Source organism: Denticeps clupeoides, chromosome 11 (genome assembly GCF_900700375.1).
Source record: "Denticeps clupeoides chromosome 11, fDenClu1.1, whole genome shotgun sequence".
In the NCBI taxonomy this organism is placed as follows: Eukaryota; Metazoa; Chordata; class Actinopteri; order Clupeiformes; family Denticipitidae; genus Denticeps; species Denticeps clupeoides.
Genome location: NC_041717.1, coordinates 2,131,992 through 2,357,864, shown reverse-complemented (window position 1 = coordinate 2,357,864; position 225,873 = coordinate 2,131,992). Strand labels below are relative to the sequence as shown.

At 43.4% G+C, this 225,873-nt stretch overlaps 14 protein-coding genes and 1 long non-coding RNA gene across 29 annotated transcripts; 3 read left to right on the top strand and 12 right to left on the bottom strand.

Moving 5' to 3' along the window:
- Window positions 1-414: 414 nt before the first annotated feature.
- On the bottom strand, window positions 415-81,076 carry ccser1 (coiled-coil serine-rich protein 1). Of its 3 annotated transcripts, none has more exons than XR_003751236.1 (11): window positions 80,857-81,076; window positions 78,717-79,876; window positions 70,582-70,766; window positions 62,481-62,571; window positions 61,600-61,714; window positions 50,387-50,525; window positions 46,123-46,200; window positions 42,681-42,764; window positions 40,684-40,761; window positions 807-3,690; window positions 415-705 (listed from the first exon to the last, which is right to left on the bottom strand). XR_003751236.1 is itself a non-coding variant. In XM_028996102.1 (11 exons), exons 2-10 carry the CDS (start codon window positions 79,849-79,851, stop codon window positions 23,708-23,710), a joined length of 1,908 nt encoding a protein of 635 aa, XP_028851935.1. In that variant the 5' UTR covers window positions 79,852-79,876; window positions 80,857-81,075; the 3' UTR covers window positions 3,575-3,690; window positions 23,673-23,707. The 3 variants fall into 3 exon arrangements, 2 of the variants coding, with proteins under 2 accessions (XP_028851934.1, XP_028851935.1); XM_028996102.1 differs by lacking the exon at window positions 415-705 and adding an exon at window positions 23,673-23,710 and having other exon boundaries at window positions 3,575-3,690; window positions 80,857-81,075; XM_028996101.1 differs by lacking the exon at window positions 415-705 and having other exon boundaries at window positions 714-3,690.
- A 3,425-nt stretch (window positions 81,077-84,501) lies between these two features.
- On the bottom strand, window positions 84,502-99,974 carry trim36 (tripartite motif containing 36). Of its 8 annotated transcripts, none has more exons than XM_028995572.1 (12): window positions 99,633-99,974; window positions 97,713-97,953; window positions 96,830-96,880; window positions 95,501-95,560; window positions 94,162-94,505; window positions 93,694-93,840; window positions 93,149-93,244; window positions 92,065-92,318; window positions 91,334-91,455; window positions 88,611-88,904; window positions 85,527-85,824; window positions 84,502-85,450 (listed from the first exon to the last, which is right to left on the bottom strand). In XM_028995572.1, the coding sequence occupies exons 1-12, from the start codon at window positions 99,693-99,695 to the stop codon at window positions 85,102-85,104; spliced, it is 2,319 nt and encodes a 772-aa protein (XP_028851405.1). In that variant the 5' UTR covers window positions 99,696-99,974; the 3' UTR covers window positions 84,502-85,101. The 8 variants fall into 8 exon arrangements, with proteins under 8 accessions (XP_028851405.1, XP_028851406.1, XP_028851408.1 ...); XM_028995573.1 differs by lacking the exon at window positions 99,633-99,974 and adding an exon at window positions 98,552-98,688; XM_028995575.1 differs by lacking the exon at window positions 95,501-95,560.
- Window positions 99,975-100,089: 115 nt separating this feature from the next.
- On the bottom strand, window positions 100,090-110,080 carry pggt1b (protein geranylgeranyltransferase type I, beta subunit). Its single transcript, XM_028995580.1, has 9 exons — window positions 109,953-110,080; window positions 108,649-108,767; window positions 108,314-108,378; window positions 108,037-108,188; window positions 107,701-107,833; window positions 106,521-106,566; window positions 105,846-106,030; window positions 102,599-102,707; window positions 100,090-101,389 (listed from the first exon to the last, which is right to left on the bottom strand). The coding sequence occupies exons 1-9, from the start codon at window positions 110,078-110,080 to the stop codon at window positions 101,241-101,243; spliced, it is 1,086 nt and encodes a 361-aa protein (XP_028851413.1). The 3' UTR covers window positions 100,090-101,240.
- Window positions 110,081-110,716: 636 nt separating this feature from the next.
- Window positions 110,717-122,962, bottom strand: LOC114799598 (FYN-binding protein 1-like). The gene is made up of 19 exons (XM_028996381.1): window positions 122,830-122,962; window positions 122,387-122,609; window positions 121,889-122,284; window positions 121,528-121,576; window positions 120,858-120,928; window positions 120,703-120,725; window positions 119,985-120,075; window positions 119,862-119,884; window positions 119,617-119,660; window positions 119,321-119,471; window positions 118,086-118,245; window positions 117,925-118,015; window positions 116,745-116,788; window positions 116,574-116,640; window positions 115,863-115,950; window positions 113,938-114,100; window positions 113,829-113,859; window positions 110,846-110,877; window positions 110,717-110,739 (listed from the first exon to the last, which is right to left on the bottom strand). Exons 2-19 carry the CDS (start codon window positions 122,586-122,588, stop codon window positions 110,717-110,719), a joined length of 1,749 nt encoding a protein of 582 aa, XP_028852214.1. The 5' UTR covers window positions 122,589-122,609; window positions 122,830-122,962.
- Window positions 122,963-124,450: 1,488 nt separating this feature from the next.
- On the bottom strand, window positions 124,451-130,006 carry c11h5orf34 (chromosome 11 C5orf34 homolog). 2 transcript variants are annotated; one of them, XM_028996811.1, is made up of 12 exons: window positions 129,142-130,006; window positions 128,578-128,667; window positions 127,709-128,205; window positions 127,488-127,586; window positions 127,277-127,397; window positions 126,862-126,953; window positions 126,705-126,774; window positions 126,456-126,614; window positions 126,245-126,342; window positions 126,042-126,158; window positions 125,436-125,476; window positions 124,451-125,367 (listed from the first exon to the last, which is right to left on the bottom strand). In XM_028996811.1, exons 1-12 carry the CDS (start codon window positions 129,475-129,477, stop codon window positions 125,171-125,173), a joined length of 1,917 nt encoding a protein of 638 aa, XP_028852644.1. In that variant the 5' UTR covers window positions 129,478-130,006; the 3' UTR covers window positions 124,451-125,170. The 2 variants fall into 2 exon arrangements, with proteins under 2 accessions (XP_028852644.1, XP_028852645.1); XM_028996812.1 differs by lacking the exon at window positions 125,436-125,476 and having other exon boundaries at window positions 125,209-125,367.
- Window positions 130,007-130,152: 146 nt separating this feature from the next.
- Window positions 130,153-135,459, bottom strand: paip1 (poly(A) binding protein interacting protein 1). Its single transcript, XM_028996813.1, has 11 exons — window positions 135,115-135,459; window positions 134,534-134,682; window positions 133,901-134,098; window positions 133,697-133,809; window positions 133,424-133,535; window positions 133,219-133,344; window positions 131,530-131,636; window positions 131,327-131,444; window positions 131,146-131,200; window positions 130,990-131,065; window positions 130,153-130,401 (listed from the first exon to the last, which is right to left on the bottom strand). Exons 1-11 carry the CDS (start codon window positions 135,296-135,298, stop codon window positions 130,305-130,307), a joined length of 1,335 nt encoding a protein of 444 aa, XP_028852646.1. The 5' UTR covers window positions 135,299-135,459; the 3' UTR covers window positions 130,153-130,304.
- A 110-nt stretch (window positions 135,460-135,569) lies between these two features.
- mybbp1a (MYB binding protein (P160) 1a) lies at window positions 135,570-146,293 on the bottom strand. 2 transcript variants are annotated; one of them, XM_028995896.1, is made up of 27 exons: window positions 146,049-146,293; window positions 144,988-145,083; window positions 144,816-144,899; window positions 144,652-144,726; window positions 144,479-144,586; window positions 144,148-144,338; window positions 142,979-143,146; window positions 142,285-142,402; window positions 141,836-142,125; window positions 141,639-141,749; window positions 141,154-141,279; window positions 140,849-141,055; window positions 140,238-140,346; window positions 140,049-140,139; window positions 139,655-139,815; window positions 139,455-139,574; window positions 139,254-139,373; window positions 139,002-139,175; window positions 138,772-138,929; window positions 138,102-138,236; window positions 137,894-137,993; window positions 137,567-137,698; window positions 137,409-137,477; window positions 137,204-137,317; window positions 136,576-136,677; window positions 136,358-136,482; window positions 135,570-136,268 (listed from the first exon to the last, which is right to left on the bottom strand). In XM_028995896.1, exons 1-27 carry the CDS (start codon window positions 146,241-146,243, stop codon window positions 135,938-135,940), a joined length of 3,810 nt encoding a protein of 1,269 aa, XP_028851729.1. In that variant the 5' UTR covers window positions 146,244-146,293; the 3' UTR covers window positions 135,570-135,937. The 2 variants fall into 2 exon arrangements, with proteins under 2 accessions (XP_028851729.1, XP_028851730.1); XM_028995897.1 differs by having other exon boundaries at window positions 139,655-139,812.
- Window positions 146,294-148,397: 2,104 nt separating this feature from the next.
- fgf10b (fibroblast growth factor 10b) lies at window positions 148,398-155,103 on the bottom strand. Its single transcript, XM_028996303.1, has 3 exons — window positions 154,327-155,103; window positions 149,692-149,795; window positions 148,398-149,429 (listed from the first exon to the last, which is right to left on the bottom strand). The coding sequence occupies exons 1-3, from the start codon at window positions 154,577-154,579 to the stop codon at window positions 149,238-149,240; spliced, it is 549 nt and encodes a 182-aa protein (XP_028852136.1). The 5' UTR covers window positions 154,580-155,103; the 3' UTR covers window positions 148,398-149,237.
- Window positions 155,104-166,029: 10,926 nt separating this feature from the next.
- Window positions 166,030-185,152, bottom strand: LOC114799065 (A disintegrin and metalloproteinase with thrombospondin motifs 12-like). Of its 2 annotated transcripts, XM_028995249.1 has the most exons (24): window positions 184,710-185,152; window positions 183,802-184,160; window positions 180,152-180,329; window positions 179,445-179,647; window positions 178,869-178,952; window positions 178,642-178,766; window positions 178,074-178,223; window positions 177,258-177,401; window positions 177,012-177,156; window positions 176,843-176,935; window positions 176,598-176,743; window positions 175,903-176,072; window positions 174,230-174,363; window positions 173,713-173,833; window positions 173,337-173,581; window positions 172,849-172,990; window positions 172,016-172,142; window positions 171,733-171,943; window positions 170,011-170,832; window positions 168,871-169,023; window positions 168,435-168,608; window positions 167,864-168,010; window positions 167,492-167,645; window positions 166,030-167,307 (listed from the first exon to the last, which is right to left on the bottom strand). In XM_028995249.1, exons 1-24 carry the CDS (start codon window positions 184,831-184,833, stop codon window positions 167,189-167,191), a joined length of 4,470 nt encoding a protein of 1,489 aa, XP_028851082.1. In that variant the 5' UTR covers window positions 184,834-185,152; the 3' UTR covers window positions 166,030-167,188. The 2 variants fall into 2 exon arrangements, with proteins under 2 accessions (XP_028851082.1, XP_028851083.1); XM_028995250.1 differs by lacking the exons at window positions 183,802-184,160; window positions 184,710-185,152 and adding an exon at window positions 180,426-181,127.
- A 2,281-nt stretch (window positions 185,153-187,433) lies between these two features.
- agpat9l (1-acylglycerol-3-phosphate O-acyltransferase 9, like) lies at window positions 187,434-193,545 on the top strand. Its single transcript, XM_028995251.1, has 12 exons — window positions 187,434-188,919; window positions 189,412-189,478; window positions 190,838-191,132; window positions 191,211-191,285; window positions 191,510-191,599; window positions 191,683-191,776; window positions 191,874-191,989; window positions 192,079-192,134; window positions 192,214-192,299; window positions 192,387-192,515; window positions 192,868-192,947; window positions 193,039-193,545. Exons 1-12 carry the CDS (start codon window positions 188,776-188,778, stop codon window positions 193,136-193,138), a joined length of 1,332 nt encoding a protein of 443 aa, XP_028851084.1. The 5' UTR covers window positions 187,434-188,775; the 3' UTR covers window positions 193,139-193,545.
- Window positions 193,546-194,112: 567 nt separating this feature from the next.
- Window positions 194,113-195,588, bottom strand: LOC114799428 (uncharacterized). The gene is made up of 4 exons (XR_003751235.1): window positions 195,181-195,588; window positions 194,939-194,996; window positions 194,801-194,855; window positions 194,113-194,667 (listed from the first exon to the last, which is right to left on the bottom strand). It is a non-coding gene; the product is annotated as an uncharacterized LOC114799428 (long non-coding RNA).
- Window positions 195,589-196,167: 579 nt separating this feature from the next.
- On the top strand, window positions 196,168-211,018 carry tnksb (tankyrase, TRF1-interacting ankyrin-related ADP-ribose polymerase b). 2 transcript variants are annotated; one of them, XM_028996060.1, is made up of 28 exons: window positions 196,168-196,582; window positions 196,764-196,988; window positions 197,611-197,706; window positions 199,493-199,529; window positions 199,746-199,821; window positions 200,768-200,788; window positions 201,915-202,009; window positions 202,198-202,264; window positions 203,754-203,940; window positions 204,321-204,442; window positions 204,527-204,618; window positions 204,874-204,952; window positions 205,070-205,241; window positions 205,320-205,399; window positions 205,653-205,798; window positions 205,951-206,116; window positions 206,198-206,417; window positions 206,913-207,022; window positions 207,116-207,304; window positions 208,307-208,544; window positions 208,734-208,816; window positions 208,998-209,118; window positions 209,398-209,495; window positions 209,576-209,650; window positions 209,762-209,867; window positions 209,953-210,139; window positions 210,262-210,418; window positions 210,523-211,018. In XM_028996060.1, exons 1-28 carry the CDS (start codon window positions 196,222-196,224, stop codon window positions 210,607-210,609), a joined length of 3,693 nt encoding a protein of 1,230 aa, XP_028851893.1. In that variant the 5' UTR covers window positions 196,168-196,221; the 3' UTR covers window positions 210,610-211,018. The 2 variants fall into 2 exon arrangements, with proteins under 2 accessions (XP_028851893.1, XP_028851894.1); XM_028996061.1 differs by lacking the exon at window positions 200,768-200,788.
- A 1,250-nt stretch (window positions 211,019-212,268) lies between these two features.
- Window positions 212,269-218,521, top strand: idua (alpha-L-iduronidase). Its single transcript, XM_028996592.1, has 17 exons — window positions 212,269-212,317; window positions 212,411-212,477; window positions 212,550-212,585; window positions 212,671-213,803; window positions 214,108-214,248; window positions 214,367-214,449; window positions 214,541-214,648; window positions 214,735-214,830; window positions 214,921-215,123; window positions 215,195-215,374; window positions 215,925-216,141; window positions 216,213-216,422; window positions 216,494-216,615; window positions 217,043-217,168; window positions 217,396-217,472; window positions 217,555-217,655; window positions 217,735-218,521. Exons 4-17 carry the CDS (start codon window positions 213,658-213,660, stop codon window positions 217,833-217,835), a joined length of 1,911 nt encoding a protein of 636 aa, XP_028852425.1. The 5' UTR covers window positions 212,269-212,317; window positions 212,411-212,477; window positions 212,550-212,585; window positions 212,671-213,657; the 3' UTR covers window positions 217,836-218,521.
- atp5meb (ATP synthase membrane subunit eb) lies at window positions 218,012-220,894 on the bottom strand. The gene is made up of 4 exons (XM_028996595.1): window positions 220,751-220,894; window positions 220,575-220,629; window positions 219,354-219,452; window positions 218,012-218,283 (listed from the first exon to the last, which is right to left on the bottom strand). Exons 1-4 carry the CDS (start codon window positions 220,784-220,786, stop codon window positions 218,258-218,260), a joined length of 216 nt encoding a protein of 71 aa, XP_028852428.1. The 5' UTR covers window positions 220,787-220,894; the 3' UTR covers window positions 218,012-218,257.
- On the bottom strand, window positions 220,842-225,225 carry kcnv2b (potassium channel, subfamily V, member 2b). Of its 2 annotated transcripts, XM_028996594.1 has the most exons (3): window positions 223,894-225,225; window positions 223,438-223,692; window positions 220,842-220,910 (listed from the first exon to the last, which is right to left on the bottom strand). In XM_028996594.1, the coding sequence occupies exons 1-2, from the start codon at window positions 225,163-225,165 to the stop codon at window positions 223,447-223,449; spliced, it is 1,518 nt and encodes a 505-aa protein (XP_028852427.1). In that variant the 5' UTR covers window positions 225,166-225,225; the 3' UTR covers window positions 220,842-220,910; window positions 223,438-223,446. The 2 variants fall into 2 exon arrangements, with proteins under 2 accessions (XP_028852427.1, XP_028852426.1); XM_028996593.1 differs by lacking the exon at window positions 220,842-220,910 and having other exon boundaries at window positions 223,255-223,692.
- Window positions 225,226-225,873: the final 648 nt, after the last annotated feature.

Below are 225,873 nucleotides of genomic sequence, written 5' to 3'. Positions count from 1 at the left end.
CTGTAGTCCGAAGGATCAGACTTCTCCAACAGAACATCATGAGTAAAGATGAAACGGCGCATCTTGAGACTCACAAGGAACACCAGAAATGGCACTATTTTTATGCATCATCCACGATTTATCCATGTACCTTGGTTTCTCTGTGTGGAACCTTGTGGGCCAGCGGAACTGTCACGTGTCACCTGGTCTATGGACGGTGGCCACGGCCAGTCGGTTGATTCCAGAGCAACAGGCTCCACGTTGATGAGTCAGATTTCTGCAGCGTTAATCAAGGGACACCGCCGTTTTTAATAAGACGAGTCTCCGAGGCCCGCTGGGCTGGGATTAAACTTAATTAATAGCCAGACCAAAGTTTGCATATGGTGGAAGAAGAAGAAGAAGAAAAGACCATTACTTTTCCTTCCTTTTTTATACCTGTTTAATTCATACATCCAGTGAAAATCAGCACGTAAACTGCCGTACAGAGTAAAGAATGCTGATTGTTTCTATTAAAATCTTATCGCTTCATATTATGCTTATTATTCTTATTCCTTTTAAAATCATTTCTCAAAAAGTGTCAACATCACGTGAGTCCTGTTCATTTTTAAAAATGCAAGGACCGTACAACTTAAGGGTACAAACAGAGGTACCTATATAAAATATATTTACCATTCTGCCACTGGCTTTGTATGTCAGCGGGATTCACTTTCACAATTTCCAAAAGCTCTGCGAGGAAAAAACAAAAGGGCAAAAAAAAAAAAAAAAGCGATTACACGTCACAGAACACCAAGTAATTATATAAATAAGGCAGCAACCCCTCAGCTGACCAGTGCCGTGTGCTGTGAGATGCAACTCCGTAGCCAGCGATGATCCTCGGTTCCACGGGGAACCGTCTCGCGTTGGAAGAGTTCTGCTTCCTGTCAGCTCTCAGCCAAGCTGAAGTTGATGCGGGAGAACAAATGAGGCAGGCGGGGCTTAATTTCCTAACTTTACACATGCACAAGTGTCCAAAAGAAGTGTGTTCAATGTCAGTGTGGACTTCGCTCAGGTTTGAGGGGCGATAAAAGGACACAGTCATACGAAATGGATGTGCAACAACGCATTAGCTGCTTTCCGATGAGGTCGTTTTTCAAATCCAGTCGCCGTTTGTCCCACCTCAGTCCTAATGGAAGGGTGAGATGGCGGTTCTGGGTCTGTAAATCTGCTCCCTCCGCAGGCTCGCTGGTGCCAGGATGTGGAAGTAGGCTGCGCTGAGTCTGCTGCTCCCCACGGACCTGGGAAGTGGAACAGCGGGCCTGTGGGAGGGGACCTGGTGGACGAGGCCGCGTTTCTCCAGGCTTTCCTTCACCTCCACCCGTCCTTGTTCCCGCTCCTCGGCACCATGTTCCGCCCCCGCGGCGGGGAAAAAGGAAAGGAGAGCAGCGACCCGTCCTACCCCTGACCCAACACGAATACCGCCCGGTCCAGAATCCGCAGAGAGAGCGGTTCCGGAGAGTTGGCGGCAGTTTTAATCATGAACCTCTAGACTATGTACAACTTTGTTATTCACCTGCATCTCCAGCATGTAGGTGCTCATGTCAGAGGTCAACGCGTTACTTTAAAGTGCACCGCCACTGAGTCTGTCCATAAAAAAAGGGTGAATATGCCGCATTTGAATAGCAACAAACCCCGTAAAACTGGCATCCATTTCTTAAAAAAAAAAGCAAGCGAGCGAGCAGTGGTGTGAATCACGAGCCACCTTGCCTGATTAAAACACTGTAAAAGCTATTTTAGCCCACAGTCCCTTCACAAAAAGGCTCCGAGTCCACTTTTATTTGTAGTTTAAAAAGCATGCAATTACCAAAGGTTAACAAGTGTTAAATCCCCTAAAAGGGGTCTGACGGTGGGACTGTAATTCACTAAGTAGAGTCTGACTCTCCGACTGTTTGGCACAAGTGTAGACGTGGGGGTGACGTCTTGCGGAATTTTCATGGCTCCAGTACTGGCGAGGGTTCTGGGTAAGGAGGCCGTAGGGGTTTCCAGTCCTGCTCCTGGAGAACGTTCTGGTTCCAGCCTTCTGTGCGTTCTGCCTGCCCTGTGGCTGGAATGAAAACTCTGGGTCAGGAGCACCTTTAGGATCAGGATTGCAGCTTTTGTCCACTGAAAAAGTTTTTTAAAAATTTTGTCTGTGTTGTTTTTTGAAGTAATATACTAATATGAGATGCTGGATTTGTATGGTAAAAGATGAAAGGTTATGTAGTAAAGATGAACCATTTCAATTCCATAAAAAATATGAATGCTACAGTTAGTTCCGACCTGCCATTTTGTCTGGCTGTTAGGAATCCTGAGAGAGTCAATACCCCACAGTATGGCATGACCCCGAGAATATTACTGAGAAAGGGTTCCATCTCTGGTCCAGCTGTTGCTAAGCAATGAGTAGCTGGCTGAGGAACACTGAGGCTGTAAACAATGTAATAAGGCAGAATGATATTCATAGACCTGTGTCAGCATGCCAATATCGTCACTCCCAGGATTCCTCTGTGCCAATCAAAAGTCCAGGTATGAACTCACTTTGGTGGATTTTCTGCTGTGTTTTTACAAGCATAAGCCCTAAAAACAAATGTAATCAGGACAAAAGCCTAAAATGTTATAAAAATGTGGCTGTGGACAAATGAAGGAACATAATTGCTGGTCACCATCTGGGCCGTTGATGGGATCCAACATGAGCTGGACGGAAATAAAAGGAGAACAGAGGGGTTTTCTGAAAAAAGTCGCAGCACATGGGGATCTGGACTATAACCCAACAACCCAGAACAAACCAAACTTTTCTTCTTCACTTAATCACTACTCATCCAGTCATCTCTAAAAAAAAAAACTCGAATTCTTGAAGTACCGTAGGTACCTGCAGGTCTATCTGCAGTAGAAAAGCAAGTTCTGGGCATTAGAGTGTGCTTGCAGAACCAATTGGGTTTCACCACGGTCGGTTCCTCATGGAGTTGAGAGGTAAAGACTCATGAGTTGGGTGGTTTGGGTTGGACTGCGGCCCGGCATGTTCCATCTGCTCCGCGCGCGTTGAGCCGTCAGCTGCTGAGACCGCTGCTGCCCGTCAGACGTGAGCGGGAAGACGCCGTGGCTGCCGGTCCGGTGAATGTGCTGGTGATTCGGGTGTGTATGTGTGAGTAGTTACGTGGAGGTATTTATTTCTCAGCCGTCCTGCTGGGCGAGAGCCTGCAGTTCCGCAGTGTGCAGCGAGTGCTGCAGGAAGACGTTCTTGCGGCTGTACATGTGCAGGGAGAGCGGGCCGCGGGGCGGTTGGCCCAGACGGCCTGCGAAGGATGAAGAGGACGATGAAGACAGCGATGAGGTGGGGCGCGGCAGGGACCCCCTCTCGCTGTCGGAGGACAGGCTACGTGACGGGCTGCCGCGGCTCTGCAGGCTGCAGCTGCTGGCGGCCACGGCTCGCGGGATCTGGCTGGTAGGATGGTCGGCCTTTCGAAGGACGCCCGGATCAGAAGATGGTACCCCGTCCAACCTCCGGGGCCCAGCGGGGGGGTCCCTGCTGGCGCTCAGGCACCAGACCGGGTTGGGACACACCCGGTCGTCGCAGGCAGCTGGGCGCTCGGCTGGTGGGCGGCTATACTGGTCTGCGGTGAGAGAGCGGGGGGACCTTCGCTCCCTTACGCTGCTGCTGCTGCTGGTTTGGTTTGTGACTCTGCCGGGATGAACAGGTGCCTAGAAACCAGAAAACAAGAAAAGCAGTCATTTTCTATGTTAAATACATCAAAACGTGCTTTATAAGTTAGAACGTGCTATGGGTTGTATGTATCTATACCGGGAACACCTCAAAGTCAAACCTTTTGGAAACAGAAAGCTAACCTTCTTATACCTTGTATTAATTTACATTTACGCCATTTACCAGACAGCCTTATCCAGAGCAACTTACAATCAGTAGTTACAGGGACAGTCCCCCCCTGGAGACACTCAGGGTTAAGTGTCTTGCTCAGGGACACGATGGTAGAAAGTGGGGTTTGAACCTGGGATTTTGTTGTCTTCTGGTTCAAGTGTTCATTAACCATCCTGAGCGCACCTTTGACCTTACACTAGTAAACAGTGTACTGTTACGCTGCTTATACTGATGTAGCCTAATGTTTGTCATATTGTGCCAGTGTTCTCTCACCCTCCTGATGACCCAGTGTCACATTAACATGCGCCAAAACAAAGATGGAGGTGCCGGCAAGTAGCAGCAACGTGAGTTTCAGTAGTGCAAGAAATGCTATCGTTCATCACAGATGTAGGCATACTTCAATTAAGAAACAGGTTACTCTGTAATTTGTCCTGTGAACTGTGAATGTTTCAGTAGGCTATAAGAACACACCTTAGCTGGGGGCGGAGCGGTATTTTCGTATCGCGAGTGGGCGAGGTGTAGGATGGCAATGACATGACGAATCCATAAGCAGTTCCAAATCCCGGCCGATGTTTCAGGCCAGGGGCGGTGCCAGCCTGTTTTGTGCCCTTGGCAGGCAAATCGCCTACAACCTCAGTTGATCAGATAAGTTGATAAATTAAATGAAATGGTTTTGTGCCTCAAACCCTAAAAAAACTAGTTTTCAACATGATTGTTAAATTCTGTTGGTCCATGGGGAGCTGCTGGCTTGTTTTAATAAAAGCAATAAAACTCCATCTGTATTGAAGCCCCCAAGTTTGCATTGGTCATTGTATTCTTTCAGTTGATTCTTTCCGTGTGTGTGTGTGTGTGTGTGTGTGTGTATATATATATATAGTTTAAGAGCAATAAAGATCTTTTGAATGTTAAGATAATTCATGTTTTTTCATTCAGATGTGTAAGTTAGAATGTATAAATTGACATATTAGTCAACAAATGTGGAAATCGATAATCGTTAGATTAACCGATGCACCGTAAAAACAATTGCTATATTAATAGTTAAAATAATCTAAAATATAATCAAATATAATCATTTTGTTCAGAACCAGTCAGGTCAAAATATTGCTTTAAACTCTGCGGGTTTCAATTTTTTGATGTTACAAAATAGAAAATAGGCCCGTTGTTCTCACAAGAACATGACAATGTCAGAGTGACCGTTTGAACCAAATTCCTGCAATACAGTGTTAACAGACAGATGCACACAGGGACAGATGACCTGAAAACATGCCTCCAGCCAAGTACTGTTTTATGCTGCAAGAACAGGGATCTGTCTCACACACTGGAGCACTGAGCAGAACAGGAGCTGTTGATGCCCCATTCTGGAGCTGGTACAAAATGAACTGTAGGCATCAGTACAGGACTACCAAGCAGCTTCTAATGTCTAACACAGTGAATGAAGTGTGTGTTGAGGATGATCCAGACATTACTGCTCCACTTCCTGAACCTTCCTAATTGTCCTCCAACCACCTGGACCCCTGCCACTTCCTGCCAGGCAGGCTTGGGCACACATTGTGGGGAGGAGGCACAAGAAGGTGTCCAGCACCGAGACGCCCGAGCCACCTGCTCACTTCTCACACCGCACTGCTGCTGTTATGTAAACCCTCCACTGTACTCACGCCATTGGATCCAAATTCAATTCGGATACTAACCCATTTCTCATTATATGAAGCAATTGCCAAGCTGACAACCAAAAAGTAATATAATAATAACAGTCGTGCAACGTTTGATGCTAATCTGTTATGAAGAGGGGGAAGGAGCATTAATTAAATGAACCAAAGCTGAGCTAATGTAATGACTCCAGAGGTGTGAACTGAAATAAAATCCATTCGATCCACCCTTCCTCTCCCCAACACACGCACAATCTTTTCATCAAACCAACACCCCACCCTAGGAGAACAGATAAGGGATGAAAAGTACTTATCAGGAACCCGAGTGTTAACACAGCAATGCCTGTTCCACTAATCTCAGCCCAAAGCTGTGCTCGGAGTGGGTGGAATGGACGGACGGACAAACTGCAGCACTTAAAGGCTGCAGGCAGGAAAGGCACAGGTGTATTTTCAGGTGCTGTGTGTGTGTGTGTGTGTGTGTGTGTGTGTGTGTGTGTGTGTGTGTGTGTGTGTGTGTGTGTGAGAGAGAGCAAAAATGCTTTAGAAATAGTACAGAATATTGATCTTCAAAGACTATCTCAGCAGAAAATTCCTGAATGGAGAGCAACCTCTGCTGCAGCTCGGGCTGCTGAGAGATGCTGGGGTTCAGAGGGGAGAGTGAATCAGGAGACCTGTTGCCCCGCCCACATGGTCGCAAGGTCTTATATAACTCCGCCTCCCAATTCTTTATTAGTTCACAAAGTACGCGGTGCTACGTTAACAGCACAGAAGTGTTCAGAATCCCTCCGGCTGATTCTCCGCTGTGGGAAGACGCATCCGTCCCAAATCCAACCCAAGTGACACACACACACAACCCCTCCTTGACGTACAGCATCTAAATGAAGAAGCCTCTACACCCAAACACAGTGTGCAATGTGACATGACAGCTACCAGTAGTTTTTTACTTATTCACTATTCTTATTCGTCCAATTCATGTTCCTTGGCCACAAGATCTGAGGTGGGGTAGCCTCGGTCTCGGTCTGAAATGAAAGATTAAAGTGCTGTGTGTGTGCACGTCCTGGAGCGGGTGGTCCCCTCTGTGCAATTGTTTACTTTTTCACACTCATGCATAAATTATGGGCATTGAAAATGTGCACTTCACAGACACAAAGGTTTTTTTAGTCAAAATCAATCGGGGCACGAAAAAATTGCATGACAAAGTGTGATATCCCCGATGCTTTATACGAACAGCAGCCATTTCCCCGTTACTAAACGACTGAAAGAGCATCTGATGCAGGAGAGAAAGATAAGAGGGATTATTAGCTCTAGTTGAGGACATATCTGCCGTCATTGTTCCACCACGTCAACTTGGTAACGTCTCTGCCGCTCAAGAGCGAAGTTAGTCGGCTTCGGCTCCAGCAAATTCTCTGCCGAGGCCGGACGGGTGCGGGCCGGAGCGCCGACGGGAGGGGAGGAGCACTTTAAGCTGACACCGCGGGCACTTTGAGACAAATGGCCGAGGCGGCTTTGGATGAACAGGCCGGCGATTGCAGACTGCTCCTAAAACTGCTAATGGGCTTAAGGAAATGTGCTGCTGCCTGGCATGCCGCCCTGCCTAAATGCCGTGCTGTGCCACACCAGATATATGGGGAAGGAGTGCAAAAAGGAGAGAAGTGAAAGAGTGTGCAGAAGAAAAAAGCAAAAATCCTTGGATGGGGAATAGGGCAGTAATTTGAAATAAGGGCTGTAAGTTTACTAATTAATCGAACAGTTTGCAATTAATTCTCAAGACTACGGCTTGCTGCAAAGCACATCTAAAGCTAGTGTTGGACAGACAAGTGTGAGGAAAAAGGGAGATGGTTAGTCATTTTAAAACTAAAAATTTGCAGAAATAGAGTTTAAATATGTACAATACATTAACTCTTGCAAATTGAGCACAATTCTTAAAATAATTAATTCTCAATGAAAAATTGACCATTTTTATATTGGCCACACTTGTTTTTGCATCACATAATTCATGTCTAAAAATCTGTACCCATGGCTTTTCATTGCTTTACTGTATTTACTCTCGTTATTACAACGCACTTTTATTGTTTTCAGGACACATTATTATTCTTCAGTTGGCAAAATGTGTCCAGACATATGCCTATTGTGTCCTGCAGTGGTGTTACTACAGCATGTGCAGAATACTGAAGCTGATGTGAAGCTGACAGTGTGCAACACCACAGTAGCTAAAAGAAGTGGGTGAGAGAGGATAAGACAGACAGAACGAGAAAAAAATATCTGAAAGTACGGAAGAAAAAGTAAATAAGAGCTATGGCAGGAGAAGAAGCAGAGCGAAACAATTCCCCAAAATTTTCATTTGATTCTGAGAAAAGGGGCTTGTTGCCCAATGACGAGGCCTGATGGAGCATGGGGGTGATGTGTGAAATAGATCAGTGAACATCAAAGCCGATTCAGCCCCTCACCCAGCTGTCAGCTTTGGGGAAGATAAGATTCTTTACTGCAACCCGTCTTGTTCGCGCTGACAGCACAAGAGCTGGATAAACAATAAAGAAAATATATATCAAGAGAAGGGGGTAGGGGAAGATGGCAGGAACAGAAGAAGGGAAGGAGCTCGTGGAATGAATTTCCTCCAGAACGCTTCAGAGGCTGGTGATAATGTCGCAGCAGTCAGTGTTTTACCGTGAAGCTGCGTCAGGCTGGAGACTGTACTAAAACTACACTGACTGTCACATGTCTTTGAATGCCTTTGAAGTCATAATAAAGCATGAAGGGTAAAGGGTGGATGGGCTGTCATTCTATTCTTACACTTATTAAACAATAATTCACTCAAGGTCACACTACAGCATTTCATATTGTCTTTTTTTTTGTGAGACACTTGAATATATATTAAGGTACTGTCATTCGACAATTTAAAATAATGGAAGAGGCCCCGTAATTAGAAGGTTCGAATCCTGATCCGCCAAGGTGCCACTAAGCAAAGCAGCGTCCCCACATGCTGCTCCCCGGGCACCTGTCATGGCTGCCCACTGCTCACCATGGGTGATGGTTAAAAGCAGAAGACACATTTCATTGTGTCACCGTGTGCTGTGCTGCAGTGTTTCACAATGGCAATCACTTCACTTTAAATTCTTCCATTCAAACACTTTGTGACTCTTAAATGTCCATTAGAAGTTAGTGTGTGTGTGTGTGTGTGTGTGTGTGTGTGTGTGTGTGTGTGTGTGTGTGTGTATTGTGCCCAAAGTAATGGGATGGACTACGGCAGCCGTGACCCTGACTAAGCAGTGAGTGGGAAAAAAAAAAAAAAGTGTCCTGACTGTCAACCGAAGTAAGTAACTTGCACTCCAATTTATCTCCATTTTATTTACATTTACAGTGTAGTATTTTATTTTTATTTTAGTCCAAGTTAATTATTCCTAATATTTATTCATGGCTTTTGCTAAAATAAAAATAATGGAATTTTTCTACAAATAAAAAAAACTGACGTTTTTTGATATTGGGTTTAATGGGTTGTTTTTAGCCCCTACACAGACACAAGGTTACGTGCATCTAGAAATAATACGTCATTTTAGGTGATCAAAGTTCAATCTAAATTCTAAGGTCAATGCATGCAGCACATTGTTTTCCCCTGCTTGTTGGTAAGAAAAAAATTCAAAGCGAAACTTGGCGTTTTGCAAAAATCAAACTGTGTGGGATACAAATGATTCATGAGCCGGGGTCCAAGGTCCCGCTGTGCACATGGCTCTTCAGTTTGTGCCCATTTGCTCAGGTGACAATCAGAGAGCTGGACTGTCATCACCTCCACACGTTACTGCCGGGGCCCACCGAGGGCCCGAGCCAAATCGATGCTATGACCCACTGTACTCAGCCAACTGGCCCCTGATGTTTCTGTCAGGTGCGAAGGTATTCGAGGACGAAACCAGAGGCCCTCACTTTTGTTCCAGGATGCCTGCAGTCCTGCAATTTTCCAGCTTTCCCTTAATTATCCTTGTTAACGGACAAACAACATGGAAGGTGTAAAGCACAGAGGGCTGGAAGAAGGAAGGAAAAAGGCAAAAACACAACAATTGACCATTACTCCATAACTTCTGAACAATAACAAGCACCAATAAACAGCTCAGCTTAGTCCTAATTGTTTGTTAACACCCATTTCTGAAATCCACTTTTCCAGGTCAGGTCTACACACAGAAACACACACACACACACACCACGGGCAATTCAGCATCACCTTACTTGCTCATACTGTGACTGAGGGGGAGCACTGGAGCACCCTGAGAAGACCCACATGGAGGCATGGGCATGTATTTTTAATTTAGAATTCTGACATATTTTGTCACTTATTTTACTCAAGTAAGTGTTAGTTTTTGCATTTACCTGTTTCTGATTTAGAAAGTAGTCAATAATACAACGAATCACCTCTATGGATGACTACTCGGCCATTTTTACCAAGTTAACCTGTGGCTGTTTTGCAAACTTAATGCTTGATGGTAGCGCTGAGTGGTCTAGCGCTTCAAGTCCTGACTTCTGAATTCGAGGGTGGCAAAGTCATCAGCCAGACCCAATGTCCCAGACCTGTTAGCTGAGCAAACGAATGCCCTGATGCATACAGCTGCATTTTCAATGAGCTTTTTGAAATATGAGTTTTCAAAAGCTATTCCTGCAATTATTTTTTAATGAGGCAATTTCCGTTTTGGATGACTAAATATTTCATGTAAAAAAAAAAAAAGGTCTATAGTCAATTTCATTGGCTTATGCTGAAGAAAAACTTTGTAACCATCCAATTTTTCTTTGCATCATACATTATTCATTAGCTAGGAATGCATAAAAGTGATGGTTTAATTCAAAACCAAATCTACCTGGTTAAATAAAGGAGAAATGTATTAGCGGATATCTAAGTCGTGCTCCATCTTCCCTAATCTGGGGCATTCTGGGGTTTATTTTATGGCACGGCAAATCCTATTGTTGCAATCCCAGTGCTGTAGCCCAGGGCTTTCATTAATAGTGCATGGATTGCTAAAGGGCTCCCTGCTTCACACCTCTTTTCTCACCCCGCCCAAATCCAGCAGCTCACTCACTGTGGCCAGATCCAACGTCTCCCAGGTCCGGGGCTACACTCTGGGGTCAGGCCGCCCAGCTTTCATTACCAGAGCCTCACCTGCACTAGACTGATCACCAAACACTACTGGAGATTTAGCACAACCAAATCGAGAGAGGAGGAGGGCATGGCTGCCAATCAGCACTTCTATTTCCACAATGTTACTGAGTGATCAATGCGTGTGACATGTTTTTCCCTGTTGGTACTGTATCTGGTCCTTGTGACACAAAATGTGTCCATGTGCCACTTTTTGCAGCTCCTGACTTGGAATGCTAACTTGAAATAAGCAGCACAGTGTGTACAACACATCACTCTCGGTCAGATGAGCAGTGGACTGAGATGGACACAAGTCATGATTCTATTATTTTCTTATCTTCTCCTGGTGGTGACACATTTTATGCCATGAGGATAAATGATCAGCCCACAACTTTTTTCATTAATAACTAGAATTACTGACACAAGCGTGTATGCTTTCAAAAGCCAAAATCAATCTCACCAAACCTCGCCATGACCTTGATGTTTGACTACCAATATGTGATCATTTCATCTATTAAACCAAATGAAAGTTTAAAACAGATATTCCCCTCTATGTGTTCCTGATATATTATGATGACATGAATGTGAGGTTATAGTGACCTTGACCTCTGACCTACACACCTGCTGCACTCTTTCCCTTGGCGCGGCCCTGAGAAGTACAGTATAAAGAGTAGAACCAGCTGAGCACAGTAAGGTATGATTATAGTGGGACAGTGGAAGTGACCTTAAAGAAAATATGGATCAGTCTAGAATAAAAAGCAGTGATGCTGGGTCCTGGGTGAAGACTTCTTTTTTAATATGAACATTTTAATACTGGTTGCCATTTCTTTCTGAATAAAAAGGTTTCTCTCTTATCGAACTGGCCATCTCAAGTTTAGCTTGGCGTTCACAATTACCCCTTTCCAGCGGATCTGTCAGCACGGTGACAGGTTCAGGTTATCACATCGTCCCATAATGAAACATTTCCCTTCCTTAGAATGGCTCCTTTATCCGCTTTATACACTCGCACCTGTTCAATGGCTCATGCATTTCAGAGGGACGCAACCTCTGAAACTGCATCCTGCAACCTTCCTGTGAGGAGAGGGAAGGAGATAGAAGCCAGGTACAGGTGGAAGCATGAAAACAGGAGTGCAATAGAGTGCAGCAAGAGAGAGGTAGAGAGAGGTGAATGCAGAGGGAATTGGCCCAAAATCCAACACTGTAATGGTGCTGGGATGGAGCATGTTTGCTAATTTTGCATCAATAAGAAGTACTTCATAGCTTGCACTTAAACTTAAATTTGTGTCACACCATAGAGAAGCACTTTTGCATAAACCCCTTCAATCCCACCAGTGGCATTCAGACGTTTAAATCGAATTATTGTGTTAGTCCAACTATAACTGGACAGGCATTTTAATGCGCTCGTTCGACTAAAATCGTATTAAATGACGTGCATCTCAGTTTCATTTTCACTAGTTTGAATAAAAGAGTGAGAGAGAGAGAGAGAGAGAGAGAGAGAGCATTGGGAGATGGTGGAATACGTCCTTCATGGCTGTGACAGAGGAGCTGTCAGATATCACTCCTGCTCAGGGCTTCAGAGCGAAGCTTGCCCCTATGGACAGCTGTCTCATGTCTGTCTCACCTTGGGGCTGAAGCGGCTGGGTCTTCACTGCCAGCCTCCTGTCAATCCCAGCGAGCGTTGTGCGGGGAGGAGGGCGGGGCTGCAACCCCTCGTTAATTACCTCCATTGTATCCTATGACAGGCTGCGAAGGGAGGCCAACACACACACACACACACACACACACACACACACTGGGAGGCAGGGTGGACAGCGGTCCCTCGGTCTCCAGGCCTGGGAGGGATCGGAATCTGGCCGCGACCCCCTCCTTTTCCTCCGAACCAGATTGGGGGGTTGCCGACATGCTAACGATAAAAATAGCCCTATCTGAGTGACAAATGAAGAATGCGGAGGAGCCGAAGAAGAGCTTTTCATAAGCTGATGCACTCCAAGCTGGACAGGTTTAAATAAAAAAACGCAGACACGTTCTGATGCCGCTGCTCTACAGGCAGATGACAAATTGCACGGATTTGTCAGTATGTCACTCTAGTAAAGGGTTCAAAAGATACTATCTGCTGTGGTGTTCTGATGATGGTGGATATGTCACTCCAAAATCTTCCATACTGAAGGTAATTTCATACGATTTCAACTAAACTTATTAACCACATTGTCAATAACAATCTTCTCATTAAAGTCAAAAGAATGATGGTGGTCACTCACTCTGACTGCTCTGTCTACAGGGGACAAGTAGAGCCGTGACAGTAAAATGCCCTAAACAAATGAGTTTCTCCCTCTCATTCATTCAGGGTCACTCCTCTTTATTTATTCAGTGCTGCCCTAAATCCTCTGGATAAGTCCAACTATTTACTCACAGCAAACATGAATAATCAAAATTGTATCTTTTTTTTTAAAACACCCCACAGGCACACACACACACACACACAAACATGATATGATTACACTGTAGATTTCCTACATTCCTACATTCATATGAAGCTGTGTGGGTGGGCTGCCTCATTCGCAGGACCACATTATGAGATGAAGCAGAGGGGGGGACAATTTATGCTTATCTGATGTTGTGGTAGCACTGAATATTCATTTTCCATATTTGTCTGCAAAATATTCTTACTATGTGCCTCAAGGCTGTTCGGAAAATGTGAACATTGCAAAGGAATCCGTCATTAATATTCATGTATTTTTTTCCATTAATGTTGCAGTAAATTGTGTTAGATCAAATTTTGAGACTTGAGATAAAATATTAAAATGTACACAGGAATAGCTCAGCGTCTTGGCCTTCTTCTACAGAAGAAGAAGGGTAAAGGAGGCTGACCTCAGGCCTAACTTCACAATCCAAAATTCATCTTCATCTGTTCCCAGAGTATCCGGCTACCGGAGAGGGAGTTGCGCATCCACACAGCACCTGCCCTACTTTGCTCTGACTAATGAACCTGAGGTGTCCTAAATCTGTCCAGTGGGGGAAGCTGGGTGCCTGGACTAACTCTTCGTCTCTGGTGGGCAGTGGGGTGATGGACAGCACTCTCCCCCAGTTCGCTCCCATGGGAAAATCCCCTCGGGCGTGTCTGCGGCAGAGTCAATGACGGACCCACAGCCAGGACAAGGCATCGGTTAAAGCGGCACAAAACTCTGACCGGTGCTGATGAGGGACCTGTGGAAGTTGATGTACTGGCATGGTTGAGCACTTACACAAGCCACATAGTCACTGGGGTCCATGGAAATCTTTTCACACATTTTCACCCTCACTTGACTGTAGAAAGATTCCCAATTGTAGGAATCGTCCTTCTTGTGCTTTAATGACAATGAACGGCAAAACTCAATCACGATTGAATCACGATTCAAGAAACTTCTGAAGTAATGTGACTGAATCACTGAAATCTGACCTTTTTCTACAAAGGAGTTTACTTCAGTGTGAACAGTGGCCTAGAAATATTCTCTCCATTTTCAGCTTTTCAGTGTTTGGCCTCAGACGTTTGGACTATAATTAGATGGTGCGGGAAAAAACAAGGAGATTTGATTTTCATGTTTAAGGATTACTATACCCACACATCAGAATATAGATTCTTCAAAGGCCACCTGATAATTTTCTTTACGTACTAAATCTTTCCATTTCAATCTTATCATAATGCGATACTTTTACCATAAACCCAACAGTTCATTATTTGAGACCCTGCTGTAAATGTTTCGGCCTGTATTTCTTTTCTTTTCAACTGTAAAACAAAGAACATTATAAAAGGTGCCTAACCCCTGCATAATGTACTGCAGCAAGGAAAGCAATACAATAAGTTTAATTTGTGTTCCTATTAGGTGAATGAAGCAGCAGTTGAACTTGCACAAGTCCTATTCTCTGGAAAATCTCATTCTAATGATCTACAGGTCCTATGAAAAAATAAGGCTAATTTACCGTTTAATGTTTCCATTTGTGTATAAAGATAAATAAGTTTGGAATTATATAGTCCGCCCCATGCACAAAAGTTCCAATTAAAAAAAGCAATTTTATCACAAGGCATGATTTTCCATTCACCATTTGAATCTTTTTCTCCCCCTACATCGTATGTCTAGAGATAACAAACTACAAACAAACATTCCCCTAAGTGATGGTTATGAGTTTCAATCGGCATGATTCTGTTAGGATTCCTTAATCTGTCCTTGACTCCAGTCTCGAGTGAATAATATGAACTGTGTGCTGTGTTGCCATAAACATGAACCATTTTAATTGCTTTTTTTTCATTAGATGAGATCATATTTAGAGCCATGGCGAACTCCCCATCATGTGAAGCTTCACAAGCAACATCTTAAAAGGTCCCTGCAGGTACTGGACTGGCACTGTTACCTGATTAACAGAATAATTCAAGACTATTACAAACCTTGAAGACACGAGCGAAGAAATGTAGTTGGGCTTCTGAAAAATGATTGCACTTCAGAATCAATGCGCCTTAATAAAAGTTGTTTTCTGATAACGGCAACTGAACCAGACACAAAATGTTTTATTTCACAAACCTTTGGAGCGCAACCCAACTTCACCCCAACTGCACTGTTATTTCACATGTGAGACATCTGTGAAGAAAAGAAGGTTCATTTGTCTATACCGGTTTTCGCTTCTATCGCAGTGCTGAAAATGCGGCCATGTTCAGTCACAGCTGACGAATCTCAAGTTCCACGCCAGAGCATGAAAAATGAATGGCGTAAGACCAAAAATCTCTGCACATTCATTGATAATAATTAGTGGCCACAACGTCCAACTTGGAGAACGTGACGTTAGCATCCTGCGGCCACGTTTCTGAATTTTTCCAGCGATGGTAATAATTGATGCCACTCATTGATCTGTTTCGAAGACTCTTTTGGAGGCAACGCTTTTCACGGTCAAGCAGCAGGTCCCCCGGGGCTGTGGCCTGCTTGCTCCAGAGCCCAGAATCCAATCTAAGTCCAACTTATGGCAATAAAAAAGTGACCTGAAGGAGCTCAGATGTTGACAGCATGTTCTTGTCCATTATGTTTTGAGCTGGGCTCTCCACATAGCAAAATTTTTCTATTTTCCATCCCATCCCACGGGCACTTGACCACACTAAGATTCTTGGGAATTTGCAGGCCATTATCTACCCCTTGAACTTTTCCCCTTTTCCACAAAGCACTGCTTTGTGCAGTGTGGTGGTGCACATTACCCGGTAGAAGGACTGCCAATAACGATTACTGTTACCATGGTTAGCTATCAAGCATGTGTCAAAGTAGCATCCAGGTGAACACAGGACATCGTATGCTTTGGAGAAGGCATGAGACATGCCATTTTGAAGATGTTCTGATCACAATTTGTCGATGGTCCCTCAGATCCTTACTCTTGCTCATTTTCCCTGCTTCCTTCAAACCTTAATTTTACCTGTCAGAGTTTTTAATGTTGTGGCATATTAATCACCAACAAAGTATAGAAACAATTATCAAAGATTTTACACTTATAAAAAAAAAAAAAAAAGATGTCTAGGTCACAAGAAGTTTATAAATAAAGATTTTCAGTATTTATAGAATTTAGTAACCTTATAATATAATGGATTTTATCACTTGGGTGGTAACACCAACACCAATTTTATGGTGTTCTGAACTTACTAATAAAATAATTCGGGACCACGACAGTTGAAATAAGAAGCATCTACACTACGGCTCACAGATGTGTGGATCCCACAATGTAATTTTTAAATATAGCTGATTCACCCACTTCAGAAGTGTTTCATTAATAGGTTAACAAAGCAGGTCATTTCACATCAGGCTTGTGTGGAAGATCAGCAAGATCCAGGGTTTAACTCATCCATACTTATGATAATTTAACAGGCAACACTGATCCGAGGTCAGGTCTCTAGAACAAAAAGCCCAGGAGTGAATTATGCAGGCTTGTGTGCAGGCAATACCGACTGATCCACTGTGGATCTTTAAAACCCAAGCCATCAGTCCTTCATCACACACAAGTCAGCCCAGGAAATGGCCTGATCTTGGAGATCATATGCTCGGCACGTGCATGTGGCCTCTGTCCTTCCGCTCACAGGCCTGCTGGCTCCAGGCTCCAGAGCTCCCCACTCGTCCCACTCCAGCTGCCGTCTGTCATCCAGAGGATAATAGAAAGGCTAATTAATTTTCTAAATCCAGCCTATTCTCACAAATGAACAACCTCTGAAATCTCCCCTCTTCTTGAAGAATATGCAGATTGCACTGGGTTTTCAATTAAGATGCTTGAAAAACCCATCAGTGATGTATTATAGTCAGTAAATTATCACAGTAAGTGCCCCATATCAACTGTGTTGCATGTACTGTGTGTTTTGTGTGTTACAGCTAATGAATTCTCACTCTTTTTGTGCATTTTGTTCCTAAAATAGCAACTGTTTAATTGCAAGTCTAGTGAGTTGAATAACTGTCAAAAACAATTTAGTGCATTGTTTGTAACAATACAATTTGCTTGCCTCATTCTGGAAACTGTATATAAAAAAGTATATAAAAGATATATAAAAGCAATGTTGCAGCATTTCTCACTTTCTAAGGATGTCTTTTACCTTACACTACTAAACAAGATTCAGCAGCAGCAAGTTTGAGAGCCACTTTTTAAAATAGTGCCCTGAGTGAAGTAATACGTAACTGATTTTCTGTTTATGACTAGCGACTCTATTGTTACCTTTTACACCTGGGTTGGTTGTGGTTTTTTTTGCTTCATACCAGTTTTTGTACATTTATTGTAGTTTTTTAATGAATTAAGTGCACATTTTTACAGTTACAGGCCACAGTGAATTTGAGGTCATGACTGACCAGAGAGAATAAGTGGAACAGGGCTGTCAAAATGTAAATACAGTAGAAATGCTGCTGTTCTTGACACAGCCTGAAATGTTATTAATCATGAAGGCCTTTTCCCACTAAAAGTGCTCTGACCCGTTGAGTAATGCACTCCAGAAGACCTCTGAAGATGTCCTATGATATCTGGCTGACGGTGAATTTGTCATGCTCCACAAACAGCAGCAGCAACATGGATGCTGCTATTATTTAACTTATGTACAGAATCTACAACGAGTGAATAAAAAGATTGTTTTCATAGTTGAGGGTCCTAATGAACTAGAACTGATCACTTCATCGATGGTAACTTGAAAGCACGTAGTAAGTCTTTCTGGATAAGGGCGTCTGCAAAATGCCTTAAATGTAAATGTAATAGATGCAGGACCCCATATTTCCCAGCAGATCTTTGTCCAGAGTAGCTCACTGCCCCCACCAGATTGTGTCTGTCTGCATCCTGGTGCATCCTGCTGCCACGTCGTCTACAGAGATGCTCTGAGGCAATGTATACTCATCGCAACTTCACAAACCACTCAGTCCCACAAACCTACACAACTTCAAGAACTGACTTCCTGCCTAATGCATTCCACCGCCTGACTTTTGCCATTTAAACTGGATTTTCCACTTCTGCTGTTAGAGGTTTTAATGTTGTGGCTATTCAGTGTACATTGCTTTTATCTGACTTGGTAGTGTAATTACCAAGAAAAAAACCTGAAACATCCAAAAACTGAAATCACAGAATAATTCACAGAAGGAAACGTCTATCCCATTCAACAGCTGCCCCTTTTCTGTGAAGAATTTGAACTCCCGCCACTGGAGGGCGCCCTTCCAACACCTCCCCATCCACCCCTACTCACGCCACACACTAAACACACACAGCTCTGCCCATTTGCTAGCCCTGGGTGGCCCACGGTTCCGGCTGTGCATGTTATCATGAACACCATTTCATACTTGATTGACTTTACGGGAAGGACAAGCCTCCTTTGCGTTTTCTATCTTCCCTGTCGACCCCTTTCTGCTATTCTGTCGCTTCCTGGGCGGGCCAGAGGCAGATGGACTGCTTGGGGTTTCTTTATTTCAGCCTGCTTTGCCATGGCTGCCACAGGACTGCTATTTGGGGGTTCAGGCTCTGGGTCCCTGAAGCAGCTTTGTCACAGCTTGCTTTGCAAATGCCATCAAGCCAATGAAATTTAACTGAAGATTAAAAACTGAAGAGAATTTTCCATGAAAGCAAGGGGAATTGGCTCCACAAAGGGACAGGGTGTAACACAGATGAAGGTAATATGTCATTATTTAATTCATCATCCCTCACAATACACTAAATAATGGACACACCCTCCAACCCCCCTAAGATTTTCAATATAATCCAAGCATTAAATGTATTTATATCCATGTCAAACACAATTTAATGCAGACAGGCGTTAACTGTGAATTAGCTTGGATGAGTAGGATTACAGCAAGCCCCCTACCTGCATCACTGCTGGAGGAAACATTGCCAAAACTCAAAATGCCAAGCCCACAGATGGTTATGTGACACTTCTAGAGCAATTCAAATGCTATATTCATGGTATCGCTCTGTAAGGGGCCGTTTCAAGGGACTATGTGTACCAGGATGGCCCTATATTGAACCATACCAGTTCCAAATCCAGGGCATGCCAATATTAGGCAGCTATATTTATTTACTATATATCACCTGATCAGGATCAGAGGTGGATTTATCAGACTTCTTAGGCAGTAAAAATGCATAAAACACACATAGTATTTCAAGAAACAAGCCTTGTTGGTATGTGAGCAATGTTAATTTGAGACTTCATTTGATACCATCATGTGTCTAGGAATTCAATGATTTTTTAAATCATTTGGCAAGTTATCTTTTTGGCAGAAAATAAACAAAATCAACATTTCAGCATAACAGAATGTATTTCTGTGGTGAACAACTTTAACAGTAGGTTGTTGACAGTGCCTGATGGGCCTGCTTATTGTAGTCAAACTATGCAGGTTAATGATTGTGCACAGACATTATCGGGGGCAACTTTTGACTGCTTTGGTCGCGACAACCCTGAATGTGTTTAAACTGTCTTTAAATCTGTTATAATTTCATAGCATGGATCTGGCACATGGTCACACCTAATCTGTAAATCAATGAAGCAAACGGAGCGAACAGTTACCCCTCTTACCTACCCAGTCTCCAACCCAGGTCCACTGGGTAAGAAAGCTGCCACTTGACCAGATCCAGCCTCATTGTTATGTCAGAGTGAATAGTGGCACCCTTTGGAGAAAGCCTTCAGACCATGCTTCATGTATCCCAGGAAGCCCTGGACAGCTCACACACGGGGTCCACATTTAATGATCACGCTGAAAGCAATCCCACTTCTGACACCACATGCAGGGGGAGAGAGAGCAGTCACCCAAGCAGGCATCAAACCCAGGTCGACGGGCTAATAGACCTGCAACATCGCTGCAGCACCGTAGATTCATGCTTGTTGGTATGGCAGGAAGAGCACAAGCTCAATCATAGTGACAGCATTCTGTCAACATCCACCTCATAGGTGTAGACTAAGCGACTCTAGCCCACTGGTTGCCATTTAAGGTTGTTGCAGGAGTGTAACTGCAATAAATGAGATTGGACCAACTCTGAAATCATATCTAGCAGTCAGCAGAACCGATCATTGATGATGACTATGCATAGTATCAAGACAATATCTACAATTAAGGTGCTTAAAAAGTGTTTCGGCAGACCTTGCCGAGATGCTAAACACTAACTGAGACACTCATACAAAGCCGCTGATTAAAAATAATTATTTAATTGCCATCTCTGTCAGAGGTAGAAGTATTTAATTCAAATTAAATGTGAACATGTACAATTTCAGGTTAATAATTCTGAGGCACGAGCCAGACACATACCCAGTGAAATATCTACCTAGGACAAATATGACATTTACTTTGGACATCTGCCAAACACAATGCTGGTGCTTCAATCTTGACAAAATCCACTTGACTCGTCAGCGGTCCGCCCTTGCAATGAAAAAGATGGAACGTTCCAAAAAAAAGATTATTTCAATGCCCTTGATTGGTGGCCCAAAGAGCCTCATCGGATTGCAGTGGACTGATCTAAAGCACTGCACCATCAAATCAATTTCTTTTAAGGGCATCTCCTGCATGATTAATGGAGGGCTTGTTTATTTCCTTCCATCCAGCTTGTTCCATGAAAACACCAGATTTTTCTATGCTCGCAGTGGTCTGGCTGCTACAAGCTTCGGCTAACTGCTCCCGGAATAGTCTCCGGCCCGCGGGATGCTTAATAATCCATCAGTCTGCCTGTCAGTCAACTTTAATCTGACGCCCGGGCGCCCCCTCAATTCCACCTGTAGCAACAAGCTACATATTCAGAAAGGAACCTCGGCAGGCGGTGGTTTCTAGTCCAGAGATTTAAGCAAGAGGTCAGGGCTTTCGCACATTTTGACATGTGACAGTCGTTTTTGGGGTGGTTTGGAGAGGTCGTCATCACCACCTCCTCCAGGCGGCGTAGGCCAACAGCAGCAGTTTCTTGGACTTCCAATTAACATTATGCCCCTGAGCTTGTTAAAGTGCAGCATTTCACCAAGTATTGTTATAGCAATTAGAAAAACTGCTATTTGAGGGACTAATTTAGTCACACATTTATTATGCAGTCTTCACTCGCTGAGGCTCACAGATTTTGATCCTCATCAACTTTCCTGGGTTGTTTTTAAAGTCTCAGGTTTGCCATAAACCATGCATGATTTTGCTTCATTGAAATGCACATTCTTTAGGTGCTCCATACTCATTTTCATTTTCATCAGTGACACTGATGTCATTCTATCCTTTTAATCAGTAACTGCTTAAATATTCTGGGCATAATAAATACACTGAGCTCAAGAGTTTCATAAAGAAAAACCACAATGACTGCCGACCTATTCTACGCGATTCCACGGCCACTAGCAATTCTCAGGATTCTATACAAATTCATTACTGACAAACCGCTAACTTATTTAGCTTTGAACCTATTTTCACCCAGGAATATCAAGTATAGATGAGGTCACATGAGGTCAGAGGTAGATAAAGCTACAGTCATCATCTAGGGTCATTAACTACATCAGCAACAGTGGCTGCGGTAGGTAACAAATCCAAATCCTCTCATCCAATGAAAGCTGACTAATCATGTTCTCTGGGCAAAGATGTAGAGAATCACCACAAGGATTCAAACCCCACCCTTATGACACCAAAGTCCTATATAATGCCTCCCAACGCTGTTCAGAAGGACCTATATTAATTGTGGCAATCATACTGGAGGCATACTGGTTAGGTTTATATTTCATCTTGACAGTGATGACATTGTCCCTGCCTTGTGTCAGAAGATTCATGCCATAAACTGCTGTTTCCTTGTGACCCTGACTTGTCCAAAGGGATTTGGACAACATGTTGTATGTGCTGGGAACGCTGTTGAGGTAACACAATATATACAGATTTAAGTTGACAATCTGTTTATTTGATTCCTGCAGCTTGTCCAAAAAAAGTCCTTGAAATGGGTCTATAACATAAAGTGTCATTAATTTATGGAGCAGCCCTGTGTCCTGCTCCTATCTTGTCTCAGTGGCTCCAGTCGAGGACAACAGTGTGCCCACTGACTCAGGTGCCTTTTAAAACATAATTTGTGTCTCTAACTAACAGCAGGCATGGGAGTCATAGATCACCTGCCATTATCTGCATAATGTAACCTGCGGTGCACTGTACAGAAGGACGCGGCGAATTGGATCGGTTTTTTTTTGGGGGGTGGAAGGTTGGCAACCATCTCTGAAGTGCAGCCTGCTTCCTAGACTCTGCGGTCTCTTTGTGAATTAATGTAGCAGATGGTGACTTCATTAATAACTCCAGGTCCTCCCGTAATGGTGAGGTGAGATGAGAGACCCCAACACGCACCTCATAGCTCTCCATCACAGCCGTGAATCGTAAACATTCAGCGCCAGGACTCGATGCGGCACAGACCCGTACATGCATGGTTACGTTGTGGCAGCGGGAGTCCAATTTAGAAATGCATGTCTTAAAACAGGCGGCATCCTCGTAAAACTACTAGCCGAGAGAACCCATAAAACAAGAGCACAGCGCTGTTGCAATAAACGTAGCAAATCCAAACCGGAGTAGTTTACAGTTGGCAAAACCGATTATCCATTTTCCTTCATATTACATCTTGCATCTTTAGACCACCTTACATCTTGGATAACATCTTAGAGAGACTTTGCATTGAAATTTGATGTTCTTCCTGATCCTGATGGCCGCTGTATTGTGTGTCATCTGGTGTGTCTAATGTCAATGTATGCATTGCTCCACTGAACCTGCTAAATTGCCCCTTGGGGACAAATAAAGTTCTTTGAATTGAATTCACTCACCAATAATGAAAAATTCTGAATCAATTCTGAATCTGGTTGAATCTATTGACTGAAGATCACATCATATTATTTTCATCATTTACATGCTCATTTAACCATAGTGTCCTGTTGAGGGTGACACCACTGTCCTGGAAGACTCCTATTCCAGCAGGACCTAAACGCAACATTACAGAATCATGGTGATCCCTCACAATCACTTACATTGACATTTACGGCATTTACAAGACACCCTTATCCAGGGCGACTTACAATCAGTAATTACAGGGACAGTCCCCCTGGAGACACTCAGGGTTAAGTGTCTTGCTCAGGGACACGATGGTATTAAGTGAACTGGTGACTTTGTGATCTTCTTGTTCATAGGCAAGTGTCTTACCCACCAGGCTGCTACCACCACTTTATACTGATTTACTTTGAATCTTTACTCTAAGGGGAAAAAGTAAAGCAAAACCGCCAAATGGCTCTTATGAAAAATGCAAATATCAAATCAATGTCATGTGTACACACTGGCCAGTGATTGCCAGTAAATCTGTCAGACCAAGTGGCTTTTGCCAGATATCAAATACATTATTGACTGATGGGATTAGAGGCAAGGATTTAAAAGACAGCACACTGCAATTAAACATATGATTCAAGATATGCTTGCTGATGCCATTTTAAGAAGCTCGCTCTTAATTACAGAGATTTGAGGAGAAATCAGGGGGAGAGTTGGTGGGGAGTCGGGAGGGTGGAGGGGATGCGGCCTGCTTTGATTGGAGACAGACACGCTACAGCACACAGAAGAAGACCCCCTACCTGCACACTTCCTTCGCCACACAGGCTGCTGCTGGTTACTGCACCATTTGGAGGGGACGGGACACAGGGAAACAGAAACAGAGACAACATGGAGAGAGATGAACACGATGGAGGCACAAGCACAGGTGAAAAAAGAAATTCAATGAGGCAAAAAATGAAAATAAACATGACATAAATCCAAAAATGGTGACATGAATGAATACAGAATGAATTTCTCAGTTTGCCTTGTAACAAAATAAATGAATAAACTATAAGGGTTACACTGACCTGTTTTTTTGGTCCTGTGTAACAATTTGTCAACTCACAAATGATAATCTGTAACATTCTCTGACATTCGGGGGAACACTTTAGACCAAAGTTACTACTTTGACAAATGAATATAGGGTGTTTAAATGACAAGACTGGGTACAGACTGGAGACACAATGATGAATTTGTGTTCCTATGCATCTTTGAAAATACAGTGCATCTAAAAAAGTATTCACAGCGCATCACTTTTTCCACATTTTGTTCAGTTACAACCTTTTTACAGCCTTATATGAGACAAAGATTGAACATTTGGAGGCACCACTCATCACCAGGCCAATACCATCCCTACAGTGAAGCATGGTGGTGGCAGCATCATGCTGTGGGGATGTTTTTCAGCTACAGTAACTGGAAGACTAGTCAGGATAGAGGGAAAGATGAACACACAGCCAAGATATCAAAGGAGTGGCTTCAGGACAACTCTGTGAATTAATCCGATTGAACATCTCTGAAAGATCTCCATCTTAAAATGATTTTGCACCGATGCTTCCCATCCAACCTGATGGAGCTTGAGAGGTGCTGCAAAGAGGAATGGGCCAAACTGGCCAAGGATAGGTGTGCCAAGCATCATTTTTAAAAAAGACTTGAGGCTGTAATTGCTGCCAAAGGTGCATCAACAAAGTGTTGAGCAAAGGCTGTGAATACTTATGTACATGTGATTTCTTGTTTTTAATAAATTTGGGGGTGTTGTGTGTAGAATTCTGAAGGAAAAAAATGTATTCAATCCAATATGGAATAAAGCTGTAACATAACAAAATGTGGGAAAAGTGATGCGCTGTGAATACATTCCATGCACTGTATACTCAGATTAAAGTACCATGCAAAAACCACTCCCCACAATTCTTCATATTTTGATTTCAAAAAATCCATTCTTAAAAAAGGGAAACAGAGAGAAAAGGCTCATGCCTGCCAAATTACACATGCAGCAGACTGAAAATTCTCAGGTCTTTCTCAGGCAACAGGTCCTTCAAAGCAATTTTTCAATCAGTCGGTTATAGATGATGATGGCAACTCTGTAATGGTTTGAGGCTTCATTTGCTTTCTGTTGTAATTTTTGTTCAAAGCTGAAGATTGTGTCATATGCAGTGTTGGAGAGTAATGATTATAATTAAATTACTGTTACTTATTGAAAGATTCATAATTACAATTGTACTTACATCTTAATAATGTATAGGAAACCTTGCCGGTATGTTTAATAATAGCGGTGTAGCGGGAATCCTAGGGGTGGTATTTGTGTCAGCCAATCAGCCCTAAGTGTCTGCCCCCACCCCGTGAAGCAGACATTGTAAGGTTGAATGTGATGAGTCGCCAGTCCTGACATATTTATTGGAGTATATTATATGTATATATGGACTATCCTGACACCAAAAACCACCACTTAAGGTTTAAAGTCAACATCTGCCATTATGAAGTAAAGGGTCAGGTGACAGTATTTCTATTGCTACTCAGTGGCCTCCATTATAAAGTAAAAAATATGTCAGAAAAAAAATGAGAAAGAAACACACCACAATATGTAATGCAAGATGGAGGAGAGGTTGATTTAGTTCACCTTACCGCAAGGAAGGTGGTCTGCTGGGTAAAAATGTCGAGTGCTACAGGCTGCCAAGTGTGTTCTGACAGTAAATGGAGGTGAGAAAGGGTGGAGCAACCATAAAGTTTCTCAAAAAGTTATTCAATCCAGTGGTTTATAACTGTATGATCTTAAAGTAAAAAGAGGCCAAAATTCTGACATTGTGGTGGCTGTTAGTATCAATCATAATGATGTTAATTAATTAGTGCTAGTAATCAATGTTTAGTACTGTTATGTAAGGTAAACATTGCCAGGTTAATCTATTTGGTTAATTGGTTAAAAATGGTTAACAGTTAAGAATATTCATTCATAATTTACATTATTTTCATATAGTAACTGGAATAGTGACAACTATAACATTTTAAAAAGGGTAACTTGTAACAAATTACATTTTCAAAGTAATCTTCCCAACATAGGTGGCTCACAACTTTTGCATGGTACTGTATTTATAACTATTTTATAGTTTACAAAACTATAAAATATGTTTGTAGCAGGATAATTCTGCTACAAACATATTTTCTTATAAAATATACCCATAACAAGGCAATTTGGACTAAGATTAGGTTCAATGTGTGTTTTATAAATTATGCCTGATCTAATTGCTAGTGTGTTGCTAATTCATTTGGCTTTCGCTTTATTTTGAGTGTCCCAGTTCCCATCTGAATTTATTGACATGAGAAATACATAAATATGTAACAAATCATCTCAAGAAACTCATTAACACAGTTATTAACAATCCACATGTACTCCCAATTGTTCAATATGCTGCGCATGATATGCTCACCACTAATTCTTTTCCAGGTCACATAGAGAGACCAAACAAAATGAAAGTAAACCATAATCAGCTCTTTAAAGCATAATGAAGGAAAGAATGGTTACATATGATATGAAAAATATTCCACACCCAGTTCAGATAATGAAGTGACAACAGGCCTGAAAAAAGTAATGTAATGGAGAACGACATGACAAAAACATATATGGACTGTGAGAGCAAGAGCAACTACAGAAGGCAAAAATGGGCCAGCCTAGAGAAGAGTTAGAAAAGGAAACTTAAAATAAGAAACGGCATGCAATGAGAGAATGAGGAAAAAGAATCCAGTGGGGAAATGATAGAAATATCACCGCTGAACAGAAACCATGCCAAGTCATGAAGGAATAGCAGGGGAACTTTAGCTGTAAAAACGTTAATCTGTGACAACGCAACGGAAAAGGGGGCGAAACGGGCGCAGGAACAACTGTGGGCAACTTCGCCTTGTCCTCGCACCGAAATCCTCACCCGGGTAATCTATTGACACGGCGCTCAGATAAATGACTGTTGCGGCTGATCAGACAGGCTGGAGATGGTTCAGAGGAAACAGGCAGTGCTCTGCCTTCAGCCAACAGGAAGTAGCTTCCCTGCGCAGCCAGGAGCTGCAGCGCCGCAGCAGGGGTGAAAGAGCTGGAAAAAAGCCCTTAATAAACTCTCTCTCACACACACACACACACACACACACTGAGACTGCCCTCATTGTAAGTACTGGAACACCAGAGTGTTGTCTGAATTTAAGAGGAAAGGATAAATGCGAGCCAAATCCCCCCCCTCTCTTTGATGTCTGCCAAGTGGTGTATGGGGGAGAACTTGCTTGTTGTGAGCCCATTTCTGAGGCTGGCAAGCATGGCTAAGACATGACACTGTGCTCATAATGACTCAGAGATGAGGTGGCACGGTCCAGATAATCTAAGAATCCTTATTCTCATCACAGCCCCAAGTGTGGACGTGGTACCAAGCACACAACAGATCTACTGTTCTGTTTAAGGATCCTGTTAATAATGTCAAAGAAGTGCTTTATATGAGTACATATTGGCCCAATAGATTAATAATGTGTAAACAAATAAATGAATGGCACTTTCCTAAAGATTGTTTACTGTGCAAGAAGTCTGGTGCCTTTAATACGTAGCTTTTAAGGTGGAACAGTCTCATTGATTGCCTGGAGACTACTTTCATCAGAGAGAAAGATACACAGTACGAAAGAGAGAGAGAAGTTCTTTTATGTTTTAACCAATGAGATAAAAGAAGCTCTGAATACAGCAATTCATGTTGCAGACACTCCAGCTTTCCATCAAGGTTACCTTACTCTTCCAGTCATTCTTGTGTACGTATTTATTATGGTATTAATCTTATAATTTAGAAAAGGAATTTACTTCTGATAGAATAATCAGACAGAGACATACATCTGCAGAGATGAAAATATTAAAAGCACAGTGTTTTGGGGCACATAATCTTAATCAGCCCAAAGCAATTACCAATAAATTACATTTCTGCAGGGTGCTTTACTTTATAAAAAGTAAATCTTTCTCACACTTGTTTCTGTCATGTGCATTATAGCAAGCTTTAGTCTTAATAACAGTAAATCAGGATTACTGTGCAAAATGTGTAATTAACTTTAGTAACTGACAGCCATAATGTATACTAAATAAATTCTGAATAATACATAAAGTCTACATTCTGTCCTGAATAATGAATTCCTTCCCCAATTGTGGAATGAGCTACAAAGACCATCAGAGCAGCTCCATCACTCATTTACAGTGAAGAATCTCTGGAACATCCTCCCCTAAACGTCTCAATCTATACCTGGAGCCTCATGTCTTTGACTTGTCTGCATTCAGTTCTCCCAGCATCCTTGTCCTAAGCTGTTTTGGATAAAAGTGTCTGCTATGAATAATAATAAATGTAATAGTAATTTAATAGTAATAAAATAAAATCAATTATTACAAAGACCAAAATGGATACTAGTGAAATGTTTTAATATTACATGCTTCATTAGTGAATGGAAATGTTTAATTCTGCTGTGTTTGACTACGAGGAGGCCGCAGACAATACTAGTTTATCTTAAATAGATCACCAATTCCAGATCTGGGTCGCAGATTCCCATCCCAGGACACCTACGCCATCATGGGGAGAGCATGCAAACTCCGCCCATTCTCAGGCCACAACGCTGTTTTAAATATCCATCATAGTTTTTTTTTTCAACAAAATGATTTCCCCAGTTCTGAATTGTATGCATGTGTCTGATATTGTGTAGGTCACTTTCATGATTTAACAAAGTGTCCTATTGCGTCTCGCACCGATTTATTACAAGTGTAAGATTGGGTGTCACAGGACCATGCTTTTGTTTTGCATAGCGGCCGTCTACAAGAAGAAATGTGACATTCCTGTGCCAATTGTTGTGCATGAAGATTCAACACCTCTGTTTTTCATGCCTTTTGTCGGACAGCAACGTGTGAGGTATCGGCCGCCAGGACCGCCCACTCTCTTTGTCTTCCCCAGATGGGAGGCACCGGGGGGCGTGACATCAGAAACAACAGGTTCTGATTGGTCTGTGACAACTTCCTGTAGGCCAGGGGTATAAAGGTCTGCTCACATGTGGGGAAGGGATTTTTTTTACTTTTATTTTCTTTCCCAGCTGTCTTTCCATCGAAACCGGATCTTCTGGTTTTCAAGCCTGCTCTATCATCTCATTATTTCTCATAGCTCTGCCTCTTTCTCTCTCTCTCCCCCTTTACTTTTTCTTCTCATTTTTGTTTTCTCTGTAACCTTGGTACCTTTTTACATTCAATATTCACATGTAACTACAATAATTATTTACCAGTGTTAATAAATTAGAAACTGTTCATTTTTAACCTCTATTGTGCCATGCCTCTTTCTGCCAGGTAACATCAAGTTTGAGTGGTTGAATACAGTGCTTTTGTGTGGAGGGAGAAAGAGTTTTTCTACACTCTGGTCTCTCCCTAGCACGCTCTTTTTTACAAATGATGTGATACCTTTGCTCTGATGTGGATCTGCGACCGTAAGTCTTTTTTATCTGAATTTTACTGCACAGGGAGGAATAGAATCTCTGTGCTTTAATTTAAATAAAAAGGATCTACATATCCTAAAAAGCCCGGGACCGTAGAAACCGAGGCATTTCTAAATCCGGATCCACTCCGACAAGGTATAAAATGAACATAGACAACATTACTGTATCACTTACAATGTGGCATGTAGATATGGCTGGCACAATAGATGAACTCACAAACCAAACTGTAACCAGTAATAACCAAGATTTGTGACATTTTAGATGTTTAGGATCAGAATTTATATTTATGTGAAACTGTTTTTCTCTCTGAACACCTCATCAGTACAATAATCTCAAATAATAACTTTTAGTGATAAAGGTGTAATTCTCTAATCACATGGCAACAAGCAGGACTTTTTATTTGCATTTATTTTTCCGGCCACGGTTGTTGATTAGGCTCGGTCAGTCGGTGCAAATCCGCAGAGTTATGAATTCCCTAACAAAGGTGTAATTCTCTAATCACATGGCAACAAGCGGGACTTTTTATTTGTATTTATTTTTCCGGCCACTGTTGTTGATTAGGCTCGGTCAGTCGGTGCAAATCTGCAGACTTATGAATTCCCTAATAAAGGTGGAAATTCTCTAATCACATGGCAACAAGTGGGACTTTTTATTTGTATTTATTTTCCGGCCACTGTTGTTGATTATACTTGATAAGCCGATGCAAATCTGCAGAGTTATGAATTCCCTAATAAAGGTGTAATTCTATAATCACATGGCAACAAGTGGGACTTTTTATTTGTATTTATTTTCCGGCCACTGTTGTTGATTAGGCTCAGTCAGTCAGTGCAAATCTGCAGATTTATGAATTCCCTGATATCATTTTAAGCCTCCCACTATATTTACATGTTTCTGCATTTCTGCATCTGATCATTGTTGTCATTTGTTTTTCTGGTTTGGTTTTAATGTGCAATGAACACTGTTTTTCTACATGTACAATCTGTATACAAAACTGCAACCTTTTAACTTCATCAGACTCCAGACAAAGAACCCAACCAAGTGTGAAAAGCCTTTGATCAAGTTGAATATTCTATGTATGCTCCTGTGTTTGATCTATGTCAAGAAGGCAGGTTTCCCTGCAAGGGTGATCTCAGACGCCTGAAGAGCGCAAAGGACACAGAACCACCACTATCGGCTACATTTGAATTCCCGACTGACCAGGAAGGACGAACAAGCAGATACACAACCATGACCCAATTGTGATCCCCATGGACCCTGAATACTCGAGTGCCCCAGGGGATCAAGCGGCCGTCTGTAAGATTGGGCGTCGCAGGACCATGCTTTTGTTTTGCATAGCGGCCGTCGCAGGACACTGCTTTTGTTTTGCATAGCGACCGTCTACAAGAAGAAATTTTTCTACATTCTGTTCTCACCCCACCACACGGTCTTTTTTACACAAGTAGCTCCTTTAGGTTCCGTATCTTGTGACATGTTGTCTCTATGGACAAGACTTGTTTTTCCAGCACATCCCAGAGATGTTTGATTGGACTGAAATCTGAAGAACTTGGACACAAAGTCAACAAATTAAACTCTTATACACCAGGAGCCCTGTGAGACGGAGGCTGAAGTGATGAGGGCAGCGGGTAGGTAAAACTGACTGAGAGATGGGAAAAGCACAGAAAGAAAAGGACCAAAGTTCACAACACCAATGAATTCAACCTAATGTGTTTTCTGGAGTTTGTTTCTGCAGTGTGGCAGGGAGCATTATCCTGCTGACTTCAGGGAATATCTTCACATCATCAGGGTGTATAAGCGGCCTGCAATAATGTCAAACTAACTTGCACCTGAAAATTTCCAGCAGAACACACTGATCACGTCACCCATTTCCCATAATGCCGTGCTCTTGATGTACATGAATGCCATACTGATCACATCTTCTACTGTCTTCTTCATGTGACCAGTGTAGGCACTTCTGATGATGGACAGGGGTCAGCAGGGTCACTCTAGCATGTCTCCGGCTACATAGACACAGCAAACTTGGATGCACTGTGTGTTCTGACACCTCCCCACCATGACCAGCATTAAGCTATCTGTGCTCCAAATGCCCCGACCCTGTCACTATCTCACATTGTGCTTCTTTGGAGGAAAAATAATTTTGTTCTGAACCAGTCATTATATTTCTGCTGTGTCAAGATAATCAGTAATTCCCTGTCAGTAGAGTTGTGTTGTGGTTCTTTTACTGTGGTAGTACTATGCCACACGTGTGGCACTGAATGCCATTAGTAGTAAATTATTAGTTAATAATTACCTAAAAATATTTTACATGGTATACAAATGTTTATATTAACATTTAAGGCATTTGGCAGACGCCCTTATCCAGACAACGTGCTTTCAAGTTACCATCGACTTCATATTGACTTAAACATTATAATCTATTTATCAGTCTTATGATATTTTTCAACGCAGACCTGCACAGATCACTAAATGGCTCCCTGTCATTTTAACAAAAATAAAATTCAAAAGAGTTACTTTATATTTTTGGTGTCTTTTATGTGACCTCCTGTTATCATTGTGTATCCCTGACTTTTTAAAACGTATATAATTATTTATGAACATCTTTATTATGTCGCAGTGCTTCAGCCTCCCCAGCCATCTGTCCACAGCGAGGTGCTGCCTGGCCATTCTGTTATTTGGGGTCTGGAGGTTGGAGGGGCGCCTGGACCAGTCTTCACCTTCTGCTAACGGCGACAAATGCCGCCCCCAGGGTCCTCTCCACTCGGCTGTGTCTGCTGGGACGCCGGCCTTCTGTCACCACTTTCGAGCGCAGCCATTACCTTGACAACCCTATCATGGACCGGGAGGTTTACTTAATGGACTTGGGTGACGACGTGTGTATGGAACACATCTTTCCAGTTGTTTGTAGTGTGGTGGATGATGTTGTTGGGGGACATTGCTTGAAAGAGTCTGTCTTCAGCTTCTCAAATGTAAGGTGACATAGGGTAAAACTGCACTCCTTGAGCCTCAAATTTCCAACGGCAAACGTTTCTGCTGCAATAAAGATGCAGAGGATGCACTTTCACGTTGTTCTCCATTTTTAAGAAAATGCTTGGGCAGCATCAGGTTTGTCTCTGGAATCTGTCCATACCAGGTCTTGTGTGCACTTTTTTTTTGTTAATGATCCCTCCATGCCAGACTCACGCCACGCATCCGTGGGTCCTGGAGTTACGAGGAGTCGGAACGCTAGACTTCCTCAGGGATAATATCTCATTAATGCAAATGAGGAGCAGGAGAGTGATTGGGATCGGCAGCCATAGACCGACGTTGCTCTGCATCCGATCCCCAACACTGTGGTGCAGAGACGAGCTTAATTACTGCAGCTTCACACTCATACAGGTTATCCTCATACACGGTCACACAATAGTCCACATTAAAACACACACACACACACATCATTACACAGCGCCATATACTTGTACTCTCATATTAACACACACTCAGAGTATGGTTTGTGTACCTGAAACAGTGGTGTTGTGGAACTGTGTTCATGGAAAAGTAATTTCAGCTAAATCCTCAGCCGAATAAGAAAATTGAATAAAAAATATATAGATTTCTGCCATTACCTTGAACGCTTTGAACTAAATATTTATATTTGTGGATGAAACCTAAAATTGACCTCTAATGTCTAATCTCTTGGCTTTTTAATGTTAGCAATTAGATCAGTGATTAGTTCAATTGTCCTTGGCCTGACTAGTGAATTTGTGATGCTCATTAAGCTTGTTCACTCTTTTAAGGTCAAAGGAGTCCTCAAATGAATAAATATATAGATGAAACAAGAAAAAAACACAATCTTTATTAAAGTACAAAAGTAGTGTGCTCCTCCCAAGATGATATTCTGGGTGACCCAGCAACACAACGTGCATGTGGTTTCTCTTCTTCATGATACAAATAACTTCAAGTGGTTGTTGTATGTCAATTCTGAGTGTGCACTTTGACCTCACAGCAAGGAACAAGCCAGAGATGCGCTTCCTACTAAAAACACACAGAAATGCACATCACACTCTCACACACACCCAGATTAATGAGGGACGTGTTCATTTGACACGTTACTATGGTGACATGTTGATCTATCGGAGCAAACAGGGACGGACGCACACGTAGATAGGTCCCTGCTGCTCAGCGTGACGTATGGCTGTGGGCCGCGCTGATACCGGATATTTCTGTCATGCCGCACACCACTGTGACCCATCTCATGTGTCACCGGCTGGGTTAACAATTAGGTCAATACGCCACAGCGAGGGCAGTAAAACACGCAGCATGTGTGAGCGTGTTTAGATGTGATTGTGTAAAACGGTGTGTGTAGTGCTCTGTATTTATCTGTGTGTGTGTGTGTGTGTGTGTGTGTCCTCCGTAGGACCCCATGTCAGGGACAGGCAGTTTTCCATACATCAGTAAATAACAGACAGTGAGGATCAAAGGCCCAAACTCCCAGCTCTCCCTGCAGTAAACTCCTCCACCTGAGCTAACACTCGCTTTCATCTTCCCATCCAGGCCACACTGCTCTATGCTGTCTGCACACATTAGTGTTCCGCAAACTCACACCTACCCCTTACCACACACACACACACACACACACCTGCAAACTAAGTATGCACTCTTTTATACACTACTGCCCAACCACATTGAACATTTACACAGAAAATACACACTCATGCACATCCTCACTCACACATTTACATTTACAGCATTTACCAGACGCCTTGTCCAGAGCGACTTACAATCAGTAGTTACAGGGACAGTCCCACGGGAGACACTCAGGGTTAAGTGTCTTGCACAACAAGCACAGGTACAAACACACACACACATGAAAGTGAAGTGATTGTCATTGTGAAACACTGCGGCACAGCACACGGTGACACAACGAAATGTGTCCTCTGCTTTTAACCATCACCCTTGGTGAGCAGTGGGCAGCCATGACAGGCACCCGGGGAGCAGCGTGTGGGGACGGTGCTTTGCTCAGTGGCACCTTGACAAATCAGGATTCGAACTGGCGACCTTCTGATTGCGGGACTGCTGCCTTATCCACTAGGTGGTGGACACTTCAACACAACATGTCCACTGTCTGGAAGCACCTGAGCAACCAGGGTCCTTCACCAGTACAGAAGTGGGTATGCGATGCTCTCACCGCGTCTGAACCGGGAGGCCATCACTCAGACAAACACACTCACTCAATTTCTTCAAAGCAGTCGGGAAAACAAAGAACAAAGACGTCTTTATAAAGCATGCCGCTTTTATGCCGTATTTATAATGGAGCTGCTGCTGAAGGTCGGCTCTCTGAGTGCACAGTAGACCGGTAAACATAAACGCGCCGGCGGTAAGCACGGACCAGGTAGAAGACGCTGGCAGGCAGGAATAAGGAGAGGGGTCGAGGACGCGTCCAGCGTGGACGCCGGGTGGGCTGTGCGGCAGGAGAGTGGGGACGGGCTCGCATGCCATGCTTCAGTGACCGAGCCGCAACAAGAAACAGGGAAGCTTGACAAGGAACTCACTCTGCTGCCGGCGTGGCAGAACAGCGGCACTCCCACGAGCCACAGCCTGGAAGCAAAACAACAGGACTGCTGCAGCAGGGTTAGTCTAAAAAAAACAGCCAGCATATTCATTCAAAGAAATCCCTCCAGCATTAGTTATAGGAATAACTAAGATACATCCGTTTGATTTAATATCCTACTTTTTCAGTGACGATTAAATCATCTCGACATTCGTTAATTCGTTAAAACAGCCATTATTTGGATGGCTTTTTTTATCTGTTGTGTTTTTTTTTTTAATGAATTGTGTTTATAGCTTTGAGTTTCAAACTAAACTTACCAATTAATACCACCCATTATTCACTGGGAAAGCATTCATAAACTGCATTTTGGTATTTAGAATACAAGTAATAAACTAATAGATAATCAAATAATAAGTCAAAAATGAATATATTCAAAGTTATATATTCATTGACAGAATATTAAGATGAAAGGTCCTCTATTATGATTTTTTTTTTCATTTATATCAGTCTAATACTATATATGACGTCTCTTTCATAAATATTAAGCTTAATATTAAGATATTATTCCTGATATGGTCCAGAAAGAGATTTCCCAGGACGCGCCGTTTCAAGAGGAGGGACGAGGAGGAGAGCGGCCTGTAGAAGTTGAGCGGGCATTAGCAGAAATGATGTCATCAACACCATTCACCAACCACAGTGTTTAGCGCAGACAGGAAGTCGTGTCAGCATTTTCCCCAAAAATAATTAATGAACCCACTGGTTCTTCAGGGTCTCACAACACCACATTTCCAGATCCGACCGTGAAGAAAATGACCAAAGCTCTCTTTATACCTATCGCCATGTACAGCCACTGCAGGACCACAGACAGGCTAGGGGAACTTGTATTAATGTTAAAAACAAAGTGACATTTTTATGACCTTTAAGAAAACGTTGCCTCTGAATTCTGGAGTGGAATGCAGCCAGTTAACATGTTCTCTTTTTTTATTGTATGCATATGAGTGTCCTGTATGATTCTACTCTTCTTTTGTGACTTATGAGGGAGTGGGTCATGATCTCATTGTTGAGGAACACTGGGCTGGTCAAAAATTAAATGTTGTTGAAATAAAATTGCAGCATCCTCATGCAATAGCTGTAGCCCAGCAACATTTGGACAAGAACACGAGACGTAACTCAAAGGAGGACTGAGAAACGAAGGCTCAGAAAGGGAAAGGAGATAAACAGAAAGACAGCTAGACAGATGAATATACAGTAAAAGTGTTTGGACACACCTTCTCATTCAACGTGTTTTCTTTATCTTCATGACCATTTACGTTGGTAGATTCTCACTGAAGGCATCAAAACTATGAATGATCACATGTGGAGTTATGTACTTAACAAAAAGTGGAGACCTGGCCTACACAGTCACTGGACCTGAACCCAGTCGAGATGGTTTGGGGTGAGCTGGACCGCAGAGTGAAGGCAAAGGGGCCAACAAGTGCTAAACACCTCTGGGAACTCCTTCAAGACTGTTGGAAAACCATTTCAGGTGATGACCTCTTGAAGCTCATCGAGAGAATGCCAAGAGTGTTCAAAGCAGTAATCAGAGCAAAGAAACTAGACTTTTTGTTAAGTACATAACTCCACATGTGTTCATTCATAGTTCTGATGCCTTCAGTGAGAATACCAGCCTACCAGCGTAAATGGTCATGAAAATAAAGAAAACACGTTGAATGAGAAGGTGTGTCCAAACTTTTGGCCTGTACTGTATAGACAGATATAAACACAGACATAGAACGCTACTATCGAAATGGTGCTAAGCGTAGGGCTTCCCTTGTTCAAGATACTGAATACTATAGAGCAGTTCTTTCTTGTTTTATCTATTTTTGTAAATCCTTAGGGCACCTTCGCCTTAACAACCTGCACTTAGCGCAAGGTTGAAAATAGTGCCCACCGAGAAAGAAAGACAGACACACAGAGACAACGTGTGAGAATAAAACAGCAGCAGTTAAATAGAAACGGTGTGGATTTTGGGGTGGTGCGGCATAGTAAAACTGTGCGTGAATGACATGGCTCTACAGCAGTAAAAGGCCCCGATACATCTCCCTAAGCCTGGCCGATAGAGCCCATACGACTCCATCTCACCGCACCTGTTCCACCCATGGCAGGTCTGTGCCCCCACGGCCCACGAGAGACCCCGCACGCGATGCTGAACAGCTCGGACAGATGGGGGGACAGGCCAGCATATAAAAGTTGATGGACTCTGTAAAAATACCACAATACAATAAAACCCATGCTTTCATGGTTCACAGACGCCATAACTGGCTGTCCTCAGAATGCAGCATGCAGATGACCTGCAGATGAAACACAAAGAGTGAAAGATACCCAAACTGGATCAAATAAATAAGGTTCTGATGACAAATTAAGGATTGATGTTTAGCTTAATATTGCACATTGGTTTTTACATGGACATGAGTATTCACATTCTAATTGAGTCTTTGAAGAATCCAGTTTTTGTGTCTGTGCATGCAAACATCAGATCCCAATTTTAAAACCTGGAAAATGGCTTGATCTAAGCCCTTTATTCTACCCGGAGTACGCTCAAAGAATCCTGGACACTGCATGTACACCAACTTGCATGTACAAACTTGGTTCTTGGTTCACACATGGTTCCTTGAGTGTCTCCTAACTTTTTCATTGTTCAAGTGTGTGTCCATCTCAAATGGATACTGGATTTACATTTACAGCATTTACCAGGCGCCCTTATCCAGAGCGACTTGCAATCAGTAGTTACAGGGACAGTCCCCCCCTAGAGACACTCAGGGTTAAGTGTCTTGCTTACACAATGGTAGTAAGTGGGATTTGAACCTGGGTCTTCTGGTCCATAGGCGAGTGTGTTACCACCCAATTTTTTCTCACCACAGTTGCGATTTCAAAAGTGACATTTAATGTTTTTTTTATTAATATTAATTGCAGTTTTGCTATTGTGGTTTGACTAAATTTGATTTCATTAAGAAATAATTACTTACTGTCTATTTCAAGTTCCATGGCATGCTTCGGCAATGAAAATGTACTGGTATCAGTCATGCCTTTGAAGCACAACTGAAGAGAATTCAATTTAACCTGAATCAAATTGAGAGAGTAAGACAAAGCTGGGGTGTGTGTGTGTGTGTGTGTGTGTGTGTGTGTGTGCGTGCACGATGAAGAACAAAGATGCAAGCCAAGCCAAACCACCACCCAGCCTCAGACAGGTGGCATTACATCACGCTAAACGCCGTCTCCAGCCTCACCTCCTGTCCAATGGCACAGCATCAGGGAGAGTTATGGCTGCACGCTGAATTCCAGACACCGGGCATAACTCATTCACCTAAATGTACCTCAAATGGCCTCCACCGCAGGAAGGAGTTAGCGGGCAAAGACTCGGGAAGATGACGAGCCAGTCACAGTACAGTACGCTTGCGTCTGGGCCACTAAAGCTATTTCAGGCTGCTACATATTTGTAGGTGAAAATTGAGCCACGTGCGAGAGAGAGAGAGAGAGAGAGAGAGAGAGCAGGGTAGATGGAGGATATCCGTGGGGGATTATTAATCATTAGCAGGAACACCTTCATTCGGCAGTGACAGCCAGAAAGCCAAATCAGGCGAGCTACATAACGGAATGATGTTCCATGGGGAAGCACTGCTGTGACAGTCGCTCCTAATAAGCTTGGAGCAGCCCGGCACCTGCTGAGCCGGGAGTATGGAGACGCTGAAGGGCAGGACTCTGGGACCTTTTTTTTGGTGATCAGTAGCACCAGAAGCTACTGCTAAGACCCGTACCACGAGAGCATTACACATAACAAGATGCGATATCAAAAAAGGACCTTACATAAAGGCTTGGGGAAAAGGCCCACTGAGGGCTGGATCCAGGATGGAAGAGCCCTGAAGAACATCTAGTCGCAGGCGTTGAACAGGTGCGGCTGAAGCACCAGAGCGGCGAGCCGTCAGACCAGCGAGGATATCGGTCCCATCTGAGCTGCTGTTTGCCAATAACTAGCAATCTGGCTTTAGGGGTTCCATTTGGATGCATGGCAAAATAGCAGCTTTAATAAACGCTGTCATTGCAGTCGGGCAAAAAATAAATAAAATTCGATTTATGGCAAGGAGGAGAAATTTCATGAAAAACTGGGAGAAATCCATACATTTTTTTTTCTGCTGACTAAATGAGCTCCTAAGTGTTTCTTCCTCCTGATTTAAATGACTGCTTGAGAGTGTTGCAGGCCGAGGCTGAACTAACTAGATCTGACTGGTATTCTTGAGCTCCGGCGGCTTGGGGAACCATGGGGGCGAGAGGAGACCAGATGGGGCAGGGCTCGCGCTAAACCCCCTCGCTCCGTCTTCATTTTTTTGGGGGGGAGTATAAAAGTGTCTTTTAATAATGCTCAAAGTGAACATCTCTTCCGCCCCGTCTCTCGGTGTACGTCATATTCAGCGCCCCGCTTCTCCTCAACTCTTTTTTTTTTTTTTTAAGATTATCTTGAAATTGAAGAGGTTTACGACACCTCGCATCTCGCCGAAATGACACTTCATGTCGTCCTTGCCAATCACGGTGCACGGTGAACTAATTAACCATCTCATCGACATTTCCACTCCCTGGCCTTTCAGCGCTGGTGTTGGGGGGGGGGGGTTCTGGAGCCCTGGCTTCCTCGGGTGTCGGAGGGACTTTCAGAAGTCTTTGCTCCGGACGCTTCTCTGTAGCCCATGGGCGGATGACGCGTCCGAAACCTATGAAGCAGGCCAGGCTGGTCCCGATAGGCCTCGATGGCCCAACCACGAGGACGTGGTGCCTGCGCCGCCGCTTTACCCTTCAGCTAATTAGCTCAGCCTGAGAGAGGCTGGGTGCTCCAGAAAGAAAGAGAGAGGGGAAAAATAAATAAAAAAGCAAGATGACCTCCTCAAGTTGCGCGCAGCTTTTTGAAATAGCTGACCCATTTGTAGACACACTTTCGATATGTGCCTGTCCTCAATGAGGTAACCTATATAGCAGCTGTGCAGTATCTCCACGCCACAGCCATGCGGGGAGGGCAGGAGGGATGAGAGGGAAGAAAAACCCGCTCTCATCACTGCTGGAGGTTGGTAAGCAGGCCCGCAGCACGCCGCAGAAGTTTAAGAAGGAGGTGGCCGTAAATCCACCCACGCTGCCACTTTCCGCACCGGCACCTCTCCGCTGGCCACGCTACTAACATTACTCAAGGCCAAAATGGCGAGACGGGGAGGCAAAACACATTTGTGTTGCATTATCCGCCGAATGGACGGTCAGGCAATTAAGAGGGAAAGAAGCCATTAGAATTTACATTACAGCAGAACATTAGTTACAAATGTGCACGAAGACCAGAGAGACATTGAATTGTGCAGAAGGCACTCGTCACGACACTCTTTTTTTTTTTTGGTGGGTATGGAAAATGAGAGCTTGTGGCGATATACACAGTCCCCGGGCATTTTGTGACTGAAATACTAATAAGCGGCGGTGGCGGCGGCCTGCTGACCACACAGACCCCAATCACAGCAGTTCAATTAAAACAATGCGTCTGAGATTACAATGTATCTTTATCTGCACCCCCGACCCCGCAGAAATATCCGGATTGATGTGCTTGTTGCAGCGGTTTTGATATTCACTTCCTCGGAACACGACTTTTGAGATAAATATATGTATTGCTGCTTGAACACACAGGAATACTCAGAGGGTTAATTACAGAGACGAGGAGGAGGCGAGGAGAGAAGGGGAGTTTGGAGCACCATGATTCCCTTGAGAGTTCTACTCACCTCTGGTGCCGTTGCATCGGTCTGCGTGGTCTTGTCACTTTTTTGGCGAGGCAGTTTCAGAGCAGCCTGGGCCATCACCTTCACACACACACACACACACACACACACAAAGAAAAGGGGATTACTACTTTCCCGGCACAACCCACGGCATTGTGTCAAATCAGCATAATACCACGATCACAACATGCCTCGTATCACACGGCATCATCATAATGTGTGATAAAAACAAACAAACTAGAAAAAACTTTCCCCCGGAGTTAGTGGTTTACATCTACGAACAGCATGCTGTTAGAGACGTGGCACTGGAGAACCTCCCAGATGGCACTGAAATTACGATAAGGGAGCAGCAGTGAGCTGGCAAACGGGCTGTGTGTTAGAACGCCGACAGATCTTTTTTTAATCGCTTTTGATCAGAGATTTAGCATCAGCCCAGAATGCTATTTTGGCTAAAAAGAGAGGCCATTTCCTTGGAAAATGGAGCACTTAATCTTGGCTTCAGACGTTCCCCTGTGACGACGTTGACGCCATACTTCCTGTTAAAGTCAATTCCATCAACTGGATGTCAGCTCAGTCACAGACTAAGGCATATGTCCTGTTTTAGCCTGGTCATGAGCAGCCGCTGAACGTGGAGATCTCCCACAGAAACTGGCTTTCATCATCCCTGGGCCTTTGGCTCAGCCTCATCCCCCCACACTTTAATAACACAGTCTTCTAAAGCTGAACCGTCCTTGTTAGAATCTGTTAGATCCCCAGCCAAACCGTGCTTGTCCACAGACCAGTCTGCTTTCCCTGAAGCTGGAAGATTGGACCAAAGGCAGTGAGGCTTTACCATGCAGCACATCCCCACAGAAGACAACAGTGTGCACTGTGGAAACAGCCTACATCCCAGTGGTCAGTGGTCTTGTAGCCAGAATTTGAGGCAATTACTTCACGCTGACATTCGTCAAACTCTTCCTAACATAGGCCATGTGCCATCTTTCTCCAGGTAAAGCACAGGTAATTTACAAAACTTACAAAAACAATAATTAATAAACATTGTGAAACGGAAGTGCAGTTAAACCCACATATGCTGATGCAATAGACGCTCTACTAGTTCAATTGCTTCTTTATTCATTGCAACTATTTTCAGTTGAAAAGGGTTTAATCAATTAAGATTTTAAAGTTACAGACTTGGGTTAACAAACACAACGCATTTCATTGGAACTCAAGATGAATTGTTGATGATAAAGTTCCTTTATCAGCAATATGCAGATATACCAGTCTGGACTGGAGTTTTCACCCATTTGATGACTTTTTAATTCACCAAACAATTCCCATCAAAAATTAGGGTTATTTATACATTATAAATTATATTTCATTATACATTGAACGGGAGTGTATATGTAGGCTTTTCTTCTGTGTGTCACATAATTAGAAATGTATTAATAACTCTTGCGATATTGATTTTTATTTTATTTTTTTTAAATCTATGCATTAGTGAAACTGCAATTCAAAGTGTAGACAGGCTGAAACATTTTGCCTTTTCTAAAGAGAAACAGGTGCCGCATAGGAGGAGAAGGCTCAATGTGATTGGTTGAGCCTATGCTCTGCTCCTTCTGGAGTCTTCAGTGCCCTCTACTGTCCTCAGATGTCTCCTCCAGCTGTTCTTCTTCCCCAGCCCCAGCTTTCTTTCACACGTCATATGTGTCCCCTAGCCAGGTCCCTTAACCCAGCACCTGCCTCCAGTCATCGACATGCGACCAGCCACCCAATCGACACATGATGGTGCACGAGCACGGTTTTCCTTTCATCTACAACTGCACCAGGAGCCGCAGCGCAGTCGGAGCACTGCTGTGAGCGCACTGCTGTTTCATCAGTTGCCTGTAACATCACAGTTTGCGCTCGGTTTCAGAGGGACGTGAGTAATGTTCGGAGCAGAACGAGGCGCTGGAAAAGCCTAATGAAGTGAACACGGAGCCGAAAAACACAGAAGAGTTACTTCAGACGGTCTGTCTCACCAGTTCAGCTTGCAGCTTCTGGATCAGGTCGTCCTTCTCTTTCAGCAGCTGTTGTAAGGACTGGCTGTCCTCTCTCGCTGGGTCCTGCATAGGGAATACCGGGTGAGAGAGGGACCACATTTAGACATTTTGCAAGCACCACCCGGTCAGGAGAGGTAGTCCATTGTCGCAGAAACAATAGACAAAGGCAAAAGGAAGATAATAAAATGGATGTAAAGGTGTATTTCAGGGAGAGGAAAGAATAAGTAAAAGAACGTAGTGAGGATGAGGAGGGGAGGGTCCATGAAACTTCACATGAGACCGGTGTGGTATCCCATGACCTTCCCCTGTCAGCATCTATTAGGCCTGGACAGTGGGTGGTGGCGTGGGACAGGGAGGGGAGGGGGAGGATTCAAGGACAGGACTGAAGGAGGGCCAAGAGTTTGGTGGGTCCGCCCTGAGCCAGAACGAGTGATGAGGAGAGCTACAAGGAGAGAAAGAGAACAACAAATAATGAGGCCAGCGTGTACAGCTCCGCCTGGGTCGGATACAGTAAGAGCTTTGGTGGCAAAGGTCGAGGAATACAGACACAGATTAAGCAATGCTGGCATCAAATGTCCAAACACTACTGTGTATGGGCCGGTAAAGACCAGTCCAATGTCCAGGATCCAATGTCCAGAAAATGGCCCTGCGCTACATACCACAGCTACCTGGGTCCTTTTTTACCAAAATGGCTGACTTTTTCCTGCAAATGTAAATGTGCAAAACAGAACAGGCTGTTGAGTTTCTACAGTGGAACTAGGACCTGCCCTGTCAAAGAGTCACGCCCTAAAAGGGCCACAAAATAAAAACTTCCTCTAGTTCTCCACCCACGGGGAAAAGTTAATTATATCTTCATTACAGATGCCTCGCCAGGAGCCACTTTATCTCCACGTAACGGACGTCTGCAGTCACAGCAACAAACGTGAAAGCAACGCTCCAGAAATGGGGTGCGGCTTGCAAAGAAAAGGAAAACCCAACTGGATTGAGATTAAAAGACGGCATTATGAAAATATGCTACTGAAAATGAAATGATGAAAACACGTGTTTACTGCAACAGACCAAACCGAAATGTCTGTAAAATATTATCATACCACAGAAAAACGATTCCATCTATGATTGTCATTCGATACAATCCTGAATGGTGAGTGTCCAACCAAATGCTGTTGCTTAGCAACACTACCAATACCTTGATCATAGAAAGAACTTTTTCCCCAATATGTTCCAAGATCCATTGTGTCTTTATGGCTGTGCAGTTAAACTGCAGCACAACAGCAGTGAGACACACTGGGCTGAGCTGCACTGTTGGACTTCAGTACCAAGCAGGAGAGGACCTACCAGACCCCTGTCATCAACAGGAGCCCAGTGGAGAGAGTGGACAGCTTCCGTTACCTTGGTGTCTACATCACGCTGGACCTGTCATGGTCCTGTCACATCAACACCATGGTAAAAAAGGCCCGGCAGCGTCTTTACCACTTCAGACGCCTGAAAGACTTCAGACTGCCCTCCAAGGTGCTCAGGAACTTCTACTCCTGCACCATAGAGCGCATCCTGAGGCGAAACATCTCAACCTGGTTCGGGAACAGCACCATGCAGGACAGGCGAGCCCTACAGAGGGTGCTTCGATCAGCCGAACGCATCATCCGTACCAAGCTCCCTGACCTTCAATCTATCTACAGCAAACGGTGCTGGACCAGGGCCAGGAAGATAGTGAAGGACCTCAACCACCCCAACAACGGACTCTTCTCTCTGCTGCAATCCGAGAAGCGCTTCCGCTCCCTGAAGTCCAACATGGAGGCTATCCGAGCTCTCAACAACAACAGTACATAGAACTCCAATACACTCCAGCACTTTCACAAAATCACTTTGCACAAAATCTTTGCGCTTTTTTTCTCTTTGCACAATCTCTGCTCTTTTTACTTTTTTTTTTTTTTTTGGGGGGGGGGGGCTTTTTTAATCTTATACATTGTCTTTCACTCATTTGCACACCTTCACCCTACCTGTTACACATATTTTATGTTAAAGACATAAAAGTGTAATATTTGGTTATGTTGCATATTGGTCTTCTTCATTGTATACTTGTAACATTTGCAATACTGTGGTCTGTAGCATTTCACTGCATATCATACCGTGTATGACTATGTATGTCTCAAATAAAATTTGAATTAGAAATCTGTTGTGATCTTCCACTGCCAGACTTTCTATTACAACAACAACGATGCCAGCGTTGAAGGGAACTCAAGCTGAGTTGTGAGGTGACGGGACTCCCTTAAAAATTACTCTTGATTTAGATGAAACAAGAGTTTCTGAAATTCTGTATACTAACTGGTGGGTTTGTATTACCTTGAAAACCAGGACCTTTCACCGTTCTGAATCGGTGCAGATTTGATCGTATTTCAATCAAGAGAGACCCTGACCATCTAGAAGGAATGAGAACATTCTGTATGAGAAAAGGTGTGGTTTGATCTCACCAGTTGGAAGATTGAACTATGACATGAGCAGCGAGGAGAAGAAATGTTTAGGAAGAAAATATAAATAGGGGCGGGCAGAAGGGCTCGACGGGAACGTTGGGATTGTGCAGCTCACTATTCCCATCCAATCCCTGCTTCCCATGGAGTGCTGAGACCAGATAATTTTCTCATTCCCCTGCCACCATCCTGTGTCACCACAGGACCGGTTTTTCCACAAGCACTAATTATAAAAAGGCAGGATAACAAATGTTCGCTAAAATAATTTTTTTTTCTCAAAGTAGGACAAGAAGTGACACGGTTTTGTCTCAGGTGGGTTCCAGGCTTATTTTTAAAACTGATTTTCTGGAACGGCAGGACGGGTCCCTCCCCTCCCTGTCATCCAACACAATGTCAGATGCATGGACTCCTATTCTCAGCTGTTCTCCGTGCGAGGGTACGCTGGGCCGGAACGTCACATGGTTCCGATGCTCCATGTAGGTCAGTAAGGAGGACAGAGACAGACCTCATTTTCACTCCATGTTTTTTTTTTTTTTTTTTTTTTTTTTTTTGTAAAAATTTTTTTTATAAAATCTGGAAACAAACAAAAATACTAGACATCTCAAAGGGGTAAATGGGCAGAATAATGTTGTCAAACCATAATTAGAGTTAAAGAGACAAAGAAGAATTTCATCTTTGAAGAATAAATCAATAGATGAAAGATTCATTTAAAGTATTTTAACTTCTTCTTGTAAACTTTTAAAGGAAAAACAACCTTTAACTGATGGTTCTAGAATCACAGAAAACACACACCCCTTTGAGAAAGAAAATCACAGCAAGCAAAAGGTCAGAAACTTTAGGCAAACCTTCTTGTCATTAACTACATCAAGGTAGCGAGGGAGAAGGAGAAGCATGAAAGAGCTCTCTGAAATGCTGATTACCTGTTGTCAATCTCCTGCAACGCAACGTGTAATTACCTTCAACAGGAGAGACTTCTCGCTGCAGGGGCTTATGGGTAAAGAATGGAGACTGCTGGCAGGGCTTGTGTCAGTGCTCTGAGAAGGAGAGAAAGAGAGATAAAAACAGAAAACATTTAAAACAAGGTCTGTCTGACATTTGTCAAATTCACAAGGATAGAGTCCTGAGGACTTTAGGGGGAAAATTCCCATAGTATTCTGGGCTGATTTCTGTCAGCTGTGAGGGGCTGAATAACCACAAGAACTTCTCCCCTTCCACCCCTTACCCCAAGAGAGCAGCCCATTGATTTTAATAAGAAAATGTCACATCCCCACATCTCCCTTCAATCAAAGTGACAATTGGATTATGTAGATCAGATCCCCTCCAGTGAGGCGTTGTGCCAAAAGGGGAAATGATGCCTCACAGAATTCATGTGGGCAAGCGCCCCCTATTAAACACTTACTAAACGCAACCAAAGTGTAAAGACATGTGCCCTCTGAGTGAGAGTTGCTATACCTTCAGTCTTCCACAAAGCGCACTTATGGCATTTTAAATTATTGATGCAGGCCCTGAATGTGTCAGCTTTGATCAATGGCTAACCTATATGGGCGTCTTAAGGTCATAAAAAAATTTTTACTGCTGCAGACAAACATGTACAGGTCTATATGGGAGGGAGCAGATTACACTGGTGCTTTTTTTTTTTTTTCAGTGCTAATCCCGACATATTGCATGTTAGGGGGATTCCGAGATATTCCATAAATCAGATCATGCAGTGCTCAATGGGATAATACAAGGATTTTTAGTTAAGATCTGGACAAGATATTGATTTTGAATGACATTTTACGACAGAAATTCCCAAATGAATTGAGTCCTTTGAATCGTTGCTTCTGCTCAATTATGAATAAACCTTTAAACAGAAGGTCACATTATCAGAAAGAATGACTGCAGGAAATTTAATCAAAGACCTTTCAATATTTATGAAGAACTGGATATCCGACAAAAAAAAAAAAAAACAACACTGATGTTCTAGATTGCTCCTGAAACGTCTTGCTGAATATTAAAGTGGTCTTCTTTACAAGGTAAGCATGTATGATTGTCTATACAAAAGAAGATGCACATAAAGGAATAATGTACATAAATGTACATAAAATACTATCAGAAAGACATGACAACATGAAGCAAACAAAATGCTTCTATTTAAAATTTATTTAGCGCAAATCATATATCCAACTGCAAAAAAATGACATGAAATAAAATGTGGTATTTGATTATCCGTATTATCTTTGCATGATTTTAGAATGTTAATCTGAATCTTTCATGACTTTCATCTCAAGAGCAACCTCCAGTAAAAACAGATTTTAATGAGCAAAGGGAATATGTGTTTAAAAAGAAAAGAATTCTTAAATATTAATTTTAATGCTGCAGTAGCCCATCTTTATGGGAGAACTATGTTGAGTGTCATCAAATTCCTCTTGTTTCAGACAGAATGTCCATGCTCCATGTTGGACTTTCTCATGCTCCCTGAATCATTTGTTCAAAATTTAAAATCATTGAATCACTTTTCCCCTCCCATGATCCAGAGTCCACTATTTGAAGCTTTTTTATACGGCTTTCTTATGCTTTTACTCTCACAAATAAACAGTGCTACCATCACCCAGCATTTAAAAGATCTCTGAATACTGGTGCAACAGGTGAACAAGGCAGTCCCACTTTCTAAATAACTCCCACAGTAATCTTCAATAGAAAACCACCATTGCTTTGATCTGGCAAGTTTTTTTCCCCAGTTTCTCCTCAATGAAACAGAAGTGAATAAGAAGAAAAGAGAAGTGCTAAACCAAAGGCTCAATATCGCAAGGTCGGACGTGGAAAATGCTAAGTAACGGAAGAAGTCATTGTGATTCTTGTTAGCGAGCAGTTTACATACGGTGATGGAACATGGCGAATTTGCAAGTTAATGAGAGTACAGAGTCAGCGAGGAGGGCAAACAATTTCCTCTTTAATATTCATGCTCCTCTCTTGTGTATTCTTCTCTGGACCTTCTTTGAGGCCCGTAATTGTTATTTTAGGGTTCTCTTTCAGAGCAATGTTAATATTTTAAAGGGGAAGGGAAAAAATGGAAACAAAACACCGAGATCTCTTTGACAGCCATGTTCCTGTGTGATATCAGGTGAAAGTGCTACATTAGTTTGTAGACACAGATGGCATGCCCTTGTCAGACAACAAATTCTGTGGTGCTTTGATGTAAAAAGCAAAAAGCACAAAACGTAGCTTTACAGCAGACTTTTTTCCCCAATTGAAGTTATAGATCAAAGATGAGTGCACCTTAGGCACTGTACGCATCAACCAATTCAAATGGGTGTGTGTGTGTGTGTGTGTGTGTGTGTGTGTGTGTGTGTTTTCATCCACAAAAGTACAAAAACCATCAGATTTCACAGCTCAGACCACCATCATCTTTCTTATATGTAAAAATACCTTTCATTTATATTCTTTAAATTTAAAGCACACACAAGATTACGGAACCCATTTCTGTGAATTAATATTAGCTTAAAATTGTACTTCTAAAAGAATGAGAATATACAGAATCCTGCAACCATCTTATTCCAAACCAACGCTTTTCTTCAAGTGTGTTAAATTAGTTGAACATCTTCAAACTTCTGGAGCTGCCACAGAATTGCAATGGATCCGGCTGAGCTTCAATCTAACGGCAAACATCTAAGATTCAATCCCAGAAGAGCCATGATCACCAACGAAAAAGCTTAGCTCGAGTTCAGGCATGAAAGTAATCCTAAATTGCTTTAAGTAATGACAGATATGGTGTATCTGTTCGGGGAGAGGTCCATTTTTATTCCAACCACTGCAGAGGTATTGTAGACATGCTAAAATGAAGCTTGGGGCCTGAAATGAAAAGCATATTATAGCACACCTGGGAATGGGTGTGGGCATTTCTTTCTTTCTTATTCAGAGAGTGTACCTTTTTCACACTGACAGCTCTGTGTGTTTTTAAAGGAAAGAAATTTTAAAAACTAAAAACCCAGCATCATGTGTGGTTTGAATGCTAAAATGCTCTTCAGCAGTTACAACCACAGAAAAGATTAGGATGCCTCCTTCATCTCATACATTATCTTCCCCTGGAATGGTATTTCACAAATCAGGATTTCTCAAGCACAAGCGCACCACTGAGAGACGTACCCCTACCTCCTAAAAAAAAACTAATGGACAGTCTGTGAATTTTGATTGAAGTATCCACCCAGCACGCTCACTAAGAGGCTTGGGCAGAGTAAACAAACTACCACTATAAGAGTGAAGAACAGGGCAACACACCACAGCGGTGGCAGCTGGTGCGTTCCGCTTGGTGCCTGCAAAACGGTGTGGATCTGATGCACGTTTATTTCATTAATTAGTTAAAGTTATATAAACTATTAACTAACTAAACTATAAAAACTATAGTTATATAAACTATAAACTAACCAAAACAAGTCCAGTTGCTATTGGAAGAACCTTTTTTGAGATTCTTTCAAAAAGTAAGTAAATGAGTGACAGCATTATAAAAGTAGCTAGATACCAGAAAGAGAGCTTAAAATGTTCAAATATATCAAAATGTGGAGGTTGTGGCTCTGCCTCCGCCTTCATAATGGGGCTCATGTAAGCTGCACCTGGGTTCAACTTCTACGTTCTTGGCCACTAGGTGGGATGAAGCTTGAGACAACGAGAGGAGCTTCATCTGATTAGATTTTCTCATTATAAAAATGGATAAAGACTTCGTTCCACAGCATAATGTGCATTTAACATGAACATTCTTACCTTTAATTCCAACAAGGGAAAAGTCATGTCTGTATCTCCACTGTAAAAACGGCATTGTCGTATCACTCCTGTGCGTGTCTGTGGTTGTGTAAAGACCCGCCCACCTCAGATTCTAGATGGCTCATCATAAAGTTTAACTCTGCTTTAGCCTGTCTTCATAATTGACCCCTCTCGCCCCTAACCAAAGATGAAAACACCTGAATTACAGTAAAATGCTGCATGTTTTTTTTTAGTAACGCCGTAACTGTAACACCGTTGTACACCAGTACAGGTGAGGTCACACCTGTAGTGAGGCTTGTCGCCTCTGAACGCAGGCTGGACATCAGGAAGGGTTTGGTGTGAAATGAGGTTTGACGTGTCTGAGGCAGGATTGTGGTTATTTCATTGCGGAATTTTCATATTTGACTGGTGAGGTCTTTAGCGGAATTCATATTTGAGGTTTCGTCTGTTCTGAGGTTGTGTTCAGATGTCAGACCGACATACCTCTTGCAGGGTCCTCCTGAGACGCAGCAGCAGTGTCTTCATGGCTGTGCAGTCCTGCTGCATCAGCCTGAAGGGCAGAGCGTCCAGCCCTGGAGGATCATCATCACGAGGCAGAAACAGCTCCGCTGGCCTCGGCTCCCTGTCAGAAAAAAACACACACAGAGTAACAATAAGGGCTAAATGCGATGCTTGAGGGTGCAGTTCTTTAAACAGACTAGGAAATTTCCGACATGTGTGTCAAATAAAAACTCAAAATGAAAAAATGTAATTTCTTGAAAAAGACTGAGTGTAAAAATTTTCCAGGACACTCCGTCATGACCTTTATGACATAACCATGTCACCTTTTTAAAAGGTATAAGTAGACACCACAGACCATAGACTGTCATGTACTTTCCAGGCGATCCATGTCAGAGAGTAAAATTTCTAAAATGTCTATGTCTAATAGAGGTGTGAACCTTCACTGCTCTCACAATTCAATTATCAATGCATTCCATTCATTTTTCTACATTACGCCACATTAGGTTTTCAAATACATCAGTGAGGTGAGAGTTAAGGCCAAGTTCACGTGGACATCTGAACCAGGCGTCCGTGGTATCTACATGGGCTTCAGTACCAGTATTCGGTTGGCGGTGTGTTTGCAACGTTTTCTTGATGTCAATTTCTGCCAAACAGCAATGAACGTTAAAAAGTGTCAAGCAAACGGCAACCGAACACACCTCCAAACGTGCAGCAATGTTTGGCCAATACAAACTTCGCAAGCACAGAGCAATGTTTAAAGTCAGCGTTCTCAGGAATTGCGTGAATAGCTTGAGTAAAGTAAAGTCAAATTGGGATTATCTGTTTCTTGCAAACTAACTACCCTTTCAGTCTTTGTGCAATAAATTATGTTCCCCAGAACACAATCTTTACTGATGTTTTTTTAAAAACGGCCACTGCCTCCTCATTCTTGATTATTTCAACCTGCATCCACCAAAATGTCACATATGCAAATGTGTTTCTTTTTTTTATGTAAATTCTGAGATTGACTTTGACCCTACACTAGTGAACAACCACGTAGATTAATTCAAGCATTCTGATGTAACTCCCAATGCACTGAGCACTGAGAAAACATCACCCCAAAGTGTTCTTTTATGCAGAATGAAATATTTAAGCACTAATTGTTTTTGCTCTTTCCATTACAGCCTAACAAACAGCGGCGTATGAAATGAAAATCTAATTGGCCCTGATCAAGAGTAACATCTCTAGTCATGTTAATAGGCTAAGGAACACATCAAGATTGTTGTCTGACAATGGTATCATTATCACATTCTCTTTAAATACACGTTCGTGAAGGTGCGGAACACGCTGCTTCTATTAAATCACTGTTTTCACCGCTGAAGATGTGTTTTCAAGAGGAGGGAGAGGGCCAAAAAAAACCCACTACAAAGCAAAATAAATCAATGTACCCGACTACAGCGTGTAGATATAATTCAGGCAAACATCAATGGAAATGAAGCAAGCCTGCAAATATCAAGAGGATCCTCTACCGTGAGTGAGATTACACTTCATTACCGTAAGAACAAAGCACCCAGTTCATTATTCCTGATCAGGGATTACCATCGCAGATATCATTTGGCTTCACAGCTTGATATCTATCTTTTAGTGAGCAGTCCTCATTGAACACCGAGTCCACGTGCTATTTTCAAGTACGTCACTTGAAAATTCTGTCAGACTTTGGGACGAACAATGCAGATCACACTCGAGCTGATTAATTCATCCAGAGATTTAGCTGTCCTCAAGATAACAGCAAATGGAAATACGTCTCAAGGGGAAGTGTGCCTCCATCTTTGAAACTAGCAACGTGGAAGGAGTACTTTTAGCATGAAATAACCTTCAAAATCTATCATAAAAGCAATTTATCTATCTTCTCTAGTATTGTCTGATGACTTCTCAAGGTGACCATTTAAAATGGGTTAAAGAAACATTATTGCACACGTAAATAAAAATTTGTAAGCGACTAAAATTATGTATTATGTAAACAAAAGTGAACAGACTACATGCCATTATTTAATAAAAAATGTAATTATTGAAAATTGCACTGCACCACTCAATATTTTGATGTCAATATGTATTGAACAGCTAAAAAAATGACCAATATAGATAAGACAGGATGGTTCAACATGTTGGTAGAAAGATCTTTTGCAGGGAACTGACAAATAGTGGCAGAAATAAGACCTTCTCTACACAAATATTAGAAGTGGTTGAGAAATGTATGTGTTCAGAAAGTTTAGTAATTACTTCTGACACTAAAAAGGCATATGGATCGTGTGAAGGTAATTAAAGTTTTAAATGTAAAAAATCATTAGTCATTTGTCCATATTCACTGAATCTGGAAGTTGAACGTGAAAGTGACTGTCATTGTGAAACACTGCAGCACAGCACACGGTGGCACAACGAAATGTGTCCTCAGCATATAACCATCACCCTTGGGGAGCAGTGAGAGCAGTTCGATATCGGCAACCTTCCGATTATGGGTCTGCTTCCTTATCTGCTAGGACAACAACAACCACTGTAGTTGTACAAAGTACCGGAACTTTATGTCCTACTTTCACCCCTGATTATGAGGATTTGCCAAAAATCATGCTACCGGGGGACAATCAACCTTTTCCTAAATTTACTTTAACATTCACGTAATTTATCAGACGCCCTTACCCCAAACACCTTACTATCAGTAGTTACAGGGACAGTCCCCTTGGAGACACTCAGGGTTAAGCGTCTTGCTCAGGGACTCAATGGTAGTGAGTGGGGTTTGAACCTGGGACTTTGTGGTCACCTGGTAGGCTACTACCACCCCACCCCATTCAACAACCCATTTGGTCTCACCAGCCCGCTCTGTGTTTACTGGACACGGCAAGTCTTGCACAAGTGGTGGATGAGCCCTAATTGGGAAGCTGCTGGCATGCAACAATTTATTAAATAACAGTCAAGAGATGATGGCGCTCTAATGACTAATGCTAAGCCTATAATGGTGCACTGCAAGTGTCCATTTCACACGTTGTCGGAGGCGTGTTTTCATACCTGTACGGGTTTTAATGTGCTGACCGCGGATGATTGCATTTCACACACAAGCAGAAAACGACTTAAGTGGATTAGCCAACAAGCCGTCATTCTTGCTCACGATTAGCCATTTAAACCTGGATTAATTACCAGAGTTTACAGATCGGGGGGTGACCAGCAGATTACAACACCTCCTTTATAAGCGTTTTATTTTTTATGACTTTATTTAAATCCAGGCCACCAAGAACCTTTGTTGTTAATAATGCATTTCTCACAGATTTCACTTATAAATATGCATGCTGACATCCTCACGCCGAAGTGGCCCATTCTCGCTCGGGGTGGATCCGCCGCAGGAACGGATCCGCCGCCGCGTGGGCTTCCTCGCTTCGCAGCTCCATTTATCTTGATTCACACAGCGTCATGGCGCTAGTCAAGCTGAAGTGCCATCTACCCATTCTGGATTATTAGCATTGTGCACCTCAGCCGAACACAAGCTCCTATTTACCTCGCGGCTTAAAGGCACTATTTATCCAGTAATGACGCGGCGGTGCACATTAATCATCGTTTCAGCACACGTACGAGTTCCGGGATTTATCAGCGGCTTTTTCCCCGCTAACGCTCTCGTCCAAGGGTGGTGCTTCTCTCCATCATCACAGAAGAGCAGGTCGCTGCACCCTGGCTCTCAGCGGCCCCTTGCCATTACCTTTGATGTCCGTGCCGTTTGATAGAATCCCAAGGCCCCATTGCACAGATCTCTCGATGGGTCCAAGCTGGGAGGTCTCCAAACTCAAGAGCGAGCGAGTCTGGAGCCTGTTTGCCTGAATCTCCTTCATCCCCCCCTGACAAGGCCAAAAACAGCACGGCCAGGGGGCATCAACCCTGTTCCTGTAAAACAGCAAATAAATAATCTGCAAACAGCAGCGGGATGAGTTCCTGCAGGGGCCCGGATGATTAAAGTGGACGATAATTCGAGCGGAGTGCCTCTGCGCCGGTGTGAACGCACCTCTATTATGCATTAATTGGGTTGTTTTATTATTTGATTTTTTTTTTTTTTTTTTTTGGTCGACAGACAACACCCCGCGCTGCCAAGCAACACCCTATGCCAGCGGTGCTCTCCGTGACAGATTAAAACCGGGGGAGGACGCCACTTCCCCCTAACCTGGCACCCAGATACGGTACAGTCAGCACTAAGTGCAGCTCGGCCATCATACCCGTCACGGGCCTGTCCACGCTGCGGGAGCTCATTGCGCATTTAGTGTGTTTTCCTGCACGTCGGTGCAGCCATCTGCTTCAGGTCATGTTCTTGTATGCCTGATTTTTTTTTTATTTTTGGGGGGGGACGGGGGTTCATCAGTTGACAGCTTACTGCCGGCGCAGTCAGAATCCTTATGTTATTACAATGGCACCGGAATGATGTTCGGCTAAAGGCATCCATCAGCTTTAATACGCGCACTCAGCTGGGTTGCTCTCTGCTTGACACTTTTGTGTTGGGCTATTAGCGTGGAATTCCCATCAGGCCCTTCTGTGATGGCCCTGATTATGATTGCTATTAGCATTTCGCTGCTCATCCCTTTGATTTATAATTACATATTCATTTCACACTGAAAGAGCATGTTTCATAACAGCCAGCGACTCTGCCGGGCCACGCTCTCTTTTTCTGCGCCCAAATTCAGCGGGCCGTCTAAAAAAGCCTATTTATTTTCCATTCATTTAAAAAAAAGCACCCTACGGAGAGACTAAAGTAATGCCAGGGAGGGATTCTTCTTCCTCCCTCATCCTCATCCCCTGCAGATGCATGATGCGTTGGTACAGAAACAGCAAGTTCAGGAGTCGTGACAAGTGACAGCGCAGTGTCACTGTTGTCAGTCGTCACAGTGGCACAGGGAAGCGGATGCACAGAGACGGCACAGGCCAGCAGCCCCCGAGTGCTGGCAGCGGCGGCAGCAGCAGCAGCTTAGCAACAGAGGAGAACCGCCTCCTGACAGCAGCAGGTTACCGTAGCAACGCAGTGCAGCGGAGACACGGCACATTCCGAAAGCTGCAGCCTGACAATGCAGCTCTGATTGTCCCTCGTCCCCCTCAATCCCACTTTCTCCAACAGGCTCCTGAATACGGGCCAGGGGGACCAGGATAATTACAGCTGATGCCTTCTAAAGATACACGCCCCTTTTCAAAAATGAGCTGTGATAGCCTGTCGATCAGCTGACCCAGTCAAAAGGGGACTGAACCTGTAATTAGTGACCGGAGGTCACTCTGGAATTACACAGATCAGCCCTGCATTATGACCATCTAACATTTAGTATTCCCCTGCCCCATTGAGGCATGGATTCCGTTAAGTCCCTTAAGTATGCCGAGCTATCTGGCCCCAAGTGGATCCTTGAAGCCCCATCAATTCTTATGTGGCGACTCCGTGGATCTGAATTATTCTTCTAATACAGATACTTGATTGGAATGTTGTGTTCCTCAAACATTCTTGAACCACTTTTTATAGTGTGACAGGACACATTATGCTGCTGAAACTTTTTAGGTGTTTTAGCAGATGTGGAGGCGAAAAATGAAAGTGAAGTCATTGTCAGTGTGATACACTGCAGCACAGCACACGGTGCACACAACAAAATGTGCCCTCTGCTTTTAACCATCAGCCTTGGTGAGCAGTGGACAGCTATGTGCTTTGCTCAGTGGCACCTCAGTGGCACTGAGGGATTCGAACCCGCAACCTTCTGATTACAGGTCCGCTTCCTTACCCGCTAGGCAACCACTGCCCCATGTCCTCATCCAGAGCAACTTACAGTCAGTATTTACAGGGACAGTCCCCCTGGAGACACTCAGGGTTAAGTGTCTTGCTCAGGGACGCAATGGTAATAAGTGGGGTTTGAACCTGGAACTTCTGGTTTGTAGACGAGAAATATGCCAGACCACGTGGCATATTGTGATGGTTAACCAGTGATGGTTAAAAGCAGAGGACAGATTTCGTTGTGTGCACCATGTGCTGTGCTGCAGTGTTTCACAATGACTATCACTTACTTCATGTTAAAGAAAACGTGATTCATCAGACAATGTAGGTGATTCGGTGGTGGACACAGGTCTGTATGGACTTTTATGACCTTTTATAGTGGAAATATTACAACATCTTGGCTGTTCCAGATCTCTTAATTACTAGCCATTCCTTGGTATATTTGCTGGAATTCTTTGGGTCATTGTCATGCTCCAAGACTCTGCATCTACACTCTCTTTTCCTCAGAGAGATGTTGAGAGAGCTGTCACCATGGTGATACCACTCACTTCAACAATCAAAATCAACTCAATCAGCTAAATCAAACCAAACTAAATTTATGTGGCTTAAATGAGGAAGAATCCACCTAAAACCTCAAAATGATGTTCTTACCAGCTTCACCTGATGTGGTGAACCGAAATCTATGAATGTCAGGGTGTCCTAACTTTTCCCTCAGTGGGAATTTCAGCATATAGGAGATGCTATTAGATCATCTTTATCTGCATATATCATTTGAATCGAGATTTGACATGGTTAATATCTCACATGACTGTACTTCTGAGTGCAGGGAAGCCCGTTCCAGACAAGGAAGATGACACCATTTCAATGGTCTGCTTTCATAAATGTGGATGAAACGGTTATTTTAAAAATGGATTATTCCTGCTGGACTGTTTGTTGCTTTCCTCGTTATTCAGCCATTATTTCTGACTCCGCTCCGCACTTCCCCGAGATTGACAGTCCGGAGCGTTGGGCGCAAATTGGAATATCAGTGCCATCTGTTCAGCCATTAATTTCTCAATCAATCACTGAGCTGTGGAGGTGGTCACACTGTCTGTTCCTCCGAATCCCCATCTATCCGGTGTTGGCAACACTGCAATCAACATAGCGAGAGTCAGCACACCGCGATTATGATATACCACTAATTTCCCATTTATCATTCCAAACGAAAGCATGTTAACAGCAAGACTCCTGCACCAAGTCCTATTCATGCCACTTCAGAATCTGTTTTTGGACCAAAAATGTTGTTGGTAGAACTTAGTGACTTTACTGATTTAGAAGTTAAAAGACCAATGAGGGGACATAAAACCGGAATCAGAAGTCGTGCGGCTAGACCTGAATGCCTCCGGCCTTTCCATCCAGGACAACGAAATGCCACCGACGCTTATGGAGCCGTCACTTGCATTAGCTCAAACCCTGGTAGCATTTGCATTTGCGGCATGTTTATTTCATTTAATTAGGCCTCACCTGTATGCAGAAACTCGGGGGTTGATGTATGTGTTATGGCACAACCAAAGGCTGCGTCTGACGGAATCATCGTCAAAGCCCAACTTGGAGGGAGATTCCGTAAAATGATCAGATGTAACGATCAGCGGAACCTGACAACATGGCAGGGCAGGGGTTTAGCACCCTGTCCCGGCACGTAACCGTCACACTCGTTTTTTTTCCCCGTCATTAGTATTCAGCATGCAGTCGGTTCACAAGGTGGGGCACACGCGAACCTCTCCTGCCCTGAAGACCAAGGGGAACGTACACTTTCTTAGGTCCATTACCTTCTCATGACACTTTAAGACACAACAATTAGGCTGTTGCACGTCTACACACACCCCTTCACCATACGTTACATTCTGAAAGTGTTGACCATGTTTCTACTTATTTGAAGGAAGTGAAGGGCTTCAAGACGCCCTACATACCACAGGGTCTCTAGAAGCGGAAAGGCATAATAAATCACTTTCAAGATTTCTCTTTGCTAAAGCGGCACACGTTTTAATACTTTCTCACAGTTACATTATACTGTACTTACAGCAAGCGATTTTGAAATCAATCACTAATGGACCACAATGGCTTTGCTATAATGAAATGACATAATGCATTCCCTAAAAAGTTCAACCTCCTACAGGTAATCAAAAGACTAACTGGATTTACATCACAAAAGAACAAGAAAAATGTGGAGGCTGAAGAGCGGTAGGTGTGCTGCCAAGGAGCGTCACCGCTGACAGGAAGTGAGGTCAGACTGCAGCTGTGGTGCTGCTCTGATTGAAGCACATTCTTAGTGTTGACTCAGGCTGTAAAGCCTACGTTGGCTGGGTCAGCAGCAGACGCTGCCTCCGTAGACCAGCCAAATCGTAGTGCAGTGGCCAGATAAATGCACCATGATCAATCACCAAACCCCCTAATCTGGTGCAGGAAATTCAGTCAGTGGCTGCAGACTGCAGCGTACAACACAAGCCGTGGTAGATAGTGTCCGCAACAGGCCAGATTTTGCCACGGGATAATAAATCTAGTCAGTATGTAAGGACTGAGGATTTGAGGCAATATCCAGGCCCCTTTGTGTGGTTCTGAGGAGGCACTGGACACCTGCAGGAAGAAGAACGTATTAAACACAAAGCCTGCAGCTTCATGTAGTTAAGGGCACGTTGGCTGGCTGACTAGGTTTTTACTTTCGTTTTTTTCATCTCATTTACTCCTCAAAGCAAGTTATTATAGCACCTTTCATTTGTGATAATGGTAATTAACTTCATATTGTTTACTCAGAAAAATCAATGAATCTACTGATAATGCATTCATCACTATCAAATGCTACTTTAGAATCAATGCTGGTTTTGAATCAATGAAAGAATGCAAATAAAGTTTTTATAAAGCAATCACACCATGATTGGCAGATTGCAAAATACCATTCTAAAGGTATATCATTTCTATTTTTCATCCCTTAAAAGATCAATTCCTGTGTTGCCAAGGAAACTAGAAAATGTATTGCTGATTACCTGATGCAGGTAATTGTATATATATTTTTCACATTCCAGTATATATTTTTTTATTATGCAAAGCAATAAAAGTTATTTAAAAAAGTAATTTTATCTACCAGGGAAGCTTTTAAAAGTGTACTCATCTGTGATCAACAATTCACAGCACCAGCACAATCGATCCACTACAGCAAAATCTAAAAAAGATGGAGTCGTGGATACGCTTAACCTCCCCAGTCCCCTGGCGATCTCCCGCTCTCCTGCACTCTCTGTGCACTGCAGGCCATCATGGTTAAGAATGGCGCTTTGTTTGGGCTTTACAGAGCATATGGCCTCTGGTAATGTGTCAAAAATGTCAAAGTTAAGTGGCAAGTCTGTTACCTCAAATAGCTGACACTTTCCACAACAACGCCTTCAAGTCTTAATGGGAGAAGACTATAATGCAAACGCCTGACATTACACTGCAAAGCGAACAAGATGCATAAACACTCACGGAGTCATGCAACCATCCATGAATGGATGCACAAATAACGCACAACACAATTGCATTTGTAATACACCATTTGCTTTACAAGAGCAGCATTTCAAAATGATTGTCTTTTATGCTCTCTGTCTTTTCTATTAATGCCATTTTAATTATGTGTGTACTTGTGGAACAGATTACACAAACTGCTAAGTCAAAAAGAACAGGATCAGTGGAGAACAAATACTGAGTGGGAAAAGAAATCCTGTCACACAGTGCACAGCTCTCATAACTGCAGCTGAGAAAGCAGTCGTGGTTTTGCCATGTCTGACCCAAAAACAACAGCCTGAAATTTGAGAAAGTACTACATGACCTCCATTCCCTTTTAGTGTCCTTAGACAAGTGTTTATTATATGATGGCTACGTCCTAATTAACGGGAACACTTGCACACAACATTTTAATTTGAGGGTGGCCAACGTCACTATTCCTTAAATGTTAAAAAGTGCTTCTGAATGCATAAAGTTGCCGGATTAACAGTGTGCTCACACATACAGCATTAACACTTGACAGTGGCAGCGCCGCCATAATGACATTAAACAAAATGCTTCCTGCTAACGCCTGAGCAGTGATATTTGCATAAACAGATTTTATTGGCTGGCACTTGTGCTGGCGCTTGAATAGTCAAACTTTTCTAAACTTTTCTGCCACAAGCAAAGAGAAGCAATGGTCCCAAACTGGAGTGATTGTCAATGCATGACATCGCCCCATTAAAAGAAAGTAACAAAAAATGCCTCCACTACGCCCACAAGCACCTACACTGATCAAGGAAAAAGATTTAAAAGATTGAATGTTAGGGTGGGTTAGGGTGGTAGGAGGGGTTTTGGTATTTAATTGAAGGAATCATGGGATATGAGTACTGGTAAACTAGTATAAAATGGTAAAGTACTGATTGAGTTTTGCCATTTTGTTCAAAAACAGCTTTGGTTTTCAAGACCATTTCGAAAAGCTAAATCATTCAAAATAAAAATGTAAGCAAATAATTTACAGCCTACATTAACTAATGAGCCGCTCAACTGGCCAAATGAAATAGTGATATATCAACAATAAATAAGCAAATTAACTATTTTTATAGTTTTTAAGCAATCGTGTATTAAAATAATCTAGCATTTCAATATTACACAAGCTTTTAGTGTGCTTCATGATAAAGTCTGGAAAAAGACTTCACAATCATCCATCCTCCATCTAGTGGTGTTTCCTTGTATGACAGTAAAAACCTCTAAGCCTGTGTACCTTAATGAATGTATACATATATTAGGGACTTTTACTGAATATCAGTGCACAAGGATCCTCCAGTAGAGATTATAATTAAGGTTTAGTAATTGTGTATTTTAATATAATATTATGTAGGCAATTACTGACTGATATTCTATTAGCAAAGGTCTGATTCATGCATTATTTATGACTCAAACAATATAGTTCCAGTATAAAATACTGTACACATAACACAAAAACTGTGTAAAGCATGCACACAAGCTGAAGTGACTGTAATGAAATGCATAAATTAAGGCTACAGCAGGGGCTGTTCCTTTTTCTTTCTTTCCGCTCCAACAATCCACACGCACAGCTAATTTGGGTGAGACCTTCGCCAGATACATCCCAGTGACAGCCAATCTCTACAGTACACACTAACACGCCCCAAACATTCTCCCCAAAAAACAAAGGCTCAGCATCAGCACTTTCCACTGCCATCGCTGCAGTGACGGGCCTGTGGCAAGAAACAATTATATGCAACGGCCATTTTTTTCAGCTCCTGCATAATGAACTGTTTCAGAGGGATTTTGACATCATTATTTTACTCAATTATACTCATGTACAATTATACTCTGTACATGGGCCCCTGCAGTGGCAACGGTGTCAGCTGGGCTCGGTGGCTGTGTGCGCATGGCAGGGGGCTTGCGGGGCGCCCGTCTAAAAGTGCACCTGTGGGTGGGTTCCCTGGGCTCGCGGCCAGGCAGGCGGTCGGCAGTCAGCTCCACGGGGGAGGCCAGCAGGTTGAGGCAGGAGGTGAGAGACTGGCTGGAGTTCTCCCGAGATGCTGGAACAGGAGAGAGCAGGAGACAGAGGAGACATTAGAGGCTCTTTACTCACTCGCCCTCTGCTGCATCCCCTCCCTGCTACCTGCAACAGGATTAAAGCGATTAAACTGCAGGCCGCACCCACTAAACGTTGGAGAAGTATATATGGAGAAGTCTGTCCAGTGTTGTAGTATAGAGCTCTTTCTCACACTGAAATGAACCAAAGCAGAAAAACACATGGCCAAATCACTATTTAGTTTCCTTTTTTTTTTTAAAAAGAAAGCAAACTCAGCCCCACAGCCTGTGTGAATGCATTAAAAATGGCAGAGAGAGCGATTTCAACAAACATTAACCATGACATCTTGTGGGCCTGTGGGTCCAGAGGCTACGCCCTCAGTGTAAGTTTGCGTGCAGAATTGCACATTTGGGTGGCGAGTGCTATAAAAATATAGCAAAATAAAAATAACATTATACGCCTTATCCCCTCAAATAAAGGTTGTGTGCGTGACTGTTGATATTTTCAGATTAGGGTGGGGGTGAGAATTGGGGGATATAAAAATCTTTTAATGTGCACTCAGCCTTTTACCACACGTAGAGAGGGATGGAGGGCGAATGAGGGGTGACATCGCCTTGCTGCTAAATGCTTTTCCTAAGGAAACTACAATTCCAGACATGCCATTGTTAAAAACCTTTCACTGGGGTCAGACGAAAAAGGTGCTGAGCAGCCATGACATTTTCCAAATCGGAAATCGAATCAGACCCCGTGACTCATGGCCTTTAACCTACCGTGACGATGTCGCTGGTCATCAGAGAGATCCAGGTCCAGCATCAGATCGTCCTCGTCAAGCTCAGACGAGCCCAGATTGTTGAGGACGTCCTGTAGATAAAAATAAGAAGAACTTTTAACATTGCATAGCAAACTGAAAAGTGCAGCCGTTTGTGTCCCTCCCTTTTTCGGGCACCAATGTTGGACCCAACGTGGCATGAGCTCAGTATTTAGCAACGTTTTAGTATTTCAATACCGATTGCCAGTCTGGGCACAGGTTGATTCCTCTTTTCACAGAAAAGTACTTAACAGTAGAGTCTTCATTTGAGCGGAACTGCACTGTGACAAACAAACTCGCTGATCAAGGGAAGACATCATCGACAGTCGAAAGCAGCCTCTCCAAAATAAGGAGAGCTTTAGATTGTTAGAGCAATGCACAGAAACAGACAGCAATCCGAGACGTCCGTGAATTTCTGTCCTGAATGAGAGAGGCAATTTTTGGCAAGCGCTGTAGAATCCGCAACAGATTTCACCTCGCTGAATGCATTTGCAATGCATGAGAGCATCCGTTTTCAATATAGACCCCAGTGGGGAAGGAAATCCTGTGTCCACTTTAGCGTCTTGGCATCAGAGCTAAAGCCGTGTCCAAAGGTGGCCAAGGAACACAATCACAAAGAGCCATAATGAAAAAGTAAAAAGCAAAAATAAATAAATAAATTTAAATACTGCAAGTCATGCCTGCTAATATTTACCTTCTGAAAAGCGATTACGTTGGCAATTTAAGGGGACAAATCACATCATTTATCTCATCTATTTAGCCAGTGCGAAATAAGCTGAGGTCATTTCAATACTGTTTATCATAAAACATAAAATATTCATTGGCAAACACTACATTCAGACTGAAATTCAAGCGAAGCCAGGCATGGTGCATCTTAAAATATGGACATACTGCCACCTTGTGGAAGACTATGAGAACGACATCCTCGCAAAACAATTAAAAAGTCCAAAAACAATCAATCACGGCTAAAGATGGTTGGGTTTTTTTCATTACCTGCACTTTAGTCATTTAGCAGCAAGAAGTCAATGTCTGAAACAATTATAACACCTCCCCAATCATCTGTGTTAAAATGTCAATTGCCATTAATTAAAAGGGAAAATGCCCAGCGGCAAGTCAAGTGTTGTGATTAGGTGAGCCAGGCAAGTGCTGAGCCGAGGTTTTCTGGTTTATCCACAGCTGCCGCTTTAGTCCTTTTTTCTCTATTATTTGAGGCTTTATTGCATCCTAGTCCTCAAACTGCCACATCATTGCAGCCACTCCATGCATTGGAAAACTGACGTCCATCTTTCAGCAGTCAGGGCAGAAACATGCGCAGTGTCTCTCTGAGGAATAGTGGCCTTATAAGGCCCTTTCCGCAGTACGGCGTTACACATCATAATTAGTCAGGCCACGACACCAACTTACCACCTACAGATGTGAGCACTTAAACGTCTTTCTGACACGCCTGGGCCTTGTTCATGCATTCCGTAAGGGCCACAATTTCAGGTTTGACTTTAACCAGAGTCGACAGTTCATATGGCTTGTGGCTGATGATACTGTTGAGGGACAATATTCAACAGGGCTGAACTGGCTCCACCTTTTAGACTCAACGGGGTTCAGAATTACTGCTTTGTATTCCATACAGGTGACTGGGTGCACTTCAATGGAAGCGAAAAGTCTTCTCTCCGGGCAATTTCGGGAAAATGATCCTGACAATCTCCTATCTCTTTGGCATGTAATTGCTACCAATTCAGCTCCATTAAGACCCCTGACTCTATACCCACCTTCCCAAACCAAGCAGGGACAGGATCAATTATTTTGTTATATAGCAATACACTCACTGCAGATCAAGCAATAATGGGGGGTTTTAAGTCACCTAATAGCAACGATTTATAGAGAGCGAAAACATTAATGTGGCAAGTATGCATGACTTTATCGATTCCATCACCTCCAATGTCATATTTATCATTCTATCTGCATCTCTTGACAATGCCATTAGCCTAAGAGGTCAAGGGAAGTTTATATTTGTTATTTTTTCTAGCTTATCCAATGCTTTACCAAAGAACCCTGGCTGCACGGAGATTGGGTTGATCGTATCTGTGCAGCTTTCTTCTTGTTAATCTCTTCAAAATGTGAAGACTTATTTGTATTCAATTGTAGTTTCTTTCCTAGGAAGAGGGCTACGCTGAAAACGATCTGCGTTGACAGGTAATAGGACTCAAAAGAACACCATGATTACAAGGTGTCCAAATGATTTCTACAATTTATGCTCATTTCACTTTTACTTTTCCACCCAGCTTCACTTCATATCAGTGACAGGAACCTGTGAAGCCAGTCAACCAGTTTTAGTAAAGCCACAAAACAGGAACCAAGCCCCAGTAATCAAGCCAGGCTGGGATTCAGAATGGAAAACCCCAAATTATGGTCCATTACACAAGCCACAGTTACAAACGATTTGAACTAATTCTAATTTCTGATTGGTTTCACCATTTCATAGGCCACTGCAGGCACCTGTGACCGACCGATCGATTGAATCGACTGAAAGGAACTCTGTTCAATGAATGTGCCAAGGCGGGCTGTGCTAATATGTTGCTAGGCAACTGTGACCTGTTAATGATCCACATCACTTAGATAAGCAATAGTTCCAAATATACACAGTACAGGTCAAAAGTTTGGACACACCTTCTCATTCAATGTGTTTTCTTTATTTTCATGACCATTTACGTCGGTAGCTACTCACTGAAGGCATCAAAACTATGAATGAACACATGTGGAGTTAAGTACTTAACAAAAAGTGGAGACCTGACCTCCACAGTCACTGGACCTGAACCCAATCCAGATGGTTTGGGGTGAGCTGGACCGCAGAGTGAAGGCAAAGGGGCCAACAAGTGCTAAACACCTCTGGGAACTCCTTCAAGACTGTTGGAAAAGCATTTCAGGTGACGACCTCTTGAAGCTCATCGAGAGAAAGCCAAGAGTGTGCAAAGCAGTAATCAGAGCAAAGAAACTAGAATATAAAACATGTTTTCAGTTATTTCACCTTTTTTTGTTAAGTACAGAACTCCACATGTGTTCACAGATTAGTTCAGTAATAGGCAAATAAATGGGGGTTATGTGAGACTTCCCATAATTCCAATTATGTGACACATTTACGTAAATTAGCCTCACCAGAATATTTTAGAGACTGTAAAAATTCTGGAGCAGAAGAGCTAATCTTTTGATGTGAATTTTTCTCACAATTAGAAATCCTCAGATCCTAGCAGTGTTGGGAATTAGTCCTGCATGCCGTTCCAACTCACACAAATGGAAGAAAGCAGCCTGCGCAAAGAGACGGAGCCAAAAGACGAGGGCTTACCCGACAGGAAATAAACCATCTGATCATGAGATTAACAGAGGTTTACAACTAATTGACATGTAGTGTGCCAACATCTCCAACATGCACAACTGCCAAAAGATTACAAGTGTCACGCTGGCACTTTGAAACTCGTCTGCACATTAAGTACAGCTTACAAAAGTCAAATCTTCATCCTGTCACAAAATATTATCTTACGAAAAAAGGTAACATCATCCTTGAGGCACGAGGTTAAAGAATGTTTTCTGGGCTTCTCTAGTGTCAAGTCATTTTGGGGAAATTACACACGAAAGTGTTAGTTAATGATGAGGTGATCAGGTTCAACCTGATGGTTTGCTGCATCAACAAGTTCCTGCAGGCTGATGTATGTTTTTGTCCAGAACTACTATACAGGACCCAACCTGTCTGTTTCAGCATCATGTCGCATCCACCTGGGTGTATTTATTACATATTCACCTTAAAGTGTATTTAGTAAATCTAGTAATCTAAAACAAAAACAGCTTTGCGTTTAGTGGAAATGGTCACTCTGTCCACACGTTTCACTCTGATTTTTTTACCTTAAAGGTTTGCATGCATCACCAAAAATCCCTTATATACAAAACAATTGAACTACACACCCAAAATAGACAGTTTGTTTCATTTTTGAATGGCTTGAAGGGTGGAAAAAGGCTGTCCAGGTGCTTTAAATGTTCATCTTCAAATATGCATCTACATACAGTAGGTCACCTATATCATTTCCAGCATTTGGCTTATAAATTAAATTAAGAAAAATATACAAAAAATAAATACTTAAAAATAATAACAAAGCATTCGTTTCAGATAATGATCAATAATTTGCCAGATGCCCCAGCCCCAGCTACAGAGGGTATTTTTTAACAAAACTGAAACTGCTGACTGCTACTATAGACAAGTATTGTAAAAGAAACATTATGGCAGTGTTTTCAGTTCAGTAAAACTGCTGTGAGCTGGTTGCATGCTGTGAAATTGTTTTAAATTTTTAATTTGCTCTGCCAATGTATTATTAACCAGAACTTCATGCAACTCTGTACCCTGGAGGTTCTGTGACGCAATGCTGGATTTTTCCAACATGGCTGGCCTGTTAGTTTGTTTCTTCTCTAACTAATTCACCATGTGAAAAGCCTCTGGAACATATTCTCTAGAACAAAAAGACTAATTATATTGAAGTGGTTGTAATTAATATGTATATAAGTGACTGTGATAATTGAAATTTACAATTAAAAGGATTTTTATATTACGAAAAAAAAAATCATAGGTTCAAAATCCATCTAAATGCGTTGTTTGTCTGGGAGCCTAAATTTGTAAAAATTAAATTTGTTGTTGGTCTTACAGTGGGCATAAAAATGAGACCACCTTTAATATGACCTCGAACGCAACTGAAAAAAAATCTTATACAAAAAACAAACAATAAGATGGTTAATATACACATAAATGTAAGACCCTGTCTTCCCTTTCAACTACAGCCCTTCAGTAACTACTACAAACTTTGTGACTTGGAATTGAGGCTAACATGACTTCCAATATGTAGAGAAAGATGTGTATGACAATGGTCTTTTTTCAGTAACATTTTCAATAAAATTAATTACTATGTGATTATTATTTAACCACCACCTGAAAAGCAGAAGTGAGCTTCATGATTATGTCCTTGCCTTGATCAATGCACTGCACAAAGGTTTCAAAGCATGTGACATTCCATGTGACATGCTGCACAGCTCTAGGAAAGCAGGTCTCAGAAGCAGGTCAAGATTTAGTCTGACAAATTTATTTCCAACTGTGCAAATCACACTGTTGAGCACACATTCCTCCTTTGGTGTCAGGAGACTCATCAGTAATAATGTCAGATGGCTTACCACTGAGCTTCATCCTCAAGAGCCTTCATTCCTCATAGAGGACAAAATTTTGAGCAGATATACAGAACTGCCATTTACTAAGATCTGTGCATATGCTGCCCATGACACAGAATCACCCAGCAAGGTCCCTTTCCAGATTTACCGTGACCGGTGACTTCCTGCAATATTCAAACAGCATGCTGAAAATACAAGTAGGCTGTACATCATTTTACTACCCGTCTTTGTCATCCAGAACACAATCTTTAATTTTGATTTTAGAGTTTAAAATTGAAGGGGCTAAATGATGCTCTCAATTTCTTGATGATTTAAGCCCCAAAACTGAAAAAAATCTCCTCTCGGCCATTGCAACAAGATCAGCAATATGATTAATTTAACATGTAAATGGCTTTACAATGGACCATGGGTTAAATTCAGGTTGTGTGCTTGCTTTGTATCACACTGACTGCAATCACTTTCATGTCGCTTGTAAAGTTAAAAATCCTCTATTAAGAAAATGTCACTTTTTTTCCCTCTATGGTCCTGCAGTGGCTAGAAATGGCGATATGTGTAAAGAGAGCTCTGGCCATTCTTCTTCGCCACTCAGATAGCGGCAGCTCAGACAGTGGGATGTGGAATTTGAGGTTACCTCCCGTTTCTCATGCTTTGTCCGCCCAGAGAATTTCCCACCCCTTCCCTAAAAGATTTCGGAAATAGACTTCAGATACAGTACTAGGGGAACACTAAGACCCTAGCCACTAATCACAATAGGGGAGCTTTAATATGATATAAATTAGTGTGAACACTCTGAAGACACAGCAGCATCAGTTAATGTACTCTTAAAATGTATTATATATTTTAATTTCATGTGTCCAAGGACATGTGTTGATCTGAACCTAAAATGACATACAGGAGTTGCTTCACAGCTGCAGCACTTCAGCATTTAAATGAGCAGGTTTTCCTTTCACAGAAGTGTCCTCTGTGATATCCTGAAAATTGCAGGAGAGCAAAATATGTCATGGAAGATGAAATTAAAATAACTTCTGCATAATGAGTTTCAATGGGTGCTAGGCACAAATGCTGGGAACTGAACTACCAGAAAGGAGACTGTCTGCTTTGGCAATTGACTGTTACTATATTGCAACGGCCTGAAAGGATTAGGACGTCTCCCTGTGTAAGAATGTAATCCGATGGAGAAGGTGTGATTGACTAAGCCATTTAGCCTCTACCAACACAGACTACACTTTTACCACCAAGTTAAGTCTCTGGAAGTCTCAATTTGGCCTCTCGTTCTAAATACAGAAACCAGACAAATGTAAAATAATAAGAATACACTGCAGAAAAAAAAGAATAAGGCATCCTAGAGCTGAATGCATGAACATTTTTTTACTTTACTTTACTTGGCAGATGCTTTTATCCAAAGCTGATGATGAAAGCTGTTCTTTAAATAACTGTTTCTTACATCAAAATCATACAAAAATTATCGATGAAAATCAAATCCAATGGATATCAACCCATGGAGGTCTGGATTTGGAGTCACAATCAAAATTAAAGTGACAAAAATACACTACAGGCTAATCCAACTTTGATGTAGTGTCCTTAAAACAAGTCGAAATGAGTCTCAGTAGAGTTTTTGACCTCCATGTGCCTGTATGACCTCCCTACATCGCCTGGGCATGCTCCTGATGAGGTGTGGGATGATATCCTGAGAGATCTTGGGGCAGTGGTGGCCTAGCAGATAAGGAAACAGGCCCAAACTGCCATTTTGCCACTGAGCAAAGTACCGTCCCCACACACTGCTCCCAGGGGCGCCTGTCATGGCTGCCCACTGATCATTAAAGGTGATGGTTAAAAGCAGAGGACACATGTCTTTGTGTCACTGTGTGTTTCACAATGACAGTCACTTCACTCTGGCGAGCACATGGAGGGCTGTGCAGCCCTCCCAAAGAAAGGCAGCAGAGCCTTCTCCACGACATCTCCAGACTCTGGTTACGTCTGTCACATGTGCTCAGTGTGAACAGGGTGCCAGTGGCAAATTTGCCAATCTTGGTGTTCTCTGGCAAATGCCAAACGTGCTGTACAGTGTTGGGATGTAAGCACAACCCACCCACCTGTGGACATCAGGCCCTCATACCACCCTCATGGAGTCTGTTTCTGACCGTTTGAGTAGACACATGCACATTTGTGGCCTGCTGGAGGTCCTTTTGCAGGCTCTGGCAGTGCTCCTCCTGTTCCTCCTTACACAAAGGTGGAAGTAGCACTCCTGCTGCTGGGTTGTTGCCCTCTTATGGCCTCCTCCACGTCTCCTGATGTACTGGCCTGTCTCCTGGTAGCGCCTTCATGCTCTGGACACTACGCTGACACAAACAGCAAATCTTCTTGCCACATACCATTGATGTGCCTTCCTGGATGAGCTGCACTACCTGAGCCACTTGTGTGGGTTGTAGACTCCGTCTCCTGCTACCACTAGAGTGTGTGTAATATGAGTTCCCTTTTTTAAACAGTGTATTTTTCTATATACGAAGGTAACAAACTTAACAAATAACTGCCGCAGTATGTCTTTTATTTTAGAGAAAAAAAACTCAAAGAATACTGCCTATAACTAAAACATAGGTGTTCCAAATAAAGTGTCGTACAAGAACAAGGCGTGATCATGATGTTTCAGTCAGACGTTTATATACACTCGTCACAGATGTCCATGATGAGTATATGTAAAAATCATTTCTTGGGTGCGTGTATATATTTGATCCTTAATGCATAAAATTGGCCCTGTTAGGACTTCAAATTAAAAAATATTACATTTGTGCACAAAATCCACTGTTTTCTTTTACAATGATTAAAAATGTATTTTGTGCAATCCTTCCACCCCAGAGAAAGATGTATTTTACCATGCTGCCGAGCTTGGAAGAGGAGGAGTTGGTTCTCTGTTTCTGCAGTGTGCCACCCTCCATGGTGTGAGGCTCTTTAAGGTTGAGGTGCAGCCGGGGACCTCCCGCCCCTTCTGATGCAGATCGAAGTCTCCGCTCTAACCGGATCACCTCGCGGTACGGGCTCACGCTGCAGCACATGGACACTGCGGAGAGCACAGGACAGGTAATGATGAGAGCACATCAAACAGATCCCGACAAATCCGAACAGCAACCTTTCTTTGGTGTGTTGCCACTCCTGTGTTCGTGCTGAAACATTTATCGGATTGTACATGTTCAATCCCTGTTTATCTGTGTTTGATGAAGGTCGGGCAACTTGCCATGAACAAAACCCTCAGCCTCACTGCCTCATCGGCAGCTGTTTGGCTAACATGTTGCTAGTTAAGAAAGTCAAGAATAACGAATGGCACGGGAAATTTATTTAACCATTTTTTAAAACAGCATGGACACTTGCCAGCCTCAAAAAGATGAGATGGTGTCGCTATATGAGGATAACATGTCCTTATATGGAATTTTCTGTTCTTAGTATTCTTTTTTGAATAATTTTTTTCAATTATTTCAATCCATCACATTTACCTGACTTGACAGATCATAGAAGCAAAATATACAGTGCATCCAGCAAGTATTCACTTCGCATCACTTTTTCCACATTTCGTTATGTTACAGCCTTATTCCATATTGGATTAAATTCTACACACAACACCCCATAATAATAACATGAAAGACTTCTTGAAGTTTATTCAAATTTATTCAAATTAATAAAACAGAAAAAATTCCATGTACTTCCATGTATTCACAGCCTTTGCTCAATGCTCAATGTTGATGCACCTTCAGCAGCAATTTCAGCCTCAGGTCTTTTTGAATATGATGCCAGAAGCTAGGCACACCTTTCCTTGGCCAGCTCTCAAGCTCCATCAGGTTGGATGGCAAGCGTCGGTGCACAGCCATTTTAAGACCTCTCCAGAGATGTTCGATCAGATTAAAGTCTGGGCTCTGGCGGGGCCACTCGAGGACATTCACAGTTGTCCTGAAACCACTCCTAGGGTGTCTTCAGGATGCACTTGAGCTCAGTTTTGAGCTTCATAGTACAAGCTGTGAATACTTATGTACATGTGATTTCTCAGTTGTTGTTCTTTTTAATAAATTTGCCAAAACCTCAAGTAAACTTTTTTTCATTTTGTGAATATGGAGTGTTGGAAAAAGTGAGGCAAAAAGAATTAAAAGCAAGGCAAGGTATACACAAGTACATTCATGGCCAAAAGTTTTGAGAATGACTTAAATACTGGTATTCATAAAGCTTTGTCAGTTGTTTCTGTGGTGTATTGAAGTATAATTACAAGCATAAGTTTCAAAGGCTTTTATTGACAATTACATCAAGTTTATTCAAAGAGTCAATATTGGCAAATTGACCCTTTTTTCAAGACCTCTGCAATTCACCCTGACATGCTGTCAATCAACTTCTGGGCTAAATCCTGACTGATGGCAACCATTTCCTTCATAATCAGTGCTTGGAGTCAGTCAGAATTTGTGGGCTTTTGTTTGAGGATTGAGCACAAGTTCTCAATTGGATTGAGGTCCAGGGAGTTTCCAGGCCATGGACCCAAAATGTCAATGTTTTGTTCCCCGAGATATTTAGTTATCACTTTGGTCTTATAGCATGGTGCTCCATCATGCAGGAAAAGGAATTGTTCTTCACCCAACTGTTCTCGGATGGTTGGGAGAAGTTGCTGTCGGAGGATGTTTTGTACCATCCTTTATTCATGGCTGTGTTCTCAGGCAAAACTGTGAGTGAGCCCACTCCCTTGGATGAGAAGCAGCCCCACACATGAATGGTCTCAGGATGCTTTACTTTTGGCACAAGACAGGACTGATGGCAGCACTCACATTTACATTTACGGCTTTTGGCAGACTCCCTTATCCAGAGTGACTTAAAATGTGATTTCGTGTTACCATCAATTAAGTAATCAGTTCTGGTTCACTAGGACTCAAACTATGAATACAATAATTTTACTCAATCTGTAGTATTTTTTCTTGCATAAATCAGACTATAAGAAGGTTACAAGTTAGTTTGAGTATTCTCTAAAGAGGAAGGTCTTAAGCTGCCATTTGAAAATATTCAGCGTCTGTGCTGCTCTAACCTTGAGGGGAAGTTCATTCCACCACCCAGTCGTGCACCAGTCAAGCTGCTGCATTCTGTAGTAGTTGTAGAGGCCGGATGGCATTCAGAGGAAGACCTGCTAGAAGGGTGTTACTGTAATCCAGTCGTGAGATTACTAGAGACTGAATAAGTATCTGGGTGACCTGTTGATAGATAAGGGCGGATCCGTCTGATATTGTAGAGAAGGAATCTACATGACCGGGAAAGATTGGTGATGTGAGTAGAGAAGGAGAGTTGGTTGTCTATTGTTACTACAATATTGCATACAGTTGCAGAAGGAGAAATCTGTGAGAGGTTCAAGTAGATAGCAAGATCCTGAAGTGCAGGAGAATCTGCTGGAATGGTTTTCTTGAGGCGCTTCATCAGAGAAAACAAGTTTACCCCAGTCCTTAGCAACCCAATCCCTGCACTTTTAGCAGAATATCAGTCTGTCCTTGATGATTTTCTTGGAGAGAAGAGGCTTCTTTGCTGCCCTTCTTATCACCAGGCCATCCTCGAAAAGTCTTCTCCTCACTGTGCATGCAGATGCGCTCACACCTGCCTGCTGCCGTCCCTGAGCAAGCTCTGTACTGGTGGCAACCCGATCCCACAGCTGAATCATCTTTAGGAGATGGTCCTGGCGCTTGCTGGACGTTCTTGGGTGCCCTGAAGCCTTCTTCACAACACTTGAACCTCTCTGCTTGAAGTTTTTGATGATCCGAAAAATGGTTGTTAGGGGCAATCTTAATATAAACACATCACACTGCTTAAGCTAACAATATATGTTGTCTATGTAAAACATGCCAGACGTCACTTCAAAGAAGCTGAACTGTAGCTTTACGTGTCCTGTGATGTGCTTGTAGAACAAGTGTAGTGATCAATAACCAGTTTTAATGCATTAAAAACACGACTGAATGCATAAAAAAAAAACTGACCAGGCAACTATGCCATGGCACTTATTTATTTGATAACATATGGGCAAATGTACAGAAAACATCAAACTGCAAAGGTCACCTGCCTAATAAAAAAGCAGAAGAGTATATACACGAAAGTTACAAAACAGAAGCGTGGAACCCAACATAAAAAATATGCATAAAAACACATAAAGCCTAAACATACAACACAAGACTGGTAAAAAATGGTCTTCGCTGAAAACATCTTGCCCTAAAATGGTGTTGTCAGGTTACATTACAGATCCTGATCTCTGTCAGTTACACAACATTTACTTGCATGTTTTGTTCTTTTATATAGTGCCATTTTTAGAGCCCCTTTTTGGAAGATTAAAAATATTTTATATTTTCACAATTATACACAGTACTGCATACGAACGTTGTCAACAACTGTTGAAACATGTAAGGTGTTTCAAACCTTTTTTTCTGAAGAACATTGTTCATAATAACAATTTCAGAAATAGATTATTACAAATAATCATAATAATTACTGCCTGGAGTGAATCGTTTTGATCACTTATCCCAACTAAAGGTGTCATTGTTTCACTGAACAAGCATCAAAAGTGCAAATAACGTTCCTAATTCAATTTCAGGCAGTATCATGACCCAAATCAGAATCCTTTCATTTCTCTTTTTTCCCACAAAACCATCTAAGCAACCATATTAATTACATATTATATCTAGATGACACCGTAACAATCCATTGTGGCCCCCAGATGTCCCAAATTTTACTTTTGAGACATAAGGCCTTATTTCTATGGCCCTACATAATAATTATTGCATGGAGAGTGTTTACAGAAATTAACTAACTGCTAGTTACCTGAACCTCTAGCTACCTATTCGGCCTTTATGACATTTGTGAAACTAAATTTGGAAAACTAAAGTTGGAGAAGCCACAAGGCCATGCATCCTCATGCCAGATGATTTAAGCCCACCCACTGCCAATATACCTCCATAAATACGTGCATATAACATTTTGATTGGCAAGCTCTGCACTGGTGGCACCCTGATCCCACAGCTCAATCGTCTTTAGGAGACGGTCCTGGCACTTGCTGGACTTTCTTGAGCACCTTCTGAAGCCTTCTTCACAACACTTGAACATCTCTTCTTGAAGTTTTTGATGATCCGATAAATGGTTGATTTAGGTGCAATCTTATTAGGAGCAATTTTCTTGCCTGTGACGCCATTTTTATGCAACGCAATGATGACTGCACGGGTTTCCTTGCAGGTAACCATGGTTAACAGGGGAAGAACAATGATTTCAACCATCACCCTCCATTTAAAGCATCCAGTCTGCTATTCTAACTCAATCAGCATGACAGAATGATCTCCAGCCTTGTGCTCATCAACACTCTCACTTAATGAGAAGATCACTGAAATGATCTGAGCAGGTCCTTTTATGGCAGGGATGAAAAGCACTAGAAATTGTTATTTTGGGTTACTTTTCTATGATAAAGAGGGACTTTGCAATTCATCTGATCACTCTTCATAACATGCTGGAATATATGCAAAATGCCATAATAAAAGTGGAACCAGCAAATTTTGTGAAAACCAGTGTCTTACTAAAAACCTTTGGCCACGACTGTACACAGATTCAAAGTACTTTAAAAAATTAAATAAAAATGGAATGCAAAGGCAACTACTGAATGGATAAACAATTCTAAAAAGGAATTTGTATTTGGGTAGATTTGAGATTAGATCAGCTGTTGGAATTGTTTAATGTTACTGTCATAACTCACTTTTTGAGGCACTTTTGGTTCCATGTTCCGAACCGAAGTTTGATGTTCATTGTGCATGCCCTGATTGTGTGTACCTGTTGTCATGTCTATAAATGTATCCTCGTTGTGTCTTGTTCTCATCTGGTCATTGTCTTTTTACTATGTTCTGTGAGTAGATGTCCATGTGGATCTTTTCTTCTCTACCCTGATGGATCCCTGAAAATACCTATAAAAATACCTAGATTTCTAACCTTGCGCAAAGCCTTAAGCACCATGGAGACTTTTAAGTCTCTCTTAATTACTGCAAATGAAATAACTTGAGAAACTAAATTTCACAAATTCTATTTGTGAAACTAAATTTGGAAAACTGAAGTTGGAGAAGCAACAAGGCCATGCATCCTCATGCCAGATGATTTAAGACCACCCACTGCCAATATGCCTCCATAAATACGTGCATAGAAAATTTTGATTGGCAAGCTTGGTGGTTCAAGGTTTAGAGTGTCTGGAATTTGCCTGCTCTCGACTAGTTTGAGCAGGTGTCCTCCGGGTTCTCATGCACGCTGGGAGGATTGCCAACACATGTGAGTGAATGGACAAAAAAAAAAAGTCTGAATACTGTTATACACATATTCCTATATTACAAAATCAAATCCGAACAAACACACAATTATACTTCACTTGATCTTTCTCTTACACCGTTGGAGACACCATTCATCAGGATCACCTTCGAATTACTGTAGTTTCCGTCAGCAAAATGTATTGTCAACAAACCTTTTTGACATGATAAGAACAACACGAGAAGAGATGAGGCATAAATGCAGGTCATGTGACTATAACTATAACGAAATATAACTGATGAAGAAAAACAAGACTAAATATGGCTCACAATATTCAAGTTTGTTAATGAAAACTACAGGGAGTGCAGAATTATTAGGCAAATGAGTATTTTGTCCACATCATCCTCTTAATGCATGTTGTCTTACTCCAAGCTGTATAGGCTCGAAAGCCTACTACCAATTAAGCATATTAGGTGATGTGCATCTCTGTAATGAGAAGGGGTGTGGTCTAATGACATCAACACCCTATATCAGGTGTGCATAATTATTAGGCAACTTCCTTTCCTTTGGCAAAATGGGTCAAAAGAAGGACTTGACAGGCTCAGAAAAGTCAAAAATTGTGAGATACCTTGCAGAGGGATGCAGCACTCTTAAAATTGTAAAGCTTCTGAAGCATGATCATCGAACAATCAAGCGTTTCATTCAAAATAGTCAACAGGGTCGCAAGAAGCGTGTGGAAAAATCAAGGCGCAAAATAACTGCCCATGAACTGAGAAAAGTCAAGCATGCAGCTCCCAAGATGCCACTTGCCACCAGTTTGGCCATATTTCAGAGCTGCAACATCACTGGAGTGCCCAAAAGCACAAGGTGTGCAATACTCAGAGACATGGCCAAGGTCAAAAAGGCTGAACACAAGCTGAAATGTCAAGACTGGGCTAAGAAATATCTCAAGACTGATTTTTCTAAGGTTTTATGGACTGATGAAATGAGAGTGAGTCTTGATGGGCCAGATGGATGGGCCCGTGGCTGGATTGGTAAAGGGCAGAGAGCTCCAGTCCGACTCAGACGCCAACAAGGTGGAGGTGGAGTACTGGTTTGGGCTGGTATCATCAAAGATGATCTTGTGGGGCCTTTTCGGGTTGAGGATGGAGTCAAGCTCAACTCCCAGTCCTACTGCCAGTTTCTGGAAGACACCTTCTTCAAGCAGTGGTCTGCATCCTTCAAGAAAAATATGATTTTCATGCAGGACAATGCTCCATCACACGCGTCCAAGTACTCCACAGCGTGGCTGGCAAGAAAGGGTATAAAAGAAGAAAAACTAATGACATGGCCTCCTTGTTCACCTGATCTGAACCCCATTGACAACCTGTGGTCCATCATCAAATGTGAGATTTACAAGGAGGGAAAACAGTACACCTCTCTGAACAGTGTCTGGGAGGCTGTGGTTGCTGCTGCACGCAATGTTGATGGTGAACAGATCAAAACACTGACAGAATCCATAGATGGCAGGCTTTTGAGTGTCCTTGCAAAGAAAGGTGGCTATATTTGTCGCTGATTTGTTTTTGTTTTGTTTTTGAATGTCAGAAATGTATATTTGTGAATGTGGAGATGTTATTTTGGTTTCACTGGTAAAAATAAATAATTGAAATGGGTATATATTTGTTTTTTGTTAAGTTGCCTAATAATTATGCACAGTAATAGTCACCTGCACACACAGATATCCCCCTAAAATAGCTAAAAAATAAAAACAAACTAAAAACTACTTCCAAAAACATTCAGCTTTGATATTAATGGGTTTTTTGGGTTCATTGAGAACATGGTTGTTGTTCAATAATAAAATTATTCCTCAAAAATACAACTTGCCTAATAATTCTGCACTCCCTGTAGTCAAGACTTTATTTACTCTCGTTTAAATCACATTATTATATCCCGGTATCCCATCCATTCATACAGATTCCGCAATATGCAATTGACAGCGGCATTAATTAGATTTCAGGATACTTCTGATGTGTGAACAGAAAGAAAATGATGAAGCGATCTCTGGACGCATTTTCTTTACAATGAAGTGGAAAAGAAAACAGAATGTTAAACAGAAAACAGAATGGAATAAATCAGACCATGTTCCGTGTCTGGAATGGATGTAGAGTATTGTTGACTCTATAATTTAACAATAATACAGTAATAAGATAACCTTGTTTTAATTATAAAATGTTTTTTTCCTGTTCTACTAGGTACTTGTCTGGGTTAATTACAATTACATTACAAAAAAAAGAGAGACTAAAAATAGACAAAATGTCATCAGTTCTCGTTGACTAAAACTAGACTAAAATATTAATGGATAATTCTGACTAAAATAAGACTAAAACGCTCAGACTTTTAGTTGACTGAAACTTGAAAAGACAAAAATGAGTCTGGACATAACTAAGACTAATAAAGTCTAAAACCACAGCTGAATGCAAAGACTTGATCTCAGTCTATTTCTGCTTGAAAATATAGAGATATAGACTTAATATCGGTACATCACCCAGTCTTGCCTCAAAGTAAATGACACAGAGCCACACAGCATCAATCAGACAAAGCATCGATTAAACCAGTGGACCCCAAACCAGCCCTCTGGGTCAGATAGACCACTTTATATTCTCTTCAGGGTGTCAGTGAAAGTGAAATGAGTGAAAGCGCATAATAAATCTGTACCATAAATGTGTGTGACTGGATTAAATGAAAGAAATTTTACCTGTGTGGGGTTTCCTCAGGTGGCTGGGTCTGCCCTCGGGTCTATTCCACTTCCCTGCTTCCTGTTTGAGGACGGAGCTCCTCGGCCTCCTTTCCCTCAGCTCTTGGTTCGAGCTTCCATCTTCGCTCCACTTCTGGGCCTGTTCACTGTTCTCACTGTTTTCTGACTGTTCAGGTTCCGGCTTGACCTCCGCCACCGTCTGAAGCGTAGCCGGCTCCATAGTCACGGCACTGGCCTCGCCATGCGAGAGCGCTGGGCTGTCGGTATCTGGCAGTGGGGGCTTTTCGGGGGCAGGCAGCTCAGGAGGGCAGGGCGTCTGCTGTGGGGTGGCAACCGTATCGGGACCTTCCTCCGGCGGGGCGGCAGGAGTCGGGGGAGGCAGGGCCTCTACCTCTGATACGGAGTCCTCAGTAACATGAACGAATTCAGAGGGGGTGACCGCAGTGGTGCGATCCTCTGAGATCATGGGAGACTGCAGAGAGCTTTCTACAAGTTCACCCGGCCAGGAGCCTGGCGTCCCAACCCTAGGAGGCTCCAGGTTGCCTTCCAGGGTTTTGCAAGCATCAGTGACATGGGAGGCATTCTTGGAAAACCGGTGATGCGCAGAGAAGGACTTGGGTAGCAGCTGCTTCTTGTGTCTGGAGGACCTCCTGCTGCTCGCGTCATCCAGGAAGCCCGAGTCGTCCCCCTCATTGGTTCCTGAGCTAATGCAGTTAATGAACACGTTCCGGTTGGTGGACGATTTCTCAAAGTCCTCAGTCTGGGAACGGGTGATCTTCTTATGCCGGTGGCCACCGAACCCAAACGAATGGCGGGACTTGGCCTGCGATGCATCACCAAGACCCAGTTCTGACGTCTGGCTCTGGCCATCCAGAGATATCTGGGCAGGGTCGATGCGGGCCTCGCTGCTCTTCTTGCTGTGGAAGCTGATGGAAGGGGTGCGGAACAGGCTGCGGCGCTTGCCGGTGCTGCTGGAGCTGGAGTTGGTGCTGGACGGAGACGAGGTGTGGACGCCATTGCCCACGGCTGCTGAGGAAGGGGACGACGGGAGCGATTCCTGCCTCTTGCTTGCACTCCGCCGGAATATGGGCAGCCTGGAGACGAGGGTGGAACGGCGCGGCCCTGATTCGCCCATCAAGGTTCCGCAGGGGTCAATCAGTCTGAAGTAACAAAAAAAGAAAAAGTTATTCTATTCTAGCTTTTTTATTTCAATATAACGATAAAAGCGAAGTGATTGTCACTTGAGACACAAAGCAGCACAGCACACGGTGCACACAGTGAAATGTGTCCTCTGCTTTTAACCATCACCCTTGGTGAGCAGTGGGCAGCCATGACAGGCGCCCAGAGAGCAGTGTGTGGGTATGGTGCTTTGCTCAGTGGCACCTTGGCGGATCGGGATTCGAACCGGCAACCTTCTGATTACGGGGCCGCTTCCTTAACCGCTAGGCCACCACAACACTCATTTCAACACTAAAACGCTTGTTATAAAATATTGTATTTGGCACCTTCTATTGATACTGTTATTTTATGCAGATAAAAAAAAATCCTCTTACATTTGGTCAAATACAATATTGGCCTCTTTAAAGCACTTCAGGTGTATGTCGCATTGGAAAGTCATCCTCTTTAATCACAAAATATATCATCTGAAATAATCAATTTGTCATTGAGAAACGTGTGTTATTCAGATAAGCGAACTAGCTCATACATTCCAACAAGAACAGATTAAAAGAACCTCCCAGAACCAAACGGAGACATTTCTAGATACCAGTTACATGTCTGCACACTGTACAAGTCCGGTTTTACATTTCTACCTCATTCTTTCCAGTCCAGGAGACCAAATATTCCCGACATTTCCACGCGTACCTGCGTTATATTCCCTGATCAATAACCGATATATTGGTGAGGACAGTCAAGGGCAGGCGTGTCCTCGCGTTTAACAGGGCAGTGACGGAGCAAAGCAGCACATTTCACGCCGGGGCCGCTCGGGAAATGTCGGCGGCAGCGACGGTGCTGAGGCGGCGCTGACTGACAGCCGCGCTAATCCTCCTCGAACGGCCCGCGTCGCGTAAACAAGGCGGCCGGGCCGCCGCGCTAGCCGGCGAGCTAACGGGCTGAGGTGGGGGGGGAGAAGCCGCGTTACCTTCGGCAGAAATTCGGAGCTCCGTCGGCGCGGAGAGGGGCGTCCGGGGTGGTCGTGAAGGCCGCGCTGTCCGGAGCCCGAGTTCACGGCATCGCTCGGTCGGAGCGCACACCTCGGATGACGTGGAGCCTCCGCCTTCCTCTCGCCGCGCTTCCGCGTTGCGCGCCGTGCGTGTGACGTCACGCGCTCCGTCTTCAGGTGACAGGTGACCGCGCGCGGGCGCCATGCGTTTCACGGCTTCATTCGAAACCAGGAACGCGCACACGTGACTTTTGCGAGGACCACGTTACACGTGGATTATAAATGTGTAACTACTTACAAATGATCTTAATACTGAACAACAAATCATTCCGATGACCTCCAGAAATGTAATCATTTCCTGTTTTTATGAGGATATTTGACTCAAGAAGGACAAAAAAGGGCACATACACTAACACACACACAAAAAACGACAAATGTAGGGTCACAGCATGCAGATGCAGGTCTCCTTGTTCTTGAGACAGGATCACTAAACACTGTGTCAGCCATTATCATAAAATTCCACAGATACACAAGTCATTCTGAATTGCCCAGAGAAATGAGGTCAAACACAGCATGTGAACACTTTATCCTGTTTGACATTTATCCTGTTTGTTTTTGCAAAAAAGAGGCACAGTGAGCGCCAACAACTCTGCATGTAAGATGTTGTGCACGCAGCGTTGTGCTGGAAGGCCATTCAAATGTTTAAAATGTCCCACAGGCTGCCAGACAAAGTCCACGGGGCAACATACTGGATTTCACGCAACAGATTGTTCAGATGAAAATGGTTTCCATGCTTTTTCAAGCCACCAGCAGTGATCAATGTTCTTGACAACATCTAAAGTTGACAGATAGTTCTAATGCTTCATCTTTGAATGTGACCGAATTATTTTAATACCTCAACAGGACTGCCATGAGCTAAAAGTTCCCTGGTTTACTTATCTCAAAGTTTTGACTAATGTTAACTCCTAAGTTCTGCTTCTGCTGGTTGGCTAGATTAAAAATAATAATAATAATAATAATTGGGACAGTAAATACCAACTTCCTGTTTAATTCAGACCACAATAGCGGAACTATAAATGTCTCCAAAACAGATCAGTGAGCTTGTAGTGTTAGCAGCACATCACCTGTACAGCAGCATTGCCTCAATGACTGCCATTAGTCTTTTAACCATACAAGGGCAGAGCAACGATCATTTTATAATGAAGAAATAACAAAGTTATCAAAAAAAAGCAAATGCATTCATATTTAAATCTAAAATCAGAATCTCCTGTTTGTTGCATCCCTAATACACTTCTCAACAAAATCTTAAAACAGAGGAAAGATTCCAAGTATTCACATTGTTATTCTGGTGGACTCGAACCAGGTTATAAGTAGAAGTTCAAAATGCAGTAAGAAGATACAGGAGCAAAAGGCAATTTCTTAAAAAGGCCCACATGGCAGTGCAGTGGTTAGCAGCATGCCCTCACACCTCCCGGCTCTGACTTTGTGTGTGGAGTTTTCATGTTCTCCCCGTGTCCCCATTTCCTCCCATTGTCCAAAGGCATGCACACTAGGTGGACTGACTGAAGGTCTAAGCATGTGATTGATGTGTGTGTGTGTGTGTGTGTGTACCTTGCCCAGTGTTCCAGTATGGGCTCTAGCTGCTGTAAATTTATGAAAAACTGCAGTTAAACTCTGCCCAAATTAGTCAGTAGCGCCATAGTTTTTTTTGATCACTTCAAAAATTTGTTTAGTCATGCTTTATGTTCCAAGGTTTCCAAGACGCTGGCGTGAACATTACTCCATGTGGTGATGATGGCACCCATGGTCTGGATCCATCCCAAAGTGTTTTGAGTGGGATTAAGATCAGGGGAAGATGCAGGATGATCCAAAAGGGTGACATTGCTCTCCTGGAAGAAGATCTTTGTCATGCGAGCATTGTGAACTGCGTGATCTCTACATAGCAGGACACGTCATCATGGAACTTCCTCTACTGTACCGCACAGATTGTGGTGACAGGACACCATCAGAGCCGTAAAAGGTCAGAGAACAAAAGTCTTTCTTCCTCTTTTGAATGTTTGGTGTTTCCAAAATCAAAATGGACAAATTTGTGGCATGGGAGATCCTCTGGCTCTTCACATGTTGGGATCTACCACTTGATCTTTTAAGAAATTTTAATGGACACGAAAGACAGATTTCTTTTGCAATTTTTTTAAAAGGCTACTTTAACATCTTAATAAGCAGATGATCAGCCTGTTGAGTTTATTCGCAGTTTTCAATAAATTGCCTGTAGTTTTTTTGTTTGAGGTTCTTCTTATTGAACCTCTGCTTACAACCTGGTCATGATCAGTACTTTCACGCCTATTGGCTTTTGTGAGTGAATGTTTTAAATCAAGGACCGGACACAGAAATGTAAAAACATGCTAATTTATTTATACAAAACCCCGAACAGCAGATTAAAAGCCATGGTTACAAGCGACACAGAGCAAGCGTCTCGTCGACATTAAAGCATTACACGCAAAGCCCACACCCCAAAAAACAAAAATACAGCACCTCCTAACGTCTAATATTGCACACCTATTCACACAGACCTGCCCCGAGCCACGTGGCAAACATGCTAATAAAGTGCTAAATTTCAACTGATTGATATTTACCCTTTTACACTGGCGACACAGTTCATCACACCATCATTACACATTTGCTACAAATAGACCTTTCCAACGGTTTAGAAATAAATGCACACACAACACTTTTGGTTGGTCGGTTCTATGGAAACCCGACGTTCTGCAGCTACGTTAGCGTTTACGCTCACATATTCACCAAAAAGCTGGAAACGTTGTGCATAGGTTTCCTCCTTGGATGTGGAGGGGGGGGTTGAATCATGGGGTCTGTAGCGAGGATCGGCGCACCTCAGTTTCTCCAAAAAAAGAAATGAATGACCACTAATACAGGTTTTTCAGATTTGTTTTCCCCTGGTTAACATATAAAAAGAAAAAACAAGGAAAAAGTGGACAAAAATCAAACTAACAATATTTCACCAGACAATACAAGTGATTTAGACGATATACTAAAACCACAGCTGTTGAAGAATCATGTATGATAACATGCATTTCTATATAATCACAATAAATAAAGCTGATTTCTTGGTCAGCTCTTCCACATTTATAAAAGTAGTAACTTGTGATCAAATTACATTTATAAAGGTGACAGACATCACAGGACTCAGGTGTAGTGATAGGAGGGTAATCGATCATTTTGAATTGAAAACTGGCATGGACTGAGCTTTGATGCAAATGAAAAATACATATTGATGAGTATTAATGGGCGCGTAAGGAGGTAGGTAGCACCGGCCGCTTTCGGCCAGAACCTGAGAGAACTACATCAGCTGCACCCCAAATAAAGCAACACTACAGTCCAGACAGGGGAGGAGGAGCTGTCAGCTGGCTCGCCAAGCTAGAGGACCCAGTCGAGATTATTCCCAACAGGCCAGACCAGGTGCCACAGCCATGTGACGGGTGCCGAACATGCAGGTGCTGAGAAGCTTTATAGCAGCAGTGCTGTATTTGAAGAATTTTGCAGTCGGCGATACATTCTGGATGCAAAAAAAAAAAAAAAAAAAAAAAAAGCCTAATGTGGCTTCGTTATGTCCTGAAGAGCATTTTGGACCAGATGGGAAGTGTAGTGTAAATGTGCCTGCAATCTCAGTGTCGGTGCTTACCTGAAACAAATAAAATATGCACGTGCACGGTTACACACAAGTAACTGATTTTTCCCACAGTATAAGGATGTTAAGGCTGTGTGTTTTAAAGAAAAAAATAAAGAAACCGCAGATGAATAAAAAGAGTGATGGTAATTCATTATATACTAACATGAGTGCAAGATGTGCTAAACCATTCATTCAAGTTTACGATCATAAAAAGTTACAGTAGTGATATGAAGGGGGGGATAAAAAAAAAAAAAAAAAAAAGTGACATTCATTTACATTAGTGATGCTACGAAGTGAATTCCCAAGCAAAATCAAACCAATTGTGTTTTCTGAACTAGACAGCACCTTCTGAATGTTGTTTCCTCTTGGAAGGCACATAGGCATTAAGAAGCAAGGTGTTCCAGGCTCTACTTGGCTGTTATACAGGACCGATTCAACACAAATTAGTGTCTGAAAGTAAAGGATCCAGAACGTAGGAAGAAAAGAAAATCTCCTTGACACCAGAGACAGAAAATAGATCAGCACAGATGCTGGGAGACTCATGTGTAGGACAACCTCTTGGCTGGGCAGAAATCCTCCAGGTGGACCACGCTGCTGCCCATTAGGCCAAAGGCGGGGTACATGGTACCAGAGCAGTCCACCGCCCGTTCGTAAAGGCACCTCATGGTGTCAGCATCGTAGAAGAAGACGCGCCCCGCGTCGTAGTCCAGGCAGATGCCGATGCGCTGTGGCATGGGCAGCACCCTGTTGCCATGGTCACTGTTGGCGGTGATTGATGCTTTAGGTATGAAGAGCTTGCCCATCCCAATAGTGACAAGCATGAATGGCTGGGAGAGGTCATAGCTAGTGTCCTCACTGCCACTGTCATGGCCACTGTCATGATCATACCTACATGATGAAGGGGAAGATGAAATTAAGAATAAAATAATCAAAACACACATACACACACACACACCATTCTAACCTGGGACTGCTGGTGTCACGCGGGTGATGGAACCATTCCAGAACCTTGGAGTCAGAAGCCACGCCCACCTTGACCATATAAGAGTGTGGCTCCACTCGGAAGGCCCAGAAGTGCCTGCCCTGGGTGATGCCCGTGTCTCCAATGATGTAATCCAGACAGATGTAGCTGCCTGTCTGCACTCGCTCAGCTGAGAGTAGGAAGGTCATGCCGGCTGTGCTTTCCACAGAGTCACGGCGCTTGGTCAGGACCAGCCGCTCCGAGCTGTAGCCGCACTTGTCATTGAACAAGAAGTTGAACACTGGAAAATACAAGCAGTAGCGAGACGATGACTCAACTTGTAATGCTGAAGTTGGACAGTTGGGGGCGACCAAGTCTAAAAAAGTATATTGTCCATAAAATAGAAAAAAGTAGACTATTTCTAATATTTCAGATTGAATGTTTACATTTGTATTTACAGAAATAAATAAAACATTTTTCAACTATAGCATACATTTTCCCCCATTACCTATAAGCCTTCATTTGTCACTTCACACCAAATAAATAAGTCCCGTTATTTTCTTTATTATGAAAGAGGCTGTTTATGTTTAACACGTTTACAATATTAACATGTTTTGTTTAACATTTTCCCCAGACAAAAAATGGACCATATAGAAATAAATTTCTCTCTCTAACTGAATGTCAAACAAAAGTAAATTTTTTTTTTTTTTTTTTTTTACATATAATAAATATTTGCTGTAGGTCTACTTTTAGAAAACTTTTCAGATTTATTGAGGACAGATTCTTATAATTAGAGACTGTTAATCAGTAACACAGATGTAAATCTGGCAACTGAAATGTTGCACGACAATGTGGTGACCCAGAATTTCAGCTCATTAATAACACAGTGGCAGCATGTCCAGCACTTCTAAACTGGAGCAATAAAAACCTGAAAATCATTATGTGGCAGGTTGCAGCAGCAGTAACTGAAATATGCGGAATCGATGGCTCCACGTGTAATTACACTGGGGTCACGCAAGGAAGCTGCTATTCTCCATTAAATTGCTTTGATCACACACACAAAAAAAAACATTATATAGCATATATTTCCTAGTATGAACCTCTCCACCAAGATAAACACAAGATTAATACAAAATGCACATGCAAACAGCTTGGCACATTTATTTTTAAAAAAGGGAAGAAACTCAAGATGACTGTCAATCTCCCTCGAACTGGGGCTCCATGCAGGTTCTCGCCTTGAGGAGTGTCGATGATCATGAGAACAGTGAGGAATCAGACCAGAACTTCACAGAAAATGTCTGACCTCTGTAATAGTTTCTGTACACACAGTTGTTTATATTTCTTTCAAAATACTTATTTCATGCAGTAAAAGGAAAAAAAAAAAATTCTCAAAACTTTTTGGATTTTCTTTTTTTTTTTTTAAACTCACAGTTGAGGTGTACCTACAATTGAAATTACATATCCCTGCCCACTGTATGAACTGTTGCACACAATTTGTAACATAGCTTAGAAATAATCAGCCTAAGTTCTAAAACAAAAGCTCTGAAAAAATAAATCATCTGAACTTTCAGTCTTCACCCACGACACATTTACAGACATTGATTTCAGCCAGATGCAAAACATGATTCTGTTCTGTATCTGGCTGCAGACATTTCACCCAGCTTATCCAAATCAATAGAAGGCAAAAATGTTTCCAAGCATCCAACCGATAGTAGAGGTCATTAATCTGTTCTCCTGGAGTGAACATTAATCAGAAATGGCTGAATTCATGTTTAGCAGCCTTGCAAGCCACACACACACACACACAGTATAGGTCAAAAGTTTGGACCTTCTCAATCAATGTGTTTTCTTTATTTTCATGACCATTTACGTTGGTAGATTCTCACTGAAGGCATCAAAACTATGAATGAACACATGTGGAGTTATGTACTTAACAAAAAGTGGAGACCTGGCCTCCACAGTCACCGGACCTGAACCCAATCCAGATGGTTTGGGGTGAGCTGGACCAACAAGTGCTAAACACCTCTGGGAACTCCTTCAAGACTGTTGGAGAACCATTTCAGGTGACGACCTCTTGAAGCTCATCGAGAGAATGCCAAGAGTGTACAAAGCAGTAATCAGAGCAAAGAAACTAGAATATAAAACACATTTTCAGTTATTTCACCTTTTTTGGTTAAGTACATAACTCCACGTGTTCATTCATAGTTCTGATGCCTTCAGTGAGAATCTACCAACGTAAATGGTCATGAAAATAAAGAAAACACGTTGAATGAGAAGGTGTCTCCAAACGTTTGGCCTGTACTGTGTGTGTGTGTGTGTGTATGAATATATATTACACACACACACACACACACACACACACATATATTGCTTGGTGAAAAAGCAGTTTCAGTCACTGCTGCTTACAAATTAATAAATAAATAAATAAAACTTCCATAATATGGATAGTCGTTTAAAATTCTCTCCTTCAACTGAGAGAGCGCATGGATCTGCTGGGTGATCACTAATTATTGCCCATCCAGATATGGGCAACAATTACACTTTTACACAATTACATGTAATTATGTAATGGACTTATGACAACATTATGACAAACATGGCCTAATATTGAGTAGATTTACCCTTTAATGCCCTAACTGTTGAGGCATGGACCCTACTAGACTTCTGAAGATATGCTGAGGTATAACGCACCAAGCCAGTGTGGAGGTAACTCCATTGAACTGACTTTTTTCTAGCACATGCCACAGATACTCATTTGGATAGAAATCTGGAGAACATGGAGGCCAAGTAAATCGTTGTTGCAATCTGGCTGGGTGCATATTCCTGGTACAAGAGAGCACCGCCAGCAGGGAATACTGTTTCATGAAGGAGTGTACTTGGTCACTTGACAGGTCAGCAGCTACACAGCCTCATACCAAAAAACTGCGATGTATCTGCAGTATCTCCAAAACTGCAGTTTAGTTTATCTACGACCAAGATTGATAATGATTGATTGTTCTAAGATTCCGAAACAGAAAGTTCCCAAGAAAAGGTCTGACGTAAAGAGTCTGGTATTAGTGGCTTTTAAAGCTTGTTGACCCTACTTACCAGTGGCTGTTGGAGTGTGGAAGGTCACTTCGGGGCTGTAAGGGCTGCACATGGAGCTACGATAGCTCCTCACCCTGAAGGCATAGATGCTGTCACTCTCCAGGTCAGTCACCACAGTGCTGCTACCATAGACGTGGTCGGTGGACTGCCATCCATGCTCCTCCTCCTTATCCACCTTTCTGTACTCCAGCACGTGGTAGTCCATGGGCAGGGTGTCATCAGACAGCCTCCAGTGGATGACACCCTCATTGTACACTCGACTACGGGTCAGGTCTATCATGGGTGGGTCTGGAACTAGGGGGGGAAAAAAAGAGATTAGTGGGCCCATTATAACTAATTCAGCTCATGAGTACAGGAGGGGAGAAGGGGGGGGGGGGGGGGGGGGGGGGGGGGGCGACTTCATAGAAATACAAATTCCAACATATAACCAAATATCAAACAGATGCTGCTGAAATAAAACTTTTTACATAAAAAGGCCTGATGGGCCCCATTCAAAAATCATTCTGTTCATATAATAAATGTTGACACAAGAACAGTCTGCAAGACTCTCAAACAGAGCACAATAACACATGATCATGGTCAACAATGACCAATAATTACAAAATGGCTGCAAATTGGAGACATGCTGCCGTTATCATTCGCAGGCCTTTTGGGGAGATCCACCCCTCAACTAAAGACTGGATTTTATTCAATCATAAAAGTGACTTTATAAACCTGAAACTGTCAGACACTGCATAGCTGCCTAGAGCCCAGAATTGGGGACTACAAATAACCCCTTTTACAAAAGGGCCACTATATATAAACTAATTTTAATAGACCATACTTTACTATCTACCAGATCAGTTTTTCTACACTGACAAAGTGAATGAAATTTGCATAATGTGGATTCCGCTCAGAGGCCAGTGAAACCCAGAGCGCGGGCCTCACTTTTTGTTCCCTTCAGACAGAGATTTAAGCATTTCTGTCACAAACAGAAGGACTGGGCCGGACTCTGGAGAATGGGGTTTGCGCTCTGCCTGTCACAATGGATTCAGGGGGTTGTGACAGCCAAGAAACCAGGCAAAAGGCAAAAAGCATGCCTTTCAACAGTGCACAGCCCACTGTACCCCAGAAAGTACACAAAGTACAAATCTAACACACTCTTCACCAAAGGTTGCAGAACTGCTATTCTTGTAGCACCCTGAGCATAAAAAAAAAAAAGATAGTCATAAGGAATCCCAAAAATGCAATTAAGAACAAATTAGACCTATATAGTACAAAATACGTTTTGTAAACTGCAGTGTTCTGCGCGATCTTATTCCAGCATTAATTAGCGGGGAGAAAAGGAAAGGAAAACGACATAGAATTTTGATTTTGCAGAAAAGCAATGTGTAACACATTTTGTCTGATCTCATGGAGCCCTACAGGATGGAAGGAACAGAGTTTGGAAGCATTCCATAATTCATAAATAAATGATGGGGAAGGTTTAAAAAACAATTAAGAGAGTCAGTGTGTTTGCTGATGCGAGTCATTAGAAGCCATTCTGAATCTGATGGTTGAAATGTGGAGCTACCAACATTAACAGCGACAGCCTGGACAGATCTGCACTCTCAGCTTTTCCCCTGCAGCCAATTAAATTACAGCGAGGCGTCCATTCCAGAGACTGAGAGCATCTTTTCCCACACTCTGCAATACGGTCCTCTGTATCGATCCAGCGGGTTTGGATGACCAGCAGAATGTGCAGTACTGCTCAAACTGAAATGCTTTCACTTTGAGCAGCCTTTAAGTCATTTTCAGGCTCTCCTTTCTTTGACAACAGGGGATCTCAGAGTATGAATAAAATAGGTAAAAATTGACGTGCATCATTACATTTCTAATAATTATAATTCTAAATGCGTTCATGATCATGGTGAAAATTTTCTGGTAAAAGTGATTGAACATGACAAGAGTCAGAATCATGACTTGTTTGAAAGTGTATGCACAGTACCGTGTATAATTATAATATTTAAACTGATGCCTATATGAATGCACATAATCGCAAAACCATATTTATCAATTCACCTTTCACAATGACAAATGACCGTCACAGTGTGTCCGTATTTTTTTTTCCCCTTTTTCTGTAAAATGGAACTGAAACTATAGCCTTGTTCTACGATATCTGGTCTCACACCATGGAGACTATTTTCAGGACAGCACGACTGGTCATAGAACGTCAACAGCAGCTTAAAAACCAGTGTGAATTGCAACCTGGCCATGTGCAGGAGTTTTAACTGGCTAAAGCTGAGATGGCTCTCTGATTGGATCACTAATTCATTCCCGTGGTGACCACTTGAATAGGCCAAGGACAGTGGTGTGATGTTGCTAATGACCAAAGATTGGCTTTTCTTTGTCCAGTTCAGTGGAAACTTGAGACGTGCTCCCAGTAACAGCTCCATTACACAATAAACTCTATTATAGATACCAAAATATATTACCATATGACTGACAACTGCAAAAAAGAAAAAAGAATTATGTATATTGAGTTAAGTTTTGGCTGTTCTTCCATACTGGTTATGGGAATGTGACTGTTATGCAAGACCCAGGGTATCTCAACCCTGGACTCTGTGCCAAAGTCTCTGGGTATATTAGGAGCATAAACAGCTTATTTAATTAAAGCTTTTTTTGGCGGGGCACCATGTGAACCACTTACACAGAATGAGTGAAAGTGTCAGTCAAGCCCCTAGTCAGTAACAGAGTTAGCCTACCTCCACCAAAGGTCAGATCTTTTAGGAGCAGCTCCTCTTTGGATGTGTCGAGCACAAACTCGTCAAACGTTGGGTTGGCTGCAGGCTGAAATGTCTTCAGAGACTCAGTGGCTCTCTGGATCCTAAGAAAAACACAAAGTTTAATATATGCATACTTCAGGCAAAATAAATACATTCATGTCATAACTCTGGATGGTAGTAGCCTAGTGGGTAACACACTTGCCTATGAACCAGAAGACTGCAGTCACAGGTTCAAATCCCACTTACTACCATTGTGTCCCTGAGCAAGACACTTAACCCTAAATTGCTCCGGGTGGGGGGGGGGCTGTCCCTGTAACTACTGATAGTAAGTCGCTCTGGATAAATGCCATAAATGTAAATTAAAATAATAAATATAACCCAATAGAGCCTATGGGTTAAAGGCACTAATACGCAACAATTATGTTTTGAAAATTACAACATTCACATTCTTTATTAAGCTTGAAGATACTTATGGCTAATAAGGATCAATTAGAAAGAGGAACATGAACTTTCACTGAATTCATGCACATGGCTGCAAACAGACCACCGGTGTAAGACAAGCTGATCCTAAGCCAACAAATACCTTAATAAGGATAAGGGAAAGTTATTTAGGCAGCTCTGTTAACAGTCGCCATGGGTTTTCAAGGCAGGTCCTACAGCTATTGGCAGTCACTGTGTCACAAATCTGCTAGAAGAGGAAAAGGCTCAACCTGACATGCAGCTGTTTTGCAGTCTGCACAAAGCAGGACTGGTCCGTCTCCTTCAGGACCTCTTGGGCGTAGCCAACCAAACCGCTGTTCTCCAGCATGCCCTGGTATTCGTCCACCTGGCCACGGAGGTTTTCCAGACGCCTGTTCCTCGACTGCTCAATAGACCTCAACATTTCAGTCTTTCTCTCCTGGAGGGTCTCGAAGAGACGCTCAAAGTGTTCATTAGCCCGTCTTTCTGCCAGCTGCCCATTTTCCTGTGAAGAAACATGAGCCGAAGGATAAGTTGATCCCCATGAAGGAATCACATTTCTGAGAAAAGCAATATGATCAATTCATTTCATTTCCTCCTTATGGACATCCGGGTTGAATAATGCTTGCTAAACTGTTAACAGAGATGCCATTTCACTTATCTAGAAACGTGAATAATCATAAATACTGTACATTTCAGACTATAAGACGCTACTTTTATTTTTCTCACGCTGCTGCCAGCACATTTAATCTCGGCAGCATACTCTCTTCCGAGCATGGACTCGTCTTGAAGTGCCTTTACGGGGACACGACACTACATTACGGTAAGCGAGCCCCACAACAATAGTAAGCACAATTCCCGGTCTACCGCAACTTGTTAAAACTCCAATAATGGTACTACAAATACTACTGGTACTAAAACACTTCAGCGCAGGTCTGTGCAACATTTAACAACAAGCTCGGCATCAATTACTTTTACTGGTAGGTTTGGTGTATTTTTGCTGAGAAAGTGTGTGACAAAGTAATTGCATACCTTCAGGCTGAGACAACTTTAGTTACAATTACAGTAAGTAGGCAAACATCAGTAAAAATTATATAGATGTGTATAGGTGCGTAAAAATTATATAGTATGTGGTCTGGAATTTCCTGTATTCTTTTGATTTGCCGTGCCAGATAATGTTCTGGAAGAAGACGCGGATAATTTAACTGTGACTGCGAACCAATATATTCAACATTTTAATCTGTTTGAAGCTATTATTTCCAGAATGAGCACAGGGTGTTTTTAACCACTGAACCAAAAGGACTTGTGGAAGGGTCACCTCTGTAGTCTCTTTACCTCTGTTTGATGAATCAACACCTCAATTTCAGAAATCTGAGTCCGCACTTGGTCCTCTTTACTGATTAAGTAATGGATACTCTTTGATAGCTTCTCCTGTTGACATAAAAGCAAGGTTCACTTGAGGTGGAAGATTTGTTAACCCCCCGCCCAAGAGTTTGCCTGCATTTGTGGCTCGATAGAAAACACCACAACAGCGCAAATGGTGCCATTAATTACAAATGCATGCAGGGCCCCAGTACAAAAACAGATCATGTTCTCCACCCAGGAAATTGAGACCTGGCCTTGTTGTTTTCGAAAGATGTCAGACCTCCGTCTGAAAGGCAGGGGCGAGGCATACAAAGACTTGTAACATTTGACCAGGTTATATCTTTTCAACTGGACACCTGATATTTTGGCAACTTGTGGCTCATCCCAGGTGTAGAGGTTTACAAAATGGACACTACAGACTGTCAAAAGCAAGAGTTTATTCAGTTTACTGAGAATACCAATTAATTCACTCCTGAGGTTAAATTGTCCTTTTATTACATTTACAATTGACATACCTTAAGGATCTTGTAGGCACTACTCATAGATGTTACTTTATGGTTGGCGTGGGAGCCGCCAAGTTTGCACAGATGGCAGACGGGACGTCTGCACACCTCACAGTACATGTTGACTTTCTCCATCTCATGTTCTGGACACATCAGCACCTGCACACCAGAACAGAAAGGGGTTTCCTCAAATCCTTGCCCCGGCGATGCCCTGGAGCTCTGATCACATTTCTTTGTTTTATTGCACGTCAATGAGCTCTTATCTATTCCCACAGATAAAGTGAAAGTGTAACCTAAAGCTCCCAATAAATCAATATTAATGATCACATTTCAGAATTGACAACATTTTTGGTCTTGATATGACCTCCCCCGACTGCACAACACCCATTTAAAAGAAGATTAAAGGTTTATAAAAAAGTCTAGACGTCTAGTCCAAAAAATCAACTAGAAAAAATCTACTTTAAAAACCTGGCCTGGTACCTTTGGTCTGAAGTTGGTGGTTGGTCCCACATACTCATGCTGGGCTTTGGGGGTGCCCCAAGGGTGGTGCAGCTTGAAGCACTCGTTGCAGTAGCTGGCCTTACAATCCATGCAGCTCTTGGTAGCTTCCTGCTGGGGCGGCTTGCACATGTTGCACATGATGGCCACGGCGGCCCGTGCCGCCTGGCGGTAGCGTTCCACGATGCTCTCCAGGGTGAAGTTCCGGAAGAGCATGCTAATGCCCCGCTCCCCCAGGTCGATGTCGTGCTGGCATCCGGGGCATGGGAAGGTGGTGATGCGGGGAGTCACGGAGGCACGTCTCCACCCTGGTGACGATATGGACCCTGATTGGACGGAGCAGTGTTAGAAAACGGGTGGAAACTCACTTCTGCCAAATAGAAGCACTAGACAGGCAACCTATAACACAGAAGCACAACTCATTCACAGGCAGCTGGAATTACAGGGTTTCACAAAACAAAAGGCCACACGAGACCGAGTGTTTGGACTCACAATGACCTGGACGTAAGGGCCACGAGGTCTGGGGCTGGCTTGCTAGCAGGATTTACAAACACGAATAAGTTAACTGATGTTGGTTTAAATCGTTCTGAATGAGGAAAGCGCTCAGTCATTATGATCCTCTAATTTTCACAGCAAAAAGGTTGCTGTTTTTGCATCTTCAAGATACAGAAAACCAACGAGAGGATAATCTATTTATGTAAATCCTGAAGACGCATTCGACCTTACACTAGCAAAAAAGCCCCATGCTTAGCACTTTTTTTTTGTGCAGGGGGGAAAAAAGGAAACGCTTACCTGATGCAAATTTACACTCATGAGTTACGGAGTACGGTTACGTACATTACTGGAGTATGAGCCAAATAAGAATATATCAACTGTCCAGTTCAATGCATTTGACACTCAATGACATCATAGACAGGATTCACCACAACCTCTGAGCACGTCACACAAATCTACAAGCAAAGACACGCAGACAGTATTAAAGGACAAGGAGACTGCGGCGCATGAAATGTAACACACAGCAAATCAATATGCAAGCGTGGCAAACAAAGAACAATGGTCATCACACGGCACCACACCACTGCACAGTAGGGCATGGATGCAAAACAGGGAGGGAGGAGAACTAAAAATCATCCATGCAGAGACGTTTCGGTGAGGGGAAACGACAGTGATGGCGACATGGCCCGATGAATTCGGGAGGAGGGCAGACAGAGGGCTGGCGTCATGGAAGCGGATGACGGTACGTGTCGAGGTGACAGCTGACGAAGCGGCCAGGCCTCCCAGCTTTTGGGATGCGGTTTGATTTAAAAAAAGAAGCGTGTACTTAGGCTGCGCGTCGGGGAGGGGGGAGGCAGGCCGTGCCTGCAGAGCAGCGCGCCGGGGCCTGTTGGCACAGTGAGACTCGTGGGTGATGGGCAGTGCAGAGAAAAAGCTCAGAGGAGGGGGGAAAAAGTGCCGAGTCACCACAAGCCCATTCTGACCGGGGACACGGATGTGGCTTTCCTAAGGAGGCACATCATGAACAACACCTCCTGAGTCACGATCCTACGACAGCAAGGTTCTACATTATAGCAAATAAATAAATCCCAAAAATCCCAATATAACTCTGGTCACATTTTGACCTCAGATGCCAGACGTCAAAGCAGCAAATCCGATCAGCACCACAGAGAAGCTGTGCAGCTATTCCTTATGTTATTAAATCAGGCAGTTTTACAAAAATGGAAAGACAGTACATTAAATTTGCTTAAGCTCAACCAAGAGGGTTATAGAAGACAATCATTAATTTTACTGCATTTATCAGACGGCCTTATCCAGACTGATTTCCAGTTACAGGGACAGTCCTCCTGGACACACTCAGGGTTAAGTGTCTTGCTCAGGTACACAATGGTAGTAAGTGGGGTTTGAACCTGGGACTTTCACCCACTAGGGTACTACCACCCTACATTTTAGCTTTTCGTTCAGTGTACCCTGTGGATTAATTAGATCGGGAGGAAAGAAGGGTTTTAAGGGAGGACTGAGTATGTGTTCTGGTATTTAAGAGGACAGAGAGGTCTATGTAAAGTATCTACTGAGCATATTAACCTAGAATTATCCCCCTCATTTCCATCATGGAACAGTTCATTTTAAGCCAAAAAGATGCGTGCGCGCACACACACACAAACAGAACATCTCTCGTAAGAAAGACACTGTTTGTGATGCTCCGAGTGATTTCCCCCTCCTACTTTTGTCTGGCATCATGATATATCCTCTTAAGAGCAAGCTCTGCGCACGCAAAGCTGAAACTCATGGGGGACATTACACTCTACGTGAACTCAATAAAGCCTGAAATTCCAGTCAAGACATTCCCTTAGCAACGCTCTTCTTCAGCCTATTCTCTCACTGGGTCAGCCCTCCACGCCAACTCTGCCTATTGTCCTCAGGATATGAATGCTGGCCACCTTCTAGAAGGTTGTGTAGATCAAAACAACATTCCTAAAACATTAAAAAGTGACAGTGTTAAAGGACAAAAAAGCAATATACAGCGTTGCATTATACTTTGGTAATATGCTCAGTAGACCTTAACAAAGTCCTAAAATAACCACGTCACACCAATCTGCACAGAATCTCTACCATCAGTATTGTATTCACAGGGGTCTAGAAATACTGTACTCACTACAGCTAAACAAGCATCTACCTCTCCCTCCAAACGACTTTCGCAAGGATGCTGCAAGCAACAGATAAAAGTGAGGTGAGACCAACAAAAAATTAAACACGTGGAGAGTAAATGACAAACATTAAATGGAATTGTGTTTCTTTTTATGTTTGGAGAAATCAGACGAAAATTATTCTCAATTTCTCGGTTCTTATTTATTATTTTATCCATAGTCTAACATAAATGATTAAACTATAAATGAAAGCACAACCATAAATGTTCCTGATTATGTTACCAGAACCACAATTTACTATGCAACTAATGTGTTCCACTAGGCTGAACTGATCAACAAGGTATAAAAATACTAAACTGATTATTACTGGCTAGTCTAGAGTACTCAGTTTGACTTTATTAAAACTAGTATTACATGTCCCACATCTAAGCAGGATAAGTGCTGTGACTCCACCCAGGTGAAGAAAGAAACTCATCCAGTCAAATAATAATTTTTACTGAAACTGGTTTTAGACACTCAGCTGGCAGAAAAATTGGCAGATTTACCTCTAGACATTGAACTCGATTTACGAGACCCTGATCCAAAAGTGTTCCTCTGATGGCATTTCACTGGTTTTAACAGGAGAATAGAAATGCTTTGTTTCGTGGGATGTTAAAAAAAAACATGCTGGGGATGATTCTTTTTTTTTGGTTAGGCCTAGCCTTCATTGGGGACTTCTGGACCATGTGCTGGACTAATTTAAACTAATCAAAATGTGGGACATTTATGTAAAATGCATGAGTCATGTGCAACAATTAAGCAACAGTGATTTTCTGTGCCAACCTGGAACAATATACAGAGTGATCGGACGGCCCAGCAACGCATTTTTTTCGGAATCAACGCAGAACGCACCTGATCGAACAAGCCGATCGAGCCTTTCCATGCTGGGGGACGGAACCCTTGACCGAGGGCTCCCCGGGTTCGAGGACTCTGAACCCCCGTCGGTACTGAACGAGTCCTCGTGGTTCAGCATCAGAAGCTCTTTCACGCATTTGTGGCAAACGCTGTGCTGGCATGGCAAAATGAGGGGGTGCGTGAACAGCTCCTTGCAGATGGGGCAGATGAGCTCTCGCTCGATGTTCTTGATTGGTACCTGGCAGACAGAAACAGTAAATTAATTTGCACTTTTCCACTCCCTACGCTAAACACACCGAAGTTGCACAAACAGATCACATGAAAATGAAGGAAATGGAGAACGGGCCAAGGGGAAGTGACAACGAGCAGTGTCGGTAAGTATTTGCATTAGTCAGTCACACATTAATAACATCCAACGGCACACGCATGGAAATAAAATTAAAAAACAGTTTGCAGAAGCTGGTTAAGTCTCATTCCATTTGGTTTCTGTCCGTGGTGTGAGGAGCTCACACCAATAGAATATTTTAAAATCAGTAAAAACGGATTAGACAATACAGACACAGTCTCCCCAGAGGGAACACGGCAAGACAATGACGAGGCGGCTTTACAAATTGCATTGCAGCCAAATAATAAATCAATCTTTGAAAAGCATGGGAGGGACAACGTAACATTTTTTAAGCAGTCTAAATTTCATTTTCATGAATTAAGAAACGCCGCAGGCCGCCTGCACTAGCCGGCTGGCTAACCACACAAACAACAAACGAACCCGGGATTGGGAAGCACCACGCCGGAGCGGAGCAGGAGGAACCGGCGAGCGGCGGCGCCACATCACTCACCGCCAGCGAGGTGCGTCGCGACATGGCCGGCGTCCGAGTTAAAGTTAAAGCCGCGAACTTTGGCGGAGGGAATAGTGAACGGCGCGGCGTGAGTCGGAGTCGCTGTTGATGAGTGCGCGCCGGGAGCCGGGAGTCGGGAGTCGGGAGTCGGAGGGGGGTGCGCGCGCGGCTGGGTGGAGACACCGCGGTCGTCACGGCAACAAATGTAGCGGCGGGGGAGGGAGGGGGGCGGCGCGATCGGGCCCTTTTTGCCGCCAAATTCGGCAGCGCCCTGGACGCACGAGGACGGCGCCGATTAATGCGGGGTTGCCAGGTTGCCCGTTTTCACGCCACCGATTACAACAACGCGACGCGCATGATTGAGAACTCCAACTAAAATGTGAGTCACTCGGTGGGGTTTTTGCCAGTTTTGCCTGGCAACACCGGGTTCTGCCTACTCCTCTCAGGAGCAAAACTGCAGCGAGTCAATAAATCCGTTTAATGTGACACAGAAGCAACTTTCATTGGTCGGTTAACCTAAAAACCTAAAGTCATTGCATTATACAGCGAACGCAGGGCACATTATTTATTCACACAGGCTTAATAAGCTATGGCTACAATAAAAATGGTAATTAAGCAGAGGTTGAATAGTAACTGTGACCAGACGAAAGGCCTAAAAGGAAAAATATTTTACTGGACAAAGGTGTAACGACCTACACACAGTCTTGGCCATATACCGCTACACGCCTATCATTTACAAGCAGGGCTCGGGCTCTGTATAGAAAACGCATCCTCATTAAATCATCCAAATCACTTTCACATTTTCACAATTACATTCTCTTTCTGACTGTTACAGGCCGACAAATGCAATGCTAATAAAATGGCTGATAAATCATATGCTACTGTCTGGCTGCATCAGGCCTGAGCAGCAAATCCTCCGTTCACGACCTAAAACAAATCAAAATGTCTAAAATGCAATGTTGGGAACCATAAATCATTGTCAAGCACGAGCATCTCAATGCCAAGGCAACAGCATCCTCCTCCGCCTCCTCATCATCATCACTTATCTGACTCGTTCAATACACGAGAGTAGGCTACTTACCTCCCCTTGTGTTATTCGCTCGACTATATTCGCAAATTCTGACATTTCCTCCGAGTCCGACATCTTTGATGGAAAGGCTTTGCTGAGACCGAGCACTTAGAAATGATGTCGTGAAGAATGACAGCAGCACCACGCAGGAACGAGCAGCACCGGCATCCCAAGAGCAAATTACGAGCGGAAAAAACGGGATCTCGGCGGCTCGGGGAGCGAATTGTGATCGAAGACCGACGGCGGGCGCGAGAAAGCCCCGCCCTCCCCGCCGCCGCCCGCGCGCGCTCGCCCGCTCGGTGTCGCCGGAGACGTCTCGGGATCGGCGACAAAGGCAGGGACAGACACTTCACTTCCACATTCAATCATCACTGCTGCGTACAACAGGAGCTGGGAAGCATTCATCGCTTCAAAATATGAATATGAACAAAAATATGAATAGAGCAGGAAATGCACGACACACACAGAGTACACAAAGTTCGTCTTTATTTGATTCCATTGAGTACGTACTGCCTCATCAGCATTGACACGAATGGGTTCCGTCTAGAACAAGAGAGATTTTCATCTGGCTCAGTGGTTTGAGACAAACCGCATTATTACATATTCCAAAATGACCAAATGAAACAAACAACAAAACACAATAAAGGAGACGATGAGTGAGTGACACTGACACCTTTTCTATTGAGCATAGAAAAAATAAACCTTTTTTTTTTTTTTTTTTTGTTCCTTGACCAAGCAAACATTCATGAGTCTTTGAAACAGAGAAGCCAATGTGCAGCAACACAGGAGAAGCGAGGCGCTCCCTCCCGAAGGCCGGGAACACGCCGTCCCGAGGCATCAGGTGATCAGGCATCTCATGAGCAGGTGAGCAGGGGACCGTCCCCTCACAGCACCCCTAAAGCAGGTGGGCCACACGTAGTCATGGAGAGCTGCTCTGTGTGCGCGTGTATTCACAAACGTGTAGGACAACCGGTCACGTCTAATCAATAAGCTTTTATAAACAAGGCTGTATTCGCCGCAGCTGAATGTAGCACCGACAACATCCCTCTACATGGCATTTTTTTAATCTTTTTACTTTGTTAAAACCCATTTAAAAAAAAAAAAAAAAACAGGGCCTTCAGATGCCACCAGATTGTTAGATGCAACCATCTAATGGCTGAGATTGACCAGAGCAGCAGCGTGAGTTTTCAGCTAGTTTTTAAACAAATAGCACTTGAGCAATGCACTGAAGGCAAAGGAAACTTGTAAAAGTAATAGTAATAATAAGTGTTTGCAACTCTAACCAAGAGCTAAAATTTACCCCTTCGATTAACAGAAAAACAAGGAAGGGGGGGGTGGGGTGAGACGTCATTTTCCTCCAGTAAAGCTCAGCAGCAGGGCAGAGTTTCCATCCTGACAGTTTACCCTCAATAATTTATAATGCCAGGCCAAATCTTTTATTCATCATGGCTTCCCTATGTCACCAGCCGTCTCGGTTTCTATTGCTAAGGTAACCCAGGAAAACTTGGACTCAGGGACTGCAAAAGGCTTGTAGGCTGTGATTGTTATAAGTAGGCATGAGTATGTGTGTGTGTGTGTGTGTGTGTGTGTGTGTGTGATGTAGGAAAGACGTGGATCTTGTCATGTGCAGGTATCTCTCCACGTCCTGTGCAGCTGCTGCATGTGCTCTAAAGCTCTATCACTGATGTTTAGGGCAGGGTGCACTCGTCTTAGGTTGGACTCGCCAATGAGAGACAGGCCACAGATCCCAAAGTAGGCATGCAGAGGGTCTGGAAGACAGACAGAAGTGACAAGGGTTTCAATGGGGCTCTCTCTCTCTCTCTCTCGCTCTATCACACACACACACACACACACACCCACGCAGAAACTAGGTCAGCCAAGTGATGCGATACAGCACCTGCTACTGATCAGCTTCAGACATAGGCCAGAGAAAAATAAAAACCCATCTCTTCTTTATGACGTATGTTTAGATCAACTTCTATTGCATTCTCATATTGTACATTTCAGTAAATAACAATTAAATGGCTATTAAAAATGGCTATTTAGACACGCGTCCATAAAGGAAAGGAGCCCGTAAACAGATAACGTGCTGTCGTTCAGTAGTGTCCTCATAACAAGGACAGCAGTGCATACAATGGCACTGCCTGATTAGGGAAACATGAATAATGCATAGTGACCCCTTTTAACCACTGGCATCCCATGGGATCGGCCTAAAAGGCTTTCAGATGGAGTATGTGCACTAAATTGAATTGTAATGAAAATACAATGGGAAAACAAAACATAACAGGATTCTGAACAGCAATTATATTATGAGAGTAATTTATGTAATTACAAATAAAATAACATAAATGCATGTATTGTGCAGGCATCGTTCTTGGTTCTTTAAATTGCTTAATAACAATAAAAAAAAAGAAAAAAAAACAGCTTTGTTATAATTCAGGACAAAAACTGAGAAACAATATATATCACCTTTACGTTACAAAAAGGTTTTGGGGCTTTCTGTATTTCTCTAACACACCAGGGTTCCTTCAGCTTTAAGGAATCCAAATGTAAGACTAAGTTGTTTTTTTAAGACCTCTCACCAAATTTAAAACCATTCATCGGGGTAATCAACTAAATTTTTAATTTTTTTACATTTACTGATTCAGTTATATCAGAGAATCTTTTAATATAAGAACACATCTGCCAGCAAGTGCAGAATTTATCCATCTAGCTCCATAGGCAGTTCTGCTAATTCTGAACTCACACACAAATATACAAAGCACAAATTATTTAGAGGTTACCAGTAAATAAATGTACTGGGTCTGCAGTATTTTTAAGACCTTTAACTTTAACTTAACTTTAATCACTTGTCATTTTTAATTACATTTATATTTAAGGCCTTAATGTTCGAAAATCCAATTTTGAGATTTTTTTAAGGATTTGCGGAAACCCTGCTCACTCACCTACACACACACAAATAAAGGAGCATTATTCACCTGGATGGCTGTCTGGCCACTTAGCAAATCCACCCACCAACCGGTCCTGGGTGGACAGGATGTAGTTCCGGTTCTTCTCGAAATTTGTGTACCTAAAAACATCTAAAAGCTGGGAGACGGAATTGAATAAATCTAAGGGCATGAGGAAACCACATATAAAAGATACCAAGAATTCAACAAGAGAGGTTATGTCCTACATGAGCCGTGTGCCTTTTTTTGGAGGATTTTATTAGTCCAAAAAAAGACACAAAGTCGTTATCCCATACCTGCAGAAGCAGATTATTATTATAATTACATTTTTTTCAAACTCTGGTGTCATTATCATGCATTTCAGAGAGGAAATTCACGAGAATTCAAACCCGTTTCAAAAGACCATTAATCAAGACAATAATTACATTCATCAATACAGGTTTTTATAGTGATCAGAAGGACATGCCTTTGACAGCACCCTTCTTTCAGTTTACTACCAGCATAATAACTGTAATACAGTAGCCCCCATTTCCACAACCTGCAGCTATTCGCTGTCCTCATTACATACTCCTGTGTGGCGCATATAGCAGCAGTGTTAAGCAGCAAATTGCTCAGCCAGCCATGATCCAAATTTCAGGCCAACAACCTGGTTTTGATGTATGTTAAGACTATTTTTACCCTCTGTGAGAATCCTCTTAATCACCGAACTGCCCAAGGCAGCCAGGATAATTAGTCACGTAGATCCAGCAGGGCGCACATACATACACACACATACATACATACATACATACATACATACATACATATATATAGGACAAGTTGTCCCACTTAAAAAAGATGACTGAGGTCAGTCATTTTCACCAAAGGTACACATCAACTGTGAGAAATCACATTGTATGAATTTTAAATAATTTATTAGAAAGTAAGTATTTAGCACAAATAAAAACCAAGAATTCGGTCCCTCACAGACCTGTTACTTCTTCTTTAAGAAGCTCTTCTATCCTTCACTCGCTACCTATATTAATGGCACCTGTTTGAACTGGTTATTTGAATAAAAGACACAGTAGACTTAAACCTCCACCATGGCCGAGACCAGAGAGCTGTCTAAGGACAACAGGGACAAGATTGGGATGAGCCAATCTACAACAGGCAAGCAGATTAGTGAGAAGAGATCAACTGCTAGAACAATTATTAGAAAAACCTGGGACTCCATGCAAGATCTCACCTCGCGGGGTACAAATGATCTTGATAATGGCGAGGAAACAGCTCAGAACTACACAGGGGAAACTGGTCAATGACCTGAAGAGAGCAGGGACCACAGTAACAAAGGTTACTATTAGTAACATATAATGTCATGATTGATTAAAATCCTGCAGCACTTGAAAGGTCCCCCCGCTTAAGACAGCACATGTCCAGGCCCGTCTAAATGGCCAGAGGCAATTTGGATCATCCAGAGGAAGATTGAGGAGAATGGCATGTGGTCAGATGAGACCAAACTAGCATTCTTCCCCCTCCAAAAGTTGCATCCCGGAACATACCCACTTAAGCATGGGGGTGAAAGCATTTTCTTCAGAGGGGACAGGATGACTGATCTGTATTAAGGAAAGGATGAAAGGGGCCATGTAAAACCTCCTTCCTTCAGTGAGAGCACTGAAGATGAAACATGGCTGGATCTTCCAGAATGACAATGTTCTCAAACACAACGCCTGGGCAACAAAGGAGTGGCTACATAAAAAGCATTACATGGTTCTAGATAGTGCTGCACGATTAATCTAATCGCAATCGTAATCGCGATGTCAGTCTGTGCGATTACATGAACTGCGATTTAAATGATTAGTACATGGATTGGATCGGCAACATATCCGATCCATTCTCTCAAAGTTTGCGAGCTGACTGAAGTCTCACTTCAGTCAGATGTGACGTGTTTGGTCACATGACTTTCGATTCGGAGACATATGGTTAGACGCCGCATGACGAGCTGCATCGTACGTCAACGTCGCCACCATATTGTGATAGGCTCTGCTGTGGAGTGACGCATATACATGTCTATGGAGAGAAGTGCATAAAAATGCCTCACTCTTGTGCTGCTTGGGGCTGTACAAACCGGATCCCAGGGGATTACAATTCATAGGTAAGGCTGGACAATTGTTTTGAATATATTTGGCCATTAGAAAATCCTGTTTTATAAGTCTTAACCTTAGCTAAGCTAGGCTAAGCTAGCGAAGCTATGCATTCCTGTGTTCAAGTCAGCCTCCAAGCAACGTTTTGGCTAAACGTAGGCATTAACTATTTAGACTGTTCTTAGCTGTTTAATTAACTTTTCTCAAACTTTGAAGGTTTCCTAAAGAAATTCACCTCAGTTTACAAATCTTAACCTTAGCTAAGCTAGCAAAGCTATGCATCCCTGTGTTCAAGTCAGCCTCCAAACAACATTTTGGTTAAACGTAAGAACTATAATAACGGGATTTTAAAATGGCCAAATATAATCAAAACAGTTGTTTCGACAGTAATGTAAAACAGTTTTTTGTGATTTATTTAATTTTGTAGAATATTGTATTTTGAAAGCACTGGGTATTTCAAGTTGTTATAAGTAGTTTGTATGTTTCACTTTGAAATTAAACATTTCACTATTAGTATGCGACTTTTCATTTATATACAAGCAAGTGTCATTTATCATATCGCAATCGCATATTGCAATATTGATCTCAATAATCGCAATATGTCTTTTTCCCCAAATCGTGCAGCCCTAGTTCTAGAGTGACCTAGCCAGTCTCCAGACCTCAATCCAATAAAGAATCTGAGCTCAGCGACACCACAGCACTTGAGATATGCATGGAACAATTGGGATAAAATACCAGGTGCATCGGTTACAAACCTGGTGAAAACCTAAAGGAAGCGATTGACCTTGGTCATTGCAGACCCTTTCGCTATTTTCCAAATACTTAGTTTCTGCACCATTATACAAATAAATTCTTTAAGAATAATGCAATGTGACTTCCTGAATATTTTTTACATTCTGTCTCTCACAGTTGAACTGTAGACGCGATAGGTCTGTAGTTAAGTGGGACAACTTGTACAATTGGTGGCTTCCCCACTTTTCTGCACCATTGTACATACATACATACATACATACAAACACACACAAGCATACATACATACATACATACATACATACATACATACATACAAACACACACAAGCATACATACTCGCACACACAGACCTGCTTTTGGAAAAGGTATTGTGGTTTCTAAAATATATCTATATTTATTTATACCTCAAGAGTGGCGCCAACCCAAAAGGAATAACAGGTATCTACAGGCTTGTTGGGGCGGCCATGGAACCCGTTCTGTTGCCTCATGATGCACCACCTCCGTATCCTGTCGAGCTCCCTCTTGGGGAACACCTCCTCTAATTTACCCATCAGGCACAGGGCAGCAATGGCACAGAACGTGGAGCCACCTGAAGATGGGGAGGGCATGTTTAATGAGGAGTTTTCAGCACTTGCTCTCATTCATGCACGCATCAACAATATCAACCTAGCATTTAAAAAATGTCCCATTACATATAATGTGAGGTCCAATAGGAGCATAAAACAGGGGGATGGTCTACATTGCAAATCAAACCATCAAGACAGGACAGCACTGAATGCATATAATGACAGGCTTTCACTCTTTTTCTTTAAATGTTGGCGAGTGCTATAGTTTGATGCCGAACACCGGTAATAATTCGACATGCCGTGCCACAGAACTACAAAATTTCCCCAGCATTCTGCCCCACGGCAGAACGGTTCAGTGCATGCACATTGTAATGTGGTAATTATTTCTCTGAGTGATGCCCTTAAATTCACAAACAAGCAGAGAACATCTGGTTTTCGTTTAATATGGAATGGGACTGAAAAACAATCACGCATCACCTCGAAAAGGGTGTTTGGATCAAGCGGTTCACTTACCGTGGGATTCCAGACCAGCTCCCTGTCCAATGCCATTGTCATATGACTGAAAACCCACACAGCAGAGATTTCAATAAATTTCAATTTAGAAATTTCTATGTATTTGATTATGAATTATTTCCTTAAGATCAAATCAAAATTGTAACTTCGGTCTAAAGTATTTTAGTATTTTACTGCTCCTTAATACCACCCTTGATATCTTTGTCAGAGTTCAAATCTTACGAAACGCAACTGAAGGACTTATAAACACGTGAGTCCATAGAAAGTTTGATTTAAATTCCAAACGGTCAGCTACAGCTACAGAGTCGTCAGATCGGAACCCTAGCAAGCGAACATAAGTAGTCAGAAATGAAGCAACCACTGTAAATAAATGTACATTACACTTTTACCCTCATGACTGCAAGCACTGCCCATCAGTAGCGAGAGCCACTGTAACAGTTTAACCATCATGTATCATTCTACATGTCTTTCATCCAATCACAATTTAGCAATAGAGCATATAATATCCTACTGATATTATGGACCATCTACATTCATAATGCAATGTAAATGATACGATGCTAGACTGCATTAGAAACCGCCCATATACAACAGTTGTCAGCATTTACGCATCACCAAACTTGAAACATTAAGAGGATTAGTGCCCAGCAGGACCCTCCCGATTGGATCATAACTACTATTTATAGGCCCACAGTGCTGAAGCTCAGCAGCTTAGAACCAGCCGCCTGCAGTCCAACGCAACTGCAGTAGCCAGCGTCTCCGAAATACAAACCGCTTCCCAGCGTAATCCACTCAATCTCCCAGACAGGAATACTGCTGGGAGGGCTGGGTTACATAATCTATTGTGGGATTAGACTTGAGGACAACGGGACATCCTATATGAGACAAAGAGGGCGGGGCACAACCCTGTCTTGCCGTTTGAAGTTTTCAGGATCCTCTCTGGTGATCAATGTGAGAGGAAAGTGTAACCAGACACGACAGTTGCAGTCAATGTCGAAAGATCTCATGACTGGACCTCCTTGGATCACTAGTCTCTGAAGGACAGCCACCGAGACCAGGAATAAATGTAAGAATTTTTGCTCTGCAGTGGTGACGCAAGTAACTTAAAGGAACACACAACGCTAACAAAACGTGCAATAGCCCAAAGGAGTCAGATTAATTAGGAGCATTACATCCTTACCATGCTTCTCCTGATGTAGTCTATGGCTTTTTTCACGTCCATTCCGGTCCAGTCATTCAGCATGTAGCAAATACATGCAGCGCAGTAGACAAATCTCATGTCATTTTCACTTCCCTCTGGAACTGCATAGAAACTAAAGACATTTTAAAAGCCCCCATTAAAAACGCCCACTCAGATATTCACAATGTTTACATGTGTAGAAAGCATGGCTTTGGACATGTGTAGAAAGCATGGATAAGATGTGTTTCTGTGTTTCTTTGGTCTTGGTTAGTGAGACATTTCCATCAATTTCCCACGACAAAACATTAGAAATGTGTGAAACGGTGAGGCTTTCACCTTCCATCCTCCAGCTGCAGGGCCTTGAGGCCAGCCAGACAGGCCTGTTTATTCACACGGCTCAGGTCATCACCCAGGATGATCAGGCTGGCCAGGCCAGTGTACGTCATGGCCACATGGGCACTGTCGAAGGGATGAGGGCATCCAGGGCCCTGTGGCGGGCAGAAACATTACATTTTTCAATGCGGTGTCAAAATGAAATATAGCAAGATTACAAAACTGCCTAAAGCCCCAAATATCATTATGATGGCTCTGGAAAGGCCTTTAAAATTGCTACCTTTGTGCTGTATGGTACTCCTATATGTGATGAACCACGGAAGCCACAACGCCCAAGGTTGGACTCTGGTAAGAACAGAAATCACAGAGGAAGTGGTATCGTTCTCTTCATTTACATGTACTGCCCTCTGGTGGTGATTAACTGATTTTTTTTAGACTATGCAATAATACAGACAGATCCTAAAGTCAGTCCAGTAATGATAAAATATATATTTCCAACATTGTACAATCTAACAAATAATCTCACATGTAATCAATACCTTTTTATTATTAAAAAAAAAAAACATTGTATTCATAATGCAGAATTATTTAGCATGGCAGTGTAAATTGACTTACGGTCATCAGTAGGAAGAACCTGTAGTGAGTAGATCCATTCTGTCAGGCTGGGCTTGTTGACAACATCCAATGCATCCAGAACATCCAGACCAGAAAGTGCAAAGAACACGATGGTCAACCTAAATGGATAAAAACAGCATTTCAACATTTACTAGTGTCATTCATTTACATCCAGGGTCTGGATGGCACAGTACAACATGGGTATCAGTGTTTGTCCCTTGCAGAGGGTTGCCTCAGAATTTAAACACTTAATGACGGGTGGTAGTAGCCTAGTGGGTAACACACTCACCTATGAACCAGAAGACCCAGGTTCAAATCCCGCTTACTACCATTGTGTCCCTGAGCAAGACACTTAACCCTAAATTGCTCCAGGAGGGGACTGTCCCTGTACTGATTGTAAGTCGCTCTGGATAAGGGCGTCTGATAAATGCTGTAAATGTAATGAAATGAAAATTTGGAATTAAAACTTTAGTTTTTCGTTCTAAAACAAATATGCTCAAGGGCTGTGCATTTCACTTTGACTTTTCAACATGTGCACTACCATTAAAAAGCTAAGGGCAATTTGCGAAGGTCCTTGTTCTAACATGTTCTAATTAAAAAAAAAAGACAAAAATAAGTAATTGTTGTATCAATTGTTGGTGCACTAGATACTGTACTACTGTCAATATTTACTGCTTCTTTAAATCAAATCAGTCAAGTTGTGCTGAGATCACTTGAGATGGTTTTCTAATAATGAAGAAAGCTTTTAAAGACAGACTTGGGTTAACGAATACAACATTCCACTGAAGACATTTCCAGCTAACCAATGACCGAGCTGGAGTTATGACATGCCTTTTAAATCCGCCAAACGTTTGGACGGTGGTGTACACTCATCGAGCTGCATTTACTGCATGCATCGTGCGCGCATGAATTGCGCGTCACCGATGTTGACGCTTCAGTAGAGGAAAACACTAAAGCACAAAAAAGGGGTCGTTTCAATAGGAAGAAAGTGGAAAATGACATATTTACGATGATTGTTTGTAATACAGCACCGTGCTTATGTAGCGCTATTAACCTCTTGTTTAGTTGTCCAGATGCAGAACGACAATAAATGAATGAAGTGAACGGACGCGGGGGAATTGCTGACTTCTCAGCAAATAACAACTTAATCAAACCCGAGATAAGATGCTTTGATTGAGTTGATCTGCCTCAGCTAGCAGGCTGGCCAGCTTGTATAGAATATTTGAGCTATATTATGCTAGCTCCAGAACAACTCCGCGGAGGCTTACAAATGAGAGTAACGCGGGGCGGGAGCCGACGCGTACCTGCTCGTCTCTAGTGAAGAGTATCGTTCCGGCAAAACCTGCAGGCATCGCTGGAAAAATTTCACGTGTCTGTCTCGCAAAAAGTCGATTTGCTCGAAATCAACAAACGAGCCGTCTTCATCCGCCATGTTTGGGAAAAAAAACTACTTCCTGGAACGTCTTCTTCTTCTTCTGCGCCTGCGCCTTCGTGAGGGTACGAACTCTTTCACTGCCACCTGGCGACAGATCCTGCTAATACGCAACTTTCTGCCACAAACTCGAGATCGGGGGGTAAAAAGCGCGTAAAAGTAAGGAGTAGCGTGTGTAAAGTTGGGAATGACCACTGACTGCAGTTCTTCCTTAGTTTCGATGAGAATTGTTCTTGCCTATTTGTTGTAATGGTGTCACATGTCCAAAATGAAGTTCCAGTCATTTGAATAAATAGATAGCTAAATTGATTGTTACAAAGGCGACAAATGTAGTTTTGAGAATTTGGGATTGCAAGTGGATTGAACTGTGCAATAGCTTTTCCCTGAACAGAAACCTTGCAGGATTATCCTGAACATTAACTGCTACTCAAGACAGACCGGACACACAGCCGATGTTCCAACACCCCTCATGGTTTTACATCCATAACATGCTATATTGTTATGTGAATGTGTAAAAAACAGAGAGAGAGAGGCATTTTTAGCATAAATACATGTATTTATCATCACAGTACAAGTAGCAAACACCTCAATATCCAGATGGTTCACAAACTTTTAAAGATACGTAACTGTTCTTCATCAGTCATTGTCATAAACACAATCTGCAATAAAAGAAAAAAAAAGTTAGAACCTTTTACCTTGATAGGCCTTTCCATCAAAGAAGACATTATCTCAGTTCCATACGTTTCCGAAATTTTCGACACATACCTTCTCCAACATCATCGTAAATCTCAGAATCTCTGAGGGAAAGAATAGCAAGAGAATGAATTCAAAATGCTTTGCGTAAGTGGTTAGTTGATTAAAGCATTCAGTCAGAACGAGCCCATAATTTAGCAGGCTTCTGATTGGGCTAGAGCCCTTTCTTTCGCAGTACCTCAGTACCTAAATCAAAAGCATATCTGCATATCATATCTGCATCTGCATTTGTCACATACACAGTCATACACGGTATGATATGCAGTGAAATGCTTTGGCGACAGCTGTAGACCACAGTATTGCAAATATTGCAAGTATACAATGAACCAATATGCAAATATTGCAAACATAACCAAATATTACACTTTTAAAAAAGTGAAGAAAAAAAAATTGTGCAAAAATTCCAGAGTGATTGAAAGTGAAAGTGCTGGAGTGTATTAGAGTTCTATGTTGTGGTTGTTGAGAGCTTGGACAGCCTGTGGGAAGAAGCTCCTCCTCATTCTCTCTGTGTTGGACTTCAGGGAGCGAAAGCGCTTCCCTGATCGCAGCAGAGAGAAGAGTCCATTGTTGGGGTGGCTGAGGTCCTTCACTATCTTCCTGGCCCTGGTAGAGCACCGTTTGCTGTACGTGGATTGAAGGTCAGGGAGTTCGGCTGATTCCCGAACCAGGTTGAAATGTTTCGCCTCAGGCTGCTCTCTATGGTGCAGGAGTAGAAGTTCCTGAGCACCTTGGAGGGCAGTCTGAAGTCTCTCAGGCATCTGAGGTGGTAGAGACGCTGCCGGGCCTTTTTCACCACGGTGTTGATGTGACTGGACCATGACAGGTCCTGTGTGATGTTAAAAAAAAAAGTTCCCTTTGATAATACTAATAATGTATGAGAAGAATATTTCATTAGTTTAATATTTATTACCCCAAAAATGTAGACAAATACAGGGATAGCCCCAAATTACAAAAGATTGACAATGTCAGTAGCGGGCGTTTCCACCATTTGCCGCAATGACAGCTTGACAGTGACGTCTGATGCTCCTCACCAGCCTCATGATATTGTTCTGAGGCAACAGTTCTGCCAGGTCACATGGGGGTGGGGTACTATTCAGTCTCTGCTTCAACTGGTCCCAGACATGCTCTATGGGGTTTATATGGGGTTTGGGAACATTGATGGCCATACCACATGAATAAGTTGAGCTGTGACAATTCTGCTATGATGTGGTGGAGCATTATCATCCATGAACAGAAAGTTGGGGGTGTGAGTATCGCTCATCTTGCCTTCTCCCGCAACGCTTACGACCATCATTTCTGTACAAGGTGACCTGACACCCAAAGGTAGACCACTTCTGCATGTCCAGGTCACATGGTCTTGTGCCCACTGCAAATGTTCACGGCGGTGTCTTGGTGTCTTGGAGTCACCTGCAACGGTCGACAGGCATTCAAGCCAAAGTTGTGGAGTCGGTTGTGAATGCTTGTCTGGAAACCCTAATACCCTCGCATCTTGTAAACAGGCCTGCAGCTCCAGAGTACATAGGTCCTTAGGTTCTGGTCATCATTGCGTTCCGTCACACGTGGGGCGCCACTCCTGGGTCTGTCATGAATTCTGCCAGTAGTTCTGTGTCTTGATGCAAATCTGCTGATGACACACCAAGTTCACGAGCAACCAACCAGGTGACGCTGCTCATCTGTTAAGTTTTACATTTACATTAAAGGCATTTGGCAGACGCCCTTATCCAGAGCCACTTTCAACGTGCTTCCATGTTACCATTGATGAAGTGATCAATTCTGGTTCACTAGGACCCCCAACTATGAATACAAGTTCAGCTAAATATTCTCTAAAGAGGAAGGTCTTGAGCTGCCGTTTGAAGGTGCTCAGTAACTGTGCTGTTCTGACCTCGAGGGGAAGTTCATTCCACCACCGAGGGGCCAAGATGGAGAAGAGTCTAGATGAATGTCAGAGATGGAGGGACCAGGCGAGCAGTACTGGAGGCTCGGAGTATACGAGGTGCAGTGCGAGGTGTAATAAGGGCTGTGAGGTAGGACGGTGCTACTCCATGTTTGGCTTTGTAGGCCAGCATCAGTATTTTGAACCTGATGCGTGCAGCTACTGGGAGCCAGTGGAGGGAACGTAGCAGAGGGGTGGTGAGGGAGAATTTGGGAAGGTTGAAGATCAGTCGTGCTGCTGCATTTTGTATTAGTTGTAAAGGTCAGATGGTACATAGAGGTAGACCAGCTAGAAGGGAGTTGCAGTAATCCAGTCGTGAGATTACTAGAGACTGAATAAGTATCTGGGTTTCCTGTGTTGATAAATAAGGACGGATTCGTCTGATATCGTAGAGAAGGAATCTACATGAGCGGGAAAGATTGGTTATGTGAGTAGAGGAGAGTTGGATGTCTATAGTTACTCCAAGATTGCATACAGTTGCAGAAGGAGAGATCTGTGAGATGTACACGGATAAATAGAAAGATCCTAATGTGGAAAAGAATTAATATTGTTTTGGTGGGATTGAGTTAAGTGATGTCCTGTGTTCATGGCTGTTTGAATTATGAACTTGGAATGACTTTCTGACAAAACCAGCTTTTTATACCCAGAGAATGTTGAAATTGATGCTACATTGAGGAAGGTTGTCTCTTGGTATTGGCCCCAATATAAGGCCCACCTGTATACAATGAGACCATTACATGTAAACACTAAATGAGGTGTGTCTATCACCCCAATACAATTACCTCCCTATCCCAGATATGTCTGAAGTGAAACAAACACCGTATGTATGACATCCACTAAGTCTCTCACAATATCCCTAACTTATAACTAGATATTTTTTTCGCATTCAACTGTTCAAACTCTTTCTGTAACATGTTCTAACTTGGAGTTAAACGATGTGAGCGGTGAAAGAAATGCTTTGTCTCATTTGACACTTTGAAATGTCATGACATGATTTTGATCAATCATCTTAAGTAAATTACTGATATGTAAATTAGAACCCTGAACTTTGATTATACTTACATTTGGACATTGTCAGTGCAGACAAGACCAACTGAAAAGGACAAGCAAAAGCAACCAGATCAGTACAGTTTTTTTTTTTATAATATGAGTGAGCAAAAAAAAGTCATACATTTTCCTTCAGTGTTCCTACCAACCAGCTTGTTATTTTGCAGTTTTATAATTACATCTATCATCTCCCCTGGCTTCAGGGGCAGCTCTTTCCTGGACCATTTCTTAGTAGTCAAAGTGGGATTCACCGCAACTTGATATAAAACACTGATGCCCCCAGTATACTGCAAAAAAATTACAAATTAATTTAACTCAAAACAGGAACATCAGTTTTTATGAATATGATGTTTTATATTATGCAGGTTATTTAGAATATCACAAGCTATTACAATTCTGCTTCCCTGCTATACTATACTACACTACAATGTATTATACATACAGTTGTGGCAAAAAGTTGTGACTCAAATACTGGTTTTCACAAAGTTCGCTGCTTTTTGTCAGTTGTTTCTGTGGTGTATTGAAGTATAATTACAAGCATTTTATAAGTTTCAAAGGCTTTTATTTACAATGACATCAAGTTTATTCAAAGAGTCAATATTGGCAGTTTGGCCCCCTTTTTTCAAGACCTCTGCAATTCGCCCTGACATGCTGTCAATCAACTTCTGGGCCAAATCCTGACTGATGGCAACCAATTCATAATCAGTGCATGGAGTTTGTGGGTTTTTGTTTGTCTACTCGCCTCTTGAGGATTGACCACAAGTTCTCAATTGGATTAAGGTCCAGGGAGTTTCCAGGCCATGGACCCAAAATTTCAATGTTTTGTTCCCCGAGACACTTAGTTATCACTTTGGTATTATAGCATGGTGCTCCATCATGCAGGAAAAGGTATTCCCCAAACTGGTCTTGGATGGTTGAGAGATGTTGCTGTCAGAGGAGGTTTTGGTACCATCCTTTATTCATGGCTGTGTTCTCAGGCAAAACTGTGAGTGAGCCCACTCCCTTGGATGAGAAGCAGCCCCACACATGAATGGACAGGACTGATGGTGGCGCTCACCTTTTCTTCTACGGACGATCGATTTTCCAGATGCCCCAAACAATCGGAAAGGGGACTTTCTCCAAAAGTCTTCTCCTCACTGTGCCTTTCCTGAACAAGCTCTGCACTGGTGGCACCCCGATCCCGCAGCTGAGTCATCTTTAAGAGACCTGGCGCTTCCTTGACTTTCTTAGGTGCCCTGAAGCCTTCTTCACAACACCTGATCTTCTCTCCTTGAAGTTTTTGATGATTATCAGATCTTATTAGCAGCAATATTCTTGCCTGTGACACCATTTTTATGCAACGCAATAATGACTGCACGTGTTTCCTTGCATGCAACCATGGTTAACAGAGGAAGAACAAGAATTTCAACCATCACCCTCCTTTTAAAGCATCCAGTCTTCTATTCTAACTCAGTCAGCATGACAGAATGATCTCCAGCCTTGTGCTCATCAACACTCTCACTTCTGTTAATGAGAGGATCACTGAAATTATCTCAGCAGGTCCTTTTGTGGCAGGGCTGGAATGCATTGGAAATGGGTTTTTGGGATCAAGAGCATGGCAAAGAGGGAATTTGCAATTCATCTAATCACTATTCATAACAAGCAGAAATATATGCCAATTACCATAATAAAAATGGAACCAGCAAGCCAGTATTTGTGTCATTCTCAAAACTTTAGGCCACGACTGTAAAGTGCAGCCGTCAAGTATTCAGAGCACGTCACATTTTGTTATGTTACAGCCTTATTCCAAAATAGAATTCTCAGGTTTTTCATTTTTAATAAATTTGCCAAAAGCTCAAGTAAACTTTTTTCATGTTGTCATTAATTCAGAGGAAATTTAATATACAGTAATTTAATATCTTTTGGAATAAGGCTGTAACATAACAAAATGTGACGTGCTGTGAATACTTTCTGGATGCACTGCACCTGTATATACACACTAACACACTATACTTTTATGTTCAATACCTGCTAAAATGACATTATTTAGACTTCCAACATGTATGGTACCTTGAATGATTTTCTGAACTCTTTCTCAAATTTCTTCATCTTTCTGAGCTCCATTTCCTGAGATTCTTTTGGTTTGGGCAGTGGATGACTGAAGAAGAACACCAAAATTTACCCACCAAATCTAACAACACATATACAACCTGTCCAATATAATAAAAGAATGATAATTGGACTGGACCACCACCTGTCAGTCATTTTAATGAATTTTAATTTATTCAAGTGGGCCTTCAACTACCAGTCAGAAGTTTGGACACACCTACTTATTTAAGGGTCTTACAATTTTTACATGAAAGAACAAAACTGAAAAAACAGAACTATGAAATACACACGTGGTGTGTTTCTTGCATTGGATTCTTCAAAACACCCCTATTTCATGATATTCCTCAATTTTTTATGTACAAGTCTAATTTACATTAATAGCATTTATCAGACGCCCTTATCCAGAGCAACTTACAATCAGTAGTTACAGGGACAGCCCCCCCCTGGAGCAATGTAGGGTTAAGTGTCTCACTCAGGGACACAATGGTAGTAAGTGGGATTTGAACCTGGGTCTTCTGGATCATAGGCGAGTGTGTTACCCACTAGGCTACTACCACTCATTATCTGTCTTATCTGTTCCAGTGTTTCACAGTTAGTAGCCAATCTGAGTTTTCAATCAGAGACAGTTTCAAATCGTATCAAAAGGCCAATTGTAAAATAATAAAACATCACCTGTCCAGGGGAGGAGGGGGAGGTGGGAGAGGGAAGTCCTGAGACTCCACATCATCATAAATGTCATCTACAGACAAAAACAGATTCATCTTCAGGTTTAAGAATACAAGTGTTTGTGTTTTGTTAGATTGTGAATCTTTATGCCTCCTAAATGATGACTTATGGACCTACCATTGTTCTCAGTAAGATATGCTGGAGGGGGTGGGGGTGGGAAACTGGATTAAAAGAAACAAAAACAAAATATAGTTTGCTCAAAGTTTACTCAGGTATGTAAAGTGGTTCCTATGTATGATAAATTACATGTTAAGGCTTCACCCTTGGTGAGCAGTTGGCAGCCATGACAGGCTCCCGGGGAGCAGTGTGTGGGGACGGTGCTTTGCTCAATGGCACCTCAGTGGCACCTCAGTGGCACCTTGGCAGATCGGGATTCGAACCTTCTGATTACGGGGCCGCTTCCTTAACCGCTAGGCCACCATGACCACCTAATACTGATTATGTGCCAAAACAGCCCTGATCAGTAAAGGCATGACCTTTGACACAAGACACAAGGCATGACACACGACCTTTGAAGTATGTTGTGGTACTTGTAGTCCTGTAAGGTATGAGGTGACGCCTACATGGATCAGACTTTTTGAGTGCATCCCACAGATGCTCTGTTGGAAAGAGATCTGGAGAATCTGGAGGCCAGGTCAGCACCTCAAACCTCATTCTTGCAGTGTGGTAGGCCGCATTATATTAAAATAAGAGGGCACTGACATTGGGGTGTAGTTTTTAGATTGGACCACTTCTGGTAGGTCCTGAACACTGCAACCTTGTGTTATGTCCTTTAGGCCGTACAATCCCACAATAGCTGCAGTTTTGGAGATGTTATGACCCAGAAGTCAAGCCATCACATTTTGATCCTTGTGAAAGTCACTCAAATCAATCATTACATTTGTTAGTTTCTTCCAGTACATTGGCTTCAAGGACTAAACGATCACTTTACAGCATTTTTCCAGACTCCCTTATCCGACTTACAATCAGTACACTCTTGCTCAGACACACAATGGTAGTAAGTGGGATTTGAACCCATTCATTGGCAATTGTCTTAGCCACTAGGCTAATACCACCCCTAATACAGTATATCCTGCAAGATCCTAACAATACAATCAATGTAAATCATCAGTATTATTATGTTTTGGCTGATTTGTGCATGTTGTTATCCAAGACACACAAATAATATTTTTGCTACCCAATGAGATTACCACTGATATGCAAACTGATAAATTAAAGAAACATATCAAGTACATTTGTATTGTTGTGGCTAATGAACACATGCAAGCTACATAAATATATTAATTTATATACCTACCTTGTTTCATCCACATCATCATACATGTCACCTCCACCATCCTGCTTTTGATTGTTATCACCGCCAAAAGCTTCAGTCTTAACATAACCATCTGAAAAGCAGAGTGACAAGCCATACTATTAACTGGATGAGGACATCACTCCATTACAGAAGATACTTACATTGGCCAGTCTTGTTTCTGGCCAGCCACTGGCCTGCAGGGTTGTCTTTGATGCGTACGATTTCAACCGTCTCTCCCGATCTTAACTGGAGGTCGTTCTTCCCACCTTTACATTCCACTTGAACTCTCTTCATCATGAAAACCTGAATTGACCCTTTAAGCTGAATAGAGATGGATGAGAGGCTTCTTCACATTCATCATAAACAGAGTATTGCTTTTAAAATAACAATTCATATAGATAAAGTACAGGCCAGTCCTTGGACACCTTCTCATTCAATGTGTTTTTTTTATTTTCATGACCATTTACGTTGGTAGATTCTCACTGAAGGCATCAAAACTATGAATGAACACATGTGGAGTTATGTACTTAACAAAAAAAGGTGAAATAACTGAAAACATGTTTTATATTCTAGTTTCTTTGCTCTGATTACTGCTTTGCACACTCTTGGCATTCTCTCGATGAGCTTCAAGAGGTCGTCACCTGAAATGGTTCTCCAACAGTCTTGAAGGAGTTCCCAGAGGTGTTTAGCACTTGTTGGCCCCTTTGCCTTCACTCTGCGGTCCAGCTCACCCCAAACCATCTGGATTGGGTTCAGGTCCGGTGACTGTGGAGGCCAGGTTATCTGCCGCAGCACTACATCACTCTCCTTCTTGGTCAAATAGCCCTTACACAGCCTGGAGGTGTGTTTGGGGTCATTGTCCTGTTGAAAATTAAACGATCGTCCAACTAAACACAAACCGGATGGGATGGCATGTCGCTGAAGGATGCTGTGGTAGCCATGCTGGTTCAGTGTGCCTTCAATCTGGAATAAATCCCCAACAGTGTCACCACCAAAACACCCCCACATCATCACACCTCCTCCTCCATGCTTCACAGTGGAAACCAGGCATGTGGAATCAATCCGTTCACCTTTTCTTTTCTCTCACAAAGACATGGTGGTTGGAACTAAAGATCTCAAATTTGCAAACCAAAGCACAGACTTCCACTGGTCTAATGTCCATTCCTTGTGTTTCTTGGCCCAAACAAATCTCTTCTGCTTGTAGCCTCTCCTTAGCAGCAGTTTCCTGGCAACTATTTGCCATAACTCCACTTGTGTTCATTCATAGTTCTGATGCCTTCAATCTACCAATGTAAATTGTCATTAAAATAAAGAAAACACATTGAATTAGAAGGTGTGTCCAAACTTTTGCCCTGTACTGTGTATATATTAAATGTATTTTAGTTGTCCTGCCTACTTGGAACTTTTTCCTTGCTTCGTTTTCCCTTTTTTCTCGTTCCTTCTTCTTCTGCTCAAGTTTTTTTTTCTCCTCTTTTTCCAGTTTCTTGTCTTTTTTTGTCTCTTTTTTAAGTGAATCTTGTTGTATTCCAGATGGTTTGTTCTCTGACCTGTTATAAGTGCACAATAAGTGCAGCTTTTTTTGTTATAGGCATAAATTCCATCAGTGAAATCTTAACATTTCTTCAATAAATGGATGAGCCTTTCATTTGCTTTAAATACTTAATCAGAGGATGAATGCTACAAACATCTCACCATTCATCATCAACATCTTCATAAGTATCATCATCTTCAGTGTCCTAATCATGTGAAAAAAATCCTTGTAGTAGGATAAATATTACAACTTTTATTTCTATTGAAACATTGCTGACCAAATATTATTTAAACACACAAATAATATGAAGACAATTGAATTGCACCATAATTATTATAGTTACCAAATTGTCCAATTACAGATCTAGTTTATAATTGCCTTAAAAAGCAGCACATGCACTGTTTACCTGAAATTCATCACCTGCATTCCCTGTATTTTAAGAAAAATGCATTGGGTTTAAGATTACACAAGAATATATGTATTAAATACAAATATACAGTGAACATTATCAACTGTATGTCGGCAAGACCTGGTGTTTCTACATCGTCATAAACTTCAGTGTCATCTTTGGGTGGGATTTCATTGCCACCTGCATTCTGTCGTTGCATTAACAAAAAAACCTGGGGAAAAAGACAATACATGATTATTTGTACATATCTTCATTGTAAATTTGTAGGAATTACAGTGAATATACACTGTAGACATTAGATAAAACGTATACAGTATATAGATAAAATTCATTCTGTTTAATTAAGTGGCCATTCACCATATACATATTCTGCTAATTTTTGGGTTTTTCATGGTTGTTCTTTTGCCCATTGGTTGATTCTTGTTCAGCACATCTTAAATTTTTTAGGATTAGAGACATGATGACTTTCAACTGTCCCCGATAAATACTGTGCAAATGCCTCACCATTTCTCATCCAGGTCTTCGTACAACACTACATCATCAGTTTCATGTTCTTTCTCTTTCTAAATTTAGAAATAACCACAAAACCTTCAATTTAGAGATCTATAACTGAAGGTTTCTGAAGGTCTTTTTTGTGTGTATTATGTACAAGGTTAGTATCCTTCGCTGTTTACAGACATTTTTGTGCCGTTATCTGTTTTGACTGGCTTCTCAAGCCATTTCCTTTGTGACTACTGCTTCTATATTAAACCACATTAACACCCTACTTCCTCCAACACAGTCACTAAGAGTTCTCTTTAAAACTCGACCATATTGTACAAGTTGCTGGCATACATACCTCTAATGCCTGCTCCTCTTGTGCTGTAATATAAAGAGATATAAAGTTAAACAACCCATTTTCATATTTAAATATGAGTGAAAAAATAATGGTTTATGTGCCACTTCAAATACTACATAATGAATATGAATGCATCATTACTGTGTAACAATAACCTTGGAAGAGAGTTTTGTTATTCCTCACGCCAGCAGTCACTGGACCGTGTTTGTCCGGAACCGTCTTCCTTCTGGATAATGGAATGTACGACAAAATCAGTCTGCATTTTGCACAATAGAGATCATTAGTCTGCTTGCAATTTTGCTTTGTTAATTGCTGTGAGATATATGGAAACAGAACTAAATGAATATGCAAATATGTCAAACTGTAAAGAGTGTGACATTTCCTGTTACAATAGCACATGAAAAGCTGAGAAATAGGGAGACGCCCTGCTGCATCTGCAGATAGAACTACTTTAAAAAACACGTTATGTTGATTAGACTAGATATTTTGAAAAGAAGTGAAACTCTGGTGCTAAGTGCCGCGTTCATCAGCATGTAGATAAATAGAACAAGAGGGCGGTAGGCAACGTGGCCTCACACCTCCAAGGTTGTGAGTTTCAATGCCGGCTCGGAGCTTGCACGCGCTCTGCCTGTTGGCACCAGTTACTAACAGATGTGAGAGTGTGAGTGAGTGGCGTGTGGGCGTGCCCTGCCATGGGCTGGTGTCCCAATATGCCGGGATGCCATCCTGCCACTGCCATAGTTCCATAAACAACTTCAATTAAAAAAATGTTAATGAACACACTTATAGCATTAATAATGTTTTAATGCCATCTGCTGTACTTACAGTGCTTCTGGGTGGCTGGAGACAGGTGGTGGTGGAGGTCCAGCGGAATCTACCCCAAAACAAAGAATTATGTTAAATGAATTTACATTTATGACACCTTACAATAAGTAGTTACAGGGAGTCACTAACTGTCATGTGTCCCATTTGAAAATCTTTTTTTTTAAAAAGGAAACTAGTTCTATAAAATACATTAACTTTATACCACTGGATTAAATCAGGGTTCTCCTAAATGTAAATACATTTTTTTAACATTTATTTAACTGTAGTTTTCAGCTTTTACATGAAATGCTAGTACTTGTAAATTATCAATGATACTACTGTTTATATGTAATTTCATATGTATATGAGTGGAGGAACTTACTATTTATTTGGGGTGACTTGTTACCAAATTGGGAAAGGTCAACATGAAATGGCCTCCTGGGTTTGGGGGGGCATTTTCCGGTTCCGGTCATGCCGGGCAGGGGTTTCCGTTTCGGGAGGGACCCTTTACCGTCTTCTGACAGCAATCCTTCTGTAACGTTAGGCTTTTCATTTTGGATGTCAGGTCTTGCTTTTACCACTGAAGGTTTGAAGACTGGAAGGCTGTTGGAGTTCAAGTCTGTTGAACCCTCAAACCTGGAGGACAACTCTGTGTTCTTCAACTGGACCAAAGACGCTGACAGAGTTGGTTTGAATTCTGGAGCTGGGGGTTTGGGGGGTCCGTCGCTTTTCTCCACAGCAGGGAGTTGAGTGCTGAATCTTATCTGAGCAGGTTTGCCTGAGGCAAATAGAGGTTTGGGTTTGGTCACTTGTGCATTGCCGATAGGTGGCTTCTGCAGAGGAGGCTTAGGTATGAACATGTTAACTTTTCGACCCTCACTCGAATTCTCAGGTTTGTCATCATTGCAACTGGGCTTCGCAATATCCCACTTCGGTGCACTGAGCTTTCCGGGAATTGGTTTTACCGATGGGCTGTGCAGGTTGTTGGCCTCCTTAAAATTGGGAAGTTCCCCATTTTTTTTGTTTCTGCCGGTTTCATCCACATTAGATGTGACTCCTGCATTAAAGTGTGCCATTAGCATTTGGACATCTGTAATAGGCGCCTGTAAAAAAAGCAGCTTGTTACACAAATAAACACACTAACACATGCCAACGGGTTCAAATGTGTGAAAAAGCAACGCCATTAAGATGAAAAAGGAACGTCCTCATTCGCAACGTTATCAGTTACACCAACACAACACTTTAAAACTAAGATCAAAACCACTCTTAGACTAAAGAATACTTCGGCAGAAGTAAACGACACTTAAAAAGCAGAAAAAATACCTTCTTATTGTGCCAACGAGTGTGTGGTTTGTGGTGTGTGCTCAGCAAGTTGCTTTGAAGCTCCTCTGAGTTCTACTCTCTTAATGGTCTGACCTGAACCAGAGTCACTGACATGTGCAGGAAGTAAAGGGGCTGAAATCATTCTAGTGCTGGAGCCGGACATGTAGAGAATTTTGTCAGTTTGTCTCTTGACAATGAATCACTTCACTTCTTCCTACAATCAATGATTTGGTGTACCAGTCGTCACATGCTGTGAGTAATATATTTAGTGCAGTTAGATTGTATTTATTCCCTCTTTTTATTTAGTACCCAATCGGTTTCAGTTCATGTAGGTCCTATCCCATATGCTAATAGCAGTATGGACACGTCAGCGGAGGTTATAGTGCACAACACGAGGTCTTGCTGTTAAGTTCTAATGACATAATGACACAATATAACAGATGTTCTTTCTTAAGGGTGATATTTCTTATAATAAAATTATTTTGAGCCGCTAATGTATGCATTAGTTATGGAATTTGGCTTTTAACTTGATTTGGAGCCCTTTCCAGCTGAAATCAATGACTTCTTGACTAACTGGAATTTCAAATACGAGGAGACACAGAAGCACAGAGACTCAGATGGCACCTCGATGGCAACAGATTATTTGGAAGGGATGACAGAAAAAAGGCTTTCCTGTCAGTTGTCCACATACACACGGTACCAGTCAAAAGTTTCGACTCACATACTCATTTATGGATCTTGCTTTTTTAGAAGCTACTACAGGACTATGAAATAGCACATGTGAGGTCACATACTAAACAAAAGAAATAGCAAACAAGGGGACAAATCGGGGAGCTTTTACCTTTTACAGGCAGCATTCCACACTCTAGTCTTCTCTCCACCACCTTAAGTTGGACAGCGGGGACGGTTTCAGACAGTCCTGAAGGTTTATGTCGAACGCTTTCTTATCATTCACTCATATTAATGAGCATCTCATGAAGCGGCTTTTGATGATGAGAATAGTGAACAAAGCAGCCATGAAGGTTACAGATTCATCAAACATACTTCACTTTCTTGTAAAATAGGATGGTAGTAGCCTAGTGGGTAAGACACTCGCCTATGAACCAGAAGACCCAGGTTCAAATCCCACTTGCTACCATTGTGTCCCTGAGCAAGACACTTTACATTTACGGCATTTATCAGACGCCCTTATCCAGAGCGACTTACAATGAGTAGTTACAGGGACAGTCCCCCTGGAGCAGTTTAGGGCTAAGAGTCTTGCTCAGGGACACAATGGTAGTAAGCGGGATTTGAACCTGGGTCTTCTGGTTCATAGGCGAGTGTGTTACCCACTAGGCTACTACCACCCTTGAGTTGCTTGAGTTAACCCTGAGTTGCTCCAGGGGGACTGTCCCTGTAACTACTGATTGTAGGTTGCTCTGGATAAGGGTGTCTAATAAATGCTGTAAATGTAAAACATTAGTCTCCATAGCTGTCACAGATTAGGTGCATCCAAAGGGGTGTCAAGAGGACAGGTCCTTAAGAAGTGTAAACTGAAGAACTACAGCGGCAGACCAAGAATCTTCTAGGATTTTGAATCCTTTTGCAAGGAGAAAAGGACAAGAACTGAAAGACTATTAGCTGGCTACAGCAAGCTTTAATGTTCACAAGCTATGATACTATGAAAATGGGGGTCTCTGCATACCAATATATTACACATCATGCTCATAAAACTCTAGTTATTATTATTTCTTAGAAGGTTCTTTTTGCAATACTTTCATTCATATAATCCAGCTAAATCCACATGATTCATACAGATGAATTTCTTTACATATAATTATATATGAGGACAGTAAGAGTAAACATTTTTATTATGGATAAAACAATAAAATTGTATTAACAACATAATAGATGTAAATAATACCATATAAAAAGAAATGTCTACATATCCAAATATATATGTACACAAATATAAATAATATATTCAAATATATTAACTTAACTAAGCATCACTCAACATGACGTTAGCATTTAAAGGAAACATTACATTCTAGCCCTCTTCCTGGTTCTGATGTGGAGTCACATGATTTTACATCTCCACCCTTTACTTGCTCAGCACAAATTAAACGAATGTGGCGAAATTCCAAGTGCTGAAGAACAAAAAGATTATAGTACGAAACAGTTTACCATTGAAGGCAACCAAATGAAAAGGGCAGTAGAATTTTTGTAATGTTATGCTCCCTCAAAAACATTATATACACTACAAAACAAAATGAAATCAAATGTAAGTTCATCCTTCTTGGCATGTTTTCCCAGACCAAAAGTAATATGGTTTTTGAATCACTTTTAAAGCCAAATATGCTCATGGAGAAGTGTCCATGGAATACTGTTTATCTGACAGAATCCTCTCAATGTCCTGTATGGCTTTTGAAGTTTTCCGGAGGGCGTCTGAAATGCTGACCTCACAGAAATCCTGGTTGGAGGCGTTGACTCTGAGATCACCAATGGACGCAGCACGATCCGCTTTGGCTTTAACAAGGTGGCTGTTTTCCAGCAAAACTGAAATTACAGTGTTAAAGAACCAAGAATATTTCACTGTCTGTGTGTGAACTCAGTATGAAGGATACAGTTGAATCTTTTGATCTTTTCCAGTTCGGCAACCACTGACCTGAAATTATAAAGGGAATTAATAAGGATTAATAATGGCCCACATGGTATTACAATAAATTCGTTATTTACAATTAACCAATTCTGCTGTTCATATCAACAAGCCAGTGTATACAGAACACTGATTCCCCCGCCCTATCGACATTTGATCCCAAACCATCTCAAGAATCTCCTTTCTACAAAAAAGGAAGCCTTTTCCAAAGACGCCCAGTCAGAGATGTATGCTATGTTAGCAGCTAAGTTCACAAATGTATTAAAACTATTTTAAAATGTAGATTTTGAAGTGAGAGGGATTGTGATTGACTCTCATTGTATGTCTTTTGGGAAAATAAAATGTAAGATACAATCTCAACTTCTACCAAGGGCATCAGAAAAGCTGTAGGCCTCAAAACTGTCCACATAGTAAAACGTTATTAATGAGGTCTGCAGGATTAGTTACATTAGTTTTATTTTTTTACCATACAAGTGAGGTGCTTATCATTATAATTTTAACAGATTTTGTCGACCTAGTGTGTGATGTGTGAAACCCTGTTTTTGTCAGTAGGTAGCATAAATAAAAGGCTCACCTGCTTTCTATATGTTTACCGATCTCTGTAGAAGATGGGCGAGAAGAATATCCGCTACCTCTCTCCAGACACGTCTGCTGAACGCTGTGGGACCAGTCTGCTGCTAATGCCACATATCTAATAAAAAAGTATTTAAGTGTTAGTACACAACTAATAGTATTAACATGTCATGTAGGTATAGATGTGTAATGAATAATCGGTACTTGAGATATGGCCCTGGAGCTTCAAAGTTCACCAGCTGCTGTTGTCCACTGGGAAGAGTCAGTTGGCACCAGCTAGACCGGGCTCCCTCTGTTTGGTTCTGGTTATAATCAGCAGTTGTTATGACAGGAATTTGACAAATTTTGTGGCACGTTTTCTTCCAATAATTCACTATATAGATATGCAAGTGATTACTAAAGTGCTTAGAATAACCTGTGAGTATGTGCTCTTGCTGAAATTCCACATCATGTATAACCTGGCCCCATCCCCAAAAACAATCTCTGCACTACCATCAGAGAAGGCCATGAAGTGGCCAGAACCGGGCAAACTGGCTTCCTGGACAAGTTTCAACGATTCCAAAAAGCTATGATCCTGCAAAATATCAGAAAAATGACACATTCAAGATGAAGGTCCTCTCAACAAGGTACGAATAAAACAAACAGAAAAAAAAATCCAGCTTGCCGTGTGCCAGCAGCAGTTCATGTAGGGTAGCTTCACAGAATCTCTGGCCAGGCAGTAACACTTCAAAATCCTGCCAAAAGGCGGGATCAGAGTAGCAATTACATATAGTAAATTTTCAATAAAAAAAATATGCACTTTGTACACACAGTTGTCTCACCTGCTGGCGCGGGTCACCACAGACGACACCGAATACATCTGACCAGGGACATCTGGTGGGAGGTTCTTCAAATAGTACGTCTTCTCCACTGTCTGGAACGGTTTAAGAATCATTCATTTAATTGATTGTCATGGGTTTCTACTTGATTGAGACAAAATCGAGATACGTAGAGTACATAAGTGGGAAAAAAAAAGTGAATTGCCTTTCCAATTTTAGAATTTAGTTACATGACCAAAACTTTGCAGCCTGTCCTATAGTATGTTAACAGACCTGTAAATGCAAAATACGCCTGTTACAAGTCACCCGAAATTGTACAAGAAAGAAAGAAAAAGCTGGAGTTTATGGAGCAAAGAGCCCACCCAAAGCAAGTCTCTCGATAACTAATACACTAAAGTAATACATAAATTAGACCTACTTCACCAGGTACGGATCCTCCTTGATAATGGGTGAAATAATTCACCAAAACTCCTTTTGACCTCATAAGTGAACCATCACCTGGACAAACCTCTACAATGGGGATTGTTCCTTCGATAATTCTGTAAATTAAAAATGTCATAATCACTTTACATTTTCTATGTTGGCAGTATTAGTCTGGTCAGTAAGGCAATAAAACAAAATATACATACCGATATATTATTCCATGACAACACACCACTTTCACCAGATCGGTCTCCATTGCTTCAAATGGTTCTTCGTGGTCAAGCAGCCTGCTAGAAGCATTCCACCTGAATATGAGATGAATGATCAGAACCACATCAGGTACGCGACATGCCAAGATCCTGCACTGGACCGGACATTTTCATGTCGACAGACACGTTGAACGCAGCAGAGAGTGAAAAGCTCGGACCTGTGCAGGTGAGGGGATGAACACCTTAGCGGGAGAGGCAGAGGAGGATGAGGGTTATGGCCACTTTGGATTAACGAAGGGCGTGAGCTGGTCGTTCCAGACCTCAGGCTCATCCTGTGGTGAGCGGCTGCTGACAGGGGGCGCTGCCAGCTGTCTGGGTAACTGAGACAGGAGTGGTGCTGCACCACTGACGTAAAGGCACGAGCTGCACCCATCCTTTGGCTGGAGGGCCTTACTGATGGTCCTGTGACAGTATGACTACCGTTTTTGTCCGAGGCTTGGCTTTCACTGCTCATGTTTTCCAGAGCCTTTGGCATCTCACTTTGGCTGACCCTGCAGTCGTATTCCATGGTGAAATCTTCTCCGGACGAAGAGAGGATCAGTTTTCCACCACCGTCCTTGGAGCGCAAGACCATCTCCCCATCTTGTGTGACTTCAATATAACCAGGGTCCTCCCCAGGCCACTCCATCTCTGACACTCCATCAGCAAGGAGCCACTGCAACGACAAGTCGGAGGTACAAGATCGCCCTTACATTCGAACCTGCCACAGTCACTGTTCGCCATTAATAACCAAGTGACGTGGACTGTGACGGAATTAAAGCATTCTGACATCATGTTCTACAGGAACCACTGTATACAACACACACCTATGTACAACCTTGATGGACAGATACGAAGTCTTTCCGGGTTCCTCGTGGTTGTTGGAACATGCCAAAAGGGGGAACTTCTGACAATAGTTCAAGGGACTGTGCAAAATGGCCTATTGTACTTGAACAAAATTACTGACTATCCAAAGCCAGTCCAAGGTAGGAGACAACCATAAGAAATGTGTCATCTGGACATGAAAACAGTGGAACATTGTGCCCACCTTCTTTTTTTCAGCAGGAATGAGCTCCTCTGGCAAATATGGTCGCGTGGCATATCTGTTCCTGAACTCCAGCACCAGCAGCAGTAAAGCCTGAAAACAGCAAACTGTCAGGGATTAAAAAGGGGATAAATAAAAAGCCACATTTTATATCCGCTGATGCCACCTTCTCACACCAGGGATTTCACCCAGCACTTTTCAGCTGCGATCGGAGTTATTAAGCGAGCGGGCGCCTGTCACGGCTGCCCACTGCTCACCAAGGGTGATGGTTAAATGCAGAGGACACATTTCGTTGTGTCACCGTGAGCTGTGCTGCAGTGTTTCACAATGACAATCACTTCACTTTCAGATGAAGGATTTCTATGACTGATATTTTAATGTAAGTCGCCCTGGATGAGAGTGTCTGTAAAGATGCTTCCTGTGACGTCATGTGTCAATATATCAGAAACGCTGAAAAACAGCGTTTAATTCACTCGTCGCTTCCCTGGTTCTCTCTCCAAAAAGACACTCACAGTTTGTGACTATTTCTACCAGCAAAGTGAAATTAATGGAAAGAAACATCCTCACTTTGTACTCGCTGGTCGCGAACCTGGTTCTCTGGCGGACTCTCTGCGGATCGCGGCCGCGCTTCTCCGCGACGAACTCGGAGCCGCACGGGGCCAGACGGAGCCGGGAGCCGTCGGCGCCGTGCGCGTCCACCGACTCGTCCTGGTACATGACCGCCAACGCGACGCGGGCCATGGCGCTCCGCGGCTTCCCACGGCAGAAACGAGAGCTCGAAATTCCCGCACTTCTTCCCCGCCGGCGCTTCTGTAACCACGAACAGCGCCCCCTGCTGTACGGGAGCATCGACACGAAACCAAGCACGCCGCTCAAACCGCAGCAAGGAACAGAAATATACATTTTTATAAAGATTTATTGCAAGCAAAAACAAAACTGTAAATTATATTTACAAAACTACAAAATGAACATTCCTGCGTATATGGGGCTCATATGATGATGAGAATAATCCGGCAGCACAAGTTCTTCTACAGGCCGCATTTACATTAGGGCAAGAAAGGATCCAGAAAAACAAAAGAGAACCTGAGGTTTAACTGAGGTCTCTCTGTAAAACAACGAAACCAGAGGTAAAAGTCTAAAAGGGTTCATGTGAACCTGAAAAGGAAGACGACCCCTGCCTTTGTGAATTGTAAATGCAGAACCCATCCCCATCCATCCATCCATCCATCCATCCCTCCCTCCCGCCCTCCAAGCGATATGTGGTATAGAGAACAGGCTTTTGTTTTTTTCCCCCATTGTCTTCCCGTGGCCACGAGCTGCTTTTCTTTAGGAAGAGTTAGTACACATTTGATGACGCAACTCAGCTGTCAAAAAAAGGGGAGCGTTGGGCTACATCACGTACACGCCGGTTCTTTGATAACGGGGTGAGGTGTCGCGCTGCGGGACTGCGGGACACTCCGGACCGAGTTCGAAAAAGAACGCACACTGCACACCCTGCCCCGCACTTCATCAAAAGCCAGAGCATCAAACGAGAAAACGAAACCTGCGGGCAGCTTAGTAACACAGTGACTTGTTGAATGCCATGCCGTAAAAACAAGACAGAATTCCGCCGTGTAACTGCTAGCGCTAGATCTCCACTGAACGGCCTTAAAACGATTCCCCTCCAGTCGGTTCAGCACGAAGAGAAAGATGTGCGTGCTGCTCCCAGACAGAGTCTTTTTACATTCGGCTTATTGCTTCCATTTTCGCTCCGACTCGATGCAAAACTTCTCAAACGCCTCTTCAATCTCAGGATCCATTTCATCTTCATCTGTATCTGGAAATAATCTGCAACACAAAACAATGCAAACAAATGAATCAACAGGTTTTTACAACAACTTGGCTCATTTGGGGTCCAAAGTGTAAAGTATTAGTGTTATTAGTATTAGTATTATTGAACATAATTAAAAATGGAGTACATACACAGTTATACTATTATATGGTACAAATTATTACAAAGATTATGCACACTCGGTTTCTTGAGAGTTTATCTCCTCTAGCAGCGGAATTTACTGCAATGCAAGGGGGCGCCACCCAAAATCTTGCCTAGCACTTGTTCGGCTGCGTCCACATCCATCACCACCACAGCTGCACAAAGCCCCCTCTGCTGGAGCGGCAGGGGAGCCGCTTCTTTTCAAAGTTTCAATAAGGCAGCGCTGCCATGCCTGGAGTAAAGCCCAGTTAAGCCCCTTTCTTGTCGATTTGCTGAATCAACAGCGCCCTGGCCCAGCTAGCTGGCATTGTGAGCGGGACAATGACGTTAACCCTGTCAGGAGGGCCCAGAAAGCAGACCTGAAGGGAGCCAGGTGCCGTGCTGCGGGCAGGATTTTAGGGAAAGAGGAGCAGTGCTGCGCGATGAAAGAAAATTGAACTCACGGTTCATTTCCATTCTCCTCATAGTCTGGGAAATATTCCTCTCGATCCAATATCTCCTGATATTTTTCAGAATAATCTGAAGGAAAGAACAGAGGAAACGTAACTATACATTAAGGCGTGTTAATATCCGGATAATATCCAGATGGACGCCCTCACCAGGATCTGCAGCCGTGAATGGCGTTCCGTCCTCCGTATAGAACGTTGGCTCATTCTAAAGCAGAGACGGAAAATGCAGTTAGAGACACGACCAGATGTCAAAGGTCGATGCAGATAATGATGGCCTTGAGGAATCGGGTAGTTGAAGAGTAGTAGATATATAAAGTGATTCTACACTTACCATAAAATAATTAGGGTCATTGTAAGGCGTGGCCTCGCTAGCGGCGGCGGCGGCATGAACCCTCCCCCAGTTACTGGATCTCAGTTCTACCAGCTTTAAGAGCATCTGCCTGACATCACTGCAGAGGACAGAGAAGATCGGCCATCAGACGTGCACCGGAAACTGAGGCGCCTCAGGCTGAGGGAAGCGTCTCTCGCCCTCACCGGCTGCACGTGGCGTCAAGCACCACCCCTTTGATCTTCTGCATGATCTCATCCATGTGGGGTTGTTTCATCTCCTTCCAGGTGTCCTCAAGGACTGAGCCAGTCAACTGAACATGGGGGAAACGCACCGATTAACAGAAGGCTTTATAGGTGACATGGTTAAAATGTTAAAGCTCCCCTGAAATGAAATGTTTTTGCTTTAATATCAGTCTTATGGGTCCCCTAGTACTGTATCTGACGTCTCTGAAATTCAGCCGTGGTGCAGAATTACAGCCACTTTGATCCAGTCCCACAATGAGATTTCATTGGTGAGACACGCCGTTTTGGTGTCTGTAGCTTTAAATGCTAATGAGGAGGAGAGAGGCGGGACGACGAGGAAAGCGGCCTATAGAAGTTGAGGGGGCATTCGTGGAAATGATGTCATCAACACCATTCACCAACCACAATATTTGTCGCAGACAGGAAGTTGTGTCAGCGTTTTTAACTGAAAAAAATGTATTAACTCGCTGGTTCTTCAGAGTCTCATGTGACGACAAAGAAAAAAAAAAGTGCTCATTTTTTACATTCAATCACAGAGCAACTGCAATGCTTCTCACTTTTTAAAAAGCATAAGAAACGGAAGGTAACTTTTCCCCGTATGACAACATAAGGGGACAATTCCAGATCTGCCGCTCTTTAAACAGCAAAGCAGAATGGCCAAAGCACTCTTTAGCCATTACAAGACCATAGACAGGCTAGGGGAACTCGTATTAATGTTAAAAGGGACATTTTCATGTAATGGGACCTTTAATAAATGTATGGAGCAAATAACCTATTGACACTATTAAACCCCACAGAAGTGAAGCAAACCAAGCAACCAAATAATCAATTTTGCTGAATGTTACATACACTACTCACAATACGTTAGGTATAGTGACAGACCGCATTGATGACCAGGACCTAAGGACCTATCAACTCAGACAACGAGATGCGAGGGGTATTAGGGTTTACAGACAAACCATTGCTTTGGCTTGAATGCCAGAGGACTGTTGCAGGTGACGCCACTGACACCAAGGCACCGGTGTGAACGTTTGCAGTGGGCACAAGACCATGTGACCTGGACAATGCAGAAGTGGTCTACCGTTGGGTGTCGGGTCACCTTGCACAGAAATCATGGTCGTCAGCATTGCTGGAGAAAGCAAGGTGAGTGATACGCTGAGGTCTAGGGTTTGCTTTGGTGGAGGAGAAGCAACAGTCTGGGTACATGGCTCAGTCACTGCACGTTGACATCAGAGACATCATAGAACCCACCATCAATTCCACCAGCACACCCCCAATTTTCTGTTCATGGATGATAATGCTCCACCACATTGTGGCAGAATCGTCACAGCTCGATATGGTATGGCCATCAATGTCCCCTGACCCCATAGAGACCCCATAGAGCACGTCTGGGACCAGTTGAAGCAGAGACTGAATGATCGTACCCCACCCCCACGTGACCTGGCAGAACTGCGCGTAGCACTTGTGGAAGAGTTGCCTCAGAACAACATCATGAGGCTGGTGAGGAGCATGAGACGTCACTGTCAAGCTGTCATTGTGGCAAATGGTGGAAACACCCACTACTGACATTGTCAATTTTGGTTATTTGGGGCAATCCCGGTTATTCAGAGCAAATTGGAAAAGCACTCATGTAAATAACAAGTCTCGAACCTTCAGGAGCTTCACGGCGCAGGTGAGGTTTCCATCCACAGGGTTTGAGAAGAGGGTGGTCAGCAGGTCTTTTAATGCAACAAGCAAGATATCTGCCCGCTTTGGAGGCCCATTGGCACTCTTCACCTAATAAAAAGTACAATATGAAGGTACGAGTAAAAATATCCTGCTGACACATGAAGCAGGTTCCGACAAGAAGCCCTACCTCAAGATTTAAGTAAATTTCTCCAAGGAAGAGCACATATGAATGAAACTTTCTTTGTGTTTCTTCATTGCCACAAACTGCTTGGTTTTTCTTTTCAAACTCAGAATGACATCTGTTAACAAAAAAAAAAGTATAACTTTTAATAAACTTTTGACAGCTGCTAGAGCATTTCTCCCAATATCAGGTTCCAAAAAAAATAGTGTAAAATTCTCATCATATATATATAGACAAAGTACTTTATCCAAACGCACACAGATGGATGAACCACCTCACCTTTGTAGCAAAAGATGACGAAAACTGCCATTGGATGGAGAAATTATTAGGTGCTGTGACAGATAATTACAGAGTCGTGCTCCGGTGTAAGAAAAATTAGGGATTGACGTTGACTGACAAATACAATAGAGAAATAAACGATTAATCAAACAGAAACAACTGTAATTTCAGGTATGTGTCATAGACTGAAAATGACACACAAACCTGCATGTAGATTAACTCCACCAGTTCTTTCAGGGTGTCTTCGGTGGTGACCCACTCGTTCAGGGTGGCAGTAATGTCATCAATGTCGACTTCAAATGACCCCGGGGACGAGTTGAGGTGGCTGAGGATACCTTGAACCAAATCAGCCAGTGAGGCCGAGGCGTAGTACTCGTCACCCCAATCCTCATAAACAGGCTCCTTTGAAACGATGTTAAATACAAAAACAGTTGATTGTGATTCTGTTTATAAGATCATAAGACTCTACAGGCCAGAATTTCTGCAGTGCTTTCAATGATATATATTATATAGCAAATGTAATTTGTGTATTGACATAAGCTGAAACTACTGGGTATTTAAATGTGTGTTTACTGCATTGACATTGACTCGGCTTGCTTGAAAATGTGCTGGGAGGGGTTGGACAAGTTATTCCCCAAGAATAATGTCATTTCATATCAATCAACTTACACTCATGATGTTGTAAGTTGATGTTACAGTAATGTTACCATTTCTAAAGTTTCTTGTAATAAAGGCTTGACACCAAACTTCTGTTCTCTACAATAACATAATTCTACATAGAATAATATCTTTCTAATAAGAATCCTTCTTTAAATGATTAAACCCGATGAAACAGACCGAGTATGCGTAGTCAGAGGGGTAAAACTCTGGCGCGTTGGCTGACAGGCTGGAGGTCAGCACCAGGGATTCCGAGCGCTGCGCTTTTAAGGCAGGAGTGCTACTGTTATTCTGTACAGGATTTGAGGTTTTGCTTTGTCTTCTGGTGTCTGCAAAAAAATAAAAAGATTTAAAAACTTGAGTCGTGAATGATACCAGTGGAGCCTTTCATGCACTAGTGCAGTAAGCAGGTTTTAAGGTTTTCTTTCCATCCCTTTTCACTACAATGATATGATCTCAGCAGTATAAAAGACGTGATTAATGCGTATTAATGTCTACATGACGACGGATAAATAAAGCAGCGGCGCTCAAGGCAGATTAGTCGGTCTAAGTGATGCTTGGATCTTTGGCGTTGAAGTGCGTGGACTAAACATAGCCGATAAATCCCAACTCAATAATCAATAAAGCAGCTTTCTGCGGCCAGATCGTGCGCGGATTACGCGGTGGCGGGAGGGGGGAACACGGTCCGAGGCGAGTTGCGCAACCGAACGACGCCACAAGCAACAAACGGATAAACTCCGCGTCTCCGCGGCGCACGTTACCCTCCGCCGGCGGCGGGGAGCTCCTCGGCTGCCGGAGCGGCTCGCGGTGGCTGAACAGCGACGCCTTGGCGTCCTCGCTGCCGAACTCGGGCGCCCGGGGGCTCGACGCCTCCACCAGGCCGGGGTTGCTGGGCTTTCCTCGGACGCGGCCGGCCCCCGGGGCGCGATCGAAACTGTCCGCCATCGCTGCGACCGTCTCAGGCTACCATGCGCTGGGGAGACCTGGCGGCGTCGCTCACTGCGCCGCCGTCATGTTCGAGCGAAACGAAATTGGAGCTGCGCGAGATTCCCTGCTTCTTCCTCCTCCTTCTTCTGCGGAGGCGATGCCCACGGAACGGAATTCCGGGGAGGGACGCGGCTCAGCGCCCCCTGCTGGCCGGCGTAAAACAAGCACAAAAACACTCCAGCCCCAAGCATAACGAAACTTTTACTCCCAATAGTTGAATCGACGTCGGTGGATTTGATGGCGTGACTGATATTGCCACTCCTGTAAAATATTTTAATGCGTATTGTACACATTTCCAAACACAGATATTTGTACAAATTATGTCAAGTGTATCGTGACATGTTCACCAACACACATATAACCTAATCTGAGACTAAACAGCAGTGGGGTAATTAAAAAAAAAAGAAGATCAAACGGTACAACGATCATTAGTTACAACGCGAAATGCCAGAAACGATGGGGACGATCGCATGCGTATTTGGGAAGTGTCCTGGTGATGACGGTATAATTATTACTCGAACACGACGTGAGTAATCAGTCAAGGTGTTGAAGGGAGCTCATCACAGAGCACTCATATATTGGATCTCATGTGGAGTTTCAGGACTTTGCAGCTCCTTGCTTTGCTGCCTTCTTTTTGGTCTTCTTGGCAGGCGACTGAGCAGGTGCTTCGGCTCCTTCCGAATGTTTCCTTTTCCTGTTTTTATTCCTCTTCCTCTTTTTCTTTTTCCCCTGTTCTCCGTCTCCTGCTGGCGCCGGAGAGGCAGCAGGCTTCCCCTTCTCTCCGACGATCTTCTCCTCGAGCACAACGGGTTTCTTGGAGTGCTTGCGCTTCTTGGTTTCAGGTAGAAAGCCTTTCTTCTTTGCCTTTGTTGTGGGACCTTTCTCCACTTCCTCCTCAGCTTTCTTCATCTTCACAAGTTTTGGTTTTCTGAAATTACAGCAAGAATAAAAAAAACAACATTATGGAAGGCCTTTATCAATGAACACCAGAAAAACAGTAGTGAAACTCAAACTTACTGAACACCAAACATCTTCATGACACCCCAGTAAGTATCCTCCATGTGTCCAGACTTCTGAAAAGCCTCATTCTTATTCAGCGACTGAAGTGTGTTACGGAGAGGCTGGAGGTCCACTGCTAGATTCTGATCAATTGAATAATAAAAAAAAACACTTCATTAAAACAAAATTGCGTTCTTATTGTGCAGGTTAGAAACACATTTATAAGAATTCACTACCTGATGGTGGATGGTCTTGACCAAAAACAGGCTAAGCTCCAGAGCCTTGGTCATTTTCTCTAGAATCATCTTGTTTTTCACCTCAAAACCTTTTCCAAGCGTCTAAAGAAAAGAAACGATTGTTTGAAGCCATTTTATGATCTGATGTGCTAATTCAATGGTCAAATATTAATGGGAAGATGCTATAAGAATACATAGCCATAGAATACAATACATTAATACCATGGACATTAGAGGAAAAGCCAGAATGAATTTATATCAGGTTATACTGAAATCTGCCTATGGTTATGAATACACATTTTTATTTAAGGTTCCAACAATCTTACAATTCAATGAAACCATATGTTGATTGTGAAATGTTTCCATTACTAACTAGTGCATCTAGTTTTTCAGTGTTTTCTAGCATCTGTGGCAGTATTACCAAAACCTCCTAACTTAAATATTAAGACAGGAAAGATTCAAGATCAGTTCTCTCTCAATGATTGCACTACAGAAGCTAAATCTAAAGCCCTTCATCTGATCTTACATCAGGTTAAGAAATCCTCAACACTCCAAGTTTTAAAGTCGCCTAACATTACGATCCACATACAAAGATACGGAGCGTTTTGGGAGCTTCTGAAAGTCCTACCTCTGTGACTTTGTCCACTGTGGTCTGGCAGATTCCAGTCCACCGATCTCCAGCCACCATCTTCTGCACCTCATTTGACTGCAGCCCTTTCAACACGACAGCACAAGCCTGTCCCTGGAAATCACACAACCATCGCAAATCTAACCTGTTCCCCCTCATTCGTGCAACCGGCAACAGGATGAATACACTCTCCACCACACGTTACCTGCTGATGCTCTCTGGCTCCCCCTGTTATGTATTCTACTGCTGTATCTAGCAGGTTTTTGCACAAAGTCTGAAGAACACAAAGCGAGAAACATGGAACACATTTTTTACATGGAATGCGGTAAAAGTAAAGTTCGCTGTTTTATGTACGTATCTCACCGGAAACCGGCTGAAGAGATCCATAAACATGGCTCCCGTGAGAGGGCTGTTGCGGCGAGTCATGAAGGAAACGAGAGCGTCCGTATAGCGGGCAGTCACCCGCTCCACGTCAACGTTTCCCATGCCTCCGACCTGGAGGTCAAGAAACAATTAAGGCTGCTTCAGACATGGAGGACCTTCCAGGTCAGTTTCAAACCACACATTGCTACTGCCAGAGTATTTTTGGTGGAGAACGAAAGCCTACTCAGCAGAGTACATGTTAAAAAAATGAGTAGAAAGCTGATCAATGTGGACGTGGACACCAAGGGGTGCAGGGATTTACTCAACCTCGACTATTTCTGCGGTCTTCCCCTCTTCACTCGTGTCCCCGGAGTCTGTCTGGGCTTGCACGCCCCCTCGTAACACCTTCAGCAGGTAGAGGGACGCACTGTTTCGGGGAAGAGGAGGACACCACACAGCCATTGTCACATCAAGAACAAAACAGCTTCATCGGTGACAATGCAGCTCAGAGACAAGTGAGACGTGTGGCACATACCTGAAATAGAAGAGCGAAATGGAGGAATCGGACAGCTTCTGTGCCCGGCTCAGTAATTTCTCCAGCATGTCATGAAGCTCGGCCTGCCGGTCCTCCACGTTTTTGCAGTACTGCTTTCCCCGGCACAGCTGGTTTCTATGAAAAATAAAAAATTGGGTTGGGCATAATTTCTGCACAAATATATTGGTTATTGAAAATTCTCAAATGCGGTCTACTGATAGCAATAAATAAAAAATATATATTCATAGTTCATAGTTGGGGTCCTAGTGGACCGGAATTGATCTCTTCATTGATGGTAACTTGAAAGCACGTTGTAAGTCACTCTGGATAAGGGCGTCTGCCAAATGCCGTAAATGTAAATGTATATTGCTGATGCTATATGATGAAATTGCTAATTTTAATAGTTTTAACAAGCTCCTGTTCTTATTATCTCAATTTCGTGTCAGGGAAACAAATAAGAAGGCCTTTTAAAAGACTTGCAGCAATGTTTCTCCAATGTTTTCTAGCACCATCTACTGGCCCTTCCCCAAAAATGCAGGTCTAAAAATTTTATTTTTTAAATTTTATACTTTTATTTTTTTAACTCACTGGCCAAAAGGTAAAGATGGCTACTCTGGTACGTTCATTATTATTGGTGTGTCCATGATTAAGACGAAAGACTTTTGCTCACCTGAAAATATCAGCAGCTTTGCGTAGGAAGTCCTGCTCCTGCTGCTCCGTCTCAGAGCTCATGCCGCTCTCGATAACGGCCAGCAGCGGCTCAATCATCCCCAGCACTAGAGGGCTGGTCGACTGCCTTAAGAGGAAAATCTCCACAAGATCTAGCACCTGGAACCAAAAAAAACATTGCAGCCATCCAACTGATGTGGTATAAGTGTCGAAAAATCGTGAAGAACTTACCTTGATCTTAAAGTCCCTGACAAGGGTTTTCTCCTTCCGCAGTCGCTCCTTCTCCTCCTTCTTGGCCTGGATTTTCTTCTTCTGTTCTGCGAAGAGGCTGGCAATGCTACTGTCCAGCTTCATCATGGCCTCATCATCCAGCTCTTCATCATCACTATTGTCTTCCTCAGTGGCCTACAGAAGAGGGCCTCTGTGAGCGATGAATCAAAGAACTCTGTAGTTACAATAAAACAACGAGTTGAGGCTCTTTACCACAGCACCGCTGCCTTGTAACACTTTCATCAGCTCTAGACGAAAGTTTGGATCCACTTCATCTTCCATAGCTTCATCCTCTTCTTCATCATCATCTGACGAATCCGACTCATCACCATCCTGAGCAAAAAGAAAATCATTTCTGGTGTTAAGTCACCCATTGTAAGGGACGTAGTTCATATCAGATTTAAAGCAACTTGCCTCCTCCTGATCTTCTCCTTTTGCAGTTGCCTCCTCTTTTCCTTTTTCCTTTCTGGGCTCGTCTTTCTCATCAGTCACTACGACTCCGCTTTCTTCAGAATCTTTCGTGGGATCCAACACCTTGGATAAAACCGCATTTTACCAACCCATCAAAGTCTCAACTTCCCTTACGATTAAAAAAAATTAAAACCATGACCCACATCCAAGATGGCGCTGATTGCATTCTGGGTGACGTGAGGGCAGACACGCGAGAAAACTGTCTTGCAGATGGATCGGATGAGGCGGCTGGGCTGAGACAGGAGGGACAGAAGGATCTCCACCAACACCTCCACCCAATGGGGCTCCTCCCCATCATCCTCTGCTACAGACGGAAATACAGTCAAATTCTATAGCGTTGGGATTTTAATAATGCCTCATGATTTAATGAGAACATTTGATTAAAACATTTGATTTTTGATATTTTACAAATTTCACTACTGTTTTATAGAGTAAAATTACTGTCGAGCCACGAACAAACATTTGATTCTGATAAACTCATTTAAATATGACTAGAAAAAAGGCTCCTTGATTGCTTCAGCACCACAGAAAACTTACTGCTAGCCTTCTTCTTTCTCGCCTTCTTGGCCTGAACTTTAGCCACGCAGCTCTGAATGTCATGTATAAGTTCCACACTCTCCTGTGGAGACTGAGCAGAAATATTCCTCTAATGATTACTGCCACATCATGACACTCAACGTTTATTAATGCCATTAAAACACTGAAGATGATAAATCCACCCCTCACCTTGAAGAGGTTCATGCCGACCAGCAGAAACAACTGCTGGAAAGCCGAGACCTCAGGACTCTGGGACTTCTTAGCTTTTTTCTGAAGGGCTTCAACAGACTGGATCATGCTGCAAAAAGGTCAGTACAAAAACAATGGCTTATGAATAGGCCTGCACGATATTGGGAAAATATGCGATATTGTTGAATATTGCGATAACTATATTGCGATATAACATTTCCCTAGAGAAATGCTTTTTAAATTATTATTATTAGCTATTAAAAAAATATTTATATATGTAATGATCATACTAAAATAAACAGGTAATATATATTCATCTGATCTAATTAAATCTAATTCAGGCTGAAAAGAAAATGTCAAGGAAGTTGCAAATATTTAGACTTCAAAACATTATGAATGACTTAAAACCCTCAGCAGATATTCAGATTTTTTTGTTCGCTGTTACCAACCAACACAATATGAATTGCTTTCAAAGATTACTTTTTATTTACATGTAACCATACACTCATCAAGTGTCTTAAAACAATAGCATATTTTAAACAAACTATTTTCCTTGACTGTTTATATATATTATTATTAAACAAAATAGGGTAAGCAATAAGCACGATTACCCATCCCAGGCCTTCCTCTGCTCAGGGGTGAAAGAAAGGTGGCACTGAAGGCATTTCGGCTTGCCAAGGAGCAGGTCTGCATACTGAACCAAGCTGGACAGCCACATGCAGCCATCGGCCTTGACTCCCAGGACGGGTTTCTTGTTGAGGGTCTCCACCTTTGTGGGTTCACCCAGCACCGGTAGGTGGTTCAGGTGATGAAGAAGCCTGCAGAGCAAGGACAATGGTGGAGACATGACATAAAATGAGTGGAACGCCCCCCCCCCATTTTCCCAGTAAACATTCACTGAAGTGGAATACTGCACCCAAAGAAGGCATTGACTACAACAGCACGGCTCTTCTCATCCAAGGGCACTGATGGGACATTTTCTGTCTCTGGTATATCAGTAGATTTTTTTTTGATGACAAAAAATGCATGGCAAAAAATGAATCTGGAAAAGAGAAGACAGAACACTTTAAAATATTGTCCATTCCTGGCCATATTGATCACATCACCAGAATTGTCCTTAAACTTCACTATGTAGGAACGTTCTCTGGCTAGCATGAATTTTGAATCTGCCATAGCTCTGACGGCACACAAAATACAGCGGTTTAACACATTTTAAATTTTCACAGCCCAAATTCATATATAATAATGACTTGTATATTAATGAGCAATGCTGAAAGTTTAGACCCTTTCGGTGATGAGAATGTTATTTTGATAGAACGTGTTTTCATATAAATGCCTGAAAATATGAATAAATGTACTGTAAGAGTGCTGTTACAAAAATCTGTCCGTGTGCAGTCTTACCTGGCAATGTCCATCACGAGGTCTTCATCTTTCTTTACTTGGTTGTTGTCCACAATTGAAGTAAGTCGAGGAACGATCCACTTCCGAAGACGGAAAATTCGTTCTACATTGCTGGCGAAAAGAACCATATCATTTATATAATCTAAATCATTTAAAAAAAGATTAAATAATTAGATTATTCAAAATGCTAAACTCACACAGCTTCAGACTCCTGTTTCTCCTTCTGCCTGCGGGTGACAAAGTCCAGACAGACCTCCATCTTGGGTTCCAGAAACATGTCCTTCAGCCAGCCCACATAGCTCTTCAGGGCCTCAGGCCCGAGGAACTCCACCACCTTCCAGTGTGTCGGGATGACAGGGTGGCCCTGATTGGTCAGCAGAGAGAAGCCCACCACCACTGCCAGCTGCCGATCTGAATCCGGGCATCCCTGCAGGAACGCTGAGACGTATTCATCCATCTCTGGAGTGAACTTAAACCGGTCTGGCAGCTTTAAGACCAAGAAATTCAGTCAGTCACGCACCATAACATGTAGGAATAAACACATATTCGTATAACATGGAATAAACGCAGCTCATATAATGATTAAATATTATATAAAATAAAAACATTTTTAAAAATTCTCTAAAACATAACCTTAAAACCTTACCTGAGCTGAAAGCACATGTTCCCCATATTGTTTCATGACCTCTCCAGTCAAAACATTCTGAAGTTGCTCTGTGGACAAATGAGGCAAGGCACTTCCCAGCAAGCGAAAGCACAGATAACTGGACAAGAAAACAAAAACGTAAAAAACATGACAAGAACATTGATGGTTCACGCCTTCCTACATATTCATTTTGAAAGTACAATAAACATTTTTTGCACAGCAATATTTTTTAAATGTCCCCGACATGAACAATTATTTTTGCTTATTTGGCGCAGAATTACAGCCCCACAATGAGATTTCCCCAGGACACGCCGTTTCAGTGTCTGTAGCTTTAAATGCTAATGAGGAGGAGAGAGGCGGGACGAGGAGGAGAGCGGATAATAGAAGTTGAGGGGGCATTCGCGGAAATGATTAATACAAACCATCTGAGCTGTCGCGCTCTAAACAGTGAAACAGAATGACAAAAAGCCTTCTTTACATTCCATTTATATCTATTGTTAGGACCATACACATGCTAGGGGAACTCGTATTAACATGAAATAATCTCACAAAGTGACATTTTCATGATAGGGGACCTTCAACCCTACAACTAGTAACAATCACACTATATATAATCCAGACCACTACACAAATCATAATTGCATTCACACTCAGAAGCAGTATGTTTGTGAAGTGATGACGGTTGGTGACTCACTGAGATGGTCCTGTCTGGTCTTTCAACAGGCCGTTTATAACAGCCTCGCTCCAGAAGAGCTGAAAGCTGCCCTCCCTCAGCGAGAGCTGCAGCAGGTCGCCAGCCACTGCCGGCAGCAGGCGCTCCTTCTTCATGGACTGAGCCGCCATCTTCAGCACCTGTACCAGCCTAAAACCAGGGCAAAATACGAGTTCACAATATTACGCATCCGCGTGGAGGGCTACGAATGCCACATTAAGTAGATAGATGAGGGAAGGTAGAGAGCATGCTTTGCATGTATGAGGTCCCCGGTTCAATCCCCGGCATCTGCAAGATGCGCTTTTGGGGCAGCGGTGGCCTAGTGGTTAAGAAAGTGGCCCCATAATCAGAAGGTCCGCCAAGGTGCCACTGAGCAAAGCACCGTCCCCACACACTGCTCCCCGGGCGCCGGTCATGGCTGCCCACTGCTCACTCAGGGTGATGGGTTAAATGCAGAGGACAAATTTCACTGTGTGCACCGTGTGCTGTGCATCACAAGTGACAATCACTTCACTTTAGATACATCAATAAGTAGATAACATCGACTCAAAGTGATTATTATTGTCCTCGTTGTACACAGCAAGCCCAGCACAACCTTCATTTACAAGTGCACTGCCTGCTAGGCCACCACTGATATCTTTTTTTCTCATAATTTTTTTTTATTATTAATAACCAAAAATGTGTCATGATTTTGTTAATTAGGACTTGAATTCTAAAACTATTGTTAATAAATTAAATGTTGAAATATTTCACAATTTATTCAGTGCACTGTCAGTCTGACCCATCAAAGTGGGCGGGACTAACGCTCACCTAGCCTAAACGTGTCAAGGTTTGGTGTCCTTTCCAACCTCACGCTACCATTCCCGTGTGATTGTTGCAGCAGACTGCATTGAGGCAGGGGAGACTGAATATGTAGCCGGGTAGGGCAGAAGAATTTTGCTGAAGTAGTTGAGCAATATCTTGAATTGTAGCGCCCATGAAAATTAATGCTAATGCTAAATTAGCATCAGTCCCGCCCACTAACTAAGAAGTAATTCATGGAGCTGGCTTTAAACCTGATGATCTCTCAATAAAATAGCATTACCATCTTATTTCACAAGATCTATACCATTACTCTGAAACATATTGGCCCATAAAAGAGCACCGCTCACTTAGGGATGTTTTCTGAATTGATCACTGAAGTGCTGCCCAGGAGTTTCTTTAGTTTTTTGGGTTTCAACACATCAGGGAACTTCTGCATGGCCACCAGGAGCAGCTCCAGGTGCTCTGGGGAGCTGAGGGCCGCAGTCAGGTCAGTCTGAAGAGCTCCCAGCAGGACCTCCTCAAACACCTCCTGTGGGGTCTGCATGGACCAAAGCACACACACACACACACACACACACCAACTTAATAATCTGGGCAAAATATAATCAGATACAATCCTCACACAATCACCTTAAGATTTTCAATCATTTTTCTTTTCCATCCAGTACTGAACCTCACCTCGGATAATAGATCCACCATGGTCTTCCTCGGCAAGTCCTGTAGGTGCTCCCTGTACAGGGAGATCTTCTGAAGCAGCCGCACACATTCCAACAGGACCTGAGGCTCCTGTCCCACAGACAAAAAGGGTTAAAGTCGCCTGTGACACAGAGCGGAGACAAACACACTCCTACCTTTGCAAGACGTGTGGACTGGGACAAGGCAAGAACGCCAAAGAAATTCCCAAATGCAACATTTCGGACTTGTTTCTGTTAAAACATGTTTAGAGGATTTCAGTAAAGTAGCTCAGTAATAAAAGAGAAATAATAATAATTTAAAAAAAAAATAGATTTCTCACCTTGTTCACAGTCTGCAGATTATGCTTTCCCTTAATTTGGTCTAGAATGGTTTGAAGTCCAATGTCTTCAAAAACACTTAAGAGCTGTAATCAAAGTTGAGAGAAGTGCACGATGAATACACACACACACACACACACACACACACACACACACACACACAGCAGAACTCACCTGAGCCAGAGCCACACTGTATCCACAGCGAGCCGCCTCTCTGCCGTGGGCCAGGCCGTCGACCAGTCTCTGGAGCGCGTACTTCAGCTCATCTGACTGGGACACAAAACCACCAGCATAATCACCAGCAACATCAGTGTTTGTTCCTCCAAGTAAAGTGGGCACCATCATGTTCGGGCATGTAAAAAACAGGACTACAGAGCTGGGAAAGATAAAGGATTTCATGCCTGGAAAGAGCACTACAGATGCCACATTTGTCTCAGGATGTTGACGGGCTAGTACAGAGAAGGTCAGAGGGAGCAGTGCTGGGTCTTTGCCAGAGTGCCTACAGGAGAGGATGTGTGGAGTTGCAGGGAAGTACGTCTAAGGGGTGACGGCAGTGTGACAGCGGTCCGGGTGATCCACACGGACCCGACCCTCCAAATGTCCACTGTTGCAGTGAATGGGTTACTGTTACACTGGTTATTGCACAACGCACTTTAACAGAACACATATCCACTACTCACCATGTCTGTCTCATGTTCTCACTGAACATAATATCTTGCTTGCCTACTTTTTTTTTTCTTTTACTAATTTTGCAATCCTTACTCTTATTATCTCACTTATTCCGGGTGTTTCAGGGTGCATTTCACTGCGTGTTATACTGCTATAACTATGCATGTTACAAATTAATGTTGAATTGTGTAAGGTAGAGACATTTTACACCATGCATTAGCTCAGTCTTGGAGTTAAGAATGCTGACATTTGCCTTGGAGGTGATTTAAAATTGAGAGCTTTCCAATTGAAAGGTTTTTAAAGAATTTGGAACTTTGACGTTTACTGTGGAGGCTTTTTTTCCCAGTTTAATTCGGCATTGATATTTTTTTTAACAAGAATTCAATAAGGCGTTTATTAACGATACAGGCACGTCCAACCCACGTGTTTAAACAGCACATGGACACGTTTAATAACACTAGACAAAAGTATACTTCTAAAACCAATCGGTACAAAAATAATAACCTAAAGATCAGACTCCGAGCCGTCTAAAACTTTAATTAATTTTAAATAAGTCGTCTATGTACCTTGTCGATCTTCTTCAGATACGCTATAAGACCCTCAATGGCCTTAAGACGTATTTCTCTCTCAGGTTTAGCTATATCCCAAAAGAAATCCAGAAATTCTCGGTTCTTCTGAAGAATCCCTTTGGAATCGGTGACTTTAGGGCGAACTGGTTCTTTCTCCACTTCGTCCATGTCTTCGTGCAATGTTACAGCCATGCTGTTAGATGTGCGCAGCAACGTGACCACGGCTCAGGAGGGAACGAAGACTTCCGGGTTACTGTTTATGTCAAAATAAAAGCGCTTCAAAATAAGAGCACAGAGAGTTAAAATAAAAGGACTATAAAGTAAAAGTGAAGTGATTGTCACATGTGATACACAGCAGCACAGCACACAGTGCACACAGTGAAATTTGTCCTCTGCATTTAACCCATCACCCTGAGTGAGCAGTGGGCAGCCATGACCGGCGCCCGGGGAGCAGTGTGTGGGGACGGTGCTTTGCTCAGTGGCACCTCAGTGGCACCTTGGCGGATCGGGATTCGAACCGGCAACCTTCTGATTACGGGGCCGCTTCCTTAACCTCTAGGCCACCACTGCCCCTAGTTATTACTATGTTATTTCTTGATCCATTTCAAACCAAGAACAAATTACAATCACCATCTTTTGAGTGTAAAGACTTAGACTATCACTGACATTTCAATTAAATGAATTCACTCAATATTACTATGAATGTGAAAGTGATTGTCATTGTGAAACACTGCAGCACAGCACATGGTGACACAACAAAATGTGTCCTCTGCAATTAACTGCATTTAATTGGGGCAGTGGTGGCCTAGTGGTTAAGGAAGCGGCCCTGTAAGCAGCCGGTTCAAATCCCGTTCCCCAAGGTACCACTGAGGTGCCACTGAGCAAAGTAACATCCCCACACCCACACGCTCCCGAGCGCCTGTCATGGCTGCCCACTGCACACCAAAGTAATTGGTTAAAAGCAGAGGACACATTTCGTTGTGTGCACATTTCGTTGAGGGCACATTTCGTTGGTGAGCAGTGGGCAGCCATGACGGGCGCCCGGAGAGCAGTGTGTGGGGTCGGTGCTTTGCTCAGTGATACCTTGGTGGTTCGGGATTTGAACTGGCAACTTTCCTATTACAGGTCTGCTTCCTTATCCGCTAGGCCACCACTGCCCCTGTAATATGCATATCAGCAGTACTTCTGACATCCCCACCTCCACCTCTGTAAACTTCATTGGTGCCCTGTCAACAGCATGAAACTCCATAGAGAGCTTAAACTTAACCCTGTCTTTGCACAGGCCTCCTTTATTTGAGCGGGACGCTACTATTAACAGCATGTGTGTTTGATGAGCTGTCTCAAAATGAGCCCTCATTAGCAGCCAGGCCTCCGGCCATTTTCCACTGGCTTCATAAGAGCGGTTCACGCTTTTTAAAACAACACACTTGTTCCAGAAACCTGCAGACCTATTTTGATGAAGATTGTTAAATTTATTTTCCATTATTGTGTGTTCTGCTTGGAACAACTTGGAAAGTGTTCAAACAGATTGTTGGTGTAAGGAATGTATGGCATCATCAATTCAATTTACTAGCCAAGGTCTGTTTAAAGTTTGAGCACGTGTTTTGTTGTGGGGTGACTGAAATGATTTTCGACTTCAAGAAACACAATTTTTTAAATCACTGCAGTCAGTGAATAATGAGGAACATTTATTGTCAAATAAAGCCTTAGGTGGAGATTGCAGACTAGTTCATAATTCAGTGTGTTTCAAATTTACTTAAAGCAGTAAACATATGCCAGAAATATAATATATGTTCAGACATTTATTGAAAGTAAAAAGTCCCACATTCCTGTTAGACATTGGCATTGCCCAGTGTTTCAATGTTTTTTCCATCTCTGTCTATAACTACAATATAAAGATTTTGAATGTCTTTGCTTGTGAAATGCCAATTTTGCGTTTATACTCCCCCTGAAGTGAAGTGATTGTCACTTGTGATACACAGCAGCACAGCACATGGTGCACACAGTGAAATTTGTCCTCTGCATTTAACCCATCACCCTGAGTGAGCAGTGGGCAGCCATGACAGGCGCCCAGGGAGCAGTGTGTGGGGACGGTGCTTTGCTCAGTGGCACCTCGAACCGGCAACCTTCTGATTACGGGGCCGCTTCCTTAACCGCTAGGCCACCACTACCCTAAACAGTTGTTACTTAACATGGTCAAATTGCATCTTAATTCCTGTGAGTACTGAACCCTGAAAGATCTCATGATGAAAGTGTAAGGGTCTGCCATGTCAGATTTTGCCAACTGGCAAAATTTTACTCCATAAAATAGGGGGCAGTGTTTGAACAGAAAGCTGTGAACCCCATCATATAATTGTGTTTAATGGTTGTCATGACTGAAGAGATACATGACATTCTTATGGCTCATACTGTCATAAAATTAGTTAGAGTAAATGCCATTTAATTTAATCCAGTACAAGTCATTTGAATGCGTGTATCCAATACATCCAATAATAACAACTGTTCATGATTTATTTTTGTCCACTTAAATATTATACAAATAAATAATCTTTTACAGTCATAAGCAATGTTTCATCATGATACAAATGCTTTTTGTGTGTGTGTCTTTTCAGTTGTGTTTACTGTGGTTTAAACCTGCATTTCACATGAGATGTTATTGTACTTTATTTTACATTACAGCAATTATAAATATAATTTGAAACAATATCATGTACTGCAAAAAGTATATCATATAGGTCAAGTTATGAGCTGGCATATCACATGGTACAGCATGCCCTCTAGTGTACTGTGTTATATTATATTATATTATATTATATATTTACCATGTTACTCATACATTTTCAACCAAATAACACATAATACACATTAATACATGCTTCAATGGAACAAGTTATTACTGCATGTATTTTACTGTAAAATAAAGTGCAACCAACTCAAACTATAAATATCAAAACGTGTTCCTATTTACAATGACCCTTTGTCTTCCCATTTCATTCACATTAGATAAAGTACATCCATATATCCACTTCGCTTTGTTCTTTTTTTTTTTCAAATAATTTGGCACAAAGTGTTCATAGTTCATCCTATGCCTCTGATGATTTAACAATCTGAAGGGATTCAGTCTGCGGATGTTCTGTTCAGTAGTGCCTCCTTCTTCAATGAATACTTCTCAGTGTGCACCATGCATCACACCATGATTGGGAGGAAATGTGTAGCAGTGTTCTTTCTCCTGGTCTTCCTCCCTCGCAGTGGCTTTCCTTTGGCACTAAGGCCAACAAACATTTGCCTTTTCCTGTTTCTCCAGTCTGCTGATGCATAAGTGTTGTAGCCATTCTCCTCTATTCTCTCCTTTAGCCTACAGTTAATCCCATATTGTCTCTAAAAAAAAAAGTAATTCAATGAGTTGAATGCTGCACTTCATATTTACTCACACAAATGTATATGTGTAATAATTCAACACAGATACCTGCAATATTTATACCCCATATTCTTGAATTAATCAGGGTTTGATATAAATCTATAGCTCCCGCAACCCAAATGTGTATTAAGTGGTTATTAAAAATGATGAATGATTCCTTATATTAATTTTATTAGCCATTTTGTCTGTGTTGCCCAGTGTATACAACAATGGTTAACTTACTGCTCCATACAGTTCCCCCTTCTTGTTAATTGCCAAGTAAAAGTTGCTATAAAGTCCTTTGATGGCCACAATGCCCACATCAACTGATGTAATCTCCAGAATACCTGAAACAGAGAATTAATTTGCCTGTTACTTTATGAAACACTGTTAAAAACATTACTCACAATAGTCACTGCACTGTATTTTCACTCATCCAAACAGAGGAATCTGATGAGCCCTGGAGTTGCGAGAAAGTTTGAGTTTTTGGGTTCCTTCATATAAGTATCTGTGCTGTGTTTGTGCCTTTGAGATTTGTTGAGTCATTTCTAATCACTTATAAGAATCAAATTTAATTGTATGATGCCATTCCCATATTTTGTTTCTAATATCTCATTGGCATTAATGAAAACATTTCGGTCGCAGTACAGAGGTGACGGCATCATAAGTAATTACGTAAAAGAATACAGCGTGTCCCAGCTCATATTTACACTTGAGAGCTTGGCTCAGTGAGTGCCACCGGTATCAATGGTCAGCACAGACGATGCCTGTCCACGTGCTCTTTGCCCAGGTTCCCTCACTCATGTGCTCCAATTCAGCATATTACTTCCCAGACTGTCACCTTTGAGTCAACGCGTTGCCACGGACAACCTTTTCACCTCATGTGATGGATAGTTATCCAATCCTGATAACCACATAGGAGGTGGACATGGGTGGGGGGTGTTGAACTTCAGTAGGGGTTCCCTTTGATCAAAACCATTGTTGAAAGGTGATTGCTACTCTGTGACAGACTGTTTTTGGTTCAGGGCTTTATCCAGCAACACGTGAATGCCTTAACTTACTGCACGAGGATTCATTCATTTGTATGTGGCCAACGATGAAAGTTGCTAACATGGAAATGTACCCCAGGGCAGCCGGCCAATATCCTCCATCTCCATCTTTTTAACAAGTCTGTGCTGCACTGCTACAGTTCAGCCTCCAGGCGAAAAAAAAAAGTGTCAACCTGTGAAGTGGTGCTCTGGCCATGACACAACAGCCACCGAAGATCTGAGAGCGCTCCTTCTGTAAGGGATCAGGTTGCAGGTATCGAGTGAGGATGTAAGACTATCTAGGCTGCTCTCTGTCTCCCCTGTAAACAGAAGGAGGATGAAAGGATAGAGAACAGAGGCAGGATGACAGAGAGACAGGAAGGGATTAGAAAGGCCTCAATGATCAATGATCAAAGACAGAGAGAATGAGAGCGGGAAAGAAGTAGAGAGACCAGGGCCCAGTCAAACGTCACATGATGGTGACAGAGAGAGGCCGAGCGAGACTGTCACAGTAAACAACAACAGATAAACATGGACGCTCCGCTCAGTCATGTAGAAATGTTGCTACTGCTGAATCATCATGCATTATTGATTAAAAGCAGTGTTTGGTGTTACTATGTAGATTCATCACTTTTCACTATAATACACCTGATCACATGATATTAATGATTGCAATCATTTGAAATGCAGAAATTGGCAAGTCTTAATGTTGATTTGTCAGCATTTCATCACATTACAGCTTTTCAAAACCAGTTCCACTGGTTGCATGCAGACACAATTCAGTGCTGAGGCTCAGCAACGTGCCACTTGGCAGTTTTCATATTTTATTCAAGTGTACAGCCATTCTGCTAAAAAGGAACTAAATGTTAAAAACAAAAAGCTGGTTGATCTTAGTAAAGTCTTTCAAAAATTTCAAAATATTAACACATTTTTCAAAAGTATATATATGCGTCCAATGTATTATGCTAGAGCTAAGTCAATTCCATTAACTGCAAAATTATCAACTTAATGCTACTGATAATAATCCATTTGATCATGAAATATTCTATTTGCTAATTTTTGCAAGCTATGTCTTGTCAGCAAAATGAGTAATTTGTGAGAAATCAAATGGAAACTAAAATCAAGACACAAATGGCCGCTCTGGAAGTGTTTCAGAGCACACGGCCACACACCGAGAAAAAGCACAAAACAACCGTGTTTATAACCCCAAATCACCTTTTTGCAGGGTTAACAAGAACACTTGCGTCAGTGTTGGGGTGGCATTTCCCTTGTTTTCCCTGATGCATGACTGATCTGCAGTGGTCTGTTTGTAGTAACGGTACATGGTACATTGGCCTGGACTGATACGTTACCAGTGCGCACTGAGGGGCTTTTTCCATAGCAGGTTGCCAAAGGGAATTTTCTCAACAGCCCGTGTTACTATTTGTGGGACCTAAACATAGGAACTCTGGAAAATGTTGGTGTCAAGCTCCCATGCAACAAGACAACATGTTGACCAGTCAGTCAAGGTTCTTCATGGTGACTCCCAGAGAGAACGCCGCAAAGTCTTTCTCATCGTCCTTCTGTCATTTTAACTTCCTGACATATTGCGAATAGGAGACGTTCATTTCCCGTCACACATTATTGGTGTTTATTGCTTGAGAATGTTGTTCACATTCTGTGTTTTCAGCAAGCCACGAGGACGATCCGGGACAAATGGTTTTGCGTACAAATACCATTTTGTTGGGTCCCTGGGGACCATCAGCCAACATGAGCATCCAGACGGAATACCGGGTACCCCTCCTGCTGTTGGAGGGAACTTTGGGCAGACTTTTTAAACTCTCGAGATCAGATGTTCAAACACCAATTCCATGTAGTTAAGGGGTGTTTTTTGTTGTGTTGAGGTTTTTAGAGGTTTAATGTGATAAAAAAAAAGCTTAATAGCAGGGACACACCTCAGCAAGTTTGCATAGGAAACACTTTGCCTTCAAAACAAGACAAGCAAGAGCCAAGGCTGCGCGCGTGTTGTTGCAGAGCCACATATGCTGTGTCGAGGTGCTGATTTGAACTATACACGCTGAGATGAGACTCCCCGCTGCTCGTAAATTTTGCGCATTTTTCCCCCTTGAGCAGGATACAGGTCCATGTGGGACAGTTTGTTGCTGGCATCTCCATAAATCTGTGGGCGTGCGGCTGTGGGGTCTTCTGACAGACTGGAATAAGGTCCGGGTCAGACAACTGTGTTCGGATCTGCAGCGAAGATCCCTGAAAAGCCACGTTGAACCATTTATCCCATCTCCGCTTTTATCTTGAAAGTTGCTGAGTCACTTTGATGGCGCGTGGGTCTACTAAACATCTAGCCTGTTGTGGTCTCTCTTAATCTATTAATTGCTAATGCTTTTTTTTTTTTTTTGTAGTTGCTGTGGCCCAGCCACTGTCCTGTCTGTCTTTTAGAAGAAGTCATGCTTTTTGCTGTCTCGTGGAGTTCAAGTGCAGCATCCCTTAAAAGAGGTCTTGCCTGAGGAGGACTGCGGTATCGCTTTCCGCCCTCACTTGATATGGTGGCATTATCCGCAGTGTAATTCCACCCCCCCAGGTTATGCCTTTGTAGCCACACAGTATTGATCTAGAAGGGCTACAGCTTTGATCCGAGGACAATGATGTTCAAAACATCCCATTCATTGTGTGGCACCTTCACACACATCTTCGCCGCAGAGACCACACACTCCTACTAATAACGAAACTATATTGTCTGTTTATAGGTTTATGAATGGGTGCAATATCCATTTTAATAAGCAATTTAATTTCACTGCTCGGAGCAGTATTATTGAAAAAAGGCCCATATTTTCATTGAAGGCTGATTGTAAAACTGTGAAAAAAAAGCAAATACAGTCACTGCCATATTTCTCTCCAAGCAATTGAAATGTGTGGCTGCGAATGCCCACCAGAGCACATTAAAAGGTCTCATAAATACGGAGTAAGCGTGTGCTTAATGCCTGTGCACCCGTTCGAACGTGCATTTGGGCCTCATGCAAAATTAGCTCTTCACACATGGCGTCTGGATCAGACAGCGTACACGTTTCAAGCGTGCATGTGCAGAGCGTGTCGATGGCGAACCCACACGTAACGCAGAAACGGAAGAAAGCTTTCTGAAGGTTAAAAATCTGAAGGTTTTGGTGGCTGTACGAGCCGAGCCTCCGAGTGTTTGCCCGTGGCAGAATTAAAACCCACGAGGGTTAACCAGGGCCCAGTCTATCAGCGGCCCCCTTTTAGCTATCAGCAAACTACAGTCTTTGTGTTGATTGTTTAGACAGAGGAGATAACAGGGGGATGTCTGGTTCTACTTAAAATGCACTCTGCTGTGAAATATTTGATCTTAACTGACCCCTTCGCTGTATTCCAAAGAATGCAGGACTCAACGAGCCAGCAAGTACAAACTCTTGGAGGAAAAAGCGGTGCTGACGGTTTTCGTTGAACCAAAAAAGAACATTCGTTTAAGCCCCAGACAAATAATGAATAATTTAGCACACAAGGCCAGACAGAAAAGACACACTTACTTACAGGAAGCACGGGCAGAGGTTCGAATTACAAACCTTTAACTCTCCGATATGGGCACATTGGCTCCAAATTCTAAATGTATATTCGTTCAAAATATCATAAAACCCACTAAGAGCGACGGGTTTTAAACATAGATTTCAGAAAGAAAAAAAAACATCTGTGTAAAACCGGTGAAGCCTTCTGGTTTGTCTAATATAATACAATATGATATAAATGTTCTGATATTGTTCCATGTTGGTCCATCACAACACGCTTTCGAATGTGAAATGATCCCTTTAAGGTGTGCGACCCTGAGTGTGTGCTGGTGACTTACTGAGGGCATCGTCTTTGCTCTTGGTCCCGTTGACCGTCCCATTCGGATCGATCCTGAGAAAGAACTTCTGGAAGGAGAACAGCTTCCTCCTGCGCACATCGCCCTGGAGGTGGTTGTAGCTCCGCACGTGGCGCCCGACCGCCGCGGACGAGTTGGCGGGAGCCGGCAGGCAGCAGAGCAGCCCGAGCAGCAGGAGCAGAGAGAGGCAGCCCAGACGAGACAGGCCACCCCTACTCACTTGCCATCTCCACATGGTGGTGGCGTTCTGATGGATGCCGGGAGCGGCGCAGAATGGGACATGCTTGGCGAAGGCTGGCGGTGGTGAAGGTAGCTGCTGGAAAGAGGAGAGGAGCTCAGTGGCCCTGCCGCTGTTCCTCACTTTTCAACAGGTCCCACATCCAAAAAGAGCCGTGGCCCAACGTCATCACCGCCGGTCTGGGCTTCTTCTTCTTCTTCTTCTTTTTTCTGGCCTTGCAGCAGACAGGTTCAGCAGCTGTTCACAGCGGTGGGAAAGGATAAAAAAAGGTTCACAAGTGTGGGATTTAGGAACAGCTGTTGAAAAAGGTCCTCTCCTTAATCTTCAAAAGCTTCTCTCCCATTTTCCACTTAAGTGTCTTTGCATTTCTCCTCAGGAAAGAGTGTGGGGTCTCCTTCTCTTCACACTGACCCTACCCTGATTGAGCTTGCTGGCAGGACAAGTCTCTATTTGACCATCAAAGTTGCCGTTTTTTCCTCTTTAAGTCGCTTGAGATGGACCTTCTGATGTTGCTTCTGAAGTTCTCCCTCTCTTTTGCTCCCCCCCCTCCCTCTGTGTGTCAGTCAATATCTCCCTCCCCTTCTCACGTTCTCCCACAGCTTGCTCCACCTCATGTATCGCGCAGCTGCAGCGAGCAGGCCGGGCATGGGCTGAGTCTGGGGGTGAGGCGGCCGGTGTGGAGTTGGATTTCCCTGCAAGGCATCAAGACACGGGTTCTACCCACCATTTATTTTCCAGCCGACCAGCTCAGTGTGCAGGGGAGCAGAGGAGGGGTCCTCCACAGCGGGGTGGGGGTTGGGTTCAGGGCTGTCTATGAACCTGAAGTGGATGAATGTTGCAGATAGGGGAATGGGATGCCCTCACATTCCATCTCGCCCCCTCCTAAAAGCAGCATATTTTAAGTACTTTCACAGCTGGACATCCAAAACCTGAAGACAAACCTCCTCAAAAGGCTCCTGTCATTCAGTCAACACGTCCCAGGACTGAAAGCCGAAGAAACGTGCATTTCTTGCGATTCACTCGCAGACGTCTAGGATGCAGCTCCGCTGGGTAATGCAGTCTAAAGTTTCACCTCCAGAACTTTTTTTTTGGTCAGGCCTGAGGTCTCAGCTTTCCGCTGTGCTTTAGTCACCAAGAGTAGCAAGTTCTGAACCTGAAGTCGTTTCCTTCATTCACAGCCAGAACGTCTGGGTCGGCAGACACATTGGTCCGCTATCTGAGCATGAGGTGTAATCTCTTGGCTTAGCTAAATAAATAACTGCAGTGGTTCCCCCTACTGATGTGAAATCTAATGACAGACCGAGTTGGGGTCTGATCCCGACACAGCTGCGCTGAAAACAGAGATTCAGACAGAAGTAAAAAATCGATCTTCCATAATGAGCCGGAAACTAGTTACCTCAGTTACCCTGGAAAACAGCACCACAAAGTTCCTTACAAAGACACTGCGCCTTATCTCTGCTTCCTTTGTTGTCCAAGTCCTTGCCAAAAACCACCGCAAGGAATGACAGTGGAAACGAGGAACTGATCACAGACAGTCCAATAGTCTTTTTATTCTGTCTTATCAAGACAAGCAAACACACAGTAACAGATAAAGCCTTCTAGTATTTAATTCACTTCAAATGACTTTGTGGAACCTTCAGTAGCATGTCAAACCACAAGGGACACTCACAACACGTTTTGGTCAGATTTTACTTTTTGGATAATGGGTACAGATCAAAATGAACCCTTACTTGACAGAATGTACATTTCTGTCTAATAGGTTTGCCGTAATTTTGGAATGTCCTTGGTTTCCAAATAAAAACGAGTTAAAAATAACAGTTTATTTCAAATATTTAAATTCTAACAATCAGAGAAGCTTTTAAAGAGACAGACTTGCATTGAAGCAACTTTCTATTGTATGCAGATATTCCATTCATTAACAGCCATCCCTGTCATTCCCAACCAGAGGAATGTCTGGAGAGGGATCTTGATCAATCTGGTGTTCTTTTAACAGACATCGCAATTGTTTTCTATCAAATATTTTAAACGGTAGTTCACCATAAACAAAACCTAATGATATTCGTTTTTATTAGTAGCAGTGTTTTCCAGGGTATTTATCATATGTCTCTTAAATCTCAGGATATATCTTTACAACAACAGAATGAATGAATTATTACTGACCACTGATTCCTTGTGCTGTAATATCCCTGAGCTTTGGAGGACTGAGTGGGATCGGCTGGGTTTTTATCTCTCTCTGTGATCTGAAGATTTACTTGTTACATTATCTTTATTGATCTATTTCTGTGCTTTTCTCCCTGGGTTCAAGTAGTGAAGGTCTCACATGTGTTCCTCATATTTTACAGAGGACTGTTCACATTTTTACTGCTGAAAACAAGGAGAAGAATCTAAATAGGTCTGAATCAAGTTTGCAACGAAGATTTAGCCAGATGATGGAGAAGCGTGTGCTATTTCATTTTATTTAAACATATGGACTGCATTGGTTAGATAAAAGACACAAAATAGGTCAACATTTCAACATAAAACATTAACTATTTCCTCACTGTGAATTCCTTATTATTTGAAACAAAATTAAATTAAACGTTCTGAATATTTGAAATAAAAGATTAGAAGATTAGAAATAGTATTCTGTATACTGCCAAGTTATAAAAAAACAAAGGCAAACATAGATATGTGGAGTATACAATTTTACATAAAAATATGTGTCTAGCTCAGAATGTTTTGATTTGATAATTGCTAGACGTAAAAATGAATATTGATATGTCCTGTAAGACTTTTGGTACGTTTGGTCCCACTGGCCAAACCCTAAAGCAGGAGTTACCATGAAAATTAAATCCCTAAAACAGAGAATCTCTAGTTTACCATCTAAAATTCATGTTTAATTCATGCTTTAATCTCATTATATTTTATTCAGCCTATACTGAAGCATATCACCATCATTGTTAATCTGAGAAGAATCTCTTATTATCTCATGAAGAGTATGAAATTAATCAACGAGTACCTTTTTTTCACCATCGAAGATGACACAAAGGTGGACAAAATGGGCACAAATATTGACATTGCCACTTATATAATGGACAACAAGCTGTCCCGTTTGTGCGATCAGAATGTCCCACGTTCCCACCCTGCAGGCGAGCTTTTTGAGGAGCCAGCTTCCCAGAGGGCTGCTGGTTTAATAAAGGTCTCAAGCTGGAATGATTGTGCCAGTGCCACAGCCTGAAGACAGGCAGATTTCCTCCAGATGAGAACACTACTCTCATATTGCACTTTTATTACTCCATTACCGCTTGAGAACCGTTTGAGATTCATGTTTTGAAGATGATGTAAATGGTCCGAAAACATTTTCAGAAGCTTTTATTGCTTTAGATTATAGTCATTTAGAAATAAATGATGCATACTTTTGTTCAATTTGTGAACCTGTTGATTCAGAAGTCAGTTTAGAAGCTATGTTCTGATCTTTGGTTTGTCTATATGATATGGAAGGCTATATGGATAAATATGGACATGCAACCAATACACACTTAAATACACTATTAAAGGTCCCCTGTTGTTTGCTTACCACCTAAACTACTCCACAGACGGTTTCCGTGCAATTTCGTCTGCCCTATGTGCAATCCTCTCCCACCTCGACAAAAAATTAACATCAGCCGGCATTCAATACTGTCATCCCTCAGAAGCTGGTAATGAAGTTGGACCTGCTGGGAATAAGCTCTCCACTCTGTAGCTGGATCTTGGACTTTTGTAACAGACAGGCCTCAGTGCGCTTATAGGAAATGACACCTCCAAGGTCCTCAGGTTCCCCACAGGGATGCTGCTCAGTCCAATGCTGTTCACTCTGCTGACACAAAACTGTGCTGCACAGTACAGTTCGAACCACATCATCAAGTTCACAGATGACACAACAGTAGCCTACAGAGAGGAGATGAAACATCTGGTGGATTGGTGACTCTCAATGTCACCAAGACCAAAGAGATGGTTGTCAGCTTCAGGAGGAAACCGACTGTCCCCACCACACTGCACATCGATGGATCTGCTGTTGAGATTGTCAGCAGCGTGAAGTTCCTGGGTGTGTACATGACCTCTCCTGGAGCCTCAACACCACCTCCACCACCAAGAAAGCCCAGCAACGTCTGTACTTTCTCAGGAAGCTGAAGAAGGCCAACCTCCCTCCTCCCATCCTCACATCACACCTGCACACCTGCGCGAAAGGTGTTGATGACATAATTTCCGCGAATGCCCCCTCAAATTCTATATGCTGCTTTCTTCCTAGTCTGGCATTTAAGACTACAGACACTGAAATGGCACGTCCTGGGAAATCTCATTGTGGGACAGGATCAAAAGTGGCTGTAATTTTGCACCACGGTTTGGGTGCAAAATCTGATTCGGTGGTACTTAAATATGACTGGGTCCCAGCATCCCAGCAGAAAACCTGGAACAGTGCGCAGCGAACTAAGGCAATTAAAAGGGGGCCATAACCTGGGGCTAATGGGACTGGAACCAGAGGAGATGCTGAAGCAGTGGGACAATGTGCCCATTAAGAATATCCTTATTATGCCAGTTTTGGTCCTTTACAATGAATATTGTTAGCACATTGTTGATGATTATACAGTTGTCCTTCCAGAACAATAATGATATATTATTATCATACATATTATTATATATTAAGGCAACATGAGGAGGTGGTCCAAATGTTTCTGAATAACTGGTTGTCTTTCTTGTCCATGCAACATGGACCAGAGTGTATACAGCATTTACCAGATGCCCTTATCCATAGCGAATTACAATCAGTCGTGACAAGGACAAGGACACTCAGGGACACAATGGTAGTAAGTGGGCTACTACCACCACTACCAATTTTCACCTGTCATGCAGAGACACTCAGGATGGACAAGTCCCAAACCAGCTGTCAAGACAGAGGACTTCTCAATCACAGTGGTGGAAGGGATGGTCACTGTCATATGTCTTCATTATAAAAAAAAATAACCATATAACCAATGCAAGGAGAGCAGACCAATCACTAAAATGACAGGGCCATAATTCTGGACATGAAACCAAGGGGCTTGCCTCACACCTGGAGACCATTTCCTTACCAGCCCTGCACCATGTGGGTGTGGCCTTGACTCCCAGAACACAGGCACTTTTTGCTAGTCACGAAACATAAATATTTCATTCGCACTCCGTCATCCGGTGGCACCGGGGTATCTCATTGCAACGATGAGGTTCCAGTTCCTGTTCTCCTTTGGCTTGTGGATGTTTGTAATGTTATCCACCATCCAGTGACTGCCGTTTACCTTGCAGATGGATGAAGGGATTGATTTCGCAAAGCAGAAGGAATTTATTTACAGGTCAAATTTGTCATTTAATTTGATTCTAGCAACTTGCAGGCATGATATTGACCATCATACATGGGTTTAGTATAACATGACCATGTATTGTATTTAAGAGCAATTTCATATATCGTTCAAAGAAAAATAGAGAATATAAACATTTGAGGGCTGTCAAAATTAATATGTCAATCACTCTTAAAGTAAAAAAACTATTCATGTATGACTAGAAAGAGGCACAAGTGGAAAACATGTGAACAGAACAGAAAAACAGGCTTCTGTCTAGAAGTCTACAAATGCTGGACCCGTGCGGATCCAGCCATGGTATTGTCCCCACTGCTGTCTCCTCCAGTGGCGACCCATTTGCCCCTCTGTTGTCAGGAATATGGGTCCTCAAGGTAGGACAACAAGAGCAATAAATATTGGAGTCAGACAGAGCTCTGGACCAAACACTGCACATCAACCTGTACACGCAATTCCCACTGTGAAGCATGGTGGTGGCAGCATCAAGCTGTAGGCAAAGTTTTTTTCTGCAGGGACAGGGAAGCTGGTCAGTTAAATATAGGGAAATCTGGGAAGAAAATCTGAAGAACAATTTCCTCCATAATAATATTTCGTTTTCCTTGCTCTGTGAATGTTTGTTTCATCCCCCATCACATGCTGCTACTCTCTCTTTATTCATTGCATAAACACAATGTCACTTTGCATAATCACTTGCATTTTGATGGATAGTTATATTATTATTGTTATTGAGTTTGAGCTATTTTTGATACTTGCACTATTCTACTATTCTTCAATTCTTATTGTATATATTTATTCCTCCTATTACTCCTGTTCCTCTTGCTGCATCGCGCATGTTTTCGACAAAAGAATTTCCCGCCGGATAAATAAAGTTCTTTCTTATCTTATGTTAATATGCTTATTTGTGGTGGTCAAAAACCCCATTAAAGGCATTTAGGTTTGTTGAGGTAACATGAATATTAAACCACTAGTAAAGTGATGAGTAAGGAGAGTAAAGTGTATATAGTTAATGGCGGACAGTGGCAATAAGACGGTATGCGAATATGATGTGTGTCACGTTCCCCTCTAGCTCAGGTGAAAAATGGAGGACGCAAGTTGAAGAAATAACAATGCGTATTTTATTTGAACTCAAAAAACAAAATGAAAGAACTGAAATGTCCTTGCGTGAAGTGCCACGCCTCTCCTCTAGAAGCCAGGTTGTGGGATCTTCCGCGAGGTCCTCGGCGAGAGCCAAAGATCGCCCTAGTCTTGCCCAGGCTTCGAACCGGTGTGGCGGAGCTGTATTGAGCCTAGAGGGGAGAGTTGAGTTCCAGTCCTTCTATGGGGTTCACTGTCAATTGCCGTTAAGGCCAGCATGCAGTGCAGCAACGAACTCTGGTTGTGTGAGGGAGACCGAACGCAGGACTAGAGGGACCGGCTGGTTATAAAGAGGAGTGGACAGACCCATTACCGCTAAACTAACCAACCACCGATCAGAAGTCATTACCCCGCTAAGCACCCGTGATTACCACCACTTACCTGTGATGAAGAACAGGTGGGAATAATCAGGGTGCTAGTGAGCCCCGGAAGAACACACTAATACATGGGAGAGGTAGACCGCTGGGGGCATGGCAGAGGTGGCACGAATGTTACAGTACCCCCCCCCCCCCTCCAGGACCGGCCCCCGAAGTGGGGCGAGAGCGGCCTCCTGGCTGCGCAGGGCCACGCCGAGGCCTCCCACCGCGCCGTGGTTGGGCCGGCCGACTGGGCGGATGGCCGAGGTCTGGGTGCTGGGCGATCGAGGAGTTGCCTCACCCGATATGCAGGAGCCCCCTCGACCTCCACCGCCACGGGGAGCATAGGGGTAGCTTCCCCATCATCCAGCGGTCCAGGGGTGACAGGCTTAAGAAGGGACATGGAATACCGGGGAGACTTTCATGTGCGAGGGTAACTGCAGTTTAAAGGAAACGGGATTAACTTGTTTGAGGATAACAAAAGGGCCTACGTACTTGGGGGATAACTTCTTTGATGGGAGATGGAGTTGGAGATCCCGGGAGGAGAGCCAGACTCGATCACCGGCCTTTAAAAACAGGCGTATCTCTACGACGCCTATCCGCTTGCTTGGTGAATTGACGAACGGCAATTCACTATGTAATAGTGAAGTTGAACCCGGCGAAATAGAGGGCCCACCGGGCCTGACGCGAATTTAGCCGCTTAGCCTGCTGGATGTATTGGAGATTCTAATGATTGGTCAATACCGAAAAGGGGTGTCTTGCCCCCTCCAACCAATGATGCCACTCCTCTAACGCAGCTTTTACAGCAAGCAATTCACGATTCCCAATGTCATAGTTTCTCTCCGCCTCCGACATCTTCCTAGAAAAAAAAAAAAAAAAGCGCAAGGACGTAACCTTCCCGGGGACCCATAGCTCTGTGACAACACCCCCCCTAATCTGACCTCGGAAGCATCTACTTCCACCACGAAAGGCATAGCGAGGTCCGGAAGCTTAAGGATTGGAGCTGTGGTGAAGAGTGCCTTAAGCTCCTCAAACGCCTTGGTGGCGCCTTGGGGAGAATCGGATAATTTTTGGCTTCCTTTTTAGGAGGTCGGTGAGGGGCGCTGCCACAGAACTGAATCCCCTGATGAACCTACGGTAAAAGTTAGCGAACCCCAATAACCGCTGCAAATCCTTTACTGTTGTGGGCTCCGGCCACTCAGAAACAGCCCGTATCTTATGATCATCCATGCTAACACCTGCCGGCCCGATGTTATAGCAGAGAAATGCTACTTCCCGCTTGTGGAATTCACACTTCTCGGCCTTGGCATACAACCCGTTTTCGAGCAGGCGACGAAGGACGAGACAGACGTGTCTGATGTGGTCGTACTCGGTAGGCGAGTAGACCAGGATATCATCGATATAGACGATGACAAAGTGCATCAGGTAGTCCCTGAAAACGTCATTCATAAAGCTCTGAAAGTACGCGGGGGCATTGGCCAGCCCATAGGGCATGACCCGGTACTCAATGACCAGACGTTGTGCTGAACGGCATCTTCCACTTGTCGCCTGCTCGAATCCTAACCAGGTTGTAGGCACTCCGGAGGTCGAGCTCAGTAAAAAACTGGAGATCTATGGCGCAATCCCAAGCACGGTGTGGGGGAGGCTCGAGGCACTAAACACCTCCGCCAAATCAGAATAGTGAGGGGGAACAGAAACGGGCGAATCAGCTAAGGGGCTTTCAATAGAAGTAGAACTAATGGAAACGGGTGCCAAATTGCAATGAGAAACACAAGATGGTGACCACGCAGTAATAGTGCTTTCGACCCAATTGATGCTGGGGTTATGCAGGCGTAGCCGAGGTAGTCCCAGCACCAACTGGGTGTCTAACATGGGTAAAACAAAAAAAACTCTAGGGATTCAGAATGGTGAGGGGGAATAGAAAGTGTGACCAATTCAGATGTGCGTGATTGGTGCATTACTGTGATCGGCCGTGGCAATTCCACCCGGGATATTGAGAGAACAGAGACCAGGGATAAAGAGATGAAATTCCCAGCCGATCCCAAATCTATAAGGACAGACACAGGGATAGTGTTATCACCATGGGAAATGTCTCCAGCAACAAAAAACTGAGAACTGAATTGGTAGGATGTGGTGGATACTCTAATACTACCTCAAAGGCGCGGGCACCCAACTACAGAGTGCCTTGGGTCCACGCAGTAGAGACAAAGTCCTAGCTCTTTGCGTCTCCTCTTCTCCTCCTCCGACAATTGGGCGGATCCCAGCTGCATGGGTTCTTGGTCTGCTTCCGCACCCCCTGGACCAGGGGCAGGAGTCTCGGACACCGTTTCGGACCGGATCCGAGGACGAAAGCGTCTGGAAGTAGTTGTAGGCGCCACACGCCCTTTCCCACGCAGATGCTGGTCCAGCTTAACGGCCAGAGCGATCACGGCATCCAGCCCTAGATTGGCATCGCGGCAGGCTAGTTCAGTCTGTAAGTCTTGGCTCAACCCATTCCGGAACACTTCCAGCCACTGTCTGCAGCAAGGATCCGGAACTCAATCGAGTAGTCTGCTACAGAGGCGTTGCCCTGCCTGAGCCGCAGGAGGCGCTGACTGCTCGACTGCCCCTGGTCCGGGTGGTAGAAGACGGTCTTGAAGCTCGCCAGGAATGCCGCGTAAGACGTCGTCTCAGGGCCTCCTCCCCGATACACGGCTGCCGCCCAGTCATGAGCACGCCCAGAAAGCCGCTGGATGAAGACTGAGATTTTCTGATCAGGAAACTCCGCGAAATACAGCTGAAAGGAGAGCAGGAAATTCCTGCAGGTACCCGAATCCCCACTGTAACGCTCCGGCAGCGAAGCATGATGGTGGTTGGAGCTGCGTGGCTCCACTGTAGGTGCGCGCGGAGCTGGTGGTTGTGTAGGGGAGTGCAGGGCATTCACCACTTGCTGGAGTACCTCCAAGACCTGTTTCAGCTGTGTTTCATGGCAGTGAAGGATAGGAAGCAGCTGGGGGGTTTCTTCCATCGGCAGAGGGATGTGGGATGAGTCCATCTTCTCTCGTTCTGGTTCGGTCTTCTGTCACAATCCCCTCTAGCTCAGGTGAAAAATGGAGGACGCAGGTTGAAGAAATAACAATGTGTATTTTATTTGAACTCAAAAAACAAAATGAAAGAACTGAAATGTCCTTGCATGAAGTGCCACGCCACTCCTCTAGAAGCCGGGTTGTGGGATCTTTCGCGAGGCCCTCGGCAAGAGCCAAAGATCGCCCTTGTCTTGCCCAGGCTTCGAACCAGCGTGGCTGAGCTGTATTGAGCCTAGAGGGGAGAGTTGAGTTCCAGTCCTTCTATGGGGTTCACTGTCAATTGCCATTAAGGCCAGCATGCAGTGCAGCAACGAACTCTGGTTGTGTGAGGGAGACCGAATGCAGGACTAACAGGACCGGCTGATTATAAAGAGGAGTGGACAGACCCATTACCGCTAAACTAACCAACCACCGATCAGAAGTCATTACCCCGCTAAGCACCCGTGATTACCACCACTTACCTGTGATGAAGAACAGGTGGGAATAATCAGGGTGCTAGTGAGCCCCAGAAGAACACACACTAATACATGGGAGAGGTAGACCGCTGGGGGCGTGGCAGAGGTGGCACGAATGTTACAATGTGAGATTATAGATAATGAACCGTAGGCTCCTGCATCATTTGCCAGACAGATCGAAGGGGTTGCTGCGGTCCATCTGAAGAGCTTATGCATTTGTGTTTACACGTTTGTGAGTCTTAAAGCTACTTTATCCATGCACAGGTTTTTTGAGTAATTATTTGAGTGATGCACTACTATATAACTGCAGAGTTGCCATGAGCCATGAGACACTGCTGGTCCCTTGCATATTCCATTCCTAACTAACTTAAAGCTGTTTCTGGCCGACAACTACAGAGCACTTCAGAGTCTGTCTCAGGTTAGCTGGAACAGAAGAACCCACAACATTTGGCCTAATTAATTTGATCCCGGAAATCTGAACCCTGGTAGGTGCGCCATCATGCTGGCCTGTTTCACAGACAATATATATGGCATGTGAAGCCACGCAGCCAGACACTTCAGCAATTAAGTGTATTGAGTGGAATTCGGTCAGGCTTCAAAGATGCATGTTTATGTGGATGTGTCTGTGTGTGCGTGCCTGTGGGTTTATAGAGAGCTATAATAAAATCATAAAAATCTATTTTAAAAAGTTACCGGGAAAACTTTTGAATTAGAAAGAAAGTAAACCTTAAATTTGGTTTGACTGGCTAATGACAAAAAATTATGGGAAGAAGACATGTATAAGACAATTATAATTCAGATGTTTGGCCCCAAAGAAGTAAAATTCTTATAGTTTGAGATTTTCTATGTGAATCAAAAAGTAAAAAATTAAAGTAACTTATAACGGTTTAAATTATTAAAACCATTTCATAATGTTTTATTTGTTTGAAATGCACTAGTACTCTGAGATCATCATTTGAAGACTTTTTTTGAAGAATATTTCTGTTCTGCAGTTATTTGTGTCCACTGTCCACAAATGTCTGTCTACATGAAGGAGCTGCAGGTTTATCATTTCTTGTGGATTTCCAGCACAAATAAACGTTAGACAAGAGCAAAAAAGGAATTTTATTTATTGAAGATTCACTGAGTCAACAGAGTCACTGCAAACCAGATGACATGGGAAGCATATACATTAAAAAAAACCTTCTCAAGGCCACAAAGTGATGACCTGCAACACTTCAGCCAACACATTGAGGATGTCTGTGAATGGAGAGCACAAGAAATTCAACAGCACCGCTAAACAAGAGCATGTTCATGCTCATGTTTGTTCTGATATCATTATCAATAAAAGAACATCTTGCAAACCGAGATGAAATGATTTCATCCACCAAAGCACCTTAACACATAGTAGCACCATTCATTATGAGCTCACATATTTTGCCCTTTAAATGCAGCAAACAATTTGCACACAATATTACTCTACAAAACCATTGACTCACGTACACAAAGAAAACCAAAAATGTCCCCTAAACCTAAAGATTTTTAGATGGGGTTACTTTTCAACCCCTGGCACCTTCTACTACAATGTCCCATTGCATATTGTATGAAATTCATTCTAAGGGAATTAAGGGTTTGCTTTGGACAGTTTGGTATTTATAAGCCTGTAATCTACTAAAAATGAAAGCAAATGTGAGCATTTTCATTCTATGCTAACCGATGTAAAGTGCACTGCATAATGCAATAATGAAAGCAATCTTTCAACAATGCTACTTGAAATGATCATGTCCTGGAGTCCTTCTATATAGTTTTCATTTCATTTCAGGTGATGAATATGGCAGGTTATAAGCAGCTGTAAGATGGAGCGAAAACCTTCTGGCAGGAGGGGAACCATGGTGCAGATGGTGTAATTTCAAATTAGCATCTTGTCCTGGCTATACCTCGAATTCTTTGGCTTTATTTAGAAGAAAAAAAAATGCATCCAAAAACAGAATCACAGATTGGACTGATTAAGATTATTCGATGAATGAGTATACCACAGTATACATACGTGTAATGTAAGATCGAATGCTTCTGGCTCTTGTACGATCCGAGAGTGCAATCAGCCCACATTTCTACCATTCACATACAATTGAGGGACAATTGACTCAGTTCACTAAGTTCAAACACTTAAGTGATGAAACACTTAAGTGTGAATGTTTTTTAACCGCAAGATGTTACAGTAGCCTTCGAGGCCAGTAACCTGAGTCCATGGAAAAGCAGGGTGGGCCAGAGGTCATGCCACACAGGTGACACAGCACTGCTTCCTAACAGACCTGAGAACACAGCGACCCAGAAGCTTCAGCTTCTCACAGAAGCGGGAAGACATGCTGTCCTTTCTGCAGCCTGCAGAACCTGCCAAAAGTAACACGAAGTGGAAAATATCCCAAAACACCAAACATGCAGATAAAAACTTGCTTTTTGTAAGATTGTATTGTTTTTTACTCGTTAAAGTCATCTCAGGTCACAACTCCACAGCATTCATGCATAATGAACTGATTGGGAAACAGGAGACCAGCAGTTAGCCTGATTTACTCACCAAGATTCGTTTTACATTCTTGAGGGTTGCATTTCTGGAAACTGTCGGGCCTCTTATCTTTCTCACACATGACCGCCTCTTCGATGGCTCCCGATGCCTCGTCCACACACACCACCACACGATTTTGCAGTCCGCTGCCGCAGGTCTTTGAACACTAACGCACAGGACAGAGAACAATGCATTAGAACCCTTCCATCTTACACTGCTTCAAACCTGCCAAGAAACACAATAACTAAAACCAACCCATTATATATATGGGCCAGAGAGAGAGAGAGAGAGAGAGCGAGCGAGAGAGAGAGAGAGAGAGAATGATATCCATACTTTTCTCAATTGATCATTTAATTAGCGTGTATTGAACTGTCATTGGTTTACCTCTCCCCACTCCTCAGTAGCCCACTGTGTGCAGGGCATCTCATTGCAGGACTCAGTACTGCTGGGTCTCTGGGCGAGGTCACAATGCTGATGCTCTGGACAGGAGACCAATCGTTCCCTCTGTCCTTCCCCACAGCTTTTGGAGCACTGCCGCCATTTTCATATGTAAAATCAAATGTATGTATCCTTTGAAAGTGAAGTGATTGTCATTGTGATACACTGCAGCGCGGCACACGGTGACACAACGAAATGTGTCCACTGCTTTTAACCAATCACCCTTAGTGAGCAGGGGGCAGCCATGACAGGCAACTTGGGAGCAGTGTGTGAGGACGGTACTTTGCTCAGTGGCACCTCAGTGGCAGTTTGTTGGATCTGGATTTGAACCGGCAACCTTCTATTTACGGGGCTTAAGCACTAGGCCACCACTGCCCTAAAAATATGGAGCACTTCATGTATTTGTGTATCATCCAAATCTTCTAATATGTCATTATGAAGTACTATTGCACTTAAACATAAGAATCTTTTCACACCGCAAATATTAATAAAACATTAAAAAGCCCAGTCAATTTACCTTCCCCCATGGTGAGGTGCGCCACTGCAGGCAGGGCAGGGAACTACAGGGCTGGACGTTGGGGGGTTTAAAGGCCAGGTCCTGGCAGAGGAAGGGCCTAAGAGGACGTTTGCTCTGGGTGTCAATGCACTGCACGTCCCGGTGCCTGGCAGCCTCACTACAGCCTTCTGGACACTGCAGAGACAGAGACAGGGACATCAATACAGATGTTTCTCATTGCACTGGCTTTCTGAAGAACTCACTGGTCTTGTTGTCACTGATCAAAATCAAAATCACAAAAATGTTAGTCTGTTAATGTTAAATGTCTACCAAATATCTGCTGTCTGCTGTTATTATTTTCCAGATTCCCATGAGACACTACAAAAGACAATTCCGTGTCATGTGTTATAAATTGTTAACTATACGGTCACATCCACTTCCTGAGCACCGGGCTGACCTTGCTCCAGTCACCGATGTGCCAGCCAGTACAGGGCTGAATGTTGCACCTGCGGGCGGGCTCGGGCTTCTTCATTCCAACGCATACTTCTTCCTGTAAGGAACTGCAGACCACCGGCCTCCACTCTGCACCCACCCCACACGAGGTGGAGCACTGCTTAGACAGTGGGCCAATTTTGAGTTAAAGCCATCACTCCATTCAAAATATAATCATGCACTTCCAAACAATGGCCTAGTCTGTTAAAAAAAAAAGAAAGTTACTTACAAATAGGTTAAGTTACTTATAAACTTATATAAACAACTTACCACGCAGGTAAATGCTGCATAGTGTCCCTAACTTGTGACAAAATACATACTACTAAATCACATAAATGAATTTGTAATTCAAGCTGAAAGCACTAAACCTGGGGTATATATATTTTTAATGAAGTCTCTTCATTATCATAATAAATCTCCAGTTCAGACATTGTTGATGTCAATTACTAGTAGCTGGAAATGATGGTTAATGATGGAATGTCTGCATATAGAGAGGAAGTTTATCAGCAACTATTAGTCTTGATTTCCAATGGAGTATTTTGTTCAGTAATATCAGTAAAAGTCTGTCACTTAAAATGGCAATTGATTATTTAAAAAAACATTTGCAGAGATTCAGTTGTGGCCTAAAGGTTAAGGAAGTAGATTATAATTGGATTGTTGGGGGTTCAAATTCTGAACAAACAAGGTGCCACTGAGGTCGCCCGGGAGCCTGTCATGGCTTCCCACTGCTCACTAAGGGTGATGGTTAAAGCAGAGGACACATTTTGTTGTGTCACCATGTGCTGTGCTGCAGTGTATCACAATCACTTTCACTTATTTCTGCTGAATAGTTGTTTGAACAATTACACCCACACTTGGTCTACATTTACTGCAGACAGGGGGAAATGAAGAGGTGAGAGATCTTGTCCCTTTAAAAGTTTATAATTGTATCTCAGGTCACTCTATGATTCCAATAATAAAATAATATGCCATCTGAGGGGAATGGAGACAAAATTCAGCTAAATATATGCTAATGTATGATATATCAACAAAAAAAAAAGTTTGTTTTTTTTACTACACCAGGTTTGTCCTTCTGTGCATGTCTACCCAGCCCTTCACTGCTTACCTTACTCCAGTTCCCCACGACCCAGAATGCATCTGTGCTGACAGGAACCCTGGAACTGAAGTTGCTGTAGAGCCCAGTGGTGCTCAGAGGACGTCCTGCTCTTAGTTTATGCTTTTTAGGCTGAGGGCTCCTAGGCACCAGTTGGGTTTTCTTGGACTTACCAGTCTGGTATGGTGCCTGACTGGTGTGCACGCCTCCTGAGCCTGAATGAGGCTTTGGTGTGCTTGGAATCCACTTGGTTGAAACAGTTCTGATGTGTAGTCCTTTGTCTGAGAGTTCTGGGGCCACTGTGGTTCTGAACAGTGGTCCAGTTCTGACAGGAACCACAGTGGTTAAAGTGCTTGTCTCTGGCTCAGGAGAATCCTCGACAACGTACTCATGTTCTGGGGGGTATTCGGATCCCGAGTCAGGAGTGCTCCCCTCTCCTTCATCCCCTGCAGTCTGGTCATCTTTGGCGTTCCTGCCAGCAGGAATGGACGCGGGACTGTCACTCCTCACCAGCATCAGGTCATAATCATCTGTGTGCAGAAGGTCAGAGGCTGTGGACAGAATGATGGGTGTTGTTGTCACCACTGTGGTCAGAGTCTCTGGTGGCATGGAGGGACTCGGGTGTGGGACAGTGGGCTGTTGGGTGGATTTAGGGTAGAGTCTTCTGTACGTAGGTTGTGAGGGAAGTCCACCACGTCTGTAGCTGTGGGGGCAACTCAAGAGGCCACAAAGTGACTTTGTGCGTGGCTGTGTGGTGCGGTCACACTTTTCTTTTGGCTCTGCGATACATGTGACCTCTCGGGACCGCACTCCCCCACCACAGGTAACTGGGCACTGAGAATAATATAGAAAATGAATCAGTCAGATCGAAAATCTACATTTTAATTTATCTCGGTGGGTTCAGGATACACTGTATCTCACTGTCACCCTGCCGGAGCCCATCCCAAAACACTGGGCGCAAGGCGGGGGACTCACCCAGGGTGCACAGACATGCACCATGCATTCACACACTTATGGACAATCACAGGAAATAAAGTTTGGTAGTCTTGGGCTTGGACCGGCCGGCTAAGACCAAACTAACATGTTTATTGATAGGAAAGGACTGTGAATCCCCAGGTGCTGGGGAAGGCGCGGAGTTAAGAATTTACCAAAGTGGCATTGCGGCAGAGGGGCTTATTGGTGTAAAATTATTTATTATTTAATGTTAGAACATGAAATGGTTTGATAAAACACATTCGTTTATTATATGATGAATGTGCAATATGATTCATTATGAACTGTTTCAATGTTTGTGTAAAGACGATTAATTATTGTCTGTCCAGATAAAAGGTTTGGTCCAGGGCTGTAAAGACTGGTCCAAGTTTTCAGTCAAGAGATTAGAGTCATACTGTTTTCATATTTACTCTTAATGTATTTATTTCAGTTTTTTTTTGCTGAAATATTATTTAATAAATGGAGTCTGCCTCTGAACGTGTCTCCTTACCACCACTCAGCTGCCCCAGACAGGGGAATCTTCATGCCCCCATTACAATCCCTTTAAATCTTACAGTTTAGCAGAACCCAGAAGAAAACTGCATGCAAACTATGCACACACTCTAAACACTGCAATCCAAAAATTCGATAAAATAAACAAAGTGAGAAACAAACTAAAGATAAATTTGGATTATGACACACTCTTTTGTCATTTGACTCTATGCCTGAGTAAATGATGCATCGAACATTAAAATGAAATACCTCGCCCCACTCGCTCACAGCCCAGTCTGATCCACATGGTACGTCTCGATTGCATGGAACCCCAGGCTTGGGTTTGAGGAGGTGCTTGCAGTCTCCGGGGTGGAGAACACGTTCCTCCCCATCCACAGTTCGGACACACAGGACGGTCCGCTTCTTCAGCCCGGACGGTCCGCAGGTGGCTGTGCAGGGCTGCCAACCACCCACCCACCACCTGAGATACAATGGTTTAAACAATGGCCTTTTTTTATAGATAAGCAAGAGAGGAAACCCTGATTAAATCCACCTTGCTGGGCAGTCGATGAGCTTGCACTCTCGATGACGGTCTTCAGGTCGACTGTCTGGGTCACACAAAGATTCATCCACCACACCAACATCTACCTCAAAACACCGAACAGGCTGGTACTGTTGACCTTCATAATAGAATAAGTAATATGAATATGTACGTTTTATTTCCTGCAAAAAATGAAAAATCCTGAAATGTCATGAGCTCTTTCCTAAAACATCTCAGTTGGCTGAGATGGCTACCAATGATATGGAAGTCATTTGTTAACCTACATGACCAAACTTACAATACGAATGTGATGAATACATGACCAAACTTACAACACTGTCATATGACCTATAGAATAACAGTCAAATCTGAAATGAATACATATTTAGAAATACATATTAGGCCAACGTCTCAATCTGTCACCACTGTAAAGATCCAGGCATCTAAAAATGTATGATTTTGTGTTTTTTTGCAAATGTAGGATATCATTTGAAAGTGAAAAAATGAAGTGATTGTCACTGTGACACAGCACACGATGACATAATGAAATGTGTCCTCTGCATTTAATCACAGTGGACAGCCATGACAGGCGCCTGGGGAGCAGCATGTGGGGACGGTGCTTTTCTCAGTGGGACCTCAGTGGCACCTCGGCGGATCGGGATTCGAATCGGCAACCTTCTGACTACGGTTCCGTTTCCTGGCCTGCTGGGCCACCACTGGCCCAGAAAATAGAGGAAAATGTTTCAGTTCTCAGATATGTTTTGTTGTGCCAGGATGAACCTGCTGTATTTGAAGCAAATGAATTGGCGCCTGTAGGCCTGGATGTTTGTTAGCATGTCTCGCACCCATCCCACAGGTGGTGCTGCAGTCCGTCCAGGCTCCATGTTTCCAGGTGTACTCCGGTTCCAGGACCTCATTCCCCCTCTGACGTGGCGTCTTCACCGTATATTCAAACGTGATTCCGGGGTTTCTCTCTTGGAAGAGCAACTGCAGCGGAACGCATCAATTAGCCGCTTGAAATGCTACTGAATAACATCTGAATATAGTTATTAGGCGCATCTACATCATATCTGCAGTGCAGCTGCAGGCTGAAAGCCGCCCATAACCCCATTCATCAAGGACCACTGCTGGCCAGACATGTGCAAGCATTCTGAACAAAGCAGCGATACAGATCAAGACTAATCAGTCACAGCAGCGTGGACAGGATTTTGTCACACTAGTGTCATGGACGTGAATGTTAACACACATGCTCATTTCCAACGCATCTTATGAAGTGGCCAATGAATGTTTTATACTGATTATGTATCACGTTTAAAACCAGGTAGGCAGGTACCTGGATCATGACTGGCTCTTTGGTGGGTCCGGCTGACGTCAGATTCTCCAGATTATTGCTCCTCTCGTAGTAAAACTTGGCTCCGCCAACATCATACTCGCCGTTCCACTGAATGATGTAGTTCCCATTCAGGAAGTAGTCATCTGAGTTCGGCCTCCTCACAGCCAAGAAGTTTCCAGCCTCCACGTTCTCCTGAATGAAAATGTCCCGGGCCCCTTCTGGGATCAGAACCATATCCACATAGCCTGAAGCAGAAAAAAAAAAAAAAAACACGAAACACTGTAAAACAATAGAATTTTTAGGGGGAATTTTTTACAATAACTGTGTACACAAATCAATCGAACAAATGGAATTCTTGTTAAGATCATATTTCTACCGTCCCCCATTGTCTCGTCGTAGCTAGTTCGGACTGTGTGGCAGCTGGACCCATCCCCGAGGCAAACCCCACAGCGGTCCTCCTCGGCGTTGGAGTCGATGCCAAAATCGCATCCCACCTCCTTAAAAAAAAGAGAGACGGGGAGAAATAAATAACGGGATGCAGTACAATACAGTACAAGATGCCAAAAATCCTTCTTCTTTGTTAATGTTCCACAGTAAATAAAGAGAATGTCCGCTTCATTTGTTCTACTGGGATGCAGTGTTAAGTGAAAAGCATCTGCTGACTGAATGATGTTGCCGAGCAACAGCTGGGTCACAGATGGAAATGTTTTTTTCGCCATGGAAGCCAAATCGCAAGACTGTCACAACAACCATTAATAAAACCAGACTACTGTAGCGTTGTACTGTACTGTACGTGTTACGTGTTTTATAAAAATGCAGATTATTTATTAAAAGTACATTCCAGGCCAGAATCATGCAGGGGACAGCGGAGAAGCCACACAGCGCCACACTACCTTGCACACACCATTCACACAAATGCTCCTGCTGTCATTGTTCATATAGCATGGCGTCCCATCCGTTACGGCCTCCAGCAACCTCTCAGCGAAATGCTCGTCCACTGGGCGGCAGTGCAGCTCACAAGGCCTGGCTGTCAATGGCACGTATATACACACACAGTCAAAGAGTGGGATCAATCTCTCAAACACGTACAGACAGATTCTCTGAGCCTGGAGTGAAGTTGTCCTGCCCTGACCTGCAGAAGAAGGTGGTGAAGAATCTGCTTCTCCTCATTTGCATTCAGAAGACACATTCACAGCGATCTGTCACTTAACATGACCTTACCCAATAAAAAACTGGACGACAAGGAGGATATTTGCTGAATTATGCTTAACGAATTATGCTTAATGACTGGTTTTCTTATAAACAGCCTCACAGCAAAAACACAAATCCTACAAATTTTGTTCTCCATCACTTCAGCATTATTTGAAGAAGCATGCCTCAAACCAACACTAGTTTCCGTGACATATGCAGTGGTATAATAACCACAATTAGCCATGTTTTGTGCCATTCTATAGTCATATAAGGTCCATTAACATGAATGAAGACAACTATAATTCTGTTTCCGATTACCTAAGGACCTGGAAGAATAACTATCCAACTTTCTTGACCATTACTAACCATCATTATAAATCCAGCCCAGACCATTACAGCTGTATAGCAGCATGCTTGCTGTCAGGTACTAAAACCAGTCAACACACTACACCAGTTATGCTTCACTGCACTGGTTGCCAGTTCTGAATTCACTTTAGACATATTTGTATAGCTCTAAATGGACAGGCCCCACCCTACATAACTGATCTTACTCACCCTCAGCCAACCCCTAAATCGTTGAGATCTAATGGCAACGCCCTCCTGCACATTCCACGATCTCGCCTTTAGCAGAAGGGTGACCGAGCCTTGACGTTATTGAATCAGCTACCGCCTGAAATTAAATTTGCTCCTACAACCTCAGTTTCAACCCTCCATGTTTTCTTCAGCCTTCCCAAACCTTTAAAGCTATTACTCTCTGTGTATTTCAATTTGTACTTCTTGTGTATATTTGTATGTCCTTTTAGGTTCGTGCTGCACTTTGATGCAGTGGAACTGCTGTTAAAGTGCTTTAGAAATAAAGTGGACTTGACTTGACTGTATACGGTCTCCACCTAAACCATTAAACATACAAAATAAATCATGTTGGCCTGTAATAGGGTTTTCAGCAGGGCAGCCACAAGCTTCCTTTAAGAACTCATGCCACAAAGCGCTTCAGTTTCCAGGCTGAAGTATGGGACCAGTTCAGCGGGCACAAAGATGTAGTGGAACATGCAGGGCTGTGCTTTAAAGCAGATTAAACACACACTGTACATCTTCCACATTATCAAAATGGGACACAAACAGACAAGCACAGCTTTATTTTTACAGCCTTGCTTTCCACTAGCAAGCATGTATACATATCTGAAAAGCCTGACCTTACACTCTAAGTGATGCTGGCAAACATTCACTGTGTTTTCAATTTATTTGCAGCTCTTTACAGCCCATGGGTTCTCAAAATGTGCTTTTTCCCCCTTTTTTTACATTATCATTTACTTTACACACCAATAAAGATAATTCTCAGTGTCGGGGGTTTTTGTTAAAGCAGAGTTGCTCTTACCGGGGCTGGAAACGGGGATCCACGCGTACAGCTCATTCTGGTAGGGCACCGTGTCAAATTCACTGCACTGCATCTCTCTGAAGGTGGGCTGCGTCTTCGTGCAGGCCTTGGTGTTACAGATTTTGTACCGTTTCCTCTCTCCGGTGCAGTACTTCCCTCCGAATTCAGGCCTTGAAAAGAAAATCCCGCTTAAACTAATTTGTCCCTGCATGGACAAATTCAGCTGAAATACCACTAACTATACTCATGAAGAACTGTCCAGCTCATTGGCTCCCGAACGGTGATACCTGGGCTCCCTCAAGTGGTAGTCTGCTGTGTTTAAATGCAGTGTAGTTATTATTCATTCCTATTGGGGAAATGAATTTGTATCGTAGTTAAATAGGCCTGTACTGGTCCTATTAGAAGACACTTAACCCTATGTGATGGTACGGTGTTCTGGATATGGGGGTCTGGTAAATGCAGTAAATGTAAACATATGGACAGTTTTGTGTACAGAATCTAGAACAGAGTGAATAAAAAGATTGTATTCATAGTTGGGGTCCTAGTGAACCGGAATTGATCTCTTCATCGATGAAAGCACGTTGTCAGTCGCTCTGGATAAGGGCGTCTGCCAAATGCCATAAATGTAAATGTAAATGTAAATATAATGTCTGGTAGGATCCAGAGGAGATTCTGGTTGGTAGGTTGGCGCTTACTTTGGCTGGTTGCATTCCCTGTCAGCAGACTGCACCCCGGACCCACAGGTACGTGAACAATGCGACCAGGCGCTCCACCGACCCCAGCCGCCATTCACCGTCTCAGGCAGCTTCCCCACAGCCACGCACTCACCTGAGATGCACCACTGGGGACACACAGCCACGCCAGCAACACAGATGCATTTCATTTAGCGCCGGACAAGGCAATGAATCCAATGTGGTGAAAGTTGAAAGAACCCCGGTACCTTGTTAGGGCCACATCTGGTGCCATCTATTGGTGAGTCCAGTTTGGAGCGGCAGGAGCCATTAACTGAGCACCACAATATCTGACAAACATTCTGGAAGCAAACCATCATTCATAGTGGCAAACTTAATGAACCCATAAAATTAGATTTTAAAGAAAAAAGAACTTACTTCGACCTCCTTGCAAAAGGTGGCGTTGGGGCCATACTGCAGTTGGCACTGATGGTGTATGGTATACTTCACCCCTGGCGCTGCGAGCGGTGTGGTCAGGTCCTTTTTGGAAGGACGGTCGTCCAGGCAAAACCCCCAACCGTGGCTGTAATGCAGAATCTGCGGTAACTCAAACCCAACCAGCAGCCAACCTACAATCAGCTCTACGGAACCAGGCCGACGTGGGGGAGGGGCGTGTTCACTCACTCCAAAAAGCGGGTGATGTACTCCTTGCTGCAGGGCGACCAGGTGAGGGGTGAGCTGTCATATATGAGCCGGCGGGACATGACGAATGGGTGCTTCCCATCCAGCTCGCAGTCGTTGCCCTGGCCATCATGCTGGATTCCAAAGCTGAAACAAAGACGCTTGTCTCAAGCGCGGTCTCGACCCCCAGCCAGCAGAGGGGCGCGGACGCCCCAGAAAGAATCCAGCAGTCAAATGAACCAGAAGGCTGGGCCCCGTATGAACACGGCAAAGACTCCAGCCCTTGCTCGTCCATAGTCAGGCTTCCGTTTTATGCTACTGGCATTTTCCACAACGTCTCTGCTCTGTCCACGATTCTGTCCTCAGCTCTCCCTGCCAATCCACCTAAATTCAGTTCATTCATCACCTCAGCGTTATGGACAACGTCGTTATTGCGGCGAGTGCTGAGGACCACGACTCTCGACAGACACTGATAAACAGAAATAAGCGAATATGAACCTCACTCTCTCACTTTCCATAACCAATTGGTCCCGTTACTCAGGATCACGACTGTCGAAGCCCTTTCAGGGATATTGGCCACCACAGGGTGAGCACACACCTACAGGCAATTCGGCCATCTATATAAAGTACATGCCTTTGGATGATGCAAAGAAATCAGAGAACATGCACACAAGGTCCGAGCCGGGGTTCAAACTCACAACGTTGGAGGTGTAACTAGCACTAGTACTCATGTACTAAATGCATTAGTGTGAATTCACTCAGAATACACCATTAACTGTAAAGATGTATGACAAGTCTACCGGCCAACCACACACAGACCTGTGTCCCAGCTCGTGAGCGATGGTGAAGGCGACGGGGAGGCCGGAGTCCTCGTTGATGTTGCAGCTGCGGTGCGGCTGACACATCCCCGACAGATGCGAGAGCCCCAGGGTCTCGCACGGCTGGTTCTTTCCTGCACAGATGTCCTTCCTGTCGGAAATGAAAGAGGAGCGAGCCTGACTGTCGTACCTGCTGACGTGTTTGCTGGCTGTGCAGCGTCCTTACAGTAAACATGCGAATTGCAGCATGCCAATGTCAGTTATAAATCCGACGAAAACTAACAGACCTCCACCAGATTTCTCTAATTGAAATGAGATGTTGAACGCTGAAAATAGTGCTATGATGCATTTCATTACTCTTTTGATTTAATAGTTACCGGAGAAGGAATGCAACAGGTGTATGATATGTATGACACTTAATATGATCTTCCATAGCATGATTATAAAATTACTTATCTTAATCCTAAATGCTTGAGGATTGAATGGGTGCTTTGTTGCTTATTTCAGCAGTTACGTAGTGAAATGGCATTTACTTCTTGAAGGTTATACCTGGGCTTTGAACATCCTACCTTGTCATAAGCACAGCCACGTCATGGTGGGCGGGATGGGTGTCACTCTGGGGATTGACATTTTTCTGCCAGGCACAGAAACTGGAGAGGGTTGTGTCTGCGTGGTGCACTATTTTCAGGTCTTTCTGAGGGATAAAGAGCAGTTGCGTAACACCATGCTCAACACAACGCAGAAAGCAATAGAATAATTCATTTTTAGAATGATATATTGATATATGACAGATTACCTCCTCATTCTGTAAGAGAATTAGACGGACGAGGATGATGTGGATGGCATTCCCAATGCTAGCATCATGAAAAATCCCGGCAACCTGTGCACATTATCATGTCTCAGTACACACAGCTATTGCATTTTATGTTAAGGTTGTCACCATACAAAGACCAATTCACAATAGGCATTTTGTACAGAGCTGCAAACTCTACGTACCCAAACACACACTTGTTTCTGTCGTACGACTGTAGAGGCATCTTGTTATAACCACATCAGAAGCATATTATGACAAATAATAACACAAATTATATTATAGTAGCTTGTAGTAGAGGTGTGAACCTTCTCTGGTCTCACAATTTGATTCGATTGCAACTATCAATGCCTCGATAATTGATGCATCGCGATGCATTCCATCAATTTTTCAACATTACTTCACGTTATATTTTCGAATGAGATGAGAGTTAAGGTCTCGTTCACACGACCATCTGAACCAGCTGTTTTTCTGCCGTTGGTGGCGTCAGGTCTTTTTAAGACTATGATTGTTCAGGGATTGTTTAAAGGATAGGATAAGTCAACACACACATAAACTTACCATGTTCATGATAGTAAAGATGTACGACTCAACATTTTTGCTACCATGATACTCAATGAGTTTGGAGTCAGCAACCACCAGAGTTTCCACCCAACGCTCCTTGCTGATTGAACGCTTGGAGATCTTGTGCAACAAATCAAAGTTCTCCTCCCTTTTCCAGGACTCCCGCTCCTGTTCTGCCTCAGAGGCAGAGTGAGGTTCATCTGCAAGAGAGGAAAATATGAATCCTCATTTCATTCATTTTAAATACAAATGTATATATTTAACACTTATCTACCTAGCTATCTGATTTCCAAGGGAATATACAACTAAGATAAAAAAAAAAGACCATCCCCAAATATTCTGATCAGCTGTCAGCCGATTGGACGCTCTCTGCTGCTTACTACCGAGGCCAGGGTTCAAACCCAGAGGGTTCATGAAAACAACATTGTCATTGGGACTGTCTGCATTCCCGGGCGCCTGTTATGGCTGCCCACTGCTCACCAAGGGTGACGGTTAAACGCAGAGGACACATTTAGTTGTCTCACCGTGTGCTGTGCTGCAGTGTTTCACAATGACAATCACTTCACATTCAGTTTTCACTTTCAGTATTGTGACATATCCTAAATCTGAATCTGCCTGTTAGATATTACTGTGCATGAATTTGAGACTTTTTTCGATTTTTAAGCCGTGTAGCCCAGCCCTAAGACTAAATATCATGATCTCACCAGTCACACCACAGGGGGCTTTCCTCTCTGCCGTCTCAGAGCTGCGCTGTGGTCGGTGCACGGACCATGCTGCGCTTCGGTAGATCACGTGGGGCTGGTGCGACCCTTCACCAGAAACTGAATGGCCTTTCACAGGTTCGATTAGAAAGGAACCTTCAGGCAGAGTGAAGAACCCTTTCTGCAGGTAGAACACAGAGACGTGGATTCAGGCAATTCGTCCAACCGAGCAAAGCGGCACTATATAGTTCTAGTCATTTTCCTCCCCTTTTCTCACCCCAAGGCACATTTCCCTCGTCAGGCAGCGCAGAAATTTGGCTCCGTTTGGTGTGTAAAGTAGGCCATGCATGTTCCTGCCAGTGCTGACACCCATTTACACAGCAACAGTCTGCTTTGACGTGTCGTCATGATGTGGAATCACCGGCTGAAGCCACTCATTTCCTTCCCCTCCCAGAGGCCTCATGACATGTACACCATAATTTAATAAAGCACCATCAATTGCACGCTGTAAAATTAAGCTGAAGCAAATATGTGTCTAATTGGTGTGAATCTAAACAACTGCGGACAACCCCCGAACCCCGTCAGGTGGTGATTTTAATGCTTTTTTTTGGAGTGATGAAGCTGTGATTCAAGTGGCAAGTTTCCAGTTGTCCACGAAAGCATGCAGTATGATGTGCATTACCGCAAAAAGCAAAAAAACAGATGCTAGGGTGTCTTCCAAAAATGTCATTACTTACAGTTTTTATCTTACAAGCACAGTGCATAAAAAAGCACAAAGGAAGTTGCACAAGCCTCTCGATTTCAAAACGGGCCTGAAACAATGCTGCAATTTAGGCGGCTGCAGGACCCGCTCCAAATTCTGCGACCTTCAGTTAGAATATCCAAAAAGCTCCCTCTTCCCCCTGCCAGCTGATCCGGAGTGGAATTGCCTGCCGGCCTCTCTGCCCTAAATGCCTCTCAGGAAGCGAAGATCGCCATGAAGTGCCTTCAGCTAGAGACCTTGAAACAGCACGGGTTGATCTGTTAAACACAGAAGCCATGTGTAAGGTCTTTATTCTTCCTTAGGGCTGAGGCACTTTATTGCCACGGCCAGAATAAAAAAGGCCTTGCTACTATAACGTATTGCATTATGTCATAGAATTAAATAAAATCGCTACGTAACAAACCCTCTCTCACCACAGTAAGCAAAAACAGGAGTAGAGCACAGCCCATTGCATGGACAGCAGAGTTCAACCTTCGCAGTGAAGTGCCAGAAGATCAACTCTTCAACACAGAGCGTTAGCCGCGGAGTAGTTACACAGACGTCCCCCTTTAACCCCTCTGGCAGGGATTCTCCACAGATGCCTGCCCTTCTGTACAGACATTCCCTCTGCTGCCGGTTCGAACAAAATTTGGGGTGATGGTTTGGATCTTGGCGAGACACCTGCCCCATGCCTTACTTCTCATTTAGCCATTAAAATAAAGCCAGAATACAGAATACAGAAGTTACAGCACTTCTTTCTTAGAACATGTTGTTCTAAACGCGAGGACTAGAAGGACCTGACCTACTTTTTAAACTATGTAAACATCTCATGATGTTCTTAGAAAGACAAAGCTATCAAGCAGCTATGGAAATGTGTGTGGCAATAGCTGCAGCAACATTAGTCGTCGGCTGCATCACTCACAGTTCACTGTCTTCTAAGCATATAGCTTACTAAAACGCATCCGCATGACTTACAACAAGGGACGTGTCGGACATGACGTTCAGTTTTATTACGACATTGTGAAATGAAACTGTGAAAAAATACACTGCTCAAATAAATAAAGGGAACACTTAACTCCAAGTCAATCACACTTCTGTGAAACCAAACTGTGCACTTAGGAAGCAACACTGACTGACAATCAATGGATGCAGCTCATCCAGGAAGGCACATCAATGCGAGCTGTGGCAAGAAGGTTTTCTGTGTCTGTCAGCGTAGTGTCCAGAGCATGGAGGCGCTACCAGGAGACAGACGTGGAGGAGGCACTACCTTCGCCTTTGAGCAAGGAGGATCAGGAGGAGCACTGTGAGAGCCTGCAAAATGACCTCCAGCAGGCCACAAATGTGCATATGTCTGCTCAAACGGTCACAAAGAGACTTCACGAGGGTGTATGAGGGCCTATCAGACGGCAGGACCTGGGGGCAATTGCAGGGGCAAAGCCGTCTTCATGGGGAAGCCATGGTCCATCGGGCCACAAGATTGGTGGCGCTTGACGACACGTGTCACTGCAGAGCGGTTGGGCTGGAGGACCAGAGGCTGGAGCGTGGTCAGGTCGAAAGAGGTCGTACCGGGAGACCAGTGATCATCCATGGAGCAGGTCAAGGCAATGGCATTGGGAGCACAGGGGTCGAAGAGCATCAAGTTTAAACACAAAACAGGTAAGGTAGTATCCAGAAGGCAAGGTCGGGGTCAAAACAGGTCAGCAACCCAAGTATCAAAACTAGGACCGGCTTACAGCTACATGACATGAATCAACTAAGAGTTCACGTTGTATTCCTCGTGGTGGGGTTTGTGATTACACAACCAGAGAACACCAAGATTGGCCAATTTGCCTGTGCTCTTCACACTGAGCATGTGTGACAGGACAGGCACAGTCTGGAGATGCCGTGGAGAATGTTCTGCTGCCTGACCGGTTTGGTAGTGGGTCAGTAATGGTGTGGGGTGGCATTTCTTTGAGGGCTGCGGTTGGCCCTGGTTCCTCCTAATGCAAGACAGTGCTAGACCTCATGTGGCTGGAGAGTGTCAGCAGTTCCTGCAAGACGAAGGTATTGATATGGACTGGCCCGCCCGTCCCCAGACCTGAATCAAATTGAGCAGATCTGGGACATCATATTTTTCTCCAGGAGTTGACGGATGGTTTAGTCCAGATCTGGGAGGAGATATCCCTCAGCCATGTCATCAGGAGCATGCTCAGGCGTTGTAGGGAGGTCATACAGGCATGTAGAGGCCACACACACTACTGAGACTAATTTTCACTTGTTTTAGGGACATTACATCAAAGTTGGATCAGCCTGTAGTGTTTTTTCACTTTAATTTTGAGTGTGACTCCAAATCCAGACCTCTAAGGGTTTGATCAATTTGATTTCCATCGATAATCTTTGTGTGATTTTGTTGTCAGCACATTCAACTATGTAAAGCGATAAGTATTTAATAATAATAATCCATTCATTCAGATCTATAATGTCTTGTTTTTGTGTTCCCTTTATTTACTTGAGCAGTGTACATGAAAAGCCTCTTCATTCCCATTGGCCACAACCATGTCACATTTATCAATGCAATGGACTTCAGAGGTAAAGCTAACAGACGGGTTGGGGTCACGGCTTGGGGGCAACGACTCAGTCTCTGGCTTTTTCAGTTGGGCCCATGTAATATAATGTACTGTTGACTGAAATAAGTTAATTCCCCGTTTTTTGCAAAGTGAAAATGGTTGGTCCATTAAAAGAATATCAGCAATAACATCTGATGGTGGATATGCCTGTGTTCATTATGATGATCAAATTGTAAAAATACTCCCTCTGTTAAATTATCAAGAAAACAAGTTTTTGGAGTAGAATAATGGCTACAATATTAACACAGATGATATAAAGGTTTGTAATCTGAAAATGTATTTACCGATTTATTACCCATTCTTACCAGTCCATCACAAGTACTGACTGCAGCAGTCCCCTCTACACCGGAGTCGCTCGCAGTGCCAATAAGGTGACAGGCGTGTCCTCCCAGCCTGTGCGGTTCTGTGTGGTCCACTTCACCACCACGTCTCTCCACCACATGTTCGCCAGAGACCAGATGGCTGTTGGCAGTCAGGTTAAAAAACAAATCCCTGCCATTATATTTAAGCTTGTAGTAAACCCGCGTGTCCGGTGCTCTCAGGTCACGCTTGCCGCGCCCACTGTGGACGTGATGTGTCACCGAGTAAGAGACGAATTGGCCAACCCCGTCTACTTTTTCTGGAAGGACCACAGACACGTCTTGGTGGGACTTCAGGAAATGGTCTGCGAGAGTGAAAAGAGAAACCATAAAAGCAACAAACGTGGAGAAAACTCACACATTACGATAATATATTAGGACCACAGGACCCCTTCTGTTGCACTTTGAACTTCTCGCAGGTTACAACCTTGTTTAAACTGGATAGACTATACAGGATTATGTTCTCCTTCCAACTCATCCATCTGTTTCCAATGATCACCACTGTCCACATGTGCCATAGTCAGACAGGACGGGCCAATCAGCACACAGCTAGTGTCCCCTCTGTCATGCATTACACAGCCATCAAACTTTTCAAGCTAACAGGTAAAAAAAAATGACATTTCTACATCATGGTGACTTGTACCTCCAAAAGTTTAGTTGAGTGACTCTTCCTATTGCACCCCAACACTAAAGTTTAAATGGACGTGACAGCAATAAGTGTTGGGGCGCAATAAGAAGTAACACTCTGCATCCGCATCTTTATCTCATTGCAGCAAGAGAGGCGTGGAAATCGTTCAGAAATTGCGCCGTTTCTCACGGAAACCCGAAAGGATGCACGTTCGGGGAACACTAACCTTGTTGAGGGTCTGGGAAGCGGAGCCTGTCCGGGTCGGAGCTCACGACGTGGCCGGGCGCCAGGAAGAAAAGCCAGCGAACCCAAAAAAGAGCCGGACTCGCCGGCGCGCATTGCATATTCATGTACGTGGGCTAACCGAGACCGGAGCGAAGGGACAGGCGCCACCGGGAAGCAGGCCGCCGGGGGAGAATTAAGGAATATCATCATGTTGGCGGGCGAGGGGTGGGGAGATCGGCGCGCCAGTGTCCTGTTTCTTCGCGGGAGAAGCGCGGCGCGGCGGGGTGGGGTGTGTGTGTGTGTGTGTGTGTGTGTGTGTGTGTGTGTGCCGGGCGGTCGGTCAGGATCGGGCACTTCTGGCCTGAACTCGACGTTTCGCCGAAAATGACCGTATTCACAGAAAGTCGCACGGAATCGATCACAGCGAGTCGACGGCTGTATTCTGGGAAGCCGATTTGAAGAGCAAATGGGGTCAGGGGCGTGGCGTATGCAAATTCGTAATTTTAAACAGTATTCTGGGTTATATATAAACTTTAAAGAATCGCCCCTGGTCCGTAACCGTACAATGTCAGATAAACACATAGTCCACTTGCAGATTGTTGTAGTTTTAAGACGTTTGGTGAGGGTTTTAATGATTATTGATCAAGGGGCGTGGCGTATGCAAATTCGTCATTTTAAAGAGTATTCTAGGTTATATGTAAAATTTAAAGAATCGCCCCTGGTCCATAAACGTACAATGTCAGATCAACAAATAGTTTGGTAAGGGTTTTGAATGATTATTGATCAAATAAAGGGACTGAACCTGAGATTTCTGTTTCACCTAGTGGGAATCCTACATTCCCTGAATATTGACCTGTCAGAAACTCGCCAAACTCAGTAATAATGGTTTTGTATCGTATGAAACAAATGTTTCAGATATAAAAGGCCTTCAAATCAATCTGTTCTTCTTTCAGTCCAAACTTCCTTTTTAATCAAAGAATATTTTCTCTTTCCAACATATTTTCTGTTTCATTAGAAGCCAGTGCTTGATCTGCTAATAGAATGCAGCACAGTGTGGATTCAGCCATATGGTGGCCATATTCTAGCGTCTAATAGCAAAGATCTTGCTCCCCAGACATCATGTTGTGCTCGCTTGTTTTTTCTAATTCCCCCAGTCCCAGGGTTCCCTAAACTGACCAGACACCTTCTGTTGCAAATATGCCAAAGGCCGGAGATGAGGAAACAGTCAGACCTTATGCATCTACTAATTTTCTTAAGAAATTCTGCTGAATGGGTTAATCTCATTACATTTGTTTGTTATTGGAGGTATCGACTGCTTCCGGTCTTTTCTAATCATGCCATGCAATGCCTAACCTAGAATTATGTATTATGTGGAGGTGTTATTTATGAGGGTCTGAGGTCACAACCCCCAGAAATTTGAGCCGTAAATGGTGTAACACCTGCAGACTTTGATATGTCTTGGCACCACGTTTTGGAGACTTTTGAGCTCTGATCACAAACCTGAAACTGGAGAAGAGTAAGAAAGCACGTGTTCCTGAGAGGGGCTCTGGTTGTCTGCAGATCTCTTCTCCTTATCGGTCATTCACTCACCACCAGGACAGCCCTCCTGACTCCTGAAGCAGATGTTGGACGAGCTTTGGGGGATGTCTGGTGAGCATTTCTACTCAAAGCCACCGAATTTGATCAAAGGGAAAACAGTCGCTGTTCTCCAGATACACAGGAAGCCCATATAACCCGTGGTCACGTGATACCTGCCTGACAATCAGACCCAGTGGCTGCAGCAGTTCAAAGCAATAAATAACTGGCTATCAGGCCAAGGCTAGTTAACAAGGGGTCGTGCGCACCAGGTCCAGCTTTATTAGAGTAGCTTTGTCTGCGTTGAACGTTGGCATGTTGGTGTGAGGTTCCTCACTATTCCCAGAAACATTTTCCACATGAAACTAAGAACTGCAGAGAGCCTAGTCCTTTTTCATCAGGCTTGAGAACATTTTTTTACATTAGATTCCTGAATTCTGACTTCTTTCATGAGAAAGCCTGTCAAGAGTCAGATTCAGACTCCATTTACAGGAGTTGGGTTTGGTGTCGCCATTGGTTTTGGACCTTGTGTAAATTGTGAGTGTGGGTGAGTGAGTGGACGGTGTGTGTGTTTGTGTGTGTGTGGACTGGGGTGGGCAGGCGAGTCCCCCCTGTGAATCAAGGTAGTGGATTCCATGGCAAGACATCGCAGGACAAAAGGATGCATTTGCACGGCTTTGACCAGACAGGGGATTTTACTTAAACCAATGCAAAGCATATAGGACAGGCTACAAACATACATATTATGACCCAATGTGGACGAGACAACATGAGGCACAGAACATCAGGTGAAGACAATCAGGAAATCGGGGCTTTGACTCCATGAAACTCTGGGTCTGCAAAAAGAACCAGAGAGCCCCTCCCCATGATCAGAAACGTGACAAAACCCCACTTACCATTGTGTCCCTGGGCAAGACACTTTAAGTAAAGTGAAGTGATTGTCACATGTGATACACAGCAGCACAGCACACGATGCACACAGTGAAATTAGTCCTCTGCTTTTAACTCATCACCCTGAGTGAGCAGTGGAGAGCAGTGTGTGGGGACGGTGCTTTGCTCAGTGGCACCTCAGTGGCACCTTGGCAGATCGGGAATCGAACCGGCAACCTTCTGATTACGGTGCCGCTTCCTTAACCGCTAGGCCACCACTGCCCCCTGCCCCCTTAACCCTGAGTGTCTCCAGGGGGACTGTCCCTGTAACTACTGATTGTAAATCGCTCTGGATAAGGGCATCTGATAAATGGCGTAAATGTAAAAAACGCAAACCTGCTTAGGAATATGGAGAGTAATTTTTCATGTTCTCAGCTTGTACAGTTAGATTAACACAGATCAGTACCTGAGATAACATTTACACCCATGAGACATATTAGTAATTCAGCTCCAGACAAAATATGCCAAATTCTGACAAGCCCAGTGTTGCTGTGATGTGTATGCTTTTGATCTAAACTAAAAAATTGATTACTTAAAAGGATTGCAAAATATTCAAATTAGTTTGGACAAACCCAGTATTCCCATGTTCCCACACTGGTCCACAGATACTAACTTCAAACTATATTTACAAGAAATCCAACTGCTGTTCAAATGGGGGGTTTTAACAAATATGCTTGTCACACATGGATCTCAACCAACAGAACTGTACAAATGTTTTACAAATCAATTATTTTGTCAGGGATGAATCCCTACATAATAAAAGGCAAAAATAATGGGCCAAGGCCCAACGCACATTTAATTTTTATCCTAGTAAGGAAAAGGTTGCCAGTTCGAGTTGGCACTGAGCATGGTACCGTCCCCACACACTGGGTGATTGGTTAAAAGCAGTGGACACGTTGTGTCACCGTGTGCTGTGCTCTCTTTTACAACGACAATGGTGATTGACAATGACAATTCTGCAGCCACAAACTCCTAATGGTGTAAAATATGTATTAAATGTCACATGAGGAGTACCGGACCAAATTCAATCTTAAATCTCCGTGAACCGGATCACTTTCAAGCGTCATACATTTTTAGGCCAGACTCATATAATGCGTGTGTTCCTGAGTGTAAAATATTGCGTGTTGTAACACAGCGAGGACGGAAGAAGAACGCAGAAGACTGATAGGAATGTTGCAAAGACAATCAGCCAAAAAAAAAAAAACAGTGAGTGGTTCTGGGCATCATCTGGCAACCTTGACCTTTGACCGGCAAGATCTAATCGTTTCTGTGCGGTCACGTGACTTATAGCCCCAACCGCGGGAGAAAATGATCGAATCAGATTACAGCGGATCGGGATCGGGATGAAATGCTCTTATTTCCTGGACCGAAGGCCGCCGCTGGGTGGCGCCGTGAACTTTGCTCCGTGTCCGCGTCCGGAGTCTCGGGAAAGTTCCTGCGGGTTGGAGCTCCGTCCCAGTTCGCCGCTCTTCTCCTCCCGCTTCGCCCCGTGCTCGCAGCCTGCCGGCGCGGCGGACGGACGGACGGACGACATGCCCGCGTCCTGAGCGCGTCCCGCGGCCATGGAGGACGCGTGGGGAGCGGCGCGCTCGGCGGCGCAGGTGTGGCTGTCGCTGGTGGTCGGGCTCATCATGCTGCCGGCCATGTTCGGCGTGTCGCTGGGGATCACGGAGACCTACATGAAGGTCCTGATCAAGACGCTGAAGGTAAGTTTCCACGCCACTCGTGGGGTCACAGTGAGCAGAAGTCAATGATAAAAAAATAACACTCTACAGAACTCATGTTTGACGTGTTGGAAGACTATTGGACTAAAAAGTTAGCATGCAAACTTCACATTTACAGCATTTACCAGACGTCCTTATCCAGAGCGACTTACAATCAGTAGTGACAGGGACAGTCCCCCCCCTGGAGACACTCAGGGTTAAATGTCTTGCTCAGGGACACAATGGTAGTAAGTGGGGTTTGAACCTGGGTCTTCTGGTTCATAGGCGAGTGTGTTACCCACTAGGGTCCTACCACCCTTCTAACAACCAAATATGCTGAATATCAAATATTAAATATGACGCAGCTATTCCTTACTTCTCTGTATAGTGTGTTGGATTTTATTGTGCGTGTTAACATCCCTACTGTCCTTTAGAAAAAACTATTTCATTTCCTTTCTCCGTCCTGATGACTGCGATTATCTGCCTGTTCCGCAGTGGGCCACCTTCCGCATCCAGAAAGGCCGCAGGGAGCGGGAGACCCTCAAGCCGTCCCCGTCCAACGGTGAGAGACCCTGGCGCCTCGAGGACCAGAACGCTGGCCGGGCGTGCAACACTTGTACCACTTTTATTCGCGTGTCTCGCCTGAAACGGCGGTTGGGGGGAAGCTGTCGTGGTGAAGTAACCACGCGTTGCACAACGGCCGCTCGACACTTCGGGCCTCCGTGGACTCTGTCCCGCATTTAATCAGCTACGCCCTCCCGTGCTGGGGGGGACGGAGACGCTGTTCTTGGTCGTGTTATCTCGCTCTCGGCTGAGCAGAGGGACCTGTACCGACCTTCCGTATGAAGTTCTCGCCGGGAGAGCGCCATCCGGTCATTGTTCCTTTGACTAAATTACTTTAGGGGTTCGATTTTATGCTTAAGCCACATAACTGTACATACAAACGTATACGTTATAGTACACGGGGATAAACCGATCACTGACACGTTGAAAACTGGGTTTAAGAGCTGTTTCATGCGGTATTAAAACCTGGACGGTCAGCGGAGGAACCACGCGCTCTTTTATCAGGCGTAAAAAAAAGCATTCCCACACGCACCATGCAACCCCAGTCCGAAATGAAGCTAATGGCACGAATTGCACGGGTTCGTCTCGGGATGGATGGAAGAAGGTCCTGAGGTGCGATGATTGGATTGGGGGGGGTGGGGTCAGCTGCCTGGCTGAACCGTACCTGGCAGCACGGGCAAGTTTCACGGTGCCGGTGCCACGATCTGTTGGGGCCTGATTGCGAAGGAATGAGACCTTAACCTTCTAGAGAAAATCTACGAGATTGTAAAAGCATATTGATAGTGGCGCTCCAGTCATTTATTACATTTTTTTAGTAGTTCTTTTTGTGAAACGGTTTCCAGCTAATTGTGGCTGTATCGGACATCATAGCACCGCTCTCAGCCAATCAGATTTCAGGACCGGAGAGTTGATTGAATAGACCGCGAGAGTGTTGCTCTTTCCTGTTTCTTAAGTTCCCCCTTTCTTATCCACTGCGGTTTCTTAGTGGCCTAATAACGAGTGTGCTTTTCCATGAACAGGATTGGGACACAGAGGAAGAATTAAATAAAGTGAAGTGATTGTCCCTTGTGATACACTGCAGCACAGCACACGGTGCACACAACAAAATGTGTCTCTGCTTTGAACTATGGGCAGCCATGACAGTCGCCCGGGGAGCAGTGGCACTTCATTGACACCTTGGCAGACCGGCTTCCTTAACCTCTAGGCCACCACTGCCCCCAATATTGTGTGGGAAGCACACGGCTTTATGTGGACGTGTCACGTTTTGATGCAGAACCAAATTTCATGACACATTCAACAATTCAAATATTGCTTTAACCTTCGGTCGTGAACCTGTGCGATGCTGCTTTTGTTCTAGGAATTATCCAAAGAGACGACGGCTCCATGGAGAAGGAGATCGGCGAGTTGCGGCGCAGTCGGCCCAAGCGGCCAGACGGGGGGGACTTCACGCTGAGCGACGTCTTCTACTTCAGCAGGAAGGGCCTGGAGAGCATCGTGGAAGACGAGGTGACGCAGCGGTTCTCCTCTGAGGAGCTGGTCTCCTGGAACCTGCTGACCCGCACCAACAACAACTTCCATTACGTCAGCTTACGCCTCACCGTCCTGTGGGGGCTGGGCGTGGTCATACGCTACTGCATCCTGGCCCCGCTCAGGTGACTGTGCCACCCCCTCGCTTTCCGTCAGCGCCTCATGTTCTTCATGTCACCCGCATCCTCTTCTCGTTCGCCCAGGATCACCCTCGCGGCTATAGGTATAAGCTGGTTAGTGATTGGCACCACGGTGGTGGGATTGCTACCAAGCAGCAGGTAACGTTCTTCTCCACTTTTAAACCTGGCTCGTGTGGCACATGTTGCCTTTATTCCTGCAGACCTTTGTGTTTGACATGATGAGGAATGAACGCAAGTTGAAGCTTGTCTCAAATCACTTTAAAACCGGGGCGCGAGACGCGTTGAAACGCGCTTTGTAGTGATGTTTGCATTAAAAAGAATAACCCCACCAGGCTCATGTGTCCGTTATAATCTCATGGTAGGGTTAAGAACTGGCTCAGCGAGCTTGTCCATCTCATGTGCTACCGGATCTGTGCTAGAGGTCTCTCCGCCACAGTCCACTACCACAACAAGTGAGTCCACTCCGTTCATTCTTCCTCCAGGGGAAAAATGCCACCCAGGCAATCACGTTTTTTTTTTTTTTTCCTGTTTACAGACAAAACCGGCCGAGAAAAGGAGGCATTTGTGTGGCCAATCACACGTCACCCATTGATGTGGTCATCCTTGCCAATGATGGATGCTATGCTATGGTATGTATGAGGTGTACTTAGATTTGTATAGTAGGTTTGTTTATTAATGTACCTTTTTAACATACATACTCATGCTTTGAGTGATTTTTAAATTCAGGTTGGCCAGGTTCATGGGGGTCTTATGGGAGTCATCCAGAGGTCAATGGTAAAATCTTGTCCGCACATCTGGTTTGAGAGATCGGAGATGAAAGATCGCCACCTTGTGACCCAGAGGTAGGACCCAGAGTCTTCTGGTTTGGATTTTTTTCATTTTTTTAGCTGGTAGTTAGTACTACAAGAGTTTTCTTTCCTGTGTTGCGCAGGCTGAGGGACCATGTCAACGATAAGACCAAGCTTCCAATATTGATTTTTCCGGAGGGTAGGACCTGTACACACTGAGCAACTGATACGCTGCTGGACCGCTAATTTCAAGCTGTGTTTGCACTTGCGCTCCACAGGAACATGCATCAATAATACATCAGTAATGATGTTTAAAAAAGGAAGTTTTGAAATTGGAGGTACAATATATCCAGTTGCTATAAAGGTTGGTTTTTTTCATGACATGTTTGTGACTGTATCTCTGTTGAATTAAATATGAATATTGTTATATAAAATGCTGTTTTTTTTACAGTATGACCCCCAATTTGGTGACGCCTTTTGGAACAGTGCTAAATACAACATGGTGAGCTATCTGCTGAGAATGATGACCAGTTGGGCCATTGTGTGCAACGTCTGGTACCTTCCAGCTATGACCCAGATGGTAAGATCTTATGATGCTTTTATCATTGCCATTTATTTATTTAAGATTCGATTTACATTCGATGTGGTCCCCGAGACCACATTTCCACTGTGTGCATGGGTGCTGTGCTGCGCCACATGAGACAACGAATCCCATTCGCTGGACGCAACACGGGTCTCACCGTAGCCATAGCATAGCCACAGCGTCTGCACGATAGGAACAGTCCAGGGCAGAGATACTAAAGCACATATATCGTGTGATAATGTATTGATTTTTGTATTGATTCGTCTTCCTTTATTGATCTGCCGGGTTCAGTGGGCAGCTGATATCTGAATGAATAAGCCAGACCTGTGTTTGCTTCCTGTTCCTTCAGGAGGGAGAAGATGCTGTCCAGTTTGCCAATAGAGTCAAATCTGCCATAGCACGTCAAGGAGGGCTGGTGGACTTATCCTGGTAAACTGACGAGACTCTTCTGTCTCTTTTATACACGTCGTCAGAGAAATCTCACCGGTTATGTGCTTCATCTATTTCTTTCTTTTTCCAGGGACGGCGGATTGAAGAGAGACAAAGTGAAAAACACATTTAAGGAGCTGGAGCAGAAGAAGTACAGCAGCATGGTGGTTGGTGATGACAGCAGTGACTAATGTGTGAGGCGGCCCAGGCCATTGCACAATCCTGAAGAGCAACCTGTCAGTTTTATAGCAGGCGTTGTGCAGGGGTGTGTGAAGCTCAGTTAAGGAATTGTGTGTGTGGGAGAGAGGGAGTGAATGTGTCACTGTGAGTTTGTGCACTCCATGAAAAACAAAGACTGGAATTAATGAGCTCAGGATGAATGAGCTATAACAATCCCAGCCTTCGTAGGATTTTGGTGGCAAGTAGCATGATTTAAACTGGGCTCTATAACTCCACAGGGACATTTTTGTGTATTTTATAAATACACATGATGTGTAAGGTGTGGTTAATGTAATTCCAAAAAGTGTGAAAGTTCTTTTTATTCTGTCTTTCCATTTCAGTGTATTTTTAGGAGGAAAATTAAACTTGTAATTTGGGGCAACTTTGAAGGTGAAATTATTATTGGTAATAGCCAGTTAACAAACATTTATGGTACACTTTTTAATGGTAAAACATTTTGTATTGCCCGGGATAAAAGCAATCCAACACTGCTGTTGATGATGATTAAATTATGTGCATTTTAGCTCACAATAAATTCAACTGAATGACATTCTGACTTCTGAAATCTTTTAGTGTTTCGTAGGAAGGGAATTTATGAAAGAGCAGCACGAACAGAGCGCAAACAACGCAATGGATCAAGTAAAAAGGAAAGCCAGCCTGACCACCAACGTTATATTATATGAAGTAATGTTTTACAGCAGACCTAACTGCATGTCTGCATATTTACTGTCTCGATGGCTTATCGAGACAATACTGCCATAAAAGTGTCGTAACCCTAACAACCACATCCTTGTGCAGCCTATGGCTCATGCATTAATTTGCAAATAAGCTAATAGCTAAATATGTGTGCAGGAAGTGCTGACCCTTAATGTAAAGGTACACTCCTTACTGTAATTGTTGGATGACTGCTATTAATATAGGATATGCAGTACATGTGGGTGTCCAGGAGATGGACCTGATGGTACATAATAATGCAGCAGATCCATGTGGCTCTACGATCCAGACAAGGTGGTTTAATGACTAATATAGAGTACAAATCATGCATGTAAAATTATATTAAATCACTATAAAAATGCTTCTCCAAAATATGAGGCACCTCTGAAAATATGCACATTTTACGAATCAGAACACACATTTGCATGAAAGCGCTGACTATATCTGGCACAGATATATGTGAATTGTAGCCATTTAGGTCCATAGCAGTCCCCACTGGATCTTTAACACCTAGCGTGAGACTCCATAGTAACCTATTAAACTTTCACAACTTCATCTTCAAACTCCAGGTGCTGCGTGCAACTTGCAGCAGCCGGTTAAATTTTTTAGTGCGAAGGGCAGCTGGTCTTGTTTCAGTGTCGTGCACAGGGGCCGACCCTGCGTCTCTGTTGACTGTGTCTCTAAAGAATGGTACATACAGAAGATCTTTTAGTGTCTTTACTAGGCTGCTCGTCTGGTTCAGCTCCATCGCTGCTGCCATTGTGTTCTGCTGCAGCCTTTTCTTTACCTGACAATCAAATCAGACAAATCTTTTTGTAATTTATTGCCACACCCAAGCCTGATAAGACTGATGTATGTAATTAAGTCATTAGGTCAAAAACAATCTATGCAATGATCTTGGTGAGATTTTGACTAATTACATTCAGTTGATGAGGGCCCATCACTATAATCGCACAATTCATTTTCTTGAGGGTCCTTGTATGAGAAAAACAAACAAGCAAAGTCTGAGATATGAAAAAACAAAAGTGTGATTCACTTTGCTTTTTATTGGACCATACCATCATGCTGCTGTTCAGAATGTTTTTCCTCTTTTCTTTTGGTAACGTATCCAAATACCTGCATGCAACATGCTCATTAACACACGCAGTATGGTTTTGACTGCACAACAAAAAAAAAGCATTAAGCTGTTTAACAAGACATTTTAAAATGACTTTCCATGTTCACCCTTGGTACTGTGAGATAGTTTCCGGCAGGTTAGATTTCTAGATCCCCATAGTCACTCTGTTGTAAACTTCCTTACCTTTTCAAATATGAATTTACTTCTATTTTTGCTGTCGCTCCTGAAGAAATAGGCATTCTGCCATGAGAACATATCCTACAAAACAACAGAGAAAGGTCTAGTGGGTAAAAACTTGCTTAGTGGCAGTCTTCTTCTGCTGCTTCTTTTTTTTCCTTTTTGAAAGGGGAAGGGTTTGTTGTTGTCGCCGTAGTAACGAACCTTCATCAGCCTTGCAGGCATGCGGTCAGCCCCAAATAGACCTTCACATTACCAACATATTGATTCACCATTGCATCTATTGTAACTTTGGCTCCATGACTATTCAAGATTCAAGATTGGATTATTGTCAGTACAACAGTGTACCGTGTATTGAAATACTGTTTCACACACCCACTCCCATAGTGCAATCATAAAAAATATACATATTTATATACAAACTAAACTAAACTAAAACTTAAATACTGTACAAATCTCTACAAAGATGCTTGTAAGTGGATTTGTTATATATTTCAAACATGTGTGTGTGTGTGTGTGTGTGTGTGTGTGTGTATATATATATATATATAAACTCAACAACAATAATATTTTGCAGCCAGACCAAAAACGTAATGGCACGAATAAATTCATAGTTAAATTGATTGCAACTGTTATTGCTTGTCAAAGAAGCAATTTGGGTGCTTACATTCAAGTGTATTTTTTTCTTGCTATGTGTTGCAGTTTTCTGCAATATTCTGAAATCTGAATTCTAATTATTATAATTTCTTTCATCATCAAAGCTAAAGAAGACATTGCACATGGGTTGCCATTAATGTAACATAATAAAAGATTACGTTCCCATAGCTAATTATGCAATGAATAGATTATTGCATGAATATTTTTAATATAATAGTAATAAATATGTAGATCTGATGAGAGTATAGTACTGTAAAACATGGTGAGTAAAGTGTACTGGTTGTCTTGTATAATAAAAGCGCCGCTGTGTGTTTACATAAGTCGTGACGCACTTCCGGTCCGCGGCTCTTCCGCGTACCGCCGACGCCCACACGGCTCCTGCGGGCCAAGATGTCCGCGTCCCGCAGATCGTCGCAGCAGCAGGCCGCGCTGCAGTCTCCACCCCGACACGCAGCCATGTCCTCCCCGCCGGACTCCCCCGCAGCCGCGCCGGACAGCGGGCCGTCGGATGCGTCGCCGGGCTCCCCCGACGCGGCGGCCCCGGGGAGCCCTGCGTGCGGCCCCGCCAGCCCCTGCTCCCCGGCCGCCAGCCCCGGGGACGGCGTCTGCGCCGCCGGCGGGGCGTTCCGGGAGCTGTTCGAGGCCTGCCGCAACGGAGACGTGTCCCGGGTGAAGCGGCTGGTGGACGCGGTGAACGTGAACGCCAAGGACATGGCCGGCAGGAAGTCGACCCCCCTGCATTTCGCGGCAGGTTCGGGCCCCGCACCGGGCAGCGTCCATTTTAACACCACGCACACGGACGGCCTGCGCAGTGCGGCCGCGATTAAACAAGATGGATATTTGGCATCATGCGCAGTAAATGCGGGGCCTGCGTCGTCCTCATCCTCCTCATCCTCTTCTCTCCCCCCCTCCTCCTCCTCCTCCTCCTCCAGGCTTCGGCAGAAAGGACGTGGTGGAGCACCTCCTGCAGACCGGGGCCAACGTGCACTCCCGCGACGACGGCGGCCTGATCCCCCTCCACAACGCCTGCTCGTTCGGCCACGCCGAGGTGGTCGGCCTGCTGCTGTGCCAGGGCGCGGACCCCAACGCCAGGGACAACTGGAACTACACCCCCTTGCACGAGGCCGCCATCAAGGGCAAAATCGACGTGTGCATCGGTAAGACCGTCCTGTCCACCACCCGTCCTCAATATGTAAGAAACCGAGAAATAAAAAGGGAAAACCCTAATGCAGAATCATTAAAAATGTCATGAAATGTGCTTATTATGTGTGGGTGCAGTTTATGTGTAAATGAGGGCTATTGTCTGTACTATTGCTCTAAGGGCTGGGATGGACGTGACAAGCGTGCGTTTGTTTATTATTTGTGTGAGGTTTTGAGTTTATTGTCATATGTACAGTGTACAGGGCACACTGAAATTCTTCCTCGAAACCCCCCCTCGCAGACAGAACATAGGACATGATATACAGAAGACAAAGTGGTGCAGCAGCAATAAATAAGTCACAGAAGGCTACGTTGCATAAAGTGATCTTAATCAGACAAATAGTAGGTCCGCATGTAGTAAAAGGTGCCCAGAGTTAGGAAATAAAGAGAAATTGAAAGTAGGAAAATAATTGGCTAGAATATCAGTCTAAACTGCGGCGTGCAGGAAGACATTTCACCACCACCAACAACAACGTGTTTCTTATTTTGCCCAAGACCTCAAGCAGTTTGTGTTAACGGGCTTTAACCGGCCCCACGTTTATTACCGCCGAACTGACGCGGCGTGTCTCTCCCCCGCAGTGCTGCTGCAGCACGGCGCGGACCCCAACATCCGCAACACCGATGGCAAGTCTGCCCTGGACCTTGCAGACCCCTCAGCCAAAGCTGTCCTCACCGGTGAGCGAAAGCGATCAGCCGTTAGATGTGACACGGCACGGCAGCCAGCGCGCACGGTGAAGTGTGACCTCTGCGTTTAACCCGTCCCTCGAGGGAGCAGTGGGCAGGCGCCCGGGGGCGGGGGTGGTACTTTGCTCGGTGGCACCTTGGCAGTGCCCCTAAGCGCATTCTTTTCACAAAAACCTCCCAGCACTTCACAAAGAAAAACTGAAATATCACTCGGTCCTAAGTATTCAGATCCTTTGTTCAGTATTTAGTAGAAGCTCCCTTTGATCTAATACATGAAGGAAACCTTGATTTGGGGATCCTCTGCCATTCCTCTCCAGTTCTGGCAGGTTGGATGGTAGACGTTGGTGGACAGCCATATTTAGGTCTCTCCAGAGGTGCTCGATTGGGTTTAAGTCAGGGCTCTGGCTGGGCCATTCAAGAACAATCACAGAGTTGTGGTGAAGCCACTCCTTCATTATTTTAGCTGTGTGTTTAGGGTCGTTGTCTTCTTGAAAGGTAGTCTGAGGTCCTGAGCACTCTGGAGAAGGTTTTCGTCCAGGATATCCCTGTACTTGGGATATCCCCAGTCGTCCTGTCCCTGCAGCTGCAAAACAGCCCACAGCATGATGCTGCCACCACCATGCTTCACTGTTTGGACTGTACTGGACAGGTGATGAGTAGTACCTGGTTTTCTCCACACATACCTCTTAGAAATAAGGCCCAAAAGTTCTCTTGATCTCTCATCAGACCAGAGAATGTTTCTTACCATCTTGGAGACTTTCAATTGTTTTTTAGCAAATTGTAGGCTGGCTTTCATGTGTCTTGCACTGAGACGTTCTCCCATCTCCCGACTGCATCTCTGGAACTCAGCCACAGTGATCTTTATGTTCTTCATTACCTCTCTCACCAAGGTTCTTCTCCCCTAATAGCTCAGTTTGGCTGGACTGCCAGCTCTAGGAATGGTTCTGGTCAGCCCAAACATCTTCCATTTAAGGATTATGGAGGCCACTGTGCTCTTAGGAACCTTAACTGCAGCAGATTTTTTTTGTAACCTTGGCCAGAGCTGTCCCTTGCCACAATTCTGTCTTCAGGCAGTTCCTCTGACCTGCATTTTGAGCTGTAAGGTCTTATATAGACGGGGGTGTGGCATCCTAACCAAGTCCAATCAGTATAATCAAACAAAACTGGACTCTAATGAAGGTGTAGAACCATCTCAAGGACGATCAGAAGAAGTGGACAGCACCTGACTTAAATATATATGTGTCATAGCAAAGGGTCTAAATACTTAGGACCGTGTGATATTTCAATAAATCTGCAAAAATGTCAACAATTGGGGTGCTCTGTACATTAATGATGCAATGCAATGAAGTGAAATGATTGTCACATGTGATACACAGCAGCACAGCACACGGTGCACACAGTGAAATTTGTCCTCTGCATTTAACCCATCACCCTGAGTGAGCAGTGGGCGGCCATGACAGGCACCCGGGGAGCAGTGTGTGGGGACGGTGCTTTGCTCAGTGGCACCTCAGTGGCGGATCGGGATTCGAACCGGCAACCGGCTGATTATGGGGCCGCTTCCTTAACCGCTAGGCCACCACTGCCCCAATGATGAGCAAACAATTATTTTATGCTGCAATATGAGGAGTTCTGTATAATTTCTGTACCCGCTGTATGTCGAGCCTAACACCTTAGTAATATTATTATCAGTGATAATGCGGCCAGAAATGGAGCAGTCGATTATTGTTGTGGATATATGTAGTATTAAAAGTCTTTTGACTATTTTTTTTTTTTGTAGGTGAATACAAGAAGGATGAACTGTTGGAAGCTGCCAGGTGAGGTTTTTATGTTATCGCCAACTTGCCAGCGTGACCTGTGCTGGATATGTGTGTTAATGTAGCATCTACACGCACGTTCTGATTAGCGGTAATAAGGGACATTTCGCTGAATGCAGGGTTTGAAATGAACGTGCCTTCTCCTGTCAGCCTCATTTCCATGCTGTTAAATCGACTTACTGTTTCCTGCTCCTCTCTGTGAACGCCTTGCTTCAGGAGCGGGAACGAGGAGAAGCTCATGGCGTTATTAACACCCCTCAACGTCAACTGTCACGCAAGCGACGGCCGCAAGGTAAGCTCTTGCGTTGTCACACTTTAAGGTCTGTTTTGACGTTCTGGTGTTGGTATTTTAACAGAATCAGACACAGCGGGATATTTGGGAGGGGAAGTGGCATCTCAGGAGTCCTGAGATGACTTGTGACTTGTGTCATGTACTAGAAAATGCTAATTAACGTGACCCATGCGTTAACAATGTGAAGTGTTTGTCATTGTGCAACACTACAGCACAGCACACGGTGAAATGTGTCCTCTGCATTTAACCCTGCATCACCCTTGGTGAGCAGTGGGCAGCCATGACAGGTGCTCGGGGAGCAGTGAGTGGGGACGGTGCCTTGCTCAGTGGCAGCTTGGGATTCGAACCCACAAACTTCTGATCACGGGTCCGTTTTCTTACCCTCTAGGCCAACCACTAACACCTCAAAAAATGGGCACATGTGGTTGTGCTTCACCAATAAGCACAACACTGATCCGCCTGAGTGCAGGTGACAGAATTACAAAAGGCCGTTTTTGATCAAATAAAATAATAAATGCTGCTCCCTACAAACATTAATATCAACTTTCCTTTTTTCCCTGCGTTTTAGTAGCACTGATTTTTGAGGTGCAGCATGTCAAATAATTCACCTCTGTTCATCACGTAACGTGTTGTGTTATAGCCATTCATGATTGACTACACTTTCACACCGTGCTCTCAGGATTTATCCCCATATTCTGTTACTGTAGATATGGGAAATTGAATTATGAAAGGATTGGGACCTGTGATAATGTGATCAAGTCAGAGGTCTCGTAATTTTGCTAGATTATTAGAAGCCACCCTTACAAGCGATGGGAAGATGTGCGATGAAATGTCTTATTTCCCTTTTTAATATGTCCGTTCTTAGAAAGACTGATGTACAAGCGAGTAGCCGGAAAAGTGGGAAATGACATTTTATAATTTATGTTTTGTTTTTCTTACTCTGGAGTCGACATCTCAAAAAATGCTGGTAAGTTTTATCTTGAAAAACAGCTTTTAGACTGATGCACTTTATTTTTGTGTTTGTTTATTTATTTTAAGCCTAAACTAAATGCTAATTTGGCCAGATTGACTTTCACCAATTATGCACACAATCCTGGGATTTTTTTTTTTCTGGTCACAATTTTTCAGTCAACCAGTCATTAATTCATATTTCTTTGAGATGGGAAGGTGCCAAATTTGATTTTCCAATTGTAATGGAGTCAAGAAATTTTGGTTGCCTGCCTCTGGTATTTCCTGAACACTTTAACCCCATTAAATCCTTATTAAAAAATAGTCCCCAGTTAGTAACGCATTTGATTTTAGATGGTGTGTGCGTTATTTTTATTTATTTATTTATTTATTTACATCTCAAACTTGCATGGCTGTTTCCTTAATCCTGCACCTGTATTCTACCTGTATGCCTGTACTGTTTCTTAGCAACTGCATTGAATGGAATTCGATTGTACTTTCTTTTTTTTTCTTTTTTTTTATCTCTTATGTATGATATTGACATCTTTTTTTCATGTTTGACATCCTGTTAAATCTTTTTCAGTGTAGCTGCTGCTTTGTTCAGAGTTAACGTCTTGTTGAGATTGTCCCCTCTTTATTTTAATTGACTTGTTATGCTTCCTTTCTGAAGGCCTTGCATGTGTGCTTGTTTTTTATGTTTGAATGCATAAAACTGGTTCTTGAGTCATATGCTGTGTACAAATTTCCTCTTTTTAATGTATTTAATTCAGTATTTGGCTGAAGGTCACTGCAGAGCTCTCTACTCTGTCTTCTATACATCAGATCTGAGTGTTTTTTTTTCTTTTATCTGATGTGTCAAAATGTTCCCGATTGGTCGCTCTGTCCCAGCTGAATCATGGTATGCTTTTCTTGAGTAACACGTCTGTCTACATTTCAGTCTAAACAGTGGGTGCGCTGCAAAAAAAAAAAAAAAAAAAAATTGGGGTCTGTATTCGAGTGGCCACATCTCAAAAGATCAATAATATCTCCCAGACCAGGTGGTTACTATATGCGTAGTCACTGCGAGCTGCCTCAGTCACGCTCAGCCAATGAGCTCCAAGCTTTTCTGGGGTTCTGGAATATTCATGAGTGTCTTTTTCTTCCAGTCTACCCCGCTCCACCTGGCAGCTGGCTACAACCGTGTGCGTATTGTTCAGCTCCTGCTGCAGTATGGGGCAGATGTCCATGCTAAAGATAAAGGGTAGGTCAGACCTGTGAATCTATTGGTCTATATTGACACTTTACTATAGAATCAAATGAGCAAGTTTTTCTCTTGTCTGAATATAGAGAAATTCACGTTTTCAGTGTGTCACATGTCATGTATATGAAATTACATTAATACATATATGGTATCTATGTGTCTGAACTATGTGAACGTGTGTTTTACAGCGGCTTAGTTCCCCTTCACAATGCCTGTTCATATGGACACTATGAGGTTACAGAATTGCTGCTGAAGGTCAGTCCACTGCATCATGAATTCTCTAACTGAGGGTGATATGAACTGTAAACGTCCCCTCTGTCTCCTGTATTTATTTCGATTTAATAATCATGATTATGGAACAAGTGGGCCAAAACAATGTTAATACACTGCTCAAAGAAATAAAAGAAACACAAAAATAAGACATCCTAGATCTGAATGAATGAAATATTCTTATTAAATACTTTGTTCTTTACATAGTTATTGATTGAAATCAAATCCAATGGATATCAAACCCATGGAGGTCTGGACTGGGATTCACGCTCAAACTTAAAGTGGAAAACACTACAGGCTGATCCAACTTTGATGTAGTGTCCTTAAAACAAGTCCACATGAGATTCAGTATTGTATGTGGCCTCCAAGTGCCTTTATGACCTCGCTACACGCCTGGTCATGCTCCTGACGAGGTGGTGGATGGTATCCTGAGGGATTTACCCCCAGATCTGGACTAAAGCATCCGCCAACTCCTGGACAGTCTGTGGTGCAACGTGCCGTTGTTGGAGACATGTTCCAGATGTTCTCAATTGAATTCAGGTCTGGGGAACTGGTGGGCCAGTTCATATCATCAATGCCTTCATCTTGCAAGATCTGCTGACCCTCCTGCCACCACGTCTAGCATTGTTTTGCATTAGGAGGAACCCATGGCCAAACGCAACAGTAAATGGTCTTACAAGGAGTCTGAGGTTCTCATCTCAGTACCTAATGACAGTCTGGCAAGCACGTGGAGGGCTGTGTGGGCCCCCCCAAAGAAATGCCACCACACACCATTACTGACCCACTCCACAGTGTCTTCAGGGTCACATGTGGACCTGCTCAGTGTGGACCTGCTTTCATCTGTGAAGAGCACAGGGTGGCGAATTTGCAAAATTCCAAACATGCTGCACGGTGTTGGGCTGTAATCACAACCCCCACCGGTGAACTTTGGGCCCGCTTAGCACCCTCATGGAGTCTGTTTCTGAATGTTTTAGCAGACACATGCCCATTTGTGCATGTGTCATTTGCAATGCACATTGTGCATTGAGGTCATTTTGCAGGCTCTGGCAGTGCTCCTCCCGTTCCTCCTTGCACAAAGGCAGAGGTTACGCTCCTGCTGCTGGGTTGTTGCCCTCCTTCGGCCTCCTCTACATCTCCTGATGTACTGGCCTGCCTCCTGGTACCGTCTCCATGCTCTGGACACTACGCTGACAGACACAGCAAACCTTCTTGCCACAGCTCGCATTGATGTGCCATCCTGGATGAGCTGCACTACCTGAGCCACTTGTGTGGGTTGTAGACTCCGTCTCCTGCTACCACTAGAGTGAAAGCACTGCCAGCATTCAAAAGTGACAAAAACATCAGCCAGAATGTGATTGACTTGGAGTTACATTGTGTTATTTAAGTACACTGCTTTTTTTGAGCGGTGTATGTTCGTACAGACATCGTTTTATCAGGTAACGTGGCAGCACTTTATTTGGTGATCTTATTTCAGCATGGTGCTTGCGTGAACGCCATGGACCTTTGGCAGTTCACCCCATTACATGAGGCTGCTTCCAAGAACCGGGTGGAGGTGTGTTCTCTGCTGTTGAGCCATGGTGCCGACCCCACGTTGGTCAACTGCCATAACAAAAGTGCTGTGGACATGGCCCCAACCCCGGAGCTGAAAGAGAGGCTGACCTGTGAGTAGCATTTATTATTTCTACTTAGTGATCACAGACTTCACAAGGGAACCCATGGGTTCAGTATGTTCTTCTGATGGCTACAACACACGCAGCGTTGAGCCGAAACAAGCGGCCAAGTGGGCTAAGTGCTGCGTTCTTCATAGCATCAGGGGTGAAACGATTAAAATCATTGTCAGCAAATCTGATTGTCGATAATCACCACAATCATAACTCATCACCATTAGTGAGCAGTGGGCAGCCATGAAAGGTGCCCGGGGAGCAGTGTTGGGGGGGGACGGTGCTTCTGCAACCCGCTAGGCCACCGCTGCCTCGTGTCAGCATAGGAAAGATTATTTGCTAGTGTGTGTAGGACTGATTATTCTGTGTTTCTAAAACAGATGAGTTTAAAGGTCACTCCTTGCTCCAAGCCGCACGCGAGGCAGACATTGCAAAGGTGAAGAAGACCCTCGTCCTGGAAATAATCAGCTTCAAGCACCCACAGACCCATGAAACGGCGCTGGTGAGAGATCCACGCAGTCATTACCTCGCACGTTACCTCGCTCGTCTTGCCATCGTTCGTGACATTGCTTATCCTGTTCGGCAGCACTGCGCCGTGGCGTCGCCTCACCCCAAACGGAAACAAGTCTCTGAACTGCTCCTCCGGAAAGGCGCCAACATCAACGAGAAGAACAAAGAGTCAGTCTCCATCTTTTATTACAGCATGTATTTAATTCTCAAATCATAATACGTAATGCGTCATGCCTTCAGCACGATACGTTTCAACAGAGCAGAAATACGTGAACCCTCTCGCAAGCCTTTAGTTCCACTCCGAATTGATCCGTGTATTGTGGTGATCATGTCCGGACTGTGCAGCGGTACAGCCAGTCTTTGAGGTTTTATGCTGCAGTATGAAGATCAGCGCTAACATGGCATTTCTCTCCCCTTCTCCAGCTTCATGACCCCGTTTCATGTGGCGGCGGAGAGGGCCCATAATGACGTACTGGAGGTGCTACAGAAACATGGAGCCAAGGTAACGTAGGGGAGGACCCGTGGCTCTCACTTCCAATCCACGATTTTGCTGCAAGCTGAACTAGGATCAGTGTGCGTTGTATAAACCCCTGAACGCCTCTCCTGTGATTGGTTGTAGGTGAATGCCCTGGACACTCTGGGCCAGACGGCGTTGCACCGGGCCGCACTGGCTGGGCACATCCAAACCTGCAGGCTGTTGCTGAGTTATGGAGCTGACCCATCAATCATCTCCCTGCAGGGCTTCACTGCTGCGCAAATGGGCAATGAGGCAGTGCAGCAAATCCTCAATGGTAATCGGTGTGTGTGTGTGTGTGTGTGTGAGAGATGTTTGTAAAGAAACTCATTTCATCATTTCCCTCTTTTCTCAGAGAACATTCCAGCTCGGAATTCTGATGTCGACTACCGTTTTCTGGAAGCTGCCAAAGCCGGAGATTTGGACGCTTTGAAAGTAAGACGTACTGTATTGTAAATGGCTCCTGAGACAATAACATGACTAACTAAATACAACCAGGAGGTCATAGGTCACAGTCTGGCATGACAGGAATTTGCATGCTTGTGCAGAACCAGACCTCGGTCTGTTTCACATCATCGGTTTCCCATTAGAAGCCCCAATCCAGGGCGATCACTTCTGTGAAGCAGGAAAAGCAGGACCTCCCCCATCTGAGCTGGGCCGCTAAATCTTCATCTCTTGTGTCTGGCAGCAACTGTGCTCCCCTCAAAATGTGAACTGCCGCGATTTGGAGGGACGACACTCCACACCCCTGCACTTCGCCGCAGGATATAACCGGGTGGCTGTGGTGGAGTACCTCCTCCATCACGGAGCTGATGTCCACGCAAAGGACAAAGGGTACAGAATGACCCGGGTGAAAACACCCTCTGTTTCGTTAAACGAGTTTGCCGAAGTAAATTCGTAAAAAAATTCGTCTCTGATCTTGCATGTGAACAATGGGGAAAAGATGCTGTCCTCATCCCCTGTCTCGACATTCCTTGCCACTCCAGCGGCCTGGTCCCTCTCCATAACGCCTGCTCCTACGGACACTACGAGGTAGCCGAGCTGCTGGTCCGACACGGGGCTTCGGTGAACGTCGCTGACCTCTGGAAATTCACTCCGCTGCACGAGGCGGCTGCCAAGGGCAAATACGAGATTTGCAAACTGCTGCTGAAGGTCCGCATTGCCAGCGCGACGCATACTTATACAGTGAGAAATGAGTGCACGTGGAAATATTGGCATGTTCTGCTGTTTCAGCATGGGGCAGACCCCTCTAAGAAGAACCGCGACGGGAACATGCCCCTGGACATGGTGAAGGATGGAGACACAGACATTCAGGACCTGCTGAGGGGAGATGCTGCACTGTTGGACGCGGCCAAGAAAGGCTGCCTGGCCCGTGTTCAGAAGCTGTGCAGCCCGGAGAACATCAACTGCAGAGACACGCAGGGCCGGAACTCCACCCCGCTCCACCTCGCTGGTAGGTCCCTGATTCACCCTGCATTGGAGATTTGGAGTGGAGATTTGGTTCTCACTGTTTACAGTGTAAGGTTCGCTAGGGCCCGCAAGATTAATGACGATACTAATCAAAATTAGAAATTGAAGCATTCAGCTATATTAATGTGTGGTGTAGTAGCCTGGTGGGTAAGACACTTACCTCTGAACCAGAAGACCAAGACTCAAACCCCACTTACTACCATTGTATCCCTGAGCCAGACACTTAACTCTTGAGTGTCTCCTGGCGGGACGGTCTCTGTAACTAGACAGGGTGGTAGTAGCATAGTGGGTAACACACTTGCCTGTGAACCAGGAGACCCAGGTTCAAATCCCACTTACTACCATTGTGTCCCTGAGCAAGACACTTAACCCTAAGTTGCTCTGTCCTGTCATAGTACTAATGAAAAAATGAGTCCCCCAAAGCTTTGTATTTAGGAATCATTATACTTGATTTAAGCTTGACTGTGTCTTCTTGCAGCTGGGTACAATAACCTGGAGGTGGCTGAGTACCTGTTGGAGCATGGGGCTGATGTTAACGCCCAGGATAAAGGAGGGCTGATCCCACTGCACAATGCAGCGTCGTATGGGGTGAGTTCCGCAGCGATTACGTTCAGATTATTTCTCTTTATTTTCTGCTCCATGTACTTCAGTGCAGATTTGTGTGTGTAACGTCCCTTCTAGCACGTGGACATCGCCGCCCTGCTCATTAAGTACAACACGTGCGTGAACGCCACTGATAAGTGGGCTTTCACTCCCCTGCACGAAGCAGCACAGAAGGGCCGCACCCAGCTATGCGCTCTTCTGCTGGCCCATGGAGCTGACCCCACCATGAAGAACCAGGAGGGCCAGACTGCACTAGACCTGGCAACGGTACACAGTCCAGCTGTAGCGTGTGTGTGTAGTTAGTTGGTCTCTATCACTCCCAGAAGTGTTGAAATGCTGATTAAAATCCAAAAACAACTATATTAATATCACGGAATGTAGGACTGCATGGTAGAAACGCAGTGTGATATAAATTTGGCCAATGGGAGCGATTTTGGTCATACCAGCCTAACGCAGAAATATCCGCATCGCTCGCGCCAGACCTGCCTACTTGCAGCACAATGCATTCTTTTTGGAAAATGGATGAGAGCACAGAGCGCATGAAGGAGCAGCTTGCTAAAAAGAGTGGTGCAATGTCGATAATCTGACCTGAGTAAAGTTAGCAGTGGGTCCTGCATTCGACAGACATTCACAGATCTTTGATGGATTTTCTCTTGCTCATTAAAAAAAAAAAAAAAAAAAACCTAGACATTGCCCCTTTTTTAATTCAGACTCTCTTCCAATTTTAAGGCGCTTGCTGTGCTTTTGACAAGTCATATATAAATGATTTTACATTAATATAGTTAAATTGCAGCTTGGGTCAAACTACATGTGTAAATCCATGTACTTGTATACTTGTGATAGATAATAGGGTTAGGTTTGAGGTTAGGCTTAGGCTCTTATTTTGATAGTCAAAAGCGTAGCGAGTGGGGGAAAAAATTCAAAATTTATTGGCTACAGCAATTAAAAAATCAATGTGTGTGTATGTTCACAGACATACATTCAAAGCTTTTGTTCAATGAGTAAGAGAAAACCCAGCAAAGTTCTATGTTTGTCAGAACTCACTGCTAACTTTACTGAGGTCAAGACCTTTATGGGAGAGATGTTCAAGTGTTGTCAATTCTATAATTGCAGATTTGCACAATAAATACTTGAAATGTGTAAAGGTTATTATACAACTTCCTGCTGCTGTGCCTTTGCTATACGATTCAATGTATGTCACAATATGAATTTTATGCTATATTGCACAGCCCTAATGGAATTAATTCAATGATCTGTTCTCCGTCTCAGGCTGATGACATCAGAGCCCTTCTGATAGATGCCATGCCCCCAGACTCCCTGCCCAGCTGCTTCAAGCCTCAGGCCACCGTTGTGAGCGCCTCCATCATCTCTCCAGCCTCCACCCCATCCTGTCTGTCTGCTGCAAGCAGCATTGACAACCTGTCTGGACCACTCAACGAATTACCAGGGTCTGGAGCATCTGGGGCTGCTGATGGAGCCACAGGATCGGAGAGGAAAGAGGGAGAGGGTGAGTTTCAGCTCCAAACCAGAACAAGTCTACGTTGTTCAATCAGCCTGTTTTTTTTTGTTTTGTTTTTTTTCCCAATTGGTTCTATTTCTTTCAAAGTTTTCCCAAGAGGGAAGTAGCCAATAATTAAAAAGTAAGATTTCTGAAACATTTCATCTAAATTTAGTTTATTGTACTGTTTAAATCTAGTGGCTGTGCTGGACATGAACATTACTCAGTACCTGAAGAGTTTAGGCCTGGACCATCTGAGGGACATATTTGAGAGGGAGCAGGTGAGTTTGGTTTCCTTTGAGAATCTATATAAATATTTTTTGGCTGGCCAGTGCATTATATGCACATCATTAATATTATTTGCAGAGTGCTGAAACACATATACAATGTAATGTGTGTAAAATATGTAGAGTTTTCTTTTTTTCTTTGTGTTGTTTATCATTTTTGTCCCTCGCGTTCTAGATCACTTTGGATGTGCTGGCAGATATGGGACATGAGGAGCTGAAAGAGATTGGCATAAATGCATACGGCCACAGACACAAGCTCATCAAGGGCATCGAGCGACTGCTGGGGGGTCAGCATGGTGAGGGCCACTGGACCAACTCCCAGGGTTCTGCTCAACTAGTGAATTATATAAAGTATTCATGGGGCCTTGTTGGTTCTCGATCCTGATCCTGCTCTGTCTTCATCAGTCTCAAGCGGTCATTAGTTGACTGATAATGATTGTGGATTGGGACGGAGGGTGGGAAAATCATATGTGGGACCTCCAGGATCGGGATTGAAGGACCGCTGATGTACTTAATCCTGCTTTTTTTCATGATAATTACATTACAGAATGTGTTTTAAATTCTTCTGTTTTCAGGTGCAAACCCATATTTAACGTTCCACTGCACCAGTCAGGGCACAGTACTCATCGACCTGTCCACCGATGACAAAGAATTCCAGTCTGTGGAGGAGGAAGTATGTGTTGCTCCCCGGTGCCGTCTGCTTTACTCCTCCTTAAGCATGAAATTCAAGGTTGCTGTTGTTGCCTGTGTTAGATGCAGAGCACGGTCCGGGAGCACAGAGACGGAGGAAACGCGGGCGGGGTTTTCAGCAGATACAACGTCATTAAGGTACGCCCCCGGTTATCGTGGCGGGTACCTGGTACAGTCACTAACGGAAGAAAGCCTGGAGCCTTGTTGCAGTGAGTGAGTGAGTGAGTGTGTGTGCTGTCGCGCCTGCAGATTCAGAAGGTGGTCAATAAAAAGCTGCGCGAGCGGTACAGCCATCGGCAGAAGGAGATTTCAGACGAGAACCACAATCACCATAACGAACGGATGCTCTTTCACGGTAAACCGAGGTCGCTGCTGTGACTTTAAAGCCGTTCCATTCTCTTGTATGGCTTTACCATCTTTTCGTTTTGTTTGCGTTTCAGGATCTCCTTTTATCAACGCCATAATCCACAAGGGGTTTGATGAGCGACATGCTTATATAGGAGGAATGTTTGGGGCTGGCATCTACTTTGCCGAGAATTCCTCCAAAAGCAACCAGTATGTATACGGCATCGGGGGAGGAACAGGATGCCCCACACACAAAGACCGCTCCTGTTACCTGTGCCACAGGTACACCTACACGCTGGTTTGCGTTGTTTGCCGGCCGTCACGGTGTTGCCGTCACCTGAGGCCGTAAGAGGGCGTGGCGTTTTGGAAAACCAAACTTACCGAACCTCATTCTCGTTGAACAGGCAGATGCTGTTCTGTCGAGTAGCCCTCGGCAAGTCCTTCCTGCAGTTCAGTGCCATGAAGATGGCCCACGCACCCCCGGGCCACCATTCTGTCATCGGGCGCCCCAGTGTTAATGGGCTGGCCTACGCCGAATACGTCATCTATCGAGGGGAGCAGGTTGGTCTGATCTGTTCAGTTAACATTTCTTCTTGTGATGAGTAGCCTGTTGGTCAGCTCTGTTCTTCTAAATTGAAAAAAAAATCGCTCGTTTTTGTTTGCAGGCCTACCCCGAGTATCTGATAACATATCAGATCGTGAAGCCAGAGAGCACAGCCCAGTCTGTAGTGGGAGCCGAGCAGAAATCTTAATCCCGAACTCTTTTATCCCCAGCATTATATTTGTCACACAAGCAAGTATGTGAACTTCACAGTCCATGGTGACGTCGTCTTGCCCATGGAATTCCCTTGTATGTATTAATGAATTTGCACTTTTAAGCAATAGTTATTTAAGTTATTTGAAAGTAACAGATTTAATGTACATTTTATGTAAAGTGTATAATTGCTCATGTTTAACAATATCAATTGAGTTGTATTTTAAAAAGATTCTGCACTCTTCGGTTCTCTTCAAGGTCTCGTTTTTGAATAAAATGATTGTTTTGTGAAAACCCTCATCTGACAGTCACGTTGCCTGGTGTACCCGTAGCATTTACTCTGTTACTGCTGGTTGCTAGTCATGCCTACTACACCTTTTCAGAAATAAAATAATTTATCTTGTGAATTTGTGTATGCAAGATCTTTTATTGGACCGAATGTCGCCTCCGTAGGAAACAGTATAGATTAAGGTCAGGGGACTTCCTGACCCTGAAGTGGTGGTGTTAACTAAATCCCAGACATTTGGAATTTATTTACCTTCAAAAATGAATGTTTTTTTTTTAAATCCATTTGCTGACTGTGTAAATGTGTGCGTTCACTCAGTTTGGGTCTTGCTGCTTTGTGTTTTTTTTTTTTTTTTTTTTTGTCTGTGCCTCAGCCTTGCATGTGACTTGGGGAAATGAGACTATTATGTAAAATATTTGTGTAAAAATGTAACGTACCTACAGGTAAAATAAGTGTCTGACACTGGAGGGGTTGGTACTGATGGGTGTGCCATTGTTCTGAGCCAGACCGCACCAACACCCATAATGAATTTAATGTCCTCTGTAGGGCTATGATTCATGGTCTTTTGGAAATGATGTGGGTAAACCATCACGCCTCAGGGGTGGTTTTGGGTAAGGCTGTGCCAGAACACGAAAATGAACAGAAAAATGATTGGATTGAAACCCTAATAATAAGATTATTATTATCATTTGGCAATTATGTGCATTTCTACATTAAAATAATTAGTGGGTGGTAGTATTCTAGTGGGCAACACTTTTGCCTATGAACCAGAAGACCCAGGTTCAAACCCCTACTACCTACTACCATTGTGTCCCTGAGCAAGGACCCCGAGTCTCCAAGGGGGGGGACTGTCCCTATAAATACTGATTGATAAGGGTGTCTGATTAATGCTGTAAATGTTGATAAAATGATAACTATGTGCAAACCTGATATTGTCCATAGCAACGTGCCATAGATAATTAGGGCTGTATTTTGCGTATTTTTCAGTATTGATTATTAGACAGTAAAGTTTATTTGTTAATTAAATATGGTCTTAATTTATAACTGGTAATGCGGTTTGATGGTGGATGGGCGAAGGTAGATGCCATGTGCTGTGTTCTATAAAATATCAGTGAAACTGGTCGTTTTCGAACAGCCAGAACTGCATGATGACTGCCGAACCGTGATATAAAAAGGCATGAAAACATTTTCTTTGTGGCTGTTTCTTACTTCTTCTTCTAGACATTGTGGTGGTTTAAGTGAAGGTGTTTTTTTTGATGGTTAAATAAAATACCTTGCTCAAGGTGTTTTTAAATTGTACAGTATTGCGTGGCTGAGTGCGATTCTGATTGGGTGGCACTGACATGTTGAGGCTTTAAATTGAGTTTTGCACTGAGGATTCTGGAACATTATCGGGTCTTGAGGTGTCTGAAAGATCAAGGTAAGCCTGGCTTTACATATAGTGTACTTTACAGTGAAATGCCTAGGGAGTATTAACTTTTCACATGCTTTACTGATCTGTGGACATGTGTAGGACGCCTGCCATGCTGAACGCGTTTGCCTTGATACTGGGGTCCCTCTGCCTCGGTCTTGCTGCTCCGGTGAGTGTCAGTTTTTATACAAGTTGTGATTTAACAATATTTGTTGACAGAGATAACTTTTGGTTCTAACAGGCAGACCAGCAGATGGGTCCATTCAGTGAAGGGCAGGTGAGGATGAAGTTGTTAAAATATGAATAACGGATTAAAAGTGACCATTTAAAAACACACACCCAACATTGCTTTACTATTCTAGGGCGTTCGCGTCTTGCTGAACAAAATAAGAGAGACTCGGGCGAGCATAAACCGACCAGCTCATCAGCAAGATGCGCCCCTAACGTGGAAGGAGGGTCGCAGGGTCATGCCTGCCGCCGCCGGACCCCCGCGGGCTGAGAAGCTCCAGCTTGATGCGATGCAGCAGCCAGTCCAGGTGGTGCCTGCTCCCGAAAGGCAGACCTACCCACAGAATTACCAGCTGATTTACAGCGGATACTACGTCTCCAATGGCCAGCGCCTCTACCCAGTTTATTTCTTCTACTCCTACACTAGTTCTTAACAGCTAGTTCTAACAGCACCCCTAACGTCCGCTGGCGCCGTCTAGATAAGCAGTGTTTACGTGTGCTGGTTGTGGTCGGGGTGGAACTGGCTGGATTTCTGTGCATAAATAAATTCAGATGATGCCAAATGCAAATGTATTTGTATGTCAAATGCTTGCTGATTACTGCATGCTTTATAATGTTTTATTTCTGCTGAACGTTTGTGTCTTTGGTCAAAGTTTTCCACTAAGCCTAAGGGTCTACATGAAAACATTTTTGCTGTGCGTGTACGTGTAAGCATGTGGTTTGCCAGAAAGTGAAGTGCTCAGCATATTTACATATTTTTCATACTATTTTTCATCATTGTGGTTACAGAGGTTACAATTTCAAGGGATCAGCTCATCAGCCAAAAAACACTTACAAATGTCAAATTAATAATAAAGTTTCAACTGGTTACAACCAACTACATGATCTTAGCAGATCAAGACTTGTTCAGGACTACAGCAGACTGCATAGAAACCGTCTAAACAGAATTGTTTTAGGATATATGTTGGGGAAAAAAACACCCTTTAAAAAAAGTGCAGAGTGGAAATTGTCATGTGACCTATTAAAACTGGCCTGGTGCGCCGTGCTCCCCGCTGCGCCAGGGGGCGCCAGTGGTTGTCGAGTCGTCGCAGGTTGTAACCACGGTTCGACATGCTGTGAAAATGAAAGCAGGCGCTCTGTACCGCGTCGGCGTGGCGCTGTGTCTGCTGAGGGCTGACTCGGCTGTGGGCGCGTCAGGCGAGGTGGTCGTGGATGTTCTCGCCACGCTCGGAGGGCTCCGGCACTTCTGGCGGAACACGGGCTTCTGGTACGCGCCTCGCGTCGCTTTCAATACCTTCCTGAAGTGGGTTTCGGTTCTTCATTCTGATTGGCTGAGCCGCGCTCCAATCTGGTTGCTAGGCAATCGAAGTGTACTATGGTTAATTATCTTGGCGGAAGATGATGATGATGTTATTGTTAAAAATAACATTATATTATGTATTTAATTAATATTTATTTGTTCATATATCATCAGTAATCAAATAATGACTAAATTAAGTAATAAAAAAAACTGTATGTATGTATGGTTTAGATTCCTTTGGGGTGACCCCACTTTGCACCCCATGTTGTAGCCCTCCTCTTCCTCACGCGAAGGCCGACCAGTACGACCTGAGTAGGGATCAGGAGTTAAACCTGGCCTATGCTGGCTCTGTGCCGCACGCGGGAATCCAGCAGGTCCGGATACACTGGCTCCTGGAGCTCATCGCCGTCCAGTGAGTAGGAGGAGGTCCTGTGGGGTTTTCGGAAGATCCCGTGGATTTCCTCTTCAGTCTGCGTTTCAGAACTGGGTCCTTACTCTTCATATTTTCTAATGTTTCTGTCACCCATTAGAGTCCAGAATGGAGAACCCCAGTACAACTTTACTAATCTGGACCTGCTTATTGACCGCATTTGGCAGAATGGACTCAGGCCTGGTCAGTTACTGCTGTATTAACAACTACATCATTTTATGTTCTTATAATTTTATCTATGGTTTTAACTTGGCCGATTTGAAAACTGTGTCAGGGTTTGAATTGATGGGGAGCGTGAATAATCACTTCAGCAATTTTGAAGACAAAGGACAAGTGGTTGCGTGGAGACATCTGGTCTATCTTATAGCTCAGAGATACATTGGTGAGTTTGTTTTTTTTTGTTTGCTCTGGTCAGCCAATCTTCTCATGGTACCCAGCTGACGTTCTGAAAAATGTTCCACTTCGAAGGGAAATACGGCCTTGGGTACGTCTCTCAGTGGAACTTTGAAACGTGGAATGAACCAAACAATCATGACTTTGATAATGTTACTGTCTCCATCCAGGGTAAGGCTTTCACATCAAAAATTGCACATTTTTATAGTAAAATTTTGAATCTGTATATTGTTTCTAATTATGTTTTCTGATATCTTCTAGGGTTCCTTAATTATTATGATGCTTGCTCCGAAGGACTGCGGGACGCTAGCCCGGCTTTAAAATTTGGGGGTCCTGGAGACTCTTGCCACACTGCTCCACATTCCCTATATTGCTGGGCCATGTTGGAGCACTGCTACAACGGGACAAACTTCTTCACGGGGGAGAGGGGGGTTCGACTTGATTTTATTGCTTTGCACAAAAAGGCGAGTCGAGTTCTTCTGTATTTTTTCCGTACGCTGTGGAGATATTTTAAAATCTTATTCACCTCCATCAGGGTGGGGGCCACTCTTTGCCTATCACGCAAGAGGAGGTGGCAACAGTAACGGAGATTCAGGATCGTTTCCCAGAGTTCCGTTCCCTACCCATTTACAACGATGAAGCAGATCCTCTTGTGGGCTGGTCTACACCCCAGACGTGGAGGGGAGACGTTACATACGCAGCGATGGTAGTTAAGGTCTGCACACTAGTTTTATTCTTGCCACTTCATTTAAAGGTCCCCTGACATGAACATTTTTGCTTTTATATCGGTCTTGTTGTTCCCCTAGTACTGCATCTGAAGTCTCTTTCCAAAATTCAGCCTTATTATTACATGGATTACAGCCACTTTGTTCCAGTCCCACAATGAGATTTCCCAGGACGCGCCGTTTCGGTGTCTGTACCTTTAAATGCTAAACAGGAGGAGAGAGGCGGGACAAGGAGGAGAGTGGCCATTAGAAGTTGAGCGTCGTCAACACCATTCACCAACCACAATGTTTGGCGCAGACATCACGTTGTGTAACCTTTCCCCTCCTGAGGACATAAGGGGACAAATTCCAGATCCGAATTTGAATGATGAAGCAGAATGACGAAAGCATTTCTAGCCACTACAGGACCATAGACAGGCTAGGGAAACTCATATTAATCTTAAATCATCTCACAAAGTCACATTTTCTTACTAGGGGACCTTTAAATCAAACAGCTTTAAAGGTGAATACGACCACAAATAAATACAGTGTCCGCCACAGGTGATCTCACAACATCAAGATCTGCTCATCAGGGACCCAAACAACACCATCAACTACACACTTCTGAGCAACGACAACGCCTTCCTGAGCTACCATCCGTACCCCTTTACCCAGCGTACCCTGTCTGCCCGCTTCCAGGTCAACAACACCAGGCCGCCGCACGTCCAGTTGATAAGAAAGCCTGTTCTGACCGTGATGGGGCTGCTGGCGCTGTTAGGTAGTCAGAACTGACGCTTACTGAAGAAATTTTGGATACTGGTCTGGGTTTGATGAAATCACCTTTTCTAGGTGAAACACAGATACTGGCTGAGAACCTGGTGGAAGGCGCATCCGAAAACAGCACAGTGGGCGTCCTCGCCAGCACCCACGAACCCCTGACGCCTGGAGCGTCTGACAGCTGGCAGGCCACTGTATTAGTCTACAACAGTGACGACAACAGCACCTCCTCTTCCACCAATCCGGTCAGAATCCAGCTGAAAAACGTCCCTTCCCAGAAAGGTACGTATCAGGAAATAACGGCGTCTTTACTCTCAGTGTCATTTATTCACCCTCCTGCCCGGTGATGACAGGACTGGTGTACGTCACATATTATATGGACAACAACGTGACCAATCCTTACCGGTTATGGCAGGATATGGGTGAACCAGACTTCCCCACCCCAGAGCAGTTCAGGCAACTGAGGAGACTGGAGGTACTGACGTTTTTGATTTTCCTTTGTTACTGCCTTGACTTTGGAATGTTAGGGGACACAGTTAATAATATTGCGGGGATTAAAATAATTATTAATCCATACAACAATGACCTTCTGAAACAACTTCTAAAATGTTTTACACATATCCATTTAATGGATATGGGGCTGTGGTGGCCTAGCGGTTAAGGAAGCGGCCCTGTTGCCCGAGAAGGTTGCTGGTTCGAATCCTGAGCCACTGAGGTGTCACTGAGCAAAGCACCGTCCCCACACACTGCCCCCCGGGTGCCTGTCATGGCTGCCCACTGCTCACCAAGGGTGATGGTTAAAAGCAGAGGACACGTTTCACCGTGTGCTGTGTATGACAATTATTCACTTTATTATTTATTATTAATGCAGTTTATGAAGTTGTGTTTTTTTTTCCTCCCAGGATCCATTTATGGAAGGTCCCCTGCCTTTTCCCAGTCATGGTGAACTGATTGTAAAGGCAAACCTTCCAGTGCCTTCAATACTGCTCATACATGTGTGTGTCCAGCCAAAAGCTGAGCCAGGCCAGGTCTGTAATTCTCTTTCTCCTTAAGGACAGTCACATAAAACGCAGGATTTGCAGGTTAAGGAAGGTCTAATCCAGATCCGCCAAGTTGCCACTGAGCAATGCACCCCACACACTGCTCACTCAGGGTGAATGTTAAATACAGAGGATACACTTAGTTGTGTCACCGTGTGCTGTGCTGCAGTGTTTCACAATGCCAATCACTTCACTTTATATTCCTGTTGTTCCAGGTAAATGGCCTGCGCTTCATTCCCATCACTAAAGGCCAAGTGCTTGTTGTCTGGAAAGACCACTGCATCAATTCCAAGTAAGTTTCATGATGCAGGTTATTTTTTTAATTCTTCTTAGACAAGAATCACATCAAAGTCAATCTTTTCTATGTATTTCAGGTGCATCATGTCTTATGAAGTAGAATATTCCAGTGTTCAGAGCACATTCCAAAGAATTAATGATTACAACACCATTGTTACATCCTTTGTTTATTCACCAGGTGAGAGTGCAGTCACTAAACGTTTTATACCGATATACGTTTTCTTTATATTAAACTTGAGCTTGTTCCCCACATACAGAAAACCTGGAGGTGTCGGGTTGGTACAGAGTGCGAGTTGTCGACTACTGGCGAAGAGCTGGAGCGTATTCTTTAACCGAGAAATATTCTGAAGAACTGTGAAAGGGAGAAGTCAACCATTTAAATGCTGCCTAATGAATCTAGACTGCTCATCTGGAATTCTCATTGTTACATTCACATAAGGGAATTTTTTTTTTTTTAAATCAGCGCTGCTACAATTCTTACCACTTTTGTGTTCGATTAATTTGAGCTCATGACACCAATAATAAGAAAATGAATTTACATTTTTGCCAGGTTTTATTTAATAGTCACACTGTAGGATTTCAAACAATCATGTATTTTATTTGTTTGTTTCACAAGTACTACTTTTCACCCCCTTGTGTTTAAAAGGGCTGAATTACATCAAGAAAAAGGGAATGCAAACCTTGAAACAAACTGATTTCAAATAAGTTAGGTTTTATTAACCTGTACATGGTGAAGGGCAAGGAAGGGAGAATGACAGGATCTTCAGATCTGTAGGCAGTTCATTTGAGGATTGTGTCTTCATTAGCTGAGGAAAGAATGGAGATTGACTGTCAGGAAAGCAACCAAATCTACACTTTCTGACCAGAAAGGCAGAAACTGTCACCATAAACAAATATCACACAACGAGTCATGCTGTGTCATAAATGTGCAAGAGTAATAATTAATATAAAATTATTAGAAATGGGACTCGATTTTACAAATTTGCCTTATCTCACAATTTTTATGTTATTTAGAGGGTGACAATAAAATAATAGACATGCACATTAATAGTCAAGCTCTTTTAATTTTTGGGAAAAAAAAAAAAAAAAAAATTTAAACTGCATTTCAATTCCAAACAGAGAAACAAAAAAATTATCCCTGGCTAATAACAGTAAAAAATAAAGTGATATTTAAAGTACATTTTCTGAGTGGTATGGTCTTTAAATAAAAATGACCAGCTGTTCAGTTGCCTTTCAGCTTACATGCGGGTCTGGTGATAAAATAATTTGTGTGGAGGTGAAAACGGCTCCTGTACAGACTCAGATGGAGCTGATTGAATAGATCCATTCATGCTCTCCAATTCCCTCTGCTACGCATGGAACCTGTGCTTGAAGCTGGAAGCTTTGATTGGTTGTAAAGCAAACTGTAGCAATTTCTGTGCTGTAAATATTAATAATTTCACGAGAAATGCCATGTTCCCATGCCACACTTGTTGAAAAATGCACATGAGCTCTGATAAATATTATCAGTCTAGTAGGAAACCGGGCACTGACAAAAGTTCCCCTTTGCTTGGAATGTAAAGTGCGATTAAATGTGTAATATTTTTTCCCCAAACTAATCAATCACAATTCCAACCTCTAAAAATGATATTACCACATAATAATAAAAACTGAACACCATAACAATAGCACCTCACAATTCTATAAATGTTCACATGTAACAGAACTGGGGTCTCCATCTCCATGTCTGTGTGTGTATGTCATTATTTATAACCAGATTTGGAATCTAGAATTAAAAATCTCAAACTGGACATTTGGTAGACACCAGTGAAATGAGTTTATCTAGCTATCCAGAACTATGAGTTATATTATTTAAATGCAAAACCAAGAGGAGTACCTTCTGCTAGCTGTTTGGCAATTCTTTCTTGTTCTTCCCGAATCTTCTTCTCCTCCTCCTCAACCCTCCTTTCCTCCTCAGCGATAGGCTTTAGATAGTCTTCAAGAAAAAAAAATCCCAGTAAAAAAAAAAAAAAAAAACTGAATCAGCCAATCCCAAATTTCCTGCATATTTCTATATTAGAGCATGCATACATTCACAGGAGGATCATATCTTTTTTTTTTTTTTTTAAGTGAAAAAGTGAAAGTGAAGTGATTGTCACTTGTGATAGCAAGACACTTAACCCTAAGTTGCTCCAGGGGGGGACTGTCCCTGTAACTACTGATTGTAGGTCGCTCTGGACAAGGGCGTCTGATAAATGCTGCAAATGTAAATGATACACAGCAGCACAGCACAGTGCACACAGTGAAATTTGTCCTCTGCATTTAACCCATCACCCTGAGTGAGCAGTGGGCAGCCATGACAAGCGCCCGGGGAGCAGTGTGTGGGGACAGTGCTTTGCTCAATGGCACCTCAGTGGCACCTTGGCGGAACGGGAATCGAAGTGATTGTCACATGTCATACACAGCAGCACAGCACACAGTGAAATTTGTCCTCTGCATTTAACCCATCACCCTGAGTGAGCAGTGGGCAGCCATGACAGGTGCCCGGGGAGCAGTGTGTGGGGACGGTGCTTTGCTCAGTGTCACCTCAGTGGTACCTCTGCAGATCGGGATTCCTTCTGATTAGCAACCTTCTGATTACGGGGCTGCTTCCTTAATCACTAGGCCACCACTACCACCTCTGCTGGCTGCTTGTGGTTTACTGGGTGAGTTGCCTTTTGTGTGAAGGGCATTTGCCGCAACTCATTTTTTATCATAACCAAGTATGATTTGTAAGGAACGATAACCAAACACAGTCCTGGTCTGTGTGGTCCCCGGCAGGGAGACACTCTGAGCTGCTTCTGCTTTTATAAACTCCAGTTCAGATTACGGAGGCCAGCGATGTCCAGGCCGCTTTGCAGCTCGAGGCCTGCATTAAATTTACCTTTACAGCATTTACCGGACGCCCTTATCCAGAGCGACTTACAATCAGTAGTTACAGGGACAGTCCCCCTTGGAGACACTCAGGGTTAAGTGTCTTGCTCAGAGACACAATGGTAGTAAGTGGGATTTGAACCCGGGTCTTCTGGTTCACAGGCGCGTGTGTTACCCACTAGGCTGCTACCACCCCGCAACTCACCATATCTCCGCTTGCCGTAGATCAATCCCGCCAGCAGCGCGGACCACCGGGCCGTCTGCAAACAAACACACGAGCAAAACGACATGAACGGGCGACATTAGCACCCGAGCTAACATCGAGGACAACCAACAATGTTAGCGCTATTCGGCCGTGATGAAAAGAACAACCCCACGAACCTTAATAAGGGGCGACACCTGCACTGGAGGGACCATGTCAGCAGAGATCTGGACACCGCACGACAGAGGTCAGGATCGGACGAGGACGAGTCTTCTTCAGTGGTGGCGGAAGCGGGTCAACTTAAGCTGCGGTGCTGCCGCCTATCGGGCTGAAGTGCTACTACACTTAGATGGCAAGCAGGTCGAGAGGGGAACATTTTTTACCAAAAAATATAAATTGGCCTAATTGTATCACGCTCAGAGTTTTATTAACTAAGTAAACAACATGAAGTTAAGTAAAAGTATCTTTATTGATTAAGTTCTTAAATTCTACTCAAGTAAAATGTCGAAGTCTCCATTTAAATTCTGCACTCTACACACAGCACCCCATAATGATAACATGAAAAATTTACTTAAGGTTTTGAAAATTTTTAAAAATCAAAAACCTGACAAAGCACATGTACAGGAATTGTCTGTAGACCTCCGAGACAGGATTTTCTCAAGGCACAATTCTGGGGAAGGTTACAGAAAAAGAGGAGGTGACCAAGAACATGATGGTCACTCTGTCAGAGCTTCAGAGGTCCTCTGTGGACAGAGGAGAAACTTCTAGAAGGACAACCAATCAGGCCTGAATGGTAGAGTGGCCAGACGGAAGCCACTCCTTAGTAAAAGGTACATGGCAGCCTGGAGTTTGCCATTGATCGCTTCTCTGCCTTTTTCCTAAGATCAAGGGCGGAGACTGCCATTGCATACTGGGTTAAGGAAGCGGCCCCGAAATCAGAGGGTTTCCGGTTTGAATCCCAATCTGCCAGGGTGCCACTGAGCAAAGCACCGTCCCCACACACTGCTCCCCGGGCACCTGTCATGGCTGCCCACTACTCACTCAGGGTGGTAGTAGCCTAGTGGGTAACACACTCGCCTATGAACCAGAAGACCCGGGTTCGAATCCCACTTACTACCATTGTGTCCCTGAGCAAGACACTTAACCCTAAAATTGCTCCAGGGAGACTGTCCCTGTAACTACTGATTGTAAGTAGCTCTGGATAAGGGCGTCTGATAAATAATGTAAATGTAAATGTAAATGATGGGTTAAATGCAGAGGACAAATTTCACTGTGTGCACCGTGTGCGGTACTGCTGTGTATCACAAGTGACAATCACTTCACTTTATCACTTTAAAAGGCACCTGAAGGTCTCTCAGAACATGAGAAATAAACAACTATGGTCTGATGAGACAAAGATTGAGAGAAACTAGTTTGTAAACTAGTGAGAAATCATGCTGTGGGATGTTTTTCAGCTGCAGTAACTGAGAGACTAGTCAGGATAGAGCGAAATATGGCTGCTGCAATGTACAGAGACATCCTGTATGAAAACCTGCTCCAGAGCGCTCTTGAACTCTTTCAGTAGGATAAAGACCCTGAGCACACAGCCAATGGAGTGGCATCAGGACTCCTCTGTGAATGTCCTTGAGTGGCCCTCCAGAGCCCAGACGTTAATCTTATTAAACATCTCTGGCAAGGCCTTAAAATGGCTGTGCACCGATGCTTCTCATCCAACCTGATAGAGCTTGAGAGGTGCTGGCCAAGGATTGGTGTGCCAAGCTTGTGGCATCATATTCACGAAGACTTGAGGCTGTAATTGCTGCCAAAGCTGCAAGTATTGAGCAAAGGCTGTGAATACTTATGTACATGTGATTTCTCAATTTTCTTATTTTATATAAATTTGTCAAAACCTGTCAAAAATTACCCCAATTGTCATTATTGGGTGTTGTGTGTAGCATTTTGAGGAGAAATTCATTTAAACCATTTTGGAATTAGGCTGTAACATAATAAAATGTGAAAAAATTGATTAAAACATTAAAAGATTACTTACTCTTTGCTTGAAGTGATGCTCAGAGCGTCATTGTTGGGGTCAACAACATTTGATGAATATTTTACAACAATTTCAATTCGGTTCAGGATGATTTTTTTTCTTCTGCATTTAATTTTTTACTCAGTAAAAATCAAACTTAAGTTTTCGAAAACAATTTAAAAAAATGACAAATTATTCATAAAAACTACTCAATTACAGTAACATGAGTAAATGAAATTAAATGCAATCCCCTGGAGACACTCAGGGTTAAGTGCCTTGCTCAGGGACACAATGGTAGTAAGTGGGGTTTGAACCTGGGACTTTGTGGTCTTTTGGCTCATAGGCAAGTGTCTAACAACACTAGATTTGTAATGCCTGTTACCAGTGGTGTGACTATTTTTCTGTCCACAAGGTGAACTGTGGACTGAAACACTAAATAAAGACTCAAACGATTTCATAACTTTGTCTTATTTTATGACAAAAAAAAAAGAACAGATGTGCACTGACCACCGACTTTGCTTCTGCTGTAAGAGGATTACTTGTTAAATACTGACTCACAAGCTATTCCCTTTTTGTGTGTGTCTGTGTACATGCGCACCGGTACTAAGAAAAAACTGAATACGAACAACAGTTTATTATAATCTGTTTGGTGACATACAGCAATGCTATCTGGTAGTAAGCAAGTAGACAGGACTGTATCAGTAACACACAAACCAGATGGCCAGCACAGTACAAACACATACAAAACCAAGTTATTCTTCACAAGACTGGGATGGTTTGGGTTTTTTCTTTCAGCAGTTATAAATGCATGTTTATCATATGTATTCTCAAAATTGGAGCCAGTAATTTTGTGCTTACCTAGTACTGTTATGTACAAAGCTCTGCCAGTCTCTTTCTTGTTCTCTTGACAAACTTCACTTTGCCTCTGTTTTTCACATTGATTGTGTACTCATTAGACTTCAGCTTTGAATAGTAGTCGGAGAACTTATTAAAGATAATTGATATGGGCAAACCATTCAGGATGATTCCAAATGAAATGCAGCAAAATGCAAAAATTCGACCCAAGAAGGTCACTGGAAACATGTCACCATATCCCACAGTGGAAATACTGACCTGGAAATGGAAACACATCAATGTCTTAATCACATCATAGATGTTCTGTAGCTACTGAGATGAATTTGCATGATATGGTCCCTTTCATTATTTTTTCAAGTTGAAGTTTACGGAACTGGACAAACGAGTTTGAATCATTTTAAAAGGTAATTTCAAGCCCCATGTCGAGGACAAATGAAATATTTGTCACTGTGTACTTACAGCGGCCCACCACCATGCTTGGGGAATGCTGGTGAAGTTTGTCTGGTTGGCATCATGCTCAGCAGAGTAAACCATCGCAGAGAAGGTGAAGATGCCCATGGCGATGAACAGGAAGAGGCAGCCAACCTGCTGGTAGCACTGCCTGAGAGTGAAGCCAAAGGCCCGGAGTCCCGTCGAGTGGCGTGCCAGCTTCAAAATGCGGAAAATGCGCATCAGCCGCATGATGCGCAGCACCTGGCCCAACTTACCCACCTGCCTCACGGTCCTAATGTCACTGCCGTATTTACCCACACTCTGGCTTTCAGAAGTCTCCAGAGCAAGTTGCAAGTATTGCGGTAAGATGGCAATCAGGTCCACTGTGTTAAGGACGCTCCTGAGAAAGAGCTTCAGCTCTGGTGTGGATGCCAGCCGCATCAAATACTCCATGGTAAAGAAGGCAATGCACGCGTTTTCCACATATTCGCCATGGGGTTTCCCTCCGGCTTGACTGTTGTGGTCTCTGTCGTCCATGTCCTCTACAGTGTTGAGAGTCATCGCTACCAGAGACACCAGGACAAACATGCTGGAGGCCACTGCCATGAGTTTAGCAGCCACAGAGGAAAATGGGTTCTCCATGAGGTTCCATATCTGCTGTCGCATGGATCCCATGAACATGTCTTGGAAGGCCTCTTCATTGTCTCTGATCTCCACCTCAGCTTGCAACTCTTTCTGAATCTTTAGCTCTTCGTCGATTTCGTGTTGTCGCTCCTCGAACGAGATTCGGCAGCAGCGGTGAGAGTTCTTCATCTGAACCCCCCAATAGTTGATCTCCTCTAGAAAGTTTTGTGGACAAAGCTCATCTTTTATCCAGAGGACACCGGTCCGGTAGAAAGTGAAGATGTTGTCAAAAGTTTCTGGGTCCCTGTCGAAGAAATATTCATTTTTGGAAGTGCTGTAATCATCACAGAGGTCCAGTTTGGCTCTGTGGTGTCTGCATGTGGCTAGTTGCCCAAGTCGGCTCTTGGGGTGTCTCGCAGCCATCTGATGGTCAATCTGGTAGATCTTGCCCCCAACATTAATGTTAAGCATATAATTCCAGCGTGTAGAAATGAGGTTTGATTGAGACTGTTCATTCTCTTCTCCTTCCTCATTAGCTGCAGAAATATCAGAACTGTCCTTAATCGGTTCACCCAAGCAATGTGTCTGCTGACGCCATTCTTGGGCGGTAGATCCTGCTCCTTCGTCTGCATAATGTCTGGTGGCATCTTGACTAGTATTCCTTTGGTTAAGCATATTGACTGTTCTTGCTCTATCTTAAGAATGGTCATTCAGCAGTGCTGCCCATTTCCCCGACCCGGCACAGGACGCATAATGGTGCTCAGTGAGCGGGCCTCTGTGCTTATAGGACTTTTTAAATACTATTATCCTCCTTTAAGCTCATGCTGTTGCTGTGGCATCTTTGCTTTACTTCTCTCAGAGGAATGATGTCAGACTGAAGTGCAAAATGGCTTTAGTTCACTTATTTTATGGTTTACCAATCTCATAAAATAACACATACAAATAAAAAAAGTCAGAAAAAAGAGATATGTTGCAAGATAAAAAAATGAGTACATTGTCCATCCTGTTGTCATGGGATTACAGTGCTTTAATCTGTTTTTTGAAGGGGTTAAGCCTTTAAGAAGGCCTTTTCCATTCTGCTACCAGATCAATTGTTACCAATCAATTATTAATTATTAATTATGTGAATCCATTAAGAGTGTAGAATGTAAGATAAAATGCATGAATGGATATTCTAAGAAATAGCCACAAGCAATTCATACTTTCAGACATGTAATTATTTCATATGCTTTACACATACATATGACAGAATATATTTCTATTTATTTAGGAAAACTGACAAATACTTACACACCACTACCAGTACTTACTACATTACTAAACACTAATATTTAAGCACATCACACTTTCTGCAAAAATATTACATAAATTATGCACACAATA

Bases quoted from the DNA above. Each gene is read 5' to 3' on its own strand.
- ccser1 (XM_028996101.1), bottom strand. From the start codon at position 79,851: ATGGGCGAATCAGGGCCGCGCCGTTCCACCCTCGTCTCCAGGCTGCCC. The intron at 70,767-78,716 runs GTAAAATTTCTT...TGCTCTCCGCAG, and splicing joins CCTGAGGAAACCCCACACAG to TGTCCATGTGCTGCAGCGTG. The intron at 3,691-40,683 runs GTGAGTAGAACT...TCTGGTTTCTAG, and splicing joins CCGATGCAACGGCACCAGAG to GCACCTGTTCATCCCGGCAG.
- trim36 (XM_028995572.1), bottom strand. From the start codon at position 99,695: ATGTCGGACTCGGAGGAAATGTCAGAATTTGCGAATATAGTCGAGCGA. The intron at 97,954-99,632 runs GTAAGTAGCCTA...TCTGTCTGCCAG, and splicing joins AGCGAATAACACAAGGGGAG to GTACCAATCAAGAACATCGA. The intron at 91,456-92,064 runs GTTGAGCCTTTT...TGTTTTTCTTAG, and splicing joins GCAAAACAGCTGCATGTCAG to GATCCAGAGAGCCACTGAGT.
- pggt1b (XM_028995580.1), bottom strand. From the start codon at position 110,080: ATGGCGGATGAAGACGGCTCGTTTGTTGATTTCGAGCAAATCGACTTT. The intron at 107,834-108,036 runs GTGAAAGCCTCA...AAATGTCTTTAG, and splicing joins CTGCAGCTGGAGGATGGAAG to TTTCTATGCAGTTCCAGAGG. The intron at 102,708-105,845 runs GTATAAATAAAT...TCCGTCTCCCAG, and splicing joins GGGTTGGCGCCACTCTTGAG to CTTTTAGATGTTTTTAGGTA.
- LOC114799598 (XM_028996381.1), bottom strand. From the start codon at position 122,588: ATGCTAATGGCACACTTTAATGCAGGAGTCACATCTAATGTGGATGAA. The intron at 119,472-119,616 runs GTGAGATGTTTG...CACTTATAACAG, and splicing joins GAAGATGTTGATGATGAATG to GTCAGAGAACAAACCATCTG. The intron at 116,789-117,924 runs GTAGGTATATAA...CTTTTAATCCAG, and splicing joins GATGATGTGGATGAAACAAG to TTTCCCACCCCCACCCCCTC.
- c11h5orf34 (XM_028996811.1), bottom strand. From the start codon at position 129,477: ATGTATATTTCTGTTCCTTGCTGCGGTTTGAGCGGCGTGCTTGGTTTC. The intron at 126,775-126,861 runs GTGAGACAACTG...GCCTTTTGGCAG, and splicing joins GTGGTGACCCGCGCCAGCAG to GATTTTGAAGTGTTACTGCC. The intron at 125,477-126,041 runs GTGAGCCTTTTA...TTATAATTTCAG, and splicing joins GGTAAACATATAGAAAGCAG to GTCAGTGGTTGCCGAACTGG.
- paip1 (XM_028996813.1), bottom strand. From the start codon at position 135,298: ATGGCGGACAGTTTCGATCGCGCCCCGGGGGCCGGCCGCGTCCGAGGA. The intron at 134,683-135,114 runs GTAACGTGCGCC...ATTTTTTTGCAG, and splicing joins CTCCCCGCCGCCGGCGGAGG to ACACCAGAAGACAAAGCAAA. The intron at 133,536-133,696 runs GTGAGGTGGTTC...TTTTGTTAACAG, and splicing joins CGTCATCTTTTGCTACAAAG to ATGTCATTCTGAGTTTGAAA.
- mybbp1a (XM_028995896.1), bottom strand. From the start codon at position 146,243: ATGGCTGTAACATTGCACGAAGACATGGACGAAGTGGAGAAAGAACCA. The intron at 142,403-142,978 runs GTGAGTCACCAA...TTTCTTGTCCAG, and splicing joins GACCAGACAGGACCATCTCA to TTATCTGTGCTTTCGCTTGC. The intron at 139,816-140,048 runs GTAAGTTTTCTG...TTCCGTCTGTAG, and splicing joins GAGAAAGAAGAAGGCTAGCA to CAGAGGATGATGGGGAGGAG.
- fgf10b (XM_028996303.1), bottom strand. From the start codon at position 154,579: ATGTGGAGATGGCAAGTGAGTAGGGGTGGCCTGTCTCGTCTGGGCTGC. The intron at 149,796-154,326 runs GTAAGTCACCAG...TCTCTGTTTCAG, and splicing joins GAGCAAAGACGATGCCCTCA to GTATTCTGGAGATTACATCA. The intron at 149,430-149,691 runs GTAAGTTAACCA...TTTTTTTTTTAG, and splicing joins AGGGGGAACTGTATGGAGCA to AGACAATATGGGATTAACTG.
- LOC114799065 (XM_028995249.1), bottom strand. From the start codon at position 184,833: ATGAATATGCAATGCGCGCCGGCGAGTCCGGCTCTTTTTTGGGTTCGC. The intron at 177,402-178,073 runs GTCTGTGTGTGG...TCTTTGTTTCAG, and splicing joins GCTCACGAGCTGGGACACAG to CTTTGGAATCCAGCATGATG. The intron at 177,157-177,257 runs GTGAGTGAACAC...TCTGCATTACAG, and splicing joins TACATCACCCGCTTTTTGGA to CCACGGTTGGGGGTTTTGCC.
- agpat9l (XM_028995251.1), top strand. From the start codon at position 188,776: ATGGAGGACGCGTGGGGAGCGGCGCGCTCGGCGGCGCAGGTGTGGCTG. The intron at 191,133-191,210 runs GTGACTGTGCCA...TCGTTCGCCCAG, and splicing joins TGCATCCTGGCCCCGCTCAG to GATCACCCTCGCGGCTATAG. The intron at 191,990-192,078 runs GTAGGACCCAGA...TGTGTTGCGCAG, and splicing joins CGCCACCTTGTGACCCAGAG to GCTGAGGGACCATGTCAACG.
- tnksb (XM_028996060.1), top strand. From the start codon at position 196,222: ATGTCCGCGTCCCGCAGATCGTCGCAGCAGCAGGCCGCGCTGCAGTCT. The intron at 199,530-199,745 runs GTGAGGTTTTTA...GCCTTGCTTCAG, and splicing joins GAACTGTTGGAAGCTGCCAG to GAGCGGGAACGAGGAGAAGC. The intron at 205,242-205,319 runs GTAATCGGTGTG...CTCTTTTCTCAG, and splicing joins AGTGCAGCAAATCCTCAATG to AGAACATTCCAGCTCGGAAT.
- idua (XM_028996592.1), top strand. From the start codon at position 213,658: ATGAAAGCAGGCGCTCTGTACCGCGTCGGCGTGGCGCTGTGTCTGCTG. The intron at 214,450-214,540 runs GTCAGTTACTGC...AAACTGTGTCAG, and splicing joins GCAGAATGGACTCAGGCCTG to GGTTTGAATTGATGGGGAGC. The intron at 217,656-217,734 runs GTGAGAGTGCAG...CCCCACATACAG, and splicing joins ATCCTTTGTTTATTCACCAG to AAAACCTGGAGGTGTCGGGT.
- atp5meb (XM_028996595.1), bottom strand. From the start codon at position 220,786: ATGGTCCCTCCAGTGCAGGTGTCGCCCCTTATTAAG. The intron at 220,630-220,750 runs GTTCGTGGGGTT...GTTTGTTTGCAG, and splicing joins AGGTGTCGCCCCTTATTAAG to ACGGCCCGGTGGTCCGCGCT. The intron at 219,453-220,574 runs GTGAGTTGCGGG...TTTTTCTTGAAG, and splicing joins CTACGGCAAGCGGAGATATG to ACTATCTAAAGCCTATCGCT.
- kcnv2b (XM_028996594.1), bottom strand. From the start codon at position 225,165: ATGCTTAACCAAAGGAATACTAGTCAAGATGCCACCAGACATTATGCA. The intron at 223,693-223,893 runs GTAAGTACACAG...TTCCATTTCCAG, and splicing joins AAGCATGGTGGTGGGCCGCT to GTCAGTATTTCCACTGTGGG.